Here is a 217193-nt window from a genome sequence, read left to right on the forward strand (position 1 = left end):
AAGCCTGGGAAGAGAAAGTAACCGTATGGCGTATCGACGAACACTGCCCACAAGCAATGAGCAAGAACGGAATGCCAGAAAAATGCAGCAGAAAAAGCCAAGCCGCTTTTCTTACACCATGAATCCCTTCAACCCCACCGTCATCCAACCAATCAGCACTCAAGCTCGCCATGGTTTCGGTGAGGGCCGCCGCGGTCCCCGTCTGAAAAGGGCACTTAATAGGTGATGGTGGGATGGATGGATGGGATAGAAGGGATGGATGACTGACCGCATAATCCTTGGAAAGCTCGAGTACCTACCTGTTCTCTTTCTCTCCCCCCTCTCCCCCTGACTATTGCTACTTTACCTTGCTTTAGTAAACACACTTGCTTGGAAGAGAGGTCCAAGCCTGACTGACTTCTGGGTTGAAGGGGGTGAAGAAGAAAATGGGAAATCATAAAAAGGCAGCCTGTCCGCCGCCCACCATCATCGTTCCATTTCCAGTCCGGCGCATGCATAGCCTTAGCACTTGAAGCAAATAGAATCTTCTTTGTGATCTTCTACCTTATTATCCAGCTTGTCAACCGATTAGCTGACGACTACCTAATATCAACACCACACCAACCTCAACCTCATCCAATAAAACGACCATCTACATCCTCTAATACCTCACTGCGACCAACCAACTCAGTCCAGAATCCCGCAATCTACGAACCAACCGAGCTCATAACTCTCATCCGTCATTCAAAATGTGCTTCGGAGCAGGAGGCAAGAAGTACTACTACCAAGAGGAGATCGTACCGACCCGGTACCATCACCACCACCACGGCCATCACCACCATGGTCACCACCACCACCACGGCCACTCCCCGCGCGCGAGCTACACGAGCGTGAGGAGGTCGTACGTCGCCAGCAGCCCGCGGGTCAGCTACGTCGAACCCGTCGTCTACGAGAGGACGAGCCGCACCTACCGATGAGTCAGTCACGCACGTCGGCATTGGTATCATGCCCCAGAAAGCTGGCTTGAACAATCCTAAGCATGTGGGAGCGGCACGAAGCGGGGGAGTTTAGACGAGGGAACGGCCCATGGACGTTTCAGAGAGTGGGGGAAAGAAGAACGGGCAATTACATGAGACGGATGGAGGAAAAAAAGAAGGTTTATTCATATGAGCCGCGGAAGAACATTGCGAACAGCGATAGCGAATATGGGAGGCATCGGTCTGATTTCTTAGTTGGAGAGGAGCTGTCCAAAATCAACTACTTTGGACAGGCGCTCGATCGTGTGATCACGATAGTGTGGTATGTTCCCGGCTTCTGGGGATGTGGAGTTTCTGTATGATTAATGGTGTTTTTTTTTTTTTTTGGGACTGGGCGGTAACGATTGCTACGAATATTCACCAGAGTTATGATATCGGCTTGATCAACAAGCTTTTTCGCGCAATGAAGTTTCCCTCATCTTTCTCATCTGAGGATGGAATTTTCCCTTTGTGATTCATAACGAATAGGAAAATGCGCATGACAAACCCATGCGGCTTCCATCGTCTGTGAGCCTCACGCATTGCACAGCCGTGCGTAACAGAACACGGGATGAGCACCTGGAAGTTGCCCGAGTTTGATGGCATTTGATTCATCAGCCTTACGGGCTTAATTAGGTACTAAGTCTGTGGAAGTGTGTGAGCACCTGGTGACAGACGTCCCTCTGTGAAATGTCTGTCACACGATGATGCGATTCGGGGGAAGCCAGTTGGAGGGGAGGGGGGCTGCCCAACAGGGAGCGGAGGGGAGGGGGACGATTTTCCCGAATTGTCGCTTAGGGTCCCCGGACGGGTAATGACATCATTTGCGCGACCCCTCCAACCCTTCGTCATCCTTCGCATCGTCATCACCACACCTCCAGAAGTTTTGAGAGAGAGCTTGTTGTATACTACCGTAGTGGACAGGTGAGCTAGCCGCACAAACCGCCCACCAACCCGAAATTCTCGGCGTGCTTCATAGATACCTACGTCTTAAGGATATCTTTCCTCCCACCACGAGATACCTCAGGTCAGTTACAACGATGGCCTACGCCCAGAATGGTGGGCAGCTGTCGTGGCCTGCCTCGCTCTTCCCGGCCCGAAAAAGACTAGAGCTTGGAGCTACGAGAGCTACCCGGGTTGTTGCCAACGTACTTTCACTCTCTTGAGTTTAGTTTCTTTCCTGTGATGTGGAATGCCACCTGCCAGCAAGCCCAAACTATGACATGAGTGTCTCACTCGGTCCTTTCCTTCATCCCGACTGTGCCGTCGCAAAGGGTTTCCTTCCCCCATTCTGTCCCCCCCAAAGACCCCTTCTTAAAGTCAACGCAGGACCCTTGTCGCATCACATCGCAGCTCTCGCATCTTACACTGCAACTTTCCTCCTGACGAGCAACCTTTTCTGCGCCCTGACCCAATTGTTTGAACCAGACAGGCGCACCTGAATCTTGGCTTCCAAGATCCCGTAGATACCCAGACCCAGCTTCTAATTCGTACACATAACACTCTACCGGAACCAGGTTTATTCCTTCCCACGTCCACATCGCATCCTAGTAGCTCATTCCTCTGAGCTTCGCGATATTACCAGAAGGTACAGCTCGGGTAACAGAGGTACTTTGCTCTGAACTCCAAATAACCGCCATCATGTAAGTGAGATCCGCTTCATACAACATCACCCACCACCATATCAGCCAAAATGCGACGCTGGTTCTCTCTCCAAAACAGCGAGGAGTGCCATGGCATTGCCATAAGCACGAAACCCTTAAGCATCTCCGCCTCGGTGATCTCCATCACGCCTCCTTCTACGTCTATACACAGCCATACCCACCGGGCTCGAACTCGTCGACTGACACGCTCACAGGAACCGATCACTCTCCATCAGATCCAACCACCGCCGCAACGGCTCCCAGAACAACGGCGCCTCCAAGCGCGCTGGCTTCTCCTTCAACTCCCTCCGCGGAAACGTCCAGCCCGAGCTCTCGCGCAAGCTCTACAAGATCATCAAGAGCGAGAACAACCTCATCAGCGCCCACGAGACCGCCGGCCGCGAGCGCACCTCCATCGCCACCCAGCTGTCCGAGTGGGGCGAGCAGACCAACGACGCCGCCGTCTCGGACGTTTCGGACAAGGTTGGCGTCATCCTGAGCGAGCTTGGCGAGCAGGAGGAGCAGTATGCTCACTCTCTGGACGACGCCCGGGGTGTTTTGAAGCACATTCGCAACACGGAGAAGAGCGTGCAGCCGAGCCGCGATGGCAAGGATAAGATTGCCGACGAGATTGCCAAGCTCAAGATGAAGGAGCCCCAGAGTGCGAGACTCGTGGTCCTTGAGCAGGAGCTTGTCCGCGCCGAGGCAGAGAACTTGGTTGCCGAAGCCCAGCTGACGAATATCGTACGGAAACCAACCTCTCCAGCCTAGTGCCAATCGTTCGCTAACAAGAAGCACAGACTCGCCAGAAGCTCAAGGAAGCGTACGAAGCCGAGTTTGCGGCTACTATTGAGCGGGCCGAGAAGCAAATCATCCTTGCCAAGCACGGCCGACGGCTTCTTCACCTCCTCGATGACACCCCTGTCGTACCTGGCGACATGCGTCCCACGTATCACCACGCTCAACAGGCGCGACAGATTCTCAACGACGCCGAGGATGACCTGCGCGACTGGCGCCCAGAGCAGGACGATTTCAGCGCTGCACAATCCGATTCCGTGTCTAACACTAGGGGTACCCAGAACGCGGTACACGACGAGGACGCTAAGATTGTAGCCGGCTCGGTTCCTGGGCACCAGGAAGTTTCAGAGAAGGATACCGATAGCATTGTGAGCAATGGAACCAGGCAGACCGAGTCTGTGGCTGCTCACTAGAGCGGTACGGATTTTGTCGTGCGATGCTTTCCAGATTGTATGAAGGATATCAGGACGGACAGGCTGGAGTTGGTTGGAGATGTTTATGCTTGTATGTAATACCATTCTTACGGCCGCGCTTTTATGAAATACAAGATAATTGAACGAATCACTTTTGGTATCGAGGTGTCATCCTGCAGAATGACCATATTTTAGTGTTGTTTTCTTACCATCTCAGTTCATGTCAATCATGTCTCGGCCACAACATTGTGAGAGATCTTGCCAAGCATCTGTTTAGCAAGTCTCCAGAGTCGGGAGAAACATGATCACAAAATTTCTAACGACTTGGTTGGTCAAGGATTTAAACGCTGCTGTATGATAGTTAAGGTGGCAGGTCACCTTAGGCATATGAGGACACATGCAACAGCAGGCAGCCGGCCCCGCTCTGTGCGACGCCCAACACGGTTCCGTTGGAGAGACGCGAGGTTTATAAGTGGCGTGGTCGTCTGTACACCACCACTCGTTCTTTTTAATGCGTCACCTCCAATTTATCATCTTGTTCATAGAAAAGTTTTGTTTCTACGAGGTGTCACTAGAAAGAGAAAAAAATCAAAAACCATGGACTCAGCCACGACGATTGACGTCTCGACGTACGACAACCAACTCCAATGCCCGCTCTTCGGGACCTTACCGGGCGAGATCCGCAACGAGATCTTTGCGCTGGCGCTGGTGCAGTTCTCGGAGGAGGAGGAAGGGTCGGCGTACCCAAAGGACTCGTACTGGTATCGGCCTGGGTTCACGGGGCCTAGAAAGAGTAGTAGTAGTCTGCTGAGGGCGTGTAAGTTGGCGTATGTGGAGGGGCAAAAGGTGTTTTTGAGGGAGCTGGAGTGGGCTTTTTGGTTTGGTATGTTTTTGTTTTTCTTGGTTTGGGTGTTCTTTTACCATTTACCCCTTTCCCCTGTGTGTGGGACTTCTACACGAAGCTCTTTTAGGATTGTTGATCACGGGTGGAGTTTGTCTAGTCATGGCTGACGGAAACTGATCTTTTGTGTTTTTAGACCGCGGCCCAGCAGGAAGAACAACCAACTACGCCTGCGAGAAATTCTTCTCCTCTCTGACGGAGCAACAGGCGCGCGACCTGACAAAGGTGCGCTTCTTTACGCAAATGTACTGGCTCGAGGACGGGCGGAACCTGGCGACGCTCTTTGCGCAGCCGAAATTCCGGCCCGAGGTGTTGACGATCACGGTGCGGTATTCGGATTGGTGGTACTGGGAGAGCGACGAGCCTTTGAGGATGAAGGAGGATTGGTTGCGGGGGTTCCGGGGACCGAGGGGGTTGAGGGAGTTGAGGGTCGAGTATGAGACGCTTGTGGGGAAGAGGGAGGAGATGATGGGGATTGTGGGGAGGAATAAGGGGTGGAAGTTGGTTGTTGGGGGTGGTGTTGGTAGAGACGATAGGAGGGAAGTGGAGAGGAAAGATGGAGAAGATGAGAAGGAGGAGGACGAGGAGGAGGAGGAAGAAGAAGAAGAAGGGTATTTGAGTGCCGAGGGGACGGAGTTGGTGGAGTGGACTTGGACGGGGGCTAGTAAGCTCGGCGGGCAGACGTGGGCTCATCACGGGGAGGGAGAGACGGTTGAGTATGTTGTTGTCATGGATACGTGGAGGTTTGTCGAGGGGAGGGTGAGGGAGGAGGATCGGGCGAAGAGGGTGGAGAGCCAGCCGTTATATTCTGGGTATGTTCATCCGGATGATATGTGGTGGAGTGAGGATGAGGATGAAGATGAAGAGGGTGATGATGATGATGATGATGATGATGAAGATTTTGTGGATAATGATGAGGAAGAGGAGGAGTAAGAGGAAGAGGATGATGAGGAAGTGTACGATTACGGTCTGGCTGGAGAGAATGGCTCGGGGTCGGTTGGAGGCTCTCAGTTGGATTTGTCTGCCGGACGTGTTTTTCAAGATGTGTGGTTAGGGATGTAAGTAAGACCATATGGCGAACAAGTATCTACAGGGACACAACTCGATCCCTTTTCTTTGGAGACTCTACCATCCTACATGCTAGTGACTGTCAAAGATGTTGAACGGGAAAACAACGTTGTGGGTTGAGCCTTTTACCGCTCGGAAGTCTTTTGAACTGGAGCCAGCTTTCTGTCCTCTTCATCTTCGGTTCTATCAAGCACACGTGTTGTCCCCAAAGATACTTGAATATCTCACAAGTCTTTGGATCATGTTTCCCTAGACTACGGTTGCCTTAATGTGGTTCGAACCGCTCTTGGGAAACGCCCCGAAAAAGTCGGCATCGAAGGCGACATCGCGCTCATACAACGTATCATGCAACGCCAGCTCGAAACCAGCCGACGGAGCAAAGATGCGTCCCAGAGTCAAGTAGATGCCCATGTTGGCCACGTCCATCCCCACGCAACTGCGGGTCCCGCGACCGTAGTTGTTAACGTATTTCCGAAGCCGTTTCCGCTCGCCCGGGTCAAGCCAACGCCCGGGGTCGAATCTGTGCGGGTCTGGGAAGATGTTGGCGTCGAGATAGATGTCGTACGTGGACACGGAGACGGTGACGCCACGGGGGATCACCACGTCCCCGTATTGGATTTCATTTTCCGGGTCGGTTCTGGGTAAGCGGCCGGCAATGGGGTGGTTTAGACGGAATGACTCCTGGACGACTGCGTGCAGATAGTCTAGCTCTTTGAGCTCTTGGTACGTGGGGAGTCTGCCGAGCCTCTTTCCACATTCTGCCAGCTCCTCCCGGAGTTGTGCGAGCTCTTTAGGGTGACTGAGGAGCATGAAGGTTGCAAAGGCGATGGCTTGGCCTTCTGTGTCGATGCCCGCGTTGATGCAGAGCCAGACCTCATTTACCACACGCGTCAACTCCTTTTCATGGGCTGGGAGGTTTGACTCGAGAATATGCTGGACGGTGGATTTAAAGCCGTCGCCGTCGCCCCTACCACCAGTCTTTTCGCGTATAGTCGTGTCATTAGTCGTTGCAGCACGATACTGATCTGTGACGGCCTGATCGATGATCTGGACAGGGACGCCACACACTTCATGTCAGTCACTTGAAGGCTTTACATCTAAGTTGGCGGATGAATACAACACTTACGTTCCGGAACCGCAGAACCCGAATCATACCAGGGCTGACGGGCTCCGCGCGTTTAGCCCAGCGCGCGGGAGCTCGCATCACAGCAAAGAACCAGTGCCCGATGTGACGGCTGATCATGTTCATACGACCCAGGGTCCTTGCAATCTTGAACATGTCATTCTCAAAGTCCTCGACGTCGACGAACCCGAAGTCGTAGCCGAGGTTCGTGGTGCACGTCACATCGATGGCGAGGCATCGGAAAGCATGGCCCACTAGAGATCATGGATAGATCGCACCCGGTCAGTAAAGCCGCCATATGGGAACGGAGGGGATTTTTATTTACAGGTCAACACGGCACCAGTGCCCTTGGTGGCGCGGAATCTCGAGAGTAATCTTTGCACCAGTGCCTCGTATAAGTGTTCGCGAGACATGACCAGAGGGGTGGCGAACACAGGCAGGATAGCCTCGCGGCGCATTCGATGTAGCTCATGAGGGCTGAGTAGAGACACCGAATGACAAAGGGTCAGGAAAGAAAACTCCAAAGTGATAGGGCGAGAGGACGTCCACAAGGCAGTGCTACACTTACCCAGCTTGCAGGACACTATTCGGCGGGCCATTGGATCGGTAATACCACCACGGCCTGGACGTCTTTCTCGAGATTTTGAAGGCTTCGGTGAACTCTGGATCCCGGATGTGTACTTCCCATGGGTTTATACGCACTATGGGGCCTATATTAAGAGACAGATTAGCATCTTCGAGTTGAACAAGTCTCTCTGGATCACAGGAAGTTCTTCACCACTTACCTGATACATCGTGCATGCGGTTGATCTCAGCCCAGTATCGACCACCTCCATCTTTGAAAAAGTCGTAATAGAACTCGTAGCCGAATGTGAGGGCGGCCAACGTGGGCCCAGGGAAACGAGCAAGAGGGCTGAAGAATAATCTGTAGGCGGCAATAGACACAACATACGCCGCAGCCAGTAATAGACACGCTATGAAGTATAGCATCTTTGCATGCTATTACAAAGTCGCGATGAGAAGGATACAGGATCAGTGCTGGAACAGATATGACAGAAGATGCAGACGTAATCACTCCGTCACTATTAGGAATCGAAACCTCGTTTTGAGGCCTTGAGCTGGGAGCTTGAGGTGCTTCTCCGAGGAAGCCATAATGAGAATCGGGCTTCCAATTTTCCGTCCGTTGCCATCTTTGATGCGACAATAGCCCGGCGTCATATTCTTCACCGCTTAGATAGAACCGTTCCAGCTCTTACTCTGGAATGCCAGAGGTCAGACTTTCTCTTGGCCGGTTCAGACCCATCACGCGTGAGCTGCCGCCGATGCAAGTGCAAAGCTTAGCAATCGCATGCTCTCGAGTGATTGTTCCCGTAAACGTGTTGAAGGGACCAGTCAGTGGAGTATCATCCTTGCAGTATTAACACTCGTCTTTGAAGTATGCGCAGTATACATGTGAGATGTTTGTGTAAAGTACAACTGCCAATTTCTGTAACATGACTCAAGGAATACCTTATCCAGCGCTTACGAATACTGGGGACTTTCATCTATGTTGCATATACGAAGTCCTCCGTACCTCGCCGAAGTCTTCCTCATTATTTCTGCTCGAGATCTGATGAAGGGAAGTGATCTTATCTGAGTCCTAAACCTTAAAAACCTTTGTCAATTGTGATCAACATCAGCTGAAGTTAAATTGCCACCCCACACAAGGTGAAGTAGTTGGTCGGCGAATTTGACAGCATCGCCATGAATGTGGCCGGGGACAAACCGGAATGTAACATGGCCACATAAGCGGATGATGCCGAACGAGATGCAACTTGGCGACTACAAACGGCTTGGGAGGCACGGTCCGACGGGAGCAAGGGACTGTTGCCTTTCTTCATCTAACTGACCTTTGACGTTGACGGGTCCGAAACTCTAAAGAGGACCCCTAAGCCGTTCATCCAATGATAATCTCTCGAATACAGAAACAGGCATCTGCGGACTTAACTGCTTGCTCCGGGCCTCGATGCCGGCCACTCACAAGGCTCTCTTATTGATTCTTGGTCCTTCTGCGATGCATTCTGCACCTGGCATCGCAGAGGGGGGCTCAGCTCGTCTAAGTTTCAGGAGACTTTTGGAATGCTTCACCCCGTAGCGAAGGGCATTCTAGGCTTCTTCACTCTCGGTATGTAAGCAGTAGTTAGTTCCAAGGGAACCAGGGTCCTGAAGGGTAGGGAAGTCAACAACTCCCGACGGAGACTTCGGTGCCGGACTGACCGCTCTTGCGGATTGAACGGTACCGCGAAGAAGCCCTCTCCCCGGTGGTGGGAAATCTCCGTGTAAGCTTTGCTTTGTGGGACAAGCAGAGTCGACCTGCATGAGACGTCTTGTTCGTTGTCAATTCTGGATACCCTACTTCTGATCTCTAACGTAGTAGTAAGTGGACTTTGCATCTTGGTGGTTCTAGCTGCAAGGTTCTGAATGTAGATGACATCCTCTATAACATTTATGTTGGTTCTAGCTTTCGAGAATGTCTGCAATTCGCTTGTCTTATTACACTTCACCCACGTCCAATTTCTCTACGTTGTTACGGTTACCACACTTTTTGACACTTTGGCGAATTCTTTCCTAACCTAGAGCTGCACATCTTAATGGCAAACTCATACTCTGGTTCTAAATCTCCTACCATGGACCCGCCTCTCACTGAACTCGCCGTCAAGCACGGCACGGACAAACATAGAGAAGGCAAGGTGTCCATCACTCGGCAGGGCACCACCATGGAAGTCGGCGGACACCTGTATGCACCGCACTACGACTTCCACTTTGGCCCCTTCCGACACCGCGGGATCAACGTTCTAGAAATTGGCGTGGGCGGGTTCGAAGACCCCAAAGCCGGAGGCGAATCGCTACGCATGTGGAAGGAGTACTTCCCCAAAGCGCAGATTGTGAGCCTCGACTACTACGACAAGACGGCGCTGCAAGAGGACCGCATCCGCATCTATCGTGGGAGCCAGGACGACCCGGCTCTCCTGAAAAGAATGCACGATGAGTGCGGCGGGTTCGACATCATTGTCGACGACGGGAGCCATCGCTGCGACCACGTCATTGCCTCGTTCAAGATTCTGTTCCCGCTATTGCGGAGCGGTGGTATCTATGCCGTGGAGGACCTGGAGACGTCATACTGGAAGGTCACTGGTGGTTCGAGCAATGACATGAATGCGACGACGTCGTCCATGGGGTTCTTCAAGAGTCTCCTCGACGGGTTGAATCACAAGGAGTTTGAAATTCCTGGGTACCAGCCGACGTACTTTGATAAGCATATTGTGTCAATGACCTTTTACCATAACTTGGTTATTATCTATAAGGGCGACAACGACGAAGAAAGCAATGTGATGGTGGACAATCAAATGCCAGAAGCGCTGGCGGCTCTGTACCCAAAATTTGACTGGTTGAACACAACTTAAACAGCTTTCTATTCGAACACCAGACCTCATGCCCCGTAGTAAATCAAATATTACTTTTGGCTCATAATATATTCGCGACTTGAACCTCGTGTCTCATCCAAAGAATAAAGTCGAATTACGTATTGCGTCTTTGTGGTTGGAAAAATGTGCGCTTATGTTTCCCACCTTGTTGTCATTCTTTACTCAGACAACAAAGCGAAGCGAGCTACATGGAAATCATCTGCAGCCCTTCGAGCCTCTAATTCAGTATTTCCTTTCCAACAGAGTCTACTTGACCTTACTCTCTGGTGGAGCTGAGATCTACTCTCAGTCTTGTGATGACTGAAGGAGTAATCATGTCGGTGAGCCCAAGGCGCCGAGCATAGCAGCCAATTTCGGACCATAAATATCCCCGCTCACCTCACATCTAGTCATTTGAAGCCGTTGAGTTCTACAGTATCATCCAGACCTCTAGTACACTACTCATTGCACCATGACTGCCCCGGAATCTCTGCCCACCACCCACAAGGCACTCAAAGTATCTGGGCCTGGACATGTCTACGTGTCTGAAGATGCCTCGGTACCTTCGCCAGACCGATCCGAGCTACTCATCCGCGTGGCGTGTGTCTCGATCAACCAGGTAGACTGCAAGTCTGCCGACCTATCTCCCACACCTGGCGCAACCGGCGGCACTGATTTCTCTGGCGTCGTGGTAGCTCTAGGCAGCGACGTCGACGCGGAGACTTGGCGTGTGGGCGACCGCATCATGGCCGGCATCTTTGGCAACAACCCGCTCCGGCGGGATAACGGTGCGTTTGCCGAGTATGCCGTCGTTCCCGCGCGCCTGGCTTGGAGAATCCCAGCCAGCATGGACCTCGCCACTGCTGCCTCCCTACCTGCCGCCTTGGCTACTGTCGGACTTTCTCTGTTCCAGTACATGAAGATGGCGATGCCAGACAATACAGAAGGCTCTCTGCAGCTAAGCTTGAAGAAGGACTCGGGAGCAGCAGCAGCAGCATCAACTGCCGCAAGCCTGGCATCCTACGTACTGGTCTACGGAGGCGGCACGGCAACAGGGGCTATGGCGATCCAGGTTCTCAAGCTGCTGGGCCTCACCCCCATCACAACGTGCTCGGAATCTTCAGCAGCAAGATCCCTGGAGCTCGGCGCCGCGGCGACCTTTGACTATCGCTCGCCCAGCTGCGGCGCCGACGTCCTGAACTACACGCAGGGCGCTCTCACGCTAGCCCTCGACTGCATCTCGGACTCGGACTCCATGTCGACGTGCTACAAGGCTCTGGGTCCCGCCGGTGGTCGCTACGTGGCCCTGGACCCCTTCCCCCTACGTGGCCACACGCGCCGCAGCGTTGAGCCGGATTGGGTGTGCTGCTATACGCAGTTCGGGCACGATGTTGCCTGGGCCCCGCCGTTCGACCTGGACGCCCGCGTCGACGACCGAGTCTGCGCTGAGTCTTGGTATGTTCTTGCGCAGCGGCTGCTGGATGAGGGTCTCGTTGTGCCGCAGCCGTTGGAGGTGCGTAACGGGGGGTTGGCGGGCGTCGGCGAGGGTATGCAGGAGGTGCGGAGGGGTTTGATCAAGGGCAAAAAGCTTGTGTATGCTGTTGCCGAGATTGCGGTCTAAGATACGATTAGTTGAGCTGAGCGAGTAATTCTACATGTATCCGTAAAGCCCCCCAGGTTGAGGCTGTAGGTGTAAGTGGAGGTCAAGTCGTGGTTACCGAAAGTGGGGCCGAGAGCAGCCCCGCGGGCCCCGCTGAAATGCCGATAGAGCCGGAAGAACTACCGCCTGTGTGCCTGATTTGAAATTCGATGGTGACAATGCATGAGGAATCAAGTCCCGTCGGCATATTGTCAGATAAGTTGGTGATACTGAAGTTTGCCCAGAAAGTTGAATTCCATCATCCAATAGGCATGCCTCGTAGTAAGACATGCTGTTTTTGAGTTTTCGGTTCTAAGTAATCCGTAGTAGGTGTATCACCACGAAAGTTGACAACGTGACATGAGGCACGTAATTTCAAGGGTGTTAAATCCGGAAGGCGTTCAGTAACCTTAGAAGCACAATGGTCACATTTTTCAGTTGTCGAAGAATGTGAAGCGAGAGAACAAACAACTACTTGGGCAGATAAGTTTCGCTGAATCCTTGTCGTCCTAGTGGATTTCTACTCCGTATGCGGGCATAATATAGAGTCAATAAACTACATACGCAACTCGCCTAGTGTGAAAACCTGACAGGTCATTCTTTGCCTGTTTTCTGAATGGACTTTAGAGACTTTCCACCTTCTTCAGCAACTCGCAACTCCACATCATAAGTCGGGACAACTGACTACCCTCGTCGTTGTGCACCTGAAAACTCCCCGCAACTCTTGACTCGGTCAACACTCTCCTTTCGAATCCGAGCCGAGCTTCCCTCAAAGTCTAAAGATCACTCATCTTGGCCGGGGTAACGCGGGCCAGCAGCTTGGGCTTCGACCAAATGGAGTGCGTCTTGACATGGAGCCAGTCCTCCGTCTCCGGCGTCAGGGCCAGGTCAAAGTCGTATAGGAACCTGGCAAGAACGCCTCGAATCTCATGCAGGGCAATGTTCTTGCCGATGCACGTCCGCGGCCCCGTGCCGAAAGCCAGCCAGGCGACGCGGTTGTCGTACTTGTGGTAGGGGGCGTAGTCAACTTCGTCGAGGAGCCACCGCTCCGGAACGAACTTGGCAGGGTCTTTCCAGTGGAGAGACGAGTTAGACATGGTCCAGGCGGCGACGGCGACTTCAGTCTGTGGACATATTGAGGTCAGTTACAATGCTCGGTACTTACGTTGCCAGCACGAAATTTGGCGGTCTGGAGAGGATGGAGCTCGAAGCACATACCTCTTCGGCAAGAAAATCATCGCAAACCTGATTTCCTCCGGCCGCAATTTCTCGCTGCGTTCCTAGGCCAACCTGGCCACTTGGGTAGACTGGAGTGTAGTAGTCAGTGTTTGCCTGTTACTAAGGGAAAGGATAGATCGTGTCAGAAAGGTACTCACATCTCAGAGCTTCCTCAATGACAGCGTTCAAGTAAGGCATCCTCTGGACTACCTGGCTGTTCAAGCTCAACCTGTCCGGAACATCACGGATCTCACGAAGGAGCTTCTCCATCTTGTCCGGGTTGCGGATAAGCAGGTGCGTCACGGTCGTCAGGGTAGTGGCTGTTGTCTCCGTCCCCGCCACCATTAACATGTTGGCATTGGCGTTCATCAGCGTGCGGGACATGGCCTCCCCCGGCTGCTTGAGGACATGGCCGAAGATGTCCGGCCTCCCGTCGTTGCCCTTCTCCAAGCGCTTGGCGACGAGGTTGCTGCAATGCTGCATGTGCTTGGCAGAGTCCTGCAGCATACCCTTGGGCGCGAAGAGATCGAACAAGAATCCACCGAGGGGATAGGCCTTGATGACTGATCTCTTGTCTACAATGAAACCAGAAACTATTAGTCTTGGCCTGCAACATAGGAGGGGTTCAGGACGGACTCAATAGCTTGTACATGACGAAAACGGCTGGAACCCACGAGGACTCGATTCCAGTCTCGAGCTGGCCGAGACCCTCGCCAAAGGTCAAATCACCCATAACATCAAACGTCATGAAGTTGTATAGCGTAGCAATGTCCACCACTGTCTCGCCGTCGGCGCTGGCGGCAATGTCCGAGCTCACCCTGCTCATGAGCTGCTCAACGTACTTTTGCACGAGGGGCTCCTGCTCCTTCCAAGCCCGCTCGCCAAAGGCGGGATTAAACTGCTTGCGCTGCGCCGCGTGCCCAGCTGTGGTGGGCTCGAGGGCCATGGGCAGGCGGCCGCTCGGCAGGTTCTTGACGGCGCGGTCGAGGTTCTTGACGTTTGGCTTGGCGTTGCCAAACTTGTGGCCGTAAATGTCCTTCCAGGCGCGGGGGTCGATGAAGCTCAGGCGGTTCGGTCCCAGACGCACCGTCTGACCGTACTTTTTGTGCTGTTTGGCTTCCCATTGGAGGATGGATCCTTTGGTGAAGTGGTATGCCCACACGGTGCTGGTGAGCTTGCAGAGGAGTGGTCCCGGGTGCTTGCTGAGGGGATGGAACCAGATGCGGTAGATGGAGATGCTAATGAGCCAGGTAAAGAACAGGGTGAGGATGGTCGAGAGGCCCAACACAACTGGGCTGCTAATTGCGGCTTGAGATAGTTTCTCTTGTATCCGAATTGGTACGGCACTCCATGCTGCCTTTGCTGCTGTCTCCAGGGCCGATGGCGTTGCGTTCATGTTCGTTCAAGTGACAGAGGGTGCAGTGAATATCGAAGGAACAGGTACGCTAGGAGGCCATCCAAAAGACTCTTGGATGTAAGTTAGAAGAAGAAGATGCTCTGAACTACACGTAATGGCTGGTAAAATATACCCACCCGGCCAGGAGCCAACCGACGAGAATATGTGCTTGTGGCGAGATCCGGCATAACTTCTGCAACCCTAGAGATTCCTGCTTGACGACCATGGTTGGGTTGTCCTCGAGTATCCCAATTGAATTCGTTCGGTATCCGGGATGAGTCGGGGCGCAGGATACTCCCAACGTCAAGGCTTCGCTCGGCGGGGACAAAGATGTACAAGCTGATAGAGTTTTAGATAATGAGGCATATACAGATCACCCATCGTGTATTGTTCTGTACCCACGTCGGTGTCCCCACGGTAGTATCAGATTGTAACTCAGTATGCGCTCGTTGTATTGTTAGACCCAATCATCTTCTGCTACTCGTGTAAGTGCCCTTGACAGTGAAAGAATGTACCATGTTGACCCTCAGCCAAGCATCGCGCTTTTGAGTTTCTGCCACACCCGTGTTGAAATCTGATATGAAGAAGGCAAAGCCCTGTAACCAAGCCAAAAAGATAGCAAATCAATGAGCGGTCTGGTTCGACACGGTGACATTTACCATTGAGTTTGAGACACACAGACATCCATGGAGCCCCGGCTGTAAGTCTCGGAAACGAGCAGAAGTTCCACGACGTATGGCAATAATGTCAGCATCGGGAGAAGCGGTCTACGGATACTTCGGTATAGTGATAATTTGGCTTCAAAGTTCGGACCCAACCCGCACGGCAAGTCGAGAACGGCATGGGTACGAGGTAGCCTTTGGGTTTGTTGAAGGCCCCTGGGCCGGAGACGGACTTCCTACTGCGGGACGGATCGAATGGTCCCTCTCGCCGCGACTAGCGAGTCTAGTCAAGTAGGTGTTCATCAGGTGCTTCTTGTCTGCATAAAGCGTCATTATCAATGGCCATCCAGAGCGGTCATCAAGACACCTTCGCTACGGCAGCAACCACCTACCATCTACCATTATTGGCGCGCAGACAGAGTGTTCTACGCTAATGCAATCCTGATTGCCCTCACCTTTGACCTCTCGTTTCATAGTACCAACTACACTACGAGAGCCGTCTCTCCTAGAAATACAGTCAATCTCAAAGTCAAAATCGTATGTCCACTCACCTATTCCATGAACCTAGTATGTGTGGCCAAAGATGTTAACCGCACAGCAGAACGAAGACCATATACACTGGTCAACCATAATGGCCTCATTACCAGAAGAGCCAATCGCCATCATCGGCTCAGCCTGCCGCTTCCCCGGCGGCTGCAGCTCGCCTTCAAAGCTATGGGAGCTCCTCCGCGAGCCCCGCGACGTACGAAAACAGTTCGACCCAAAGCGTCTGAACCTAGAACGATTTCACAACGCCGACGGACAGACACACGGATCTACAGACGTCCGGGGCCTGTCCTACCTTCTAGGAGGAAGACACCCGCGTCTTTGACGCGGGCTTCTTCGGCATCAGCCCTGTGGTAGCCTCCGGCATGGACCCGCAGCAGCGGCTGCTGCTCGAGGTATCCTACGAAGCGTGCGAGAGCGCGGGCGTCACGCTCGACCGCCTCCGCGGATCCCAGACTTCGGTCCACGTTGGGTCGATGAGCAATGACTACGGCGTCATCCAGGCGCGCGACCCGGAGACCATGCCCAAGTACAACGCGACAGGCGCCCACGCGCCCAGCATCATCGCCAACCGCGTCTCGTACGTGCTGGACCTCAAGGGCCCTTCCGTGACAATTGATACGGCGTGCTCGAGCTCGCTCGTTGCACTACACCAGGCCGTTCAGGGGTTGCGCGCAGGCGACTGCGACGCCGCCATCGTGGGCGGCACGAATCTCATCATGGATCCCGGCCCGTATATCGCTGAGTCGAAGCTGCAGATGCTCTCACCGGACTCGCAGTGCCGCATGTGGGATGTGGAAGCCAACGGCTACGGCCGCGGCGAGGGCGTCGCCGCGCTGTTGCTGAAGCCGCTTGCGAAAGCGCTGGTTGATGGCGATCCCGTCCAGGGTGTCGTTCGTGCGACGGGAGTCAACTCGGACGGCCAGAGTCCCGGAATCACGATGCCGTTTGCGCCAGCCCAGACAGATTTGATCCGGCGGACGTATCGTCGGGCGGGGCTTGATCCGCTCCGTGAGGCAGATCGGCCGCAGTACTTTGAGTGTCACGGCACGGGCACGCAGGCTGGTGATCCGGTTGAAGCCCGCGCCGTGTATGATGTCTTTTTCCGAGGTCAGGATCAAGATGGTCAGGACCACCAACCGGAGCAGTCCGAGAAACCCAAGCCAGAGACGTTGATTGTGGGAAGTATCAAGACCATCATTGGACACACGGAGGGCTGTGCCGGCCTGGCGGGCGTGATCAAGGTGCTGCTCATGCTCAAGCACCAGACTGTACCGCCCAACATGCTCTTCAACCAGCTCAACCCCAAGATCGCCCCTTACTACGGTCCCGGCGCGCTCGAGATCGCCACCAAGGCCATGGCGTGGCCGGAAAGGCCCGCGGGCACTCCGATGCGTGCGTCGGTAAACAGCTTTGGGTTTGGAGGCACCAATGCCCACGCCATCATTGAAGCTTTGCCAGATGTGTCAGAGGAGCAAGAACAGGAACAACAGCTGTCTGATGGGGCTCTTGGGCCTCTCCTATTCTCCGCGCAGTCTGGGCCGGCGTTGTTACGCAATGTACAGACGTACCTGGACTACGCCGAGACACATGTCGACTCGCTAGACCTCAGAGACTTGAGTCGCATACTGCAGACACATCGGTCAGTACACCGCGTGCGGACATTCTTCACAGGCGCGACTAGGCAAGACGTCCTGGATGCCATGGCTCGGTTCGTGACGAGCCACGCAGGCAGGGCCAAGAGCGGCGACATCGGCTCCGTCCCGCGCCTCATTAACCCGGCCGAAGCCCCCGGCATTCTCGGCGTCTTCACAGGCCAAGGCGCGCAGTGGGCCACCATGGGCCGCGGGCTCATGGCAGCATCTACGGTCTTCCGACACAGCCTTGAGGCATGCGACGTCGTCCTACAACAGGGATTGCCCCAGGGCCACGGACACGCGCCAACTTGGTCTCTCATTGAGGAGCTTTCCAAGGATGCGGACAAGTCACGCCTAGGCGAGGCCGAGCTAGCGCAGCCACTCTGCACAGCGTTGCAAATCGCCCAAGTCGACATCCTAACGGCGTCAGGAATCCGTCTCGACGCCGTTGTAGGTCACTCCTCTGGCGAAATCGCAGCCACTTACGCCGCTGGTCTCATCTCGCGTAAAGCCGCCATGCAAATCGCCTACTACCGCGGCTTCTACGCCCACCTAGCCCGCGCCGGCACAAAGGTCGGCGGCGGCATGTTGGCTGTGGGTCTTTCGCTCTCAGCGGCCTCGGAGCTATGCCGTCAACCGGCGTTCGTCGGCCGACTGGTCGTAGCTGCCAGCAACGCACCGCAAAGCTGCACGCTCTCCGGAGACCGGGACGCCGTGGCCGAGGCCAAGGAGCAGCTGGAGCGGGACAACATCTTTGCTCGTCCGCTGCTGGTCGACACGGCGTATCACTCACATCACATGGCTGCGTGCGCCGACGCCTACCTGCAAGCCCTCCTAGCTTGCGACATTTCCGTCAAGCCAGGTAAAGGGAGAGGGCGAGGGGCGTGCGTGTGGAGCTCCAGCGTCCGAGGCGACGCTCGCTTTGTTCGACGGGGGGGCGAGGCGGAGCTTCTTGCTGCACTCAAAGGTCCGTATTGGGTTGCCAACATGGTACAGATGGTCAAGTTCTCGCAAGCGCTCGAGTCGGCCGTGTGGCACGGCGGACCGTTTGACCTGGCCATCGAACTGGGGCCTCATCCGGCGCTCAAGGGCCCTGTCGAGCAGACGCTCAAGGCGGCGTATGGTGCCGCGCCGCCGTATGCCAGTCTCCTCAAGCGCAAGATGAGCGACGTGGCTGTCGTGCAAGAGGCTATTGGGTCAGTCTGGTCCCAGCTGGGACCGGCGCATGTCGACTTTGATGGTTTCCGCAGCATCTGGGGCGAGAGTAATGCGTCCATCACGACGCCCAAGTCGTTACTTGCGGATCTGCCTGGCTACACGTGGGATCACGACCGGGTATACTGGCGCGAGTCGCGCATCTCATCGCGGTACCGTACGCTCGCCGACACGGCACACGAGCTCCTAGGCCGGCGGATGCCCGATGACAACGATTTTGAGCTGCGATGGCGCAACATTCTGCGCCTGCGTGAGATCCCTTGGTTGAAAGGGCATGAGGTGTTACGCGAGGTCCTGTTACCCGGCGCCGCGTACGTCTCCATCGCAGCCCAGGCGGCGCAATACGTCGCCGGTTCTCGGCCTGTGGCTTCGCTGGCCGTGGAGGACGTTGACATTCTGCGGCCAGTGGTTGTGCCTGATAACACGGACGGAGTCGAGACGATATTTACTGTGCAGGTGCTACCAGCGGCGACTGATGACTACAACCCGAAGAACAAGGCCGCCCAGGTTGTGCGAGCCAAGTTTGCATACTACGTGTGTCCGAACGAGGTGACGGGCGCCATGATGCACACTTGTAGTGGTAACTTAGTCATCCATCTCGGCCCCGCTGAGTCCGGTAACGGCCCCACCTTGCCATCGGATGCGGCGCTACCATGCCGGGAGCCGATTCCGGACAACGCCGTTCATGTAGACGGTGAAGCCATCCAAGAAATGTTTGGCCAGATCGGCCTTGATTATCATGATGCATTTGCGGCTATGAAGAGCTGTGAGCGCGCTCTCGGCTATGCGGCCGCCACGGCTGTGTGGCCGGCCGATTCTAACGTCGACGCCGACGCCGATGCTGCGTCCCTGGGCCCAAGCAGCGGCTCCTACGTGCTACATCCAGTTATTCTGGATGTGGCTTTCCAAGCCCTGTTCGTCGCACACGCACACCCCGCGAGCCTGATGCTCAAAAGAGCGATGCTGCCGTCGCACATCGATCGCGTGCTCATCGACCCCAACGTGTCTGTCACGACCACTGGCGCAACGGCATCTTCGACTACGTGCCACATGGACGCCTGGGTAACGGATTCCACGGGTGCCACACTCGACGGCGATGTCAGCCTGTACGTCGACGGGGAGACTTTGACGCGGGCCTTTGCGCAGGTCGAGGGCCTGCGCACGCGGGCAGCTGGAGGGCTGGACGCCTCGCAGGACCGACACATCTTTTGCCGGACGTCTCACGGTCTTGATGTCTCTGTCATGGGACTAACGCTGCCACCACGCGACCCCGTCCAAGATGAAAGGACGCTGCGGGTCAACGAGGCAACAGAGCGGCTCACTCTATGGCATATCCGGCAAGTTGTAGCTGAAGTCAACTCGCCGCCGCCTCCCTCTTCCGACAAAATGGAGGAAGAAAATGAGATAGAAAGCCCGCAATGGCACCATCGACGCATGCTCGAGGCTTTTGCCCACCATCTCGACCTAGTCCGCCAGGGCAAGCACCCGCTCGTTCAGACCGCATGGCTAAAAGACGGACCTGAGGAAATCGCTAGACTGGACCGCGAACACGGCAACACAGTCGAGTTCCGTCTCATGCATGCTGTAGGTGGCGCCCTCGCCCGCGTCGTGCAAGGCGAGTCCCATCTCCTACTCCAAGTAATGCAGCAAGACGACCTCCTCAACCAGTTCTACATGCGCAACAACACCTCTGTGGCAACCAACCGCGCCGTCGGCCAGCTCATGAAGCAAATCGCCTTCAAGTTCCCGCGCTGTAACATGCTCGAGATCGGCGCCGGGACGGGCGGGACAACCTGGAGCGTCTTACACGCCGTTGATGACCTCTACGACTCGTACACCTTCACCGACGTCTCGCCCGCATTCTTCGCCGCTGCCGCAGAGAAGTTCGCCGCCTTTGGTAGAGTTGCGTACCGCACGCTCGATATCGAGCAGGATGTCGCCGCGCAGGGGTTCGCGCCGCACAGCTACGACGTCGTCATTGCGGCCAATGTTCTCCACGCCACGCGAAGCCTTGCAGACACACTCGCCCGCGCACGCAGCTTGCTCCGTCCGGGTGGCTACCTCGTCCTACTCGAGACCACGGGTACGCAGAGTATGGTCGGCTTCCTCTTTGGCGGGTTACCCGGTTGGTGGCAGAGCACGGAGCCGTCCCGCCGGTACGGCCCCACCGTGCCGACGCTCGAGTGGCACCGCCTACTCTGCCGCGCCGGGTTCTCAGGCGCCGATACGGTGCTACATGATAGTCCCGACGAGAGCCGGCATGTCACGTCATGTATCGTCAGCCAGGCAGTTGATGAGAATGTACTTCGTCTCCGCAGCCCCCTCGAGTTTGTTGCGCCAGCAGATCTGCCTACGCCGCCGTCTTCGCCGCTGCTGCTTATCGGGGGAAAGCGACTCGCCACTACCCGAGTCGTCGACGAGATTACTCGTTTTCTGCCGAAGGGGTGGCGTTCTCGCCTGCGTGTGATTCCCAGCATCGACGATATTGATCTCGACGACGTCAGCCTCAATCGAGCTGACGTCTTGTGCCTGCATGACGCCGATGAGCCCCTATTCGCAACCCTCCCTATGTCGGAACCGCGTCTACGCCGCCTCCAACATCTTTTCCTCTCCGCCGCAAGCTTGCTCTGGGTGACGGCCGCAGGCACGTCTGCTCCTCCCCGCGCAAGTATGATCCGAGGCATCACACGCGTGGTGCCTAAGGAGATTCCCCATCTCAGTGTGCAAGTTCTCGGGCTCGAGGACGGCGCCAGTCCCGCGGTAGACGCCCGGCGCTGCGTCGAGGCACTGTTGCGGCTGAGACACATGGCTGACATCCGGGAAATTCAGGGGCAGACTCCACTTCCGCTGTGGTCTATAGAGCCCGAGTGCGAGGTTCTGATTGACGGCGATGTTCGCATTCCGCGCGTGATGCCTGCCACGGCGCTCAACGAGCGCTTTGCAGCACGCAATCGGCCTGTTGTCAAAACTGTTGACGCAGCTGACATTGCGGTCCAGGCTGTTGCCCATCGGAATGGGAAGATGGAGTTGCGACAGTTTGTCGAGCACAGCCAGGGAGCTGTACAGATGGACGTCGAGTATGCTCTTCATGTTCCATCTCACAAGGGCGGATCTTCTGTCTACATCTTCCACGGGCGCGTTAATGATGAGTGGGCGATGGCGCTCAGCTCCGTCAATGTGTCAAGGCTGGTACTACAGCCCGAGAATGTAATCCGGGTCGGCAGCTCGTGCTACACGCCAGCATCTATCAGAGCCACGGCTGACGCTCTGCTACTTCGTGCCCTTATCCACCGCGTGACCGCCAGAGCAGTCAACACCGGTGCAACCGTCGGGGTAATACTCTTCGAGCCACGACGTGACATGGTTGAGAAACTCGAGGCAGGGCTCAAGACAGAGCTCCAGAGTGCCAGTGTTGAGATCTACAGCGTCACCTCCAACCCTGATGTTGAGAAGATTCCTGTAGGCTGGATTCGTGTTCACGCAAATATGTCGAGACGCATGGTCAAGAAGTATCTGCCCGCACACTCTGTCGACTTCTTCGTAGACTGCTCGGAGACGTCGGAAGATGCTACCAACCATGCTCGGGAGCATTTGAAAGAGTCATTGCCGCCAACTTGCCAGATATTCGCTTTCGATAGCGAGCTTCTGCAGGGTTTCTTACCGCGGCAATTGGCGACCAAGGACGAGGGTCAGAGCCAGGACATCGAGGCCTTGTTCAAGTCTGTAGATGTTGCTGCCAGCTCAACAAACGACATTTGTGACAAGTCAACTCCGATGATAATGGCCGCTGACCTGGCCGGTATGAACGCAAGCACTCTCTCCCGCGAACAATACCTCTGCTCCTGGCACCAACAACAATCTCTCCCCCTGACAATTCAACCCCCTGAGACCGACATCCACCCGAACGGCCTCCTCCGCCCAGACCGAACCTACCTCATCATGGGCGGCTCCGGCGGTCTAGGCCTCTCTCTCACCCGCTGGATGATCCGCCACGGTGCCCGCAACATCGTGATCACATCCCGCCGCGCCCAGACAAACGCAGATCTCCAAGTCGAGGCCCGCCGCGTGGGAGCAGCAGTTCACACCTTCGCTGTGGACGTGACGCAGCGCGTGGAAGTCGAGACAGCAGTCGCCACCATCCGCGCGACGATGCCGCCCATTGCAGGAGTCTGTAATCTCTCCATGGTCCTCCACGACGCCGTCTTCCTCGACATGTCCCCGCGACAGCTCAACGAGACGCTGGCGGCCAAGGTTATGGGGACAGAGAACCTCGATGCCGTTTTCAACGAGGGTGCCGAGCAGTTAGACTTCTTCATCGTCACGTCGTCAGCGGCGAGCACCATCGGCAACGTCGCCCAGGCAAATTACCACGCCGGCAACCTCTTCATGGACGCCGTCGTCGCGGGCCGCCGTGCCAGGGGTTTGGCTGCGTCTGTGGTGCACATCGGGTGGGTGGCGGACACGGGGTACATTACGCGCTTTGCAAAGGAGAAGCAGCTGGCCGATCACTTCCGGAGTATTCGACTTACACCATTATCCGAGACGGATGTGCAGGATGCGTTTGCGATGGCTGTGCGCGCAAGTCGGGTTGACTCCTCCGGCACTAGCGACAACCTCGAGCACGACATCACCATGGGCCTTGCGCCGCCTACCGCGCCCATGCAGGCCGGACAGGTTAACAAGGCTGTGTGGACATCAGATCCCCGGCTCATGGCCCTGAAGCCGTACACCGCACTATCAGCCGATTTTCAGCAGCAGCAAAACAACCAACATGGCGAAGGCCGCTCCAGCGGCGGCGCTGGCGTCCGGGAACAAGTGGCTCACGCCGAGACGGAGGATGATGCCATAGCGGCAGTGGCGGCGGCGTTCGGAGCCAAGCTCGAGACGATGCTTCAGCTTCCCAAAGGCGCGGTCCACGAGAGCAACGGCCTTGAGAGGCCTATCGTTGACTTGGGCATTGACTCGCTGGTGGCGGTGGAGATTCGTACGTGGTTCCTCAAGGAGCTTGATACCGAGGTGCCGATTGTCAAGATTTTGGGCGGTGAGACGGTGTTGGAGGTTTCGGCGAAAGCGGCTAAGAAGATGTTGGCTGATCGCAAGGAGATTTCTCCCAAGGTTGGTGAGAAGAAGAAGGTCAAGGAGGCCGAGAAGGTTATCCAGACCCCGAAAGATCTTGCCAAGCAAACCCCCACAGCGGCTCTAGCCCCTGATACCGTTACCCCTATTCCCGTCAACTCGAGCTTGGTCTCGACGGAGAACAGCAGCAGTAGCAGCAGCATCGTCGAGCATTCTGGATCCGGCTCAGACAGCCCCAAAACAGCCACCACAGATGACGAAGAAAGAGAGAAAGAAGAACACCAGGGCCAGCCGAAGAAGATGGACCCCGTCGTCCGCCCTGACCCTGTCATCACCAGAGAAGCCCCCATGTCCGCCGCCCAGTCCCGCTTTTGGTTCGTCCACAAGCACTCGGACAACCCGGCCGCTTGCAACAACGCATTCTACTACCGGCTGCGGGGCCGTCGCCGCGTCAATGCCGCCCGGCTCCGTCACGCCCTCCGGATCGTCGCGGCCCACCACGAGTGCCTCCGCACCTGTTACTACCCGCGCCTCGAAGACGGTCATCCGATGCAAGGCGTCATGGCGCCGTCCGAGTCGACTCTTAAGCTCACGCATACCGAGTATGATGGCCGCGACGGCATCGAGACGGCGCTGCGGGAGACGCTTGCAGGCTTCAAGACGCGCGCTTGGGATCTTGAGCATGGAGAGACTATGGAGGCCTCACTTCTGAGTCTCAAGGATGACCAAGGTGAAGAAGGCGGAGAAGCAGAGGAGTACGGATACCTCGTGCTGGGTTACCACCACATCACCCTAGACGGCTGGAGCGTAGCCCTCTTCTGGAGAGACGTTGACAGAGCATACCGCATGCAACCGCTCACTCCCGTCGACCGCGGCCTCTCGTACGTCGACTACTCGCTTCACCAACTCAGTGAAGAAAAAACAGGCGCACTTGACGAGGACCTCGCCTTCTGGCGCGCCGAGTTCGCCTCCTCACTACCCGATACGCTTCCCCTTTTGCCCATGGCCCGGGGCCTCGACAGGTCATCTCTGGTCAGACAGCAGCAGCAGCCGATCAGTGCTCACAATCTGGACCAGGAGCTCAACCCAGCACAGCTCGAGGCAGTGAAATCACTAAGCCAGCGTTTACGCATCAGCCCCTTCCACGTCCACCTCGCCCTCCTCCAAGTCCTGCTTGCACGCCTCACCGGCACAGAAGACATCTGCATCGGCGTAGTAGACGCCAACCGCCGTGACGAGCGCTTCGTCAACACGCTCGGCTGCTTCGTCAACATGCTGCCCCTGCGTGCCACCGTAGCAGCATCCGGTACAGCCTCTTCCGGAACTACTTCCTCCGGCCCTGACTTCGCCTCTATAGCCCGCGCCGCCTCCCGTAAAGCAATGTCCGTCTTCGCTCACGGCACGCTCCCACTAGACCGCATCCTATCCCTCGCCTCCGCTCCGCGCGCAACAGAGGCCCACCCGCTCTTCCAAGCCGCCATCAACTACCGCACAGCCGGCGGCGGCGGCATCAACATCTGGGGCCTACCCCTCGGCGCCGACGACACCCGCATGAAACTCTCTTGGCACGGCGCAAAGGAGGCCGAGAACCCGTACGACGTGAGCCTGGGATTCTTTGAGATGCCCGGGGGTGGGTGTCTTGCGCAGATCTGGTGCTCTGCTACGCTGTACGGGCCCGAGGCGTGCCGGTCTCTTATGGATGTGTATCTGAGGCTGCTGGAGGCTGTTGCGCGTGATCCCGAGGTGGCTGTGGACCGGTTGAGTTTGTACGATGATTCAGATCCGCGTCTGCTTCGCGCGCTTGAGGTTGGCAGGGGACCCGAGATGAGGTTTGATTGGGTCGAGACAGGATCGTCTCTGAATTTGTCTCGTCGCGTGTGGGATATGTGCCGCTTATATCCCGAACGTATAGCCGTCACTGACGCTGTTGGGAGCGTGTCGTATGCACAACTAGCAGACCGGACAAGCCACTTGGCACTTCGGTTGAAGGAGGCTGGCGTTCGCACACGCCATGTCGCCGTCCTGTGCGAGCCGTCGATTGATGGCATCGTCGCCATGCTCGCTGTTCTCAAAGTTGGAGCCGTCTACGTTCCCCTGGACGTTAGCCTGCCTGCCTCCCGTCACGCAGACATGGTCCGGCTGTGTGAGCCCGCACTCGTGCTCTTTCATACCCAGACGGAGAGGCGTGTAAATGCCTTGCTAGACGACGTCGTCGGAGAGCAACAAGAAATGCGAGTCCTCCAAGTAGATGTGGACCACATCCAAGACGACTCCAACACTCATGATGATCTTGACGACACCAACGAGATATCACCAGCATTCCTCCTCTTCACAAGCGGCTCAACAGGAACCCCCAACGGTGTCCACCTAACCCAACTCAACTTCGCAAACCACATCGCCCTCAAAACGCAAACCTTCTCTCTGACCGACACCGACTGCGTCCTCCAACAGAGTTCCCTGGGCTTCGACATGGCCCTCATTCAAACCTTTTCCGCCATCGCCAACGGAGGTCGCCTCGTCATCGCGCCTGCCGACTCTCGCCGCGACCCCGTCGCGGTAGCGGCGCTCTTGAAGCGTGAGGCCATATCCATGACCATCGCCACACCGACAGAGTACCTCGCCTGGATCCACGCCGCCGCCGACGTCTTATCCCATGACAATGACGACGGCAAGACTGCCTGGCGGTTGGCCTTCTCGGGCGGGGAACAGATTCCACCCCGACTGATAACTGAACTCGGCCGTCTCGGAATCCCGGGCCTCCGACTGACGAATTGCTACGGACCAACAGAGATCACAGCAGCAGCAACCTTTCAATCTATCCCCCTCAACAACGGCACCGACTCGTCGTCAGCCTCCTGCGTAGCATCACCTTCCGCGCCCTCAGCCATCTGGAGACTCTTCGCCGTGGGCAAAGCCCTCCCAAATTACACAGTCGTCATCGTCGACCCCATCACCACCGGCACCATCCCGCAGCCCCTACCCCTAGGACAAACAGGCGAGATCTGCATCGGCGGAGCGGGCGTGGCGCTGGGATACCTCAACAGGCCAGACCTCACGCACTCGCGTTTCCTGACAAACGTCCCAGGGATGGGGAATGGCACCGTGTACCGCACTGGCGATAAGGGCCGCCTCCTCTCCGACGGGACGCTCCTCTGTCTAGGCCGACTTGATGGCGACACGCAGATCAAGCTGCGCGGCCAGAGGGTCGATCTGCAGGAGATCGAGGCCGCCGTGCTCCGGGCTTCTGCGGGTGTTCTCGTGTCTGTTGTGGTATCTCGGCGTCGCCTGGATGGTGCTGATGCTGGTGGTGTTAGTGAAGATGACATCCTCATAGCTCATGCCACGCTCGCCGAAGACGAGGATCCCGCCAATTGGCAAGATGACAAGGTCACCTCTTCCTGTTCCTCGATTCTCTCCCGCATGAAGTTGCCGCAGGCCTTTGTCCCCGCAGCAATCTACACCCTCAAGGCGCTGCCCTTGACACCAAACGGCAAATTAGACCGCAGGGCCATCGCCCGTCTCCCTCTGCGTGAAAGAATGAGACCTAAACCTCTCGAATCCGATTCCAACGCAATAAATTCAGACGCATCTGAGCAAAATGAAGAAGAGAAACTTACCGTTCGTCAAGGTGAGCTCCGTCTCCTCTGGGAACGCGTCCTCCCATCCCTAGGCGAGAAGCGCATCGGCCCATCATCCGACTTCTTCCTCTGCGGCGGAAACTCTCTGCTGCTGATGAAGCTCCAAAAGGCAATCAAGGAGACCACGGGGGTGGAAATCAGCACGAAGCAGATGTACGAGGCCACTACGCTGCGTGGCATGACGCGTGCCGTCTTTGAGGATTCTGTGGCGGCGGAGGAGAATGCTCGGATAGACTGGAATATCGAGACGGCTGTTCCGGGATGGCTGAGGGAGGAGATTAGGGAGGAGATTGAGACGAGTGAGGTGACGGCCGCCTCCGCCGCCGCTGTGGAGAAAGGCAAGACGGAGGCCGGCATCGAAGTCCTCCTCACGGGAGCATCATCTTTCCCGGGAAGCCACATCCTCACAGCCCTCCTCAACCACCCATCCGTCCGGAAAGTTCACTGTATCGCCGTCCCTTCCGACCACCACCAACCCAGTCTCTCTTCTCCCTCCGCCTCTGTCGCGGAGGTGGTCTATTACGCAGGCACACTCCTCTCCAAAACCCTAGGCCTAACCTCGGCCGAACGAGAACACCTCTCCCAAACCGTACACATCATCGTCCACGCAGCCGCCCATGGTCACTGCCTGAACCGCTTCGCCACTCTCCGCCGCCCGAACCTCGAGTCCCTACACTCTCTCGCCTCCCTATCCTTAGCATCAGCTTCACGTCGCAAAATAGCGATCCCAATCCTCTACCTCTCAAGCCCGCGCACCCTGCTCCTAGCAGGCAAAACCGAAACCCCCAGGGCCCCATCTTCTCTCCGAGATTTCCCCCCGCCAGCCGTCGATGGTTCGGACGGGTACACGGCGAGTAAGTGGGCAGGCGAAGTATTCCTGGAGAACCTGATCAATCACCTCAGAGAGGGTGATCACGGCGCTGAAGTTGGGGCACGCGGACCAGGACCCAACCCCCTCGGTCTCAAAATCGCAATCCACAGATCCTGTACCCTCGTAAGCCCCCAAGCACCCAACTCGGACGCAATGAACGGCATCTTGCGCTACTCCCTCGTCATGCGCTGCGTACCTCGTCTTCAGCGCGCAGAAGGGTTCCTAGACTTTGCGCCGCTCGACGACGTCGTCGGACAGATCGCCGTCGCTGCTGTCGAGCTGGCGGTTCTCTCGGATATCTCTCTATCAACAGCAGAGGCTCCCGCGGCAGAATCATCACCGTCAGCATCGTCGTCTATCCACTTCCGCCACCACTCAGGCGGCATCAAGACTCCCTTCTCACAATTCCGCACACACATGGAGACCGTCTACGGCGGTGCGTTTGACGAGGTTGACATGCAAGAATGGCTCGTCCGTGCTTCTCGACAGGGTCTAGACCCGCTTATTACTGCGTACATTGAGGCCTTGCTTGAGAGCGGGATGCCGCTGGTGTCGCCCTATCTCGGAGCAGACCTAGACTGAATGAGGGGGTACAAACATGTTTAGATGTGTGACTTCTAGGGAATCTCTTCTTGTTTCATTATGCTGCTATTAATGATATCGTTGGAAAATGTCAACTAGAGGTGTAAACAGGACTCTAGTCACTGGCTATAACTAGTTGTTTGAATACATGAATCTCTATTCGTGCTTTATGATTGCATATTTCCATATATTCTACAAGTTTGTCAATTACGTTAATGTTCAGAACATGACGCTAATTATACGAAGTCATTGACTGAATGCAGAACCTGAGGCTCCCTTCCGCTGACACGTAAAGTCCGTAGCTCCCCAGACTCATTCATATTGTTAATCAAGAAGGATGCCAAAGTTAAGAAGAAAGTTCGAAGATACTGTCCCAGCTGTGCTATGAGGATCGAAATGATGTTTCCCTCTTCACATTCGAAGCAAAAGTAGCTCTTGTGACCATGATCTCTCCGGGTGAGTAAAATAGCAGTGAAAGAATTCATCTCTCGATGGCGGGATTCCGATTGGCTGGACTCCCGAGGTCCGTTTCAACGGGCATCCTACTTGACGTCGATAACTTACGACTGTTCAAGCAGGCGGTCACTAAGTTCGAACTCCCCTTATTTCTTTCACATAAATGGGACTCTATTCGAGAAAGCGGCGCGCTTGCCTAGCTATAGGATGACAGACCTGCCGCCTCTGCCAAGTCCTCGTAGAATATATTTACCGGAACGGGAAGTAAGAAGTATCGTGGGGCACAGCTGAAGCCGCCAAGCCATGAAGTGAACAGTTTTTGAGTTGCCTAATACATTTGGTCTTGGTTTTGGCTTTCGGAGGGGTTTTTTGTTTTTTTGCTACGTACGTTGGAGTTCAAAAGGATGACGGAAGCCACAGGGTTCTCACTCACCTTGACTTGGCAAGGAAAGGTGACTGATCTTCTTTCCCAAGCTCTCAGGTAAACATACATCGTTCGGATGATGGGACTACTCCGATAGGAAGAAAAGATCAAGCGGCAGTGAGACAACTCTCTCAGCCGCCCGAAAGGGATGGTTCGACGGGAGGGGCCGCGACTAGCTTCCATCCGATGTTGCATTGTTCTCCGAATGCACGACTACTGCTTACAGCCAAGTTCTTGGTTCAATCGCTTTTGACAATATAGAGACACATAACGTGGGTCATGGAGATCCTAGTCTGGTCTGATTAAACTGGCTGAATTGCTAGTCATCAATATCCTTCTCGTGAAAGTGAGACATCTGTCTGGCTGACGTGAGGCGGGCATCTGCCTATCCATTTCCTTGCAGAATACTAGGACCAAGAAGCATCATATGCCATATCCGACCATGTCTCTCTACTCTCAATCGTGTAGGTCTTTAGAAACCTTGACGATACTGAGAAGTAACTCGAGTCCTTGCTGAAAGACAAGTCTACACTCTGGCTAGTGGGAACTAATAGAGCATAGCAAGTATATAGGGCATGGGCTACAAGTCACAACGACATGGATTTGCCTGTTCAGATCAAGTGAAGTCCAAAGCCATGAACAGCAGAAGACATCTAGAGTTTACTATCAGGCGAACTCGAGAGTCAAGAGTATGTGAGTCTCTGATGTGTTCATTCTGTGTGACCAGACAGTGTGATGGTAGCAAGCGAAGCATATGCTGCCTGCATGGCCAAGTAAAAAGATGATTATCACAGAAACTGAGTCTTCTTGGTAATGTATTCGAATTCTATAAAAGGTCCATACTACTCCCAACTTTGATCTCATGGTATCCTCTTCATCCTCAACTACGAAGACCAAAAAGCAATTCACATCCCATCCCAACCAACCCTCACCACTTTCACTTCCACCTCCAACACTCTCCTTTCCACTCTCAAAATGCACTTCTTCAAACTCATTGTCACCCTTGCCGCCGCCGTCTCTGTCTCAGCCATTGACATCCAAAAGCACTTTGGCCAAAACTGCGGCGGCAACTTCCGCGTCTGCAGGGCCATCGACCCGAACCGCTGCTGCGTCGGCGCCACGGCCGAGAGCGTTCTCTTCCGCTACATCCCATCCAACTGGCGCATCGAGACCCGCGGCTACGACGGCGGCGACTGCCGCAACCGCCGCGCCACCATCCTCTCGGCCGGCGCCACCTCCGTCTGCATGCGCTCCGGCGGGTTCCTCTTCACCGGTGCCGGCTACGGCTTCGTGAACCGGAAGAGGGCGCCTCAGGAGGCCGGCGAGGAGACGTGTGCTGCCGGAGAAGGCGAGGGGCAGGAGGGGCAAAAGTGCGAGTCTAGCCAGGAACCTGATACTCTGGTTCTTGTTGATGGGTCCGAGTATAATCTTGTTGGTCTTGAGGCCGACAAGCTTGACAGACTGGTATGTTATTTGCACCCAAGAGGCCAACGACAGAGACACAGCTAATTCTCCTTTTAGTATGCGCTTTCAAGAATCTTTCCCCTTGCGTTCTGAACAACAGACAGATCATGTTTAAAACACATTAAATCCCTTAGACGTAGAATGATGTTGCTGACTGTTTGTTCGCCATCTAGCTTCACTATTGCAGCCGACCCCAACGTTACTTCTGCCGCCGATATTCCTGACGAGTTCACGCCCCTTAGAAAGTAAGGGACATACGAATCAACCAGCAATCACGTTTATGGTGCCCTGGGTACCGTCGCTAGCGAGACAAAGGCGACAAAAGGTGGCAGGAGATGATGGTTGATGTACCCGGCTGGATATATTAGCTTGAATGATTGGAAGGATGTGTGCTTGCCAAATTTCTCTTCTTATATGTGAGCTGAAAGGTCATATCTTTCTTCTTTATGCTCTCAGCATTGTTGAGTAGCATTGTCCACTCCTTGACTGGAAGGGCTCTGGCGCCGGATGTCCCTTTTAGAATAAAAGAATGACAAGTATTTTACCGATGAAGACCAATTACTTATGCCTGTGAAATGGAATATTTCAGCAGTCACTCCTATCAAATATTGTATGTCTCTGGACTTGAAGTTGTCAAGAAGAAGCCAGCTTGCAGTGAATTATCCCGGTGTTTGCCGTTTGTGGTAAATTAGCTATGCTTGAGGATGGTTAAATAAACTGGTATGTTATGTAGCAAGGAGTTTGTGAATTTAAGAGGGGAAGCCGGACATTGCTAGCTGAAGGTTGGAAACAGGTAAGAGCTGTTACACAGCATGGTGCCTAACCTGCCCGGAGAACGAGTGGGAATCGACATCCGACTGGTAGGATCGAGTAAAGCAAGTTTTAGTCACCGCAAATTCCATACTAAGAGTCAATGTTATTAGAAAAGGCAAATGAGATTAGGTTGAGGTGTCATCAAGGTATCTGGTGTGATCAATTGCTTCTCAGCTTCTAATAGTTTTGACGCCTCTATTCCAGGCCCACCCACGTCTACACCGCATTCAAGCCAGGTAGCCGTAATGTACATGATCATCAAGCCTGGATTTCCCCTTTTACTTTTTGTTTTTGATTTCGTGACTCATATTCCCCTCCTTATCTGGTGAGGGCGATGTCGTCTATTCTGAGGATCATCTTCACCGTCTCCGCGGCCAGCTCAATGGCGCTGGTGCTCACCAACAGAGGCTGGAGGACGTTCTCCTTGGAAATGTTGGTGTTGACACCACCAGACTTGATACTGACACCTGCATTCTTCTCGCCGAGCTCGTGTCTGTGACGAAGCTCGGTCACGACCTTGATGCTGTTCAGTCCAGCATTCTCAGCCAGAGTGGTGGGGACAACCTCCAAAGCATCGGCAAATGCCTTCCAGCAAATAGCCTCGGTGCCCGTCAACTCACGCGCGCGCTTGGAGAGCTGAGACGCGATCTCGATCTCAGCAGCACCACCACCAGCGATCAAAGCCTTCTTCTTCACCAAGCAGCGAACAACGCAGTGGGCGTCATGCAAACTGCGCTCAGCCTCGTCAAGGATGAGAGAGTTAGCGCCGCGAACAACAACGGAGACAGTCTTGCCAGTGGCCTTGGCGCCGGTCACCTTGACCATGCGAGCTCCGTTAGACTGGACCTCCTCGACGAGATCGGCTGAGCCGAGCTTGTCCTCTGTGAAAGAGTCGACATCGGCAATGGGCTTGCAGCCGGTAGACTTGCAGATGAACTCGATCTCATCACGCTCGATATCCTTCACGGCAAGAATGCCAAGCTTGGCAAGGAAGTGCAGGGACAGGTCGTTGACAGCATCGCGAAGAATGGACTTCTGGATGAAGAGAACGTTACACTTCGCCTTCTTGATCTTCTTGACCATGTTAAGAAGGTAGAGACGCTCCTCCTTAACGATCTTATCCATCTGTCTGTAGTCGTTCACTTGGATAGTGTTTTCCATCTGTGTTGGTCAGCAACCGCGAAAAAAAGGGGTATTTGAGGGGTAACCTTACATCGGGCTTGGGAGGGCTGAGCTGGAACTGAATCAGACCGATTCTGGCCTTCTCGATTCTTGCGGGACCACCAGCACCCTTGAGAACAGGCTGCGTCAAGATCAAGCCATCCGATAGCTCGCTGTCCTCGATGGTTCCGCCAACCTTCTTGACGATTCTGATGTTCTTCAGGTCGACGTTGTCTGCCGTCTTGAGGTCGATGGTCTTGACAACAGAGTTGACAGCCATGGGGCCGAGGATGTTGGAGTATTGCGACACAATCTTGGAGGAGAGAGATGTATTGGCTGCCTGAAGCAGGGATGCTGTGTCGGTAAGGGAAATGGGTTGTGACATGTCGTGCAGAACCTCGACAGCTGCGGCAGCAGCTCTCTGGAAAGCCTCTGAGATGACGGAGGGGTGAATTCCTTTTGACAGCAGTCTGTCGGCGGCACCGAGCAAGCTGCCGCAAATGACAACCACGGATGTTGTGCCGTCTCCCGCCTCCACGTCCTGTGCCGCCGAAAGGTTGACCAACATCTTTGCTGTCGGGTGCATGACAGACATGCTCTTCAACATCGTGTTGCCGTCGTTGGTAATGATCGTCTCGCCCTTTCCACTTCGAATCATCTTGTCCATGCCGCGGGGGCCCAGAGAGGTTCGGATCGCATCGGCGACGGCTAACAGTCAAGTCGAGTCAGTTAATGATCTAGGAAGCTTGCAGGTGTATTCTTCTTGCTCACCTCTAGCAGCAACAATGTTGGAGGAGCGGACGGCGACGGGCTTCTCCTTGTCCTGTAGGTGAAGTATTAGCAATAAGCTTCCCCTCTAGAAGCTTCACTATGGGCGCGCAGTTCGCACCTTGAAAGTAGCATTGCCAGAGCCTCCTCCGGCCTGGGCTGGTGCAGTAGTGGCCATTTTGATAGAACGGATTTGTGTTGTGCTTGTGATCGAGAACTCGGGGTCAGAAAGACAAGCTAAACACGGGGTGCAAAGGTATCGATATCGTCGTGGGCCTGTCCCGCTGTCGCCTTCTTTTGCGATCGCCCACTTTCTCTCAGGTAGCAACCCCCCAGCGGCGGTGGGATATTTTTTAGCGGCCGTCAGGTTGTTCCTGCCCCGGTACCTGAAGGTACCCTGCTTTGCCTGCCACCTGCTACCTAAGCCAGGTCGTCAGTTCTGTTTGCATTTTGCCCACACCGGGCCTAGCTCCACAGCAGCCTCACATTTGTGGCCCGTGCTTTGGAGCTCAAGGCAACCTGGATTACGGAACCGTCTTCCATCACCACCTCCATCCCACGATTTCACCCCCCCAGCAACATACTCATTGACGACCAACGCGACCACTTCCTCGAAACCCTGCGATTCCACTCCAACGAACCATTCCAAGCGAAGAACTGCACGAACCTACCCCAATCATAATAATCGGCAGTAGGACTTTCAGTCCTCATCCTACATCATGGTATGGACCCTGCGTGTCCACTTCCATCGATAGCAGTGTTAACTCGAGCAATATTAGCCTTCCGCGACCGGCCAGAACTGGGAGAAATACCAGAAGACCTACGCAGACGACGAGGTTGAAGAGAAGAAGATCACACCGCTTACCGATGAGTCCGTCATTCCACCAACTCCAAGCTACGATGGATTATCGACTAACAATACCCAGAGATATCCAAGTGCTCAAGACCTACGGTGCCGCTCCATACGGTGCCGCCATCAAGAAGCTCGAGCAACAGATCAAGGAGAAGCAAACGAGCGTAGACGAGAAGATTGGCGTCAAGGTAGGTGCATCTGTCCCTCCTTGGCTGATGCAACTGGGACTGACATGACTAGGAATCCGATACGGGTCTTGCCCCTCCTCACCTTTGGGACGTCGCAGCAGACCGGCAACGCATGTCGGAAGAACAGCCCCTCCAAGTCGCCCGGTGTACAAAGATCATCCCCGACGAGAAGGACGACTCCAAGAGCAAATATGTCATCAACGTTAAGCAGATTGCCAAGTTCGTCGTGCAGCTTGGCGAGAGAGTGAGCCCTACGGATATCGAAGAGGGCATGCGAGTGGGCGTCGATAGGAACAAGTACCAGATTCTTCTGCCGCTTCCACCCAAGATCGACGCCAGTGTTACGATGATGACGGTCGAGGAGAAGCCCGATGTTACATACGGAGATGTTGGTGGTTCAAAGGAGCAGGTCGAGAAGTTGCGCGAAGTCGTCGAGATGCCCCTCCTTTCGCCGGAGCGGTTCGTCAACCTCGGTATCGACCCCCCGAAGGGTGCACTGCTGTACGGACCCCCCGGTACCGGAAAGACCCTTTGCGCTCGAGCTGTCGCCAACAGAACAGACGCCACCTTCATCCGAGTCATCGGCAGTGAGTTGGTCCAGAAGTACGTCGGTGAGGGTGCAAGAATGGTGCGCGAGCTTTTCGAGATGGCGCGGACGAAGAAGGCTTGCATTATCTTCTTTGACGAGATCGACGCCATTGGTGGTGCCCGTTTCGATGACGGTGCTGGTGGAGACAATGAGGTTCAGAGAACTATGCTGGAGCTCATTACCCAGCTGGATGGTTTCGATGCTCGTGGCAACATCAAGGTCATGTTCGCAACCAACAGACCTTCCACTCTCGACCCCGCTCTGATGAGACCTGGTCGTATCGATCGTAAGATCGAGTTCTCCTTGCCCGACCTTGAGGGTCGCGCCAACATTCTGCGTATCCATGCCAAGAGCATGTCAGTCGAGCGTGACATTCGGTGGGAGCTCATCTCGCGTCTGTGCCCCAACGCCACGGGTGCCGAGCTTCGCAGTGTCTGCACAGAGGCCGGTATGTTCGCCATCCGCGCCCGGAGAAAGGTGGCGACGGAGAAGGACTTCCTCAGCGCCGTGGACAAGGTCATTAAGGCCAACCTCAAGTTCAACTCGACGGCCAGCTACATGCAATACAACTAAGATGGGCAATCCAGGGGCTACGAGATGGAATGGAGGGGGGTCATGGAGTTTCGTCATGTCCTTTTTTTTCAAAGGCTGTAAGAATAGGCAGGCTTCGGATTGGGGAAGGCTTCTAGAGGGCGTGATACCTTCCGAGAGAAAGGAGAAATAGATCATGCTTTTCATGTGCCAGTCATGGTTTCCCATTAGCGCAATTTGCGAGTGACACGATGAGTCTGCCTGCTCAACCCAAGCATGCAGAGAAACAGCAGCGCTTGATGTAACTTTTCCTGGGTCATGTCGTTTTGCCTAGAGGAATGTATCGCAAGTAAGGTCACATTATTAGTATGGTTCACTGCTTGATAATCTTAACCCCTAAGGCGTAAGGGATGGCGCTTCATTTGATAGAATTTGGTATTGTTGGCTGTAGGATTACATTGGACTACAGCTAGACGAGGCTCTCTCTCTCGCCTCTCCAGCCTAACGTAGTGAGAATAAGGGGAAGTGGGTATTTTCAACCCATCCCTTGTTCTCGCTGTTTCCTGGTAACGTCTTCCAGGTCCTTCACCCATGCGCAAAAAAAGTAACAACGTCCCATGCTGCCTCAGCATTGCCCAGATTTGCTCCATTACCAAATGAATATGCATGCCTTCATTAGCAGTGCCGTACGCTCATCCGTCTTCCGTGGGCGTTTTGACTGTCGAAAAAGAACCTCCTTGAACGCTATGATTAAAACAAGAAAACAAGAAATATTGCCCTCGAGCAGGGCGTAACAGCCGCTTTAGACTGACTCCATGCGTGAAAGGCAACCCAGGCAAACAACGTCGCCCTCGGAACCCTTCTCGATACAACAGCGACTGCAGACCATCTGCCTATGACCACCGCCCGTCCAGCCGTTGTGTCGAGTGGCTTGGCCGGCCCTCTTTGCTTCCTCCTCTTCTCTTGATTGCCGTTGCCTGTCGTCGTCCACATCATCCATAGTACATGACCGTGAGAGGTCGAGTCCGTCTTGCCCTTGGTCTTGTTGCGCGCTGTTTATGCCGCCGTTGCTGCTTGGTTGTCCGTCCCTTTCCCAGCCCTGGCATTCTCGGACGCATATATAGCATGATCGTTGTCCACAGCCTTGGCAGTCTGCAAATGAGTCGAGATCTGATTTCTTGGTAGGGCGGCGGTGGCAGATGTGGCAGGGTGCCAAGGACGAGGGCGTCTTGGGTCTATTGCCAGCTGCATCCGCCTGGTTTTGTGCTGCATGGGAGGTGTGTCGAGACTCTGTCGACGACCTGCTACCCCGTCTTTGCTGCGAATCATGTTGTGATGTAGTACCGCCATTCGAGCTACCCAGCTCCGCATTATTATTGTCATCGTCGTCGTCAAACATGCGCTGTCGCTTGGATACAGGAAGCGGCGCTATTTTCCGAGGCACCGAGTCGATGTTCTGGCGTGATCCTTCAGCAGAAGCAGCGATGTCGTGGGAGAATCCAAACTCATATCTCAACCGTTCATTGTTACTGGAAGGGAAGCGGGGAAAGTTGCCTCCTAGGTGCTGCTGCTGTTGCTGCTGTTGAATCTGCTGCTGAATAGGCCTACCTCCAAAAACGCCGTCAGCGTTCCAGTTGTTCGTTGCGGCCTGATACTGGGCGAGTTTCTCGTACAGAGGGCCTGGCAAATGCAGGTCGTTGGTGTTGGCGTCGTTGACGTCTCGTCTGCGCTTTCTGCCTGACGCCATCGCCATCAGCCGTGGATACTCCTCGGCGACGGATGGCATTTGGGATCTGGTTTGTTTGGTTCGATCCAAGCATGAATTGCTGTGAGTTGTCTGTGTTATGAAGCTCGTGGATCGATGCAAAGGGTCTTCTTGTCGTTGGACGGGGGCGAGTAACCAGGCGTTGGTGGTGGTTGAATTCGGGCCCGGCAAGGCGAGGTTCGCTGATAAGGTCCCCCGTAGATTTCTCTTGTCGATAAGAGGAACCGAATGGAAAGGGTATGAAGGCGACGAAACAAACCGTTGAGAACTTGCTTCTGGTCAAAGATGGAGAGTAAAAGAGCTCACAAGAAGAGGAAGGACTTGATGACGAGTGAAAAACGCTCCTTCCCACTCGCTCTTCTTGACTCGGCAGCTCCTTCGTTGGAGGAGGGGGGAAGGTGGTGGTAGTGGTGGTGTTGCTAATTAGCTGCGGGCACATACGTCCATGTGAGCAGGCTCTGGCAGGACTGGCAGTAAGTGGACGGCAGGGTGTTTTTGAGGTGGCACTGACGGCCAGGCCCTGGCTCGGAGCTTTTGGGCCTGACGGAAGTTGCCCAGTTTAATGAGGTGAGGTGGACACCAACGGCCGATGGATGGAACAGAGGATTGGTCGGCGTCGTGCTTTCCACCTTTGGGCTGTTCTGTCAGCGCAGTTATCTCATTCTCAGCGGACTCAGCGCTAGATCCGACTGTTCGGAAAGCGCGCCGTCCGCTGGAAAACCGATCGTTTCCTTCCAGGTCCTCCATCCTAACTCGGTCTTTAGAGCACGTTGCTGGAGCACCTCCAAAAGACCCACCATATTCGTCCTTCCACCAATTGACAACCTCTGACTGCCTGCCCAAGGTAGACGCAAACCCCGGCTACTCACTCCTCAATCAATGTCGTTGCTCAAGAAACTGGGTGGTCATCGGCGACAAACGACACTTTAAATGCCTGCAAAGTCACAGAACTCTGTGTGAGCTAGGGGTCTAGAAGAAAAACATGAGATGAAACATCATTTTGATTATTTGAGAAATTATGAAAATGGCTACGGATATGCATATATATGTAACATTCTCGCATTGTTCTATCAACTCATGGTACGGATACTGATAATTAAGGTGCAACTGCGTTTCGGCGAATCAATGACCGAGAGGTTACGCATATTGAAGACACCGTTGATTCCAGCAGCCGATGGGTGCATCGCGCATTTGGTATACTCAGCTCTGTCTCCATGACTCCGCATCTGACAAGATGCTTCACACTAATGGCACGAAGCAGACTCATAGTCTTCATTTCATGACTACAGCTTGCTCACCAGACTCTGGCTGTCCGTTGTTGCGTGGCACATTTTTGGAACGTGGATATGGCACATGAAATTCTAATCTTGTCTTGTCATTATCAAGGAGTCAGGTATTGAAAAAGGACCATCTGATTTACACTCTATCGCTCCCCATATTGCTCCCAACGATGAATCTCGTCTCTGCCGCCTCCACTAACAAAGGAGCTGTTTTAGAGAGCCTAGTATAACATACACAGAGACAACCGAAATGTTGCCATGCTAATTTAGTGGCGAACCTTGGTCTCCTTGGGAGGGTCGTACGCGAGCTTTCTCGACTTGAGCCAGGCCCACTTGTACTTCTTGACCCAGACGCTGAGGGCCCAGAGGGAGGCCGATACAACGAGAACCTTCATACCCATGCGCTTGCGGTCGTCCATCTCGGGCTCAGCGGCCCAGTTGAGGAACTCGACAACGTCCTTGGCCATCTGCGAGGTGGAAGCGGGAGTGCCGTCCTCGTACTCGACGAGGTCCTCGTAAAGGACACGGGCCATGGCGATACCGGTACCGGGGAAGTAGGGGTTGAAGTTCATGCCGGGGGCGACGACGGCGCCCGCGGGGGGCTCCTCGGGGTAACCGGTCAACAAGCTGAAGATGTAGTTGCAGCCACCGTGGCGGGCCTTGACGATCAAGCTCAGGTCGGGGGGAAGGGCACCGTTGTTAGCGAAACGGGCAGCCTCTTCGTTCTTGTAGGGGTCGGGCATGTAGTCGGAGAGCTTGCCGGGGCGCATCTCGATGTCACCCTGCTCGTTGGGCTCACCGGGGTACTCGTTCTCCTCGGCCATGGCCTTGGCCTCGTCGACGGTCAAGACGGTACCGACGAGGGTTCGGTAGGGGACACGGCTAAGAGAGTGGCAAGAGGCGCAGACCTCGCGGTAGACCTGGAAACCACGGCGGAGACTACAATTCAATGTAAGCGTCATACATCCCAGATGGCCGAAAAAAATCAACATGGTGTTTTACTTACGCCTGGTGGTCAAAGGTCTTGAACCATTGCTCGTGAACCCAAGGGTAGTTGGTAGGGTGAAGACTGAAAGATGATAATTTAGCTCAGTGATCGTTCGTTGTCGGTCGGCCCCGGTTTCAATGTCGATTATGCCTCAACCCAAGGGATTCGGCGGCATTCGAGCAATTGTCCCGCAGCGACCGCATACGGATAGGCAAAAAAACTCACCCCTCCTCAGCCGGTGCGGCAGCGTTGGCGGAAGGTCCGTAGAGGTGGTAGTACCAGGCCATGGAGCCCAGAGCGAGAGACGTCGACGTGACGGCGGCGAGGTTCAATCTAGAGGAAGCTTCGGCACCAGCGCCGCTGGAAGTAGAGGCGGCACGCTGTATCAATCATCGTCAGCGAATTTGCCCCAGAGTCCTTGATGTCCATTGATGTCCGTCGATGGCCATTGAGGCCGGGCTCGGGCGTGTTCGTTGGCGGTCGGTCGGATTGCCTCGGGAATTTCGACTCGTGATCAGCTCATCTGCGTACCTTTGAAATCGTGACAGCGCCATTTGTGAAAGTGCGCGCCGAGCGCAAGCAGGACCTTGCCAACATGATGGGCGAGCCGTATCCGCAGCTACAGAGACAGCCGCGAACAGATTGATGGGGCAATTGGTGGGAGGTCGTCTCGTGGCGGAGATCGTTTCTATGGTACAGCAATCGAGGCAGGAGAAAATCGCTTGAGGCAGTTTTCGAGTGCCTTAGGTATGGGGCGTCTCTGATTGGTTGATGGGCACGGTCAATGACATCTTCCGTTCCGGCGACTTTTCGCTTCCTTCCTCTTACCCGTAGTTGCCCGGTTGCGCTTAATTGACCACACGTATTTCCGATCGCCCGTCTCACTCTCACCCAAGTGAACCCAACAGCTGGCGTCTGCCAACCCTCGGACTGAGAAATATCGCCCCCATGATTGGTCTGGTTTGGATGCAACTGCAGCGATCTACTACATGCATCACAACACGACATTGGACGATGAAATATTTATTTCAAACAAAAATCCTACCCCAATACAAAGGCGCGGCAAGAGGAACAATTTTAGTAAATCAATGTCTTGAATCCCGAAATCGTCGATAGTTCAGCATAAGAAACGCCGAAACGACGTCAATAGCAAAGAAGCTGGGTATCAGATGGATTTTATTCGACAAAACTACAAAACTTTTTGACCTCGCCGAACCGAATGTAGCTCCTGCAATCCACGGCTGGTAGCTATCGGTATATGCACACTTTTCTCCCCTCGTTAAGTTGACAGCCACGCCTTGCAGCTGGTCAACGTCCCATGGAACGGATTATCTTCGCAGAAATCAATCGAAACTAGTTGCTCAAGCCCCGTTTTTGCTGATGACCTCGCGGCGCTGCTTCACGGCGTTGGCCAGTTGATCAAGCACAGAGATGGTGTCATCCCAGTGGATGCATGCGTCTGTGATGCTGACTCCGTACTTCAGACCCTCCTTGCCCTCCTTCGGCACCTTCTGGTTGCCTATCGAGAAATTAGCGTCTGCAACTACATACAGCGATCTAGACAGGTACTTACCCTCATTGATGTTGCTCTCAATCATGACACCCATGATGCCAGTCTCGCCACCGGCAATCTGGCCAGCGAGGTCAGCAGCAACCTTGGGCTGGTTCTTGTGGTTCTTCAGAGAGTTGCCATGGGAGCAGTCGACCATGAGTCGTTGGGGAAGACCGGCCTTCTCCAAGGCAGCCTTGGCCTCAGCAATGCTCTTGGCGTCGTAGTTGGTGCCTCGAGTACCGCCTCTGAGAATCGTGAAGCAGTCCTCGTTGCCCAGGGTACCGACGACGGCCACGACGCCGGGCTTGGTAACGGAGAGGAAGTGGTGGGGGTGTCTGACGGCGCCAATGGCATCAATGGAGACGCCGAGCGAGCCGTCAGTGCCGTTCTTGAATCCAACGGGGAAACTGAGACCGCTCGCAAGCTCTCGGTGAAGCTGACTCTCGGTCGTTCTCGCGCCAACAGCGCCGACGGACAGCAAATCGGCAAGGAACTGGGGTGAAATGGTATCGAGCATCTCGCTGGCAATGGGCATACCCTTGTCGGTGAGGTCGACGAAGAGCTGTCTTGACAGGCGCAGACCCTTGTTGATCTTGAAGCTGTTGTCGATATCCGGGTCGTTGATCAATCCCTTCCATCCGACTGTTGTGCGCGGCTTCTCGAGGTAAGAGCGCATCACGATGAGGAGCTCGTCCTTGTGCTTCTCCTTCTCTTGCAGCAACATATCGCAGTACTCGAGAGCAGCTTTGGGGTCGTGGATGGAGCAAGGGCCAATAATGACCAGTAGTCTCTCCTTCTTGTCGGTGCCATTGACAATGGCGACGGACTCGTCACGGCCCTCGATCACGGTTTGCTTCGACTTGGGGGTTTGGGCAATCTCATGCTGGAGCAGATCGGGCGACGTTAGCGGGTTGTAGCCGCGAACTAAGACCTCAATTAGCTTCAAGTAATCACTTAGAAAGGATCAATGCAATTTGTACTTCTCCAATCTTCGCTTTCGGCCTTGTTGCCGACATTTTTGTTCTCGATGAAGAAGCTCTGTGGTCGAATGGTGAGTCACAGGTGTGTAATTGCGCGTGGTGGCCGGGGGGTCGCGAGAGCTGACTTACAGACATTGTGGTGGCGAGGAACTTCAAAAGCAGGATGCAATTGGACGCTGAATGCTTGGTGAATGCTGAACGAGTCGATCGAAAGGAACACCGAGATAGTTGATAAGTGAAGAAAGTGCGATTGGAAGAGGGAAATAGACTTTTTTTTTTCTCTCTCTCTCTTCTGGATTTGTAGGTTGCTGTGTCCAAAGGAGGGCAGCTTCGAGGACTAGAATACCTTACATCAGACCTGAGCACAAATGGGCGAAGACTCATTCGTCCCCTCCACTGCCCAGTGCCACCCCGGCCGGCAGTACCCCGCCGAAGACGGACCCAGAAAAAAGTTGAACACCACCTTAACCAGCACCAACACCACCAACCTACTGCGTAACCCTCAAGTCAGGGCCGCCCGACTCCTGCAAGTGCGAGCAAACTTGCCACCAGTGAACCAATGGGCCAACAGTGAGGGGTATCCTTGCTGCATCTTTCTCGCTGAATTATGGCCGTGACGTGAGGGTTGCCCCCTGTGGACCTGTCCAGCCGGCCTCAAATGGCGCCACAAGATGGGTCTCACCGCCTGGAAAATGCCCGCGACAGCACCGAAGAACGGGCATTACCATTGCAGACTGCAGTCAGTGCTACGTCGACTTTGACGTCCCTTGAGGTGGGATGCCTTCAACTTCTTCTTCTCCAACCTATCGGGAACGAATACTTGGAGCACATGGTAAGGTACCTAAGTTTTATTCTCGAGGCGCCCTAGTGTGACATGTCATCTAACCACATCCAATCTAATACTCCAAAACACTTCAAAAATCTGCACACACATCACCGATATCGCTTGGAACCCCACGAACCCTTAGCACCAATCTATAACACACCACCTTTCATTGAAGTCTAGATCGTCTTTTTCAAGGGCTTGTGAGCCTCGTTCTCCATCTTCCCATAGCCGTTGAATCGGCCATACACCCACTTCAAGAGACTCGTGCTCGCGGTCATAAGCGCGGCTGAGAAAGTGAACAACCCCACGCGCTGTACGGTGTTGAGAACATCGAAAATAGGGTAAGGGTACCTGCAGCCAGTTAGCGGGCTGAAGACTTGGTCGAAGAGCGAAGTCATTTATATACCATCCGTTTCTACTGAAGCATAGCTCGACCCAGCCCCAGTACAGGAAGGCAAAGATCATACTGATGGCCATGGCCGAGTACGCGCGAATCGTCCATGGCGGGCTGAAGAGGATGAGGTCCAGAGACAGGACGACAGCAGGGACCAGGTGAAATCCAACATCTGGCAGCCAGTGAAGTTCGAATCCCTCAGGAATCAGCAAGCGCTTGTCGATGGAGCGGATTCCCCAGTACAAGATGCTGATGAGCACCTCAAGCGGTGCCGCCGTGGTCGACAGGGCGTTCTTCACAGCAAATAATGAAGGGCTGAGGGTGATATCGGCCAGTAGCCCTATCACAAACGTCACAAACGACAGAATCAGTCCTATGTTGGTGAGGTGCTGGTAATTTCCTCCGAAACCCATGGAGATGTCGTGAGTGAGTCCATTCAGGAAGTTGAAGGATGCGATGAACGAAACGATGCCGGTAACGTGCAGCAACAGAGACGCTGTCCGGGAAGGCGATTGCAGCCGCTGTAACTGATGCTTGGCCATCATATTGTGCCTCGATGTTGACGATGATGTTGCTTGTTCCAAAGTTGTGGTTCTGGTGTAAGGTAATTTGATGTAAAAGAAGGGATGAGATGGCACTTCCGCAACGAGACGGGCCCAAAGGAAAGGAATAGTTCAGGAACGGGAGGGAGAGAAGCCCGAGGGATTGGGTCGTCGTATGTCGTTGATGCCTTGAGACGAAAACCTTATGAAGGTGAGACTTGCGACAACAGGAACTTCCTATTTATTTGTTCTCCTTAATAGAAAACGTCGTTACCGACTAATCAGGGTTCCAACGCATGCATCGTCAGGCTGACGGACCGCGGCAAGTTGCAAGTGTCCGGTGCCTTCGGAAGGCTTCGTCATGAGGTCACTGATGGATCCCGGCGGTGCGGTGCCCCGTACCTGATCGCACTTCCAGTGTCACCAAAAGATCCACGCAGGCCCCCTAACCTGGAATCCTGGATGCCCCATCGCAGCCCGCGGCATGTGTTGCCGGCCGCTAAAGCCAAACTAAGAAGAAGCTCACAGTGGGTCCAGCGCCGGCAGCAAGGCTGCTTTGCGTTGGCAGCCACCTCCCCGGCACCCCCATCTGATTGGATCAATTGACATAGCTTCCTGCAAACCACCACAAGCTTCCTGGATTTGCATCTCAGCCTTACCACGCGACGAGCACTTGCATTCACGGTCGCCACACTTGCCGTCGCTATATCCTGGACCTTGAGCATCGGAAACATGGCTGACGACGACGCCAAAACCAACAAGCGAAGCCATGCGGACCTTGTTGCCCAAGATGACGGTAAGCATACACGATGCGACTTGGGACTCTGTTCTAGCACTACTTTCCGATGAAGCTTGGACTGACAGTGTGGGTAGACAGCTCCTCCGATGACGATATGGGCCCTCAGCTTCCCTCAGAAGCACCAAAGAAGAAGAAGCGTCGCGTCCTCCCATACGAAAAGCTCTACATTGCTGCGCTGCCCAAGTCGACCCGGTACTCCAAGTCTCTGATGCACAAGGAACAGCTGTCTTTCGTGACAGTGACGCCTCTGACGGACTTCATTGTTACCTCATCTGTCGACGGTGTCGTCAAGTTCTGGAAAAAGGTGGCCGAGGGGATAGAGTTCGTCAAGGAGTTCAAGGCACATGCAGACGAGATCAGGTCCGTCTCCGTCAGCCAAGACGGGAGAAGCTTCGCAACCGCCGGGGCAGACAAGACGGTCAAAATCTTCGATGTCATTACGTTCGATCTTCTGGCGATGCTGAAGTTGGCGTTTGTACCGAGATGTCTTTGCTGGATTCACAACCGAGGGGCTTCGCTGCCTCTCCTGGCGGTATCCGAGGAAACGAACTCCAACATCCACATTTTCGACGGCCGGGGAGAGAGACAAGACCCGATTCACACGATCAAGTCGTTACACAGAAGTCCGGTCTCAATTATGGCTTTCAACAGTGCCTACGACTGCGTGCTGTCTGCGGACGAAAAGGGCATGCTGGAGTACTGGCGCCCGAGCGGCGACTACGAGAAACCGGACAACGTATTCGAGTTCAAGGCGTCAACAAATCTCTTCGACTTCAAGAAGGCAAAAGCAGTACCGACATCAATCACGATTTCACCGACAGGCAAGCAGTTTGCCGCCTTCTCTCAGCCAGACCGGAAGATCCGAATCTTTGACTTTGCGTCCGGAAAGCTGTATCGAACATATGACGAATCTCTTCAAGTGATTGAGGATATGCAGCATGCTGGTTTGGCGTTGCAAAAGCTGGAAACTGTGGAGTTCGGTCGCAGATTCGCCGTCGAGCGAGAGATTGACTCGGCAGCGTACAGAGACAAGGCAAATGTCATCTTCGACGAGTCTGGCAACTTCATTCTTTACGGCTCAATATCTGGCGTTAAAGTGCTGAATACCTACACCAACCAGATCGTCAAGGTGTACGGTAAAGAAGAGAACTTTAGAGCCGTCAACCTGGCGATATACCAAGGTCAACCGCAGAAGAAGGGCATTACTACAGTCGAAATGGGTGCTTCTGCCAACCCCCTGCTTCAGGAGTCCGAGTCTAGAGACCCCATCCTGATAACGACAGGAGTCAACAAGCAACGGTTTTACATGTTTACCAATGACGAAGAAATCTCAAAGTCAGTGAGAGATGTCCAAAACGAGAAGCCTACAATGCTTGGCCAGAAGAAGGCAGAGGAGGCCAAGAAGGCAGAGACTGGAACCGGCGCCGTGATCCACACCAACTACGGTGACATTCACATTCGTCTCTTCCCCGATGCGGCACCCAAGGCTGTTGAGAACTTTGTTACCCACTCAAAGAGCGGCTACTATAACAACACGATTTTCCACCGTGTGATTCGCAAGTTCATGATCCAAGGTGGAGATCCACTCGGTGACGGCACGGGTGGCGAGAGTATATGGGGAAAGGAATTCGCAGATGAATTCAGCAGTTTGAAGCACGACAAGCCATATACAGTCAGCATGGCTAATGCAGGCCCAAACACCAATGGCAGTCAGTTCTTTATCACAACGGAAAAGACGGTGAGTACAACCCAACTCGGCGACTTAGATATCATGCAGTCCTAACAGTCACAAACAGCCTTGGCTAGACGGGAAGCACACTATTTTCGGGCGAGCGACCCAAGGGTTCGACGTTGTCCATAAGATCGAGAACGCGCGGACGTATAAGGAGAAGCCAGAGGAGGACATCAAGATCCTTAACATCGACATCGTATAGCCCGTTCCGTCGAAAGACGCCAAGTAATGAAAGACATGAGACCAAACACAACCCTACAGAAGGGCAAAAGTGAAATGGAGTGGAAAAAGCAAGTCGATGATGCAGTATCCCCGCAAGCCTCGCAACTGATACAGACGGGCCTCACGATGCAGCTGCATATCAGCTCAAGTCCACTCAACTAAGTGAGGCTGTATGTTGTTCACGTGGACGCAAAAGGCCAACATTGGACCGCTTAAGATCCCGCAATCGGCGCTGCCATACCGCAACCCAATTCGGGCCCGATCTCGCCCGCGAGTGACACCCCGTACTTATAGACGACGTTTAGACGTACCTCATGTCCAACGGTGCGCGCACATCCGTTCTACGAAGTGGGCAATTCGGCTTTGTCGCAAGCGGTCTCAAACGTAGTCTACAACTTACTTCCGACATTGAAAGTGAAGACTGTGCGCTCAACCATCTCAGAGGGAATTTCATAGACGCAGGCCTCTGGATTCCGTACCTGCGCTGCATGTTCGCGTAGCATGAACTAGCCAATCAACCTGCCTCGACCCCGCCCCTTTCGGTTCGGCTCGTCCCTTTCTCCATTGCCAGGATCGAGGTATCCGATCCAGTATGCCACGTCCGAAGAAGCCAGGGGCGCCGGAGCCGAAACGTCGAAGCCGAAATGGTTGTTGGTAAGTTCATAATGCTCTGTAGCATTGATGTATATGGCTTGCTTTCAGTCGAACTATCGTATTCAACTAATATGCCCACAGGCCGTGCAAAGCTCGGAAAGTGAAATGTGGTGAGGAGCACCCAACGTGTATCAAGTTCGTTATATCTGTATATAAGTGATGTTGACTTTGGAACACTGCTTGCGTGAGAGACTACAGTCAGTGGAAGGCTAACATACATACACAGTTGCCAACGCACTGGGGAGCCTTGCGATTATAGTGTGCGACTAAACTGGGAGGGCCGTCGAACGAAGAGATCTTTTTCTTTGGGAACACTGACAGGGACCGCCCAGCCATCTAAAGATTCCTTTCACACTGAACGACCGCTGTTCAATCATACGTTTACCATTAGCAACCCGACTCAGGATTCAGATCCGAAGCCTTTAGCGAAACGCGTCCTCACTGCTCCCGTCAGCTTTGAGACAGGGAAGAGAAAGCTTGAACAGCTAGAGGCCCGTGATGACTACTTGGGTCAATCTCAGAACACGTCCTCCCGATCGATCCAGCACCAGAGTGGCGCTCCTTTTGCTCCGCCGCGCAGTGCCCCAAACCACAATGTACGAGGCCACTCCTCGACATCGAGCCTCCGTCGAATCGTTCCCGCGACTGCAAACGCTTCACAGAGATTATACAAGAGGTCCAAATCTCTCGCCGAGACAGATAAACCGGATCCATTGAGCCAGTTCGACCTCATGTCTTCGCCAATTTCTCTAATCGGGAAAAGTCCTCCCACGTCTTTCTTCCGCTCGGGCGCCAATTCAACGCCGATCGGTTCTCCCTTGACGCCCGTCTCGTTGGTGATCAAATCTGACGATGAGATGAGATCGCCTATCTTGAGCCTGCCTTCGCCGGCGTCTCCAGAAGATAGTCGACTGTCTGTGAACTATCTGCTCTCGAGATCTCCCCGCGTTGTGCATGATGTAAACAAGGGAATGATTCAACCATTTGGTCCGCCTCTGTTCAACCCTGGATGCAAACAGGAGCTATCAGAAGAGGCTACATTTTACGGCTTCGATCTTGGCATTCCAGACGCTGACATTGCCCAGAATGATGACGCGGGATCCATATCTCCAATAGCATCTTCTACGAGACATTCTGGGTACTTCCTCCAATCTGTGGGTGGTGGATCCTATTCCCAACAATCCGAGACCATCAATGGCACGATGCCAGGGGTCTGGTACTATGGCCAGCCAATTCCGATATGGATACCGCGAAGCATTGAGCCCATTCCTGCCAAGTGAGTCTCTACTAGCATTGAACGGTTCAAGGCTGAACGATAGAAGGCTTCGAGAAAATCCTATGAATCTCCTTGTAAGTCAGACTTTGGATCTTCAAGTAGATGTTTAGATGACACTGATGACTTTGATACACAGTACTTCGTACGTAGCCCCACCATCTTATTACCTACAGTCATGAAATAACATTCACACGACAGCATCACTTTTTGAACCATACGGCCAGGGGTAAGGGTTTCCATAGTTCCCACCATCAAGCCTACTGACTAAGAGGTAGTCCTCGTACCGTACGACAACCCCAAATCCAATCCCTTTTGTACGATTCTGCCGAAAATGGCTGTCGGTAACGACCACCTACTCAGCTTACTCCTGGCATACTCTGGTAATTATTTCTCACGCGTGCTCCATCGTACTGGTTTAACGACCTCGTCACAGCCGCCCATAGATCAAGACTTCTCGGAAAGAAGGAACCGCAGATGAGGATAGCAATCTGGGTGCAAGACATCTTTCCAGCCCTGCGGCAGGCCCTCAACGACAGGGACAAAATTATATCCAACACGAGCCTCGCCACCGCCATCATGCTCGCCTCGCTAGAGATCATATCGCCCACCGCATTCGGGTATGACATTCCCTGGCAGCGCCACCTCAACCTGGCCCGAACGCTGATGTGGAGGCGGCTGGCGGACCTGCGAAGGACCACCGAGAACGGTCTGCAGGAGGATGGTGCGTGTGCCTTTCTGTGGAGCTGGTTCACATACTTGGATGTCCTGGGGAGCTTGAGCGGCGGTGGTGTGCCCGACGCGGATTCTTCGAGGTTCTGGCTGCTCGAGTATAAGGTTCACAATCCTGGCGTCAGCCAGGATAAGATTGACTGCGTCATGGGGTTCACTACGCGCTGTGTCCAGATCCTAGCCCAGATCGCAGAGCTGGCGCGCCGCTGCGACGAGCAGCGATTCGCGCTGAGCAGTTCCTCAGCGCAACCTGTCTGGTATCCGAACGCGGCTTGTATCGAGCGGGCCCAGCTATTGGAGCAGGAGCTTCTATGGAGCATGGCGCAGACGTCACGCCCGTGCAGACAAATCACCACCATCACCACACAGAGCCAGAGCCGAAGCGTAGGCCAGGACAACAGCGTCGAGGTCGAGCTCGAGGGACAGGGTAACAAGGAGGAGATGGTCCTTTTGAACGAGGCGTTCCACTGGGCTGGGCTTGTGCACCTACATAGGCGCGTCCTGGGTAAGCCGTCCGGCCACGAGGACGTCCAGGGACCGGTGGCCGGGATCGTGGCGTGCTTGGAGGGCATTGCGCCTGGCGGGTCAGCGGAGACGGGGTTCTTGTTTCCCATGTTTACGGCTGGATGTCATGCGCTGGAGGGGCCGCAGAGGAGTAAGATATTGGAGCGGTTTCGGAGCGTGGAGAGGAATGGGATGACGCAGGTATGTTTGACTGTTCCCGTGGCTAAAAGCTTGCTAAGGAGAAAGATGTCATGAGTGGTGAGCGTTGAGCTGACTCTTATTTTTAAATAGGTTCACAAGGCGAGAGTACTCATGGAAAAGGTATGGGTTACGGGAGAGCCATGGGAGCCTCTGCTGTGCACAGAATTCATTGGGTGACTTACGCATCTCTCCATATTTTGTCTTGAGGATGGGAAAGGCTAGAAACCGCGATTGTCGTGCTTGAAGGAAATTCGATTTCTTTTCGCGTACTTACGAACGAAGCATGGAGTTGGATAGAAATACTGACAGGGGGCACATCAGGGAAGCATCGCATGGGTGTCTGCATTTTTGTCATCTTCACGACATTTACGAGACCATGATTTAAATGAACTTTCCTACTTAGCTTTGGGAGAGGCAGCTCGAGTTGGATATATAAGAGCTGGTAGCAATATACGTACCATGTCTTGATTTCTTGAGTTTCTTCGTTTTACTATAGTACTAGTGTTTGCCCAACATTCGTAGCTCAGACCTCGGTTTTTCTTTTTTGTTTCTTCAAGTCCAAGAGTTCAATGGAAATGTTCCGATAGCCTCCCCGTCCGTCTTTATAGGCTGAGGCAAGGCGAGAGTGCGAGCGATGGTAGAAGGCTGTGTATAAGTCACATCCAGTGATGCTTTCTCGGCTGAGGGGAGTTTGATACTCATGACGTTTCCACCACAATAGTACCTACATGTCATACATCATTCCTCCACCATCGCTGGTTTTCCATCACTACATCTTAGCACGCCACTTACATAAAAGTCTAGATTTGCCTCTAGGATCAAACTAGGGCAACAACGAGGAGGATCAAAGTCAACAACCCCCGAGACAAGTTTCAAGGTCAAAGATGAGGGGAAAAGAGGAAAAAAAAGAAGTTGCGTCAATCGCGGACGGGAATTGAGCCCGACGTGGCTGGTTAATGTTAGTGATGCTATTCAGATGGAATATCTATAGGACAGGCAATGGCGCTTACGGGTCGAACCCACAACCTTGAGATTAAGAGTCTCACGCTCTACCGATTGAGCTAGCCGGGCAGGCTTGGAAAGATTGGTGATCGTGAACAGCGACGAGGTGGTTCATACCGTGTTGGATTTGTGGGATTTCTTCGTGGGGTTGTGGTGGATGGGGTGGATGAGGGGTTCTCCGAGGGCACGAAAGACCTGGTATGTAAAATGGGGCCCGGGGGTCCGCCGCGACTTACACCAATGACTCGGAGGAAGGATTGACGAACGTACAAACCATAGTCACGTAGAAAAGCGAGGGAAAGAGTCGAGTCTGATTCCAAATTGTACAGTTTGTTTTGGGTTTGAAATTACTGCTATAAACCACCGGAATAAATATATCCCCCTGTCCCAAAAATTGCAACAAAGGTTCGAAGTCTTTGACCCTGTTCTTTGAGATTTCCCTCCTTTCCCAACGCCCAGAATGGTATATAAAAGTAAAAATCCTGTCAAAAGAGAGAGAGAGAGAGAGAGAGAGGAAGAAAGGCGTAAGGGGGTAGGGGGTCTTGTGGTTGTTCAAAAAAGCCAGCTCAGCTGAATACAAAGAAAAAAGGTTTAAAAAGTTGTTCCTTTCGGAACAAACACGCAGGCTTTGACGTTCTTTCACTCGTCCTCACGATCATCACACCGCTTCTTTCTTTCCAACATGCCTCCTTTTACTCGTCCATTTTTTTGTCTTTCTTATCTTGCTTGGCCAAAGGAGTATTGGTGTGGCGGCGGGCTCTTGACAGGCGCGTCGGCGTAGGCGCCGGGGATTGGCACAGCGTCGTAGACGGGTTCGTCCGCAGCCATGGGGGCGTGTTGCTGAGCTTGAGGCTGCTCCTGGTGGAATGACGGCTGCTGCTGCTGCTGCTGGAAGGGGAACGCGGGGCCGGGACCCTCGGGCGAAGTGGGAGTGTACGCCTCCTGTCCAGGCTTGGTCGCCGCGCGCGCCTTTGTCGGGGGCGCCTGGAGCTGGAAGGCGGGCTTGGGCTTGCCAAAGCTGGACTCGGGCTCGACGAAGCGGGTGCCGGGGGTGAAGGGCGAAGCGCCGGCCTCCTCGATGCGGGACAGGCTCTCGAAGGTCTTGTCCGGGTGGCGGGGGGACAGGGCGTACTGGGAGTAGAGGCCGGGGGACTTGAGGCCGGGGGTGTTGGGGGCGGACTGGGAGCGGAGCTGGGCGAGATAGAGGTCGGAGCGGGCGCGGTCGCGCATGTCCATGGACTTGTGGAGGCGGCGCTTGGTGTAGTAGCGGTAGAAGACGATGCTGTAGAGCAGGACGCAGATGACGTCGATGACGATCTCGATGACCATGCAGATGAGGGCCCAGTTCTGGAGGCGGCAGATGAGGGCGTAGTCGACCTTTTCGCCAAAGACCTCGGCGCGCTTGTTCTCTTTGCACGACCAGCCCCACATGTCCTTGCCGCCACCGTTGCTGCGGCTCGACTGGAAGAGGCCGGCGGCGATGGCCCACATGACCATAGAGAGGATGAACCAGCCGATAGCGAAGAGGGTGTAGTAGGTTGCTACCTTCTCGGCACGTTGGTGGCCGCCGCGGCAATAGGCGAGGAGGACACCGATGCAGACAGCAAGGGAGATGGAAGACACTGCGGACATTGTTAGAAGATGGCAAAGACTTAAGATCTGAAGCCTCGACTTACTAGTAATAACCAGGACCTGGGGCCAGATGGCGGTTCCTTCAGCCCATGATGGCAGACCGCTCTGGGCAGGGAGACGCTTGGTAGCGTTGAAGATTTGGAAAGAGGCGGCAAGCATGGAGATGATGATCAAACTGCAGCTAAAGCTAACACCACGAAGGGCGAACTTTGCCATACGGACGCGGGTCTTGATTTTCTACACAGCCAAAGTTAGTATTATAGAGCTTCAGTTAGACCAAGAGCACACATACCAAGTCGCGTGCTTGCTCCTTATCGGTTGCCGCTTCACGCTTCTCTAAGATATCCTCCTCACGGAAAGTCGGGCTGAGCGGGTTCTCGACAATCTTCCTCGCTGGTGTTCCGGGCACCCTCATGGCGCTCTTGAGCGGTGATCTGGGAGTCATGGGAACGGCGACGGACTCGCGATTGCCGCCGCTGTTGTTGATGTAACCGAACCCGATATCTCCAGGCTGGGACTGAGGCACTTCTGATCTGACGGGGTCTGCGAACGGTGACCGTACGCCGTCGACGGGAGAATGAACTGATGTTGCCTCTGCGAAGCGAGGAGTGCGAGGAGGCTTGAGTGATGAGTCTGAGGAGGATGAGTCTGTGGATGCTGATCGGGCCGGGGCGAGGTTGAGGGCGGCAGGCCGCCTTCTATCTTCTGCCACAAGAGTGTAAGCATACAGTGTTTAAGTAGATTACTAAATCTCGACCAAAGGCATACCTTGGGAAGCCATGGCTGTGGTATGTGACTGTGTTCCGGACGACGAAGAAAGGTGGCAGCAAGAGAAGCGTGTCTAGTATATAGGAAAGGAGCCCCTTAGACTATGGGTCGCCAACAGGAAGACCGACTTCGGGACATGCAACAGATTTCGGTGATCAAAGGAAGAATGAAGCACGATAGGAATCAGATTTCGGAGAGACCAGCTGTCGGAAGGGAGAAAATAGAGGTCCAACAATTCGGTCACTCGGGGGAGCAGGTAGTTTTGAATTGGCGCCGGCAACCTCGAACAGATGAGGGACCCAAGGCAGAGGCCCTCTCACGCACTGCAGGACCTGGGCTGGACTGCATGGGGGCGGGCAGATCAGCGAGGTGTAAGTGGGACGAAGCGGAATGGGGGAATTCCTACATGTAGCGTGGGAGGGTAGGATGGCGTGAAGTTGAGCAGGGCTCTGATAGGTGAGAGGCCAAAGTTCCAGGCCGGCGATTCGGTCGTGATGGAAATAGACGCCCACGAGAGTGGACGAGGTGGCGCCGAGCTTTGGTTGGCTCGGTGGCAGGTGCTTCGAGACTCTCTCACTCACTCTGTACTTCAAAAGTCGCCTATTCCTAGCTCGCGGATCACTGATCCGAGCGGAGACTTTGATAGTAGTGAGTTTCTTGTTGTATCAGTCGGCGGTTACTGGATATATGGGGATATGATGGGATTGTGTTAAACAGTCAAACACCAGAGACGGTGTTCCTACTCAGAGGCAGAGAGATGGAAGACCGAGGAGACGAAGGCTCTGCGAGAAGATTTGTCAAGCCAAGAGTTGCGCGCATTTCTCAACACCCAGACGAATATAGAATATTGAAAGCAACCCCCAAATAGGCATCCTCAAGAGAGGGGAAGAGAGGGAGATAGATAGAGTAAGTGAGAGACAAGGACTCGGGGCATGCACACTCGTCCATCTCCCAGAGTGACTGGCCGGCCTTTCCAGCTCACAGACAGGGCCAGATACCTACCTCCTCCCTTCTCTACCGACCCTCGTGCCCTCTTCGCCTCGACAAAGGCTCACTGGAGCTTGGCGGCATTTGTCGTAGCATCCGCATGGTTCGACGATGCACGTAAGGCCGGTGATTGGACATGGCTATCCAAATTGAGAGGAGGCAGGTGAAGTAGCAATGGGAGGACAAAGATGTGGTTGGACGGAAGTTTAGAAAGAGGAGAGAGGCTTGCGGCCACCCTTGCTCACATCCACGGGTCCTTGATCAACCACCGGCGTCAACTCCTCTCCCAAATCGACGTTCGAACTTCGAACCCTTGCTGCCGCCCGCCTCCCCCCTGTCGAGTAACTGCAGTTGTGATAGGCTCAGATGGTGCAGCCGCCTCCGAATGCCGCATGCTTGCACGTTGGCGCAACGGGTTGTGACCAATCAACGACCGAAAGTGCGTGATGGTCTGCCAGCCACATGCAGGCTGGGCGGTAAGCAGAAGACGGGGAGATGGAGAATTGGGTGAATGAGCAAACACAGTAGCTATGGCGAGGTGGCATGGCGCGGCCTTTTTTTGGTGTATTCTTTTGTGCTCGAGTCACCCGAGTCTCTTAGTTCCTGCTTTTTTTCTTCTTGTTCCTGGCACTGACAGGGAGTCGGACAATGAGCTTGATTTTTGACTTCCTTATGGCGTGGTCAACGATCGCGGGCGCTAATGAAGTTCAAGGTGGGGCCATCCAACTGCCTGTTCCCTTCAGACTCAGAGGAAGTGTGTTTGCTCTCTTGCCTATAGTCTTCGGTGAGAGTGGTTGAGTGATGAAGCATGCAGGCTGTGCTGTAGGTTGCTCATTTGTGATATAGGTAGGATAGGTAGATGTACGGAGTAGCAGCATGCGTTCCTCGCAACTTCGCCCCCTCATCCGCTGTTACCGGGCCCAAAATCTCACGTTGGCCATCTTTCGCTTGAGTAACCGAGAATCGCAGAATGAATCCGTAGATCCGTAAGCTTGACCGAAGTACTGGGACACAAGCAGGATCAGGAGCTCGCTGAGCCCAGAAGTGCACTTGAGAGAAGGACTGCCTTGCAATCTCAGATGTGGCGGCAAAACAGAGGCAAAAGCAAAAAAAAGGGTAAGGTTGCTTCCTTCTTGATGAGTTCATTCCGAAGAGTTTCCATTATGAGAGAGCCGTCAGCCCCGTCAGCGATCGTCCTTGTTGTGCAGGTGGATGGTGCGAAGGAGCTACAGCCAGCATGGATAATTACAGAGTAGTAGGTAGGGGAGATTACAGCAAGTAAGGCATGGCCCGTGTGCCGTCACTTTCCCTTCCCGCTGCTCGTCTAATAACCAAGCGAATCAAGAGGGCCGACTTTTATTATCCGTGCCGCCATCCATTTAACCCTCCATCACAGAGTGTGATAGAGTAAGAATACAGAATGCAGTCAAGTTTAGCCCGCATTCCCAAACCTATTTTTAGGAGATGTGGCCAATCAGATCAAAAGTCACAACGAGGTGGGCTACCTTGATTTATGTACAGATAGGTAGGGAACTTCGAGGTGGTGTCTACTCAGCCTATTTTTACCCAACTTCTTCGAGCCGTGACTTGGTAGGTGTGAGGGACCGCCGGGCGTTTCGCTCCTTTGCGGCTACGGAAATCTCGGTCTTGTATGGCGGAGGGCGGAGCTCGAGTCCCGGATGACGGGATGCGGGATGGATGTCGGTACTGTGAATATGACCGGACATGGGACTCCTCGAGGAGCCAGGTAGCCCGGCACCCCGGCTTAATGATCTGGGGTTATTGAAGGTTCACGATTCGGAGAGTCGTCTTTCATAGTAAACATCTCGACCGGTAATTTATTGGCTGAATAGTTTCCAGTGGTCATGGTAGCCTATCCTCACAGTCCACAGTCGTTCATGAATATTGGTGATCAATAAGACAAAAAACTCCACATTTGCGTATATTCAACAATCCCACTATTGCAATATTCAAGGTACAAATTGTAATAACATTGTCATTTAACATAAGTAGTCGTTGAGACCTCAGGTAACGGGATTTCTCGCAGCGTCACACGCTTAATCTAGATTGTCGCGACCAAAGATTGACGTCAACTCTTGACGCTGCTAGAACATATGAAGCTCAAGTTCCGATCGAGACAAGGTTTGCAATGGCTTTCTATTGACGTTGCAAGCACTAGGTAGTCTATTGGTTGTAATCACGGACCTCGTACCCTCCCTTTCCACATGTAATTGATAATACGGTCCCCTTACAAGATAGTATGAGCATTTCAACCAGAGAACTTTTGCAGAAGGTCAAGAGGACATGTCGCACATGTAAGCTTTGAGGTATGACTCAACTTGCATGATGCTGTCACCAGCTTCGTTCTATCCCCAGGCAGGAAAGGCAAGGTAAGGTAGGAACTTAGAGAGGGCAGCAGGGTTGGGCGGGCAAAGGCCAGGCGGGGCACTTATCACCTTATCAGTCCCAAAGGGGTTAGCGCCGACATTGAGCACAGAATTCGAATCGACCCTCAGCGAGGTAAATTCCAGGTTGTTACTCATCGGAAGCAAATTTCGCGGATCAACCTCGACGTCACGAAACCCACGAACAAGAGGCCCCATCCTCCCTCTCCGGTACCGTCGAATACCTACACCTAATCACCTGTTCACTCATCAGGCGATCTAACTTCGAGAAAAAAGTCCGACGTCCCCCGACCCGTCACAAGTCAACCTAGACGAATTTACCCCGCCATCCACCCACACCCCGTCGCGACAATGTCTGCCAACGGCGATAACAAGTACGACGACATCGAGTCGGAGTCCGACTCTGGCGAGTCCGTCGAGGAGCAGACCGAGCTCAACGAGGAGAAGACTCTCAAGCCCGCCCTCAAGAAGTCCTCCAACCCCGTCACCGCCGACATCACAGTTCAGCGTCCTGTTCTGCCCCCGCAAACCGATCCCAAAGACCTCGACGTCAAGACCCTCAGCCCCCTCACCCCCGAGATTATCGCTCGCCAAGCAACAATCAACATCGGTACCATCGGCCATGTCGCCCACGGAAAGTCTACCGTCGTCAAGGCTATCTCCGGCGTTCAGACCGTCCGTTTCAAGAACGAACTGATCCGTAACATTACCATCAAGCTTGGTTACGCCAACGCGAAGATCTACCAGTGCGACAACCAGGAGTGCCCTCGGCCAGGATGCTTCAGGAGTTACAAGAGTGAGAAGGAGGTCGACCCCCCTTGCGAGCGCGAGGGCTGCAGCGGTACCTACAGATTATTGCGCCACGTTTCGTAAGTAAATGAGGCTCAGAGAGAGAGCTTACCCCGGAATCGTGAATCGCAAGGACTCGCGGCTAATACCACATCTCCACTTAGCTTCGTCGACTGCCCCGGTCACGACATTCTCATGAGCACCATGCTGTCAGGTGCCGCCGTCATGGACGCCGCCCTGCTGCTCATTGCTGGCAACGAAACCTGCCCCCAGCCCCAGACCTCTGAGCACTTGGCTGCTATTGAGATTATGAAGCTGGACAAGATCATTATCCTCCAGAACAAGGTCGATCTTATGCGCGAGGAGGCCGCTCAGCAACACTACCAGTCCATCCTGAAGTTCATCAGAGGTACCGTTGCCGGAAAGTCTCCCGTTATCCCCATCTCTGCCCAGCTCAAGTTCAACATCGACGCTGTCAACGAGGCCATCGTCAACACCATCCCCGTGCCCCCTCGTGACTTCACCCAGGACCCCCACATGATCGTCATTCGATCCTTCGACGTCAACAAGCCCGGTGCCGAAATTGACGACCTCAAGGGAGGTGTCGCTGGTGGCTCTATTCTGCACGGTGTCCTCAAGCTCGGTGACGAGATTGAGATCCGTCCCGGTATTGTCACGAGAGACGACAAGGGTGCCCTCAAGTGCACTCCCATCTTCAGCAGAATCGTCTCCCTCAACTCCGAGTTCAACGACCTCAAGTACGCCGTCCCCGGTGGTCTCATCGGTGTCGGTACCCGCATCGACCCCACCCTCTGCAGAGCCGATCGTCTCGTCGGTTTCGTCCTGGGTCTCAAGGGACGCCTGCCCGAGATCTACAGCGAGATCGAGGTCAACTTCTACCTCCTGCGCCGTCTCCTCGGTGTCCGCACCGCCGACGGCAAGCAGGCCAAGGTCGCCAAGCTCACCAAGAACGAGGTCATCATGGTCAACATTGGTTCCACGTCCACCGGTGCCAAGGTTGCCGCCATCAAGAACGATGCCGCCAAGCTCGTCCTCACCTCCCCTGCCTGCACAAACATTGGCGAGAAGGTCGCCCTGTCCCGTCGTATTGAGAAGCATTGGCGTCTGATTGGTTGGGCCACCATCGCTGCGTAAGTTCACACTTTGTTACTCCACACAATCAGATTGCACAATGAAGCTAACATTTCTACAGCGGTGTCACCCTCGAGCCCAGCTCGTCTTAAACCGACAACTGCCCCAAATCAAATCAAAAAACACAAAGTCTCAAAAGCCCATTCTTCAGCATCACAGGAGTCTAAAAAACAATCAGTCAGTCTGGTAGAGAGCCGAATGGGAGGGGCGGGAGCGCGGATCCGGCAAAGTTTTTGAGTACCAGGCGGGTAATGAATGCACATGAACGAGGTTACCAACTTACCGCGTAAATTCAAAATGACCAGAAGAGAGAGACTCGAAATTCGCGAAATTTGAAGGTCCAAAGATTCCAGGTCCCATTTGATGGCGGAGATTCGCGAGGGAAAGAAAAACAACGTACAAGGAAAAGCTAGACGGTGTATGCTGATAGATAGGCCTGGACGATGAATGAGCCCCTTTAACTTTTCTATTAGTTTCTATTTCCTGACTTTGCGTGCATGCTTGACCAGGTTTTCTATCACGCCTTCAAATGCCTCTCTGTCGCCTATCTTTTCATCCGTCTTCTTGGTCCAGTAATCCAATACCTCCTTGGCTGTTCCCTCCATCGCCTTTAGCCGGTCCACGTGCGCCTTGAGCTCGTCGTCCGTCATGCCGTTCAGGGCCTCGTCCGTCGTCGTGCAGAGCTGCTTGGCCGATACGAGATCCAAGTCCGGCACCGGCGGCGGTCCCTTCTTCTTGGATGACGCCGTTGGTTTGCCTTTTGAGTCGACAGACGTCGACGACGCGTTGGCCTCGGCCCGCACCCGTGATACGGACCGAGAATCTGATGATGTCCGCGGCGAGCCGGAGGGGACTTGTAATGAGGGCAACACTAGCTTCTTTTGCTTGGAGGCTGGGAGGATCTCATCCAGATCGACCGGCACGCCTAGAGAGACGAGGAAGAGACGGCGGATTCGCGAGCGGATCCAATCTGGGGGAGCTAGCGGCGGAGGTGCCACCAGCTGCGACCACAGTGACGCACTGCGCGGTGTGATGAAGATGGGGTTTTCTTTCGTCAACGGTGGCGGGGAGCTGACGTCTAAGCTCTCTGGGGGGAAGAGGGTATTGAGGTATGGGTCGACAGCTTGTAGGACGTCTTCGCCGTCTAAGCCGTCAAAATCTGGTATATCCTGGATTGAGGCGTCAGAAAGGTCATGAGAAATTTCGATAACGATGTGCTTACGAAAGGTAGTGCTGGTACCTGTGGTAAGCTGGGCGCGAGAGCTGGAGCGGGAGCTTGGAACTCGGGTTCTTGGAATCCATCTTCAAAGTCGTCAAAGTCACCGTCGGCTTCAGCCCCCTCTTCAAAGTCGTCGAAATCGTCACCAAAGTCATCATCATCCTCGTCTTCGCCTTCAGCGTCCTCTCCTTCCTCGTCATCGTTATCAGCTGCATCGGGAGGCGGCGTAAGGCCGGCGCTAGACGGAGCAGACGGGAGTGCCGTCTTGGAGGGTTGCCGCTTCATACGAGGCGAGTTTGGTGTTGACAGCGCAGGTGATACAGGGGGGAGATCTACGAAGAATGACGCCAGGTCAACGACAAAGTGCTCTTTGAATTTCAGGGATCTCTACATCGTACCGGAACTGCCACCCTCCTCAGTCTCGCCGTCTGGCTTGACAACTAAGTCGGCTGGGGCATCTGCCTTGCGCTTCTCCAAGAACTCCTCTGAGTGCGGCCCTGAATCGCCCGGGGCCTCCTCGACGACAGTCTTGGGAATGACTGGCGACTTGGGCGCACTGTCTGCCGTCGACGACGCCTCGCTGCTGTTCTTCTCCTGGATAGCAATCTCGTCCGGCTCAGCATCACCCTCCCTCAAGCGGTACGCTTCCGTTCCGGGGACCTCGCCGTACGACGGTTCATCGTCGACTTTCTCTACGCGGGTTTTGGGAATCGGAGACGTTCCAGGGCTGAGGGGAGCAGATTGCGCATCGGAGAAGTGATCTTCTGAGTCGGAGGCGTTGGCTGCAGATTGTTAGACAAAAACGGCTGCACGATCATCAAGGGAGACATTGACAAGGGGTGGGGGTTGCTTACCCAGATCGTGTGCGCCAGGGTCGCTAGTTCCAGACCGTCTCGGCGGTGAAAGAGCCTCTTCGTCTGACATGATTCCGTTGTGAGCCCAATTGAGAGCTGTAGGAATAATAGGGTAATGTTTCTTGAGGTTACAACAAGCTGAGGCAGCTTAGGGGAGTTATCGATGGTGGGAGAGAATAGGAGTGGGCAGTGGAGGGGGAGCCTGTCGATTAGCGGATACGTAGCTGTGTGGGCCGAATAGGTATAGGTAGGTAGCAACTAGCAAGAACGATATCCCCAACTTGATAATTTGAGGGCAACCGCAACTTTTGAAGGAGTCAGGCTGAGGCAAGGGCTTGTTGGCACAATGACGAGCAGAAAGAATGGAAGCGACTTTTCAGGCTCTTGGGCTGGGTGGCATAAGAAAAGCAGGCTCGCAGACGGTACCTATCAAGGCTCAAGCACCTCTTGCAGCTTCTAGACTCGCCCGCCAAGCATCACGTGGGTCATACCCCGGTTATTATCGCGCTAGTACTTGATAGGCAACCTGTCCCTGGTCCTGGGTCTTTGGGCAGGTGCAGCGCGCCAGTCGCGTGGAGGCAAGGCCTGAAAGGCTGGAGCATCACAAAAAAAAGCTATCAACCATCAACACCAGTTGCAGCTCCCCCCAACTACCGGTAGCAACCACACGTCGCAACGAGTCAGCGCATATCTACGAGCCAGATCCGATTGCTTCATCGACGACCAACAGAGCTTCAGGGGGTCGATTCGCATCTCAATGCGACGACATTGAACCAAACGACACACGATTGTCTAGATATCAGCTCGCTGTACTAAGCCCGCATTTAGCTTGCGAGACTCCGTCAGGCTTCATCTCGACAGACCCCGATCGATTCACGAACCTTCCACACAATGTCCTTCAGCTTCGGTAACACAGCTACGCCAACGTCGAACAGCGGCTCGACTCCGGCCACCTCTGCTCCCGCATCCGGAGGTCTCTTCGGCGGCGCTGCTGCCCCCGGCGGCACTCCCAGCTTCTCCTTCGGCAACCTTGGATCTGGAGGAGCGGCAGCTGGATCGACCACCAGCACACCAGCTTCGGGCGGAGGTCTCTTCGGACAGAACACTGCACAGAAACCAGCAGGCGGCCTCTTTGGCGGTGGCACGCCGGCCGCGGCTGCAGGAACACCCGGATCGGCTGGAGGAGGTCTCTTTGGCGCCAAGCCCGCTGCCGGTGCTTCTTCGACTCCTGCATCTGGCGGCATGTTTGGAGGAGCCGGTGCTTCTACACCCAGCACATCCACACCCACTGGAGGGCTCTTTGGTGGCGGTGCCGCTGCCTCGGCCGGCACACCAGCCGCACCGTCAGGAGGCCTTTTCGGAGGAGGTGCGGCGGCGAAGCCAGCTGGAGGTCTCTTCGGCGGCGGAAGCACCGCCAGTCCTGCTCCCACTGGAGGCTTGTTCGGTCAGAATGCCGCTGCGAGCTCGTCAACCACACCCGCTCCTGCCGCAGCTGGAGGTCTGTTTGGCAACAAAGCCGCCTCAAGCACCCCCGCTGGCGCTCCAGCAACCCAAGCCACTCCCGCGAAGCCTATGTTCTCTCTAGGAGGATCTACCACACCAGCTGGAGCTCCGCCTGCTGACAAGAAGCCAGCTACCGGGGGCCTGTTTGGCGCTGCAGCGGCGTCTGGATCTGCTGCGCCGTCTCCCTTCGGTGCTGCGGCCGGCGCCGCGCCGGCTTCGGCTGCTTCCACTGCCCAACCTGCCGCCAGCGGAGGTCTCTTTGGTGGTGCGGCTCAGTCCAAGGCCGCATCTACAGCACAGCCGGCCGGTGCCGGTGGTCTTTTCGGTGGTCAGACACAACAACAACCCGCTGCCGCCGGTGGTCTATTTGGAGGCTCGAAACCCGCTGCTGCTGCCGCTCCTAGCTCCGGGGGTCTTTTCGGCCAAGGCGCTGCTACCACTATCTCAGCACAACCGGCTTCCACCCCTGCCGCTGCTCCCGCTGCCGGTGGTGGACTCTTCGGCGGCGCAAAGCCTGCCACTCCTACCACCTCAACACCAGCTGCGGCCCCTGCCGGTGGTCTGTTTGGCGGCAACACATCTTCGACGCCAGCAGCTGCTACGACACAGGCTGGCGCAGGTGCAGGAGGTCTCTTTGGTGGTGCGAAACCTGCTGCACCCTCAGCCTCTACTCCCACCACCGCAGCGGCTCCTTCGTCACTGTTCGGTGGTGCAGCTACAGCTACACCTGCGAGCAAGCCTGCGAGCGGAGGACTCTTTGGAGCTACTCCTGCTGCTGGTACCTCTCAGCCAGCTTCCACCCCTGCGGCGACTGCGACTACCGCCGCTACAACCACATCAGCTGCCGCGCCCAGCACAACGGCATCAGCTGGTGGTCTGTTCGGAGCCAAGCCAGCAGCTACCCCGGCAGCTGGAACATCAGCTCAGAACGGCACCACGCCTGCCACCACATCTGCTACAACTGGCAACTCAAATACCCTCGCTGCCTCTACCACTGGCCCCACATCCCAGCTTCCTCGCCTGAAGAACAAGTCCATGGACGACATCATTACACGGTGGGCCTCTGACTTGTCCAAGTACCAGAAGGACTTCAAGCACTACGCCAACCAGGTTGCCGACTGGGATCTGGGCCTGGTCGACAACGGTGAGAAGATTCAGAAGCTCTACCTCAACACGTTCGAGGCCGAGAAGGCGAGCCACGAGATTGAGCGCCAACTTCAAGCCGTCGAGAGCCAACAGGACGAACTTGAGGACTGGCTGAACCGCTACGAGGCCGACGTCAAGGAGATGTTCTCCCGCCAGATGGGACAGGGCGAGACCCTTGCCGGACCCGACCAGGAGCGTGAGCGGACATACAAGCTTGCCGAGAAACTCACGCAGAACCTCGACGAGAAGAGCAGAGACCTGTCGAAGATGGTTAAGGAGATCAACGACATTTCAGGTACTCTTAGCAAGGGCACCAAGCCTGAGGATCCCGTAAGTGATACTGGTTTTTGGTTTTTTTACCCATGTTGTACCTGCAAAGCTAACGTCCTCATCTATAGTTGAGCCAGATTGTCCGCGTTCTCAATGGCCATCTCGGCCAGCTCCAGTGGATCGACTCCAACGCTGCATCTCTGCAGGCCAAGGTCTCATCCGCGCAGAAGGCGAACAACAACCTTAGCAGCCAATACGGAGCGCCGGAGAATGACGCCGCAGAGAGCTTTTATCGATCTTACATGGGCCGGCGTTGATGAGAATCAGGACACACGGCAAAGGGCTCGTGTGGAGTTTGTTTTTTGCTAGGCAGCATAGGTTACGAGAGACAGGGGCTAGGAAATGCAACAATGAAAGACAACTCAGAATCTTGAGGTTTGGTTGTCATTAATCGCTCAATTTGAGGCAGACTATTCTGAACAGAAATGGGTCGCTCCGCAAGAGTTGAGTTGGATGGATTAGGCACCGCAAAGGTGGTAGTGCATTGAGCAACACAAAGAGTACGTTGTACAGTAGCATAGACTCGTGGGTGAATACCAGGTGTTTGTTTTTTTAAATGGTTTTACATGAGATTGAAAAAGCTTCGAATTTCAGGCATTTGCTTCGCGTTTTAAGCGAACTGCGCGGAATATCATCAGTCTCTTGCTTTCCCTTTCCAGATTTGGTACATTTGTCCAGCCTTCTTCTCTAAGCCCTTTCTTCTCTCTCTCCATGTTTGGTATTATCGCTTTGAAAAGACCTCCTCGCTGAAGCGGGGGGATATTACATCCTTTTGGTATTGAATTTAGTTGTTCTCGCCACCCTGGTTCTTGGTGATCTCGTCGCTGTATTGGGGGCCATTGTTAGCAAAAGTTTTGAGAGATTAACCGAGTGGAAAGCGACGTCATTGCACACGGATGGGGGCGGATTTGGAAGGGGGAAAAGGTAGAAAGGCGCGGAAAGGTGGAAGGTGGACGAACATGTGGTCAGACAGCTGCTGGAGGTGGGCCTGCTGCTCGCTGAGCTTCTTCTTGAGCTCGAGGAGCTTCTCCTTCTCGCGCTGGCGGATGGCGTAATCCTCGTTGGCCTTTTCGCGCTTCTGGAAGGCGTCACTGTGTTGGGCAACTTGTCAGCTTTTTTGAAATCATCGCGGGCTTGCTGTCAATTGCAGCCTGGCGTTTCAACATTATCGATAATGACAGCGGTTCAGGGAACAGCTGCATTTTGCGTGGGCGGCGAGAGAGAGAGAGAGAGAGAGGAGCGAAGACTTACCCGCCTCCGTACTTGGAGGGAGCTCCAGTGTCGCCCTCGCTCATGGTGCGAGCAGTGGTGCTGAAGCAAGCTCTCGAGGCGAGAGTGAAGGGACGGGCCGCGGCCTTAGTAGCAGCGATGCGCATCATTTTGAAAGAGGGGAAGAGATTCTGTAAAAAAGGGTATCGAGGGGTTCCAATTGGAGTTGTTTTTGTGTTTTTGTAGTGAAGCAAGTTGGCCGATGACGATGGTGCAAGTCGGACGGGTTTTGTGATAGGTTGGATTGTGGGGATCTGGGTGCTGGTCATGCCTGGAATAGCTCCTACTCGGGGAAGGGGGGGCTACCTGCTATGCTGCCTGAGAGCTCATTGGACGAGGAGGGATGATCTGATCCTGTCAAACTACAGAGTACCTGGTCACTTCTTAGTCGGGGGAGGGAGCTTTTGCTTACTCCGGTCTGTCCTTCTTTACCCGACTATGGGGGTACGAGGATATGATACGTCATACCCGGTGTGAGCGAGGTATCTCGCTAACATGGACGTGCCGGCATTTCTCGGCTTCGCTGGGTTTGGCTCACTGAACCGGAGAGAAGCGCTGAGCTTCCATTGCCTGAGTGTGCTTTCCTCAGGCCACTGAGTGGTGGCCACCTGCTTGCGGCCAAATCATACTGACTCAATGTGCTGTACGCAAGACTCAAGATGGGCCAAGCAGTCGATGGAGCTGTGATGCGATTGTGAGCATCCGCATAATCCCGTCCCGACCAACACGCAACACAAGATCTTGCTTCCATATCCTAGGCACCATTAAAGATGCTAGACGCTATCCTCTCGCTGGGACTGAATTGCAAGAACCTCTCAGCTCCTAATTACCAAGAGTTGCGAATTGTGTGCGGTCTGCCGGTGTTGTTGCTCCGAGATGGCTTATGCGTAAAATGGGACTCGCATAGATCCATTCCGATGATTCTCGTGGGTCCATTATCCCACAGTGGGTTGCATTCTCCAGATATCCGTAAGCCCGTAGGTACTCCGTAGGCCGTAGCCTTATCAGCCCTTGTTGTTATCTTCGGCAAGGCTGAATCTCCTTTTTCGACTGGGATGGTCCCCGGGACTGTGGAAGAGAGATGCGGGAGATATGTCGCTTCAAAGGCGACCGATGGAGTGCCGCGGGTTTGTAGTCATTGTGGTGCGACGTCTTCCGTCTTTGTCTCGCAACCCGAGGTACCTTTTTAGTGGAGAGGAGAACGTCTGCCCTCTACAGACCACAGAGAATCCGTACGCCGCGTGTGTAAGTGCTGCCTTGGCCAAAGCTGAGATGGCTTCATGGCTTCAGGCTCCTAGCGAAGAAGAGGAAAGGACGGTTTCTTTCTTCCCAACTCTCCTGGCCACCCCTCCGCCAAGACAAGCAACGGCAGCCGAGGAAACACACCTTCTTGGTTCAAGGGGTCCCGGCTACGAACAGCAGTATGCAACCTACCTTGACGCGAGGTAAGATGCTTTGCTTTCAAAGACCTTTGGGTCAGGCAGGGCAATCTCATGTGACCAAACAACGGAACAAGTGACCGAACTCAAAGGACGAATGGGGGCACGGTGGCCGCTCGGCGATTGCATGAAAAGAAGAGACGAGGTGGGATGAGAGAAGACCGGAAGAGGGGTCTGGCCTCGCATCAACTTGCAGCTTGTATGATTTGGAGTAAGTATGCAGTATGTATATCACCCAGTTGATCGAAACTCTGAGCCTAGAGTTTGGCCATGGAAGGTGAAGTAACAACAAACAAGGTGACATGATCTGGGTGTAGCAAGCTCGAAGCTGGACAGGTAAGTAGAGGTCAATAGCAGCGAGCTGGTCTACGAAGTTATCTTCTTCCACGCCTTGGATTGAAACCAGGTTGCTCGTGGCATGGCATGTTAGGCAGTGTGTGCCTTGATCATGTCCGTACCTGGATTCAAGGCCTTCCACAAGCAATAAGAGAGTAAGACCTCATTGGAGTGAGGCCCGGTGCCCTGGGGAAAGAACACGCCGGCGCCGGGGAATTGGGCCCAAGGAAAGGAGCAGAAAGAGGCATGAGAATGTACCTCTGTGTACCCCCCACTTTCTGTCGCAGAGTCAGGTTGGTAACATAAGGCAGGCACGAGGAGTCTGGAGAGGCGTTATGCGTACGTTTGGAAAGACTTTGGGGGCTCTGCCACTCTGGAGGGGTGCCTCTCTCAGCCGCAGAGCACAGCCGCGATACCTAACGCTACCCCGGGATGATTCACGTGAGCCGGCCATTCCAGGGCTAGCACGCCGCAGATGGGGATTGGTTGAGACGCCCCTCGACCGTGACTGGCCAGAGCGTGGCTCACCAGCCCAGTGTGTCCCTGCCCAGTGCCCATGGAACCTGGCAGGAAGTCAACCACTCAAGTCGGCTCCCGTCCAGTCCAGTCGGTGCGGCAGCAGCCACCCCCCCTCCTGCCTACCTTACCTTACGTCTACCTACCGCCCCAGCGTGTTCTCCCCAGTCAGTCCAGTCGCCTTACCTTGTCTTGCCTGGGCCACCTCACGTATTGTGCAGCCCAGAGCCCCCTTCCTCAATTTCAATCCATCACCTTTTCGTCTCATCCATTTCTCAACTTCACAAAACTCTGCACTACCTTTGCAAAACCGCCCACACCCGCCTCTATTTACCCTTCGTCACGCTCCCTTCCCCTGCTCCGATCCAACTCGAGTCTCGACACGGGAATCTTCCATTGACAACTTATCCATCGTTCCACTCGAACATCCCCGCCAACCTCAAAACATCGCACCAAGGTACGTGGTCCCCTCCCCCCATCCCCCCGTGCCCCCTCTGTCGTCATCGCATCCCTCGCCGCAATCTCCTTCCACCGATTCCCAACAACCGCATGTTGCCGATTTGCGTCGACCGCCTCACGAAGCTGCCATCCGCTCCTCTTTCTGCATCGATTGAGAGCTTCACCGACACTGCGCGCCCTATCTTGATCGGTCAGGCGCAAAACCCCACCAGGAGCGGGGGGCCGAAGCCAAGTCATGAGGTCAGCGAGGCGCATACGCTGCAACTCGTTCTTCCGTCGTTGAATTCCCACTGTCGCTCTTCTGAATCCAATTTGCGCCTCCATTTGCCGTCTAGTCCAAATTTGACATTCACGATACACTTGGAACGCCGTTTTGGCTTCGTCTTCTGACACACGTGCTAACCAACGCCAACGTTCCAGATACCAACCGCCACAATGGGTCAGGATGATGCTGTGTACTTGGCCAAGCTTGCTGAGCAGGCTGAGCGCTACGAGGGTATGTGGCCGTCTCCGATCGAACAAGATGGATTATACTGATGACTGGGCGTCCAGAGATGGTTGAGAACATGAAGATCGTCGCCTCCGAGGACCGTGACCTCACTGTCGAGGAGCGCAACCTCCTGTCCGTTGCCTACAAGAACGTCATCGGTGCCCGCCGTGCCTCGTGGAGAATCGTCACCTCCATCGAGCAGAAGGAGGAGTCCAAGGGCAACTCTTCCCAGGTTGGCCTTATCAAGGAGTACCGCCAGAAGATCGAGGCCGAGCTTGCTAAGATCTGCGACGACATTCTCGACGTCCTCGATGCCCACCTTATCCCCTCTGCCAAGTCTGGCGAGTCCAAGGTCTTCTACCACAAGATGTAAGGGTTCGCGTCTGATTCGGTGTTGAGCGTTATGCTGACAACCTCCACAGGAAGGGTGACTACCACCGCTACCTTGCCGAGTTCGCCGTTGGCGATCGCCGCAAGGACTCTGCCGACAAGTCTCTCGAGGCTTACAAGGCTGCCACCGAGGTTGCCCAGACCGAGCTTCCTCCCACTCACCCTATCCGCCTCGGCCTCGCCCTGAACTTCTCCGTCTTCTACTACGAGATCCTGAACGCCCCCGACCAGGCTTGCCACCTTGCCAAGCAGGCTTTCGATGATGCCATTGCCGGTCCGTATTGTCTACTTGAAGCAAGTGCAATTCACTGACAACTCTACAGAGCTTGACACCCTTAGCGAGGAGTCTTACAAGGATTCTACCCTCATCATGCAGCTTCTCCGTGACAACCTGGTAAGTCATTTCGGAAAAAGACGCCAAAGATATTCCGCTAACCACAAATTACAGACCCTCTGGACCTCTTCTGAGGCTGAGCCCGCAGCGTCAGGCACTGCCGAGGCCCCCGCCGCCGCCAAGGAGGAGGGTGCCTCCGCTGAGGCGCCGGCCGCTGCCGCCGCTGAGGAGCCCAAGGCTGAGTAAGGTGTGAGAGGTCTCGTAGCATTCTGCAACCTGCGTTCATCGCCGGATTTGGGTGGACTGGTGTCTACGGAGTGTGGACTGGAGATTTCGTTTTCGCGAATCGGCATCGTTTAGGCAATACACACAAGAATTGTGAAGGGGTTGATTTTTCCTAGCACGGGGCTGGCTGGGGGCTAAAGAAGAGCATTTTGGAGGTTGATTCCACGTTTGCTTTTTTAGACTCTAATGCAAGGCCGTCTGGACAACAACAAAAAAAGACTAAAATTGCTTTCAAAGAAGCACATCCGGCAAACCAGTTTTGAAGATCGTGTGACATAGTTGCTTGATACTGTCATCTAACTTTGAGCTGGTGATGGTGGATGTTTGTTGAAAAGTGTTCTACACCATCAGGAACTACCCAATTGGGTCGACAAATGAAATTGGGGTAACTCGAGGGCCTCGAAGTGAAGTGACATGTAGAAGAATAAATTTGATATATCAAATTCCAGCATAAGAGGCCAAGAATCAAGTTATACAGGCTGAGAAGTAGGTACGAGACTATCAAACTATTTGGAAGTGCAACTCAGACCAATGAGATTGGCTGAAGAGACGATTACCAAAGACAGAAATGCTGAACACAGGGGGAAGGGGGGATTGTTTGTTTCATTTGGAAGAGGATTTTAGACAGATAGAAAGATATTGGCCACGGCGTTGAGATTGCCAAGGAAAAGGTACTCATCATGGCGCGGCGAAACCATTTAGCATGAGAGCGCCTGACGCATCGTAAAGCACATCTGAGGAATCGATTCGGTCGACGCTTACCCATTTCCACACATACGAGTGAACGAGACGACAAGATGGGCATGATTTCATTATATTAGATTGGTAATTAAGATGTCTATTCAAATTTGTTGTTTTGTTTATTTCATTTTCATCTTCGTCTGAAGACGCCTTGATTCTATCAATCATCCGAGACCACAGCAAAATGAACCTTCATCCAAAGACTACAATCCTGACAGCCGACGAGCAGCTCCCCGTTCTCGCCTGCCTCTTCCAGGTCCGCCTCCGTGAAGAGGAAGCCGCGCGGGTTGCCGCACCGGCAGCTGCGGTACCAGGAGCACTCGGCCTCGAGATCGTCTGACGGAGGCTCTTCGACTTCTAGGTCGTCAAGGTCGACGACCTCGATACCCGTCCGGAAGGCCTTTTCCTCGTCGCCGTCGCCGCGCTGAAGACCTTGGTTGTTTGGTGCTAGGTCCAGAGCGCGGTCGTATTCAGCCCTCTGTTTTGGGTCCGAGAGGATCTTGTAGGCTGATGAGATTTGGTCGATTGAAAAGGTGGCGGAGGCAGCAGTAGAAGAGGAATGAGATGATGGTGCTCGGGTCGTCGTGCTGGTGGCAGGATTACTCTCGAGTTGCGGGTATTTGTCCGGGTGGTTTTGGAGGAGGGCGCGGTGGTAGGCCCGTTTGATGATTTGCTGCGGACCCGCCGTGGTCGACTGTTCCTGGACGAGTTTGCGACTTATACCCAGGATCGTGTAGTGCGTGTGCCCTTGTCCCGGAGCCGCGGATGAAGAAGTCATTTTGGGCCAAGGGGGTGAGAGCGGAAAAACGGCGGACAGGGCCGCTTGAGTTGCGGGCTGTCGTTTTGGGATTGTAAGTGAAAATTTCCCTGGCGAATTGGAGTTTTTGGGAAGCTTGTTTCTGCGGGGATCACGTGAGTGGTTTGTGGTTGAGGAGACGACTCGAAAGTGAACTTCTGGAATAGTCTTTCAAGACGTGACCAGCAGCTAGTCTTTTCATGTCAAATTCTTCTATTAATTCAAGTCAATATGCACCGATTTCTGAATATGTGGTGGAGGGGTCAACATGTTGCTCTCAACGCCCAGACGTGGGGAAATCCCCAAATATCGCCAAGGGAAGGGGGGTTCAAGACGGCGGGAGTTGATCGAAGTTCGTTTCTTATACATGATAATACATGGTATATGTACATCGTCTATGATATTGACGCAGCGCAAGTGAAAAGTGCGAATAGAGCGCTTATTTGGGGAATCTTGTCCAGTTCTTCTTTCCAACCTAGTACAAGTATGTCAGTATACCATCTCCAGAAAAGCATTTGTTTGAGATTTTGAAAGCTTACCTTCTTCCACTCCTTGATGAGCTTCGGCATCGCCAACACAGCCGCTCTCCTCTTCTCCATTCTGCAGCCGCATGATTAGCATTTCCTTTTGATCTGACCAACGGTGCAAGAGCCCAAAGAGGTTTCCTCGACTGCGAATGTAGGGTGTAAAGACATACCTGGGCTGCACCATCCTCTCGTGAATCTTTCCTTTGACCTTTTGCCCGACACCGGTACCCTTAACCCTCAATCCGTGCTCGACGCGGTGCGCGATCCTGTACTCGGTGCCCTTGACCGTCGGGGGCAGCAGCTCCTCGACGCCGTGCTCGCGCGCGAGCTTGACGATCTCGGCCTGGCGGCGCATGGAGTAGACGGGGTCGTGCCACTTGCCCGTGACGGCGTGCTTCTGCGACTTGAAGGGGTTCGGGGTGATCTCCTGGAAGCCCGTCTTGGGTGTCGTCGCGTTATGGGGCAGGATGGCGGCGGGTGGCCAGCGGGCGAAGAACCGCTGGAGCTGCGCCGGCAGCGTCTTTGCCAGCTGGATGTATTGCTCGGCGGCGGCCATTGTGTGTGTGGATTCGGGATGCTCGTTGGGAGGCTCTGTCTTCTTTATGTCCTCTGTTGCAAGCGCTGTGGCATTGCCAGGTCGTCGTCGTGAACGGGAGTGGAGGGTTTCGTCGGGCGATTTCTCTTCGTCAGTTTCCGTTCGGGGATGCTCTCTCAATCGATACGCTGGATAAATTTGGGAGCGACCAGCCTTACCCACCCCTGTACGTGCATACGACTGACAGGGGTGGGAGCTTGGGAAAGAATTGCCGGAAACTCAGTGATCTGATTGGGTCGCATTTGTGTGGCGCCTTTCTACTTGTGGCGCAAATCGCAGCCTTCTCTCGAGGTATCTGAAATAAATCATCCATCTTCAACTTCTGTATTACACAGTCAACAGACGTCACCCCAACTCTCAGGCACTCGACGATTTTGTGAGGTAAAACTTACCAGCCTTTCACTTGCTCCACCCAGAGCGGATAGTGAAACCGTAGACCCCGCATCATCGGCGGATTTCCATCAATCTCGGCATATACTTGATACGCACCGCCATTCGATTACTACCTTGGGCTGGCGATCGCAACGAAGAAAATCGTCGCCAGCAACCTCTCCCGTGTCTGTTTGTAAAAATACCACACAAACCCGAACATGAGCAGCAACCAAGCGAAGAAGGTTCCCTTGGACCTCGAAGAGATTCTCAAGAAGAAGAAGGCTGCCGACGCTGCATCATCGAAGCTACGATTCATCCCCAAGAAGGAACGAGAGCGTCAGGCCGCAGAGAAGGCTAAGCAGGAAGAGGAAGAGCGCAAGCGTAAAGCCGAGGAGGATGCGAAAAAGAAGGCAGACCTCGAGAGAAAATGGGCTTCCGAAGCGAACGGCATGGGTGATAACAGAGCACAGAATGGATATGGAAGCAGAGTGCCTACCGGCCCCAAGGCCATGAACGGCACTGAAAATGGCAGGGATGGTCGAGGCGCCGGAGGACGTGGGCGGGAAAAGCCAGAACGAAAGACGACAACAAAGGACGGCAAGGAGAAGAAGACGGCGGAAGCTATCGAGGCCGACCTGCTGCGCAACCGGTATCTCGGCCCGGAGGTGAACAAGCAGTCCAACTTCTCGGTAAAGAAGAAACGCAAGAGGGCAACGGAGTTCAAGTTCGAATGGGACGCGGAAGAAGATACCACACTTGAGAACGACCCGATGTACGAGTCCAACTCAACAACCCTAAAATCCTACACATTCGGCAGTCTGTCTGGTGAGTACACTGAAGAAGCCGAAGAGATTGCGAGAAGAAGGGCAAGGATGATCGAGGAGCGAGACCGTGAATTCGGAAAGCAGCGGGCAAAGCAGTTCATGGAGGACTTCTACAAAGCACGAGAGAAGGCAAAGGAGCGCGCAGATCGGTCCGGTCTGGGCAAGCACTGGTCGAAAAAGACACTCGAGGACATGCGAGAACGCGACTGGAGAATTTTCAAGGAGGACTTTGGCATTGCGACAAAGGGCGGCCTCATCCCCAACCCGATGCGCAGCTGGAAAGAGTCAGGATTGCCACGAAGGCTACTGGAGATTGTCGACAGGGTCGGCTACAAGGACCCTTCGCCCATTCAGAGAGCAGCTATTCCTATCGCGATGCAGGCTCGAGATCTCATCGGTGTGGCTGTCACTGGTTCGGGTAAAACTGCAGCGTTTCTTCTGCCGCTGCTGGTCTACATCTCGGATCTGCCGCCTCTAACGGAAATCAACAAAAACGACGGAGCGTACGCCTTGATCCTGGCGCCTACGCGTGAACTGGTTCAACAAATTGAGACGGAAGCGCACAAATTCGCCGATCCGCTCGGCTTCAACGTTGTCAGCATCGTGGGTGGTCACTCCATGGAGGAACAGGTGCATGCATTGGGCAAAGGTGCCGAGATTATCGTCGCAACTCCCGGTCGTCTGGTTGATTGCATCGAAAGACGCGTCCTTGTCTTGTCTCAATGCTGCTACGTCATCATGGATGAAGCAGATCGGATGATCGATCTCGGTTTCGAGGAGTCGGTGAACAAGATTCTCGATGCCCTCCCGGTGACCAACGAGAAGCCCGACACGGATGATGCGGAAAATGCGACGTTGATGAAGAGCTATCTCGGTGCCAGGGACAGGTACAGACAGACGATGATGTACACGGCCACCATGCCGCCGACTGTCGAAAAGATTGCGAGAAAGTATCTCCGGCGCCCAGCCATCGTTACGATCGGTAATGCTGGCGAGGCCGTCGATACGGTCGAGCAACGGGTCGAGATGGTGTCCGGCGAAGACAAGAAAAAGAAGCGGCTGCAGGAGATCCTTGCCGCTGGGGAATTTGCCCCGCCTATCATCGTATTCGTCAACATCAAGCGCAATTGCGACGCTGTTGCGCGAGACGTCAAACAGATGGGCTACTCTGCAGTCACGCTACACGGAAGCAAGACGCAGGAGCAGAGAGAGGCGGCGCTGGCGTCGGTTCGCAACGGGCAGACACAGGTTCTCGTGGCGACAGATTTGGCAGGAAGAGGTATCGACGTGCCCGACGTCAGTCTCGTCATCAACTTCAACATGGCGACCAGCATCGAGAGCTACACGCATCGCATCGGTCGTACGGGTCGCGCGGGCAAGAGTGGTGTTGCAATCACATTCTTGGGCAACGAGGATGCGGACCTCTTCTACGACCTGAAGCAGATGCTCTCCAAGAGCTCCATCTCGCGTGTGCCCGAGGAGCTTCGGCGGCACGAGGCCGCGCAGCAGAAACCCACACGAGGGCACAAAAGGGCCGGTGGGGAGGAGCAGCAGTCGTCAGGCAAGGGGGGCCAGTGGGGCGCCTAATGTAGGGTAATGGGTGACGGTAGCATGGCGAGTGGATGAGAAAAGAGACTGAATAGATGAAAGTGGACTAGGTCCGGCCTCATAGATTATCGTGATAATCTGATCTGATAAAAATTTTATGTCCGAGCCATTATCGTCGGCGCCTCGGTTCTGCTAGCGTCTCTACTTTTATGTCGTCTCTGCTGGCACCCATCCACACCATCCCATGTTGTTGTTTTCTGGACGAAATGGTGTCTGATTGTTGTGGGTGTTCATGTGCGTCCTAAGATCTTATTTGATCCCCAAAAATTCATGTTTTTTTGTTGGATGTCTGTTTCAACAGATTGGTTACCTCAAGTATTACCTTTCTTCTCAGATGTAGTAAAGTATATACATCCCGGTTCCTGCCCAGATGGCGGGGCTCCTTGCTGTGCCTGACACCGACAGCGGGGAAGGATTCAGCACCCGCCCTCATCGGTTCGGGGTTTCCAAGAACTCACCCGACTGCCTAGCTCCCGCCGACCAGAGTGACAGGGCATTTCAGAGTTAACCCCACCAAGAAGAGCACTTTTACGCAATGCTCCTCCCTCGGTCTGATGTCAGGACCCCCAGGGATGTTCTAGGCTTGGAAAGTGCGCCTAGTGTCCCATTACAAGACGCAGAAAGTAGTGCCCGATGTCAAGAGCCAGGTAGGGTACCTTACCTTATTCAGAAGCGGGAAAGGGAAAGAGAATAAGAGAATTTTCTGCAACCCGACCCAAGATCACTTGGCTCAAGGTAGGTACATCCAAGTTACCTCAATTATGGAAGATGGGAATGTACCTCCTCCCATGCTGACCTTGCCTTGCTGGTGCCGCCCAAAACTCCACCAGCAACTTGCAATTCCGCGCTTCCTTCCTACTGCGCGCCCGCTCTTCACCGTTTCTTTCACATGGTAGTTCTAGTATAAACCCCATGCCATGCGCCTCTTCAAGTCATGAGCTGGCCGTTTTGATAACCGCGTCGTTAATTCCCTCTCTCTTTCCCCTCTTCTAAGCTCTGAGTCTCTGGGCTGCCTCCCTCTCGCACTCCCTCTCTCTCTTTCTCTCTAGCGCGCGGGCTTTTCGAGGTTGCGAGAATTATTTCACCCAACGAGATCGACACTGACACAAACAAGCCCTTCGAATTGGTCGCAAGCTTGGTGCAAAGACTCCCCAACTTGGAAACTGACCTAATCCCTCCCCGGTATCGGTGGGTATTTTTCTGATCGAATACTACCCACCCCCCAAAAAAAAAAGTTCTTAGGCGTTGCGCGCTTCCTGGGTGACACACTCGTGGACACTGCCCAGCTACATTCGCTTTTGCCCCGCGGTACCCGTCCGTACTCCGTCTTCCTGTACGGTCATCCCACCTCCCTGATTCAACTCAGCACGAGGGGGAGCAGTGAGGACAGTGCTGAATAGCCTTCTATTCAACCAGACGTCCTACACTTGCTCCTTTTTTGAGCAAACTTGCTTCTTTTTTTGTTCTTTGGTGTACTTGGTGGTCTCGAAGTTTCACAGCCGCAAACCAAAAAGCTGTTGAGCTGCGCGGTATCCTGGCTGGTACTTTTTTCGACGAGCGACCAACTCGCGCAAACGCACAATAAAACCCTCCCCTCGCCACACCGACCCTTGAGGGATAACCGGAGGGTGCTCGACCTTTCGTCCGACCTTACGCATACCTTTGACAACCTCCAAATAGCTCAGGTAGCTATTAGCTAGCCATCGCACCTCGCAATTACCATCACAATGGACTCGGCCGCAGTAGCGATGGAGATTCCCCACCATGACGCACCCGTGTCGCTGAAGAAGAGCCGTACCGCGGCTCTGGAGGCCATGGAGGACATTGTCTACGGATCAGTAAGTTGCCCGCTTACGAATGAAGCTTTGAGCGAATTTCGCTGACGAGCCAATTACCGCCAGGTCGCCGGCGTTGTCGGAAAATACATCGAGTACCCCTTCGACACGGTCAAGGTCCGCCTCCAATCCCAACCCGACAACCAGCCCCTCCGCTACAAGGGCCCGATCGACTGTTTCCGCCAGTCCTTTCAAGCCGAAGGCTTTCGTGGCCTATACCGCGGTATCAGCGCACCGCTCGTCGGAGCCGCGCTCGAGAACAGCAGTCTGTTCTTCTTCGAACGAATCGGTCGCGCCGCCGTATACCAGTCGGGCTGGACGCCTCAAGGCCAGGAGCTGTCGCTCTCAGCCTTGTGGTTCACCGGTGCCTTCTCCGGCTTCTTTACTTCATACGTCCTGACGCCCGTCGAACTCGTCAAGTGCAAGATCCAGGCCCCCGCCGGCGCCGACGGCTCGGGGGCACCACAGCAGCTGCGCCCGCTGTCTGTCGTCCGAGATATCTACCGCCACCAAGGCATCAGGGGCTTCTGGCATGGACAGATGGGTACTCTGATCCGCGAGTCGGGCGGCTGCGCCGCGTGGTTCGGCAGCAAGGAGACGGTGACGAAGATGTTCAACGTGCTCAACGCCAGGTCGGCCAAGACGCAAGGAGAGAGGGACGCCTTGGTTGGAAAGCCACTGCCGCTGTGGCAACAGGCGCTGGCGGGCGCCTCGGGCGGTGTTTCATACAACTTTCTCTTCTTCCCGGCCGACACGATCAAGTCGCGCATGCAGACGGCAGCTATCGGCGACGCAGCGCTGAACCGGTCATTCTGGCAGGAAGGCGCGGCCTTGTGGCGGCAACACGGCCTGAGGGGCCTGTACCGGGGCTGCGGCATTACGTGCCTTCGCTCAGCGCCCAGCTCGGCCTTCATTTTCATTGTTTTTGACGGCCTCAAGCGACATTTCCCTCTGCAATAGAGGTCCTTTTTTCCCTTTACACGTATCGAAACCCTTTTGAGATATCCCTAGACTTGGGTGGTTGTGGCTGCTGTGTTGGTTGGAAGACGGGGAGGTGGCTTGATACAATTTGGCATTTAGAAGGCGTAAAAGGGGATACGATTCCGGAAACAGTATATACACTTATACATGTGCATACACTTTGGGCGACATTGGCCTGGCTAGATGGATGTGGATTTTTACCAAAAGCTGGGAAGAGACGCAAGCGTAGATTATTGAGTCTTTTATACACCTTGATTCAGAGGCTGTACCATTTTATATGTTGCCATCCTTCGTCCGACGCTTCCTCTTTGAAGCCTATTCTTCTTGTTCGACCAAGTTACCGCACACAATTTGCAACTTGTTGACTGTGATGAACAAAGTAAAGGATAAGTATATCAGTTCGCTTTATTCGACCACTACTGAGACTCACGTCCGTATTCCAGGTTTATGTAAGTTCCCGTACTGCTATGATCTGTGACATCTGTATGCCTTTCATCTTGAGAAATCAGTCCGATATCGTCTACCTCCTTAACGGTTTTCAATTGACACGTCGAGCAATCGTTTTTTTGTTACGTCTAAGTTTCGAATTTTCTTTCCTAATAAACGCTCAACGCAAGGAACAGGCCAGCCAATACCAATTAGAACGCCATAGTACGCAGATACGCCCACCAAGTCCACTCCTCCTCGTCGTCTCCCTTCTCTGCACCGTTGCACGAGTCACAAATTCCCGCACGACAGCGGTAACAATCGCAACACTACTGCTTCTTCCCAGCCTTGGCGGCCTGTTCGGCCTCGTACCGCGCCTCGGCGCCCTTGAGGTCCCAGTCGTTGAGGTAGCCTGCCCCGGCGCAGAGGTAGGTCGCGAAGGAGAGCCAGCCGAGGTAGGGGACGAGGCAAGCGCCGGCGACGGCGTCGACGGAGCCCCAGAGGTAGGCGAGGTAGGAGTTTATGCCGAGGAGGGCGAGGATGTCGACGGTGGCGGCGATGGGGCGCTTGAGGAGGAAGAAGAGAGGCATCCAGATGAGGTTGAGGCCGAGCTGGATCGTGTAGAGGGTCGCGCCGTGTTTTGTGTCGGCGATTTGGGAGAGGGTGGAGGTTGGGGAGAGGCCTGTGTGGAAGGCGCGGTAGGCGGAGTAGCCCATTAGTCTGGAGGGGGGATTGTTAGATATCAGAGAAAGGCGTCACCGTGAACTGGGTTGAAGGCTTACCCGTAGAGGAGAGTCCATGCTGGGCCAAAGACCCACGCAGGAGGGCGGCCAGGAGGGTTCTTGATGGCGGCGTAGGTCTTCTTAGTATCCTTGGCTACACGAGCTTTGTTAGTATCGTTATTTCATGAGGGCCTTGAGGTATTTTGAAGGGGAAATATACGTCGCGAAGAGAAGCCGACGGCCGTGCCGAGAGCTATGGGAAGCAGGATCGAGGCGGCAGCATTCTCGAAGACCTGGTGGGGTAAGGTCAGGGCCGGGATGAAAGTTGTCATTGTGGCCGATTTCAATTGTGTCGTCTGTGGAAATTGTCTAGAAGTGTAAGAAAGGTTTTAGTCGCCGCGACTGCGATAATTGCGAGTGGTGTGTTTATAAGTAAAATGCAACGGTTCGTCTGGAACATGCGATGCGGATGATGAGAAGCTACCTCGGGGCGGGTCCCAGTCCGACATGCGAGAAAGCTATCCTCTTACAGGAGAGCTATGACGCAATGTAGTGAAAGTCTCCTGTCAGGAACCACCCCAATCTGGCGACTTCTACTATCGAATTTGGATGTTGACGAACGGGAAAGTGCAAGACAGACATACGTACTTACGAATCAAATGGTGCATGTGGTGCTTGTCAATTCTTGAAAGACGATTGGGTCAACACGTTGAAATTGTCACGTTGTCTGTCTGCTCATTTATCTCAGCTGAGGTGGCAGTTTGACAGATGGGGACCCCCGTTCCTCAGATGGACATGCTTCTGCCGCTACAGGGGTGAAGCTCTGGAGATCGCTGGGGATCGGCCGCCGTTGTTCTGCAGCTCTCCAGCAATTGAATTCCACTGGACATTGACCCGCCTGTCACGGCTGGGGGCAGCTGCGACGGCCTTAGCAGCTTTCGAGGAAGGTACTGACAACTACTGCGCTTGCCAGGTACCCGGGACGCATCGTGTAGAGAAGGCATATCCAACTTGGAAAGAGTCTTCTTGGGCTCAATTGACTCCACCATCTCATCCATCACAAGAGACTTCCTTTTACAGAAAAGGTGCAGGTCAATCAACGACTCGTAATCGGCAAGTGCATATGCAAAACAAAGACGTATGCAGTTAAGAGTGCCGACGCTACCGAGGATCCTCCGAAGGAAACACTAAGCCCGTTTCGCTCAAGGTGGATCTCTCCAGCCGACCCTTTGTTCGTGTCTCGCTCCCGTCGTCTCGTCGCCCTTTGAGTACGGAGTCGGGTCAGCCTTCCCATCTTCAACCTCTCCTTCGTGCATCCCAAAACCCTCTACCTTTTGGATCACGACAACATCACGCGTCTTATCGTCGAGGCATACGCCCTCGCCATCGGAATAGTTCGTTCTTCCCTTTCTTTCTGCATTATCTTTACTCATCCGCAACCTATTGTCCATCCATCACCTCAATTCAATTCCCATTATTCCTGTTGTCCGTCTCCCAGACCATCCATTCTTACTCCCGCCCAACTCCCTGTCCAACCATCCTCGTTTGTCAATCATTCTCAGCAGGCCTCATTTGGCATTCCGTCTTTCTTCTTCTTCTTCTTCTTCTTCTTCTTCCGTTTGCACCGTCATCGTTAGAGTGACGAGTCGGTTTTCAACTCATCTTTGCCCTCTGGCAGCTGCACCACTTTTTACTGCTACTTCCGTCCCGAATTCTCAATTCTTTCTCTATCTCTTCTTCCGTTTCCCTCAGAAGCCATCCCGTATTCCGCCTGCAGAATGATTTCTCTAACCGCAATCATGTTGCCAATCAACAGGCTTCCTCCTTCTTCCTTCCTTCGATCGAGCAAGCGAAACGAAATCATATGAGCAGCAACCACGCAGTTACCCGACGCCGACGCGATACTTAATCTGGCTGAAGAGGTCAATTGAACTCAATAAAGACGTTATTCGCTGTCCCACACACTAGACTCAGCGCGACATATCCACGATGGACTCCTACTCTTCACACCGAGACTCCGCGCGCTCGCCGGGCGACAGGACGTGGAGCAGTCGCGACGACACGCGAGTCAAGGAGGAGCGAGCTGACACATTCTACCGTGGTAGATCGCCTGGTGCGTAGGGTCTCTGATTATCCCATCCAATGGTTCCGGTCGTTCCTTGCCGAGGCTTCTCCCACGATACTGAACCTTACACTTGCAAAGGTTCAATGGTCATTTACTTACAAATATTTCAGGCCATGAGCGTCAGCACCGTGACAGACGTCGTTCACGATCCCCAGCTGCTATCGACCGATACGAGCCAAGGGGCCGCGGTCGCGACGACTATGCTGGTGGCAGAGATCGTGATGATCGCCGGGAGAGGAGAATCCAGTCACCGCCAGCCAACATTGATCGCTACGTCCCTGGACAGGACAGCAGCGCCTCTGCACCGATGACGGTCAACCCCCTTGCGGATCCCGTCAAGCTCCCATACCAAGTCGGCTTCTCATACTTTGGCGAATGGTGGAGGATGAACGAAAAGATCAAGGAGGAGAAGGAACGCCAACGCACCGGTCGTCGCCGTGAACCCGAACGTGCCCGAGGCACACGTGAAGCACAAGAAGAGCGCGAAAAGGAGAAGGCCAAGATTCAGGTCGCGTATGACGCCTACAAGGAAGAACTTCAAGCAAAGATGGCTCGCACTTTTGTCGGCGAGCACAAGAAGGAGCAGTGGTTCCGCGAGCGCTACGTCCCTGAAATTCGTGACGGTTTCAGAGCCCAGCTTAATGAATTCCGCCGTGGTGCTTACAGCCAATGGGAGCAAGATCTTGAGTCCGGAACCTTCGACGAGTTTTCGCTGGAGGGAATTCCCAAGAGCGAGACTAATGGCCTGGGAGGCCTCGTAGAGAAGGAGGAAGGCGAAGCAACTGCCGCCAACGAGATCCTGGGCGTGGGAGACCTCGTACCAGCCAACGGCGGTGACATCAGAGACGAGAACCTGTACCAGCCCACCCTTCTCATCAAGACCATTGCGCCCCATGTCAGCAGACAAAACCTAGAGACTTTCTGCAAGGAGCATCTCGGCGAAGAAGAGGGCGGCTTCAAGTGGCTTTCTCTGTCAGATCCCAATCCCAGCAAGCGGTATCATCGCATTGGTTGGGTTATGCTTCACCCTTCATCAGAAGTTGCCCCCGCAGTCGTTGACCGTGTCGACCCCAAGGATGAGGATGGCGATATGCCTTTGAAGTCACCGGCAGTTGTGTCGACTGCCGAAAAGGCCCTTGATGCCGTCAACGGCAAGACTGTCAAGGACGAAGTTAGGGGCGATTTCGTCTGCCACGTCGGTGTGCACAACCCGCCTAGCCACCCTAGAAAGAAGGCCCTCTGGGATCTCTTCTCTGCTCCCGAGCGGGTCGAGAAGGACTTGGGCCTGGTTCAACGACTCGTTAACAAGTTTGAGGAAGACTTCGGTTCTGACTTCAACGCCGTCTTGAAGATTGAGGAACGTGTCGACGATCTTAAGAATAGCGGCCGCCTTCAGCCCGCAGTCACTGCACCCAAGAAGAAGGCCAAGAAGGAGCGTGACCTCGACGTCGATGACGGCATGGAAGACGGAGAGGATGGTGCCATTGATGATGACGAGGATGAGGGTGCTGTCGAGGAGGACGACGTTGACGACGAAGACCTCCTGGTCAAGAAGAAGCAGCTGGATCTCATGATTGAGTATCTCAGACGCGTCTACAACTTTTGCTTCTTCTGTGTCTTTGAGAGCGATTCAATCCACGAGCTCACTCGCAAGTGCCCCGGTGGTCACCTACGTCGCCCGAGGACCACCCTAAGCACTTCCGCCAAGGCCGTTGCGCGCGCTAGTGCCAATGGAGAGCCATTCCCTGGCAAGAAGCGCAGCGAGATCGAGGAGGAAGGCGAAGCGACCGAGGACAAGAAGTTCCGCGGTTCTACCGGCAAGGCAGAACAACAGCTGCTTCGCGCCTACAACTGGGTCAAGACCTTCGAGGACAAGATTATGCAAATTCTTGAGCCCGAAACGGCAGACCTGCGCAAGCTTGGAGGCCGCCCCGTTGAGGATGCCGTCAGTGACGAGCTGCTGAAATACGTCAAGCAGGAGGACGAGCACAAGTGGAGATGCAAGGTTCCCGAGTGTGCCAAGTTGTTCAAGGAAGAGCATTTCTGGCGCAAGCACGTCGAGAAGCGCCACAACGAATGGCTCGAGACCATTGAGCAAGAGGCAAGTCACCCTTCCCAGCTACTCTATGCCAGCTGCTAACCAACTCTGCAGTTCCATCTTATCAATGCCTATGTCATGGACCCATCTCACATTGCTCCATCAAGGACGGATGCTAATTCCAACGGTCACTTCCCTCCTGCCAATGGCTCTTCTGCAACTGGAACCCCTCGTGGATTCAACCTGCAGAATTTCACTATGAATGGCATGATGCCCATCCCTGGATTCCCATGCCACCCGGCGGGTTCCCGCCGTTCGTCGGTGGCGGACATCCCGGTATGCAGTCCGGATGGAACGCTGGCGGCGATGACCGCGGTGGCCCCGGTCCCATTCGCCGTGGAGGTATGAGCGGTAGCCGTGGAAACTACCGAAGCGGTCCCTATGACCGACGCCCGAATCCCCGTTGGGACGGTGGTATGAGGGGGGAGGAGGCCGCGGTGGCGCCGGCAAGTGGGGAGACGGTGCTGCCGGCGGTGGAGCGGCTGTCGGCCCACGGGAGGCCACTCAGGGACGTAGTCTCAAGAGCTACGAGGATCTCGACCATGTCGCTGGCGGCGGCGGCGGAGAGCTGAATTATTAGGACAAGAACTACTCCCATCGCTTGGAACGTCGTAAAACAGAGGTCAAGGATGGATAGAACCATTGGCTGTTATTGAGGAACTTTTGACTCGTGCAACTGGCCATGGGCGCCGAGAATGACGCTCTACCGGGGGCATGCTTCATACAACATGGGCATTGCATAATCATCGGGCACATCAAGTTGTACTTTGTAAGATAACAAAAATTTCGGTGTTAGGTTGGGATTGCGAATGAAAACGGGTTTTAATTATTTGACCTGGATCATCAGACAAACAAAGTCTTGTCAGTATCCTATACTGAGCAATGCTGATTCAAATGCTCTCTCATGTCCTGTGTTATAGATTGTGCCGTCTATGTCAACAAGCAAAAGTACAGTAAAGAGTCCACGCACATTTTCTCTCCACAGCCAAGGCTATCCTTCATCTCTTTTTATTTGTTGCTGGCATTGTATTGTTGCCTCTGACTGACAAAGGCCCCTTTCAATGAGGGCTTGGTATTTGAGGATGTAGTTTCGCCGTTTGCTTTGGGCGCAACAATGGTTTGAGACTTATTCACCTTTGCTAGCACTGAACATCTCTTGCTGTGAGACTGTGCAGGGCAAATCTCACATAGATCTAGATAGTCAAGAGATCTAGACGCCGTGTTGTCATCACTCTCTTTCACAGACTACTTCACTTCCATGGCTGGATATCAATGCTACCAGCTCAAACAACCCCGTCCCGATATGATGCGTTCATGAGTTTCATAGCCGGATCAGGGCTCTTCTCTCTCTTCTCTCATCAGGTGAAAATTTGAAATGAATCTCGATTCTCCACGTGAGAACCAGCTTCCCGTTCTTACTGTTCGTTTCTGTCTACCTGTTTTGATACCGGGACATTAAACGCTGCCGACTTTGACAACCATGTTTGCTGCTAGGTACTTATCTGCCAGCTCGAGAGTTGGGGGCAAGTATGAGCTTTCACTCTCAGTAGCTGAAACTCGTTTTAGAATTCTTTCCTCAGAATACGATCAAGTGTTCAGCTATAGTAAGAAACACAGTCTTCAAATTTCCTTGGTGACAGCACTCTCACTTCCTTAGGCTGGTATAAGAACCATGACTTCTTTGTTTTCCATAGCTCAGGGGTGAAAGATATATTTATGTGTAGCCAGTTTCGCCTCTCGTTTCACGCTGGTGAAGGTATTCAAATCCGAATACGTGGGCCGAAGGGGGCTGGCTGTTTGAGGGATGATTGACGCGATGAAAGAATTTGTTTAACATAAAGAATGAACGATATTACTAAGAAAGAACGTCGATATGAAGGCAGCAGCACCACTCTCACATGCAGTTCGACCAGACCCAAACCCCGAGAACTAAGGGCTTGAAGCGAGCGTTCTTAGCAGCCAGGTATCGGGGGCCTTTATAGCTGCCCTAAAACAGTAGCTCACCACGCCGTCCTTGACTGCCTTCCGATCTTATCGTCGACCCCTGACTTACCCCAGACTTACAATACCACGAGATGAGCAGAGTAAAGGGTATATAGGTTACAGATTTGAGGGAAGGAGCACCCCTCGACGAGGTTCAAAGCCGCCGAGGCCATCTAGCTGAGTGGTTGATTAGTATGAACAAACCGGGACGCTGGTTTTTCTCAGGCATATGGTTCGACTCCTATAACCCAGCTGTTCGATAGTCAAGTTTGCCTCTGCTGGCATATCATCACAAGAGCACGCAACACGTACGGTATACATGAAGCAGATCCAAAGTCAAGTCTCACTAAACGCCGCGAACTTTTCTATTCTACATGGGTAACTTCATGGTGCGCTCAGCTCCTCACCGAAGCCTTCAGGGCCCCGTCCAGCCTTTCCAAGTCCGGGCTCACGCTCTCGTGGCTCTTGAGCGTCATGACCGCCGCCTTTTGCGCGACATCAACCAAGTCCTCCACCTTGCCCCCCTTGGACAGGCCAGCAATCAGAACTCCCAAGAACGTATCCCCAACGCCATTTACAGACACAATCTCGTCGAGGGCGACCTTCTCAGCAGGCGGGAACAGGCGCATGTAGACGCCGCCGACGGTGGGATGATCGACGTATCCTCTCGTAAGCAGCCACTTCTCCTCGTTTCTGTCCTTGAGTCTGGAATCGTTCTTGCCCAGGATCGTAGTCAGGAGAACACCCTTGGACCCCAGCTTCGTGACTAGGGTAGGGATGTACGGCAAGAGGTGGACCGTCTGTACCGGGATGCCTGCGTCAGTCATCTCCTTGGACGTAAGAGCCACGAAGCGATCCCGCGCACCGCGCATGTTGAAGGCGTCAATGACCTCGAACCACTCGGGCGTATCAAAGAACCCATTCTCCTTGGCCGCGCTATACATGGCGTTGAGCTCAAAATTGTTGGGCGACGCAATGTCGATGCCGGGGCTGGGAAAGACGCCGAGGTGCGGGTGTTCCTTGGGGAAGAGACCGATGGACTTGGCCGTCGAGACGGGCTCAAAGGCGACCTTGCACCCTTGCTCGCGGCCGGCGTCGATCCACGCCCGGACGTCCTTGGGGCTCCAGTTGCCGTCGACGACGAGCCACGCCGGCTTGGCGCCCGCGACGGCGGACTTCCAGTAGTCCGGGAAGGAGTGGTTGGCAAAGATGCCCATGTCGGCCATGGCCATGACGAGGTTCTTTTCGGCGTCGTTGACGGCGACGTACTGCGCCGTGCGGTTCGCCACGTGATACTCGGATGTGAGCTGGCGAATGTAGGTTGTCTCGAGGCCCGAGGCTTTGAGGGAGGATAGGACGGTTGCGCCGGCGCTTTTCACTTTGTTAGGCGTGGAATTGTAGATATAAGGGAGCGGGGGGGGCTTACACATCGTCACCGATCAAGCTACATAGGCGTACTGTTGTGTCTTTGCTTACTCTGTGAGCAGCCAGAGCGACATTGTGACCGACGCCGCCGATGGACTGGTTGATACAAGCAGGGTTTGAGGTTTGCATATGAGGCGCGACCTCCTTCTTGTCACCGAGGGGATGATAGTCGCAGCTCAGGTCGATCGCCACAGAGCCCGCCACAAGAACATCGGCCTTGCTGGACTTGGGCTCTTCCACTTTAACTGCAGGTTTAGGGGCAATATCATAACCAGAGACATGCGTGCTCGAAGTACTATCTACGCAGTCAGAGTCCGAGTCCCCGGCTGAGCTATATACAACGAAATCGAAAACTTACGATTTCGAAACGCCCTCGTTCAGCAGTTTCGAGAGCTCCACCGAAATCTTGGTAGCCCGCGCCACGTTGGACCTCACCAATGCCTTGTTGGCCAGCGTGCTCCGCTCCTCCGTCAGCTGCCTGATCCTGCCCAGGACGTAGGGCGTGTTCTTGGCGCCCGTGAAGCCCTTCTCAATGGCCTCCGTGACCGCCGTCTCAATGACGGCGTCCATCTCCGCGCGGGGGATGCCGTACTCCTCAGGGATCGGGTTGGCGAAGAGCATGCCGGACTCGATGCCCAGGCTCTCCTGCGCCAAGATCATGGCGGCGGCCTCGCGCTCGGTCTGAACGACCGCGGGGCTCTTCGTGCCGCTCTCGCGGGCCCAAAAGGCGGGGAAATCGACGTTGCCGGTTCGGCCGTCGGCGAAAGTCGCGACGAAGGCGCCGTGCGTCTCGAGGAACTCGAGCGTGCGCGGGATGTCGAGGAAACCCTTGCAGCCTGAGCTCACGACGGCCACGCGCGTGCGGCCGAGCTCCGTGAGGTCTGCGGAGACGTCGAGGGAGTTCTCGCCGCCGCGGTGAACGCCGCCTAGACCGCCGGTGCCGAAGACGCGGATGCCGGCGAGTCTTGAGAGTAGCATGGTTCCGGCAATGGTGGTGCCGCCGTGCACCTTCTTTCCAGTGATTCCCTGTAATGTGTTAGAACTGAGGCATGGAACATGTGCAGAAGACGTATGTAAATGAACCAACATGAATGACAGCGCAGTGCTATCTAGCGAGACTTACCAGTCCGACAAGGTGTGCAACATCTCTCCTCGACACCTTGCCCGCTGTGCCAGAATCGACCATGTAGGCAACCTCAGCCTCCGTCATTCCAACGATAGGCTCGCCGTTCAGGATACCACACACAGCAGGAACACCGCCGCCCTGACGGACGATGTCTTCCAGACCGAGATCATTGCCCAGCGCACCGTGTGTGTAGATTGTAGACTCCAAAGCCACAACCGGCTTATTTGTGGCAACGGCATCGGCAACCTCTTCAGAAACACGCAGGAGATTCTTCAGTCCGCCTGCTTGGTATGCGGCGGCGCTCATGTGACGACGTACTGCGTTGGCCCCAACAGTTTGGCGTGACAGCTGCAGCTGCGAGAGAGCTTGTCTCGCCAAGCGGCAAGATGAGCGTGGGACAATCATGTTTGATAGTCGACGGCGATGTGCCGTGCCCCTGGTTGCTTGGTTGTCTAGATGTGGATGAACTGATCAATGTTTTGCTCCTTGGATAGCGAGACTAGCCGCCAAAGCTTGTCGTATAAAGATATGAAAGTCGAGAATGCTACTGAAAGCTAAACAGGACTGAATTGGGCTCGCTGGGTGCTCAACATATAAGATGAACGTCTAGCTTCTAAGAGCAGCGGAATACGGCGATATGAGAAGACGCCCTGCCAAGTACCCAGAGCCGAGGTGCACGCCCTCCGAACTACAGTGGTGCTTACCTTACTTACAAGGAAGGTCCAGACTGGAACCCCACCGCGCCACGCTGCCTGTGGCTTAGCGCAGGTGAGTTTCGCGATCCCACGATACTCACTCTCACGACTCATAACCATGACAAAAACTTCACAAAAACCACCCTTTCTTCACGATAACTTAAAAAATAATGAGCCTGGGCAAAAGAATACTCCTCGACGGGGAATTGAACCCCGGTCCCCTGCGGAATCGTTGAATTTTCAATGACAAGCAGATATCCTCACCACTAGACTATCGGGGAAGTGTGGATGTTCTCATCCAGTGATAGTTGGTTGACACACGAGACCCGCCGAGGGTATATGAATGATCCATCTCTTAGCATTAGATCAGACATAGCCCTAAGCTTAGTAAAATAGTCCATTAGCCGATATATACCTCAATCCCTTCTTATCATTACTACCTCACTCATTACCTCTCTTACTATCTCTCTTACTATCTCTCTTTATATCTCTCTTACTATCTCTCTTACTATCTCTCTTACTATCTCTCTTACTATCTCTCTTACTATCTCTCTTACTATCTCTCTTGTTGCCTCTCTTGTTGCCTCTTTCACAATCTCCTTTCTCGGCTTCTTAAGCTATATTATCAACGGAATAAATAGGAAACGAAGGAAAATGATAGTCTTGGCGATGATAATAGCATCAGGAATAGGACTAGAGATATACTCAGGGATACCGACTTCGTAGTCCGATCTCTTATTCTCGTCGGGATCAAGAAAACAGGCCTCCTCGAGTGCGTCTTTGTCTTCGTCATCGGGGAGGTCGAGGGTAACAGCACAATAAGTCATATACTATTACAAGACACTGGCCTGTCATTGAATTGTGGAATAGGATGAGGCAAGAAAACCCTTTGCCTTCTTATAGCTTTCTGCTTCGCGGGACAAAATTGCCACGAACCCAGCTCGGTATATATACAGTTACTACATAAACACTACAATCATCCTATAATGGCGCACACAGACACTGTCGACCGTGGGTTCATCACGGGCCCGGTCAACAAGGGCGATGGAAAAGAGTACAGCTGCCTAAGCCACGTTGTCGACCTCTATTCGACCATCGATAGGCACCTTGATATGGAGTCTGATGGCTTCATCGTGCTTCGATAGAAGCTGCCCTTCCGAGGGTCGATTACAAGGAGGACACTGATAGCGGCTCCCCTGGTGTCGAATACGAGGACGGTGACGAAGAGGACGATCAGAGTACGGGCACGGAGGTCTGCTCGTCGCCTGGCAGCGATGCCATGACCGATGACGGCAACAGTTTGTCAAGTCTTGCGTCAGGGGAAGATTATACGGCAGAGGAACTTGCTGATGCAGGGAATCAGCTTGGGAACCAAAAGAGCTATACCCTTTTGGTACGTGAGTAAGACGATGACGATAACCAAATCTTGTTTATAGAGATTAGCGATGATGAGGATGAGGGCGATGATGAGGAGTACTAGGAGTATGAGGACGATGAGAATGATTCCGTCGAGATACTGGATGCGAGCTCGGTGGACTCCTTTGTAGAGGAAGACGAGGAGAAGGATAATAAGGAAGTAGGAGATATTACGGCTTTAGAGAAAGTCTTTCTTAATGTCGACTAAGGCTTTGCGGTATAGAAGCGCAAGCGGGAGGAGGAGAGGGCGGCTAGGAACGAGGACAAAAAAGCGAGGCGTGCAAAGAAGATGAAATTGGCACAAGATGCAGAGGATTAGCTACAAGACAAGAAACAAAATGATTTCTTTGGACACGAAGATGGCAAACTGCCGGTCAAATAAGTGACATAATCGTTTGCCGCTCTATAGGTATCCCAATACCTAGCTCTTTTATTCTTCTTCTTAATAATGAATACATAGAAAATAAAGATAGTCAAAATAATGAAGATAGTAGAAACTTGAAAATCAAGATGAAAAGAATAAGAAAGTCAGCAACAATAAGCAGGCAAGTAGGCATCGTAGTCTAGTGTCGACCAGCATCTTACCTATTTTGTCACCCTTTTGCCAGTCTGAGTCTCGCTTTGGAGGGGTTTTAGATGCCCCGCAATCGAGCCTGATCATCGTTCCAGTTCCATTGGTTGATCTATGTTTTAGCGTCTCCAAGAACACCAATCAGACTCTCCATGCACATACAAGGCTGAAAGCTCCATTAAAAAAATTCTGGACGTCCTCTGCAAGCCGCTCGTCCATTCCCACCTCGATCCGCTGGTGCGCCCACGACCAAACGAGACAAGAAAATCACCACCGACCGACGACAATGGCAAAAGAGCAACCGTTTGAGAAGTTCTCCGAAGAGGAAGAGGTCACCTCCTCCGAGGAATCAGAACTCGAGGAGGAAGTCCCCCGCCAACGCAAACCGAAGCCCGTGTTCGACGAAAAGGATTCTGATGAAGAGGAGCTCGAGAAGCTGGTCCTGGGAGGCAAGGCCGATTTCCGCGAACAGCTCTTCCGCAACGATGTGCTCGGCGATATCGAACGACTCGAAAGAGAAAAGAAACTCCAGCTCACCAAGCCAGACGATGAGCCCACACTAGAGGAAGTCGCCGACCACGATCTCTTCTTCCTCGACACCGGAGTCCCCGCGGCAAAGGGCGGCGCAAAGGCGAGCGGCAAGCAAGAGGCAGCGGCCGTTCATGAGAATGCGCCCGCGTGGGAGGACAGCGATGACGAGCGATTGACCGTTTCCCTGGCGACCGCGACGAGGTTACGAAAGCTGCGTATCACCGAGGCCGAGGACATGGTCAGCGGCGCAGAGTACAGCAGAAGACTGAGACAGCAGTTCGTCCGCCTGAACCCCCTGCCAAAGTGGGCGCAAGAGCCGTCGTCCGAGGGAAGGCCCGCAAAGAGGAGGAGACGCTCCTCGGCCGCCGCCTCCGACTCCTCCATCAGCTCCGACGAAGAAGGCAGCGATACAGACCTCTCCGCGGCGCCCCTCGAGAAGTTCATGCGCGACGTCCACCGCCTCGCCGGCAAAGGCGCCGCCAACGGCGGCAAAGCCCGCCTCCGGCCCGAGGTCATTGACATCCAGCGCACGCGCGAGATCCCCGACACCCACAAGGCCGCCGTCAACAACCTCTCCTTCCACCCGCGATACCCCGTCCTCCTCTCCTCGAGCGTCTCCTCCGTGCTCTACCTGCACCACCTCAACCCGACGGCCCACCCGACGCCGAACCCGATGCTCACTTCGGTGCAGGCCAAGGGCGTCGACGTCCGCCGCGCAGAGTTCCTTTACCCGTCGGGCGACCAAATCTTCTTCGCCGGCCGGCGCAAGTTCTTCCACAGTTGGGACCTGCAGACGGGCAACGTGCAAAAGACGTCGCAGATACAGGGCCATAGGCTCGAGCATAAGACCATGGAGCGCTTCAAGCTCAGCCCTTGCGGGCGTTACATGGGCCTCGTGGCGTCGACGCGCAAGGGCGGCGGCATCATCAACATCGTCAGCACCGAGTCGAGGCAGTGGATCGCGGCCGCCAGGCTGGACAGCCGGCACGGCATCGCCGACTTCGTGTGGTGGAGCAACGGTGAGGGCATGTCGATCCTCGGCAGGGACGGCTCCGTCGGCGAGTACAGCGTGGCCGAGAAGCGGTTCCTGGCCGTGTGGCACGACGATGGCTGCGTGGGCGGCATCGTCATCGCGCTGGGCGGCCATCAGGGGCCCGAACTTCTGGGTGACGATAGGTGGGTCGCCGTCGGCTCCAGCAGCGGCATAACCAACATTTACGATCGCCACACGCTCGTCAAGACGTCGTCCAAGGCCGGCGATGTCGACATCGAGCAGCGCCCCGAGCCGACACGCACATTTGAGCAGCTCGTCACGCCCATCACGGTGTTGACCTTCTCCCCCGACGGCCAGCTGATGGCATTCGGCAGCACAGAGTCCAAGGACGCGCTGCGACTGGTTCACCTCCCCAGCTGCACCGTCTACAGGAACTGGCCCACGGAACAGACGCCCCTGGGCAGGATCACGAGTGTTGCGTTTGGGCGGAGCAGCGAGCTCCTCGCGGTCGGTAATGATACGGGCAAGATTAGAATGTGGGAGATTAGGAGTTAGGAAGGGTATCAAAAAAAGAAATCGGTTGGCATGTTTGTGTATTGAGGTTTATCATCTGGCGTGAGGGCCTGTCTTAATTCCATCTTCCTGCATCAAAACGGTCTATCCTCTGCGCTCTCGTCATGTCGCCCTTTCACTCATCTCTCATTTCAGCATCAAAATCTCATCTTGCGTCGTAGGGAGCGGAGCGGATCGCCCTTGGGAAGCTCCTTGCTGGACATGAACATGCGGTTCTTGCGGCAATACCTTCCAAGCTGAGAGGGATTCTTGAAGAACTCAACCTCGCTGGGTCGGTTCTCGACACTGAGGAACTGCTTGATGCTGACGTGGACCGTCTTCAGGGCCTTTATGCATGCGAGGTTCACCTCGTCAGCCGCCGATGCATCCCGCAGTGGTATTTAGGGGCGACTTACCTTTCGGCATTGGGTCTTGGTGGGCAGATCCGCATCCAGACCCAGATCACCGCAGAGACGCTGCCAGTCGGCCAGCTCTCTCTTGCCAAAGTACTCCTCCCAGCGCGCGACGAGGTTCGTCTGAACCTTCGCCTGCTCCTTCTCGGTCAGCTTCCTGTTCATCTTTGGCGCGCTGTTCTCGCCGTTCGCCTTCTTCTCCTCATTGGGGCTCTTGAGGTCATCCAACGCCTCCTTCAGCTCAACGCAATCCAAAACCGCATCATCACTCTTCTGGTCCTGGCCGTCGTGGCTGCTGCTGCCGTCGACATCCTCCTCCCTCTTGATGTTCAACTGTATCATCATCTCCTCAATATCGTAAAGATCGGCGCCTCCTTCTCCTGCATTGTTGCCATTCTCCTCACCCTCATTCTCATCCTCCTTCTTGATACTGAGTTCACCCATCATCTTCTCCACGTTCTGCAGCTTGGCGCCTCCTTCCTCAGCTGCGACCTTCTCCCGGGCCTTGCGGGCGGCGCTCTTGGTTCTTCGAGCCATTGTTGGTGCGAAGGAAAATGACTGAGGCCGGATCTGAAGGAGAGAGGTGAATACCGTTTGCGAGGTGAGAATGTTCTCAACTCAAACGAGTATGAGAATGAGCATGAGCCGACGCCGATATGACCGAAAGCGGTTTTATGCGGGCGCTCCGTTTGACCCGCGGTTGGTTTAATGAGGGGGATAAGGTCGTACAAACCTGCCGCGGAAGGATGGCGATTGCGAAAGATGGGAGAAAAGGTGAAGTGGAAAACGAAGATCACTCAACTGAGTAGCAGACGTTTATTCTTCTTTGTGTATTCAGGAGAACATTCAGCCATGAATATTGCGGTCTCAACTTTAGAACCTACATGGACCCTGAACGGCGCAGCATTAGATTGTCTCTGGTCTTAGCACAAACCTTGATCCTAGTCACATTAATTACAGCAGCAAACTCAAACCAAATCCAGTGTAACGCAGACCAAGAAAGGACGACTTGTGAAATTATATTGATCTGTACGTAAAGCGAAGCATTCAAGTACCGATGGGAAACCACGGCAGATGGGACTTCTATACCGCGTGGTTGTGTACGGATAGAGCCGAGCAAGTTTGAATCGTCTAGTAAGGCGCTCGAGGTACACCATGTAAGACAGATTGAAAGACACCAACTTCAGAGCAGCCTCGGAAGAGACAAATAGTTCTCCAAGAGACTCGCTTGCGCCTCTGTGCCTCTAAAGAGGCAAGAGTAGACGAATTCCACAAAATTGCACATCACACAATCACGCTACTGCAGCACCTACCAATTCCTGTTAAACAGTATCATTGTGAGATAAAAGTCGAGATCTCATACTTATGGACTCTGAGACAACCGTTCAAGGTACTCGAGGTTTCGGTCCCATGCAAGTTTGTTTGTCTACCCTCGCCACGAGCCTCGAGTTTTGCCCTGTTGCATTTCCAACTGTTGGTAAGCGGCAGTATGGCGAGCGCGCCCAACGGCGGTAAACGCAACCTTCGGCAGACAAACGACTCAAGTCATACAGAGGTCTGAAACAGACAAGGCTGACCTTGGTCCAAGCAGTGTCAATGAGTGCGTACATATACCAGATCTGTCACAAACGAACAGGTAGAGTAAGTAGTTCATACTGGTTTCTAGATTTCGTGCTTTTGAATGCCTAATTCTAGCATAGCGACGTAGAGTTCGCTTTTGATCAGGCAAAACAGCCCGCCATGCATTGCTTGCGCGCTTGCGTTGAAAACCGCTGTATCAAAACAAAGTACACCAAACGCCAATTCATGCCAACAACCGGATTTCTGCCCGGTTGGCCGCTGGACCTAGCCTCCTTGCCGCCGTCCAATTCCCCCCAGGTCATAATATCATCATAGTTTTAAGATCCTCCTGACGTTTATCCTTGTCCTAGACCCGGCACCCAGTTCAAAACGCAAAAGCGTTGCCCAGCCCCAAGACTCCCGCACCTCCAATTCCTCTGCTCTCGCTGTTGCGTCGACTATTGCCAGGCACGAGGACCATCCCCCTATCATTCTCGAGTGTCAATAGTACTTGTGATGGCCGTCGTTCTAGCTTCCCCTGACTCTGTAGGGCTCTGATACCGACCAAAGCACCACGGAGACCGATGTCGAGACGGCGCGGCTCTTGGAGGCCGAAGAATCCTGCAGTCGGTGATGAAAATTGACGCTTGTGACCGAATGATCCGCCGAGGGATGCGTAACTCGAGCTGGGACGCGCAAACAATGGCCGAGGGATCGACATCTTGCGTATGTGACCGAAGTAGCTGTCGCTTGAGTCGTCAAAGTGGTAAGATCTTCTCTGTGGCGACCAATGCGAGAGAGACATGGTTTCGTCGTGAACGGTCGCGTCGGTGGAGAATTCGGGGAATGGTACGGTAGGCTCTGAAGGTTCTGAGTAGTCCGAATCCTCAGTTTCAGTCATCAACGGCGGGGTAGATGGTTCACGGGCTTCCTCTTTGTCGCTGAACGAGGGCGCCGAGTCCGATGTCGGCGTGCGAGGAGCTTCGTCCGAGACGGACTGGGCCTCGGTCAGGACTGGAGGTTGTGAATCTCTGTGAATCTGCTCGGAGGGATCAAGAGTCGGCTCGGCAGGTTCCAAGGGAACCGCGGACAGCTCAATGGCTTCGGGGGTAGGAGGAACGTCGGGAACAACAGGCTCGTGTGTTTGAGGAACAGAAAGGTCCTCGGCAACTTCGGGAGGAGAATCCTCAGTTGCTTTGGGTAGTAAGGGCTCGATTGCCTTGGGAATGTGCAGGGCGGTGGTAGGTTCGATCGTGTCAGTGGAAGACGTACAAGAATCGACTTTGATAGTCGAAGCCAGAGTGGATGTCACATCCTTAAATAGAGAACCTGACTCCATCACCTCAACAGCTGGTGGCAGAGCTCCCTTCTCGAGATCAAGCGAAGGCGAAGCTGAATCAACCCGATTAGGTGACGCCGTCGCAGAATCGAGAATGAGAGGTGACAGTGGCCCATTGTCGAAGTTGACGGGAGAGTTCAGTCCAGTCTCCGTTGCGGTTGCAAAGCTTGAAGGACTCGACATGACGGCCATGGCAGATGTAGAGTCTGCATCATGGAACTCAGCATCAGAGTCATCCTCGTCTTCTTCGACAATGGTTTCGATAGAGTACTCCAAGAAGCCTTCAAAGGATCTGGGAGGGGTAGAAGGCCTAGCCCGTGGTACGTCAGGGGTGACGACGATCACTGGCTGTTGGCTTCTCGACTCTTCGACCTTTTGGACCTCGGGTTCAAGCAATGCTTCCGGCTCCGGCGCAACCGACTGTTCGTCGGCATCGACTGGTTCGCAGCAGTATTCGAGCCAGCCCTCGAGAGCAGGCTCTTCAGATGGCTCGTCGACCTTTGCGGCAGGCGATACCGGCAAACAGGCGGCAGCAGACTGGACCTTGGGCTCCGACTCAGCAACTTCTTCGACCTGGACAGCCACATCCTCTGATTCTAGTGAAGGCGACGGTTCCGAATCGGTCAGTGACCGCTGTTCGGAACCAGAGTCGGTTGACACCAGAGATTGTCTGGAAACAGACCGACTGCCTTTGCCCAGCAGGCTGAACTGTCGTGGGCCGTTGAAGCGCTGCATCGTCGGTGTCGGCGGCCCTGCTAGTGAATCGTCGACAAGATCGCTATCGGAGGTTTCTGAACCGGCAATGTTTGGGTCTGCGTCAAAGTGTTGAGGGGATCCCGAGAGCGTTCGCATAAAGGTAGGCGTGATCAAGAGGCTATCGTGGGGCGTGCCAATGTTATCGTCGGCAAGGCTTGGAGTAGACGACGAGGATGGATATGTAGTTTCGCCGTCTTCGGTCATCGAGAAGGACAGACTGCTTCGGCTGCAGTCGAGCTGATCTTTGAAAGCGATTGCTTTGGCTGGAGTTTCAGGCTGTTGCGAGGGCCCCACGGTGTCATTGACACTTTCGGCCATCGTTTCAACCCCACTGCTATTCTGAAGCGTTTCATCTTCGAGGATCGAAGGTTCGGACGACTCAGGGAAGCTGCCATCGAAAGAGTCCGGCACGGCCCCATTAGGCGTCGGGATCGGGAGCGGGCTACTAGACGGTAAAGCTTCCATCTCTGCAGGGTCATTCGCTGCAGGAACTGGCCGCTCAACAACGCGAATGTTCTGTGGCTCAAAGTCGTAGAGAGCGCACGTGTCTTTCACCACCAAAGCAATGTCGGACTGGATTCGGCTTTTGAGTTTCGACAGGAATTTCTCCTTCACAGTCTCAAAATCTTCGTCTTGGCGCTGTCCCGTCGCGTAATACGGCGAACGGGCCACGAGGGTCTTGTCCAAAACCAGGTGGCCACGCTTGTGAACCATTAGAGTGATACTTATATCGTTGCCTCCGAGGATATCCGCAACGCCGGTCTGCACTCTGTCCAAGATGGCTTTGACCGTTCTTCGAGAATAGCAGGCAGTTGAGTCGAGGCAGACAGCAAATGGCTTTTCAGTTTTCCAGCCGCGCCCGGACAACTCATAGACCGTGACTCTGAGGTCGTCCATCTCATTCAGTTCTTTGTCAGTATCATCCCGCACCGCTTCAAAAGCATGTTGAAGCTGGTTCAAGAACTGGTCGCAGTCGAGACCTTCGGGGTGTTCGAAGAGGAGCAGGTTGCTATCAAGCTCGCGGCGCAGGTGCCTGTGATCCAGTCCAAGTTGATTCCGTATTTGGAATCCGACGTGAACGGCGTTTTGCTCAGAGTGATGGGATTCATCCAGGAAATCAAATCTGTCACGGGATTGGCGGTGATGCCTATCAAACGCCATCTTCCTAGCATCCAAGGCACGTTGCATCGCTGTTGACAAAACCCATGCCATATCTTCTCCATGGGACAAGGTCAGCGGGGAGCTCTGCTTGCTCTTCAGCGCGATGGTACGTTGCCATTCTCTCTGCCTGCGTGACTTGCATCGACTCCGGAAGGACAGAGTGATCTCGTAGCCGGGGACGAATTCCCAATCTTGGGTAGCGTCAATGAAACGCGATTGGGGGACGTGGAGGAGGGAGACCGGGTTGCTCAAAGGTTTGAGAATTTCCAGCTCGCTTGAAGATCGCTCACGTGTCCTCCCATGCGTCCATCTGAAAGTCTTGTCGTGAAGCTTCATAAAGGAGCCGATAATGCGATCTGTCGAACGAGCGATCTCCATGGCAGATGGCTTATCCATGGGATACTTCTGGTACGAACTGAATGTTTTCGTAGCCCATGGTTCCGGGCCTCCGCGGTAGATCTGGTAGGTTAACTCAAATCGGAGCGGCTTCCCTTCTCCAATCTGTGGGATAGTCCGCTCGAGGGCGGTTGAATCTCTCCGGGTGAGAAGCTCATGAGAGCAGTGGGTTAAGCGACGTATAAGTGCTTGACATAGTTGATCCGTCGGCTCGAATCCGTATGATGATTGATAATGTCTCTCGTAGGTAAGATCCAAAGACGGCTGAAACTTGATGCAGACTCGGACAGCCAAGCCAGCAGGCGAGGGGGTGTTGAATTTGGGATCGTTGAGACCAGTTGCGGTTCGAGGCCGCCCCGGGCTTGAAAGAAGAAACCTCCTCTGAAAGCCCGAGGCGCCGGAATGCGACGTTGAAGGACGTACGAGATCAGACTCGGCCATGTCCGTCTAGAGTTGTAAAGGCGAGAGTAGCGCCAATGGCCATTCGGTTGGTAGTGTTGAAAAAAAGGGAGTTTGAATCTCAGTTCCCACCAGACTCAAACCGAACCCGTCAGATGGTGTCCGGGGGAGGGACAACGGGGGTTTTAAAAAAGCGGTTTCGACGGGGAAGAGACAAAGTAAGGTAGCACTGGCTGGCCCTAATGCAGGCAGTCTCCATCAACAAGTCCATAAAAAGGACGGTAGCACCCAGAGAGGAAAGGTTGCTTGGGACCAAAGAAAGAGTAACCAAGAAAAGTGACGAAAACGGGTAGGAGAAGGAAGCGTAGGCGCTGCAGAAGCAAGAAAGCCAGAACCACCAAACAAGAGGGCAGAACCGTCCGCGCGGGCGGGTCACGCGAGGGATATGTATGAGATGTTATGGCTACGATTGTGGTGCGGTTCTGACGCGCCGATGCGAGAGGTTGGGCGACCCATGGCATGATACGCCCAGCGCAGCTTATTACAGGGGAAGCCTAGCCAACCGGAGGAGCCTCTGCGCAGGAAGCTTTTCTTTGCAGGACAACCTCAAATTACTCTTTAGGTAGTCCGCTGCTCCGGATGCCTTTCCCAACTTGGTCTACCAGTTCAGGGTGGTGGTGTGCCCGTGTTTGTTTCTGGAGTATCCGGAAGACAAGGCTGATCATGGCTGATGAGCTGACAGTGAGACTGAGACAGTGGGAGCGGGAGGCAGAGAAACCACAGAAGGAATCTTTCCATATTGGTTGGTGACCGAGGTGGGCGCCGGCGATGTGATTGTCAATGCTACCCTTACCCGCATTGCCGGAGAAGAAAGCAACAAGTGAAATTCACTCAATGCTCGGTCGGATTGCCATGGTGATTTCCCACGGGCGGCTGCATTGTTGTAGCGTCGTAGCGAATGGCGGCAAGACAACACAACAAGACAACAACACCTCAAATCCACCAGCCATATCCGCTTGCTTCGTTTCCTTGGATGCCAAATTCAGCGAACCCGCGCGAAACACAACATCGCAAACTCAGCAACGACCCCCAATGAGTCAGCGGCGGCGCAAGCAAGCAGCTTCAAAATAATGGAAGTGGCTGTTAGTCGCCCGAAATATGCCGCTTGGCCGTGGACTCCTCACTGCTGCTCCTCTTCGCTGCATGCTGTGCCTTGAATTGCGCTGTCTTGTCCTGTTTCTGAGGCTGGCATGTGCATGCTACTCCGTAGTCTCCTGCCTCATCCAACGCATTGAAATGGAGTTCGCGCTTGACATAAACACAAGGGTCAAGCGAAAGCAGGTGGGGATTGAGCGGATTCCGTACCCCTTACGGCTGCGATTTCTGCAAGTGGTCGTCGGCGTCAGCGACTCAGCAGGTCCATCGACGACTCAGCGCTCGCGTGTCCGTAATAATCCAAGGATTCAGATATCAGGCAATTGGGCAGATCCGACTCGGGGGATGCGGGCCTGGCAAACTGTCGTACAGCACACACGCAGTCTGCAGAAGGCTGGATGCTCCGGGCTGGGCGCCATGGGCTGAACCTGGGCGTCGGGAACTCTCGCTAAGGCGCCTGAAGGAACCCGAATCCGTCACCAGATCCTGGCATGATCTCCGTACAAACCAAGCTGCCAGATGCCAGGCCAAGGGTGAGGCGTGGGAGAGGAGAATTGCGGCATAGATCGGAGAGGGGCGGGCTCACGGGAGTCACTTCTGGCGCCAGCTGCTGCTCCTCCTCCGGCCCCCGGTTTACCGTTCGAGATTGGAGGAGCTTGTGAATCGTGGATGTCTCCAAAACGACTAACTGGACCTGGGCTGGTTTGCATGACGACAGTCGGACCCGGGCGCCCGTTCTTGACCGCTGCTAGACTCAGCCGTCCGCTCGAGACATGTGCCGAAGGTGATTTAAGAGAAATCCAAAGTGATTGAACCTTTTCCCACCGGACGGCAACGCTTGAAGTTGGCCCCGTACTACTATGCCTCCCAGCCAATGGTCACTGTTGCATGACTGTCAAAAGGTCAACATCGCATCGATCTCTGCGCCCAGTCAACGTCCCGCATTACATAAGTAGGAGCTCCGCATATTCAAGAACCCGAAAAAGGACCCCAGAATGTCAAGGGTCGACCAGAATCCATGTCCGAAACCCACCTGCTAACACCATGTCGATGTCGTGGTCTTGCGTCTTGCCCACTCCGATGGGACAATCCACTCATGGTGGGAACCGTGGATACTCTCCTGCGACCACTCAAAGAATTTGAGAAAGAGAAGAAAAAATCCTCATCGCTTGCAGGTCCGAGTCCTTCTGCGCGTGAAATTTGGCGTCATGGCGCCAGCCACGCGCCTTTTCCGCTCGCCGTCCGTCTCTGGAGTCTGCCGCTACTGGCTCCTTACCGCTCCGAGACCGAGGGTCTTTGTTCAGGCCGGCATTCCCGCTGCCGGAGAGGCATGTGGCCGCCGCTTGTCTCAGCACCTCTCTACGAATGCAAGTCCGTCTAAAATGTATGGTCGGTATACGTCGTCGGGCCATCTTGGCAGATAATGGGCGTCATGGAATGCATCTAGACTTGGTGCAATGCAAAGTCTCAGGATCCCACCATTCTGCTTCTTCGGTCCCTTTGGCGTCGCTGTTGCAAAAAGGCCCTCTGGAACCATGATGCGATCTGCCAGATGCTAGTGTAGATTCTCTGACTCGGGTGAATTGGACGGATGGTGGTCCGTCCGAAGTCGTAAGCAGCTTCGAGACTCCGCCGACGCACAGAAGAGTTCGTCTCGATCGAGCAGCAGATGATGCATCGAAGCCTGGGTCCAAGCTCGAGGTTGTTTAGGATCCTGAAGTGATTCGACCGCCATCCTGGGGTAGTCGACAACGCGGCGTCGTTGGCCGCCACCAATCGTAGAGTACTCTTGTTGCGGCCCGCAAACGGTTCCACGCTGCCGAACCTTCAGTGTCTTCAGGTGAGCGACGGTCGTCATCGATGGCTAGTTTCGAACCGTCTCTACGCGGGTGACCCTTGAAACGCCGGAACTTGGACCCTGTCAGTGTGCCAAGCATTCTCCCAACGACTAAACTCACTTGATTAGCCCTGAGAATGGTGAGTTGAGATCGAGCCCGTGGCCATCTTTTATGTTGCGTGAGAGATGGTGATAGCAAAGGCAAGCTTGTGGACAAGAAATGGAGGATCCAGGGGTATACTTGATCTCGGCTTCTCTGATTAGACTGCAAAGTTTGGTGGTTGGACCACAAGCAACCCTTTCTGCTGCAACCGCGAGCGCGCTGCAAGACGATGTCAAGCTATTGGTTATGAGAGATCAGAGATGTGACTAGCTTTTAGCGATGAGATGCCCTGACGAAGTCAGCGCCGCTCGTCTTGCCCGTTCACTCATTGACGATATGTTGTGACAGAGTTGAAAGGATCCGACTTATAGTCAGAGGTAATGCAGATGTGCTCATAGATCAACTCGACGAAGGCTCAACATGTCCGAGTCTGCTTTTCGTTTCTTTCCACAAGTTCCACTCGTCTGGAGGTCTTGCTCGTTTCGGTCCTTCCCCCTAGTGTAGTTGATAACACGTTCGACGTTTCGTTCTTCGAATGTGAGAATTTGGCTACAAGGAGTAGATTTAGTGGCAACTTGACGGCTCGCAATGTACCAGAACGATTTGAGAGTACACGATTAACCCGTATCCGTCGAAGATGGGGGTTTGCCTCGTAGGCAGATTCCTCAAAGACACTTCCCAGTCACCGCCAGCGCGATACCGGCTAGTAATCGAAGATGGAGCCTTTTGAACTGCCTTGTAGACCACATCAACGAAATCTGGTCTCCGAAACGGCACGATAAGTTTCAACCTGAGTTAAGGTTGTTAACCAGGGATGAGTGGCAGACATTTTTAACGTACTTACCTCCAAAGCACCTTTCGCTAGAAGCATAGCTATGGTTGATTTTACATGCCAGGATCTTTGTCCTCTATGGCCGTTTTGCTCTTACAATTCGTTTGCAAATACGTTAATGATGCATGCTCGTACTCAATAGATGGTGCCCATATGCAATCTATGGGAAAACGAGCTCCAAGCTATTTAGATTCAATTAGCTCGAATGGCCTTCAAGTAGTCGTGATGATCTGTACTTACATCTTAGCGACACATTTCGCGACATGACCATGAACTTGTCAATCCTGCAGCCATTCCAGATCAGCCCAAACGTCAGAGCTGAGGCAGTTTTCTTGTTGCAGTTTAACCCCTTCAACAGTAGCAAAGCGAAGAAGATGACACCGACGAATCCTACAGGTTGAGTGTTCGAGACTGACGAGTCCCGTCATGTCAGCCTTCTATCAATGGACACCAACCGGGAGATGATGGCAGGGTCTCCTTTAAGGACATTGCATCTAGCACCCAGCCAGCTGCTTGAGACATTAGCTCCGAGTTTCGATGTCGCTAGTATCTTCGCTTTTCTTTCTTGACAGTGTGGTCAGGGGGGATGGCATAGAAGACATGCAAGCTTGCAGGTGGGCAGTGGTACTGATTGGAAGAAGATTTCTCTTGCCCAGATTGGAATATGGATTGGGATGGAAGCCTCGAGCGTGGGAAGGTACAGCACGGGTAGGGTCCTACCAGCAAAGAGGCAAGGTTACGTGATGAGGCGGAAATGTCAAATTATTGGGAAAGAGCGTTGAGTCGTCACATTCGAAGCAGGTGCCGTCGTACGAAGTCTCCAGAATCAATCTTCCGATAAAGGCGCAGTTTCCTTACAAGAGATGATTCACCATCATATCCTACACAGTCTTTTCCAAAATAAAGAGGCCTTCAGCTGATATCTCGAATCATGAGAACAATCAACTGTTGATGTTGAACCACCAAGGGGCCCGACATGTGATTCAGCTTCTCCTGAAACCAGGATTTATTTCACTTTTTGATCGATACGTCTTTGACCCGTGCTGTTCACCATCATGTTAAATAGATCATACACACCGCAAGTGCTCGTAACAGTCTCAATAATATTCTGTGTATCTTGGATACTCACCCACAAGCAAACATCTTGATCGTGAAATGCCGCTTTGCTGGAGTGAAAAGGAGGTCATTTCTCATCAGCTTTTCTGTATTCCAAACCCGCCCATCATCCCCTTTACACAATAGCCTCATTCTCTCAGCAACGAGTAGCGCATCTCTTCTCTCTCTTTCTCTTGAGATGGAACCTCATCCTCTACGCTCCCTAGAGGTAAGATGCCTTGCTCGCCGCCTTTCATCTTCAGTCAGAACCCAAATCATACCATCCTCCTCCCCGTCATCTGGCTGAGCGGAAATTTCTTCCCACTCCTCCTCTTCCATGTTGGCCACCATCAAGATCTGCGAGACCCTCGCGAACAGCTCTCTGACGCCGTAGTTGCCCTTGGACACGGTACTGACGATGCTGGAGAAGTCGCGGTCCATGCGGATGACACCATAGGCGTTTGCCCGGGCATCCCAAACCCTGCGTTCGAGCACACGCGAGAGGTACCGCGCCGTCAGGTCGTGAAGCGTTGTAAAGGTATGAGGCGTCATGAGACGCGCCACGGGCTTCATCAGCTGGTCCCAGCCGTGCTCGAAGCGACGGGACACTTGGTCAAGCATTTCCTCCTCGTCCTCGTCGTTCTGTTGAGCGAAATCGGCCAGCTCCTCTTCGGTCAAAGAGTAGTCTACGTCGCGGAAGGTGTCGCTGAGCACAGGTCGGAGGCGGGGTTGGACGACCTGCTTGAAGAGAACCTGGAGTCCCTCGTTGAGAAGCTCGGTGGTCTTAGTGGTGAAGGAACTTTGCAGTGTATTGAGGGCAGAAGCCACGAAAGCAACGTCCTTGTCGAACGGGAATGTGTCTCTAAGTGATGGCTCATGAGCATCGCCGTTTGCCTTTGGCGGATCGTTTGTGCTTCCGACGTTGCTTGTGATGATTCGTCCGAGGTACTCATTGGCAGTATCGAGACTGTTGATGAGGACGATGAATTGGATGATTCTGTCTTCTGGCGGGAATCCTCCTTGCACAATGGGCTTGGGATAGGATTCGTCTCGCATCTTTCGTTGAATCATGCCGACAAAGTCTGAGCCGAGGACGCGGCCGATGGTGGGAATGACGGATGAGATGACGTCTCTTTGAGATGTCGATATTGACTTTTGGATAACGGCACTGACGACGTACATGACGTCGTCAACCGCGGAGATGATGAATGCTTGGTTTGTGTCGATGTGCTTGTTCATACTGAGAGACAGGCCACTTGCTGGTGATTCGTCCAGTTGGAACGCCTTTTCGACTGATCTTCGGAAGAAGAAAGTCATCATAATGTTATAAGGGGATGTAAGCTTGTCCGAGACCTTCTTCCTAAGGTTGGACTTGACGACAACTTCCGGCACAGACAGCGGAGCGTCGTCGGGAGCAGATGGGTCCTGAAGGAGTCGTTAGTAACGTGTTCGTAGGAGTAGGGAAGCAACCAACTTACGCGAGTCTTGCCTGCTAAAAACTTGGAGTATAGAGACCACCGGCCGAGCATGATTGCGATCTCACTTAGAAGGCCATCGACCTCCTTCATGTTGACGCCCTCATCCTCACTGGCTCGCGGGTTCGCGCCGGCGCCCATGGCAGGCGAGTTGACTCGTGGTGTCCCGCCTCTCTGTTGAGGGAGGAAGCTCTGCACCAAGAAAGAAAAGGGGTAGCTCTTGACGTCCTTCAGCCGCCTGTCCACGTCTCGCTCATCGCTCCACGAGTCGAGGACAATGCCTCCTTGTACGTCAGCCTCCTGCTGCAAACGCTCAATGACACGCACCATCTTGCCAGAGCCATAATGCAGCTCAACAAGACCTCCGTGACCTTCCACAATGCGAGCAATATGGTCGAATAATCTGGTGAGAGCATTCGCATAGAAGAAGCCTTCTTTCCTCGCCTGGACACCGGGACTCTCCTTCAATACCGATCTTGCTGTACCGGCCACACCCTGGCAGACATACCGCCCATAGACGTCCAGACCAACATCTCCTCTTCCAATGAGCGGGAAGAGCTTGAAAAACCTCGTCACCTTGGCACCGTCTCCCTCCTTGGTCGCCTTCTCGAACTCCCTGAGGAACAGCCCGCATAGACTCTCCTTGGCGTTCTCGAGCGTCACCCACGGGGGGTCGGGAACCTCAACGGACGGTACAATCGACGACGCAAACTTGCCCTTGGTGATATCTTCCGGCACCTGCGCCGCCCGCGCAAGGTACGCCGCGGCCGCCTCCCAGTCTTGCGGGGCACCCATGCTCCCCACGACGCCCTGGACACAAGCCTTGAGCTCGACGACCTGCTTCACAACCTCGAGTGTATCCTCGACCCGGCTCTTCTCCAAGTCCAGCTCCTTCACCTTATTGCTCAACCGCCCCGCTGTGTCCGCAGCTGTCGAGAGCATGTCATTGCCAACGGACCGGGCAGCAATGACCTGACTACCGAGCCCCGCGCGCAGCAGGTCCAGTCGTCCTAATTCGCGGGCGAGATCGGCCTGGGAGCCAAGCAGTGCGTCGAGACGGCTCGTGATCGTCGATTCGCGGTTGTGGAGAGCTTCGAGGGCAGCACGCACCTCGGCGACGCTCGACGCTGCGTAGATGGTGTTGGTGCTGCTACTGCTGGGTCGGGCCGCAGCGCTGCTGTGTGCGCCGTCGGCGGCATTGTCGCTGTCCGCGCGATGGGAGGAAACGCCATTCGTGAGTGTTGACATTGGCGCGAGCTAGCTGACGGGTGCATAGCTACCTTGGCCTGCCAGCAGAGGTAGGGCGGTGTTGTCTGTGCCGTGAGGGTTGAGGTCCAGGTCAAGGTGTTAGCTGGCCCGAAGTGCAAGGTAGGAGGTTCGGTGAACCTAGCTCACCGATAAGCGAGGTCAAGGTGTGGGCGCAAGGGAGGAACAAACTTTGGGCTGATCCGCACAGCTGTCCTATTCCAGAGCATCGGACGAAAGCAGTCAATTTGCAATTGAATTTTAATGAGGCCGTTAAAATTATTTACCGTATTCAAAGTTTTACATATATGCTAAGGCCGTTGACTGGTACGACCCCCGTACCTTCACATGAGTGATGCTTCCGCGTCTTGTTCTACACTGCCTGACTGTAACCGCCCCCCATGCGCCGTCTGGCATACTTCCAGTACTTTCTAAACTCATCCGCCCAAAACACCGTGCTGCAAAGCATTAAAAGCCCCAACAGATCGAACAAGCCCAAAGCCTCCGTCTGGAAAACCTCCTGAAGCCAAGGGAAGTAAATAACAAGCAACTGGCCCGCAATGCTGAGAGAGACCGCCCAGTTGAACAAGGTGTTCGAGAAGAGTCCAACCTCGCCTCGAAGGACCGACTTTGATTCGGATCGGCAGGCCATTGCGTTGAACATGTCGAATAACACAAAGCAAGTGAAGGTCATTGTTGTATCCCGGCGATTAACCTCGCCATCCGCAAGCATCTCGCGTCTATATACGAGCATCGTGCCCGCCATGATGATGAATGCCGAGGTCATGACCCTGTAAAGCAGAGCTTTCGTGAGGACTGCATCGTTCCGCTTCCGAGGAGGCCGATTCATTACATCGGCGTCAACGGATTCTACGCCAAGAGACTGAGCAGGTGGGCCATCCATGATGATGTCTGATAAATTGTTAGTCTGGGCAGAACCTTCTCTAGAGACGGGAAGACTTACTGATCCAGAGGATCTGCATAGCATTCAGCGGCGATTTGAATCCGAGAATTGTGCAGATAAGTACCAGAGACAAACCAGCTGCGCTTGTGCTCAGCTGGAATGTCAAAAAGTTCTGGATATTGTTAAAGATTCCCTTGCCCTCTTCGATTGCTCGAAGGATCGTTGAGAAATCATCATCAGTCAGGATCATATCGGCAGCCTCCTTGGCCACATCAGTCCCGTGTAAGCCCATCGAGATGCCGATATCCGCTCTTTTCAGTGCTGGTGCGTCGTTGACGCCGTCTCCGGTCATGGCGACAATGTCACCTCTGGCCTGGAAAGCCCGAATGATCTTTAGCTTATGGTCTGGATTCGTGCGAGCAAAGATGGTGGTATGCTGAATAGCGTGGGAGAGCTCCTCTTCTGACATGTTATCAACATCCTCTCCCCTTAGGACTGGTCGTACTGCGGCTTGGTTAGAGGCGTATTCGATGTGCTTCGCAATCGGCATGCCAAGCTGCCTGCCAATCGCCACGGCGGTCGTCTCGGCATCTCCTGTTATCATAACGACTCTGACACCCCCGCGCAGAAGTCTCCTAATTGACTTGCCAACACCAGGCCTCGGCGGATCGCTCATGCCGACTAGGCCAGCAAACGTTAAGCCCCTGTAGGTTTCGTCGACGGGTTGGGGGGTATTGGTACGACTAGTCGGTGCAAGTGCCGCTCTGCCCCTAGATCTAGAAACCGCGCCGCTGGCGAATGCAAGTACGCGGAGGCCCTTTGACGCCATCGTCTCGGCAGCTTGCAGGGCCTCTTCACGACGCGTAGAGTCAAGGACAATCTCTCGGCCGTCGCGAGTGAGATAGGTGTCACAAGCTTCGAGAATTCTGTCAATGGATCCTTTCATATAGGCGAACTCCTTATCGTTAGTTCCAATAGTAACACCCATCCATTTCCGCTCAGAGCTGAAGGGGGTCTCCGTCAGACGCGGGCCGATAGACTCGCGAACGTCATGTTCCTTGAATCTGTCAAGCAAATCGAGCATGGCAACGTCCGTAGGTTGGCCGCACCAGCGCGTGTAAGTCGAAGTGAAGTCAGCTCCTTGGGTTGACGATAACACAGCTCTTGCAGCTGCACCGTTTTCGGTATACTGCTGTGCTAAGCGGCCATTGTTCGCAATGTTACCAATCCTTAAAATACGTAGAGTAGCAGGATCAGGCTTGGTTTCCGTCGCCTCATCATCGGACTCGACATCAATGGCGTCGTTAGCACCAAAATACCACATTTTGGCGGTTGTCATGTGGTTCATGGTAAGAGTACCTGCGGCATGTCAGCAATCAGCTGGTTCAATCTCCATCTAGTCCTTTCACCACATACCTGTCTTGTCGGTACAAACGACATTTACTGAGCCCAAAGTCTCTACCTTGGGCATTCTGCGCACGATGGCGTTATGGCGAGCCATCCTATGAACGCCAAGAGCCAGGGTTACGGTTACGATAATTGGCAGACCTTCCGGGATAGCTGCAACAGCAAGAGAAATCGAAATAGTGAAGATTTCCAATAGCTTCTTTCCTTGAAGCCAGCCGACCAGCGAAATGAGCCCAATGACTACGAATGAGGCTTTGCTGAGTTGAGAGCCTAGGTCGTCCATGGAGAGTTGAAGAGGCGAACGAGGACTCTCTGTTCCAGATACGCTAGTCGCAATTGTTCCGAAGTTGGTTTGCCCACCCGTTGCAAAGACAATGCCTTGGCCGTGACCGGACCTCACCAGCGTGCCCATCCAGGCAATGTTATTCTCGCCACTCCCACCTGCATCACGGTTATCGGACAAGGCGGATGGGCTTGGAAGCTGAAGCGTGTCCGCGCCGTATGCAGGGGACAAGAGGCTTCGCGCCTTCGTCTCTGCGATGATCCGCACGGGCTCGTTTTCTCCTGTAAGATTTGACTCATCAATCGTGAGATCTGCTGCCTTGGTGACCCGAATATCCGCCGGAATACGATCGCCCGTGGTAAAGTAAACCAAATCTCCCGGCACAAGCTGCGAGGCCATGACCTTTGATGAGGTTGCTTCCAGCATTTCTTCCCCGGGCGTGGTCGATCCGACTGACTCTGTGCCGTCCATAGGCCCCTGTGGCGGCCAAGTCGGAGTTTTGGCGCTGCCGGGTGTCTTGCTGATGGCTGAGCGGACCAGGTGGGCGTGGGCCGGAACCAAATGACTGAGAGCCTCTATCGACTTCTCTGAGCGGTATTCTTGCACAAAACCGACCGAGACCACGATGGTCACGGCGACCGTGATGCTGACTGCATCATCCATGTTGCCCAAAAACAAGGATGCTCCGGCCGACACAAGCAACAACAAGATCAGCGGTTCCTGGAATTGTTTGATGAAACGAAGCCACAGCGGTTCTGGAGGTTCGTGAGGGATCTCGTTCGGACCGTAGTCGCTGAGTCGGGTCAAGGCTTCGTTTGGCGATAGACCGTGAGTGAGGGACGTTTGGAGGCGGCTGGCGGCTTCTGCGGAACTCATCGAGGAGAACTCGTCAGCGGTGCTCTATGCCGACATGAATTAGCTAGATATCGAGAATACGGAAGTTGAGGGGGCCCATTACTCTTGACTGCGCCGATGTGGTTCGAATGTGGCCTGGCCTGGATCGCGATGATTCCGTCTCCATAGGTTCCATGGTCAAACCGTTGATGCTCGGCATCTTGGCCGCCAGAGGCAACAAAGCTTCGCCATCGTCGGAGTCCTTCCTTTTATGCCACGGCCACTGCATGTCTGCGTATGACGAGGCAGAAATACCTTGGTCACGACCTTGGAATAGTTGCAGAACGCCCAGCGCCGATCATCTGTCAGTGTACGAGGCGAAAAGGAGGCATGCGCCCAAGCGAAAGGATATGTCGTCGGATGTCAGAGTACGTTCGATTTCGGAGGACGAAAGGTCCTTTGTCGCCAAGGTATCAATTGCGGGGAGCTAGGCCCGAAGACATAGTTTCGCGGAAGCTGGTGACTGGTGACTGGATGAAGGCAAACGGATGTCGTGGTAAAAGATGAGAAAACGTGTGCCTTCGGCTGGGATAGCAGATGCATGGCCAAATCTGGTACCAGGGACAGGGCGTGCGGCGTGCCAACGCGACGCTTAGTATGGCGGGTCCGTGGCTGTTGTACAGGGGGGCCTGGAACGAGGACTCGGGAGCAGTGTCGCCGCTCCGCACATCCCCTTGGACGGCTGCTTTGAGTGCCGTAAGCAATCCAGACATGGGCATGCACGATATCAGTTACATGTCTCATGGCTGCAACGTCAAGTTATCCCAGCCATAAGTATTCAAGTGAACGAGCGGTTCTAATTTGGCGACTAGGTGTCAATGCCAGTGTGCCTATCTTACTATTCTTGCCTTGCTCCATTCTATATGAGAGAGAAAACATGTGAGAACTTTCACCATCAAGGCCAACTGCACCAAGTGAGTTTCCGGAGTGCTCCTGTTGCATCACAAGGTGACACCAGCATTTCTCTCTAGAAAACATGATAACTTACTACTGCACGCCAGAAATGACCAGGGCCTCCAGGTCCCAAAGCATGGTGATCATGTTGGGGATTCCAATTGGCGACACAGGGCCTCCAATGATATCTCGAGGGCTCACACTACCCAATTTTGGTTTCATCTCATGTGTGTCTCCAAACGGACCTGTAGCAGCAGGAACTCCTCGCCTCGAGATTCCTCAGCTCAGCTTACAGTAGTAGCTGCAGCTCAGATGTTTCCCGCACATGAATGATGCGTTGTGGGTGAGATGAACGAGGCAAAAGGATATCCTATTAGGAACCCAACTCGAGCTGCATGCCCGTTCCGCGGTAGGTACCTAGACGCCTCGAGTGGTAATCACCATGCATGGTGCCTGCTTCGACTTACAGCTTCCTTGTTGGTAAAGCTGCGGTCCTCCTCGTACCTGAAAATGATTAGATAAGGCATGAGAAGTTGGCATCCCTGCCATGTACTCTTCACACAGCCACAGTACGCAAAGATACCTCTGACCCGCCGCTTCCGGGATGGTCGCCGGGTCAGCGAGTTGATGATCCAAGAGTGGAGCAACAGTCTCACGTGATGTGGCTGGTGCCACCAAATTCTGCGCGGACCAATCCCTGCCCAATCCCAGCCCCGTCAATTTGCGTCCACCGGCACGGCGTCGAGAGAGAGAAGACCACCACACCTTGACTCCCCCCCCCTCCTGCTCATTTCCTCCATCTCCTTCATCGCTGCACATCGCGCTCTTGCTACTATTGCTATCGCTGCAACTTACTTTTCAGCCTTTCGCGATCATCACGACTTGCTTCATGTCACCGCGCCTCGTACTCCGCGCGTGTTAGACTTCGCCCCGACCGCTATATCCCCAACGCGACCCGATTCCCCATAACAACGCGTTTTCGTGTTTACGAGAGCTTCCGCAACCACCCCTCCAACACCGGCGCGCGTCGCTGCCTATATACCTTAACGAGCAGTAGCTCTTGCTTCTTGCCTCTCACATCAAGCTCCTCACGTCACGAACCGTCGTCGCCACCATGTTCTATTCGGAGACGCTCCTCCAGAAGAGCGGGCCGTTGGCCCGCGTTTGGCTGTCGGCCAACATTGAGCGCAAGCTTTCAAAGACGCACATTTTGCAGTCCAACCTGCCGGACAGTGTAGAGGCTATCATTACGCCTGGCCAGGCTCCGATGGCCCTTCGTTTAAGTGGCCAGCTGCTGCTTGGTGTTGTCAGAATTTACAATCGCAAAGCCCGTTATCTGCTCGAGGACTGCAATGAGGCTTCAATGAAGATCAAGATGGTGCGCTCCTTGCCTCCCGCTTGGGCATTTGACGCGTTTTACTGACTTTTATAGGCCTTCCGCTCGAGTGACAATCACGATATGGCAGTCGCCAACCTCTACGTCAACAACCGCGAAGCGTTGCTGCTGCCTGACAAGATTACTCCACTAGACAACCTGGATCTTCCACCGCCTCCCGACGCCGCTTGGCTTTTGTCGCAAATGGACGATGTCACTGCTACGCCAGTGGGTCGCAAGGGACGTGTTAGCAACCGCGACATTAACCTTCAGGAGGATTTCAACAACAGCCAATTCCTCAACCAGGCGGACACCCTCGATGACGAATTGGAGCTTGCACCTATGGAAGATCTTGATCTTGAACTCGACTTTGGCATGGACATTGATGAGCGACCCACCCGCATGGACACGACTATCGAAATGGGAAGAGACGCGCCTCTGGCTCGCTCAGTCGAGGACGACATGTTCAGCGAGCTCGACATCATGCCGCGAGGCAAGGACCAGACCGAACGTGAGCCTTCACTGGGCTTGAACCTTGACTTTGGCGACGACACCGTCCGCATCGCCGACGAGGAGGGCGACATTCAAATGGGCGACGACGACTTCCAGTTTCCCATTGGCGATCAATCTGTTGTTCCCGGCCTTGCTGGCGGTCCTCTGGATATGCCCCGTGGTCGTATCTCCGAATCACCATTGTCAGAAATCGACCCGGAGTTCGCGAGAGAGGTTGAGGAGGAATATTCCCGTATCCAGCATACAGATCTCTACGAGCCAGATGAGGAAGAGGAGCACACAGTCATTCGTCATCCTCAACGGGCCAAGAAGAGGAAGGTTCTGTTGCCTGACGAGCAGACGATGCTTTCAAGCACTCACATCAAAGACCAACAAGCCAACCACGCCAACATCCTTAGAGCTCAATCGTTCTTGCCTAGAGATCCGTTCGTTTTGGCACTCATGGAGATGCAAAAGAGTGGTGGCTTCGTCTCCAACATCATGCTTGACGGTCGCAGTGCCAGTTGGGCACCTGAGCTGAGAGGAATGCTCTCGCTCGAGGCTGTCAGCCGATCAAACGAGCTGAAGAGGAAGCGGGACAGCGGAATCGCTGATGTGGAGAGTGACAACGGCGCCACATCCAAGTCGCCTCGCCTGAATGTTGAAGAGGACGACGCGTTTGCCGTCGAAGATGCCGGTCTGGGCAACCAAAGCATAGCAGCAGATGGCACTATTCTTGAGATTCCGGCTGACGAGGAGGGCATTGCTTTTGGAGGAGACGACGACAACACCGGCCGACCGGTTTCGCGCGAAGGAAGTGCCATGCCGGACTTTGACGAGACCACAGCTCCTGCCGTTCACCCTCAGGACAGTGGTCCGGTTTCCATGGGTACCAAGCACGCTGTACACGTACTCAGAGACATTTTTGGTCCCGATGCCGAGCACGACGCCGACAAGCGCAAAAAGACTGCTGTGGTATTCCAGGACCTCCTGCCCGAGGGGAGAACGACAAAGGCCGACGCCACCAAGATGTTTTTCGAATGTCTCGTCTTGGCCACGAAGGACGCGATCAAGGTCGAGCAGGGCGAGACCCTCGGTGCACCCATCAAAGTCCGCGCCAAGCGTGGCCTCTGGGGAGCCTGGGCCGAGCGCGAAGCAGGTGGCGAGATCGCTGAGGAAGAGGAGCTCAACCAGCCCGAGCCGGCCGCTGTTAGCGCCCCGGCTGTTGCGGTGGAGGCATAGACGATCGCTGCTTGCTTTGGCGAAGACCACTCGATTAATGCATAGCTTTTGGAGGCTTGGCATGTAAAGTAACCGTTCTTTCTCTCTCTGTTGGACTACGTTTTGGGGTCGGTCCTGGAAATGGCACTCTGCCAAGTGGCGTTTGGAGTAAATTGGGAGGCTGGAGAGATACCAGATGCTGTTGCGGCCTGGGAGGGTGGGAAAAGCATGATTTGGGAACCCGAGCCGCATCTTCGTCGTTTGGAGTGGCTTATTGCCGGTTTCTACCGGCTTTTTTTCCTGCTGGAGTGCTAGTATAGCTTGTTTTTGATTGAGGCCATGATGGGCCTGTAAGGATACCTCAGTACCTAGTTAGCTTTTCCCATTGTCAATGAAGCTAGACATTTCAATCACCTAGACATCTTAAGTGAGCGGTTGATATACTGCAATTTGAATGCTGTGTTTCTGTCCCGCGCCCTTTTACTTCTGAACCTATCTCATTGCAGACTACTCGTGTAAGCTGTGAAACAACTAAGTTTGCAGACTCTCCTCAGCAGCGAAGCCATCCACGTTGCGAACAAGTGCTCTCCAATTTTGCAAGATCGCAGACGAATTAATGACTGTGACCAGTGGCTCTTGGGCAATAGTTCTCCCCGTTACATCGATGGGAGGTTGAGATCACTCAACATTGATTTCTTCGTGAACACTTGTTCCTCCAAGCTAGCAATTGAAGACTTTCTGCAGTTTCGTGATTTTGCCGGGATTTGTCGCAAATAGACAGACGGAACTAGAATATTTAAAACCTCAAGAATTGAGCTCTTTGTGTAATTACTCTTAGTAGGAGACCACTTGTGAGCATGGTAACATCTATTCACGTTCCTCAAGTCTTCCATGACTCCACAAGCTAGGGTGTGTCTTGAATAATGTATCAGAAGATTGGAAGAGGGAAATGATGTGATTCGAGTAACAATAGCACGAGTGGATTAGCCATTGCATACCACTTTCTAGTGCATTCGCATCTGTATCACTGGCTCAATCAAAGCTTCAAGATCCTCTACATTGCCAATCACTACTGGATCATCTTTATCTGCTCCTAAGAAAATGATGATACGAACGTAGGATTCCATCAAGAAAGGTAGCAACAGAAACTTCAATCTACAGCTTTGACAAGCAAGCTTGCCTTACTTGAGAGGCTAAAGTTATGTATGTTATCCGCCGTACTACTGACCCTGGAGCGACCTGCTGGACTTGACCCGCGAGGAGGTCGAGGTCGAGGTCTTTCAGGTAGAAGTGCGAGAGGATATCAAGGACTGGACTATTGCCATTTGATAACCAGTGTAAGAAACCCAGCTCACCCACGATCCTCGTTAGTGTAACAGGTCTCACATATATTTCGAATATGTCCTAACAAGTTTGGAGCTAGGCACTATATCACCGGATGCAGGCCTAAGATGGAAGATACTGCGCCTTCAGAGGGAGCGCCCGTAAAGACTGTGACTTCTACGGAACCATAATTTCCTTTTCGTGATCTATTGTTACTACATAGCTCGTAGGACATGGATGTAGCCTATCATGCCTTCCCCATACACGCCCGCAACGACCTCAGAATCGAAGTGTCTTGCGCCCGTGTGTCATCGGAAGTTATAGCTTCCATGCATAGCGCCTCGAAAGTCATTTTGTCGTTTACATGGCTGCCCATTAATCATTAACGACTACATTTCCTCTGGCATCAAATGATCGCTGCCTCAGTATTCTTACTACAACGGACTAAATATTAGTCAAACAAGAAGTTTAAACCAATCTGAATTACATAGTGTAACTGTAATTATTACCAGAGGTATAACACCCGAACCTGGAAGAGAGCCCGTCAGGCCCGACATACAAGGTCCGACATTGGTGAGGAGCAACCCGATGTCCCTTCCACTTCAACGCTAAATCAAAGTGCACGTTCTACGACGGCCCCTTGAGCATGTCGCATTTGTTGGAGACATGAGCCATATTGCCTCCAGATCATCATCTTACATGCCAGTCAAGGATCCTTATTTGCCTCAGCTTCCACCATCAACTTTGCTTCTTGCACATATCTCCAGTGTAAGAATTTAAATTCCGATAACATCTTCAGAATGATCAGACGACACTCTTTTCGTGAGATTGTGATGTTGCGCAGAAGATGGAACGGCCGTGAATGTATCTCGAGGCAATTACCTAAAAATCACCCCAGACGTCATTGCAGCCCCGTCAGTGATACGTAAGGTCCCTTGAGGCACAGACCACCCACCCGATTGATAACGATAAGGCGTACAGGACAATTCACCTCCTGAAATGTACGGGACAAACTATCCTCTTTTCCAGCGCAACCTCGAGACTTTGCGATACACGTCTTGAGCGACTCAGATTTTAATTCTTTTGAATCTTCTTTGTATTCTCGTCATTCCTTTGCACTCGAATTTTGGCTCCATAGAGTCCGCCTTTCCTTTTCTTCACTCGATGCCTCTTTCCCCCTCTACCAATAGCCATGGACGGTGATCCCAAGGTTGAGTCGCAGCTCGACTCATTCAGCTTGACCTTTCCCCTACCTTATCGCATAGGGTTCATTATTGTTCTCGGTAGGTCGCGACTGCGTGCGGAATCGAATTGACGCGCTGACTATGGCATAGCCGTCTGGGGCTGGGGTGTCAACCTCCACTACCTACACAAAGTCAAGATCGATGTGCCCTCCCTGATTCGATATCCCTCGCGATCCTCTCCGACACAACCGGCGCATCACCTGTCGACTTACCGCCTTGCGACGGTACTTTCGACCGTCTTCCTGCTCTCGATTTCAACTTTCTGGATCTTCTCCCGTCGAACCCCCGCGCTCGTAATCGAATATGACTGGTTGCCGATGACCTACCTGGTCGCCCTTGCGGCCCTCTTCTTCGTCCCAGTCCGCAACTTTTCGCAGGGCGGGCGATCGCGATTTCTCGCTACGCTGCGACGCGTGAGCATTGGAGGCATAGCAGAAGCAAAGGATGGCAAATTTGGAGATATCCTGCTCGCTGATGTATTGACGAGCTACTCCAAGATCCTGGGAGATCTCTACGTGGTGCTTTGCATGTTCTTCACGCCGTCTGGGTCTTCAACTGCGCGACCGGACCGAAACTGCGGCGGAACAGTGATAGTGCCGCTCATTATGGCAGTGCCGTTCGCGATACGATTCAGGCAGTGCATTATCGAGTACTTTCGAGTCCGAAGAGCGCCTTACAAGGAGTCAGTCGGTTGGGGCGGACAGCATCTGGCCAACGCCACCAAATACGCCACGGCTTTCCCCGTTATCATCTTCAGCGCACTGCAGCGAAGTGTTCCGGCTGATCAGCCAGCGCCTGGGTTGAACAGAGCATGGCTGGTGGCAGTGCTGCTCAACTCCCTTTACTCGTGGTACTGGGATGTTGCCAAGGATTGGGACCTGACACTATTCTCGTCCGCGCGCGAGCGCAACAATCCGGAGCACCCGTTCGGGCTTCGCCGGCGGCTTGTTTTCCAGCAGCCTGTCATTTACTACGGCGTGATCGGGATGGACTTGATGCTCCGGTGTACCTGGTCGCTCAAGCTGAACGCACACTTGGACAAGTTTACCGACTTTGAAAGTTCCATCTTCTTGCTGCAGTCCCTTGAGGTATTCAGGCGATGGGTATGGATATTCTTCCGAATCGAGACGGAATGGCTGCGGAACAACACGTCGGGGCTTGCGGTGGACGATATCTTGCTTGGGGACTACCAAGGCAAGTATGACTCTGATGAAGACTAGGAGCTACGCCAGCTTCCTTGATGAGATAGACCTTGTAATGTACGTGTGTTACTATAGGTGCCTGGAGTTATTGGTTTAGACGGCAGCGGATCTGAACGAAGATCTCGAACTGGCCTTAGATTTCTGTATCAACGAATCCTTCTTCTATGTACTCTAATAAAACATGGGTATACTTCTGTGTCTCTCCCGGCGCGTGACCATTAAAGCATTCCAACTCACATCACAATGACCAAGAAAACCATGGTCGCTGCGCAGTGTTTGGCTCTTTGAGCTTATTGAGGCAGTACCCGTTATGGTTCCGCCTTACTTTGCCGTCGCACTCACATCGGCACCCAATTCCTCCATCAATTGGTATTGAGTATGACGACGCATTCCCAAGCACCTGAGACTCAGGCAATTGCCCGTCTGGTGCATTAGCCGGGCATTGAAATAGTTCGTCGTGCCTGTATCCGAAATCCTCAAAATGATGCACTTTGTCCGCGTCGAGGAGCATGCCGACAGCCAGTGAGTGTACAGCGGCGTCACCCCACTAAATGCAACACACAATCCTGGTTAGTGATCTGCTTCAGGCTGCCAAGGGTTTGAGCACTCAGGGGAGAACGCGGTTGGACAAGATGCGACTCAGCAAGTCTTGGAGGAAGGAGCATCGAAGCTGACGGTGGAGAAGGAAGGCAGAAGCTTGGCTTTCTTGTCATTCCAATTCTCCAACGACATCCTTCACCTTCTTCATCTCCAAGCCTTCTTCCCCAAGTCCCATTCTTTGCCCACCACGAAATACTGAATAAAAAGTCCATCAGGAGTCCACTTACCCTTTCGAAATAGAAACCTCCCGTATCGTCAAGCGCCTTGAAGAAAGCCTGGTACTGTTTTCCGCGGAAGAAGTCGAGATCTGCTATCTCGAAATTGCTCCAATAGTGGCAGCCGCTCCAGGCGTCGCCAGATTGATCGCGGTGTGGCAGCAGACTCATCAGCGGCCGCAGCGGATATGGAAGCCATGACGGCTCCATCATGGCCTTCCACAGAGCCGACGACGCCAGATTGAGCGCTTCTTTGAACTCAGCTGTCTGTCGAAAGAGTGACGGCACCGTGTCCCATTCTTCCCATAAGGAGATTGTGAAGCCGTACACCTTTTTTCGCCGAGCCATCTCCACAAACGGATCGTATGTAATCGAGCAGAGGAAATCGACGTCCGGTTCCAGTCTCCAGTACCATTTGTACTTTCGCAGAGCTTCGAGCTGGTAGAAACTCCTACAGGTCTTGAAGTCAGTACGCGCCACCCAAGAAGCTTAAGCTGGACGTTAGGGAACTGCCACTGACCCTGAATAGAAACGGCACATGTGGTGATAACCTTCCTGACCTGCATGCATGGTGCCCCGCGCCCCTTGCTCAACGATACTACTCTTCGCGGCTGTTTGGTTGATCCACGTGGGGTATGTCCAGTCTTCCTGCGGAATCACTTCAAATGTTGCCCCTCCGCTCGCCGTACTGTTCAACGCTTCGATGAAACGGTCGTCAAATGGCTCGTCGTTGAGGAAGACGATCGGGTAGTGGAACCACCGGTTGAAGTGCTTCTCAAGCGAGGCAACAGTATGGTTGGCTTCCTTGAGCTCCGAGTTCTTAGCCAACATCACCAAAACTCCATTCTCACGTTTCCCAGTCACATCTGGTTCGCGACAAGACGTGTAGAAGGGTTGATCTTGCTCGATGGTTGGCCGTGGCGCATTGAAGGTTCTGCAGTGAAGTACAGACTCCATCACACCCAGCGCGAGAAGCAGCCAAAGCCAGCTGGGAAGTCGGAAACGCGACGGCCTTCGCCGCGGGCTCACATATCGGCGGATCATCGCACTGGGGGGACGGCTACAAGAGCCTATTTTCACAAACACACCACGAGAAAGACAGACAAAACAAGAGGAATGCAGAGAGAAGGTTTTGCGATGCAGCTCAGTAGGTTTTACTCTGAACGAGTAGTTCGAGCAGATGGGCTGAAGGAATAAGACATATGACTACGCTATTGACGAAACCGCCGTGCAACACGAAGTGCCAGGCTACAATTTGCTACCTTCTACAGCATTGACCTCCAACAACACATACACGTGCTAATTATTCCTTGTTCGAGCTGGATCTAAAGAGGCCGACTGATAGAGCTGACGTACGCCAGAGACACGTAAAGTCAGGTCCTGGGCTCGATTTTGGGCCGGCGCCTTCTAGACTGCTGGTGCTGTCAAGGGAGAGCAGCTTGAGGGGGACAACCCCTTGACTAGCTCTGCGATGGTCTGCACGCCATCGAGACGCAAGATGGGACGGCATTGGCTCCCACTTACCGGGACGGGCCAGTGCTTGAGTTAGCTGCGGAATGCCAGCCCTTTGCACGAACCTGCATGAGGATCAAAAGCTTAGATTGTGGTCGAAAAAGGAGGTCGTGTCAGCAGCATTGTGTTGCGATCCTCCTGCGTTCCTTCTGAGCAGAGCGGGACGGCGGGCGGCTTGCAATGTCAGTCTAGGCACCAAAGTCCGACTTCCGACAATACACCATTTCTCGCTCCCTCTGAGCATACCGTACGGATGTGCTTTGGTTTAGGAAGAGCTTCTCGCCTAGGTCCCTCACAAAGCCCGTTCTGGGGGAATTCCGACCGACTAGCCGGGGCTGGACCGATGTGGGCTAAGCTTGAGCACCTCGAAAATGTCTCTCCAAGTTCGTCTTTGCACAGCTGAGAAGAGTTATGCTCATTTTCAACACTTCATTGATCAAGATCGATTCATAATTGGGAGATTTGGGGCACGGCCCACCGCTTGTCTTGCCATCTAGTGCGTCGTCGATGAAAGTTACCCGGCCGCGGCCCGTCACGAAGCTCGTCCAGTCAGGGAGAATTGATGCGCCACTGCTTCATGGCACCCGCCAAGTGATCTCGCCCTAAGTCTCAAGGACTCTTCGTGAAAACTTCACTCTCGGAGCGTGGGACGGCGCTTGCGTTGTTTCATCGCAGAATATGACTGGGAATACCTCGGTACGCCTTCACTCCAGTGAGATTTACCGACGGGCTGGTGACAGCCCGCAGCTGAGTTTACTCATGTAACGAAGAGCCTCGAGGCACGACATCAGACAGTCGTGTATTTAACTTCGGAAATGGAATACACTCATTAAGAAGCTGCCAAACATAGGAAGACTCTATCTCTCTCCGGACTACGGGGTCATGACCGGCACCAGAAATGGATTCCAAAGACAACGTCACACAGGGCAGCAGCGGCCCGCCCATAGTCTGCTGAACGAGGGGTTCGCAATACTTCGTTCCGTTTGCGGTTCAATGACGCGGAAACACTTGCCAAATCAGAAATTTTGTCAGGCGATGTGCAATCTCTTGTGCCGGATGCATTCAAAATCTAGCCCTTCCAACGGTTCTTCCAAGTTCCAACGGCCGAGCTCTGGGTGTCTTCCGATACCTAACATAGGCCAGCATGGACAGAGGAGGGTTCAGTCAGGCTCACGGTGCAGGCTGGGAGACGATAACTCAATCCCCATGTCTCAGAAGGCCAGCGGAAGATCTCCAAGATCGCCTTCGTCCCGGGAAAAGCGGCTCGTCGCTAACGAAGCCCCACGGGGTTATCTTGGCAGACTCATCTTCACTTGGCTGCAAAGTTCGGCGAGGTCGGCGGGGGAGGCCGAGATTCCTCTACCCAAGTCGCCGATTGAGATCATCTAGCTCGTGCCATGGTGTCGGGTCAGAGGTTTGAAAAAGGCCTGCGAGCGCAACTTGCCTAGTTACCAACTTCGTCAACGCACATTTGGAAACTCGATTTTACGGCACAATATTACTGCAGATTTCCTGGTGAACAAGATGAGAGCGCTCGACTTTCTGCTGCGAGGCATGCCACTCACGGCCATGAGATTTACCTCCACTCCAGGCAGTACGACTTGCCGGTATCTAATGTTGAGACGCTCCTTCAGAGTGAAGAGTAGCGTGTTTGTCGCCCAGCACGCGGCGCAACAGTTTTCTTGGCTTCTTTGTCCGTATTCATGGCTCGCGGTTATTATGACTGAGTGTCTTTTGACGGTTGATGAAGCTAGTACTACCCGAGCCTTGGAATATCAGCCAAGATCAATGGCGGGATCCTCCAATAACACGTCAACCTTGCTCACCGAGAACCCTTGTTCTGCGCCTGTCAAAGCCGATTAGACTCATGATCCTACCGTCCCGCGTCAACTAATATGGGGCAAGTGGTTCATCGAGTGGGAAGCCAGGGGTGGCACAGGGAGCAGGATAATCACTGCGTCAGCCCTGTGATCCAACAACTTGCAAGGACATGACGGGGGGGAGGGGGGTTCTTGATGAAAACCGGCATCCTTTACACTTGAGGCAGCACGAACAAACAAGCAAACTGATTTTAGCAGGCAACGGCATGGGTGTGGCCACCAATTGTGTTCATTGGATGGCGTAAAGGTGGCTCAATATGGTTGGCAAATAACGTCCAGCATGGCAATATCCGATTTGGATGGCGGGCGCCTGTGGGCTTTGTCTGCTTCGAATATAGATACAGTGATCCAGGCCCCTCGAGAACAAACTCATTTGCAATTCTGGTTCCCGCCCAGATCATTTCATGAGGAAGCGTACATTTCTAAAGACTGCGGAATTTTGAACTGGAACTGAAGCGGCCTTACCTGACGGAGGCTGATAGATACCGCTTGGCCTGCACTTTGCATAGAGGTCTTCTTTGTCGACAGAGTCATTCCGTCGAAGCTAGCCATTCCCGATTCAGTCAACAAGTCCGACAAAGAACTTCGAGTTCACTTCTAGAAAATCGTCTCGCCGCATCCGATCAAAGTGTCTCGGTCATCAGCTTTGTCATTTGAACCGGTGGCTACCAGTGGCATGGGACATATTGCGCCAGAATCCCGGATTTCGTCCTAGGCGACACTTTCCTGCTTCGTTTTTCCTCTTACCACACCACATCGACGAAACCCGCCGTATCTTCGAGATGTCCACTATCATGGAGCCTCGAATCATTCCCAGCCAGCTTCCGCCTGGTCTGGAAATTGCTATACCGCCGGGAGGCGAGCTGCCCCCTCAGCAGCCCAGAGGCACTTACGACAAGAAGCCTCTCCCGCCGCTGCCTCCGCTTCGCCCAGGATTTTATCGCCAAGTTTCGGCCTTTTCTGTCATGTCGGCCATGTCAGTTACTTCAGCTATATCTATTGAAACAAAATCGACTACAAGAAATTCCTCGAGGTCGCGAAGTCGTGCCAGGACGACGCCATCACCGTCCCCTTCGAGATTAGAACCTACTGAGGGATCCGAGACAATCGAGAGACTGGAGAACGAGATCAGCACAATCTTGATTCAGCATAGCCCGACTCCCTTGTCGCCTGTATCACCACGATCAGAACATAGGAGTTGCTCGCCTCAGAGTCGTCGACCCGAACCAGAAATCAGAAAATTGGCTGTCCGGCGTCTGTCTACACCAATCACAAGTCCTTGTACTCTTCATCGATCATCGGCCAAGATCAAACAAATAACTGGGCTGGATGTTGACTTTAATGGCTTCACTCCAACGCCCACCCGGCCACCTCGTTCACCGTTGGTCTCGGAAACGCTGATGCCAGCCACACCCGACAAGTCTAGCAGTGTCCACAGCACAGAGAAGCCTAGTTCGGAGAAACCGGCATCGACTTCGGAACCAGCCCGGACTTTAAGCTTGATCGACGACTACGATGACGATTCGGAACCTGATAGTAGTGAATGGGACTTTAGTCCCAGCTCACGGAGGAACCACCCGTCGTGGATACCTGCATCTCCGGTACCGCCTCGGGTAGAGATATTGGATTTTGACGAAGCGAGCCCGCGGCGTCGGGACTCTGAGATTGGATGCTTGAGATCGCCTGGTATGCACCACTTCGAGACGCTGCCCGCACGACGAAATAACCATATGGAAGTCAGTTACGTGGGGGCCAAGGACCTCTACCATGCGACGGCGACATCGATTGCGAACTCGGCGAAGAAAACTGCGGGATCTTCACGAGATAGCATGGAGTCAGGGCGGAGCTCTATCCGGCCGCCAAAGAACAGGCTGAGCTTCGCGGCCAAAGTGCTTCAGTCGGGCAGGAAGCGGCCACCTACGGGCATCAACACGACCCCTCAGTCACCATCATCGCTGGGCCCTGGGATGGGCTCTACCGTGGGAAAACAGTCTTTGAGGTCGCTTCATCCGGATATGCACGCACACTCGATGGATGACGACCGTCTCCGGGTCAAGTACTCGGACGCTCTTTCTCGCGTATTCCGATGGAGCGGCGAGCACAGGAGGGTGGTTTCGGAGGGAACAGCAGCCACCGACCTGCCGCCGTCGTCAGAAGCCCGCAGCACCACAGCGACTCCGGTGCCCGATTCTCCTACACACCCTGGGCCCGGCCTGAAGCGGATGAGTAGCCGGCGCTCAATGCAGGGCCTGGCGGCTCAGTTCAAGAGGACAGCGAACTCGATGGTGCTGACCAAGGATGAACGGCGGAGAGAGAATTTACGGCAGAGCATCCGGGTGATACCGGAGGGTAGCACACTCGAGTAGTGCAAGCCGGGCACTATGGGACGGCGCCGGCGTGTCGTTTCGGGGCGCGGATTGCCCGCGATGCTTAGCGTGCTGGGTAAGGTGCCTTGGGATGCGAACCATCTGGTCCGCGTCAAGGAGGGAACAGCTGGCTTGGGCCAGAAGACTTGGGATGGTGTCATGTCTCGGCGTTTGTGTGTTTAGCGTTGTTTATCTGTCATGGAAAGGGGGGTGTCTGGACTGTTCACTGGTCTGCCTGCCTGTCCGTTGTCCTTTCTAAAAAGCGAAGAAGCGTTTGTCGTTGTTTGGGCAGTATGCGTGTTACTTTTCTGCCAATCCATGAACCTGGAAAAAGTCCAGATGATTGCCTACCTTAGATAGACGTTCTACCAAGAATATTCTATAGGGAATGAAAGAAGATAATCTCTACTTTCTACTATATGCAGACGAATCCGGTCGATGCAAGGCCAAAGTCTGAATGCGCCCAAAGCCGTGTGACGTGAACAGCCCCCACACCTCTAATAAAGTAATCGATAAGTAATAGCGGGAAAGGGTCCCGCATTCCCATGTAAGACGTCAACCCGGGCCAATGACAAGTTTTGGTCCATGGCAAGCTCCGCGGGACCTCCGTGTTCGCCGGGCCGCGGGCTGCCGAGCTTCAGGTGAGAGACCCGCCGAGACGTACCTGGGAGTCATAAGGTACCCGGTGACATTTGGTTGTAACTTGCTGTCCTGCGCATCTCATGAATGGACACAAGGTGTCTTAGCTTGCCGATCCAATGAGAGTTGACCATATGTAAACCTCCAGGGCAGAAGTGATATCCCATAATGAGATCTCGAAAGCATGTTTGGTTTGACTGTTGTTCCCATTTGCTGTTGACTCATTCCTTGCATGTCGGACACTTCCATACCTACTGCTCCGGCTACTTGGCTCTTCGGGATATCTTAACTAACCCCACCCCCGCAATTCGGCTCGGCGCTTTTTCCAACAACTTCCCCAAGACACACGTTCGCACGAGGTGACTGTTCTGGGCCCTCGGTTTCCTCCTCCTTTCTCCAACTCCAACTCCAACCACACTACCTACTCCGTACATAGTCTGAAAGACCTTAAGGTACCTCAAGGTAGGTTGCCTTGGATAAGCACACAGCAACTCCGTCATCCACCCTCCTCCAACCACATCTCACGTCCGTGACCTTCTAGGCAAGAACACGCGCAGCCGCCCCCCTCCTCCTCTTCCTCCTCTACCGCCACCCTTGACTCCCCCGCGCACGACCGCCGAACGCTTGAACGCCGCATTCTTCCTGGACCTCGCTTCCTCGTGTCGGTCATCCTTCGTCCGGACCTCTAACCGGAGCTCCCGTCCACACTCAATCTCACGCACACGCTTACATACTCCTCACAACATCCCGTTCCTTTTACCTTACCTTCCCCCCCTTCCATCCTCATCCCATTCGATCTATAGGCGCGCAGATAGAGTTGCGAACTTGCACCTCTTTCTCCCCTCTCCATCCTCTCCTCTTCCCTCCCCACCCTCCCCGTCGGATAGATAAGACCGAGACATGAGCCAAGCGGCCGCGACGGACCCCTCGCCGGCCCCAACCTCACCTCCGTCCTTCTCCGAAGACGCTGCAGCAAGCACGGGAACCAACACCAGTAACACTGCTTCTACTACTACTGCAACAACCAGCACCACCGCGACGGCGTCGCCAGCCCTGCAGCATCAGCAGCAGCTAGACGAGGCCACGCCACCGACGGATCAGGAGGTTCACGAGATCACCACCACGCTCGCCGCAGCCGCAGCCGCCAAGGATCCGGCCGCCACCACTACTGCTGCTACTAGCCAGACGAACGACAACAACGACACCAACGACAACTGTAACCCCAACCCAGAGGGTATCCTCATCCTCGACGACGACGAAGAGGTTACGAGCTACTGGGATGCTGGAGCCATGGCTCCCCTCAACTCAGTATCTGCGGTTAGTTGATTTCTCGAATCTCTTTGCTCCGTCTGTCTCCCCATGAACCCCCCCTCTAGATGTCCATGTAGATTGTTGTTGGGGTAGATGCGACCTAGATGCAGCGTTGCAGTCATGCCCGATCTCGCTCTTTCTCATGTGTTCCTCAGCCTATCACCATTCATGTATTATGCTTCCCCAAAGTGAAGCTGTATCCTCACACCCTGTTACCCCCCTCCCGTTCCATGTTGCTTCCCATCATCATCATGTCGCCGCATATCAAGCGCTGTATCACCCCATGAACTCATGACTTGATGTTCTTTTGGCCCTTCCTCTCCTTTCTCTCGCGTCCTCTCCCACCCGCCACCGTCTCTTGCACATCGTCGCTGTTCTGTCTTTCCTTTCCTTTTGTTTTGTCTTATCGTTTCAGTACATAAAACACCACTACCAGCTATGTATCTCTGCGCAAATAGGATGCTAATGCGCTCCAAGGCGGCCATCGCCCGCCTGAGACGATATGTACCGCCCGCATTCCCGCTCTGGGACAGGCTCCCCGTAAGCCGCCGAGCGGCCGTTTTGATTCTACTCTACGCCGACCGCAGAGGCGACTTGCGCGTCGTCATCACGATGCGCGCGGCCAGCCTGCGGAGTTTCTCCGGGCACGCCGCATTCCCGGGAGGCAAGGCGGATACGCTGCAAGAAACACCGTGTAAGTCACGATCCCAACGGGGCCCACCCCCACGCCATTAAGAAAGGTATTTGTGAACTATATAGTTGACCACCGTAACAGACGAAATCGCAAGAAGAGAAGCGTGGGAGGAGATCGGCCTGCCCATGGACGACGCCCGCATCCCGAAACCCTTCAAGATCGAACCCCTCTGCTACCTCCCCTACAACCTCGCTCGCACGGAACTCGTCGTCCGCCCCTGCGTCGCCTTCCTCCACGCCGACGAGGACCCGGACGAAGACGACCCGAGCCCGCTCGTCGAGGAGCGCATGATCCCGCGCCTGGACGCCAAAGAAGTCGCCGCCGTCTTCTCCGCGCCCTTTCAGAACTTCCTCCGCTCCAAGGATGCCGACCTCCCGTCCTCGTCCTCAAAGGTACTCCCGCCGGGCCACTGGTACGACGGCAGCTGGATCCAGTGGAAAGAACATCCCTGGCGCGTACACAACTTTTACGTCCCCGTCGACGACCAGCGCGTCACGACGCCGGGGAACGCGATGGAGGTGGATCACCCGCAGAGTAACCTCGCCGAGAAGCTCGAGGAGGAGAAGGATAAAGAGGGCGGCGGGCGGTTCAAGGTGTGGGGACTGACGGCGCATATGCTCGTCGACTGCGCGCGCATCGCGTACGGCAAGGATCCCGAGTTTGAGTGCAATGAGCACTTTGGCGACGAGGAGATTATTCTGCAGGCGGAGAAAGAAGGGAGTTTGGTGGAGAAGAAGAGGAAGAGGGATGAGACGACGACGACGAGTACGAGTACGAGTTCAACTGCGAAGGATGAGAGGGGAGAGAAGGCGGAGCCTGCAAAGATGTGAGGCATGTAGGCCATTGAGATTTGATTACTCATGACTACTGGGTTATTTGGGGAGGGGAGCGAAAGAGTCAGGATCTGAGGGCGTTTATACGCATCGCCCGCCCTCAAGATGTAGAAATCACACATATAGAGAGCCTGCCGCTGTAGCTAGAGCAGCCGCAGCCGCCACGATGAATGAATATTTGCTTTCGCATATTGTTTATTTCGAGTCCTGACCCCCCCCCTTATTCCAAGGGGGGGGTTCTCTTTCTCTTGCCAGACTCATCCGTCGCCGCCTGTCTTCGGCCTGTGGTGAGTCAGAAGGTAATGCTACCAAATATCAAAATCGACAAACGCCCGTGTGGTTAGATACGCCCCTCCCACCATTGATGTCCAAAAAGAAAAACGAAGCTATTGTGCAAGGGAAAATGCAAAAGCATGTCTATAGTTATTGTTAGGCCACCTGAGACCTTTGTGCGAATGAGGGGAGCCCATTAATGGCATGCATTGTCCTTGGTCGAGGAGGTTGAGCTTCCGAACGCGGCGTATCCCACGAATGCGCCGATGGCGACGGCAACCATGACCCAGCCGTTGTATGTCATGAAAACGAGCCTATTTCTCGTCAGTCGCTTCTTCCCTACATCATGCAGAATATCCTTTCCCTCTCTAACATGCGCATCTTGCGAACTCGCTTCTTTCTCTTCACAGAGAGCAAAAGCCAGCTGAATTCGAGAGGGCACGCACGACTGGGAAGGGGGGGAAAAGAATCAAAACTCACATGAGCATAAAAGCGTAAAAATTCTGGGCGGCGTAGAGGGCGGCCTTGACGAGGTGTGCGCTCCTGCTGGCCTCTGCCTGTTCGCGTCCTGTCCATAGGAAGGGGGTTGTCTCAGTAACGGTTCCAGCGACGCCTCGAAAGACACAAGACTTCTTAGCTCATTTGTGTTCGGTATCACGTTTGATGCAAAGGGGAGTGAGGGGATGTATGCGCTCACCCGAGGTCCACCTCTACGTCGTTCGGGAAGAGGGGCGCTTGGTTGGGGAGCGCAACTTTCAAGGTAGTGTGTATGTGGCAGTTGGGAGGTATGGGGTGTATAGGATCATGGACGAAAGCCAGGTGTTTGGTATAGAGAGAAATTTGGTGTGATGTAGATATATGTATGTGTGTTGGCGGTAGCCGGGAGAAAAGAGAGAGTGCTTACTCGGGAGCGAGTCGACGCGCTTGTTCACGGAGTTCTCGTAACGGCGGGATGCGGCGCGGAGGGCTTCGTAGCCTGCGGCGAGTGCGACGACGAGGAGGAGCGAGATGACGAGGCCGCTGGTGGAGCGGACGTGCCATTGACGGAAGACGATGCAGAGGTTCTTAGTGTCCCAGGTGAAGAGCATCTGATAATGGGAAGTGCGGGTTAGCTTTGAGCTGTGATTTGATCTTGACATTGAGCTCCGGGAGGAGTGAATTGCCGAGGAGAGGAGCTCTACGGCCGGGTCGTGGAGAGCTGAGGGAACGCCGCGAGGGGATTTCGCGATAGTTCGAGGGGGATGAGGTAGAGGGAGCACATGGCGTGCGCAGGTTTGGCAGGCTCTGTGTGAAGAAACGTACGTTCATGCTGCACCGGTCGCCCATGCCGCCTCCCATTCCGTGGCCTCCCATGTCGCCGTGATCCATGGCGGAGTGGTCCATCTTTGAGTGATCCATGTGCGCGTGGTCCATGTTGTAGTTTGCTCGTTGTGGTTTTCGAGGGATCTTTTGGGTCGTCGAAAGTTCGAGATGGGATTTTCTAGCACGTAGGTTGGGATATTGCGTGCTTCGTTCGGTACGGTTTCAAGATGGGTGATTTGTTGTTGAAAAGGAGAGGTTGCGTCTGCCCAGTGCGTGGTCGGTCAGTCGGTCAGTTACCTCAGTGAGATATGCGGGACCGGGGGGTCAGGTCGGTTCCAGAATGGATAACGGTCAGGTTACGGGTTTCGCGGGGGTGGTACCGTAGCGGTAGGGGTTCCAGTGCGTTTGGCGATCTTTGGTACGAAGCGGGAGCTAACAAACGATTCGGTTGATGATTGCCGGGGAAGGGAAAACGGTAAAAATAAAATTGCTGAAGGATGGCAAAAGATATTATCGTTTATTGCAATGGCAAAGTACCTTAATGTTTTACCGGAGAATATGTACAAGCTATCCTGCAAGTTCACGACTAAGGCTGAAGAAAGGGTGGCGGCCCGTGGCTTGGGGGGATGAGATGGAAACTCGCTCAAATGTGCGCAGGTTCCCAGCCTCTGAGACGGGGTGTTCCCTTCTTGCGCTGCTGCCTCTCTACCAACCTACCTACCTACCAGCCAACACTTTACCTTCCAGAACCCATAGCACGCTTGCCGCTGCTGTGTCGGTGTAGGGAAGAGGTCGGTAGCTGGCTGTCTGTGTACGGATACAACAAAGACACCCGACCGTAGCGAAAATAAACCAAACGGGGGAAGCACGCCTGGCGTGCTGGCGCTAAGGTGAGATAGCTTGTCCTCGTGAGACTCGAGAGGGACTGTTAAGAGAGACTTGAAGAGGCGGGATGCTGGCTGGGTAAGGCCTGTAAGAGACCGTCGCGGCGGCTAAGGCGTTGACTCGTCCGAAATGTCTTTTTTCTTCTTCTTGCCATCCTGCACACGCCCGGACCTCTACCGCGCAGAATGCTGACTTGGGAAGGCAGAGCATGCAGCCTGGTAGTATGGTGATGCACTGATGCTGCGAGACGCATTGTACTGTAAGATCGACAACCCGTGAGGCGGGTAAGTGGGCGCTGGACGAGACGGGTAGGGCGGGGCGGATGGTCCCCTCCCTCCCCCGATTGCACTCTCAGACGTGCCAGGCGTCACATGGGACTGGCCAGGTGGCTTACCAGTGACATTCTGATGTTCTCTCTCGTTGGAAATCGCACCTGGGTTACACAATGGAGTCCTAGAAGCCTGGGACATGTTGGTAATATGGCGGGGTTGTTTCTAGTGAGAGGGGTCGCAGGCCATTGTCGCCGCTCGCTCTCGGTTGCTCGGAGTCTTCATTCTATGACCTACCTTAGGTACTGATACTATTACCAACTGCCCTATCTACGGCTAAGTCTACCGGTGAACCAGCATCTCAAAGCTTGCAAAGGACTAACTACATGGAGTGATTCCGAACGTCAACGTTGGAGTTTGTCAGCGATGAAGATGACTGGATATTCATTTCAGACCTCTCTGTAACTGTATGGAGGCTTCTTTCAGTACTTTCTTAGATTGTCGGTTTTGACATTACCCGCCACTGTGAGCGGCCCGTAACTCTCTCCAGTGGCTCCGCCGATGTGCCGACGGGCCCGTCCGGAACGAGAGCTCTGGCGGCTGATAAATGCAGCCTCATCAATGAGTTGTAATAGTCATCCAAAGCCTAAATATCTCATTCGCCACGGAGGAGAAGGAGGGGAGGAGGATCCAACTTATCTACGCCATCTCATAGCCTTACCACTCGATTCCAACTTCATCTTCAGCTTCAACATTAGCAACAACTCACAATAATTGAATCATTGACGACGGAGTTTTACAAAGAAGAGTTTTCATTAAAACACGAAACAAGCTCAAGTGACTCACGACACGACAAGCAACCATCATGCTTGGACCCCCTGTCAACCTGCCCAAGTGGTGAGTTCCCGACCTAACCTATGCCACCTAGCCTTGTTTAGCATGCGATTATGAGGCTATTCGCAATGGAGCTCATTTGATATTAACGTCTCTCACGCAACTAGGCTAGAGGAAAACTCCCACCTTCTCAAGCCCCCCATCAACAACTACTGCGTCTACAATGAGGACTTCACCGTCATGGTAAGCACCCCCACAAACTCAGCTCATCCCCGAGTCTGACGTCGTGCCTTAGATCGTCGGCGGCCCAAACGCCCGAACAGATTACCACATCAACCAAACACCCGAATGGTTCTACCAGTACAAGGGCGCCATGATGCTCAAGGTAGTCGACGAGGGCGTCTTCAAGGACGTCATCATCCGCGAGGGCGACATGTTTTTGCTGCCCGGCAACACCCCGCACAACCCCGTCCGCTTCGCCGACACGGTCGGCGTCGTGCTCGAGCAGCGACGGCCCGAAGGGTCGCTCGACCGCATGCGCTGGTACTGCGAGACCGAGTCCTGCCGCGACGTCGTCCACGAAGCGGCCTTCCACTGCACCGATCTTGGGACGCAGATCAAGGCTGCTGTTGAGGCGTTCAAGGCCGACGAAGGGGCGAGGACGTGTAAGAAATGTGGTGTTGTTGCTGAGGCGGCGCCGAAGCCTGGGTCGATTAAGGATCCTAACTTGGAGTGAAGTGGCCTGCGATACCTTTCGATGAATGAAAGAGAGTCAGTGAGAAAGAGAGGGGGGGGGGGCATTTTGTTTCTGAGGCATGGTGTGTGATCTTTCAGGTTTGGGTATTTGTTGTAGGCGAAGGCGAGCAGACGGTCTATATGATTTAAAAGTACATGTGATCATGATGATCCAGCCTGAGACTTTCACAACTCGGCCCTTTCTTTTTATGAGACCCAACATGACTTTCCCGTAAAATATTGCAGATAAATCGCTCAAATCCTCCTCTTTGTGTGTGCCCACCTCCCAAAGTTCATCATCAAACCAACACTTACGTCTCAGCAAACTCGTACGAGCTAGGAGACTCCTCAACGGCAACCTCAATCTTGGCCTCGGCCAGCTCCTTGCCGCCGACACGAAGACCGGCGCGGATCACGTCACCGGGCACGGCCGGGCCGACGCCGGCAGGGGTTCCGGTCAAAACGATGTCGCCGGCCTCGAGGGTCATGACCTTGGAGATGTCGCTCAGGATGCGGGGGATCTGGAAGAGCATGAGGTTGGTGGAGCCTTCCTGCTTGACGACGTCGTTGACCTTGAGGAAGAGCTCAATGTCGTGGGGGTCGGGGATGGCGGATTTCTTGATGATGTCACTCATGGGCAAAAAGGTGTCGAAGCCCTTGGCGATGGACCAGGGGAGACCCTTCTTCTTGGCCTCGTTTTGGTTGTTGCGTGCCGTCATGTCGATGGCGAGGGCATAGGCTGTCTTGGGTGTCAGTGGTTGTGAGGTTAGGAAGGGGGACGATGTCCCCCGAGTGAGTGAGACGAACCCTCAATGGCGTCGATGGCGCCCTTGTGGTCATCAGCCTTGAGATCCTTGACCTGCTTGCCGAGGATGAGAGCAAGCTCGACCTCATAGTGCATGTCGACGCCCTTGGGTCTCAGCACTGGGCCACCTCCAGGAAGGAGGATAGAGGAGGTGGGCTTGAGGAAGAAGAAGGGCTGCTTGGGGCGGGTGTTGTTGAGCTCCTTGACGTGATCGCTATGATTTGGTAGTTAGTCCTCTCGTCTCCCCTCTGCGCCTGCATCTCATGTTTGTGAGAGTCGAGGGGTAGTTGACGAATCACTCACGCATAGTTGCGGCCAATGCACATAACCTTACCGGCCCTCTTCAAGGAGGCGGCGGTAGCCATTGAGCGTCTGAAAACCATGGACATCTTGACGATTGTATTTTGCGTCTCTTCGAGTTACAATTCTTGGAAGTGTCAAGGTCTGTTGATTTATGAGAACACGTGAAGTTGATAACGGGCTTCGGAAACGATGCCGAAGCGATGCCGGAGACAGTGTCGGATTCTCCGAATAACCGGGGAACGCAGGCCTGGGAGACTCGAGGACGCTTAGTCAGATTCTACAAAGGTTGGAAAGTTGGGTGCGTCGGGAGACCTGCCGGCACTAGGCACGGAGGCTTGCCAATCTGGTCAAGGCGATTCGGAGGATGGATGCGTCAATCGGCGGCAACCATTGAAGCTTGCATAAGAGGAGGGGGAGCTCGCAACGACCGGTGCAGAAAGCAGTCCAATGCAGGCGAGATCTGGCACTCTGGGAACTGACTGGATTGGATTGATGCTGGCCTCGATTGGACGGGATCGACTTGAAGCTTCGGGGGAGACACTTCCCGCCCAACCGGTCGGGGCGAGCAGGCGACAGATGTTCCAGCAGTCGCATGAGTGGCCAGAAGACAGCGGGGACAAGGAAGGGCCTGGGGTTGCTCAATGTGGCTGAAATGGCCCAGTGTGGGGGAAGGTGCCCTGTGTCTCTCACCCCGCTTCCTTCCTTCCCTCCAGCTCGGTTTCGTGGATTTGATCATCGACTTGGACGAAAGTCAAGGTACCTAACCTGGCTTGCTTGGGAAGACAGAGTTGAAAGTGACAGACCACTGCACCGGATCTGATGGATGGCCAAAGGAAAGGCCCAATAAGGACACTTTTCTGCTACCATCTGCCACTTGGAACTGTCCCTTTACCTTGTCTCCGGCGGGGTAGACGTTGATGTCTTTGATCTTTCCCCATATCCCCGTACCTTACTCTATACGTATCGTCACTACGTACCCCATGCCATAGGGCACACCTCACACCTCATATTTCGAGGTGGCATTCGTCCTACATCAAGTCACCTTCCACACGCAGCCTGATCACCGCTACCAAATTTGTTTATCAACATCACTACGCGGTGAATACCCTTTTCCTATTCATCATCACACCTTAGCAAAAACAATACACACGCAAACACACAACAGCGCAGCCCTTAACACTAGCTCACGCACCCTCCGCTCTGTCCCTTCTCCCCCCACCTCTGACATCTCTCACAGACCCGACACAAAGAGCCTTACTGTCAGGCACTTGTGGCCAGTGGTACCTGGCCTTAAAAGTCAAAAAGTCTCCTTACCTAGCCTTGGCCTGGAATGACGGCGTTGGTGGGTTCTACCTTATGCCCCATGCTATGATGCTCCATGTCCATTCCCTGCCCAGATCCACCCACTTTCACTCTTCTCTCGGCCAAATTCGCTGCTAACTGCCTGCATCCACTTCTAGCCCGTTAATCAACACTGCATTGTTAATTGACAGCATTCTCCATTCTACGCACTACACGACACGAGACCACCAACAACGAGAATCCGCACACCCAGCACCAAAAGTCGCCATGGAGAGCCTCCAGCTGGCGCAGATGCTTGCCGACCTGAGCAGCCTCAATGCAGCCGTTTGTTTCCCTCATTCCCTACTCTCTACTATCGTCGACTCTCGTCCCGGTCGCATTCTCTGACTCGCCCATGTAAATCCCCCTGCGATGCGATGCGCTGGGCGCTTCGGCGGCTGCAGGGGCTCATGGGAAGGAAGGAAGGAGATCCTCAATAAACTTTTCCTCAACTAGCCCATTCGCCCTATCTACAGAAGTGCTAATGACCTCATTCCAACACAGGAACCCAACGCAGCAGCCGCTCTCGTCACCGCAAACAAAGCCATCCAGACGGTTGAGAAGACCAACGCCAACCCCGCCGCCCCCGGACTGCCCAGGCGGCCCACCGATGAACTCCGCCGCGTTCACACGCACAGTTCCCAGACCTCGCGGACAGGTACAGGCACCGCTTCGCCCGCCCGCGTCGACAAGTTTGGCCGTCGCATCATGATGAGCCCGCCCGCCTTGTCGCGCTCCAACTCAGCGCAGGGCTCCATCCCAGGCACGCCCAAGAGGGACTCAGATGTACGAAGCACTACCACCACCACTTTACAGCACCAACCACAACCACTTGGAACGGGACAGAGAGCTTACGTGATGGGTGCTGAACAGGCCGAAGACGATATGGACCGCGCGTCGACCCTGATGGCGCTGTACGAGATCCGCGCGAAGCTCAAGCAGCAGGACAATAGCAGCCTCATGAAGGCCCGAGAGAAGATCGCCGACCTCGCGGCGCGGCAGCAGCAGCAGCAGACGACGGCGACGCCTGGCAAGAAGGAGCCCGAGAAGATCACGTCCCGGTTCACATTCCCGAAATAAGCGAGGGGTTTCTTTCCAAGTACACGCATACCTTTTTCAACATAAGCGGCGGTACGGCGTTTGGGGAGTGTGGACTCGATCTGGTTTCATTTTCGACAAAGTACGGCATGATGGGATACTAAAAGTCACGACGAATCGGTGTTTACGGGTCACGAGAGGTTCTCAGTTGGTTGCTGAGTATACGTTTTGCGTTTATCATTGTTTTTTGGGGGGCCAGCAGCGGTCACTTGGGGAGTAAGCCATGGGGTTACGACGCATTTTTGTTCCTCGTCCTTCATCTGGCTATTGAAGGACTGGGGAAAGGGTCAGGGATCATACGGGGAATGCGTGGGATCCAGGACCGAGTCCGGAGGCAAATCCGGGGTTCCGTTTATTCGTCGACCGGTTGTGTTTCACAGCGTTTGCTGGAATCATGCCCTCACTTAGGGACCAGCGCTGGGTGGTCCGTATGTCCGTAGGGAGACTACACTTTTTTTGATGTCAAGAGCATAGCCTCAAATCTCAACAAACCTTTCCTGAAGTTTTGGCGAGTGAAGACATGTCCAAAGACAACCATGGCATTGCAGCATTCCCTAACGGACAGTTGATCGCCAAGGCAGGGGTTTTGTTGCCGGGAGTGTCGCGGAAACTTTCAGGTGACGGAGCGGAGGAAGGGGTTTGAGACCGTCCCAAGTGCGCGGCAGCCTGCCCGACATATACCGAGAAAGAGTTGTGCCCAGATGTTTTGGAAACAGTCTTGGCGATGAGCAGCGGAGTGCAGTCGATCGAGCCCCGGGTCGAGTTGCTGTTGCTGTGCAAGATATTGGGACTACGCAGTGAGGCATTCTACATGGCAGGATGGACCGTTGGTTCTTTGCCGGCTGGTCTGTCTTGTTCGGAGGGGTTACAATGTGTTCCTTGGCTTATTCGGAATCCTTCCAAGCCCTCATTTTTAGTCGACTCGGACAACTTCACGTCGAGCATTGTCGAAGAAGCTCGAGAGAAGCTGACTACTGTTTGCGGCGAGGTGGATCTCAGCATTAGGGTATCCGGATGGTGAGTGTCCCTTAAGGTAGTGGGGTCACCGGCGTTGGGCGGAGCGAGGTGGGGAGGGGAGGAGAGCGGCCGCACCACCTCAGCGTCAGTAGCCAGCAGCGCGGCAGTGTCTTCAGGTCTGCTGTTTACGTCTCCAGCTCACCCGTCCCTTCCAGAACATCCGGGATTCGCGGGTCGCGGGTGACCGGGTTCTTTAAGGTTGTGTCTGGCAGTGGTGCGCGTGGGGTGAGCGAGGGAAGGGGGACACGCCAGCTGAAAAGCAGAGGAACTGAACGCAGAGGTCTGTTCTAGCTTCTCCCTGTGGTTCACGATGTACCGTAAGCTCGGTCTGCTGCGGCGTAAGTTCAGCTTCCTTTGCCCGGATCCACCCCCCGGGATGTCGCCGCCGGTGTGGCCGGCTCTGAGAATTCTAAGACGGAAGCCGCAAACGAATGTTGAAAAAAACCACAGTGCCGCGATACTGAGGTAAGCCGGGGGCGGGCGACTGCAAAATGGAGGACATGATGATTGCCATGCTAAGAATGTGTAATAAGAGATACACAACGAGCAAATGACAAATAAGAGGATGTCTTTTTGTGGAAACTTGTTGGAATAAGCTCGCGACAGCGTGCACCGCCCAGTTTGCTCGGTGGGGATGGTGTTGGTTGTGGTGAAGTTAACGACAACTCTTAGAGGGCCGCCGTGAAGGCCGCATGTTATTGAGGCACGTTAGGCTTTTTGGTGAGCAATGATTCCAATTCCCAGCGGCGGTTCGCAGGACAGAAGGCTATTTACTGTACCTCACCACAGGTATCTGGGTTGGAGTGGTCACGCTACCGCGGCATCGCCACAGGTGGACGAGGAACCCTTGTGAGGAAGATGCGGTTAATGGGCCCGCGGCCAAATGTATCACTGTTGGGTGAGAGGAGGCGTGCAATAATTGAATGGAGACGGCCAAGCCTCGCTCGTGCCGGTGATGTCAGGCGCCGCCTGGAAGCCCCATTTTTTTTCTTTTTGCTCAGGTTCTTCTGCTTCTTGTCCTGTTCGTTTACCGAAACGGTGTGAGGCTCTTTTGCGATTCGTTCACGAAGGCAGTGGTACCACGGTTATTCACCTTGTGGGCTACCTACTGGGCGTTGGCCGGGCCTCTGGCTGACGAGAGTGCGAAAGGGCGCGAAAAGGCGAACACAGCCACATTCGATGCCGGAGCCCCGATGACTCGACAAGAACTATTGCCGGGCGACGTGATGGATTATTGATAGTTTGTGACTGGGTGAACTATAGTAGTGTATTGGGCCCTCGATGGCCTGAAGAAGAGGAGAAGATCCGCGGTTGCCAGTTGGTACCTTGCATGGGGCTTTGATGGGTTCGTGTCTTGGATGAGGACCGTTGGCTTCTTTGGTGAAGTTGGCGAGTGTCCATGCGAGAGGGATACCTAGATTCAGACGAAAAAGCATCCCGTCCAAACAAAACATCGGAGGGAACGGAGGGACAACTAACCGGACGGGGGCCCCATTCATTCGATTCACTAGAGTTGCTAGATGGTGACTTGGCGGTAAAGTGCGGTTGGAGGGGACTTTCGCTGCTGATGGCTGACAATGGAAGTACAATCATTGTACCTTATTCCATACCACCCACGATGAGTCCATCCGTAAGGCAAGCACGGCAAGGTAAGGTGCCTTAGGTAAGTACTCCGTACCTCATGACCGGTGACGGTGGTGAATTATGAGTGGCCACACTCTGAGGAAGGTGTGGGCATCACTGGAAGCTTCGCCGGGGGACCAAGTGTGCAAGTCTGGGCAGAGGAGGGAGGCCACGCAATGGCTTTGGGGCCAAGTGACTGCCCAGCCTCCAAGACGTCGCTTTTGTCTGGCGACAGTTTGCTTGGCTTTCTTCATCACGCCGTCGGGCGAAATATAACTTGGATCCCTCTTTTACCCCCTCCTCTTCTTACCCCCGTCTGATTTTTTTCTCAAGAGTCTTTTCCATCAATCAACCTTGTACCTAATCAAAAACCTAAACGACTTGACTCTCTCTTTTGGCGCTTCACTGCTGCCTTCCTACACTGCGGATACGGATACATAACAGAAACCCTCCAAATTCTTATTTGATTAATTCAATCTTGGGTTGTCTCGCATTGCACTCTAAATAGGCCGCAATCCTCCTACCCAAACCTAGGCTGCCTGTTTTCCACGGGTACAACTCACCTTATTATTTGTGCACTGCACTGCACTGCACCACCACCGGAAGCTCTAGACCGGATCTCACCCGTATACCTACGGATAAGACGTCAAAAAAGCCATCACGTCATTGAACATCATTCACCATCTTCCCTCCCCGCCAACCAAAAGCATAGTTAACGCCACGCAAAAGTGAGCTGTTGGGTTCTTCCAAAGCACGGTTAAGAAATACAATAGTCGGACGAAGCTTCTCTCCAGACAGCTTCTCCTGCCATTTACATCTCGTCTTTTTCTTATTCACCACACCAGAACCCTGTCCACCAACGATACCACGAGAAGTTCGGCATACCTACTGAGATCCAACCTTTTCCTTACCTTCCACATCGAGGGTCGCGAACAATAAACTTCCTATCCAGCAACAACATCACAGTCATCAAAATGGCGGACTCCGTAGGCGATGTTCACATTCTACCCTTTCCCATCGACTCACTCGACAAGAGGTAAGCCTTCTCCTTCCTTCCTTCCTTCCCTCATTGCATGCCATTCGAAATGGATCTGCAAGACCCTGCATACATCAAAACACCCCCGGCGATGCCCTCCGGACGCTAACGTTAATTCCGCAGACAATTCTACTGCAGCTCCGGTCAAGTCTACAGAAACGGAGCATGCTATGAACGCGGCGCATGGTACTGGTGGGGACGCTGGGTCCTCGCCGCCGTCGTCGTCGGCATCGCACTTCTGATCCTCATCTTGTTAGGGTACTCCCCCAGTGCTATTTCCCGTCTTCTGGCACGAAATTCCATCGTACTAGATCACAATGGCTAACCAACGTTTTCGTGATACAGCTGCATGAACTCTCGCCGTCGCAGAAAGCGCGGCGTCCAGCCCTTCTATGGCACTGGATGGATGAGCAACAACAATAAGCACAACCAGCAGGGCACCTACGCCTACAACCAGCCGTACAACGGTCAGCAGCAAGGATACGCGGGCTACCCCCAACCGGGCGGCGCCTAGCAGAACCCGCCGCCGGCTTACGGACCCGCGCAGCAGCAACCTCAGTACACCGGCACCACATTCAACCCCAATGATGGATACTACGGCGGTCACAACGAGGGTATTCACCTGCAGCAGCCGCAAAACGCCTACCAGCGGGATTCATACGCTCCACCCGCTGGCCCGCCGCCCGGAAAGTAGACGGATGATGACGATGAAGAATGATGGGGTTTCCGAAGGCGTGGAAGGGTTCGAGGCGGAGAGGCGTGGAACTTCTTTGACTGTCATGAGTACGACGACTTGCGAACACACAAATGATACCTTGATTGCGAAACACCCCGGTTAGGCGTTGGCAGGTTTTCTTTGGATGGATTTCACGACGATAGGGGGCATGGTGGAGGAATGATAAGGGCCAGCCAATATGTATGATGACGTCGAGATTGGGGTTGAGCCTGGTCGGGACAAAGAATCGAGAAAACTCTGGATCATATTCCATAGTAAATTTCAACATGATCGATGCTGATATGGCAGTACTTAAGCTAGCGAGGGTGGTGATGATATGTTAACAGACTCTTCAACTTGACGGACCCAATCCTCAAGCCGTGTCAACGTAAGTCGGAACACAACGTCGAATATCGGTGCCCTTATCCACCACCATGACGCCGTGTTGCAAAGCCGAAAGTGCAATTCTGACAAGGAGAGAAAGGCCATTTCAAACATTTCGATCGGCCAACGCAAGGTCATTAGACTTGAGTATCGTACAGGTCAAGTTGCGAGCATAGCTCTTACATCAGACGAGCCCTGCGTTGGACTGGGCTGCAGCTGTGAATCCAATTACCCTTCTAGACGTCCAGACGGTCTTCTTCCGGGACGTGCGGGTGTTGGCGCCCCCGTGTCGGTCGGTGCCCATTGCCCAGAGCTTTTCCTAATGGAGCGGACTCCTTTGATTGACATAAACTACTTAGAGCAGTGAGTGATATTGAGATTATAGGCGATCGCAAGTGGTCTCTTGGGCCATGGCGGCGTCCGTTTCTGATTCCTACGAAACGCCTGAAAGAATTGGAGAGTAGTGATGGGCCTATCTAGGAAGATTCTCTAGTCATTTAGCTCGACCCTGACGTTCATCTCGTGGTGGTCAAATTGGGGGCCAAAAATTATTCTCGAAGCCAGAGACGATGGGATTTCTGAGACATGAAGGGGACTTGTCTACGAGATGCCCTGTCCACTGTCGAATTTGTAGTGTTCTGGTCAGGCCCGGGGCTTTGCCGCCGTCTCGGCCGAGTTGATGCAACTTTGCACATCGTATGGGTACTGGATGTGGCGAGTGATTGTGGCTGAGCGTAAAGTTGATGTGGCTGGAAATAACCATTGCCTTTTTACGTATTCCCGTCATAACCGAGCGCGAGGGAAGGCAGCAAGGGGTGCCCACTGTCACGGGGGTTGCGACCCAGACGCTTTGGCCAATGCCAAGTCGTAATGTGCTGTACGTGTGCCTGAGGACGAAAGAGACACCATGTTTCATCATGTTGACTCTGCATGCTGCTAACTGGCGGTCCCTCGGTCCCAGGTTGTCTCGTTTTCAATACGGAAGCACGGAGTACGGTTGGTGCAGTTGGGTGGTGGGCACGCGCGGCGGCGGCAGACCAGACACGCTGCAAGTCAATACTCGCTAACTACTACCTTATGTGCTTACCTTAGTTTAGTTAGTACCTTTACTTATCGGCCGGGGCCCGGGGGTGAGGGGACTTGGGGGACGGCTCATCGGCGCAATCAAGATTGTGGTCGACGAATCCAAAATCATCTCCGAACCGGCCCCTGAACTTCATGAGGGAAAAAAGCGGCACTTGCGCGATTACAAGGGGACTTGCCAGACAGCCGTTTTGGAGTTGAGGTGGAAGTGGACACGGGCGTTGGGTGTTGGCGTTGCAGACAAGCAGGCAGACAGAAAAGAGAATGCGAAGCCAAGCAGCAGCAGCGCAGCATTACAGTGATTAACTGAACAAGCCGCAGCAAAAAGCAAAGCAGAAGGGGGGGGACGGGAAGTCAGGAACCGCTTCCCCCACTCAAGTTCGTCTGAGCAGGGATCTTCAGTCCGCTAGAGTGTGGCATGGCGCTCGATCGCAATTCAAATTTCCCTCTGGAAATCTCCCTGTGCTCGGGCAGGTCGCGGCGTCCCGTCGCGCTCGCTCTCTCTTTTAGGTACACTCAGCTTAGTCTGTCGAGCAGTCAGGGAGAACGGAAAGGTGCTGATGTTTCTACCGCTGCTCCTTGACCTTTCCCACCAAACTCCAGTGACCACCTGGACTGCTGCCACTTTTGATCGTCCCCTCGTGGCTTTCCCGGCAAAGTAACTCTGTGTGCGTCACGTCAATCTTTTCCCGTTCCTTCTTCCTTTTCCCACACCTCGTTGCAAATCCTCCTCTCGTTTTGCTGCTCTTCTGACCTTTTGGTCAAGGGAAACAAATCCTCAGATCTTCTTCATCTCATCTACGGCGGCCTCTTGTCACTCTTTTTCTTGACAACCTCCCGAGGTGCATATTCCTCCGACAACCCGGCAGACTGCGTCCTGTGCCGTTTCGCTCCTTTCTCGTTCCATCTCATCTCCTTGGCCATTCCCGAGGCTGTTTGACGGTGCTCCTCGTGTCTCTCATTTTTACCTGTTGGTCGTTCTCTTCGCGAGGCAGAAGAGCAGAATTCCAGCTCAAAGTCACTCCTTAAGCAAGCCATACGAATACCGGTACTCCGCCTCGCCGCCACTCTGGGATTTATTTATCCTCAACACGTCTCACGAAAACGACCACCCCTCAGCTACAGCCTCTATTCTACCTGGGATAACCGTGTCTCTCGACAGCTTGTACACGAATTGCGACCCACCCCTTTTCTCAATACTCGCACCCAGCAGCGTCACCAAGCAATAAGACCAAGACACCCAATCTGTTGGCCACGGATCGCCTATTTTTCGGGGTCATCCTGTTGGACCTTGCCGTGCTTGCTGACTTGCACCGCCCAGTTTCAGTGCCATTTTGAGACGAAAGCCTCTGGGCTTTTTGCTCGTTTGTCGCTACCATTCGCTACACGTCCCCTACCACCCGTTCACCAGCCCACCCACGCAAGGGGGCGAACGCTTTGCCCTCCCATAGGCAGTGACGACAGAAGAAGACTTGCATTCATTTACCGGCAGTACAGCGGCACTACTCATTTCGGTTCTTACTCTTTGAGATTCTCGAGGCTCGACCTTCTTTCGTTCACGCCTACCACTTTCCTTTGCCATCTTGGCTTCAAGTGAGATCGTTTTGCGCGAATCCGGCCGCCCGTTACACTTGCCCTACGACGCTCTTTCGTACCACGAAGCGGTTCGCCTTATTCCCCCAACGGTCCGCCGATCACCGTTCAAGCCGATCAAACGACGAAACATCGAGCCCATGAGATGATGGAGCTATAGTCCGCTTCTAATTTCGAAAATCAATCACCCTCGACCAACCAAGCTCGACGTACCCAAATTTTGTGGGTAAACCACCGAGAATCACGTTCTTTGTTGGAGGAAAAGAAAAACAAAATCGTTCAAAATGCCTTCGATCGATGTCGCCATGGCGAGGAGTCTCCGGGGAGGAGTGTGGGGATCAATGGTGTCGAGCATGGCCGCGGACATACAGAGTCGCGGAATTACAGACACAGTACAGAGCGCCGGAAACTCGATCAATGATGTGAAGACGGCGCTGTCTAGTTGGGACAATTGCATGTCTGTTAATTTCTGCAAGTAGGTTTCGGTCATTGCCTCTCTTCAATTCCGACAAACTAACTTGCGCAGGTGGCCCGTCATTGGAATCATGATCTTTGGAGGCCTGATCATTTTCTCTATCGTATGGTGCATCATCCGATGCGCTTGCTGCGGTTTGTCGTGCTGCTGTCAGTGCTGCTATTGCCTGAAATGCTGTGGTAACTGTTGCGGTTGCTGCGACACCCCCAAGGGAACACCTCACAAGCACCTCGACGACAATTCGTATGGACCGAACAATCAGGGATATAAATCCCAGGCGCCCATGGCTCCCTTTTACAACAATGCCAGCACTGCGCCTGCGCACCAGGCGAATTCAACAGCACCCGTGGCTTCCGGAGCCGCAGCGCCGCCCCAGTATGCGGAATTCGAAGTCAGCAAATCAGGTGCCAATCCGGCAGACGCCGATTCACTCCCCGCGATGCCCAGCTGGGAGGGTGCAGGCTCGAAGAAGGTGGCTCTTGAGGAGGAGGTGGAGCTCGAGCAGATGAACAAGCCGGCGGCATCACCAAATCCGAATGGACAGAACATGCCTCTTATGGCACCCAACGCAATGTCCCACCCGAACAGCCCCATGCCGGGTGACAGGAGCCCTTATGGCCAAAATCCCCAGGCTGGTCCCAGCGGTTACTTCACCAACGCCAACCAGCCTGCGGGTCCCTACGAAATGGCAGGTAACGGCTACAGCGATGGAGCGTACGGACAGTCAGCGTCTTCTTTCGGCGTAGACCAAGGATATGGAAATGGGGCCATGGCTGCCGGAGGTATGGCGATGCAGGGCAGAGGTACACCTCACCAAGAGTTCAACAACAATGGCTACGGGCCCCAGAGAGGTCAGACGTACCCCCGTCCTCAGCAAGAGTTTGATCAGGGCTTCGGCAACAGCTACGAGCAGGGAGGCTATGGCATGGGCCGTCCTCCTCGAAATGGCCCCAGCCCGGCACCGATACCCCGAAGCTTCACAGCACCACCTCGCGATGGACCCAGTCCCGCCCCAGCTGGATATCGCCGCTCTCCTGGTCCTCAAGCCGGCGGTTACCGCGGCCCTCCACCCCCTCCCAGCGACTACCGGCGATCTCCCGCGCCTCAAAACGATTATGGCTTTGACCAGAAAAATCAGCAAGGCCAGTTCCTCAATGAGAACTACGGTCGTCCTCAGTACGGAGCAAACTCGCGTCAACCCTCTTCAGAATCGACTCGTCCTCTTGCTCCTCAGCGCAGCTACACTGGCGACCATAGTATGGCATCTCCGGATCTGCATGACTCTGGCGGCTTTGACTTCAGCTCTGGCTACAGTCGTCCGCAACAATACAACTACAACCGCGGTCCGAGCGGTGGCAACCAACATATCGAGGACGAAGACGAACAGCGGCCCCCGCAAAGCAGTGGCGGCACCTACCCAGGATACAAGGCGTACCAGCCGACAAAGGATGGCTGGAGTGGCGTCTGAGCGAAATGACAACAATAACGACAGAAGGCAAAGAGCATATGCACACCTGCCCAAGAGCACCAACAGCTCCCTGCACTGGGGGCGACTTCTATTTAAAGACTAATGCAGTCAGAAGTTCATTCGAGGCGGCGTTACTTTGAGTTTCTGATAAAGGTGTGCCTTGTTTGGTTAATCCTTGCCTCGTACATGCAAAACTACTGGACGTTTGTTTGGAAACACCCAAAAAAGAGATGCGGTTTTTCGGGGGGCACTTGGAGTTTCGGGCATACAAAGAGCTACTGTTTTTTCAACTCATGACCGAGGAGTAAATCGGAGCTGTATAATGACCACGGTCAAATATTTTGTTTGGATGAATTTTCAGTTGTCGGACTTTTCATTTTTCATGTTTACAAGGCGTCGCATTGTTGGCGCGGCATTCTCAGATTCTCTGTTTGGCCCTTTCTTGAGCATCTTCTTCGAGTGGAAATGGCCAACCACATGGCAAGGTTCTTCTTACTTGGCAATGGACAAGCCGCGGGCTGGCGACGTACTTTGATGCCATGTCATCCAGTTTCGGATGATTTAGAGTTTGGGGCTGTGTGTGGAGGAGATTACTCTGCCTGGAAATCGCAGTGTAAAGAATGGCAGGGGAGTGAGCGGCTGAGGGGACGAAGCTGAGTGTTGGGTGAATAGCACTGAATCAGCTGGCTTGAGGTAGTTCTGCTTGGCTGGAAGTCTGTCAACCGGGCTTCCCGCTGATGGCATGGTGGATGAAAACCAAAAATTTTCTGACATAAAGATCGATGAAATGCTATGTGATGTTCGTTGTAGCAAGGATCGTCTTGTACAGCAATCGCCATGCACATCCTGTATCGCCACGTCCTCGCCATACTTGATGCGTGTTGACCAAAAACTGGCACCATTGTGCACACTCTTTGTGAGGTGTCTAGGATTTTTTCAAATAGGATAAGGTGTGGTGATTGATGTGAGGTTAATAAGTATAACCAAAACCCCGAACATCACCCCACATCCTGAAAGGTTGTTTTTTTTCCTGTCCAAATCTGCTCGTTCATCATCCATCTACAGGTTTGAGAAGACAATCGAATTCGTAAGGTATGCAGATGCCAATTATGATAAACCAGGCTATGCGGAAAAATTTCAGCTCATTCGAGTCCGTTCATCTCTCTGGTTGCACCCTTCGTTTCTGACAGCGACAAGAACTCGTCAGGTCGGTACGGAGTAGAACCACTATCATCCAAACATGATTCACTCAACCAAGCAAAACTTGCGGCGCTTCTAGTATTAGTTCTTGAAGCGCTTATTCTTCATTCAAGCGCTTGTCCACCAACCCACTCCTGACAGAGTCAACTTTTTTTTCCTTAGCCCACTAACCCGGGGGCCGGCCCGGCCTGCATACAACCCCCCGGGCCTCGTTTCCCTCCCCGGTCATGTCATTCCGTAGCGCGGGTCTGAGTGGAAAAAGATTAGCGGCCCCCCCTTCTGCAGAAACGCCGCTTCACATTCCCAATTTGACAGCTGCAATTTGCAGACGTGCATATGCTGTTGGTTCCTTCTTACTCCAACTCCAACTTGTGCCCCTGCCTAGTTCGGTGTGCTCGTAAATGTTTGCCCTGGTATGTTTGCCTGGGGGGGTAGATGCCTGGGCCCTGGGATGAGGAGGGGTTCGGTCGGTTGGCCATTCTAGGGGGGGCAGACGGGCTTTTGAAGGATGCGGGTATGGAGGAAAGAGGAGTTGGTCTGGATTGGATTCGTGACACGATTGCTTCTCTCTTTTCCTTTAGCGAAAGATTCTGGGCGCTTTTTACCTCTGGACTTTATTGTAGCATATTTTCGTCTTACTATTTTGAGAAGAAGACGATTTTTTTGGCTCCCGACGTTCCTGTTCACATACACACACCCTTTCTTCCCTGCCCCTGTAGATGTCACACTCTTCAGAGCCTGATGGGGGAGAGATAGATCAGGGCAAGCAATACCAACTGTTTCTGAGCTTGAAAGGGAAGTTGATGGCGGATTATGGGATTGATCCGGACCGTGATTTTGGTCAGCCTTCGAGGGGGCGGCAGCAGCATTCTCACGATGGCGATGATGACAATGACGACGACGGCGGCGAGGACGAGGGATGTGGTCACGCCACTTGCGAACATGGACATTCTGAGGACGTCCCTGTGAGTTTTTGCCTTTCGTCTGTTGAGAATCTCACTCGCTTCAGCCTCATTCCCCCTTCCCCCCTGCCTGCTGGCCCATACCTTCTTCTGTCTCTCTCCTTGAGAAATAATCAACTGACCGTGCCCTGACTTTTCTCTGTTGAAGGGCCCGTCGTCATCTGGGCTGAGTTTGAGTGATTCCATACTGGAATACCGCATGGAGAATGGGAGGACGTATCATCGGTACAAAGACGGCAGTAAGTGGGAGGTCCCGGCGGTCCGGGTTCTGGATGGTGTTGGTGTTGTTTCTTACCGGTCTTGTTGCAGAATACACACTTCCAAACGATCAGGCTGAGCAGGAGAGGTTAGGTGAGTCTTCACACTTCCTTCTACTGCCGGCATCTGGTTGGTGCTGCTACTGCCGCTGCTGCTGCCGCTGCAAGATACAGGCACAGCACTTCGGCTCGGCAGTTTCCTCCTACGTTCGAAGCAGCGTCCCCTCATCCCCCCGTCTGTCTGGACACTGACGAGAGGCTTCATTGCCAGACCTCCAGCACAACGTCTTCCTCCTCACGTTTGAAAATAGGCTCGGCCTCGCGCCGCCATGCCAGAAAGGGGCCGAAGTCCCGGGGAGGGTCCTCGACGTTGGGACGGGGACGGGGATATGGGCTATTGACTTTGGTGATGAGCATCCCGAAGCTGAGGTGTGTCTAAACCATGGAAACTCTTAAAAACATGTGGGGAGATCTGTTTACTGATGAAGATTGGTGAATGAAAAAGGTTCTTGGAATCGATCTTTCGCCTAATCAACCTACGTTGTGAGTTTAGAACCAACCCCCTTGATTCATCTCGACGTAGGGGCCTTACTGACACGCTTTTTTTTTAGCCTGCCGCCAAACGTCGATTTTGAAGTAGACGATATTGAAGAGGAATGGGTGTTTGACGAGCCGTTTGACTACATCCACAGTCGCCTCATGACCTCTAGCATCGCAGACTGGAAGGAGTATCTGAAGAATTGTTACGAGTTGAGTTCTTCCTCTAACATTCCCCCCCTCCCCCTCCCGGCTGTGTAAAACACACAGATTCCAGGCCACAAGCCCAGACCTACTTACACTCTCGCAACAGCAACCTCACACCAGGAGGTTACTTAGAACTCCAAGAAGTCGACGTAGGCCCCTCATGCGACGACGGCACCCTCGATCCCACGACTTCGGCTCTGGCACGATACTGTGCCCTGCTGCATGACGCCTCAGTGATGCTGGGCCGCCCCTACCAGGAGATCCCCAAGCTCGCCGACCTGATGCGTGATTCGCAGGTCGGATTCGTGGACGTCGAGGTCCGCGTGTTCAAGTGGCCAACCAACGGGTGGCCTGCCGCGGACACGGAGGAAGGGAGAAGGCTGAAAGAGCTCGGGGTGTGGAGCGGGGAGAATATCGTGGCTGGACTCCAGGGGTTTGCGATGGCGCCGTTTACGAGGGCGTTTGGGTGGTCTAAGGAGGATGTCGATGCGTTTTTGGTGGGTGTCAGGAATGAGATGAGGAATGAGAGCATTCATGCTTATGGGCTTGTGTGAGTGCATTCCTCGGAGGATCGTTTGGTTTTCGTTGTCTGCTTTTGGATGGGGGTTGTGTGTGGGAGTCTGCTAACGTTATTCATAGGTATTCCATTGTTGGAAAGAAGCCGTTGGAAGGAAGTCATTGGAGTAAGGATACCGAGGATCGATGATCTTCCGGACTACGTTAATAACAAAGAGAATGAGACACATAATTCCGGGGTAAATAGCTTCACAGTTTTGTGCAATAAATCAGACTGAACGGTGATGGCGCTAGAACCCGAGTAGCTCTCATCGACGTTCTCAATGGGATCCTGAGACCAGAAGAAGTTGATTTCGCCAGTATCGCCATCGACGACTAGTAGCTTCGTAATGTTACCGTTGCAGGACAGGACTTTCTATACAGGGCCCTGGTGCTTATACTAGCGGAATGATGGTATGGATAAAGAAAGACGTAGTTTTTGGGATGATCACGGATGGTATGATGAGTTTGGTCCCCTCTCGTACGAGTTCAAGGGAGAGAGTAACAAGAGGCTGTATTTTACCGAAGTCCACACATACTTATCAAGCCGGATACGTCCAGTGCTCTCGCTCACCTACCAGTCAATTAGCCCGGCGCGTTCTATGATACTCTAATACGGAATGAGAGATTTCGTGACGGACAAGGGAGTCTTTGACGAGATGATGTTACTTGGCTCAAGTAAAATGCCTTACTCGATCGTTCCATTTTCAGCTTCAATTCAGGATGTCGGTAACAGCCAACAGCAATGCATACCGCAATTCTCACGGTTGTCTCTTCTTCTGCTGTAGCTATGTGATTTGAGAGGCAGATAACTCTGCGCAGGTAAAGGAGAAAAGAATGATGCTTATGCTGCTAAGGTGCCTCCCTAGGTATTTATAAATGTGCTATAAAATCATGTAAAGTGGTCCGACTTGATTTCCTCGCTGTTCATTGCCAGTCCACTAATGCCATCAACAAGATTTTGCCCTTGATTGTCGTGCTGTACTGTGAATATGATGCAGAAAGTTGAATCCTCGAGTGGTCAAATCCCCTTCAACGCATCTCACGCAGGATTCTCCTCCTTCTTCGCCTCAAGCTCACCCTTCTCCGGTTTGCGACCAATAATGCAGTACCTGCCACACACGTTAGGATATCAACATATTAGCGGTGGGGCCCAAAAACAACGTACGCCGGCATATAAGCATGAATAGCCTTATTCCTAAGATCGTTCCGGACATCGACGAGGAAGACGTTGACCTCCTCGGGCGACCACTCGTACGCGCGCGTAAACGCCGCCATCGTGAAGGCCTCCATTCCAGTCGTGCCGTTCTCGAGCTGGATCCGGCCGAGCTGCTTGTATTTGGGGTCCTTGGGCCACTCGTTGAGCGGCCACTTGAAGGTGGTGATGGACACGTCGACGAAGCCGGCGGCCTTGAGGTCCAGGGACTTGGGGTCAATGTAGGGGCGGCCGAGCTTCTCCGAGGCGCCGTGTAGAAGCTTGCTCCATTGCGAGAGCGCGTGCTTCTCCGTGAGGGTGCCGTCGTCCGAGGTGACGAAGATGTCGAGCTCTTGCAGCTCGACCCAGCCACCTGGTTCGAGGTTCCTTTTTTGGGAGTGTTAGCTGTGACTTTTTAATGGCATGAAACGACATTTCTCTTAATTGCTGAGAGTAGCTTTCTTCAAAACTCACTTGTAAATCTTGCGGAGATAAATGTCCCAGTCGTTGACGGCGCCTGTCATGACTCTACTATGGATGTAGTTGAAAGGGCGAGACCATGTCCAGTCCTCCTCGAGGTCATCAATCTCGAATTTAAGGTTAGGAGGCACGCTGGTATAATCAGTAAACCGATGAATGACACATTCGGGCTTGAAAAAAAAAAACAAGTCTACGCATATACTCATAGAGAGATACCAAACGTACTATTCGGTCAGGGGCGGCGAGAGGTCGAATCCAATGACCTACAAGCAAACGCAGTTAGATGGGCACAGTTCAGTCGCCTATTTGTGGATTTACCGAAAATGAAATTCTTCATGTTCTCCTTACCTCTGACTCAGGATGTTCATCTGCAAAGTCGATGGCCCAGCTACCGGTACCGGTACCGACGTCCAGGGCACGAGAACACACGAACTTTGAGTCCCTCTGGGCGGGCGGGGCGACGCCGCAAGCGAAGTCGAGAGAAATCAGCCACAACTCATTCTCCAGCTCTGGAATTTCCCATGGTTAGCTGAGGACCAGCCAGTAAGAGCAATAGCATCAGAGAGGAAGTTACCAAGTCTATCCATCTCCCGCTCATCGTTGGGTTTTGTGTATTCTGTGTCATTGTCAGACGGTGCCTCAAGGCTAAGGGGGAATCGAATAGGGTAATGAGATAAGAGAAGAAAACTCACTGCCGTCTTTGTAACGGTGGTATGTCCTACCATTCTCGAGGCGGTAATCGAGAACGGACTCGCGCAGACTTGTGCTGGACGAGGCAATCTGTTCGCGACATCAGCGATGCCAATCTTTCTCAGTACATGTATGTACGGTGGCGGCGTGGACGCGCGATGCTTACACTCTCAATCTCTGACTGGTTTTCATCTTCTGTATCGTCCCCCACAATCAACTCGTCAGGATACCTCTCAGTCGTCATCTTTGTTTGCTAAAGAAAATCCGGGGCAGATCTCGGGAATGGGGATGTTTGGTTGGTGTCAACCCTTGTTATGAGATTTGTTTGCTAGATCCCACGAGAGAGCAAACATGCGATGAGAAAGAGACACACACTCCAAGGAAAAAGAGGGGTTGGGCTGGTATTCGGTGATTTTTTTGTTATGGGCACGCCGCCGGATCGGTCAAAGGGCGGAGAAAAATCCCAAGATTTCGAACATGCCACTCATGTTCTGTACGGCACAGCCGTTAACCGCCCAGTCAACTTGTGGGACCCCATCGAAGAAGAACGAATGAGCAGGGGGGCATGAGATCCATGAACGGGGTTTATTTCGACAAGGAGTCTAGTTCTCCCATCCTGCAGATTTTCCCACTTTCCGTATCTGGTTTTTATCTATTGGCATGCGATATGTCCGGGGGAAGGTCACCCGTTGTGGAACTTGGACATGAGCCGTTTGTTCGCTCGCTTCTACAACGCGCAGACACGGTTGGTCACTTGTCGCTCTTATCCAAGACAGGGTCTGCAGACAAGGACGTTGGTCGATTGGTACCGGCTAATCGGCCTGTAGGAGTGAGCGATCGAAGTCTGCAAGACATCTTGAAGAATATGTGTTTTTGTGATAACGTACGACTCAGTCAGTCTCAACAGTCACGATTTGGGCTATTGGTCTTGAGCAGAGGCAATATGTTGGATATTTTGCGGCTTTTTTGAACGATAGGAACCGTTTCGCGACACCGTTCATCCTTGGAAGTTATAAGGTAAAGAGGAGGAGCGGTTATCGTAAGGTGATATCTGTCCTTCTCTTCCAAATTTGCTACTGAAAGCAGTTGATCCTCGTTGGGTTCGGTGTATTACTAAACCACGATCGCCCGATGATAAAATCGGGACCCTCAAGCACGCAGACAACAATACAGGCTGTCTCAACGGATCGCTCATTCAGATCTGAGCGAGAGTAATCCCAGATTGAAGCTTGCAGGTCACAGGCCAAGTCACGGTTTACAGTTCCAGCTCGGAACCCACGACCAGCTGGCGGCTCTGCAAGTGTCGTTCGTGGACTTGTGTAATGAAAGACACCATGTCCCTGCAAGGATGTGCGAACCCGCGGCGGGACCATCCATCTCACTAAAGTAGTTACAAAGTTACATTGATTTTCGGGGCGAGAGCAACGTGTGTCAACTTTATATATACTGCCCATCTCATCCGTTCTGCCGCAAAATTCCTGCCGTAAAATGACTAACTTGGTCATTCCTCTCATTCAATGCCATTCGGCTCAGGAATGGGTTCCGCGACCAAGACGGTGCTCTCCTCCGGCCTCTCTTGCTCCTCTTCGGCCTTCTTGTCCCTCCTCTCGTAAAAGCCCTCAACGTCCTTGACCACCTGCCGCCCCGAAAAGTTCTTCATCAGCTTCTGCGACTCGCCCCGGATGCGGTGCTGGTACCAGTGCGGGAACGCCCGCAGCGCCGTCAGCACGTTGCCGTACGCGGGCAAGACGACATGGCCGCTCTCGCCCGTGAGCACCTGCCTGACGACGGCATCGGCAACAGTCTCGGGCTCCAGTGCCGGGAGGATGAACTCCACGCCCTGCTCGTAGCCGGTGAACAGCGGAGTCTTTGTGAAGCCCTGGTTGACCAGTACCGTGCGCACCCGCGGGGCGTTGTACCGAGTGGTGAGCTCTGCCGTGATGCCCTCGTGGAACGCCATGGCGGCGGCTTTGGACGCGCCGTAGTCGACCTGGAGAGAGTTAGTCATCTTCAATGGATCAACAAGCCAGATCAGTCTCGAGGGTTCATCTTACCATGTTGGGGACGCATAGGTAGCTTGCGTACGATGCGACTGTTACGATCATGCCGTGGTTCATCTTTGCCATGTGCGGGAGGAATTCCTTGGTCGTCCAGTAGTGTGCAAGCGTGTTGACGTCGAAGGTAAAGCGGATATCCCGCTCCGTCGAGTCGAGGACCGTCTTTCCACGCGCTACGCCGGCATTGTTGATAAGCACCGTCGGGTGGCCGACCTTTGCACGAATATCGTTGGCTACCGCTGCGAGTTTCTCAGTCGAAGTGATGTCGCACTTGAAATAGTGCACATTGGAAGCTGTCGGCGGATGTCAGACGATGAGTCACTCAAGATACGGGCATCACCACCGATTCCCCTAACGAGAGGAAGGGAGACTTACTAGCAGTGAAGGTCAAGTCCTGGATATCCAACACAACGACAGTAGCACCCTGCTCAGCCAATAGCCGTGCAACATGCCCGCCAATCCCACCAGCACCGCCCGTGACGAGAACAATCTCCCTGCGCCAGTCGTACCGGTCGTCGACCCAGTTGTTCAGGGCGCGCCGCGAGAGGCAGCTGCTCGCCCAGCGCGTCACGGCGCAGTATGCCAGTAACTTAATGCGCGAAAAGGCTGTGGGGTGGAGGATAGCGAGATCGCCTCCCTTTTTGGTGTATCGGGCGAGGAGCAGGAGCGGGAGGAGTACGGACGGGTTCAGGGTGGTCCTGGCGATGAGGCGGAAGATGGGGTCGGCTGTGAGGCCCTCGCGCGGGAGGAAGCCCTGGTGTAGAGGCATCGTCGATGTTGTGTCTTGTTCCTGCGTTTCGCGATGGGATATGAGAGTATGCCTCGGCAGGCTTATGGATGTGCCTCAGGGGATCGGGCTTTCGTTTCTCGAAGATGTCGATGAAATCAGACGACAGGTCTTGAGGTAACTCTGAGATGGGCTTTTGCTAACGCCGGTGAGTCGAGGGTGTATTCGTCAACAAACCGCCTTGGTTGTGATGCAATGAAGCTCGAATTAGGGCCTGGGTTGTATCAGGTTTCCAAGACAGGAGGGATTGTCAAAAGAAAGACAATCTCAACATGACACCACCGCACAATTGGTATGCGAACCCTCTCATCCTTAAAGGGTGTTTCAATGACGAGAGGGGTTTCAACAGTCATAAGTAAAGAAAAAGGTGGCCGGGGTCAACCGTTGCACACCGGGTGACAGAGGCAGAATAGCTCCCAATTGGATTTGATGCTTGGCGGGAGTGAGGTGGGAAGGAAGCTACGACCATCCACGTTCCCGTCTCCCTTCCCCGTTCCATCATTGCTTGCCGCACTTCAGTCGTACAACCACACAATGTGCAGACGTCCTTTTCCAGATTGGAGATGCAACGCGCAGCCGAGGTCTAGTGCGGCCAGAAAGTGCGGGGAATCCGGGGGGCCGGTGTGGAAACGGCGCGGAAGTCTGGGGTGGCAGCCATGCAGAGCCCGTCTAGTGAGTATTGTGATAGGACAAGGGGCTGCTGAGAGACGTGAGTTGCGAGCTTACGATCGACATTTACTCGTGCCATAATTCCTCAGTGCCACTAAAAAAAAATCCGAGCCGAGTGGTGCGCGGGTAGTGTAGTTGGCCACATGCAAAGTTGTAAGCGTAACGGCTCCTCGCCTGGCCTGACGTGCGTATTGCCTTTTCCAGAAAGCAGTTCGTCGCGCGTGCGGCATGGGGCCACCGGATGGCTAGGACGCTCACCTCCTCCGGGTAGCCACCGACCCGGTGGGAGTGGGGAATCACCAAGGTCCCGGGAATGAGTTTCCTACTGCGTAATAGACCCGTTGCTAGCGATCGGCTGGTGTTTGCTTAGTTGTCTTTGAGTTCTACGCTGAGTTCTACAAGATGACAAGACTTTCGTGTATCCGTACTTTCGTTGGAGAGAATTAACCTTATGTTCAATTGGCTTCCCTCCATCTTCCAACTTCTAGAAGAGAATCAAATGTTCGGCCGTTTGAAATATCTGTGCGCAAGAGTAAGGTACCAAGGTTATATATACAGTACATTCATCGGTATCGGTTTCGGCACCATCCGACGGCCGACGGACAAGAACTATGAGTCCCGTCGGATGAGATTCGATTAAGAAATATGTACTAATACAGCTTCCGCGTCTGGGGGTATCATGAATGGGCACAAGTGTTACCAACGCTTCCTCACACACCAGCCAGCTCAGCCAAGGGGGAGCTGGCAAAAAGCTTCTTCCTCCGATCAGAGCATCAGCGCAGCACCGATGCTCACCAAACACAACCAATACGCCCCATCCCTCCATCTCAAGCTCGCACCCGCGCCGAGACCGTCACCGGGCGTTGCTTCGGGCTTCGTCCCGCCAAGCCCGTCGTCGCTGCCGCTTCCCGATTTAACTTCAATCGTGGTGGAGTCACCCGGCGCGAAGAGTACGCCGATCGAGTTGGCGGTCGTGGCGTTAAGCTGCTCGGCGGTGAGGAGTGGGTTGTTGAGGGCGTCGCATGATGGGCGGCCGTCCTTTTGCTCGATGCTGTTCGTGACGGAGATGGGCACGTCAAAGATTGTGTAGTGGTCTTCGCCGTTGAGGCGGAAGTTTTGGCGGATGGAGATCTTGGGAGGAATTGGTGTCAGTCCTGGCGATATCGGAATTACGTGAAGATCATGTGAAATGCCGGACTTACATTGTATGCACCGCGGTCGCTGCCGCTCGAGCTAGGCTGTCCGTTGCCGACGAGACAATCCGGCCATATCCAGTTTACGTGCTTTACAGTGCTGCCGGGCTCTTGGGTCATGATCTCCCCCAGACTGGCGTTGTTGGTGGTCGCCGTGCCGTTCGAGATGGTGAAGTTGCGGCCGGTGGTGTAGCTTGACAAAAACATGGTCACATTGAAGATCTTGGTCGGGCTATCCGAGGCATACGGCGGCAGCGGCATCTTGCCGTTCGTCGAGACGTCAATCGCAACATGGAGGTTATCTATAGTTGAACTACTGTTAACAATGTGTAGTCCGATGAAAGCCAAAACTCTCATGGTTTGTTTGCGAGACTTCATCTGAAGTATTTGGGGAAAAGATGTCTGACGGGCTACTAACCTCCGCCCAGCGGGGTCCCCGGCTGAGGCGCGTCCAAGATGACCAACCCAGGCGTGAAGATCTGGCCGTTGGCAATGGTGAAGTTCTGGGCCGTCCCGGAGGCCGCGAACAGGACCAGCACCGCGGCCGCGACGTACGAAGTTGAGGAGACCATGACGATGGAACAGGAATGAATGTAACGCTGCGGAAAGAGAAGACCGTGAAAAAAAAGGGCCGGAAAGCAGAACCGAGCAAGAAGAGAAACAGAAAAGATTAGCAGGAATGATGCGCCTGCGCGGGGCAGTTTGTTTAATTATTCAAAGTCCACGCGCCTGAAGCATCCAAGAGAGCGGAAACAGGGTTTCCTGGATCTCTCTAACAAAAGGTACGGGAAAAAGTGGAAACCGACGGCCCTTGAAAATTCGAGAAAAAAAGGATGATTTCGTTCGATGCGGGATGATGGATGGGGTGCTCGCGAGGGAAATGAGCATATGGGCCACACACACCTGGAGTAGATTGCCAGGGATGGGTGGGTGAGTGAACAAGATGAGAAGACGGGCGATCGAGGCAAAGAAAGGCAAACAGTCCAAATCCCAAGAGGATGGGGACGTCAACCGTTCTTGAAGCAGGAAGGATGAGGGGGCGAAAAAAGTCTTGAAGGCTTCATACTACGGATACAAGCTACGTCGTTAATGCAAAAGGTCCCTAAACCACCTCCTCTCGGTTCGATGACAGCGGCGATCCGACGCAAGAGACGGCAGAGAAACCTTGGCCCTTTGTGAGCCTTGCAGGTTCTGGGCCACTGTCATTCATGCCGTGTTTGTATCCCTACACAGAAAAGTATGTGTGTATACCTCTTCCCGGAAGTCGAGAACCGGGGCCAGGCGTTCCACCGCTCTACAATAACCTTACAACCTTACCACTATTATACCACCTGGCACCGTGGCACCATACGATACGCGATCTCCAACCAACCCTTCGGTTATGGCGTCTGTGCATGACGTGGGTTCGGATTCGCCAGGGGACTGGAACAGAGGAGCGAGTGTACACTAGACGATGAGGAGTGAGAATTGTGAGGAGTGAGGTGGTCAATAACGGCTGGGGATTAAGATGACCGACTTGCCCCCCGCGCGGGTGTGACGCCCTCTTGATGCATGGCAGGTTTCAGATTGAAGAAAGCGGGAATAACTAGCAGATAACCTGCAATAAAGCACTGAGAAACAGTCAACTGGCGAACAACCCGTTACCCATCGCATATTCCGCCAAGGGCCACTCTATGGTTGATGAAGGAGGGCCGCCCCCAACAGCGAAGGATAAAGGGACATGAACTTCCGTCAATGAGAAATGAGACGGCGAAGACGCACGAGCCAACGCCTAATTAAACTTGCAGCCAAACACCCTGCGCTGGCGCCGTGGGGTTTCCGGCTCCTTCGGTCCCTTCGGCACCGTCTTCCGTCGCCAAGGGACCTCCCACCTCAGGCCCTCTTGCATCTTGTGAACGTCTTTCCATTTTACGAATATGATGGGATTATTCTCGTCAAGAATTTGTACAGATACGTCTCACCAGGTTCACAGCAAGTGGTTGACAAAGATCACAATATTTGAGAAATTGTTTTATACAAATTCGACATCCATTAATGACACCATCCTGTGTTGTAGGTAAATCGGGGGCGAATTATCTGACATGAACAAATTTTTGAAAAAGCAAGCTTGTCTAGTTTTCTTGAAGAATACTTCTTTTGGTTCTTTTTGGTTCTTCCCAACGCCTCGCTGTCTTTTTGTGAAAACTTACAAGTATTCTCCCCAACCATGGATGGACTCACTCATCAGGTCCAGAGGATACAAGTGCCGTCAGCGCCGGCACTCACACACCAGGGCTCCGTAGGGTGCCAATCCACGTCCAGGACACCGAGCTTGTTGACAATCTTGTGGCCCTTGAGCATCTTCACCGGCACAATGGTCGGGTTCTCCATGAGATCGGTCACGACCTTGCCGTGGAAGATTTGCAGCGTGCCGTCGTCACTGGCGTCGGCGAACAGGGGGAAGCTGCGGTGGTACTTGACGGCACGGATGGCCTCCGAATGGAAGCGCATTGTCTTGTACGGGCGGTTGGAGAGGTCGAGATCGTGCCACAGGAGACGTCTGTCGTAAGATCCCACCACGATGTTGTCACCGCCAGAGTGCACGTCAAAGGACGAGATCCAGCGGGCGCCGGGCTGGATGACCTTGACGAGCTCCTGTCTTTGAAGGTCGTAGCAGCGGATCATGCGCTGGGTCGCGACGAAGAAGAGCGGCCGCGAGGGATGGAACTGCGCCGTCTGGGCGAGACCGGGCAGCTTGCGGAACGGAATCTGAGTCAGATGCTTCGAGAGGGTGTGAATGGCAACTGCGCTGCGCTGACCGTTGGGGGAGACGGTGCTCAGGAAGTCTCCGCGTCTGTGCCAGTTGATGACCTTGATGACGGACCTGACGGTAGCCTTGAGCAGGACGCCGGCAGCCTCCAGCTTAGAGCCAGGTCTGGCCCACTTGCCTGGGTGCTCCTTGGTGACTGCAGCTGCGGGCTGAGGGTTCTGTGTGGCGTAACCGAAACCAGCATCGATAATGTCACGGCTGGCCTTGTCGATGCCGTCCGCACCGCGGGGAGGAACCGCAAAGAAGAGGTCTTCACCTGCAGCAGCGGCTAGGATGAACGTCTCCTTGTTAGGACGCCAGCGCACAGCATTCACGGCCTCGTCAAGGCTGAGCTTGGCCATCCACTCCTGGCGACCGGTACGGAGATGCCACAAGCGCACAGTACCGTCATCACCACCACTTGCAAGCCATTCACCGTCAGGGCTGATGGCAGAAGACCGCACGCGACCCTCATGGCCACGGAAGACAGTCTGACAGGATGTGGGGAAAGGCCTGAGCTCCTCGGGACGGGGCAGCTTGGGAAGAAGTGACGCGGGGTCGATGTTGAGCCTGTTCTTGCGCACGCGGGGAGCGAGGTAAAGATCCAGACAGCGCTCAAAGCGCTCCTTGACGAATTCGCCATAGGCGGGGACCTTGCGCAAGGAATCAAACTTGGCGGGCATGTACTCTTTCTCTCTGTCCTCGGGATCCGCCTTCTCCCATTCTTCCCTCTCGGCTTCTGTCGGGAGGTACTCGGGGGGAGGGTTGTAACTGAGGTCGTAGCCCGGAGGCGGGAGCTTGGGTGCCGGGATGTCCATGACGTGCGGCGGGCGCTCCTCCTCGTTCGCCCAGACGTCGTAGTAGACTTCTTCCTTCTCGGCTTCCTCCTTCTCCTTCTCTTCCGCCGACTTGTACGGCAAGATGTGTCCGTCCTTGATGGCCTTGACGAGCTTGGCAATGCGCTTCGCCTCATGCTTGGAGGGAACGAAACGGCGTTTCGGTTCGGGCGCCGCGCTAAGGGGCATCTTCTCCTCGTGTGCTGTGAACCAGTGGACCATTTCCTATGTATCGTTAGTCTCAAAAGCATGTCGCAAGTAGTCTATGATTACTCACGGGGTAGGGATCGTAGCCTTCTTCGGGAACCTCGTTCATCTGCACGCGGCGCAAAAGCTCGAGCTCGTCCTGGCTCAGGTTGAGGGGCTTGCCGGTCTGGGGGTCCGTCAAGCCAGTCCAGCCCTTGGGGAGCTCAATGGTCTCAAGCAGGGCATCCAATGCCTCGCCGGCGGCCGGGCGCATAATCTTCTTGCCATTGATGTCGTATCCGATGTGAGGGTAAGAGTCGTAGAAAGAAAGAGGGATGTTGCCGATTGTGTTGACGGGCTCCTGGGCGTCACTGTCGTCGGAGTCGTACTCGGCGTTGATTTCGTCGTACTCGTAGCGCTCTTCGCCGTTGGCGCCGGTGACGACGCGGTAGTTGGGCTTATCGTCCTCGTCATTGTCGACAACACCAGCATCCTTGTCCAGGTTTGTTGACTTGAGCTTCGAGGCGATGTCTTCGTCGTCGGCGTCGGAGGGAATTTCGTCGCTCAGAATATCCTCCTCGTCTTCCTCGTCCTCTGACTCCTCACCATTCAGGCCATTGTCTTCGCCTTCAGACTCGGAAGTTTCTTCGTAGTCGGAATCATCTTCGCTCCCGGACAAGACACCTTCCAAGGTTGCGCCAAACTCGTCGTCAACAGATGCAGGCACATCCGCCTGCGGCTCCTTCCGCTTGCCTAACGCTTGTCGTGCACCCATTGTGGTGGTGGAAAAATTGTCAGCCAAAAGAGGTTGTCAAGGCCTATTTTTGGAGCTTTCGATTCGCGATGCAAGCGCAGGCGGTTTGGACGGACGCCTTCTGGGAATTTTTTTTTCTGCCGTCGGTCGGTGCTAGTGTTTTCCCAGACCGCCTAGCGGGGTCGACCGACTCGGAAGAGTAGAGGGATCGCTCCGGTTTGTCCCCAACTGCAACTCCAAAATCTGCCCCGAAATCTGCCCTACAAGAACACCATCAAATCCACCCACGCACATCCCGTTGGAGCACAACGATGCAAGGAGACCAACTCTGGCATCTTACTGGTTGCTTAAACGTTTTGATTCGAACATCGTAGGCCTTACAGCATATGCATAGAGTTTCGAGAAGAATGCAGAGATGCTAGATACTATGAGAATCGTCCATGCGCCACAGTTGTTGCTGTCAGCTCATCCTGAAGTTCTGAACGCCTCTAACGTACTCAGTTACCTAGCGCCATTCCGGCTATTACTTTAGGTTCCATGGATGAGCAGTACCTATGCAGCGGTGCGTGGGTTGCCCTACGGGGCGTCCTTCAGCTGTTGTCTTGCTAAACATACGCAACCTTCCAGCGCTCGGGACACTACAACGTAACATCGGACTCATTGGCAGCGGGTACGAGGTCCTTTCTTGGCAAAATTGGACGCCTACTGCGCACTGAAGCAGGCGCAGCGACGCCGAGTGTCTCCTTACACATGCTGATGGATCGTGGACGTATTCAAGGATACATGGAGAGATCTTACCATGCCCAATGGTGGGCTTATGTGTGAGTATTCTCATGTTCCATCGTCAGCCCGCCCGACCATGCCAGTGATGGGTCAGACGCTTCGGGCTGCCCCGAAACGGCTTCAAGGGAGAGGTTTCTCGTGATGATGGTGCCCGGTCCGCATCTATGGTACTGATACTAAGGCACTTACGCCGATGACTCAAATCTTTACGAATTACACACTCTTAGCCAATAACAGCGCCTCCGAATGGCACCTCAGGGTAGTTCAAGCACGAGGGATCTCATCCTGCACACATGAGAGAGGCGTTGAAGCCCGATTCTTTCCCATGCCAATCTGAGGAGAGCATATCTCCAGGTATCGTTCTGTCAAGTTGAGGAAGACTTTCATTCACCATAAGTGTCTTGGCGTGGCAGGATAGGGAACCTTGAGAGGTGGCTCAGCCTTGATTTTGCTCGAGCAATAGGTAGTCTCGGTTGTTGCTAGAGAAGTACTACCGATATAATCAAAGAGAAATGAAGACAGCTTCAACGGTGAAGTAAGCTATCTTTCTAGCAAAAGTACTTATGGATGAACTTTGGTATCCGTCATATGCAAGGTTGGCATGGTGCTGACGCCGCTTCGAATCCTTCAAAGAAAGGACTTTGGAGTGACTGGTGACGAGGGCGGCCAAGCAGCGTTTTGCTGTGAACTTTTACTGGGCGGATGTACCTTGCCCTACGAATGGGTCCCGTACAGCAACCACTCCCGACTGAGTTGGTCTTAGGGGGCGGGCTTGAGCTAACGCGGGTAAGCTGTGCTGCGTGGCTTGCTCCTCACCTACAACAATTACGCCGTGGACCGAGAGAAGCTTTGCCCTTTTGCTTCTCAACCGCACCTCGTGTGTCTCACCCTGTCTTTCCCATCCCGATCTTTGGACCACAGTCACAATACATACGTCTGCATTTCTAACGTGGCCGTCGGTGTCACCATCTGCATGCTTCCATCTCGTGCACACCGCAGCCTCGAGCAAGAAAAAAACACTCCGGGATTCAGCTGGAGAACAAGCCACAAGCTAAGGCAGCCAGGGCTTCATCGTCGTGCCTTTGGGCTTGTCACTACCTTGCCGTTCAGAGTCATCGGCCCTATTAGCACATCAACTTTTACGAAGTCTCCCTCACCTACATATAACCCTGCCGAAAGCCTCACTCCCAGCAGTCTGGGAAGTTCTGAGTAATCAGAATAGTTCAACCATAGCATATTGTCAGGCAACCACGACAACGCCTCTCCAGTCCCCTGTCACTTTTGTCATTTCACATCATGCCCCAGAGTAGTAGCCCGTCCAAGTCGGCGGCCGGCGTCGTGAAGCATCGCGCGTGTGATGAGTGTCGTAAGTAAGAGTCTGGGGCCCATATTGAATAGATGCTAACAACCCATACAAGGTTCACGAAAGCTGGCTTGCACCAAGGAGCCTGAAGGGTGCTCGAGATGTCGGCGGGAGGGCCTTAGGTGTGTCTACTCGGCCCAGAAGCAGATGGGTCGGCCAAGGAAGCGTAGACACGTCGAGGATGCCGAAGGACAATCCTCCCCCGGCAAGCCCGAGAACCAAGACCAGCAGACGCAGATGCCACTCATGACGCAGCCGACGTTAGACACCGACTTCTCGGCCTTCTTCACTCAAGACTACACTAGCATGAACTACCTTGACCTCCTCTCCCCCTTGGAAGGCTTACCGCCTTCGACGCTGCCGCCTGAGCTGTCGAGTTTAACCATGGCATATACCGAGCCGCGGTTCCCCAACGGAGACTTCCAATTTGGGGTTGCGGGTGTTGACCTGTTAGGTGGCATCAACTTTGACGAAAGTGACTCTGCTGACGAGGAATTACCTCAAGATATCAATAAAAGCCTTACAGAACTACTCTCGGCGCAAGTGCCCGAGACGGTTCCCAGTCTCTCCCCTCCTACGGCATCAGAGACATCTTCTCACACGGCCGCCGCAAACACACCAGAGTCATCTACATCTGGCAATCCCAAAAACGAGGACAATACTGGTAAAGAGGTGGACGGGGCACCGAAAGCATACAACAACACCACTTGCTCCTGTCTATCTCAGATCTTCCTTTCCCTGGATGCCTTATCGAGACTGCCAAACGATGTCAAGATTGCCATGGGCATAGCCAGGTCCGCCGCCAGGGTGGCTCACGACGTCATCCACTGCCCATCCTGCAGCCTCACAGATATAACGAAGCCGCCGCCGATGCAGGCATTCCAAAACATGATGATGCTGGGCGCCATCCTCCCGTCAACAGCCAACGCCTACGCCAAGATTCTCGAGCTCATCGACAACGAAGCCTCCCAAGCCAAGAAAGAGAAGAGGAACATCACGTTTCGCTTCGCCGAGTACGGCGGGCTGTGGGGCGAGTTGAGCAGACGGGACACCGACTGCGGCGCGATAGAGACGTTTGACAACCGAGAGATGGACCCGGACAGCTGGAGGCTATCCGTCAGGGGCCTGCTGAAAATCGACATTTACGGACACGATTTCCAGAGGTCAGATGGGGCTGGATCTACGGTACCCTACCATCACCTCGGTCTGAAGGATGTCATCAAGCAGATGGAAGATCGGTCGAACAACCGACATGACAAGCTCGACGAGATGGTCGCGGCCGGGCTTCCCCATCCGATGCTGCACACGGAGCAGCACCTGATGGTTCCGCAGGGCAAGGATGATAGCAAGGAGAACCGGCACTGCCTGAAGATTATTGAGATTGCGCGTGTTGCTTTGGACAAGCTGGTGATAGCTTAAGGGTCGAGAATTGGGGGGGCGGTGTTTTTTTTCCGACTGCTTTGGTTTTGGGTGGGTTTTATTTTCCCTGGACTCACTACAGGATGAAAGATATTACGATGACAATATTTCGGCTACCGCTAGGTATTTTGGCGCATAGGATGCTAAAAGCGAATTGGGAACGGGGACTTGGCAATATTAGACTCTCACCTACCGTAATTATACCATGAAAGAAAGACAAGTTTTTATTTTATTTTATTTTTACGCACACAGCGGCCAGAACATGGTCGTAAAAGTCGAAAATTGAAACATTCCACTCCATTATAACCTCACACTAGTGCCCGTACGTCCCCATTCCAACCCGAGCTGAAGAATGGGTACGGGATATTTACCTTAAAGATGCATCATTTGGGTGGCTTTGATGTGCAATACCGTGCCACACCGGAATGTCAATACGTAGATGAGATAATCTCGACCTTCCAAAGTCAACGTTCCATGACAGCTTCCATGCAGATGAGTTGTGAGACGGGGCTATGTTTGCCCTGGGCAACCCCGGGCAACCAGTTTTTCGGGACGATATTGAATGCCTGGGCAAAGCCAAATTTGTGGGCAAAAGAATCGCCCACCGTCAGCGGCTGTTCATGAGCACGAGACACTCGAGGTTGTGGCTGGAGAATCTTGTACAGCAGAGGAGGAGTGGCTTTTTTTTGTGACAGCTTTTTCTTTGATGGGTGGTTAGCTGGTTGTAACAAAGGAAACGATGTTGCTATTGATAGATGGCGATGAGTCGTGCAAGAGTACGAAATGGAGTGAGACGAATAATAGCGGAATCCAAGTAAGTTGCACATCAAAGGCTTCGGTATCGCATTGTCGAACAAGTTTGAAGTTTAGGATTTGTGGTTGTTTCTTGATCTAGTATCGGATTCTCCTTTCCTTTATTTTCCCCCTTCTGCCTGTTTTCCTTTTGGGCTTTGTTCCACGAAATGAAGCACATTGTCTAAGTACTTCGAAGTGGACCAGAGATGGTGCCGTCTTTCGACCCAATGGCTCCGGCGGGTAGACTCGGTGGTCTGCGGAGACAGGGGAAATGGGGGGACATGGGGCCAAGGCCTGTGAATCTCGTAAATCGGGGTTCTCGGCACCAGGCCGGCCTGTTTTTAGGTTGTTAGTGCAGGAGAGTGTCGAGAGTTTGGCAGACCTGTGTGTCCCGTTCTGTCCTGTTGTGGCTTGCCCAGGTCAACGGCTTCTTCAGGCAGGGCAGATGGTTTTTGAGACGGATATTGGCCGCTGCAGCCACATTGCTGGTTAAGGTCTCTTGGCTCTTGCATGATACGATCCAAAGAAACGGATAGGTGGTGATGATGGTGGTACCTACTGCACAGTAAGGTAGTTTAAGGAGGTAGGTAGGTCGGGTGGTGGATCTTAAACGGCGGTGATTTCTCCGGTCCGTCGTCCGCTCGTAGGCCGCGGCCTCCTGAGCTTACCTCATTTTAGGTCTACCCAAAGGACAGAACTCGTGATGTCTTTCGCCCGCGGTGTCATCCAGACGGCGGTGTCTCTCCGTCCTTTTTAAAATCTCCTAATCTCGCCTCGATCCACCCGAGCCCCCAAGCTCCAAACTGTAAAACCCGTGGAAGCCAACAACATTGCACACAAGCCTTGGCTAGTGGCCCCCCCTCGTGCCTGTCCTGACTCCGTCTATCCGCCCCCCTAGCCTGTAGGTGCTCCGTACTACAGAGGAAGTATTGCTCCAGGCGAGTTTACGGCAAGTCTGGGCCGTGGGAAAGTGACTAATGGAGGATCCCCCAAGGCGGCAAAGCCAGGTGCCCGTGTTAAGGTATGCGGGGACGCTAAGCCCAATCAGAAGTAAGCTTGTGTCAGGACCCGGCCCATGATTTCCTCCATTGCCTTTCTCCCATTTCCATTGTACAGAACTCCGTACCTACCTTATGTAGTGTACTGACAGTACTGGACCTTTACTCATCAATAGATCTGCTCATCATCATCATCACCATCCTGAGGTGCTCGCTCGAACAGACACACAAACGCCAGACAGCTCACTGACCCGTGGCTCATACTTTGGTACAAAGGCGCCACGGTGCCAAGATATCAACTCTTCACCCAACGCAGTTGCCTAAGCTGAAGGCTGAAGCTCCCCCAAGTCTGTGCTGCATGTCACTTTCTTACTCCGCCTCGTGACAGCCCGCCCTTTTGGCCCATCAATCCCCGACGACGATCACCTTTTTTGCCTGTCCGCTCCTCGCTACACCTTGGCCCGCTCCTCTTCTTTCTATCTCCGTGTTTCTCTTTCTTTTACTTTCTTCCCTTTTAAACATCCCTCCTCGCCCAGACTTTTCGGAGGGTTGTTACTTTGTATTGCTTCTTCCTTTTGCCGCCGGTTTCCAATTTTCGAATTACTTCCTTTTTCCTACGCCTACGGTACCCCAAATCCACAACGCGGTTGCATGCGCTTGTCTCGCCTTCACTCCTAATCCGTCAGCCAAAAACCCGTTGTTCGACCTAAAGCGATCGACCCTCCTCCCACCCCAAAGAACGTCATCCACATACCGACGGCCGCTTTATCGCCCCCCCTTCCGACCAAACATCACCCCGTCATTCGCACGAGACCGCTCTTTTTCTCTCTGTCCATCCCTCTGCTAGTCCCTTTTCAACACACCCCGACCCGGCCAGGCCAATGGCCCCTCCGCCACCCTACCTGATAGCGACTGCCGCCCAAGATGTTCCTACTTCACTCGCCGCCTTCGTAGCAGCTACAGCAACAGCAGCAGTCGACGCAGCAGCAAACACCATGATCCCTATCGCGACCCCGACAGAAGTCCTCGCCGGCGCCGTCGCGACCTTCACGAGCGACGCCGCCGCCGCCACGGCTACCCACGCTGCAACACAGGGCGAAGAAGGTGGCAACGGCGAGTGCAGCCTGCTTGGCTCCTTTGCCCTCATCGTCCAGGCGGCCCTGGGTGGCCTTGCCTTGCTGTCGTTGGTTTTCAAGCGCTGGAGAGAGCGGCCACAACGTCCAGTCAAGATCTGGTTCTTCGACGTTTCGAAGCAGGTGTTTGGCTCGGTGCTCGTCCACATCGCCAACATCTTCATGTCAATGTTGACGTCAGGGCGCTTTTCTGTGACACTGGACCCCGCAACCACGGCCAACGCGCAGAGGTTGATGAGACGCGGCGAGGACTACACACCAAACCCGTGCTCTTTTTACCTGCTCAATCTCGCTATTGATGTAAGCAAACTAATCGTTTCCTTTCTCCCTCCGACCTTGTACTAATATGCGTGTTACAGACCACCATCGGTATCCCCATCCTCATCGTACTTCTCCGCGTTCTGACCGGCCTCGTCGCGTACACACCCTTGGGCAAGCCTGAGGAGTCGATCCGGTCCGGCAACTATGGCACACCTCCCAACGCCTGGTGGTGGCTGAAGCAGTCCTTCATTTACTTCTGCGGCCTGTTTGGCATGAAGTTCTGCGTCCTCATCATCTTCCTTCTCCTCCCCTGGATCTCGCGCGTCGGCGACTGGGCATTGCGGTGGACCGAGGGCAACGAGCAGCTGCAAATCTTCTTCGTCATGATGTTCTTCCCGCTCGTTATGAACGCCATGCAGTATTACATCATCGACTCTTTCATCAAGCAGCCCCAGAACGAACACGAGCGACTACCAGAGGAGGACCCTGACTGGAGCTCGAGACACGCGGGTGTCAGCCCGTACGACGACGCCGACTCGGCAAGCGAGGAAGGTGCGAATTCGGACGATGGAGCGAGCTTGAAGCTGAAGAAGGCGAAGCATGCGGATGATGCCGAATACGACCCAGACACAGATGGCGACGCACCGACCGTCATTGGTAGCAGTTCAAGCCGGACAAATCACCAGAGAAGGGATAAGGATATTTCGGCGGAGCTGTTCCCAAAGGAGTGATGTGAGCTTTGTTTTTTGTTTGGTTTAAGCTAGGAGTTGGAGCTAGAAACATGTATAATCGGACCAGGTCTAGATGGCCCCCAAAGGGCTGTAACAATACGCGTTTGGTTTAAGCGCATCCTCCCTTGACAGTCCTCATGAATCATATTCGGATCTCCAACTACCTAGTTTCTTCTGATGATGCCAAAGGCCTTGATCTGAAGCTTCGTGATATAGTATAATCACTAACGCCGGCTATCGTACATCCACTCCGGCATCATTCTTGAGGATGGTTCCGGACAATGCATTCTTGTAATGGTATCCGCGAAATCTCCACGAGGTAGGAGAGCTGGTCATCGGAAATGCCCCAAGTTGGTTGACTCCGCGGGGATCGGGTCGGAGCCGGGTGCCCATCCGCGGTTCCGTATGCAAGACAGATTCACTTCCCAGACGGCACGCTGAGGGGGAGGGGGTTGGCTTCCGTCTAACATTTCCGCCCACATCGAGACCAGTTGGTGAGTAAAATGGGTTGTCTACAGTCCACGTACTTTATTTATGTATGTGAATAGCAATGACCAGGATTCCACACCGGTTTCGGGGACTGCAGGAAACGTGAGTCCAGCATCTTTTCTGAGCTCTGATGGAACTGCAGTTTCCTCGTCTCCACATACAGACGTCGTGGACTCTCGTGGAGGGGGACAAATTCGCCGTTGGCCTGCAGTTGTTGTTGTGTTGGTTTCTGTTCGCCAAGATGAGGGGGGGGGGGGGGGGGGGACTCAAACCCCTTGCCCCGGTGCCTGTACATATAATGTGGCCTATTCCTCATTAACGTGCTTGCTCGTCGTTCGTCGGGCGAGGTTTATTTTATTGAATGAGGTTGATGTGCAGCAAGCAGCAGTGACCCAAACTCCAACTCTTCAGTCCTCGATACTCAAAGTGGAATGGCGGAGATTGACCGCGAAGTTGTTATCGCTGCCGATGATGGGGTACTGTGTCCTTTGAAACGTCGTGTATACCTCCTCGCAGCAGTAGACTGACTTGGATTGTGTACTCAGATATCAAACAATGACCAAGCAGAAATCGAAGTAAGCCAACAAGAATCTGCTCGATGAGTCCTTGTGGCATTTTTCTGACTGCCCTCCAAGAGCATCGCCTCGTCGGGCACAAGCGTTTCCAGTTCAATTATAGACTGCCGCTTTGAGAACGGCCGGACGTATCATCGGTATAAAGATGGAAGTGAGCCTTGTAGTATCATTCTATTGTTTGTGCGGAAAGGTAACAGATCCGCAAGAGTACCACATCCCCAACGATGAGAGGGAAGTGGATAGACTAGGTGAGGGTTTTTATATATCTGTTTTCCTAGGATTTAGAATCTGATCGCGTTTCGATAGATCTACAACACCGCATCTGCCTCGTGACGCTGGGCGGCAGACTCGGTCTTGCGCCTCCTTGCCTAGCAGGCGCCGAGGTTAACAGGGTCCTCGATCTCGGCACGGGAACCGGCATCTGGGCTATCGAATTTGGCGATGACCACCCGGAAGCCGAAGGAAATCCCGCCCATCGATAGACAGCGTTTCTTTGGACATAATCCTGACATTAATCATAAGAATATTGTAGGAGCGTTTGAGGCGTTGGCTATGGCGCCTTTCACGAGGGCTTTGAGGTGGAGTCGCGGGGAGGTGGAGGGGTTCTTGGGGGATGTGAGGAGGGATTTGAGGAATCGGGAGTTTCATGCGTATTTCCCTGTGTAAGTGGTGATCTAAAGTCTTCTTCGAATGAGGTGTTTGTGCTAATTGGTCTGTTCAAGGTATTTCATCGTGGGAAGGAAGCCGGAAGAGAAGAAGTAGAGGCAGTGCCCCTTTCGACAACCTAACGAGAATGTCTTGCAAAATCGATTTGACACCACCTTGCGGGAGACTTGTCGAGGGCTACATGTAAGAAGACCAGAGAAAGAGAAGCATACCCCTGGACGTGGATTAGAACTTCTGACTGGCGATCCATTTGCTGGCATCTTGCTTCGTCGAAATGGAAGGAGAGGTAAAAGTCCATGCTGGTGGTACGGGCTACATACAGGGGAAGAGATGTACAGCCAGTCAGATATCGAGTCAATTACCGCAAACGCAAGTGTGAGGACCATGCAGAACAAGACATCGTATTTTTGATCCCCCTGCCTTGAGATTTCTGCTTTCCATTCGGCGGCAGCTCTCTGGGGTCCACCCAGAATGCTGCCAAGGGGCAACTTCGCCGGTGGCATGCGTTGTGTGCGCATTTTCCTCGTTGGTTTGCTTCGAAGTCTGAATGAGGGATTGTAAGCGATGGGCGCGTTGCTTTGCTATAAATTTCGTTGCCTGCTCTCCAGCCCTTGGCCAGATTGTTAGCTTCCATCCACCTCAGTACCATTGGAATACCAATATAAGATTCCACTCGGCTTCCCTGCAACTACGGTACATACTGTCATCGGTATCAAAACTTGCAGTCATGGCTGAAGTCGACCACGAGGTCAAAATTGTTGCTGATGAACAGGTCAATACGTTTGTGGTCATTTTGGCATCTATCACTTTTGAGCTTACGGAATTTGTAGTCTCTGGAAGATGGTCAATCAGACGTTGCAAGTATCGCTTCCTCAAGCACCAGCATCAGCGGCTCAATCTTGGACTACCGGTTCGAAAATGGGCGGACGTACCACCGTTACAAAGACAGGAGTGAGTATCGCATTCACCATGTCTCTGCGAAAGCTGGTTTTTTGCCTGGCATGCTGACTGCCTTGAAAACAAGAATACGCGATCCCCAACGATGAGCGAGAGAATGATGGAATGGGTATGTCACCTCTGCGGAGGCTTTGGTCCACTCGAAGTATGTAGCTTGCTCATCTGACACTGCTAGATATGCAACATCACATATGCCTCATAACCCTCGGTGGTCGGCTCGGACTTGCACCTCCGTGCCAGCCTGACGTCAAGGTTAATAGAGTATTGGATGTTGGCACGGGCACAGGAATCTGGGCGATTCAATTCGGCGACGATCACCCCGAAGCCGAGGCAAGCTCAAACATGATGATGGATTTTGGATGCGTGTTGACTGTGGATCAGGTTCTCGGCGTTGATCTATCAGCTACGCAGCTAGACATGTAGGTTTCTGGACCTGTGAAGCTATTGGGAGAGAGGACTAAGAGGTTGGGACTTCTCAGCGTAGCTACGAACGTCAAATTTGAAATTGACGACATTGACGAGGAGTGGACGTATAACATTCCGTTCGACTACATCCATAGTCGCTTCATGTCGTCGAGCATCGCAGACTGGAAGGTGTACCTCACTAAATGTCTCAAGTAAGTGCGACGTTTACTTCTGTCTTTTGCTCGATGGCTGTCTGCTAATGAGTGTAAGTCACATCCAACCTGGCGGTTTCCTCGAACTGCAGGAGCCAGAGATGGAATTCCAGTCTGATGACGGAACGTTTCCTGCAAACTGCCCCTTGGCTAAGTATGGCAACCTCCTCAAAGAAGCCGCCGCCATCTTTGGCCGTGAGTACGTCTCTGTGTCTTCCTTGAAGACGCTGATGACCGAGGTGGGCTTCAAAGACGTGACGCTGAGCCGGTACAAGTGGCCCATCAACACTTGGCCCAAGGATCCCTCGTTCAAGGAACTGGGCGCGTGGGGCTTTGAGAACAGCAATGCTGGTCTTGAAGCTATTTCCATTGCGCCTCTGACGCGCGCCCACAAGTGGACTAGGGAGGAGGTGAATATTTTTTTGGCTGATGTCCGCAAGGACCTGGCTAACAAGAATTACCACACTTATGTCCCCATGTAAGCCGTCTCTAATTCCACCAGCCGAACACGCCTTGCATGCTGACTTGAGTAACTTAGGTATTTTGTCGTTGGACGGAAGCCAGAGGCTAAGGAAGAGTAGATATTGGAACAGAGGTTTTGAGAACTATGCCACTGCCTTACGACTGGATATGGTTAGGAAATGTGAATGATAATAAGACATCGTGAAGCCCGACTTCTGTTTCTATTCGGGAATCCAACCTCTTCCCCCAAGACGAAGAAAACGAACAATGCCGCCAATTAACAGTATTTCAATCTTTGCCCGGCTCGTCAAAAACACAAATCGAATCAATCCTGTGGCTGAAGCCGGGGTGACTCGGACCTTTGTCTCGGCTCCGGACAGATTCAGAAGGTCGGGCGTTGCGTCCAACAGCTCTACCATGGGTTTGGGCGGCTCGATACCGAGCAACGAACGACGGCCCCCTCTCTGTCCCACAATTCCCTTCTAAATGGAGACAACTTGGCCGCTGTGCTTGCATTATGCAATGTACATTTTGTTCTGTTGGCCCTGCTCAAGAACATGGGCCGGAAAGAGGGGGTTACAATCGAATGTTTTGGTCGCAACAAATAGACAAGCTTGTGCATCCCCCGCTACCCGAATGCCTTTTGCTTCTCGTCAAGATTCGCGCTCTTACGTTGCCCATATTTCTGTTTGCAGGAGAAACATTGAGATTGGACATTTTGTTCACTGCACGAACGAGCCCCTGCGAGCATGGCTTCCATCGTGGATAACGAGGTCCGGCTTGTTGCTGAAGACCATGTACGTGTAACTGCAACTTTGAACACCAAGTAGATAACAACTAATGCAAAGTGTAGGCTGACGTGACCGACAGCGAGGCTGATCTCGAGGTGAGGACAACACCGGCCTCGCGCTCTTGTTCCACTTAGATATTTTTACTCATGCTGCTCTCTTGATAGAGTATTCAATCAGAGACAACGAGCATCAAGGCATCTATGCTCGAGTGGCGCCAAGAAAATGGTCGAACTTATCATAAGTATAAGGATGGCAGTAGGTAACGCAGACGCTTTTCGACTGCATCCAGCGGTTGACCAGCTTCGCTAGAATACCTCGTTCCCAACGACGAGACAGAGCTCGATAGACTTGGTAAGGCAAGCTACCACAGACTAGTGTCTTATCACACTGACAGGGCACAATAGACATGCAGCATGAGATCTTTTATCTCACGTGGGATGGAAAGCTCGGCGTAACCCCTCCATGTGAACCTGGCGCGAAAGTTGGTCGTGTTCTCGATCTTGGCACAGGTACTGGATTGTGGGCAATCGACTTTGCGGATCTGCATCCTGAAGCCGAAGTGAGTCTTAATCCTTGTGACGCAGCCTAACTCTCAACGTGATGTGCGAGAAATGGCTAACGGCGACCCGTCCCTTAGGTGCTGGGCATGGATCTTTCTCCTGTTCAACCGTCAGAGTATGTTAATCCCTCATGACAGACTGGTCAGTCATGAAAAGACACTCGGAAGACTGATCGTTCATCTCTCACAGCGTTCCGCCTAATGTGAGATTCGAGATTGATGATATCGAGGAGGAGTGGCTTTATTCACAGCCATTCGACTACATTCACAGTCGAATCATCACGGGCGGCATCAGCGACTGGAAGAAGATGATCAAGAAGGCCTACGAGTAGGTGTTATTACCAGAGTCCAACTCTGCGAAAGATATCTGACACTTTTCCCAAACATAAAGCCACCTCACGCCCGGCGGATGGTACGAGATACAGGAGTCAGACATGTCCCCAGCCGCAGACGATGGGACATTGCCTCCCGAGAAGGCATTGTCTAGATTCGGTGCCCTGATCCGCGAAGCTTACGTGGTGATGGGTGTGCCCTTAGTCCATGTTCCTGATCTAAAGGACGTCCTCACAGAGGTCGGGTTCGAAGACGTGGAGCTGACGGTCTTCAAGTGGCCTACGAATCCTTGGGCCAAGGATCCCAAGTATAAGAAGATCGGGGAGTGGAATTACCACAACTTCGGCGGCGCAGTCGAGACTGTCTCTTTGGCGCCTCTTACCCGAGTACACGGTTGGACCAAGGAGGAGGTGCTCGTATTCGCCGCCGATGTGCGGAAGGATCTCAGAGACCCCAAGGTTCACTCATACTTTCCCATGTAAGTCCCAGTGTGCTTTCTGCCCTTTGAGTTGGTGGTCTTGCTGATAACATTCCTAGTTATACACTTGTGGGCAGGAAGCCATTGAAAGCTGCGACTCCAGCAGCAACTACCGAGACAGCTCCAGCTGCGGCCTCAGCTTCACCTCAGTGAGCCCGAGGTTCGTTTAGCTAGCTGATGACTCAAGGTGGCTTTCCATGCTTGAGCTGGATTATTTGAGGCTAGAAAGATTTCTTGCGGGGCTCTTGTTCTTTCGAGGGGTATATATTTCCAGTTGGCACCGGACCTGGGAGTGTTGAGGTCCTGTCCGAACTTCGTCTTTACTTCGGTCGCATAGCGTCTTCTAGCTTCAACGACTTTCTATCATCAACTCGAAGATGTCAGACTTTGATTAAGAATCACAGGCTCGAAAACAAAAACTATGTCTATATTGAAAGAACGATTGGCATCATAATTGCGTGTATAACTTTTGTGGCCTTTGAGTCGTTTGGTGCGGCTATTACATGGCAGGATGCATGGGTTACTACTAGCCTGGCGGGTGTTTTGCCCGCGACCCGCGGCGGGGGGATGCTTTTCCCATTCCCCCGCTGCATCTCCAGTTTTTCGGTCTGCAAAGAGGCAACGTCGCCGCCCGCCTGCATCATGCGCCCTGCACGTTGATACTGTGGTTGGTGGTTGATGGGCAGACCGCGGTTGGCAGAACACGAGTTGGTTTGACAAGCAAAGAGGGGTTGATTCATCTGGTCATCTCCCAAATTCCGAAATATCACCTTATGCGTTCCTGTAACTGAAAGGCGCTCCTCAATTTCCTAGAAATAGACTCCTAAATTGCTGGATTAAATCAGAAGACACTCGCCAGGACGGTCTCGAAGGATTACGGTCATGGCCGCTGCACAGGGCAATCCGGAGGCCCACCTGGTCGCTGAAGAAGAAGTACGGATTCGTGCAAGTCTCATGTCGTCGGAGTAATAATGCTGATGATCATCGCATCAGGTCTCCGATAGTGAACAGGATCTTGAGAGTCTTCGGTCAGAGACTACGAGCGTGAAGAATTCCATTCTAGAGTATAGAATTGAGAATGGAAGATCTTATCACAAGTACAAAGATGGGAGTGAGTCTATACTCCTTGCAAGAGGTTTGAGTCGTAAACTTCTGCTAACCGATCTCAGAATATGCCTGGCCTAACGACGACATGGAAAAGGATAGACAAGGTGAGTGATAAATCGCGTGTCATTTCTCACTAGGTGACTAGAACTCATCACTAATTGAAGCAGACATGCAACACGAAATCTGCCTCCTCACATTTCACGATAGACTAGGGTTCGCTCCTCCTTGCGACGAAGGCGCCAAGGTCGGCCGTGTTCTTGACCTTGGTACCGGGACAGGCCTCTGGGCCATCGACTATGGTGACAACCATCCAGAGACGGAAGTAAGAGCTGATCATATGCCTTGTTTTGAGAGGCAGGTTTCTGACAGTGAGACAGGTGTTGGGCGTTGATCTCTCTCCTATCCAGCCACAAGAGTAGGCGAATTCTGCCTATTGAAACGCGTGAATCTGGTCTGCTAACGATGATTACTTAGGGTGCCTCCTAACGTTCAGTTCGAGGTCGATGATGTCGAGGAGGAGTGGCTGTACTCCCGGCCTTTTGACTACATTCACCTTCGATTTATGAATGGCTCCATTTCGGATTGGAAGAAGATCATTCAAAAAGCCTACGAGTATGTCTGGTTTCTGTAGTTCGTTCTATCACTTGTCTTATTGATGTTCATGTTATTGAACGTTCACGAGTACGAAGCGTATCACCCAGGGCTGACTGTACTCGTGTAATAGTAACCTCGTCCCGGGGGGCTACTTCGAGATCCAGGAGTCAGAGTTCATTATCAGAGCCGATGATGACACTCTGCCTCCTGAAAAGCCTCTGGCTCAATTTGTTTCGCTCATTCGAGAAGCTGCGGAAAAGTTTGGTCGCAGGTTCGCGCCTGTCTCTGAGATGAGGGAGCAGATGGTCGATGTTGGATTCGAAAGCGTGCTCCAGGAGAACTTCAAGTGGCCTTCTAACCCATGGCCCAAGGATGAGCACCACAAGCGAATTGGCGAGTGGAACTTCCACAACTTCGTGGATGCCGCTGAAGCTATGGCTCTCGCACCTTTGACCCGCGTCCACAACTGGACGAAGGAGGAGGTCCAAGTTTTCCTTGTGGGTGTTCGTAAGGACATGAGAGACAAGCGAATCCACTCGTACATGCCCATGTAAGTTGCCTTGGCACCTTGTATCAGAGACCTTCCTCCAAGACTGACATAACCTTCCGTAGATCGACTCTTGTGGGTAGGAAACCTCCGAAGGAAGATACTTCAGCTCCGCCTCAAGATCAGAGCACGCCAGCAACTCCAACTTGATATCCGGGAAGGATCTTTTAAGCAATTCTCCTAGAATGGCTAGGAGATCTAGTATTGAGTCAATTTGGACCATGGATTGGCTGGAAAGAGTTCCGTCCTGTTCCGGACCATCTCAAATGAACAGATCACTCTGAATTGGAACACATGAGTTGCCCACAATCGTCGCTTGACCGAGGCATCAAAGTTTTGTTGGCATGGGTAAGGGTCTGGCGCACCGCGGACGCGGGATGCCTTCCGAAGGTGGGCATCCCATCTTCTGCGTTGGCAGGGGTTGGTCGACTGATGCAGCAAGTGGTAAAATCGCAACATGCGGTTGGAAGCTGTTCCACATCTCCATGGCGCGTTCTCTCTCTCTTCATTCGACCCTAGTTTTCTCTGCCCCATAATTTTCTGCAATGGGGAAACTGCACCGTCGAGATGCATATGCATGTTTGCTCGTTGGTTTCTTCGCCGACCCCCCAGCTCAGAAGAGGGGTGGCGGGCTGAGATCGACTGTCTTTGTCACAAAAACAATGAATGACCCCTCAACAATTTTCTCCATCACCCTGTCTTAGAATTATTTACAGTTGGCGTAGTGCTTTGATATCATCAGTACCGAAAAGGCATACAGCGAGATCGGCACGAGACTTGCCAAAGCGCCAGTCTCTCCCCCAAGATGGCCGAACCGAGCACTACTGTCACACCCCAAATCGTCGCAGACGATCAGGTAAAGTCACCGTACCATCTCGAATTGCGATGGCGTTCTAAATTTGTTTAGCATGAAGATGCTCAGTCAGATATTGGAAGCGTATGTGCAAGCTTCACCCCAACTCTTCAACGTATCATGAGTCTTACTTACATGCTTGACACAGAGCATTGCTTCTTCAAGCACCAGTCTCCGGGCCTCAATCTTGGACTACCGCGTTGAGAACGGCAGAACATACCACCGGTACAAAGATGGCAGTGTGTTTACTCTTGTCGATTACTGAAGAGCTGTTCTGACTTTGACCTGAGAATACACGATTCCTAACGATGAAAGGGAAATGGAAAGGCTAGGTAGAATCCACTAGCTCATGTGCTATACAGATCCTCACTAACATTGGCCATAGATATGCAGGATGAGCTTTGGGCCATCTCAATGGACTTCGCATCTGGAATGGCTCCGCCCGGGCAATTGGATGCTGAAGTTGGACGAGTCCTTGATGTCGGCACCGGCAGTGGCATCTGGGCAATCAACTATGCAGATGATCATCCCGATGCTGAGGTACCAAGAGCCCCTCAAATGAAAATCAGTTGTTTTTGAACATACTTGACTGATTTTGTTTCCCCTTAGGTCCTCGGTATTGACCTCTCGCCAACCCTCCCTGACTAGTAGGCGTCTCCTTCTTCCCTACCTTACGCGTTGATCGTAAAATTGAGGGCTCTAGGCGGAAGTCGGCTTACATGGATTTCTTTCAGCGTACCACCAAATGTCAGATTTGAGGTTGATGATGTCGAAGAGGAATGGACGTATTCAAGGCCTTTCGATTATATTCATAGTCGTGTCATGACAGGCAGCATCAGCGACTGGGATTTGTATCTTCGCAGGTGCTACCAGTAAGTCTATTCTTCCTTCTACGTTCCGATCTACGTATGATCACGGCAGAAGCTGATTTGGGTGTCAATAAAGCAACCTCGTACCTGGTGGGTGGGTCGAACTGCAGGAGATTGCTGTATACTGCGAGTCGGATGACGGGACGCTGACCCCAGACCACGCGATTTCCAAATGGAGCAAGCTGCTGCACGAGGCAACAATCAAGCTTGGGCGTCCTTACATTGACCCCGAAGGCCTTCCAGAGAAGGTGCAAGCTGCCGGATTCGTTGACGTTGCTATCACTGCGTTCAAGTGGCCGCTCAACGACTGGGCCAAAGACCCCAAGTATAAGCAACTTGGCAGACTCCAGCTAGAAAATGGTTCAGCTGGCATCGAGGGTTTCACCATGGCAGCGTTTACCAGGGCTTTCGAGTGGACTGCCGAGGAGGTCAACGTGTTCCTCATTGACGTGCGAAAGGACGTCAACAACCGGCAAATTCACGGTTACCTTCCAACGTAGGTCATAGTGATTTCCATGCCATCAAGTTCATTCTGACTCCCGAGATAGCTACTCCATTATTGGACGCAAGCCAGGCAAGGAAGAAGCCACAGCTGCCCCGGCTCCTGCTTCCTCGGCTCCTGCTTCACCAGAAGCTCCTGCTGCAACTGAGGCTTCTGCTTCTTCTCCTTCTCAGGCTCCAGCACCGAGCTCATCTTGATGACATGGTTCGGAGTTACGGTTGTCGACTGAGGTTGCGTTCGAGACGGGATCTAGCGGCTCTAGTCGCTTTAGTGCCAGTCTTACCTGGGGTTTTGCAGGGATAGATCGACTTGCAACCCACGAATCATACGGATGCAAACAACAGCGGCACCAAGCTGCAAGTTTTAATCTTTTAGACCATGAAGACATGCACTAGAGATGGAGGGGCGGCTTCGGTTCTGATCCTGCATGCCTGCTTTAATGTTTTGCTGGGATGAGAACGGAATGTCTAGACGATACTTAGTGACTTGCTTAGACATGAACAGCTTTCGCTCGACGTAATCTTTCTATCCGAATGGCTAATGGCTTATGTTGCGGTTCACTTGCCGAATGGTCCTCTTCGAGACGGGGCTTTCATTGTTAAAAGCCAGACTCTATTGTCCGTTGAGCTGGCATCTTGGCAACTACACACTGTTGGACACCAGTGGCATAGATAAGGGAACGCTAGTTGACTAGTAATCTCGATGTTTGCCTCGAGCCTTTGCAGACAAGGATGGGAGCGGCCGAGGTCAGATGTGACAAGCATTACCATCCATTCGGTGGGAGACACTATTTTCCCCTTGTCTAAAGTTAGACCTTCCTATTCGGTCGCATCTTCTTCAGTTCCACATTTGTTTGCAACGCGGTGGCAACGCCATCGGTGCGCATATGCATGTTTCCCCGTTGGTTCCTCTTGCGAAGAAGAGGGGTTGGCTGGGGGGATGTTGGCAAGGCCGGTTTTGTGCTCTGCACAAAAGGGATTGTAGAGCCCAGTCCTACCCCCTCATCGCTACTACTCTTCAGTCCTTTTTTTTCTCCGACTTTTGTGACACCATATTTGTACACAAACTTGACCCAGTACTGTGGTTCAGTAAGATTGAGTGCAGCTTTCGTTACGGCCAACATGGCTCATGACAACAACGCCGCGGTCCTTGACGTGGACGATGTAAGCGGAGCTAGTCTTTCGTCACATGACGAAGTTTGCTTCAGAAGTATACTGACTGTAAAACTAACAGGATGATATTCGTTCAGAAGTGGGAAGTGTAAGCTCAAGCTCGTGTTGCCATAGGCAGTACCCCAGACTATAGAGGAAGGTCAATATCTCACACACCGTCACATCTTACAGAGCGTAGCTTCATCAAGCACCAGTCTTCGCAATTCTCTTCTTGATTACCGCCTCGAAAACGGCAGGACTTATCACCGATACAAGGATGGCAGTATGTGCATTCGCGCTTCTGCCCCGTTTAAAACCCCATTCTGACTCGACTCTAGAATACAATCTTCCCAACGACGAGCGAGAATTGGACAGGCTAGGTAGGCTATCTCACATAGTTCCGCCTCCTACCGTGACACTTCTCTGACATTGTATCCAGATTTGCAGCACCATTTGTGGCTTCTTTCGCTCGATGATAGACTTGGAGTTGCCCCGCCTTGCAAGGAAGGCACCAAAGTCGGTCGGGTACTCGATGTTGGAACTGGATCTGGCATTTGGGCCCTCAACTTTGCTGATGAGCACCCTGAAGCTGAAGTAAGTCTGCGATGTGGGCTCACCTCGTCGCGAGCCAAGAGTCGTTCCGTCTCTCGGTTTACTTCCTGATATGGGACGTACATCATCTAACTGCGATGGTTTAATAGGTGTACGGTATTGACTTATCGCCGACTCTTCCTGGCTAGTAAGTTGTCTTCACAAAGGCGTGAGTACGAGACACAATTTCTAACATATTCAATCGTCACAGCGTGCCCCCAAATTGCAGGTTTGAGGTCGATGATGCTGAGGAAGAGTGGACATGGTCCCGGCCCTTTTCCTACATCCATAGCCGAGTTATGACTTCCAGTATCGGTGACTGGAAGCTGTACTTACAACGTTGTTATGAGTGAGTCTTCACAATTATATTCATCAGCCACTTTAGTTGGGTAAGGGATTACCTCAAACATGAACAACGCGCTAACGTTATGGATAAAGCAATCTGGAGCCTGGCGGATGGATTGAGCTACAAGAGTTCGATCTTTATCCGCGATCGGACGACGGAACTCTCACGCACGAGCACTCACTGATTAAGTGGTGTGACCTCCTCCTCGAGGCATCGGAGAAGTTCGGTCGCCCCTATGTTGAAGTTCCGCCATTGAAGGATCTTCTCACAGAGGTAGGCTTTGTGGACGTGTCGTTGGATCTGTACAAGTGGCCCACCAACACTTGGCCAAAAGATGAGAAGTATAAAGAAATCGGCTCCTGGCACGGCGAGAATGTCTCTAGTGGTCTCGAGGGCTTCACGATGGCGGCTTTGACGCGTGCCCTGGATTGGTCGCGGGATGAAGTCAACGTCTTCCTCATTGATGTACGCAACAACATCAAGGATAGAACCATCCACGCATGGTGGCCAGCGTAAGTATTCCGAGGAATGAAAGGTTTAGACCGAGAAGAATGTTCGGCTGACACGATACAGATACTTCATCATCGGTCGCAAGCCAGAGAAGGTGGACAGCCCGGCTCCCCCGGCACCCCCGTCCCCGAAGCCGCTGTCTCCCCTGCGGCTCAGACTTCTGCGCCGGCTGAGACTCCATCTTCCCCTCCGGCTGCAGCTTCGGCTACAGCTGAGAACACAACTTCCGCTACGAGCCCGACTTCAGCTACAAGTCCAGCTCCGGCCCAGAGCCGCACGCCGGCTGCATCTTGATGGAAAATTGCATGCAAGTGCCAGATGAGGGACGAATTTGGAATGGGAAGATATTTTCCAGTGCCACTGACGTGTATGCATACAAGTGCAACATTACTTGAATTAGTGTAGGGGATTTGTACAAGGAGCCAATTGAGTGGAACGAGTGGCCAGCATGCTAAACTTGCCTTACCATCTATCCTAGCTGAGCTGGATGTCAAAGGTTGTATAGCGATATAGAGGCTCTGCCCTCAGGTGGATTACCTAGTTGGTCTTCAAGGCGGAACTGGATACCAACAAGAATGGCTAAGGCAAGAGACGCTATAGGAATCATGGATCGGCTATGGGATATGACACTGATTCGAGTGATGCAACCTTCACGCTATGGAACAAAGATGATTCACATGGAAATCTTACTTAGTCTTTGTAGCGAAGAAGCTGTCCGCCGCGGGCGTTGCTCCAAACTGCCCATCACTAGTCATGTCGATGCGATTTCAGCATCTTCATTTCGTTGGTTTAATACCGCAGTCGATTATCGTTGAGCTATTCGTGGCACAGAAAATGAAGCTGTTCCGAAGCTGGTTTATGATGGAAGGCTAGCGGCGATGAGAATGCCTGATCCAACCGTCCGGTTATAGTGCAGGCCCGTCCTGCCCCTGTCACATTATGTTCGATAAGGTGAATACCAAGCGACTGTGCCTCTTCCATGTATCCACTATATCGATGGATGACCATTTCTAGAGACGCGTATGCATGTTGGTTTGTTGGTTCGTTGGTTCTTGTGTGCATCCGTGGTCAAGGACAGGGGCGGGCTACCCTGGGAGTGCCGAATTTCCATCACAAAAACAGCTGCTGCCCCGCGCCAGTCTTGTACTTGTTGTTTCTTTTCTCACAGTTTGTTTCTGACACCCGAAAAGTTGGTTCCGTCGACGAAAATTAATCATGAGCCGGTGTCATAACGAACTGTGACTCCGAACATGTCGCAAGACAATCAAGTCGTTGAGATCGTGGTTGACCAGGAGGTAAGACTGAGCTCGCAAAACATCATTTGGCGTCTTATATCTAAACAGATTTCAACGTTTAACAGCCAGAGACAAACCACGGTGACGCCGATTCAGCCTTTGGAGATGATGTAAGTTGTAGGTCCTAGACCTTCGAAGCGCCTCACATCGCTCACATCTCCTGTAAAGGACGCTGCCTCCTCCAGCATTAGTCTTCGAGAGTCTATCTTCCAGTACAGGAATGAGAACGGCAGAACCTACCACCACTACAAAGATGGAGGTAACACTAGTCCATGCCATCTACCATATTTGAGGGCACTTCTAAAACTGTAGAAGCATACATCTTTCCTAACGATGAGAAAGAGCTGGAGAGGCTAGGTACTTATGAGCCACTAGTCATTTTGCTTCAATCTGTCTTTCTAACAAACGGTGTAGATCTTACGCATTCAATGTGTCTTCTCGTAACGGACAACAAGCTCGGCGTTGCTCCACCATGTCAACCTGGTTCTACGGTAGGCAGAGTACTCGACATAGGTACGGGCACTGGTATCTGGGCTCTTGACTTCGGAGACGAACACCCCGAAGCTGAGGTAAATAATTTGCTTGCTTATATGCACCCCTTAAGCATGCCGCCAATGCTACTGGCTGTTATGTTTGAGTATATACTCACAGAGGTATCCGATAGGTTATCGCTTTTGATCTCTCACCGACAATGCCTAACTAGTGAGTACCTATCTTGGATGCTCTAGATTCTCCAGGAAAGAGTCGCGTACAAGATAGGCTGACATTTGCTCGCAGCGTTCCACCCAACGTCAAGTTCCAAGTCACTGATGCTGAAGACCCTTGGACATACTCACGGCCTTTTCAGTATATCCACAGCAGGGTCATCACGTCGGGTATCAGCGACTGGCAGAAGTACCTGAGAAACTGTTATGAGTAAGCATACGTCTACACCATGAGATAGTTCAGTGGGCGGATGGCTGACCGGAAGCGACGCGAAGTTTTCTTGAGCCCGATGGTTGGGTTGAAGTGCAAGAAATCGACCTCTATCCGACGTCCGACGATGGAACGCTGAGGCCCGATTCAGCACTTCAAACGTGGGCAAACTTGCTCGCAGAGGCCTCGGTGATATTAGGACTCCCGTTCCCAGATGTAGCGTCACTCAAACAGGTCATGATGGAGGCTGGGTTCGTCGACGTCCAGATGACCAGGACCAAGTGGCCGATTAACCCTTGGCCGAGGGACTACAAGTGGAAGGAAATCGGCATATGGAATAGCGAGAATCTTCTCACCGGTATCGAGGGCTTCTCCATGGCCGCGTTGACCCGTGGTCATAAGTGGTCTCGCGACCAGGTCGACCTCTTCCTCGTTCAGGTACGGAGGGATATCAAGGACCGAATGATTCACGGTTACTGGCCAATGTAAGCATGATCTCCGGCATCTGCGATATCTTCATCATGTCCTCGACTACAGCTAATGAGTACATGTCAGATACTTCATCACTGGACGCAAGCCCGGTAGAGAAGAATTTACACTTCCAGGACCCGCTCTCTCCGAGGCTGTCTCATGGCCCTGAGTCACGAGAGGGACTGCTGGACAAGACGAATTGTGTTTTAGGCAATGGTTATCACCTGCAGTGATGAGGAGCATCTATTATTGGCGGTAGATTATTGATTACGGAGTATCATATAGTGCGGCCGTCTCATCAAGTTGCATAGCTAGTAAGTTTTAATGATTTTACGAGCCCTTCGATCAATCCGAGATTCAGACCTCAGACAGCCCATAAAAACAATCCAGCCAGGAAGAAAAGCTACCATAGACAAAATATATGGTCAGCTTCACCACATCTCTCATAATGCCAAAAAGAAACAAAAGCTCACCAGCTCAGACACAACATTCCCTCTCGCTTCATCCTCCTGTCTTCGAAGTCCCTGCCACCGGCGCTCCGGCGTCTCAAAGGATACGCTACGCGGCGGGCTGGCTTCCTTGTCTTCTGTACACTCTTCTTCAACCGTTTCTACCCCACCGTCAATATCGAGACTCGAGAAAGATTCTCCCTGTTAATCAGACCATACTGGACACGCAATCGTACCTTTTTCATCGATAGACGTCCCTACGTGCTCCCAGTCCGCGTCATCATATACGGCCTTCTCTTCATGATCCGACTTTTGCTGATCCTTCTGTGCCCCCTCAGTTTGGAGGTCCTTCACAGGCATCTTGATTTTTCGCTGCCCTCCAGTCTCTGAGCTCGAGCTTGAACCGAACTGTGCGGTTGCCGTAAACGAGACGGCGAAGCTTTGCGAAAAAGTCGAAATGACTCAAATCTTTTTTGAATCTCGTCAGATTGCGGCGGGCGGGAGCCGGATAAAAAACCACGATAACCCACGGACTCATTCGAATGTTGAGGCGGCTGCCTTGCGCCGCGCCACTGCGTTGAGGCCGACAACATCAGTCACATGAGAGAAAGCGGCACCATGCCATGTCCGTGACGCAACTGTCCATTTCAGGCCTCGTTTCCTGGCGATTTTTGCTGAGCATAAGCACATGCAGGTTGGCCCCGTCGGGTGCCCGAATTTGCGGCACAGTTTCTCTTGACATTGCCCGTTTAGGAGGTGCGGTTTCCCTGGTGGTTTTCTATTGCCTCCACTTCCTCCAGCGTATGTAAGTCTGTCGTGTCCAACGATTTTAGTGGCTGATATACTCTCTCACTATGCTCCATCATATTGTAATCAGAGGCTATTGTGTGATGCAGAAGATCGATAGGCCCTGGAGAGAAAGACACGTACTGTAAGAGCAATGTTGAAATTATGCAGTAGAAGAAATCTGAGATAAACACATTATGTGTATCATCCAATGCTGATATCAACCCGATATGCCATCTACTCGTATACACAAGAAAAATAAGAAACCAACCCACCAGATGCAAACGCCTCATTATCCATGGCCCGCGGCACTCTAATATCCAAAAAGAAAAGGCCGTTCTCACTGCTCCATGACCTCCACGATCCCCTTCCAAAAGTTACACCGATCTCTCTGCCCATCATCGACATTCTCCATCCGGTTCTTATTCAACTCAAACACGTACCGCGACTGATTTCGTCCCCAATCGCCCCAGTCCGGCGCACCCGCGAGCTTGTACGTGTTGGGATTCAGGTCGCGCACAAACGAGATGACGTACTTCATCATCAGCGAGACAATGGGTTTGTTGTACGTCCGGAAGCTGTCGGGCGTCGGGCACGCGTCGATGCCAAAGACGGCGGGCGCCTCAAAGACGTGCGGGACGCCGAGCCCGGAGGCCGTGTTGTCGTTGTCCTGGACGTTGAAGCGGTAGGACCAGCTCGTCCCGGAGCGGTTGGCGGCCGCGTAGGCGTTCATGATGGTGTTGGCGGGGCAGATGAAGGTCGTCTCGCCGTAGGCTTGGCTGGTGGACGGGAACCAGACGTTGTGGTTCGGGAGTGGCGGCAACAGGGGGTACTTTTGCAGCATCGGGTCGGTTTCGTTCTTTGTGAGTTTGGGGTAATTATCTGTCATGAAGGAGACGAACTCGTCTTGGGTCGCGACGTTGGCGGCGAAGACGGATCCCTCTGAAGGAGTGTGTTAGTGCCTCAGTCGTTGTTGCATTAGGATGACGGGACTAACCGTTGCTTCCTGTCCCAAAGAGGACGGGGACTTTGATGAAGGAACCCTTATCGTAGAGACGGTACGGGTAATCTTGCAGAATGTCGCCGTCTATACATGGAGTCCAGTAGAAGTGCGGGTTTGCCGTCCTCCCCGGAAACGGCGATGCGATATTGGCGTCCTGGATCGCTTTGATGTCTTTACCGCGCAGACAACCCATCTGGTCCTTGTCATCTGTGCAGCCCACCTTAGCCAGCGTCTGGTTGAACTGGTACTCGAGCTCCGGAACACGAGGCTGCGCGGGAAAGAAGACCGACTCGGACATGGCGCCGATGAAGAGCTTGTCGTCGCGTCCGCCGTAAGCTGCGAGGTGGAGGGCGACCGACCCTGCTCCGGCTGAGAGGCCGTGGATAACTACATGATTTGGGTCACCGCCAAACTGTAGTGCTTATGAGCATGGATGAAAATGGCGTGAAGCAGCATGAGAATTCACCTTTGATATATGAGTCTGAACCCATTTCATCATTAATCGCTGGTCCAAGAGTCCCACGTTCAGCTCGCCGTCTTTTCGAACCCGGTCACTCGCCAGGAACCCCCACAGTCCGACCCTGTAGTTGAAGTTTACAAAGACGACATTCTTGCCCGAGACATCGACAACTTGAGAGCCGTTCCAGTTGGGATTGGCATTCGAGGTGTAACCTGAAGCTGTGTCAGATGGAACTTACTACAAGACCGAAGCACAAGAGCCTGAACACAAGTAGGCCCTCATTTCTACATGAAGCAACGTCATGTGAGTGGAGGGAGCCTTACCACCGCCTTGAATGAACAACCATACAGGAAGCTTCGAGTCGGCCGTCGTGTTTGTTGGTGACCAGACGTTGGCGTATAAGCAGTCCTCGTCTTGACCTGAAGTAGGATAAGTCACATCCGTCCCGAGACAAATGGGCCCAAACTGAGGTTCTGTCAGCGAGGTGGTACTCGATCCAACGACACGGTCCAGTGCCTTACATCGATGGCATCTGTCGTGCCCTCTTTCGGCTCGGGATCTTGAGGTGCTCGCCATCTCAGATTTCCTATCGGAGGCGCCGCATACCGCATTCCCAGAAACTGGTTTACACCGCTCGGGAGCGAATTCCCAGAATACCTCGCATAGCCGAGATCGACAGTGACCCTCGGCAAGTTGGCCTGTCACGTAGCGTCAGTACTCTTGTGCGACGTGCCGCCAGGGAATTTTGGGGAAGAGAGAGACATCAAATCGGACCCCATCTCGAACAGCGAGATATTCACGAATGTTGAAGTAGAGGACGACGGAGAGGGCCGCTAGGATCATGCTGGCGATGGCAACTGGCGCAGAGTATCTCCGCCAGTTGAACTTCCTCGCCTCCATGACGGGTCGAAGGAGGGGTGAACATGTTTCGAGGTCATATGGTCCCGCGGGCTGCGGCGGCGCTGCGCGATCCCACGTGAGAGCCACCGTGGGAAGCCGTCTGCTCTGCTTCGGGAGACAAGAGCCCAAAGCCGAGCGGGGGAAAAGCAGGAGGAGCGAGAGACTGCGAGTGAGTGAATGCGAGAGAATGAGGCTAAACTAGCGGCTGCTGCATGTCGTTTCCGAGGAGGGATCCGTGCCAGTCTCACAGACTCTCTGCAGCAGTGAGATGGCGCGGGTAAGACGCCGAAGATGAGTCTTAAGGGAATCGTAGATGGAATTGCGGACAGCCTCGGACGAGAAGAGGTCGTAGATGTAGTGATCGATTTCAAAGAGAAAGGGGTGGGCCACCGTCTAGAATGACGATTGATATCGCTGAGAACGATAATCTGGAATGTGTCGAATCTTGGCGGCGCCGAGCATGTCTTTGTTAACTTTGGCTTGGCCTACCCAACTGCTACAGCCTACAGCTGGGTACCCCAACTCTCTCACCTCACTGAAGAATGGATACGGGAGGTGGGAATGCGGGTTTTCTGGGGTGATATTGCCCACCTCACGCACTACAACTGCCATCTCCCATCTACAATTCCACGCCAGGGCCCCCATGCTGGCTGCGCGCTGCAGACTTGATAGGGGGCACGGGCTGTGTCAGCGCACTGCCAAGTAGCCCATCTGCAGTGACGTCGCCAGGGCCTGTATCTTCTGTTAGCTGGCTCTACGCAGGGTACGCAGGTAGAGCTGGCCAGGAGGGTTCTGGAAGCCAGAAAGTCCTTGTAAAGAGACCCGGCGAACACCCCGCCGGCCTCCAGGGGACCACTGGAAACACTGGAGCGTTATCCAACAGTCCAACAGCAGGCCGCCGAAGAGCCGGGGCTTCGCTGTTTTCGGTAACAGGACGGCAGTGGTTCACCGAGGGAGAGACAAGGGTATCGTCATCTGTTTGATCGTATCAGAGCAAAACTGCCGCAAAAACACTCCGTTGCGTACATTGTCATCAATTGCCGAGCTGTCTAGTTCACGGCCGCCTAGTTCATCCTGAAAAGGGAATCATGATGAACTTTTCCAGGCTCAAACAGCACCGGTAACAGAGAGCTCCTGGCACGAACACGGCCACGCACGCGTAGGGGACTACGGTTCCTTCCTCTGCGCAGGGTGCTGCCGGCTTGGCGCTTCATCTGATAGATGAGGCTTCCGCGTTCTCGTAGTCCGTCGACGAGCTTCTATCCTTGCTCGAGTACCGGCCGTGTTCCCCTCTGTGCCAAGGATCAAGACTCGAGAATTTCTTGTTGATCCTTATCCACTGTCACAGAGCTCTTATCGCTCCCTGCTTTTTGGCGTCACTGCTCCTTATTCTGTAGCATTCAGTCGGGGTAAATATGGGCATCCTCCAAGGGACCGCTGCTTAGATGAAGCAAGAAATACTGGGGAAGGTCTCCAGCAGTCATGGACTCATGGCCCATGGGAAAACTTCGCAAGGTCCAGAAATAGCGCTGGCGAGACATTCTCTACCCTCGGATGTCCATTCTTGTCGTATTCCGACTCGGTGCCGAGTCGTGTCCGGGTTAGGTAAGCCGGCACCTCGAAAAGGTAAGAATTGAGAAAAGTGAAGCCAGCTGACTTGTCTCGTGATATCGTTGGTTAGTCGAAACTGCCACACTGCTTCGGGCAACATAAGATGGCATCAGGCTGTCTATCTTACACATGGCGTCCGCTGTCTCTTTTTGACGAACGTCTCCGAATGGCGGGTTTAGCCGTGGAGGCACACACTCAGCATGTGGTGTTCAACCACAAAATCCAAAAATAGCATCACCCGTCGCCCGGAGGGTGTTTGGCGTCTCGCTGTGGTTGGTCGCTGTGAAGGGCTTGAAGGCTTGAAGCAACCACGACGATATATCTTGCGCATCCGCATTCGGAAATTCTACAACCTCGGCGAGTCGCTGGGCTTTCTGCGTGTTGGAGGTGGGCTGTTGGAAGAGAGTTATGTCGGGCGGTTGGGCTAAGGTAGGCGGGGCATTCCACCTTTCTAGCTGAGATGTGGAAGGCCCATCTTTCACACTTGTAGAGTTATGTCGATATGAGACTAATGGCTGCCAAAAGACATTTGATTAACGCCTTTGGGGGCTCAACTTGACACAGTTGATAGTAGGCTCTCTCCCTGCATATCGCGATTCGCAGGTTGCCGCTTAGGTTCCGCATCCCTGTTTCAATATCTTCCCCAGCAGCGTCAAAGCTGCACCAATTAGAGAACGAGTCTGCCATTCTCTGTTGGTTCTTAGAGGATAGCCAGCCGCCACTGGTTTGATGTTGTGTCTGAAGTAGACACCAAAGAGTCACGATAGCCAAATGCTGATGAGGCAAGGAGAAGCCAACATAAGCTCAGAAAGAGTAAGCCCAACGAAGTGGTAGAGAGTCTGCTGCTGTTACATTGTTTCAAGACTCAGCCTCATGTTGTCAGCTTCCAACTGACCTAGCGAAGCCTTGTGTCTCTGAAGCAAGGCCTCTATCTCCACCTTGGAATGGCAAGACAGGCTCCATTTGCCCAAATGTCAATGGCAGAGCCAGCGGCTAAGGGGGTGCAGCTGTGGTTGCAATGGGATGCATGTTGGTTGCCTTTCATGTAGTGTTATCGGTGGTTTTGTGAACCTCGAAGCGTGTCGCAGAACACCTCAAGAAATAGATCTTTCACTTTCACGACCTTTGACCATGAGCATCCAAAGTTCTTTTGAGCACTCCCTAGTCCCAACTCCTAACAGAAAGGACTCGGAATGTGCAGGTCGTCACGCCTTGTTGATAGAAAGGGGGTCCCTGGTCTGTTTGAAATGTGTTTGCCTGCGGAAAGAAACTCCAAGGACCCCATGGAACGGAAGATCTAGGCAAGGTCAGCTCGGGTTGGTCGGGTACCTTCCGATAAGGTGCCAACGCCGATGATTAGCGCCAAATCAGTGGGTAAAGTACGTTAGGAGCAGGGGGGATGGGGGGCAGAATGAGCAGGCAGACAGAAATGCACCTGATTGTTTTGGAGGACGCCCTCACGCAACTCACCACTCACACCATCCACCCACTGATACAAAGATATTGGGCTAGCTTCAGGTGGTCCAGTAGCGTCGCTCCGCCACATGTTGCTTGCGTTCGCCCGCGCAGCCGCATGTCCAAGTCCCTCAGTCCCCAATTCCCAAGTCCCAGCCTAGAGACCAAAGGGCCCAATAGAGACAAAGTCTGTGATCCCACACTCAGCTCACACTGTTGTGCTTCCTGCACTTGTTGTCTCTGCGTTTGCCTCTAACGCTTTGCTTCTGCTTCTGCGGCTACCTACTACTGCTTCTCCTGCACTGCACTGCGCTGCCTTCCTCCTTCGTCTCAACAACGGCCCTTTTCCAAAACTCCAGACGATTCATCATGTCAACTTCCTCCCGCCCTTCGCTCTCTTAGCCTCGCAGCGATACCAACTTCGCCGCAAGCAACCAAGCAATCGGGCTGCCCTTGGTCTATCATGGACACCAGCACTGACGCTGGCGGACATGGGGAAGTGGGATCACGGTCGTCCATTGACAAACCCCCCATCCTGGCTCCGGATCCCGCTTTTGATCGCCTCCCGGACGAGATTATCCAACAGTATGGCTGTGTCCCTGCCATCTCTCTCAATCTCTCTCCTATCACAGGTTTACTGACATTGGCCATAGGATATTGCAACTCACCGACCCCGACTCCTTTGCGTCTCTCATCCTCCTCAACTCGAAATGGCGATCAGTCGCCCAGCAGGCCCAGCTCTATGCCCTCCACCTCTTCAAATGCGAATCCTATTCCTCGAGCCATCCCCAGCTTCGCGATACCGATGTCAAAGATGAAGATCTTCCGCGTCTAAGGCGACTATTCGCCAGAGAGGTCAAACGCAACCTTTTCGAAGCGTACCTGCGACCCCGCGAAACCGTTATAAAGTTGATATCCAATTCCATCAGCTCTTCGTCATGCCCCGGTGGCGAGGGAATGCAATTCAGTCCGTCGCCACGCGGTCACCATATCCTAGCCTACAACTCATCTCGAATCTACGTTCTCGATGTTCGGGGGAAGGATATCGACGTCAAGAGGGAATTCAAGATCTTGCGCCGCCCCGTGTCGACCTGCATCAAGGACGACGGCTCGATGCTAGCCGTGTTATCTTCTGAAATGCAGGTCGACCTCTACGATTTAGAGCAGTCACCCCCGCGCCGCACCCAGTCTCTGATCTTGGATCACGCTCCGCGCACTATTGCCCTCTCGCCCTGCGGTTCTGTCCTGGCTGCTGCGTACGAAGGAGGTATCGAAGTATCTCTGGTCAACCCTGGCGCGTTACCTACAGATAGACGCGCTGTCAAATGTGACGGAGTCGATTCCTTGTCCTTCTCGTTCGACGGCACTCAAATTCTTGGAACAACGATTCACTCATCGCCACCTACCACAGTTATCCTCACAGCTCCGTATTATGACCCGGGTAACCAAATGGCCGACGATAGCATTAGCGCGCTTTGGACTACGTCTATTCTGTTTCCTAATACCAGTCGTGACTGCAGTCATGCTGTGCTGTTGCAGGACTCTGCCCAAGAAGAGGCGAGCTGGACGTTCACTTACGATCGTAGTTTTGAGACATTCAGGGCTGTACGCATAGAAGATCTGAGAAACGGAACAACCTATTTCACGGGCCCGAAACCCGATCCAGGATCACAGGCTAAGCTCACGCCTTGCACTCTTCCTGCAGCGACTTTCCACGGTGATCTTGTCAGTGCTGGGTTCCAAGGAAAAGATGTCTGGCTCTATGGTGTCCCTGAAGACCTCGACGCCGTACCTGAGTTCAACTCCTCAGGGGCTGATGGACTGTCAGCCTTAGCTGGACAAGCAAGAAGAAACAGTGGACCCCCTTCGCGTTCGTCATCGTCCCGAGCGCAAGAGAATCCAAGGATCCCTCAATGGCAAATGTTGTGTGATAAGCTCCGGAACACTTTCATCTGGGGTGCAAAGATTGCCGAACTCGACGGTGTCAGCACGGTGAAGTGGGTTGCGGGCTTTGGTCAGACGTCGGCACAGGAGCGCCTCGTCATCGCAGCCCGGGGCATCTCTCCCGGAAAATCCATCATTGAGGAGGAAGACATCGACTTCATTGACGGCGGCAGAGTTACCCTCTTGGACTTCGACTACAGCATCGAAGACGGTGTTAGAACGGAGATTGAGATTGAAGTGGGCACCAAGGAGCCTGAGGTGCTCGAAGAGGAGCAAAGAGATATCGATACCGAAGTGGCTATTGTACGTCGCAGGACTGTGGCTCAGAAACGGGGAGATCGCGGTGCCTTGATGCGTGCAGCTACGAGTGCTGCAGCCCGGAGCAACCCTTTGCCATCTATGCCGTCCATGCCACCCATGCCACCCATGCCGCAGCCCCGAGAAGAACGGCAGGCCGAAAACGACAATGGCGAAGACGACCCTCTTGTTCCAAGACGAATTGGAGCAGCCCCGCGTATCAATGTCCAAGAGCCAACCTCACCTTCAGCGCCTGGGGCAGGCGAGACCGCCTCGATGATTGGAGAAGAAGAGGCAGAAGAGGCAGTCGAAGCCCCTTACTCGCATGACGGGCCCCGCTCCACCAACACGCTTCGTCGCGCTGCCACTGCTGCTGCTATGAACCGAAGCCGCCACCCGCAACCGCCAGCCGCTGGACCGGTAGAGTATCGGCGGGCTGACGGCCGACGTGAGCATCCGCACGAGAGCGATGCCGACAACTGGGTTCCACCGCCGCCTCCCTATCAGAAGGACGACCCCGGTGACTTGCCCTCTTTCCTACGGAACGCCGTCATCACGCCTGGTGGCGTGCAGATACAGAGTCAGCCGGCGAGGACCCAAACAGCCGCGCCTGCCATTGGCGCATCAGCATGGGCGCTTCCGACGCGACCAGCTCTGTCTCAATCATCAGGCCGCCCTCTAAGCTACCAAGAGACGGTCAACAGCCCCCCGGCTAATGCCAGCCACCATCTGCGTATAGCCAGTGACTCGACGCTCATGAGCCGGCCGCGCACTGCAGATTCGGCAGTTCGTCCAACGCACAGCCCTTCGGCCCATGTTGATCTTGACAACGATATCTACGACGTCTCGCCACCAGATTCCCCACGCATGGGGGCGAGAAGACAGAGCGAAACTCATGCCATCTCTCCTGAAGACCAGCGGATGGTCAGCCAAGTTTCGGGGGTTCGACCATCAAGTTCCGGGACACACCAAGATTCCGAGGCAGTTTCTCCCGAGCAATCAGTCGTATCCCCGATCGTTCAGCAGGCTCAGGCGCCTCCCTCGCTGGGTTTGGAGATTCCGTCGGCTTCCTCTGCAAATACTGCAGAGCTGCGACAGCCACAATCAGCATCTACTACCGACTTGCCGTTAGTCAGACGTCTTTCCAATGCCTCAACTTGGCCTAGATCTGCGCAGCCGGGCGATGGATCTTATCTTCGTCCAGATGGCGGTCCTTTGAACAGCCACCCCTACTCCGCTCCTGCGACTGACGCAAGAGTCGACGACATTGCCGGGTCTTCACTGCCACCATTCCCCATGGCAGATCAGTTGGCCAGTCTGCGGAGCCATGAACAGCTGCCTCCATCTAGACGGTTTTCTGGAAACTTCAGCTCAGTCCAGCGCGTACCAGTGGGAAGCCGTCGGCCTGGATCTCGCCGAGCGTCTGTGCCACAGCCTGTCTCGCAGCCCGCTTCTCAAGCCCAGGGACAAGCTCAGGACCAGAATCAAGTTGCCGAATCACAGTTCGAAGATCAACCCTTGATCATCAGCACACCTAGCGGCGTCACTGGCGCATTTGATGCGCCTACTCGTCAGCAATCGAACCGCAGAACCGAGATGCCTTTACTGGCCCCGATCCCGCGTCATCCACGCCCGACCCAATCGGGCCCGGTACGACCAACGGTGGAACGCCTTGAAACGATATACAGCACAAACTCCACAAACCGGCCCGAAGCTTCTGGCAGCAGAAGTCTCATGCCAGCATGGTTACAAGCGCCGTCGACGTCGTCTGCGGGCCGGCAGTCGCATTCTTCGGTCAACAGAAGACCCAGTCGTGCCGAGCGGAGTGCAGCTAAGAACATCAAGGACGCCAAACGGCGCGGTTGGAATGGTTCCCAAAAGAAGAAGAAAAAGAAGAAGCAGGTTGATCACGAGGTCGCCAGCTCTACTGCATGGACGGAAGTTTCCACGTCTAGTAGGAATGCCACTCATGGCAAATCAGAGAAGGATAAGAAGTGTGTTGTGATGTGAGGATACCATTGAAAATTGGCCCGTGGGAGAGGCATCGTGATGCGGCGACAATTGCTTCAAGGCTTTTTGCACGTTTGAAACTTCATGATTGGAAATATAGCACCGGAGTTGGGGTATGGATGAGCACGTTCGAAAATATAGAGTGAAGGCCGTGGAATTGTAGCCATTGCAGCGACGATTGAGACACGGGAAGGAAAAGTGGTATGACTATGGTTCTCATGGCATGATATTGTCTTGTTGCCTCTGCTACTAAGAAAGATAGGAATGTTGTAGCTACTCACTCGCTTGAGATCGATGTGAGGTTGGTGCGTCGATCTATGATACCAATTTCTTTACGCACACAATGAATTATACTACGGACTCAAATCTCCAAAGTTTTATCAGGTCTCTTCTATGATGGTCTTCTATCTGTCCATCCACTTTGAAAACGCTCATTTAGATACTTGTCCGCTAAGGAAGGCTCCTGTGTCACATCCTAATCCCTAGCCTGCCACGATGCCTATCTCATCATGCAGAAGTTTACACCTCTGAGGACGCCTCGACAAGGTCAATGGGGAGCGAGGTACATATATATGGACGGTCGTAATCTTATTGAGATTGCCAAGGGCCCCTTGTTTGTAAACGTCATTCTGAGAGGGAGTGAGCCACGGGGGATGATATATATTCGGCAAGCGATAGACAAAGGCCTTGGGGCACCTGCATCTTATACTTGGTATAAATAGAAGGAAAATGGACGATACTACGACATTGCGTTCATCATAGATGGTCCTGGTCGGGAGAATCGACGTTGAATTGGCAACACTGGATGGTCGCCTATTAAAAGGGCACCATTCGAAACAACTTACTTCTCTTGTCAGACAATCTCGACTTGGATGTTTTGCGCTTCTCGGTGTTTAACTCGTGAGATTTGTTGACGAACACGAGCGGAGCGCGGGCTGGTTTAGGAGAATGGGTGGTAGATTTGGGATCAAGGGCAATCGGGGCTGGCTTTAACGGCAGGGTGGTGAGTGATGAATCGCGACAATGAGAGTAAGGAGTATTAACAGGGGAAGAGTAGCGCGCGTTCACGATGGCTTCCTACTGGGAACGGGTTTTGGGTGCCTGGCCTTGCTTTGACACTACAAGGTCACTTTTTGGAACTTTCTTCAAAGGGTTCCGTGTACGAATGTGTGAACTTGTGGCAACATGAAGAAGAGATGCGATCTGGTATAAGCAGTCCATTTCTGGTCCGTGCCTTTCACTGCCGGAATTGTGTGTAAGTTCAAGAGGCTTCGAGTTTCTTGACGGGACTTTTTTTTTTTTTTTTTTTTTTAACTCTGAGAGGATGGTTTGATGAACCTGCAAAGAGGTTCTTTGTACGGATATGCGAACTTTTGGTAATGCAAGGAAGAGGCAATGATGATAGATATTATCCCTTCTTAATCGCTTCTGGGAACTTTATAATGTTCCTTGAAATTCGCGTGGGAGAACTTCTCATAACCATCCATGGTATCCATGAAGCCGCTGCTTGAGTATGAGAAGAAGAGAATCTTGCTGACGGTTCTCCTCCTTTCGTCTTTGAGCTGGTCATCCGGATGAGCTGTATGAGATGACCCGACTACATGTAGCTGGTCAGGTTCGCAAAGGCGTAGTGAGTTTCCCTCTCTAGGCTGCAGGGACTAGGCTGCAGGGACCGACCATAAAGTAGATCTCGTCGCGACAGCTGACCCTATATAGTGTACGGAAAAGTAAGGTATCAAAAATAGGCTTTGCCTCTATACTCCACAGAGGCTGGCTTCCACGACCAGGAAGACGAAAAGGCTCTGATCAACCCAGCAGAAGGGTTCACATCGGGCGGGGCGTAACGTTGATCATCAACGTAGGTAGTCAATGTAGTTCAGCCTCCGATCTGAGCGAAAACAGTAAGGACCCTGAGCCGTTTCCAAGATTAGCACTCGGGGCTCTATGGTTTACTCCGTTGTCGGTAGTGGTAGTGGCACCCAAGCAGATGGAAAATAAAACGGGTCGAAGTGACAACGACGTGGTGTTAGTATGTCATCAGCAGCGTGCTTATTTGCTTGTGGTGCCAGGCAAGCAGAGGACCCCTTCGAAATAGATGCCAAAAATCCGGGTTTTCTTGCACCGTTGGGGGCGGGTTCCACACCTTCTAGCGATCGGCCTCTTGCAGATCTCGGTCGATTCTTGGCCAGAGCTCCGGGGGGCGCACCCGTGGCATTCCTGACACCCTGGGAAGCGAATACCACCCGGGCCCATACATGATTTCATTGAGCGGTGCAGTGATACCTGGCCGGGCTGGCTCCCGTTGTGAGAGGGCGGCCGGGCCCTTCGAATCCTGCTCGGTGTTGTGTGCCAAGATTTTGTGAGATGCTGGCTGGTTGCTGTTGGTGGTTGATATTGGGGGAAATGATGAAAGAGTTGGAGTCTCTCGTGGACGGTACTAATATGACGCCTTCCCCTTCCCGGCTCCTGAGTTGGAAAGAAACATTCCTGTATATGTTGTCCTGTATATGTTGTCAAATTCTTGACTGTCCCTCGCTTGCTTTACTCTCGCTACTTTCTAATCTACTTCGACTTCACTCACTTATACTACACTCGCTATAGAAAGGACCGAAAAGAGAGCGATTAGAACAACAGATGAGATGTCGAAACGCGATAGTCTTACAGTATGGCTCCCAAAAGAAATGTACGGCTCCGTAGAGCCCTTCGCCGACGACAGATTCATATGGTGCCCGATGCCCTTCGACAACTCGTTACCAGTCGAGCAAACATCATTCATCGACATGGGCGGAGACGACGAGGACAGCAACAATAAGGAATCGGCACGAATTCCAGACGATGACAAACCGATGATAGACTTCGAGCTTCCCGCCCCGCCGCCTGCCGCCGTGTTGGCGGGGCCGGCAACGGACATGTCTACTTCGGAAACCGAATCCGAACGGGAGTTTCCCTTGAGACAGATTAGTCAAAATCTCGGTCGGGGACGGCGAAGATCCCGGAAGACGAGACCCGTCCGGCAAGGGCAGCACAAGCATGCCGGGTCCGAGAGCAGGGGGTTTGCGTTACATTTGGGGTTGAATCTTGACATTGAGGTTACTCTCAAAGCGAGGATATTCGGCGACTTGGAGATTAGTGCTTTGTAAGTTGCTTCCTGGAATTCCTGAGTTGAGGATAATGCGTGTACCTGTGCTAACGCTGGATAAAGTGATGCATTATGATTACGACTTTGAGGAGTCGAAGTGACGATGACGAATGATTAAAGACGAAGCAACGCGCGAACATATTTGAGCCTTTACTAGACGAAGATATACACACAGAACTCTCCAAGACTGGCGTCGCCGAACCGGATGAGTTCCTATCAGACAGCAAATAATGCTGCGACACAGCCGGCCCGATGTTGTGGGTTCAAGAACTCTCATAACACACCAGCACGGAACGCGAAGGCCAAATCCAAGGCAGCTCAGCTGTCTATTGTTCCTTCAAAAAAGCAGAGGATAAGGATCATCGGAGGTGATCTACTCACTTAGCAGAGGACGTCTGTCGAAGCCTGACACTCGGTCATTCTGAAAGACTGCAGAAAGTGATTGCCGTTGTGGAATCGGAAGCCAACGACAGCTGCTGAAGGGCCGTCCGTATCCGCGTCTATGGGAGGAAGAGACCGGAAAGAGAGTGAAATGCAGATTGGCAGCTAATATGCTGTCGTTGGAAAACATCGCCCGCCCAGTACGCCCCTCGGTCTAATTAAAATAAATCATGAGCCGGTGGTAATCCGTCTCTTGGTTCAAACCATGAGAACGAGACGTGTTGCGAAACGAAACATTCATAATCATGACGATAATAATTTACAATTTAATGGTATGCAATTTGAGCTGATCAAGTGACTGTATGACAAGAGACGCCAAAGCCTCACCAAAGAAATGTAAGCTTCACACTCTTCGTAGTGGAAACACCTGAAATCTTCACCCTCACATCCTCAAACCCTGGCGCCGGGCTCGCCCACGGACCACACCACACTCAACTTCCCACCCAAAGAGATAGTTCTCGCCCATCTTAATCCGGTCTAGAACACGCCCCAAACTTCAGCTGCAGTGGGGACAAGTCACTATTCTCCCGAAGTGCGAACAAGGGACCTCCCCTGAAATAATGCGTCTTTGAGTCCACTGGTCCAGAACCACGCGAGACCTCTAGCGGGCTCCCGGACGCTAAAACCCATTGGACCGTTCCTGAGGGACCTGAATGTGAGATTTCCCGTTTGTGATGTCTATCGAAAGGTGCGGTAGCGTCTGGGCACTAAACCCAAACCACCAATGGCTTCCAGCCTCATCGCGGCGCAGTGATGGTGTGCAAATCTCCTTGAAGGGGTTTCGCGCCGCCCGGGCGGAATAAAAGTGATTTAGCCTGCTGATCTTTTTTCCTTCTGCTTAATCTTGCCTCCACGCTCTTTTGCTTCGCTCGTTCACTCATTTCGGGGGTTTGTGTTAGGACGTCTTGAAGCAGGACCAACGAAGAGACGACCTGAGTATGAGCATACGCCTTACACGCATCCCAATTTCCCCTTACGATTTATGACGCCCGGTGTGCCATTGTTTGGTTCTAGATAAGCTTCGATAACGAACTATCACCCACGCGCAAGGAAACGACACTCGACGATCCCGCCACTGCCGAAGCTTCCTACAGCTTCACCAAGAAAGGCTCAATAGATAGATAGCAAGAGAAGGACAGTCGCCCGACCGCAATTCCATCCATTCACAACCTTTTCGAAAACCCCGTCAAAGACGACAACAATGGCCCGCAACACCCTCCTCTCCCGTCTCCTCCTCCTCGCCGTCCTCGCCGTCCTCGCGCCCCTCACGGCGGCACAGCTCTCAATCTACACGGGCTCCGACAAGTACAAGTACCAAGGCTGCTACAACGAGACAAACGACCTCCCCAACACGGCCCACGAGCGCGCCCTCTCGGGCGGCGCATCCAAGGTCATGGAGGGCAACATGACGGTGCCCCTGTGCCTCAGCTTCTGCAGCACCGGCGCCGATAAGCAGTACAACTACGCCGGCGTCGAGTATTCTCGGTGCGTTCCCCCTCATCCACCCCCCACCCCTTCTTTTCCTCTCCCTCCTTCTTACATCGTTGGGTGGTCTTTCATCCTCTTTGTGCAAGACGAGAAAAGGACTGACGATCTAAACGTGTAGCGAATGCTGGTGCGCCCAGAGAATCTCGGGCCTCGCGGTCAAGCTCGACGACAGCCAGTGCAATTTGCCCTGCGACGGAAATCAGGGCATGGTCTGTGGCGGTGCGCTCAAATTGAGCGTGTACATGGTCAGCGCCGGCTTGCGATCGTCGCCAGCAGCCGCGTCGTGGGCCGCGGTTGTCGTGGGCGGCTTGGCGACGTACGTGTTGCTGTAAAATGTGACGACCTGGTGATGAGGTGTCTTGGTGGTGATGGGAGAGAGTCTCTTCGGAGGACGGAGGAATGGTTACACGACAGCAGCGTTTTATTGTTTTTGGAGGATACCCCCTGTTTTGAGTGTTTCTCAGGCCTATAGAATCTCTGAATTGATGACTTTGTCTCACTCTTGCAGCGTACATCTCAACGTACATCTCACATGTGAGGCCCCAAGTCAGACATCACGAAGCTTTTCAGTTCCCGCTTCGGAAACGCTGCATAAGGTAGACTAACGCCGAACCGCAAACCCAACTCATGGTATCCTATCATAAATTTCGTCACATGTACAATAGCATTACAATCTCACAGGGCCCAAGCCTCTCTGCTCAACAGCCATCTGGACGGCCGCTTTGATATCCGCGACCGTCTTCCTCCACCCCTGTTTGCCCCGTCCCTCGCTGCCGTCGTCCTCCACCAGCCAGTCGAGCCACCGCACCAGCTTCGAAGCCTTGTGCATGTCTCGCTCCTCCGAGACGACCCTGGCGAGATACTTCTCAAAGACCTTGACATCATCTTGATGCGGCCCATCGTACCGCGTCCCGTCGTGCCAGGCTTCGAGCATGTCCTTGATCTCCTGGATCGACTTCACGGCGGAACCCATAAAGCTCATCTTGGGCGGCGGCGCAGGGAAATGCAGCTTGGTCTGTCCGGCGGGCGCGGCGTCGCTCGACTCGCCATTTTGTTGCCTTCGGGGAGCGTTGAAGAGAAGACCAGATCGTTTTGCCAGCCGCTTCTTCCGGTGGTCCTCAATGATCTCCTTCCGGACGTCCTCTGGGAGCTCTGCCAGGAATGCTTGATCTAGCTCTTCTGGGTCTTCTTCCTGGGCGACATTCGCAGGGCCTTTGTTCGCCAAGAAGTTCGTCTGCTGGCGATTGGCAGATGCATCCTGCTGCCTCTCCCTGGCGTTGAACAAGTTCTTGCCTCGCTTTGTCGGCGTTATTGGCTTCTTTCCCTGAATCAGCCGGTCCTTGCGTGGTGATTGCGGCAAACGGGTTTGTTGCACCGGTTTGCGTCCATACTGCGCCAAGACCTCAGCTTTCATGTCATCCGGCAAAGCGTTGAAGACCTCTGGATCGACCTGGGATGGGATCATCTCATCCTGAACCGCCGGACTATTACTCCGCGACTTCACTTGGGGAGATGTCTGTCTAGGCTCCGGCTTTGGCCTTGAGCCTCTCAGAAGCTTAGCCCGAATATCGCCTGGCAACTCAGCTAACACCGCGGGGTCAACTTGAGAGGGGAGGATGAATTGAGTGCCCATGATGTTGAGAGGAGTGTGGGCCTTTTTATCCCTTTCGCCGGCCCGTGCTAAAGACAAAGCAGGATGCACTTTGGGCTTTCTTGGGGTTAACGGGTCATCTGCGATGGGATCCAGAGACACATCGCCCCGAGTTTGTGCATCCCTTGTCTTCTGAGGACTCTTTGAATCCTCGATCGGATCTACCTGTGCCTTCTTTGTCGACGGTTGGCCACCAAAATTGGGGAACGCCAACCGTCGTTGGCTGCTCTCTAGCCCAGTGGTGCTAGATTTGAGAGGCTCCAGTTTTGTCAACTGGACACCAAGACCTCGAAGGTCACCCGGGGTAAACTTGTATGATCGAAGAATTGAGACAGCTTCCTTGGAAATGGTTTCGGCGTTGTGAGTTGCAATTCCAAACAAAACGCTCTTGCTGAACGAATCGCACTTCCCATGTCCCAAATGCTTCGGTGGATCTCGGGGTGCGTCTTGGGCTCGGCGCATAATCTTCATGGTGAACTGCTTGCCCTTGACCTCTTCGCTGAGCAGTCGCCTCTCCAATTCTTTACACAGGTTGAGGATGAACTCCTCGGCTTCCTGCTGGTTGATGAAGCGAATGCCCCAGTTGACCTCAGCGGAGACGGACTTTCGGGGTGTCTGTTCACCCACTTCGGTTTTGTCAATGCCGCGGGCATACTCCCAAAGCTTCTCTCCCGTCTTTGGCCCAAGCGAAGAAGAAAGCCGCTCCTTGGATACTTGCCGGATATCTTTGACGAATTTGACACCAATCTCCTCGAGCTTTCCACTGAGGCTGTAGGCGACCCCAGGCAGGTCTTTCACCTCAAGTTCACCGATGACCTCTAACACCTGCTCCGGCTTAATTTGGAATTGCCCGGCGGGTTTCGCTCTTCGTAACGCGACCTTGGCCAACAAAATATTGGCCCCAATTCCAACTGACACGGCGCAGCCAGTCGCGTCTTTGATTTTGTTACGCAGGGCCAGAGCAATCTCCTCGGCCTTTTCCTGTTCTCTCCAAACACTGCCTTCGTCAACCCCAGCGCCATCGGATCCGGCGGAGGAAAGAATTATTGACGTGATGTCGACGAGGGCCTCATCGATGCTGACACTCTGGACAACCCCTCCAATATCGAGGATAGACTCGTAGAACAGTCGACTGGCTTCTTCATACGCAGGAAAATCGTACGGCAAGACTTTGATATCGGGACACAGCTCAAGTGCTCGCTTCATCCACATTCCATTCTTGACTCCAAATTTGCGCGCAACGTAGTTACAACTTGCAATCTCCGAGGCGGTGCCGCTGCTGTGAGCAACTACAGTAGGTTTGTCGACGTATTGTGGGTTCTTCTTGAGGGAAACGGCACAAAAGAAGCTGTCAAAATCGACGTGGATAACGTACCGCCGTGACCCTGGCCTCCTCCGCACCGACTTGAGAGATGGCCCTTTTTCCTTGGCGAGATTCTGCATTTTCGACTTCAGTTCGGCTTTCCAGGTCGAAAGATGGTGAAGACGACTTTCCGAGTAGAACTGCTTTAAGAACTCTGGGTTCGCTGTTGATGATTTCCAGATCTTGGGATCTGAGAGAAGTATAGCGTTGTGTTCCTCGGACGTCATATTCTCTGACATTTTCTGTTCCTGCTTGGCTTCATCGGTTCTCCCAATGGTGTCTTCGTCAACTGTCGATGATGCAGTTTTTGATTCGACCTTTTCCGCTTTAACTGCCTTTTCCTCCTCTGGAACTATGCCGACCATAAGCTCGTCGATCTCCATGTCATCGAACTCTTCGACATTATCCTTCGGCTTCAGTGGTGGCTTCTTCATAGCCTGAGATAGAGCTGGGCTGTACGAGTTTTGGCCATGGTGTTGAGCGAGCGGGGACTCAGACCGTTCAGCGAAACGACTTAAGGAGGGCGTCGCGGGACTTGCAGTAGACCCCTTGAACTGGCTCGTGTAGAAGCTAACATCAGTCTGGTCCTTGTAACCTCTTTTCACTTGTGGTGTCGATTGGCTGAGCTTATTAGATTCGTCAATCTTGAAGATCTTCTGCCGCGGCCCATCTTGGTTGTTTATTCGATAATCCGACCAAGGAAGGAGTCTCCCAGCCTGGATTGAGTCCGTCACCCAGGCTGGTTTGACCAATCTATACCTGCTGTAATCCACGGACTTCTTAGGCGGAACAGAGGACGCTATTATGTGTGTTGCCATGGTCTTTGAATCCAGGTACTGCAAGAAGCCTGCACCATGTTGAACAAGCTCGCGGTGTAAGCTGGAGCGTCGATTAGCGACATTCTACATGTGGCAGGTATCAGTGACTCACATATGAAGGGGCGGTTGCGTGTAGCCCATAACGTGCGCAACGACCCCTTTGAATATTTGAGGCTTGTCGCTTGAAGCGGCGCGCATGTCGGCGTCCAAGTTTTGAAGCTTGATCTTTTTCCGACGAAAGTAGTCACCAAAGCCGCCGAAAGCGCTTTGCTCATACTCTTCGCCAGTCTCATCGGTGAACTCATGGTTCTCAATCCTCTTCCTCACCTGTGAGGAGTTCTTCTCGAGGCGACTGCCCATTCTGTCGGTTGTCTCGGATAATGCGCAGACTCACGGCTGTATGAGTGCTGTGCGAGTGCTGGTAGCGGTGGCGGCGGTCTTGTGACTGGCGTCTTGAAAGTTTCCTTGCAGATCAACCCGTCCAAAAAGCCGGCTGGCTGAAATCCACCATATTTGTAAGCTGTGAACCAGGCGTTCATTCGTTGCTCTCGATAAAGGGACAATTAATAGACGGGCGTGGTGACAGTTGGTGAAGTGATGGAGCCCCGGCCGAGGTGAATGCCTGCAAGCGCGTTAAGTGGGTGGGTCCGTCGCGCTCAGCAATCTGCACGTCCAAAGTTCTGCATGACTAATCAAAGTTCTGCAATTGCTTAGAGAGCACTGACAGCTTCGGCCGACGACGCCAAACAAACTAGCCCAAGTTGCGGCCGCTGACCTCTCTGTCACCAATTTTGCGAGAAAGAACGATCATGAATAACCAGCAGTTTCGAAAGCTTTTGGGTGCTGACACCGGGAAGGCTGCGTCGCCGAGCAATGCTTCAACCACAGGCGGCGCAACCCCAGGCGGCAGCGCATTGGGATCCCGACAGCGATCTAGCATTCCTATGACTCCGTATGTTGCCCCCTTCACACCGTTCATGGTCCATCGGCTGATCATGTGTACTAGACGCTCCGTTGGAGGTGGTCATAGCCGGAATGAGTTTGCGCGACAACTTGCCGAGAGGAACCAGGCAGGGCAACCCCAGAAGAAATTTCGCACATCAGCCCCGAAGGGATCTAGACTTGCAGAGGGCTATGTCGACCGAGCACGAGACCGAACCGATGACGAGGAAGATGACCGCGCCAAAAGGATAAAGGCTCTAGAAGAAGCCCTGAAAAACGAGGAGATTGACCAAGCGACGTTTGAGAAGCTCAGCAGTCAAATTGCAGGAGGAGACCTTTCGAGCACGCATCTGATCAAGGGACTAGACTTTAAGCTTCTGGAAAGAATACGAAAGGGCGAAGATGTTTATGGAGACAAAAAAGACGGCGCCGAGGAAGAGGAAGCACCCCCGGAAGAGGAAGTAGACGATGCATTTGATGAACTAGAGTCAACAGAGGTGCAGGCTGTCGAAAAGGAAAAGGTGAAGAAGAAGGGCCAACTTGCGCCTGTGGCTCTCGCGCCCGGAAAGAAGAGAACCCGCGACCAGATCCTGGTGGAGATGAAGGCTGCGAGAGAGGCTGCCAAGGCTCAGCAAGAGGCCGCCCTGAACAGCAAGTTCAAGAAGATCGGTGCCAAGCAACAGGCCGGAAGCCGCATCGAACGGGACAGCAAAGGACGCGAAGTCTTGATTATTATTGACGAAGATGGCCACGAGAAGAGGAAGGTTCGCAAGTTGCAGCCAGGGGCCGAGGAGGAGATGCGCAAGGAATTTATCCCGGACAAGGATGCGAAGCCGTTGGGTATGGAGGTGCCCGATTTTTATCAAAAGCAACAGCAAGAAGCTGAAGAAGACGACAACGATGACATCTTTGCCGACGCAGGAGATGATTATGACCCGCTAGCTGGAATGGACGACAGTTCTGACGAGGACAGCGAGGGCGAGGTCAAGGACGAAAAGGAGACCAAGACCGAGAGCAGTGCCGACAAAATCGCGATGCCGCCACCGCCACGGCCAGCACAAGCGCGCAACTACTTCAAGGACTCCAAGACAGATCTTATATCTTCGCAGACTCTACAAGGACCTTCCATGTCTGACCCGGCGATACAGGCTGCTTTTAAGAGGGCTGCCCAGCTCAAGGCGGCGAACAAAGATCCGGAGGGAGAAGCAGAGGACGACGACGAGGAAACCAAGGCTCGTCGGGAGCGTCACAAGAGGATGCTGCAGAGCGTCGACCGAGATGCCGAAGATATGGACATGGGCTTCGGCACCAGCAGGTTCGAAGACGAGGCAGACTTTGACGATGCGCCGGTCAAGCTCTCGGAATGGGGCAACGAGGGAGATGATGATGACGGTCAAGGCGGCAAGAGCAAGAGGAAGAGAGGCCCTAAGAAGAGGAAGGGGGATGCCAACAATGCGGCTGATGTGCTGAGAGTAATGGAGCAGCGAAAGGCTGCGGGCAAATAAGTCAACAATGGTTTTCTTTGAACGGCTTGTCCTGGAGCTGTTGCTTGCAGTCTGCCGGTTTGTTTCCTGATGCATCCTACGCAAGCGTATACAGCCGTTGCTTTTACAAAAATCGAAATGATACCCTTTACGCGCCTGGACTAGAGCGCGTCTACCACATGAATTGTCAAGCCTTACCATTTAGCATGAGAGTAGATTTCATTACTTACACCAAGGTTTCAGACCTTTACTACCAGAAGACGGCCGGTGCAATGCCATGATATGGATGGCAGGGGCCTCACTGCGAAGTATCCTCAAGGCGCCTGAGCTCAAGAAAGACAGCCTGACATCGAGACAGTCAAGATCGATGGTGACTGAGCTAGGTTCTAGCTTCCTAGAATACCAGCTACCCGGCAAGCACGGGAAGTTGTTTGTAGGGTGTGGATGTTGTGTGTGTCTGCTGGACCTTCCGAAACGGGCGCAGGCCGGATTGGATGGAGGAGCAGTCGTTGCAGCGGCGCTCGGAGGGCACCGCCTCACTTATCAGAGACCGCCCGACTCCGCCCACGGTGCTTGCCTCCCCGCCCCAAGAGTAATTTCGTCCTATGAAGTGAGCTTGTGAGGTAAGAAAAGCCCAGTGGACTTTATTTTGCGCAAGATTCATCCAAGGACTATGGAACCGCAAAGCTTCACTCCTGGCCACTGAGATTACCTAGACGAGGAAGCCGAAACAGAGCAGACATCATAGTCTTGACGGGACTGGCCAAACGTTGTGTGGAAAGGTACAACCTTGAAGTTGTTACCTAAAATTGACCTCCTGTTTTCCTCTCTGTGCCTGTCAAATCGTCACCAACAATTCCGCAGTCCGCAAACCCGCTGTAGACCGGCCGGCTCCCCCGCCCCCATCCTTGGAGCCCCAGAGTGCCTTCCTTACCTTACACTACGCAGTGTTCTACTCCATTCCACCACCCCGTGCTCGTTTGGTTTGGTCTTATCCACCGAGAGTGGGCACCAGACACGGGCTTGTAAAGTAAAAGCGCAACCCCACGGCACCGGCGACAACGTCCGTGGTCTGCTCATCTTGCCGAGGGAACACCAAAAACTCACGTATCCGTACAGAGTATCATTTTCATCATTTTTTGTGCGATTTTCACTGTCTTGTCGTGATAAGCCACAAACCACACGCACATATCTCAGATCCTCAACAACTATTTGCCTGAGCTACCATGGTTGACCTCGATTTGCCCGAAACACCGGTGCCGGTCTGGCTGGATTGTGATCCCGGCCATGATGTGAGTTGTTGTCCTAAACTTCGTGATGTGTCACTCATCCTGCCCCCCATGTGATGTTCCGTTTCACTCAGAAATGGGTGAAGAATTGCACATACTCCAGCAAACTATCACCGAATCCCTTCAAGCCAGTACTCATCAGCCTCACAGGACACCTTTGCCATCCTCCTAGCAGCCTACCACCCAACAATAAAGCTGCTAGGCCTCTCAACCGTCTTCGGAAACGCCCCCCTCGAGTGAGTGTACATCAAACCGCATCCCGCATCTCTTACACATCTCGTGATCACTCAATCCCAATACTAACCAAAATCTCAGGAAAACCACAAATAACGCCACCTCAATCCTCACAGCAATCGGCAAACACAATGACATCCCCGTCCACGTCGGCGCCGCAAAGCCAATGTCCCGCCCGCCCATGCAAGCCGCCACCGACATCCACGGCGAATCCGGCCTAGACGGCACCGACCTCCTTCCCCAACCCTCCAAAGACGCAAACCGCTCCGTACCCGCCATCGACGCCATGGCCGCCGCCCTCTCCGCCCAGCCCGCCGGAACAGCCTGGCTTGTCGCCACGGGCTCCCTCACCAACGTCGCTGAGCTGTTCGCCAAGTACCCGGATCTGGTGGCGCACCTCAAGGGCCTGAGCATTATGGGCGGCGCCATCGGCGACGGCTTCACCGACATTGTACTCGGTGTCGTGGACGGCGTACCTCGTGTAGGTAACTGGACGCCGTGGGCTGAGTTTAATATCATTATCGACCCCGAGGCCGCCGCCGCTGTCTTCCATAACAAGGCGCTCGCGGCCAAGACGACGCTTGTGCCGTTGGATCTGTCGCATCAGGTTCTTGCTACCGAGGAGGTGCGGGACGCGCTTCTGTATGGCACGCACGGCGGTGAGAAGACGGGTAAGGGGAAGACGACGCTGAGGCAGATGCTGGTTGAGCTGCTCATGTTCTTCGCCAAGACGTATAGGTATGTGTATACACACACACACACTTCACTTACACTCTCCCCCCTCCCACTGTCCCGTCATAAACGTCTCGAGACGTACTAACACAGATGGCAAAAGCGACGTCTTCGGCATCACAGCCGGTCCACCCCTCCACGACCCTCTCGCCGTAGCCGCCGTGCTCACAGGCACGCGGCACGAGATCCCCTTTTACGACTACGACGCCAAAAAGGGCAACTGCGTAAAGTACCACGAGCGCTTCGAGCTCACCGTCGTTACGGAGGGCGACCTCGAAGAAGCCAAGGCGGGCAAGTCGCAGCTGGGGCGAACCGTCGCGAAAGCCCTGCCGCCGGGGAGCGAGGGCGTGAGGATCCCGCGCGGGCTGGATATCCCCATGTTCTGGAGGGTGATTGAGGAGTGTACGGAAAGGGCGGATAGGGTTAATGCGGGTGAGGTTGCTGGGTTGAAGGAGAATGGGACGTTGGAGAAGTAAAGAGGTAATGAGAAAATGGTCCCTCCTGCTTAGTGGGATGAATATACAAAAAAGTTTTTTGGTATCAATAGACGTGAATATTCATACGGTCAGTCACCGACCATGGTTTACAGGTTGGTTATTCGCTTCCTCTGCCACCATCGGATGAGGAGATCTCTTTGGCCTAATAGTTGGGACTGCCCACTCCCGACCTCAACCCAAAGAAAATTGACCCTGGTGGCTTCTTCTTTTTTGAAGGTCTTGAGTTCGAGTTCCCTCGTAGACTCACTTTTTTAGTGAAGTTCAACCAAGGAGTTTAATAGTGAAACACATAAAGTCATTGACACTGTCCTCAAGGCAGCACGCCATTCTATCGCAAGAGATTTGTTTCTTAACATAAAATTCGTAGGGTCTATAAATTATCGACTCTCAAACTAACTTGATAGTCAACTAGTTCAATAGAACCTGTATTTAGACTATATCACATACTAAGCATTAAGATATCTTATAAAACCAGCCGATATTGCTTACCGGTTTACATCCGGAATAAGTAGCGATTCAATAGCAAGAAAACCTTGCGCAATGAGAGCTTTGACGTCTCACAACGTCACCACCGACAGGGAAAGGGGGCACAGGGACATTATAGAATTGAACGAGAGAAGACCACCTGCTGTATCACCGTCGGCCCCTCCCCCGGGCAGCCGTCGTCTGGTCCATATTTGAGGGAGTCACTTCTACGGAATGTAGAACACAACGACGATACACATGAGGCCTTCCTCCATTTGGAGAAGCACACAAGGGTAGCCATGTGTCCTCTTGTTGACTTAAAGAGATAGGATTCGTCGGCCTTAATCAGTCTCATCTGGCCAACTTACTAACCCCTATACATCCCACGTCTCTCTCCGTCTCCCGACGGAGACGGGAGAGTATTCCGCCAGCCTTAGTAAGAGCCGAGGAAAGGCGGCGGTAAGCAGCGTAATTAGTCAATATGAATTTATTGAAACTAACAAGAGAACTATTATGGCTGAAGATACGGTCAAGAATACCCGGCATACCTGGCAATGACCTCGGTCGCTGTAGAATACAAGACTGGCTTCCAATTTGGCCTGTGGATTTTCCCCGGCGCATTTTGCGTCTTTAAATAGTAATTCGGCGAAGTACAAGTTCAACGCTATCGCAAATGGGATTGCTTAGATCTAATTCTTAGTCTAATAGGCAAGCGTCACATCTTGGAGCTTCTCACGGAGCCGGAACGTGTAAAACACTTGCTCTAATGGCCTCGGCTTATCCCGCGTTGCAGCAGCAGCACCTTTCAAGTATTACGTCTTATCTATATGTGAAGAATGTATCTATAACCTTCAGAATGTTGTACAGGGGAACTCTATCCCATTCCCGTTCTCTAAAAAGGGGTATCATGTTTTTCTTTTCGCCCACGCGCAACTTTTGGTGTCTCCTTTACTCTCTATCCCGTCCATGAGAATAGTTCAAAATCGCTGGTCATCAGAACCATCAAGTCTCTGCAACGCCCTCAAAACCCTCTCATACGTCCACACCGTGATCGCGCTCCCGGGCGCAGCCTTGATAAGACTCACCATGAGACCCCGGTACAGCCCGCGAACTCCCTCTTTCGCAAAAATGATGCGCATGGCGCGCACCGCACCGGGGTACTCGGGGATATTCTTGTGCACGTAATGTGCCCTCGTCGGCCCCTGGACTTGAATGCGCTTCCGCACCAGGTCGAGCGGGAAGACGGCCGTCTTGGACAGTACGCTGGCCACGACGCCGGCCGTGGCGTCGCCGCCGCCCCAAGGCAGGTGCAGATCGCCCAGCGGCAGCCGCAGGCCCTCGTACAGGGCGAAGAAGATGCCCATGTACGGGACGATCTGCGCCACGCCGGGTCCGAGGCCGCGGAAGAAGCCGCGCGGGCCCTCGTCCCGGTAGATATCCGCCACCGCGCGTCGGAGGCTTGTGTACACCCGGTCGTTGCCCTGCGCCGCGAATCGAGTACGTAGGAGGTCGAGGGGATATGTAGCAGTCGTGGCGGCCGCGCCGGCAGCGGCTCCGGCGATGAAGGACTCGGCGGCGTTCGGTAGGCGGTTGTCGAAAGCGGTCTTGAGGAACTGCGCCGTTGTGCGGTACGTCGTGAACTGGACGGCCGAGTAGCATACGTACATCATTTCGGCGGGGACGTTGCCCTTCCATAGGCCAGTAATGCCCTCGTTGGCGATGATGTGCCTCATGGTGTTCAGGGTGCCCTTGTACACGGGCCCGCCCCTGGCTGATCGGATCGACAGAGGGTCGGAGAGCGAGTGCGTCTGCAGCTGCAGGCGGATCTTGACGACATCGAGGGGGGCAATGACAAAGCTATCGCGAATAAGGCGGCAATGGTCAGCGTGAATCACTAAGCCTCCAACCGGTGGGTTTGTCTTACCGAGCAAACAAGCCGGCGGTGGCGCCGGCCGTTACAACCTGCAGACGGGAGCCCTGGGCGCGAACAATGTGTCAGTATCGTGACGTGACTTTGCGTTGTTTGACAGTACGGAGAGGCCGTCACGCCAGGCGTGGAAAGATCTAGGTCTAGCCTTACCTCATCCTTGAGGCGTTCGCCGCTGGGCGACATGCATCCGGTAGTGTCCTCGTGGGACCTGGCGCAGAAACTCTAAGATGCAGTAGGACTGGATGACAGAGAGAGACAAGCAAAGCGGGCAGACGGCTGCTCGCTTGCCTCTGACTTTCGGTGATGGACGAGTGGCCTTCGGGCCCGGGTGTGCGAGGTTTGTCAAGGTCAGATGGTTGGTATCGTCTGTGGGTGTCCGTCCAAGCGGCGCGATCCGAGATGGTACGGCGAGGTGTCCGTCGTGATTTGTTTCTCTGTGTGGCGATGACGGGAAGCTAAAACAGCAGGAATTGAGGCTTCCGCAATGAGGCTGAGGGGTCTCAACTGATGGTGAGCGTGTTAGAGGATTGATGATTTTCTTCCGGGATTGCGAGGAAACTGAACAAATCTTCTAACGTCTGTTCGCTGGATGTCGCTATTCTTCTGGAATTTCCGTTGATGTTGGTCGCGTGTGGAATTTTTTTGTTTGTACGTAAGATAAGTAGCTCCGAGTACTAGTGGAAGTTAAGGTCCGGGCAGGTAAGTTTGCTTGGCCTTATCGCGCGCAAACACCCCCAGCTTCCTTACCTTGCCTGAATGGAACCGACCCCGAATTACTAGGAGACTTTAAGCAGTGTGACGCAATTTCGACGATAGCGGGCTGTCAAGGACGGGACCTTCTTGATTCTACCACTTGGCCATTGCAGTTCGGGAGATGTTTACTGCGGCCTGGCTCCACTGTGGGCGTGACTGCAAGCTGCAGGCTGCAGCAGGGGCACCTTCCTCGCATTGAGTCTTGTTAGATGGATGAAAAGTCACCAAAAGCAGCTTAGCTAGCCGTGCCAGCATAGCCACGCAGGGTCTGGTCCCCTTCACCCGTGCGAACGGAACAGAGCGGGCGAGAGTCTTCTTAGAGAGCGAGCGGCGATGGAAAACCACGGACAGATGCAATATGCAAACGCAAGTTCAATGTCAACATGACATACCTATGATCGGAAAAAAACAGAAGAAAAGAAGAGACGAGAGGGGGGCTTGGCTATCCCACGGGACTCGCTGCGAGACTTGCCTGAGGGAGAAGGAATGTAGTGACATATCTCGAGTTCTCAGACTCGCTGTCTTGTGATGATGGTAGGTGAACCCCCGGTGACCTGCGCTCATAGCACTTTTGGTGATTACCTACATCGGACACGATAAGGTAGAGCAGAAGAAGAAGAAGAAATTACAGGAGCGCCTCAATCAGGGGCCTGTGCTGCACATGTCACTGTGGTACGCACGCCTCAGTGATGGTGATGACAGAGGCAAATGAGGAAGAAGTCTAGAAAAGACATGGCAATGTGGTCACTGAGTGAATGCCATGTGGGAAAGCAGTCCTGACAAATGTCTTTGTCTCGTCAATGCTCGGCAGCTCCTGGTTTGAGGCGCCGGGAAAGCCGCGAGAATTGAGAATAAGGTACCGATACCGGGTATTTTCCCACCACGTACGGATATTTTGGGAAGAGACAGAAACAGAGACAGGGCCGGCAACGAGAGACGGAACACAACGTAAGAAAAAAAGAACCGTGAGACCTGGTAGCCCCAAACAAGCCACGCCGAAATGAGACGAGACGTGGGTGAGAAGGCAAGGACACACGGAAGTTGGAGCCGGAAATCCCATTGTCTGCCAAAGATCTAAGTGCAGTGGTACACCATACTGAGCAGAACAGAGTCTTGACACGTGCAAGAGACCTCAGCAGCGTGTCATTGGTCAGCTCGCCTTTTGTCAAGGGCATCTAGAGGTACGGGCAGGGAAGTAGTCATGTCGCATTGGGTCGACCGTCAGTGGTCAACTTCCCTCCGTCCGAAACGACTGCCCTGGGCGGAGTCGTAGCTGCCTTTGACCTGCTTCAATGTGCCTCCGCATTGGCCAGAACCGCCTGCCTTGGCGACTTGCCCGCCCTTGCCTCCCCTCAACTGTGGGGTCAGCCCCCCGACCGAACTCACTACTGAGCAGTATCCGTCACCCAGGAAGGTCGACACCAGCCTTTTCCAGGTGGATCTAGACCTGTTGGCTCTTGGCTCCATGGGATTTGGGACGGGAGAGGGGGAGCCACGGAGCCATCGAGCGTGGGGCCGCCGACTCTGCGTAACTCGACGGAGACCATACCTTAGACTTTGTCGTCTCGCTCTCGCCTCTCACACCTGCTTCTCATAATAGTCGCGACTTTTCCTCCTTTCTGCGATCCCCTCTCTACACCGTATATACTCTCATACCTCACATCTTACAAGGCTTACTTACTTACCACTCTGCCCAGACCCAACTACAAAGACAGAGATTTCAAGTCAGGCTGAACTCAATACCAGCATACCCAGTAGCGCTGCTGCATGTGACACCTATCGTCACGAGTGCCTACCATCGCCAACACATACACACTACCAACCACCACAGTCGCTCAGAGTAGACCAGTGGCATCTCGCCCTCTCAAATATCTTACAAATCCCGCTCGGCAAGGAGTGGCCGCGAGGGAGCGATATTTCTGCAAAGCATACCCTTACCTGTATCACAACCACAACCATGACTTCAACCACCACACCAATGCCCAACATCGGCGGCCTGTTGGCCCCATTACTGCCTGCTCTTGTGCCAGCAAGCATCTCCAAACAGCCCGCCATCGGCGTCCTGCCTCTTCTCAGCCCTATCCTGAGGCAAAGAGTCCAACTTCTTTCAGAGGCCAGCACCGAGCCATGGCTTCGTCTCCTCGCATATGACACCGACAAGGCGGCGCGCCTGGCCGAAATCGTTCAGAGCGGCAGACTAGAGCCCCATCCCGTATCTGGCGAGGTCGAGGTAGACTGGGAGTACGATGCGAAGACGAGGTACAGACGGCTCGATCTCGAGACCCTGCAGGCCTTTGTTGCTCTCGAGGAGCTTGAGTTGACCTTCCAATTAATCTACTGTGTCGGCGACAAGGATGGCGGCGGCGACGGCTGGAGGATCGGCGAAGTTAGCGTCACCGACAAGGCGGCACCCTTTGGAACTTTTGGCGGCTATTCGACCATCGCCGAGGCCGAAAAGGCCTATGCAGACGAAAAGTCAAAGACGGCGACGACGTCAAAGGCACCAGCCAGCTCAGCCTACAACGACGCTGCCGAGGCGGATGACGACGAGGACGATGGCTACTGGGACAGATACGACGCAACTCCTGCTCGCACGCCAGCAAATGAGTCCCCCGCAGCCGTCAAGCGTTCCCCAGCGCCGCACGTACCACAGGCGTCGCAGCTGGGTCAGTTCCGAACCGACTCGGCAGAGGATGCGTATTATGCCCAATATGATTCAGTACAACCGGCAATGGACGCTCACGACCCTGACGAAGAGGTTGAGGGTTTCGAAACGGCCCCTCCACTGGGACTCGGCGCTGTCGTGAGCCAGAACAACTCGGATCGGGGTCTTAACGAGACAAACGGATCGTGGACGCTGGCTGAACCTCCGCGGTCGCCCTCTATCCACAGCCAGATTGATGAAGACAGGGCTGCTGTGCTGCTTCACCCGCGCCCGGCTTCGAGCGCTAGCAGCAACGGCAGCCGCTTGGTCGAGAAGCTCGAGCAGAGCGTGGGCAAGCAGGATCAGAATGAGTTCGGTGTGAAGCAGCATGTGTCGAGAAGCATTCGCAGTCTGTTCCTGCTGGCTCGTTCGTCTGGTATCGACAGGGAGGAGTTCGAGCGATTGGTGAAGACGGAGCTGGATGTCCTCGGCATGATTGAAGACGACGAGGTTTAAATTCCGAAGCTGGCGGCTTATTTTTGTATATGACGTTCTCCTCCTCGGTGGTGCTCCGTGTGGATTTCCGCGGGATCAGGCTGTCATTCGGCATAGGATTGGGTTGGGTTGCATGTACCGGGGCGTTTATCCATGGCCATACCTTTGAATACTGAGAACTAAAACGAATATGTTGTCAAAACCATTATCCTAGTGAATGGAGGTTTGAAATGTGAAGGAGTACTAGCTACCATCGGGAAATGCAGTGGCATATAGCAAACAAACGCTCAACAATTCCCGTAGTCTGATGAGCGAACCCCGGTGCTGCTGATAGATCGGTACAAGTCGAGGGGGACAACTTTGTTTGGCAAAGTGTCAATAGCTGGCCTCTTGGCTAAGTGAGACCAATGGGAAGGTGATCGTTAAGGACAGAAGCCAAAAGCCTTCAATTTGATTGCGGCGAATGGGCTTTTCTCCAAGTCGAAGATGAAACGATTTTTCAGTTGAGGTAGCCGTTTATCTCGTCGGTCCCCAACTGTTGTGAACCTTCCGACATGCCATGGTCTGAGATGGGGAAGGGGGAAGGGAGGGAGTGGGGGTTCGAAATGAGTCGGTGGTTGTCCAACCATACCGCCCCTACTAGGTAGCCCAGATCGTCTGATCTCTGACATTCCTCGCGACGAACGAATGGGGGAAACGCCGGTGTGGGCTGTATCTGATTAGTTCGCAATGCACATTTGATAGACAAAAGTGGTATAGAGTCCTAGGACTGGATTATATAATATCTTACTTTAGTACTTTCGCAAACTTAGTATACTAGATTTGACGAGTGCTCCGTTGATTACCGCTAGCACTACTGCCTCGAGATAGTAGTATGTTACACAACAGCACCAGTCTGGCGCTCGCCCGTTGATTGAAGGGAAGTCATTCGACTACGTCTCATCCAGAATTGGGACAATCCCTCCAGAGGATCAAACATGTCCTAATCTGAGAACGTGCCTGGTGCTCCTGATTTTCCAAGCCGGACGAAAGGTGAAGGAGATAGCAAAAGTGAGGGGTGTAGTACTTCCTAATGTGGAAACAAGAGATTAACAACTTCCTTGACAGGCAATAACATAACACTACTTACCCTTTGTTACTCTTGTTGATTCATATGAATACCACAAAAAGTCCAGTCAATTCACTGCTATTTGACTAATACTCCACGAAATATCCAACTGAAATTTTGAAACGTGATAGCTAATAGTCAATTTGTACCTACGGTAACTTTTACAAACCCTCTACCTCCACTACCATGGTTTCCTCTGAAACCAAAGCATCACAAAAAGCAAAGGACACCCATGATTCTTTAGCTCCGCCAACAGCTATCGATGCACACGATCATCAGAAAACGCTAGGCCATGGAGCAAATTCTCTAGGCCCTGAGTTGACGGTCCGCGAGGCATTTCAACAGCATAAGCAAGCCGCGTTCTGGGCTGCCTGGTTCATTATACCCAATGCTGTCATCGGCTACGATGCCACCACTCTCGGTAATCTGGTCGGCTTACCCCAGTTCCGGAAGGATTTTGGCTACGAAAGCCCACCAGGATCTGGTAGCTTTACCCTATCCGCTTCTTGGACAGCCGCGTTCCCATATGCCCACATTATTGGATTTTGCTTGGGGCCTCTTTGGGCCGGATGGTGCACTGATCGATTCGGGCCGAAGAAGACACTGTTGGGTTGCACTGCGACATCGTGCCTGACACTCTTAATCCAAATCTTTGGGAGAAACGCAGCCGTCATTTTTGCTGGAGCTGTTCTTACGGGTCTCGTCACCGGCAGCTTCCCTGCTCTTGGACCAGCCTATATTTCCGAAATTCTTCCAGTTTCCCTTCGAGGCATCGGCCTGGCTGCCAATAATCTTGCTCAGGTTGCCGGCTCTTTCATCTCAGTCGGGGTCTTACGAGGCACTGAGGGTCTTTCGAGCAAGTGGGCATACAAGATACCTTTCATTACCGAATACGCTTTTCCTGCCATGTTCATTATCGGCGCCTTCTTTGCACCAGAGACTCCTTGGTTCTTGGTGAAGAAGGGTCGTTACCACCAAGCTGCAAAATCCCTCCGGCGCACAGGATACGCATGTGATACTGAGCTCATAGTGACCCATATGAAGGACACTATCCAACGGGAAGAGCAGTATGCCAACTCGACTACGTATCTGGACTGTTTCAAGGGCACCAACCTTCGCCGGACTACAATTGCTTCCATCTGCTACAGTGGTCAATTTCTTTCCGGTATCAATGTGGCAACATCGTATTCGACC

The 217193-nt window shown here is 53.5% G+C and overlaps 62 protein-coding genes and 2 non-coding genes across 64 annotated transcripts; 34 read left to right on the plus strand and 30 right to left on the minus strand.

Moving 5' to 3' along the window:
• Positions 1–2688: 2688 nt before the first annotated feature.
• On the plus strand, positions 2689–3849 carry N0V96_002186 (uncharacterized protein; the record flags this gene model as incomplete). Its single annotated transcript, XM_065756460.1, has 3 exons — positions 2689–2699; positions 2854–3382; positions 3439–3849. 3 exons carry the CDS (start codon positions 2689–2691, stop codon positions 3847–3849), a joined length of 951 nt encoding a protein of 316 aa, XP_065614829.1.
• Positions 3850–4734: 885 nt separating this feature from the next.
• Positions 4735–5683, plus strand: N0V96_002187 (uncharacterized protein; the record flags this gene model as incomplete). The annotated part of the gene is made up of 2 exons (XM_065756461.1): positions 4735–4742; positions 4906–5683. The coding sequence occupies 2 exons, from the start codon at positions 4735–4737 to the stop codon at positions 5681–5683; spliced, it is 786 nt and encodes a 261-aa protein (XP_065614830.1).
• Positions 5684–6067: 384 nt separating this feature from the next.
• On the minus strand, positions 6068–7931 carry N0V96_002188 (uncharacterized protein; the record flags this gene model as incomplete). The annotated part of the gene is made up of 5 exons (XM_053187775.1): positions 6068–6865; positions 6945–7195; positions 7267–7316; positions 7510–7603; positions 7727–7931. The coding sequence occupies 5 exons, from the start codon at positions 7929–7931 to the stop codon at positions 6068–6070; spliced, it is 1398 nt and encodes a 465-aa protein (XP_053055279.1).
• A 1676-nt stretch (positions 7932–9607) lies between these two features.
• Positions 9608–10384, plus strand: N0V96_002189 (uncharacterized protein; the record flags this gene model as incomplete). Its single annotated transcript, XM_053187774.2, has 1 exon — positions 9608–10384. One exon carries the CDS (start codon positions 9608–9610, stop codon positions 10382–10384), a length of 777 nt encoding a protein of 258 aa, XP_053055278.1.
• Positions 10385–10856: 472 nt separating this feature from the next.
• Positions 10857–12005, plus strand: N0V96_002190 (uncharacterized protein; the record flags this gene model as incomplete). Its single annotated transcript, XM_053187773.1, has 1 exon — positions 10857–12005. The coding sequence occupies one exon, from the start codon at positions 10857–10859 to the stop codon at positions 12003–12005; it is 1149 nt and encodes a 382-aa protein (XP_053055277.1).
• A 794-nt stretch (positions 12006–12799) lies between these two features.
• Positions 12800–14637, minus strand: N0V96_002191 (uncharacterized protein; the record flags this gene model as incomplete). Its single annotated transcript, XM_053187772.1, has 4 exons — positions 12800–13147; positions 13242–13330; positions 13400–13816; positions 13878–14637. The coding sequence occupies 4 exons, from the start codon at positions 14635–14637 to the stop codon at positions 12800–12802; spliced, it is 1614 nt and encodes a 537-aa protein (XP_053055276.1).
• A 1293-nt stretch (positions 14638–15930) lies between these two features.
• N0V96_002192 (uncharacterized protein) lies at positions 15931–28864 on the plus strand (the record flags this gene model as incomplete). Its single annotated transcript, XM_065756462.1, has 2 exons — positions 15931–16122; positions 16148–28864. The coding sequence occupies 2 exons, from the start codon at positions 15931–15933 to the stop codon at positions 28862–28864; spliced, it is 12909 nt and encodes a 4302-aa protein (XP_065614831.1).
• Positions 28865–30719: 1855 nt separating this feature from the next.
• On the plus strand, positions 30720–31457 carry N0V96_002193 (uncharacterized protein; the record flags this gene model as incomplete). The annotated part of the gene is made up of 2 exons (XM_065756463.1): positions 30720–31212; positions 31396–31457. 2 exons carry the CDS (start codon positions 30720–30722, stop codon positions 31455–31457), a joined length of 555 nt encoding a protein of 184 aa, XP_065614832.1.
• An 882-nt stretch (positions 31458–32339) lies between these two features.
• On the minus strand, positions 32340–34128 carry CCT4 (T-complex protein 1 subunit delta; the record flags this gene model as incomplete). The annotated part of the gene is made up of 4 exons (XM_053187769.1): positions 32340–33182; positions 33235–33890; positions 33954–34005; positions 34072–34128. 4 exons carry the CDS (start codon positions 34126–34128, stop codon positions 32340–32342), a joined length of 1608 nt encoding a protein of 535 aa, XP_053055273.1.
• A 541-nt stretch (positions 34129–34669) lies between these two features.
• On the plus strand, positions 34670–36153 carry RPT1 (26S proteasome regulatory subunit 7; the record flags this gene model as incomplete). The annotated part of the gene is made up of 4 exons (XM_065756464.1): positions 34670–34672; positions 34730–34821; positions 34877–34991; positions 35044–36153. 4 exons carry the CDS (start codon positions 34670–34672, stop codon positions 36151–36153), a joined length of 1320 nt encoding a protein of 439 aa, XP_065614833.1.
• A 3269-nt stretch (positions 36154–39422) lies between these two features.
• Positions 39423–40741, minus strand: CYT1 (cytochrome c1; the record flags this gene model as incomplete). Its single annotated transcript, XM_053187766.1, has 4 exons — positions 39423–40095; positions 40163–40225; positions 40370–40524; positions 40676–40741. 4 exons carry the CDS (start codon positions 40739–40741, stop codon positions 39423–39425), a joined length of 957 nt encoding a protein of 318 aa, XP_053055270.1.
• A 764-nt stretch (positions 40742–41505) lies between these two features.
• On the minus strand, positions 41506–42811 carry ARO3 (3-deoxy-7-phosphoheptulonate synthase; the record flags this gene model as incomplete). Its single annotated transcript, XM_053187765.2, has 4 exons — positions 41506–41663; positions 41718–42620; positions 42677–42734; positions 42806–42811. The coding sequence occupies 4 exons, from the start codon at positions 42809–42811 to the stop codon at positions 41506–41508; spliced, it is 1125 nt and encodes a 374-aa protein (XP_053055269.1).
• Positions 42812–43678: 867 nt separating this feature from the next.
• Positions 43679–44441, minus strand: N0V96_002198 (uncharacterized protein; the record flags this gene model as incomplete). The annotated part of the gene is made up of 2 exons (XM_053187764.1): positions 43679–43853; positions 43909–44441. 2 exons carry the CDS (start codon positions 44439–44441, stop codon positions 43679–43681), a joined length of 708 nt encoding a protein of 235 aa, XP_053055268.1.
• A 729-nt stretch (positions 44442–45170) lies between these two features.
• On the plus strand, positions 45171–47171 carry cyp15_1 (Peptidyl-prolyl cis-trans isomerase cyp15; the record flags this gene model as incomplete). Its single annotated transcript, XM_053187763.1, has 3 exons — positions 45171–45234; positions 45312–46975; positions 47034–47171. 3 exons carry the CDS (start codon positions 45171–45173, stop codon positions 47169–47171), a joined length of 1866 nt encoding a protein of 621 aa, XP_053055267.1.
• Positions 47172–49452: 2281 nt separating this feature from the next.
• Positions 49453–50609, plus strand: cyp15_2 (Peptidyl-prolyl cis-trans isomerase cyp15; the record flags this gene model as incomplete). The annotated part of the gene is made up of 2 exons (XM_053187762.2): positions 49453–49501; positions 49555–50609. The coding sequence occupies 2 exons, from the start codon at positions 49453–49455 to the stop codon at positions 50607–50609; spliced, it is 1104 nt and encodes a 367-aa protein (XP_053055266.2).
• Positions 50610–51555: 946 nt separating this feature from the next.
• On the minus strand, positions 51556–51622 carry N0V96_002201. Its single transcript has one exon. It is a non-coding gene; the product is annotated as a tRNA-Lys (tRNA).
• Positions 51623–52274: 652 nt separating this feature from the next.
• On the minus strand, positions 52275–53970 carry N0V96_002202 (uncharacterized protein; the record flags this gene model as incomplete). The annotated part of the gene is made up of 4 exons (XM_053187761.2): positions 52275–53179; positions 53234–53426; positions 53482–53894; positions 53958–53970. The coding sequence occupies 4 exons, from the start codon at positions 53968–53970 to the stop codon at positions 52275–52277; spliced, it is 1524 nt and encodes a 507-aa protein (XP_053055265.1).
• A 3730-nt stretch (positions 53971–57700) lies between these two features.
• On the plus strand, positions 57701–59382 carry GCD11 (eukaryotic translation initiation factor 2 subunit gamma; the record flags this gene model as incomplete). Its single annotated transcript, XM_053187760.1, has 3 exons — positions 57701–58218; positions 58303–59289; positions 59352–59382. The coding sequence occupies 3 exons, from the start codon at positions 57701–57703 to the stop codon at positions 59380–59382; spliced, it is 1536 nt and encodes a 511-aa protein (XP_053055264.1).
• A 384-nt stretch (positions 59383–59766) lies between these two features.
• On the minus strand, positions 59767–60794 carry N0V96_002204 (uncharacterized protein; the record flags this gene model as incomplete). The annotated part of the gene is made up of 2 exons (XM_065756465.1): positions 59767–60459; positions 60513–60794. The coding sequence occupies 2 exons, from the start codon at positions 60792–60794 to the stop codon at positions 59767–59769; spliced, it is 975 nt and encodes a 324-aa protein (XP_065614834.1).
• A 102-nt stretch (positions 60795–60896) lies between these two features.
• Positions 60897–61433, minus strand: N0V96_002205 (uncharacterized protein; the record flags this gene model as incomplete). The annotated part of the gene is made up of 2 exons (XM_053187759.2): positions 60897–61291; positions 61364–61433. 2 exons carry the CDS (start codon positions 61431–61433, stop codon positions 60897–60899), a joined length of 465 nt encoding a protein of 154 aa, XP_053055263.2.
• Positions 61434–62254: 821 nt separating this feature from the next.
• NSP1 (FG-nucleoporin nsp1) lies at positions 62255–64599 on the plus strand (the record flags this gene model as incomplete). The annotated part of the gene is made up of 2 exons (XM_053187758.2): positions 62255–64342; positions 64411–64599. 2 exons carry the CDS (start codon positions 62255–62257, stop codon positions 64597–64599), a joined length of 2277 nt encoding a protein of 758 aa, XP_053055262.2.
• Positions 64600–65126: 527 nt separating this feature from the next.
• INH1 (ATPase inhibitor) lies at positions 65127–65721 on the minus strand (the record flags this gene model as incomplete). Its single annotated transcript, XM_053187757.1, has 3 exons — positions 65127–65166; positions 65302–65433; positions 65594–65721. 3 exons carry the CDS (start codon positions 65719–65721, stop codon positions 65127–65129), a joined length of 300 nt encoding a protein of 99 aa, XP_053055261.1.
• Positions 65722–68796: 3075 nt separating this feature from the next.
• BMH1 (14-3-3 protein) lies at positions 68797–69821 on the plus strand (the record flags this gene model as incomplete). The annotated part of the gene is made up of 5 exons (XM_053187756.1): positions 68797–68857; positions 68914–69220; positions 69274–69515; positions 69565–69635; positions 69690–69821. The coding sequence occupies 5 exons, from the start codon at positions 68797–68799 to the stop codon at positions 69819–69821; spliced, it is 813 nt and encodes a 270-aa protein (XP_053055260.1).
• A 940-nt stretch (positions 69822–70761) lies between these two features.
• On the minus strand, positions 70762–71379 carry DPH4 (Diphthamide biosynthesis protein 4; the record flags this gene model as incomplete). Its single annotated transcript, XM_053187755.2, has 1 exon — positions 70762–71379. The coding sequence occupies one exon, from the start codon at positions 71377–71379 to the stop codon at positions 70762–70764; it is 618 nt and encodes a 205-aa protein (XP_053055259.2).
• A 457-nt stretch (positions 71380–71836) lies between these two features.
• N0V96_002210 (mitochondrial 54S ribosomal protein mL59) lies at positions 71837–72480 on the minus strand (the record flags this gene model as incomplete). The annotated part of the gene is made up of 3 exons (XM_053187754.1): positions 71837–71872; positions 71937–71997; positions 72095–72480. 3 exons carry the CDS (start codon positions 72478–72480, stop codon positions 71837–71839), a joined length of 483 nt encoding a protein of 160 aa, XP_053055258.1.
• A 629-nt stretch (positions 72481–73109) lies between these two features.
• PRP28 (mRNA splicing protein prp28) lies at positions 73110–75302 on the plus strand (the record flags this gene model as incomplete). The annotated part of the gene is made up of 1 exon (XM_053187753.2): positions 73110–75302. One exon carries the CDS (start codon positions 73110–73112, stop codon positions 75300–75302), a length of 2193 nt encoding a protein of 730 aa, XP_053055257.1.
• Positions 75303–77050: 1748 nt separating this feature from the next.
• On the plus strand, positions 77051–78118 carry ORT1 (mitochondrial ornithine carrier protein; the record flags this gene model as incomplete). The annotated part of the gene is made up of 2 exons (XM_053187752.2): positions 77051–77161; positions 77225–78118. 2 exons carry the CDS (start codon positions 77051–77053, stop codon positions 78116–78118), a joined length of 1005 nt encoding a protein of 334 aa, XP_053055256.1.
• A 776-nt stretch (positions 78119–78894) lies between these two features.
• On the minus strand, positions 78895–79619 carry N0V96_002213 (uncharacterized protein; the record flags this gene model as incomplete). The annotated part of the gene is made up of 3 exons (XM_053187751.1): positions 78895–79285; positions 79348–79441; positions 79508–79619. The coding sequence occupies 3 exons, from the start codon at positions 79617–79619 to the stop codon at positions 78895–78897; spliced, it is 597 nt and encodes a 198-aa protein (XP_053055255.1).
• A 1657-nt stretch (positions 79620–81276) lies between these two features.
• N0V96_002214 (uncharacterized protein) lies at positions 81277–84082 on the plus strand (the record flags this gene model as incomplete). The annotated part of the gene is made up of 4 exons (XM_065756466.1): positions 81277–81400; positions 81523–83513; positions 83565–83637; positions 83700–84082. 4 exons carry the CDS (start codon positions 81277–81279, stop codon positions 84080–84082), a joined length of 2571 nt encoding a protein of 856 aa, XP_065614835.1.
• A 1806-nt stretch (positions 84083–85888) lies between these two features.
• N0V96_002215 (uncharacterized protein) lies at positions 85889–88350 on the minus strand (the record flags this gene model as incomplete). The annotated part of the gene is made up of 4 exons (XM_053187748.2): positions 85889–86864; positions 86920–87213; positions 87277–87944; positions 88042–88350. 4 exons carry the CDS (start codon positions 88348–88350, stop codon positions 85889–85891), a joined length of 2247 nt encoding a protein of 748 aa, XP_053055252.1.
• A 580-nt stretch (positions 88351–88930) lies between these two features.
• Positions 88931–89020, minus strand: N0V96_002216. The gene has a single exon. It is a non-coding gene; the product is annotated as a tRNA-Asp (tRNA).
• A 1992-nt stretch (positions 89021–91012) lies between these two features.
• UTP18 (U3 snoRNP protein) lies at positions 91013–92806 on the plus strand (the record flags this gene model as incomplete). The annotated part of the gene is made up of 1 exon (XM_053187746.1): positions 91013–92806. The coding sequence occupies one exon, from the start codon at positions 91013–91015 to the stop codon at positions 92804–92806; it is 1794 nt and encodes a 597-aa protein (XP_053055250.1).
• A 155-nt stretch (positions 92807–92961) lies between these two features.
• Positions 92962–94373, minus strand: N0V96_002218 (uncharacterized protein; the record flags this gene model as incomplete). Its single annotated transcript, XM_053187745.2, has 4 exons — positions 92962–93150; positions 93220–93786; positions 94101–94107; positions 94369–94373. The coding sequence occupies 4 exons, from the start codon at positions 94371–94373 to the stop codon at positions 92962–92964; spliced, it is 768 nt and encodes a 255-aa protein (XP_053055249.2).
• A 140-nt stretch (positions 94374–94513) lies between these two features.
• On the minus strand, positions 94514–98869 carry N0V96_002219 (uncharacterized protein; the record flags this gene model as incomplete). The annotated part of the gene is made up of 2 exons (XM_065756467.1): positions 94514–94525; positions 95288–98869. The coding sequence occupies 2 exons, from the start codon at positions 98867–98869 to the stop codon at positions 94514–94516; spliced, it is 3594 nt and encodes a 1197-aa protein (XP_065614836.1).
• A 5187-nt stretch (positions 98870–104056) lies between these two features.
• COG4 (Golgi transport complex subunit 4) lies at positions 104057–106572 on the minus strand (the record flags this gene model as incomplete). Its single annotated transcript, XM_053187743.2, has 2 exons — positions 104057–105274; positions 105328–106572. 2 exons carry the CDS (start codon positions 106570–106572, stop codon positions 104057–104059), a joined length of 2463 nt encoding a protein of 820 aa, XP_053055247.2.
• Positions 106573–106942: 370 nt separating this feature from the next.
• Positions 106943–110286, minus strand: PMR1 (High affinity Ca2+/Mn2+ P-type ATPase-like protein; the record flags this gene model as incomplete). The annotated part of the gene is made up of 4 exons (XM_053187742.1): positions 106943–107481; positions 107534–108832; positions 108890–110063; positions 110122–110286. 4 exons carry the CDS (start codon positions 110284–110286, stop codon positions 106943–106945), a joined length of 3177 nt encoding a protein of 1058 aa, XP_053055246.1.
• Positions 110287–112065: 1779 nt separating this feature from the next.
• MCD1 (sister chromatid cohesion protein 1) lies at positions 112066–114060 on the plus strand (the record flags this gene model as incomplete). Its single annotated transcript, XM_053187741.1, has 2 exons — positions 112066–112329; positions 112384–114060. The coding sequence occupies 2 exons, from the start codon at positions 112066–112068 to the stop codon at positions 114058–114060; spliced, it is 1941 nt and encodes a 646-aa protein (XP_053055245.1).
• Positions 114061–116554: 2494 nt separating this feature from the next.
• ERD1 (protein-ER retention protein) lies at positions 116555–117826 on the plus strand (the record flags this gene model as incomplete). The annotated part of the gene is made up of 2 exons (XM_053187740.1): positions 116555–116645; positions 116697–117826. 2 exons carry the CDS (start codon positions 116555–116557, stop codon positions 117824–117826), a joined length of 1221 nt encoding a protein of 406 aa, XP_053055244.1.
• Positions 117827–118447: 621 nt separating this feature from the next.
• On the minus strand, positions 118448–119454 carry N0V96_002224 (uncharacterized protein; the record flags this gene model as incomplete). The annotated part of the gene is made up of 3 exons (XM_065756468.1): positions 118448–118504; positions 118636–119074; positions 119144–119454. 3 exons carry the CDS (start codon positions 119452–119454, stop codon positions 118448–118450), a joined length of 807 nt encoding a protein of 268 aa, XP_065614837.1.
• Positions 119455–123745: 4291 nt separating this feature from the next.
• Positions 123746–124381, plus strand: N0V96_002225 (uncharacterized protein; the record flags this gene model as incomplete). The annotated part of the gene is made up of 1 exon (XM_053187738.1): positions 123746–124381. One exon carries the CDS (start codon positions 123746–123748, stop codon positions 124379–124381), a length of 636 nt encoding a protein of 211 aa, XP_053055242.1.
• A 1539-nt stretch (positions 124382–125920) lies between these two features.
• Positions 125921–127855, plus strand: PCD1 (8-oxo-dGTP diphosphatase; the record flags this gene model as incomplete). The annotated part of the gene is made up of 3 exons (XM_053187737.2): positions 125921–126337; positions 126809–127025; positions 127107–127855. The coding sequence occupies 3 exons, from the start codon at positions 125921–125923 to the stop codon at positions 127853–127855; spliced, it is 1383 nt and encodes a 460-aa protein (XP_053055241.2).
• A 472-nt stretch (positions 127856–128327) lies between these two features.
• On the minus strand, positions 128328–129544 carry CTR2 (copper transpport protein; the record flags this gene model as incomplete). The annotated part of the gene is made up of 4 exons (XM_053187736.2): positions 128328–128445; positions 128612–128699; positions 129036–129219; positions 129434–129544. The coding sequence occupies 4 exons, from the start codon at positions 129542–129544 to the stop codon at positions 128328–128330; spliced, it is 501 nt and encodes a 166-aa protein (XP_053055240.1).
• A 1908-nt stretch (positions 129545–131452) lies between these two features.
• Positions 131453–132157, plus strand: BNA1 (3-hydroxyanthranilic acid dioxygenase; the record flags this gene model as incomplete). Its single annotated transcript, XM_053187735.2, has 3 exons — positions 131453–131484; positions 131589–131664; positions 131717–132157. The coding sequence occupies 3 exons, from the start codon at positions 131453–131455 to the stop codon at positions 132155–132157; spliced, it is 549 nt and encodes a 182-aa protein (XP_053055239.2).
• Positions 132158–132467: 310 nt separating this feature from the next.
• On the minus strand, positions 132468–133350 carry N0V96_002229 (uncharacterized protein; the record flags this gene model as incomplete). The annotated part of the gene is made up of 3 exons (XM_053187734.1): positions 132468–132895; positions 132964–133175; positions 133265–133350. 3 exons carry the CDS (start codon positions 133348–133350, stop codon positions 132468–132470), a joined length of 726 nt encoding a protein of 241 aa, XP_053055238.1.
• A 1483-nt stretch (positions 133351–134833) lies between these two features.
• N0V96_002230 (uncharacterized protein) lies at positions 134834–135685 on the plus strand (the record flags this gene model as incomplete). Its single annotated transcript, XM_053187733.1, has 2 exons — positions 134834–134890; positions 135110–135685. 2 exons carry the CDS (start codon positions 134834–134836, stop codon positions 135683–135685), a joined length of 633 nt encoding a protein of 210 aa, XP_053055237.1.
• Positions 135686–139317: 3632 nt separating this feature from the next.
• Positions 139318–139893, plus strand: N0V96_002231 (uncharacterized protein; the record flags this gene model as incomplete). The annotated part of the gene is made up of 3 exons (XM_065756469.1): positions 139318–139379; positions 139518–139631; positions 139749–139893. 3 exons carry the CDS (start codon positions 139318–139320, stop codon positions 139891–139893), a joined length of 321 nt encoding a protein of 106 aa, XP_065614838.1.
• Positions 139894–143609: 3716 nt separating this feature from the next.
• On the plus strand, positions 143610–145097 carry N0V96_002232 (uncharacterized protein; the record flags this gene model as incomplete). The annotated part of the gene is made up of 2 exons (XM_053187731.2): positions 143610–143615; positions 143907–145097. 2 exons carry the CDS (start codon positions 143610–143612, stop codon positions 145095–145097), a joined length of 1197 nt encoding a protein of 398 aa, XP_053055235.2.
• A 3075-nt stretch (positions 145098–148172) lies between these two features.
• Positions 148173–148814, plus strand: N0V96_002233 (uncharacterized protein; the record flags this gene model as incomplete). The annotated part of the gene is made up of 2 exons (XM_065756470.1): positions 148173–148176; positions 148324–148814. The coding sequence occupies 2 exons, from the start codon at positions 148173–148175 to the stop codon at positions 148812–148814; spliced, it is 495 nt and encodes a 164-aa protein (XP_065614839.1).
• A 1141-nt stretch (positions 148815–149955) lies between these two features.
• On the minus strand, positions 149956–150445 carry N0V96_002234 (uncharacterized protein; the record flags this gene model as incomplete). The annotated part of the gene is made up of 2 exons (XM_065756471.1): positions 149956–150397; positions 150441–150445. 2 exons carry the CDS (start codon positions 150443–150445, stop codon positions 149956–149958), a joined length of 447 nt encoding a protein of 148 aa, XP_065614840.1.
• A 2245-nt stretch (positions 150446–152690) lies between these two features.
• N0V96_002235 (uncharacterized protein) lies at positions 152691–154006 on the minus strand (the record flags this gene model as incomplete). Its single annotated transcript, XM_053187728.1, has 3 exons — positions 152691–153170; positions 153235–153530; positions 153613–154006. 3 exons carry the CDS (start codon positions 154004–154006, stop codon positions 152691–152693), a joined length of 1170 nt encoding a protein of 389 aa, XP_053055232.1.
• A 1452-nt stretch (positions 154007–155458) lies between these two features.
• On the minus strand, positions 155459–156458 carry N0V96_002236 (uncharacterized protein; the record flags this gene model as incomplete). The annotated part of the gene is made up of 3 exons (XM_053187727.2): positions 155459–155824; positions 155896–156188; positions 156305–156458. 3 exons carry the CDS (start codon positions 156456–156458, stop codon positions 155459–155461), a joined length of 813 nt encoding a protein of 270 aa, XP_053055231.1.
• Positions 156459–158109: 1651 nt separating this feature from the next.
• On the minus strand, positions 158110–160471 carry ERB1 (Ribosome biogenesis protein erb1; the record flags this gene model as incomplete). The annotated part of the gene is made up of 2 exons (XM_053187726.2): positions 158110–159735; positions 159788–160471. 2 exons carry the CDS (start codon positions 160469–160471, stop codon positions 158110–158112), a joined length of 2310 nt encoding a protein of 769 aa, XP_053055230.2.
• A 2058-nt stretch (positions 160472–162529) lies between these two features.
• On the plus strand, positions 162530–164015 carry N0V96_002238 (uncharacterized protein; the record flags this gene model as incomplete). The annotated part of the gene is made up of 2 exons (XM_053187725.1): positions 162530–162599; positions 162652–164015. 2 exons carry the CDS (start codon positions 162530–162532, stop codon positions 164013–164015), a joined length of 1434 nt encoding a protein of 477 aa, XP_053055229.1.
• A 2788-nt stretch (positions 164016–166803) lies between these two features.
• Positions 166804–167933, plus strand: N0V96_002239 (uncharacterized protein; the record flags this gene model as incomplete). The annotated part of the gene is made up of 2 exons (XM_053187724.2): positions 166804–167241; positions 167301–167933. The coding sequence occupies 2 exons, from the start codon at positions 166804–166806 to the stop codon at positions 167931–167933; spliced, it is 1071 nt and encodes a 356-aa protein (XP_053055228.2).
• Positions 167934–174965: 7032 nt separating this feature from the next.
• Positions 174966–176115, plus strand: N0V96_002240 (uncharacterized protein; the record flags this gene model as incomplete). The annotated part of the gene is made up of 4 exons (XM_065756472.1): positions 174966–174971; positions 175175–175180; positions 175282–175289; positions 175692–176115. 4 exons carry the CDS (start codon positions 174966–174968, stop codon positions 176113–176115), a joined length of 444 nt encoding a protein of 147 aa, XP_065614841.1.
• Positions 176116–179760: 3645 nt separating this feature from the next.
• N0V96_002241 (uncharacterized protein) lies at positions 179761–180936 on the plus strand (the record flags this gene model as incomplete). Its single annotated transcript, XM_065756473.1, has 2 exons — positions 179761–179766; positions 180523–180936. 2 exons carry the CDS (start codon positions 179761–179763, stop codon positions 180934–180936), a joined length of 420 nt encoding a protein of 139 aa, XP_065614842.1.
• A 4250-nt stretch (positions 180937–185186) lies between these two features.
• On the minus strand, positions 185187–187209 carry N0V96_002242 (uncharacterized protein; the record flags this gene model as incomplete). Its single annotated transcript, XM_065756474.1, has 6 exons — positions 185187–185788; positions 185844–186261; positions 186316–186521; positions 186633–186774; positions 186831–187007; positions 187084–187209. The coding sequence occupies 6 exons, from the start codon at positions 187207–187209 to the stop codon at positions 185187–185189; spliced, it is 1671 nt and encodes a 556-aa protein (XP_065614843.1).
• A 3557-nt stretch (positions 187210–190766) lies between these two features.
• N0V96_002243 (uncharacterized protein) lies at positions 190767–194526 on the plus strand (the record flags this gene model as incomplete). Its single annotated transcript, XM_065756475.1, has 2 exons — positions 190767–190774; positions 190929–194526. 2 exons carry the CDS (start codon positions 190767–190769, stop codon positions 194524–194526), a joined length of 3606 nt encoding a protein of 1201 aa, XP_065614844.1.
• A 4781-nt stretch (positions 194527–199307) lies between these two features.
• On the plus strand, positions 199308–199926 carry N0V96_002244 (uncharacterized protein; the record flags this gene model as incomplete). The annotated part of the gene is made up of 2 exons (XM_053187715.2): positions 199308–199591; positions 199713–199926. 2 exons carry the CDS (start codon positions 199308–199310, stop codon positions 199924–199926), a joined length of 498 nt encoding a protein of 165 aa, XP_053055219.1.
• A 335-nt stretch (positions 199927–200261) lies between these two features.
• On the minus strand, positions 200262–203786 carry REV1 (deoxycytidyl transferase; the record flags this gene model as incomplete). The annotated part of the gene is made up of 2 exons (XM_053187714.2): positions 200262–203487; positions 203539–203786. The coding sequence occupies 2 exons, from the start codon at positions 203784–203786 to the stop codon at positions 200262–200264; spliced, it is 3474 nt and encodes a 1157-aa protein (XP_053055218.1).
• A 584-nt stretch (positions 203787–204370) lies between these two features.
• On the plus strand, positions 204371–205873 carry N0V96_002246 (uncharacterized protein; the record flags this gene model as incomplete). The annotated part of the gene is made up of 2 exons (XM_053187713.2): positions 204371–204378; positions 204433–205873. 2 exons carry the CDS (start codon positions 204371–204373, stop codon positions 205871–205873), a joined length of 1449 nt encoding a protein of 482 aa, XP_053055217.2.
• A 1205-nt stretch (positions 205874–207078) lies between these two features.
• On the plus strand, positions 207079–208583 carry URH1 (Uridine nucleosidase 1; the record flags this gene model as incomplete). Its single annotated transcript, XM_053187712.2, has 4 exons — positions 207079–207144; positions 207292–207377; positions 207457–208113; positions 208211–208583. 4 exons carry the CDS (start codon positions 207079–207081, stop codon positions 208581–208583), a joined length of 1182 nt encoding a protein of 393 aa, XP_053055216.2.
• A 1463-nt stretch (positions 208584–210046) lies between these two features.
• Positions 210047–211182, minus strand: TPC1 (mitochondrial thiamine pyrophosphate transporter; the record flags this gene model as incomplete). Its single annotated transcript, XM_053187711.1, has 3 exons — positions 210047–210926; positions 210994–211046; positions 211150–211182. 3 exons carry the CDS (start codon positions 211180–211182, stop codon positions 210047–210049), a joined length of 966 nt encoding a protein of 321 aa, XP_053055215.1.
• Positions 211183–213709: 2527 nt separating this feature from the next.
• N0V96_002249 (uncharacterized protein) lies at positions 213710–214912 on the plus strand (the record flags this gene model as incomplete). Its single annotated transcript, XM_053187710.2, has 1 exon — positions 213710–214912. One exon carries the CDS (start codon positions 213710–213712, stop codon positions 214910–214912), a length of 1203 nt encoding a protein of 400 aa, XP_053055214.1.
• Positions 214913–217193: the final 2281 nt, after the last annotated feature.

Source organism: Colletotrichum fioriniae (genome assembly GCF_027942845.1).
Source record: "Colletotrichum fioriniae strain IMI 355084 chromosome Unknown scaffold_2, whole genome shotgun sequence".
Taxonomy (NCBI): domain Eukaryota; kingdom Fungi; phylum Ascomycota; class Sordariomycetes; order Glomerellales; family Glomerellaceae; genus Colletotrichum; species Colletotrichum fioriniae.